This window comes from Schistocerca nitens, chromosome 5 (genome assembly GCF_023898315.1).
Source record: "Schistocerca nitens isolate TAMUIC-IGC-003100 chromosome 5, iqSchNite1.1, whole genome shotgun sequence".
Taxonomy (NCBI): Eukaryota; Metazoa; Arthropoda; class Insecta; order Orthoptera; family Acrididae; genus Schistocerca; species Schistocerca nitens.
In genome coordinates this window covers 297,342,464-297,630,821 of record NC_064618.1, presented here as the reverse complement: position 1 = coordinate 297,630,821, position 288,358 = coordinate 297,342,464, and the positions used below count along the sequence as shown (strand labels likewise).

At 42.2% G+C, this 288,358-nt stretch overlaps 1 protein-coding gene across 2 annotated transcripts; it reads left to right on the top strand.

Annotated features, from left to right (window-relative positions):
• The first annotated feature begins 102,436 nt into the window (after nucleotides 1-102,436).
• Nucleotides 102,437-222,456, top strand: LOC126260135 (2-acylglycerol O-acyltransferase 2-like). 2 transcript variants are annotated; one of them, XM_049957382.1, is made up of 6 exons: nucleotides 102,437-102,525; nucleotides 176,583-176,807; nucleotides 192,910-193,175; nucleotides 201,066-201,240; nucleotides 203,368-203,558; nucleotides 221,410-222,455. In XM_049957382.1, the coding sequence occupies exons 2-6, from the start codon at nucleotides 176,584-176,586 to the stop codon at nucleotides 221,568-221,570; spliced, it is 1,017 nt and encodes a 338-aa protein (XP_049813339.1). In that variant the 5' UTR covers nucleotides 102,437-102,525; nucleotide 176,583; the 3' UTR covers nucleotides 221,571-222,455. The 2 variants fall into 2 exon arrangements, with proteins under 2 accessions (XP_049813339.1, XP_049813340.1); XM_049957383.1 differs by having other exon boundaries at nucleotides 102,477-102,529; nucleotides 221,410-222,456.
• Nucleotides 222,457-288,358: the final 65,902 nt, after the last annotated feature.

Here is a 288,358-nt window from a genome sequence, read left to right as displayed (position 1 = left end):
TTCCTTCACATTTTTATGGCAGTCTAGTTCTGAAACATAAGGAGTAGCTTTTTCACTTGGTACCCACTGCGTGGATATTTACTTCATTAACAATAATCTTCTTTCAAGGAAATGAGATACTAAAAGTAGCGGATGAGTTTTGCTATTTGGACAGCAAAAGAACTGATGGTGGCCAAAGTAAAGAGGATGTAAAAAGCAAACAGGTAATAGAAAATGAAGCATTTCAGAAAAAGAGGAGTTTATTAACATCCAGTATGAATGTAAGTATAGGAAACCGTTTCCAAATAGTGAATCTTTATACAGAAGTGAGAATGTGGCGCAACAGAAAAATTCTGAAACTAAATTGATAGATCGAATTCTGAAACTAAATTGATAGATCGAACAACTGATGATGAGATACTGGATCAGCTGGATGAGAAAGGGGTTTCTGATCCAACTTAATTAAAGGAAAGTATCCATTGACAGGACACGTCCTGAGGCAAAAATAATCCTAAATTTATTAATAGAAGGAAGTGTGTGATGTAAGAATTGTAGAGGGAGTCCAAGGCTTCAGTACAATAAGCAGGTTCAAATGCATGCAGGATGGCATAATTATGCAGTGATGCAGAGGCTTGCATAGGGTAGACTAACATGAAGAGATGCATCAAATAAGTCTTCAGACTCGAGACCACAACAAGAACTGCGCATTTTATTATTTATTTATTAATTTTCGGGTCCCAATCAACTAGAGTATACAGCCAAGCTCTTTAACAATCATTGAAGCAATAAACTTACAATATAACAATAGCTTAAGGTTGTTGTCGTTTTCAGTTCGAAGATTGGTTTATTGCATGAGTCGACGCTAGTCTGTCTGGTGCTCTTCACCTCTTACTGCAACCTACAGCCATTTGAACCAGCTTAGCGCATACAGGCCTTTGTTTCACCTCACAGCTTTTGCCCTTCACGCTTCTGTCCATTACCATACTAACTATACCTTGATGGCTCGAAATACGTCTTATCAGCCTACCGGTATCTCTTATTTTAGTCAACATTTACCATAAAGCTCTTTTCTCCCTAATTTGAGGCAGTACCTGTTCACTAGCTACTTAATGTACCGACTTATTTTTCATTTCTCTTCTGTAATACAGCATTTAAAAAGCTTCTTTAAATGCGAACATTTTAGGATAGGCTTTACCGTGACTGTTACTGACATTAAATGAAACAACAAGTTTACTGTTACCAGTCACTGTTTATTTATCTCCACGATGCCTTTCGAAGGTTTAAACCTTAATCATCAGGTGGATTTACATTTGTTACTGTGACATATGGGTGCGTGTTATGTTAGTATTTTTTGGAGGAACTTATGGCACTATCTAGTGGAGAAACAAAAAATTATTTCAGAGCGTGGTTTTGCATCTCTTTTGACAAAAACTAAACGTATATCTGACGGTAAAAGTAAAACAGAGTTCCTCCAGTGGGCACAGGTTCCTTTCACTGTCATAACACTTCTCATGTATACTGTCATATTTTGTAAACAAATATGGCATCTGGAAATTATTAAGTGCAAGGATCTTATAGCAGAAGAGAAACACTATTACAAAGTACAAAGAGTATACATCGTAACAACATTATTACATATAAGTTTTAAAGTATTTTGGAGATTTTTGTTTTGAGATGTTGGATACAAACGTTGAAATAAATATTTCAGGTGATACATAAATCTGATTTTGTCAAGTGTAGCTTAAACTTCATATTCGTTTATATAATCAGATGACATGTAGCAAACTTTAATTACGATAATTATATGGACTACAGTGGTATAATGATACATAAATAACAATTTTGGTTGGGACTCGCAGATAGGAATTAAATGCCGGAGGCAGAAGGAGAGAAAAAGAAAGTGAGAGGGAGAGGGAGGGTGGAAGGGGAGACGTTGAATGTGTAAGATGCTGATACTTCTGCTGTTTACATGGTGTTTTGTTTCGTACTGGTGAGTGGCTATTGCTGATGTGTGGTATTTTTTGTTTTTTAGTGCTGCCATATGTTCTTTGAATCTAATCTCAAATGATCTGCCTGTCTTGCCTATGTAGAAGTAGTCACAGTCCAAACATTCAAATTTGTACACACCTGTGTGATGAAGTGGGTTTCGCATGTTGATGTTGTCTGTGGTAAAGGATATATTTATGCCTTTTGGCAATCTGATATGAAATATTACCTAGAAAGGGGATTGTATGTAAGATGTTGTTTTCTTTTTGTTTTTTGTGATGTGACTGCTTTGCCACTATTGAGTGTTTTAGAGAGTCTACTATGCATCTGTTATAACCATCTGCAATAGCTGTTTGTTTTATTATTTCAATTCCTTGTTCACATTTGTATTCAGAGAGTGATAGCTAGATAGCTCTATTGGCCATCTGCTGGAATGCTGCCATTTTGTGGGTTGTGAGATGACAAAAGGAGCTGTGGATTGTAGAATGTGTTGTGGTAGGCTTCCGATAAATTTTTATTCTAATGGCAATGTCTAAAAAATTTATAGTGTCACCTGCTTGGAATTCAACCGTGAATTTTATGTTTTCATGGGAGTAGTTGAATAATTGGTTCAACTCACTGATGTCATATTTTGTCCCATTGGTTAAAATTATGGTATCATCTACAGATCTGTGGTAGTAGATGATATTTTTGAGGAGTGGTGATCGGAATTCAGGATTTTGTCTTCTAAACTACTTATAAATATTTCAGCTAACAATCCAGAAAGGTTTCAGCCCATTCCCAGGTCATCTGTTTGTTTGCAGATTTTGTTGTTAAATTTAAAATAGCTGAGTAAAAGTGTGAATTCGAGCAGGTCCATTACTGAACTAATGAGCTTGCTCGAATTCACACTTTCACACAACTATTTTAAATTTGACAACAGATGTAATTTTAAGAACCTCCTGCTTTAGAAAGTTTGCTCTCAACCATCATCCCTTCCACCCTCTCTGCCCCTCTCACTTTCTCTTTCTCTTCCTCTCCCTCTGCCTCGAGCCTTTCATTCCTATCTGTGAATCACAACCAAAATTGTTATATATGTATAATTTTACCACCGTGGCCAACATAATTATTGTAATTAAAGTTTGCTAAATGGCACCGGATTGTATAAACGAATCTAAAGTTCAACCTATACTTGGCAAAATCGGATTTATATACCACCTGAAATATTTATCCCAACGCTTGTATTCAACACCACAAAACAAAGACCTCCAAAATCCTTTAAAACTTATTCTGTAATAATGTTATTACGATGTATACTCTTTGTACTTTGTGATAATGTTTCTCTTCTGTTATGTGGTCCATGCACCTTATAGTTTCCAGACACCATATTTGTTTACAAAATATGTCAGTATACATGTGATGTGTTACGACAGTGACAGGAACCTGTGATCATTGGAGGTACTGTATTTTACTTATTTTATTTATATCGTTAGATATACGTTTAGTTTTTCGTCAAAACAAATCAAAAACCATGTTCTGAAATAGTGTTTTGTTTATCCACTAGACAATTTCGTAAGTTCCTCCAAAAGAATGTAACACAACAAACATCCACATGTCATAGTAACAAATGTAAATCCACCTAATGACGGCGGTTTAAACCTTAGAAAAGCGTCGTGGAGATAAATAAGTAGTGACTAAATAAACAGTAAACTTGTTGTTTCATTTTATTTGTAACAATCTTCTGTTCTCTTATTGTCTCTTATTCGCTGAACGTCAGACATCTTCTCTGTAGATAAAAGGCGAGGTCCTGACTGGCTGACTCACTACTGGCTCATCATCGCTCAGCCCAAGCCACTAAGTATGGAAACATGAAATTTGGAGAGGCTGTTGATCTTATATTGTAGGCGTCGTTCAAGAAGGGATTTTTCGATGCTCCATTCCTAGGGGGAAGGGGGAGGGGGTAAAATAGGGGTTGAAAGTTTTTATGAAATATCTTATTATGAAAGCATTTTTAAACCGAAATCAATTAAAATTTGAATTTGGCTTCTCTGTTAGAATTAAAAAAAGAAAACACTCATTTCTCTGCTTTTGGAAATTCTACTTCTAAGGGGGTGAAATAGGGGGTGAAATATTTTATGAAAATATTACATTGTGAAAGCATTTTTAAATCTAAATTTATGAAAATTATGAAAGAGCACGAGTTTCATTGTTTTTGGAAATTCAGTCCCTAAGGGGGTGAAATAGAACCAGACTGATTCATTGACACTACATCGTCCAGTCCAAAACATTAAGAATAGAAACTAGAAATTGGCAAAGAGTGTGGATTTTGCACTGTAGAAATGGTTTAAGAAGGAATTGTTGGAAATTCCACTCCTAAGGGGGTGAAACAGGGGATGAAAATTTTTAAGGAAATATTTCATTACATCAAAAAATGTTTGAAGCTAAATCTACGAAAACTGGTATTTTACTTCTCGGTTAGATATAAAGTAATATATGTGAGAGGTCAAAAGTTTCTATGGAAATGTTACCGCAAGAACGGAAAAGTTATGATTAACAAAATTTCTTTGACTCCGGCTTTTAGAATCGCTTTTTGGTCAGAAGCACATTCGGAAAAGACCATGCTTCTATGACTTTACTGTGAAAAGTTTAGAAGGCGTTGCACTTAATGAGCAACATAGAAATTTCGTTAAAAAAACACAAGAAAAGCTATACAGAGCACAGTGTCTACGCGAGTGAAGCAGTGGGCGCTAAGATAGTTAAAGTATAAGAATAAAAAGCGATCTTAAAAAATGGTGTTAAGTGCCGATGACGATCAATGAAGCTCCCTGAGGAAAATAGGAAGCATAAATTTTGTAAATGATGTGACTGTTTCCACGCAGTAACACAGTACTAGACGGAGAAATGCAAGTTCTTGTTTACCAAGTTCTTTGTATAACTATTCGTACTCTTTCCTGCACTTCTTACGTCCCAAAATGGTGTGACTGGTTGTCTATTTGAGATACTTCCTCTGTACTTTTAGCCTACCTAGATGGCTCGGATAAGACGTGTGTGCAAGGCGAATACTTATGTTGGATGTAGCACATCATTTGCTGAGATTCTACTCACAAAACCGATGGTTTTCGAGTGATGTAAAGTAGAATTAGGTCTTAAAATCTTCTTATATCCGTTTCTGTTGTGTTCCTGTACGTAGACCATTCCTCTTGAGCACGTTTCTCGGTTAAAGGAGAAAAACTGCCAGAAATCTATCGATTGACAATCCATATTTCATTCAATGTATATATTACACACTGTTTAATACACCTCTACAGTACTAGGGCAAAAATTTTTGTAAATCATTATATTCTTTATTTTACAGGTACCTTAATTGCCAAAATTTCAACACTATACATGTAGCATTCCTGAGAAAAGGCATATACTTTGTGTGTTTCAGTAAGGGCAGCAGAAAGCTTATCCGATTCCACTGGCATATAGTCGGGCTATCTATATTGTAAGAACCTTATGACTGCACTGCTAGAGTTTTTGCTGAATACAATGCTTTGATAATACATGTCACGTTTCTGTACATTCGCGCTCGTGGATATTTGCTCGTTCACTACCTAGCACTTCAGTTGCGTTGCGGTACCAGATCCTGTCCACACCACATTACCTTGATCCAAATCTCGCGAAAGTCGTTTTTGTCATATGTCTGCAAATTGTGCGCATATTATTACTTTAACTGTCTGAATATCGAGCATCTGACGCGGAAAATTCGGGGAGGCGACCACCTGCTCCATAGAAGAAGAAGACCTCCTAAACCAACGATACTGACAACGGTTCGTAAACCTAGAATCTCGTTTATACGGACTAGATGAGACAGTTGGCCATCCATGTTATAGACAATCCAGAAATTCACAAAAAAAAAATAGAGTGACATTGATTAAAAGCCGTAGACACACAAGCTGTTTTGTTTTCACGTAAACACAGAAACTGTTTACGTCACTTCGTATTGAGTAGGGATTTTGGGAAAAAAACACTGTGATTTTTTAAATGATTCAAATGGCTCTGAGCACTATGGCACTTAACAGCTGAGGTCATCAGTCCCCTAGAACTTAGAACTACTTAAACCTAACTAACCTAAGGACATCACACACATCCATGCCCGAGGCAGGATTCGAACCTGCGACAGTAGCGGTCGAGCGGTTCCAGACTGAAGCGCCTAGAACCTCTCGGCCACTCCGGCCGGCTGTGATTTTTTTACACTGCAATAAACAGTGTGGTGTATTTCTTCTGTGTCGGATTCTTATTTTGTTTTTATACAGTATGATCACACATGAGTTTCACGAGCAATAGTTCGTCCGAAGCTCTTTACGCCTGGCGTTCCAGATAAATAATAATTTTTATCTCTTTGTTGACTACAGTGAATCTAACTTTTTGTCCTTGGACACTGCCATCTTCTTTCTCTTTGATGTCACTCTCAACAAACGGGGCAAAACAGTACCGTGCTACTCAGTGTTTAATTGTTAATTGGCACCGTGCAACGATCCATGTACAGTGGTTGGCTGAATTTAAATTTAATAATTGTCACCGGCGAATGCTGCCACCATCACTTCCGGAGTTTGAAATTCTGTGCTGTAACTGCACCAATAAAAAATAATGAACCGCATGAACCTGATATCCGAGTTAATGAGGGCCGGATAAACACGGTTTCGCTGTACCTACATACCTTCTGTCTATTTCATTCCACACCTAAGAGGTTCCGGAAACTCAACCAGTGCTCAAGAATAAATTATTTTTATTTATGGTAATTGTATGTCTCAATAGCAACTAATTTCCCTAGCGCATATGCTGCTTCCTGCTGCTCAGAAATGCCTTAATTCCAAGTACAATTTATTCGTTTTACACTATGGATGGAGGATCAATAGTTGAAGTGAGTTATGTCACCTTCGGTTTAAAAACCGCACCAAGTTTTGGAGGTGTAGGGACGCCCGCGTACCGCCACCCAGCAACAAATTGGTCGTATCCTGCTTTCTGCACTGAATGCGTACGCATGCGCAGCGCAACGACCGAATTGTTGACTTGTCGCCGTATTGAACCACGCTGGTGAAACCTGTTCAGCGCCCGCTCGCAGCAGATTCGACACAACCGTTTCTCTCCTTAACAACTACTACTGAAGATATTCTGCATCTTGCAGAGTGTGAAATTGTTTCTCCTACTATTTTTTGTTACTGATGCACAGTTTTTAAGGCTGTTTTGAGGGGAATCGTCTACTTCGAAAACAGCGAGGACGAAAACCTGGACGACGAGGTCATCAGGAATGGATCACAAATTCAGACTGGACAAGGAAGTGGAAGGAAATCTGCTGTGGCCTTTTCATGGGAACCTTTCGAGTGTTTGACTTAAACGATTTTGGAAAAACTACGGGAAGCCTAAAGGTGACTGGCGGCTCCAGAATGCAATTCCAGTGTGTGTAACATTGCGCCATCTCCCTTGGTCATCCCAGAAAGATATTTTGAAACGATTTCAGCTCTGTTGGTTACACTGCGATAAGAAGTTATCGAAATATCACTTACCTCATCTCATAATATTACGAAACTTGCCACGATAAGCTTCACCTTTTACTCTGAGTTGCTCTCTGAAACTAACAGCTTACCTTCCTCAGATGTTCCCGCAGATAAATCTGTCGCTTAAACAGCCAGAGTCCCGCATCTCTCTGATAAGCAGCAGGAACGGTGTAGCGTCTAGTACGACGTACGTGATGAGAAATACTGGAGGCGCGAGAAATCTTCATCACAGTGACTTCAGGTCATGACCGAACGAACGGTTTCTGGTCGTCATACGACTCGCCAATGTCCTGTATTAACTCTTTGTACGTCGTGGGAAATGTTTATTGAAATGTTTGTGGAATTGGAACATTAAGGTAAAGGGCACAGCCGCAAGTGTATTGGGGGCTATTTTCGGGAACCGTGATTTTCATACTCCCTTCCTTTAAATTCTCAGCCACAATTATACAAATATAATCTTAAAGCAAAAATCACTCATCATAACTGCGGCCTACGTACTTCATTTACTACACAGGAAGAGTATACAGATACACAGGAAGAGTATACAGAAGCAAAAGAAGAGTTTCGGCCTAAGGCACATCGGAGTAAACACTAAGCACGGAAACTTCCCGTAGTTCGTGTGCTGGGTTTCATCCTACTGGACGGATCTGATTTACTTATTAGATTCAGAATAACCAAGAGGACTAAGCTGCTGAAAGCAATTTGTTAAATGAAAAATACTTAAAATTTTAGTTCAATCCAAAGCGGGATGAGTGCTTATAATGAAAATGGGCACACAGTTCAGTAAATGATTGTCTACCTTCATTTCGATGAGGTTGTAAACCGTCACACACAAAATATTGGGTTGGTGCATAACTTCGTAGAGTTTTTCCATAAGTTTAATAAATACAAGAGATACACATGAGACTTTAGTCGTCAATAATTTTTTCTTGTTCACTATTTACAACAGCCTGCCAACGCTGGGATAACTTTTCAATTCGGTGACTGTAGGAATCACTTTGTTTTGAAGCGAAGAACTCAAATTTGGAAATTTGTGGTGAGGTCTTATGGGACCAAACTGCTGAGGTCATCGGTCCCTAAGCTTACGCACTACTTAATCTAACTTAAACTAACTTACGCTAAGGCAACACACACAACCATGCCCGAGGGAGGACTCGAACCTCCGACGGGGGGAGCCGCGCTAACGAAGAACTGGTTCAAATGGCTCTGAGCACTATGGGACTTAACAGCTATGGTCATCAGTCCCCTAGAAGTTAGAACTACTTAAACCTAACTAACCTAAGGACATCACACAACACCCAGTCATCACGAGGCAGAGAAAATCCCTGACTCCGTCGGGAATCGAACCCGGGAACCCGGGCGTGGGAAGCGAGAACGCTACCGCACGACCACGAGCTGCGGACTAACGAAGAACTCATCGAGACCTGTTCGGAGCGCATTTTCATCCGGAAAGGAAGCTACCTGTGGAGTGTTCGATATAGAACGCAAAAGGTGAAAATCTTAGAGCGCAAGATTAGGTGAATAAGGTGGGTGCGGAATGACTTCCCCACCCAACTCCTGTATAGTGTTTTCTGTCAGTCTAACAGAATGCGGACGGGCGATCTCGTGGAGTAGCATCACTTCGCGCAGTCTTCCTTGTCGTTATTCTTGGATCGCGTCTGCTGGACCTCTCATCTGTTCACAGTAGATGTCAGCAGTGATGGTAACACCTCGGGGAAGCGCTCCGCAGCACACCACACCGTCGCTATTCCAACAGACGCGTAACACCTTTTGTGACTGCGCAACTCTTTGCACGAGGAGTTGCTGCTTTGTTTGCGCTCATCCATTCCTTTCTTTTCCTTAAGTTAACATAAAGACACCATTTATCTTCACCAGCAACGATACAGGATAGGGAAGATCAGTGTTGTTCACGAGCCAACTAATGACCAGCAAGCAGATATGCACATATGGCCACCCGTTGATTTTTGTGATTTTGGCAAAGAGCATGCGGTACCCATACATCTGAATTATGGGGATAAAATGACTTCACAAATCAGCGAATATATTATTCCAACGGATTCAATCATTTTTTAATAATTATGTAGCAATATAGGTTGCAATGTATTCCAAACACTTTTTAACAAAAGAATAAGAACAGCAAATAGCTTACTACCTAAACCAGTAAATATCATTTAACTTAAAATAGGCGTCTTATTATTTATTAATACACATTTTTTCCCCTGAACTCCAAAACAGTTACCAAAAACTACTTTAAGCAACACCAAATTATACCAATTTTTCGGTAGAGGACAGCAATTCTCCTTTTGTTAAGCCATATTCCATTCCCCCAACCCCCCCCCCCCCCCCCTCTTCAATTGCTCCTCCGCCCTTGACCGACTTCTAGAGTCGCCCCTGGCTCGCAGTAAAAAAACTGCATCAATATTGTGCAACCTAAGCCTTAATATTAAAATTGTATAACTACGCGATTAAACTTCTCAGCTTACCAGAAAAGAGAATGTGATTTTTTTCTCTGTAACTAACTCTAAAATGAGAGCAACATTTCAGCACCATATTTGTTCACAAAAGAACTTCCTAGCAAAGTAATGGGAGCTGCCCTCCAGCAGCGCATTTGTGAAATACTCCACTGGTCTGTCTCGCCCAGTGGTCCAACTTCCCAGGACTCACCCTATGCCCGTATTATTTTCATTCTTTCGGAATGGGCGTTTATCTGATCATCAGACCGAGTCGCTCCGATGTTCGTGAGATTTTCTTCCACGCCAACTGTCCAGTCGTGAATTACCTGCTCGAATTATTTCTGGCAGTTATATCAAGTTGCGTTATTCCTGCTTCCTTCAGCTCTTCTTTTACTGCCCTGGTCTTTCTTTTTTTTCAGTTTTAGCTTTATTGCGACTTCCATAGAATTCCACAACCTGTATAGTTAATCTGATTGTTTCCATAGAATTTTAGACTGCGTTTTTTTCATATCTGAATAATTACTGGTGTACTTTTCAATTTATTCATTTGCTCTTAGTCATTATGCTCCTGCTTCAGGCTAACTTGGACCTTAAATTTGCCTAATTATTTTCCATTCGCTTGTTCTGCTTTCCTGAATGTTTCTCGGTTTGTTTAAAAGGAGAGTTTCGGTTCCATAAAGACACTTAGATTTGATAACTGTGTTGAAGTGCCTGAATTTTATTGTTTTTGAGGCATTTTTTATAGGTATCATTTCCATTTATGGTAACGAATTTCATAATCAGCCTTTTCTCGTCCGATCTCCTGAATTTTTTCACCTAAATAGTTAAACTCTCTTGATTTTCCTGTATCTTGTTTTTAAATTTCTGGACGCCATGTTGTTGCTAGATACGTATTTTTGCGAATGATATTTAGATTTTTATTCTTTTTTCTGTTTCCTTAAGAATTTCGAGCAAAGAAAACACTATATTGTTGCTGGAATGTGCCTGCTAAGGGATGCAACTTTCTCTCGCTGGACAGATTTCACTCCGTGCGAAGCACCAGGCTTTGTCCCTTCGAAGACAGCCCGAGGAATCAGTTTTCTTACGAAATATTGCCACTTCGTTGAGCTTCTTTTCTAACTGCCAGGAATGCATGATGCACATTTTTTGATTCATTACCGTTCCATGTTTTGAATGTCTTGTGTCGAGATTTTACTGTCTGTTCACAATATTCATTACAAAAAGGGTACTTTTCCGCCATTGTACGGGAATTCGGTTTTGGGCAGTTCTGAGAAACTTATGTTCCAGTTGTTCTCAACTTGGTTCTTGTATTTCGTCGAGTTCATGTGCTGTTTTGTAATTATTGTATTGAAGTTCAAGTTTTTATAATGGAAGGAGCCAACACAACAACATAGCTAGTCGAATCAAATTTAGAAAGCACAAATTTGTAAGGCTTGAAATAAATATAAAAAATTATTTACTTAGAAAGTATTTGTTATAAAAAAAACAGGATTATGTTAAAAGCCTGTAAATTTCATGAATCAACATTGTCGTAAGTCACTGAGTTGTATCACACTTTTGATTGGGCGTTAATTGTACCGAGGCAAAAGACGCAAAAGTCGGTAGCTTATAGTCGGAGTATGCGTCTCACACTAGTTGCGGTCAATCTTAGATCACTCTTCCTCAAGCTTGTAGATTTTGTGTGAGGAACATGTAAAGTTCTTAACTATATAATTTCCTAATTTAGCTATCTATAGAATAATGGAATAAATGAGACGTACTAAAACTGACACATTAACCTGAATGTATAAAACTTATACCTCGAATGTTAATGTTGACTGAAAATGCACTGAACGTGGCAGCTGAAGATAGTATTTTTAGCAACAAATGCTTTAAGCTCCCCACTATATGTTTCTGTATGAAGCTTTGCCAAAATTTGTCTCCCACTCCGTAACAAAATCTTCCTATTAGCAAAAGAACCATCGAACTATCCTGATAGAAAAGGTTGACATATGTAAGCACCCCACTATATATTTCTGTATAAAATCAGCCCATATTTACCTCCCACTGTATAAAGAAGTGTGTGTATTCCCAAAACTATGTCCCCTCTAACTGTTACTGAACTGAAGCTCGTATGCTAACCTTTGATTAAACAGAACCTAATTTGAACTGAACTATAATTGGTTCGAATACAACTTGTCTTTATGTAAAATGCGGTACTGAAATAAAACAGCTACCTGCCCTAATCAAAATTTCCACTTACGTCGCGTCTTGACAACACTGTTGCAGATTTCTCGAAAATACAACAGCAAACAACAAGCAAGCAGCGGCTAAGCAGATTTCTATTTTTTAAGTAAAATTTCCAAACAATATTCAAACTGTTGCATACCATATTGTGCAATGTGGTAATGCGTAGTGATAAACCTACTTTAAACGGTGGGATGGGAAGAGTAACTACTCCTATGAAATGATACTCCAAGACAATGATTTTGGAATGAAATACGTATTCAAAAAGGCAGAGCAAAATTTCTCGCGATATACTCACATAACATTGGTCTGGACGATACTATGCTTAACTAAGTGAACAATGATTTGAAAAGGGTACAGTGTAAACAGAGAATTTCTGTAGATGAGAAACAGCTTAATCAGTTGATATCTTAATGCATGACTCCGGGGAGTGATGTGGTCTTTTGGTCTTTCAGATCTGAACAAGTTAATTTGCTGACAATAATAATACCAACAAACTAGCTGCGCAGTGCTGCAGCCTTACCTCAATCATCTCTTCAGAAATAATAACATTATTCATTTCTTTCCGCCCTCCAGTATATATATGTCACACTCATCCTTGCTGCCCATTATATTAAATCTTTCTTCATATAACAGATACAATCACAAGTCAACACAGTTCTACTGCATATGCCCACCGCCTACTACACTTCAAGTAAGAATGTATGAGACTGCGCAAAGGTAAAGACTGTGCCACAGCAAGACCAAAGATTGTTTAATAGTAACATAACTTATTCTCTCTCTGACGTGCACATTGGTAACTTGCAACAATCAAAATGATACGCCCACCTTACACTACAACAGTGTTGCACTGACATTGAGATAAATATATTGAATCTAATTACAAACAGCTGAAACCAGTCACTTATGATGTTATTTGTATTTAGGTTCAATCTATGCACTATCAAGTATTCTACAATCTCTATAATGGCTCAGCTAAAAGTAAGTATATTTCCTATATTGTTTGCATTAGCTTCTCTTTTCAAATAGATAATTAAAACTGGAGTTATTTGTGATAAACAGTTTTATAACTGTTTATGTTTTTTGTTGTATAATAGCCACCACCTATATGTGCTAACAATGTGTCTACAGTACTGGCTTCTTCTGTACTGAGACAGTCAATGAGGGGTATAGCGTCGCCAGTGAAATAATACGAAAAGACGTAAAAAACTGTATCTTTAAAGAAGTGACATTTAAAAATTGAATAATATACATTTTTCTCATGTATCTGTATTATAATAATTTCTCTGTGTAAGTTTCGAGGGCAAAGAAATATAACAAAATGATCTAAAGAGACGACAAGATACGCTCTTTTGTTAATTTTTTAGTCGTCTTCACTTCTTCTCTTGTCTTGGTTGCGTGTAGACGGACATCTTGCGAGTGCTGACAAATGTAAGCATATTTGTACTAATTAAGCAGATAATATATTGATTTTATATTGTTGTTCACTTTTAATTTGTAAGAGGTGATTCAGACTTCATGTCCGCCTTCCTTTGAATTAACCTGCATTCGAGTAATTTACAGTTCAACAATCGCAGCGACCGATGCAGCCAACGACGCCATTACGTGGCGATATTATTAGCGGAAGCGAGAAACTCGCCCGTTATTAACATAATATACATTTTTCTCCACAGCCGCCCGACGTTGCAGAAAATACGTAGCTTTAAGATTCTTATTTTCAGTAGAACAGGCTAGAGCCAGAGCCAGGACTCCGAGTACAATGCAATGGTTAACGGAGGTAAGAAAAATACTCTCGCGCGTGTGTGGGCCGCAATTGTAATTAATAACTAAGGATTTTTTGCTTTAAAGTGGACTGACTAGCCGAGGAACTTAATGTGAAAAGTTTATTCCATTGTTCAACTTGTATGTTCATGTTTTAAGATTCAGCGAGTCTAACGTTCATTAACGTAAGAAATAATTTTCACTGACATCTTCAACTTCCCCAGTTGCGTGTAATATTACGGTATATTAAAAATTTTTACTTATGGACCGTCTGACAGCAACTGAATAAAACACAATTTTAGTGCCATACGCGTTTCGCCTTTATTTTCTGCAAGGCATCATCAGTGGTAGGTTGCGTGGACAATTTTCTACATATTACGCTCCTGTTGCATTTTTGGTGTTGTTCTTCCTCTTATGAACGCCAATTTGCTGTTTTTTCCCCATTCCACAACACTATGCACTCATAGTGCATAGTGCATAGTGCATAGTGTTGTGGAATGGGGGAAAAAACAGCAAATTGGCGTTCATAAGAGGAAGAACAACACCAAAAATGCAACAGGAGCGTAATATGTAGAAAATTGTCCACGCAACCTGCCACTGATGATGCCTTGCAGAAAATAAAGGCGAAACGCGTATGGCACTAAAATTGTGTTTTATTCAGTTGCTGTCAGACGGTCCATAAGTAAAAATTATTAATATACCGTAATTTTCACTGAATATCAATATTGTTAAAAAAGGAGAACTTCACAAAAGCATTTAATTCTAAATCAAAATTGAATGGAATACCATTTTGATTAAGGCCCACCACGTAAGTCGGCAACAATCACCGCTACAAATAAATTTCTGAAGTAGACAATAAATTAAATTACGACGGCCGACGTACGCGAGAGGGGGTCGCAATTGGATCTTAACACGTCGGAGGAGATCACGTATTTCTTCAAACTGTACTGATCTGGCATCTTCACGCTACATAGTTCCACCAGCGAAGTGAAAAGCGAGATGTCAGATCTCAATCAGATAAACTTCGCTAAAATGTATTGCTACTGTGTGACTTCGATATCCATGCTTAGGCAGACTATTACTAACATAATCGATATTTCACTATGGACACCATTTATTTTATTCATGGCGTTCGCGTTGATCGAAATAGCAAATCACAGTTGTCAAAATGTCATGTGTTTGCATCAATCAGTTATCTACAGTCCACACACAAAATAATCCACCTGTGTTACAAACACACTTTTCATGCACAAATGAACAATAAATAAGTTTCTTGTAAGACTGATCTGCTTCCGGAGCGGGAAGGAGCGCCTGGTCCCAGGCACGAATCCGCCCGGCGGACTTGTGTCGAAGTCCAGTGAGCCGGCCAGCCTGTGGATGGTTTTTAGGCGGTTTTCCATCTGCCTCGGAAAATGCGGGCTGGTTCCCCTTATTCCGCCTCAGTTACACTATGTCGGCGATTGCTGTGCAAACAAGTTCTCCACTTACGCGTACACCACGATTGCTCTACCACGCAAACATCGGGGTTACACTCGTCTGGTGTGAGACTTTCAGTGGAGGGGGGGACGGGGGGAGGGGTCCACTGGGGGCCGAACCGCACAATAACCTTGGGTTCTGTGTGAGGCGCCGGAGGGGTGAAGTGGACTACGGTAGTCGTCGTGGGGTTTGCGGACCACTGCGGCTGCGGCGGGGTCGGAGCCTCTCCGTCGTTTCTAGGTCCCCGGTTCACATACAACATACAAGATTGATCTGCACTGCTCGCAGACGTGCGTCAACAAGCACCCTCACTGGCAATCGGCAAGGCTCCCACTCTACGAAAGCTACCGCCGGCGCGGATCGCTTACTTGGGGCACTGTTCGTGACAATTCGACAATGCACGAAGTATTTTGGGCTGGTAATACGAGGGGCATTCAATAAGTAATGCAACACATATTTTTTCTAGGCCAGCTTCGGTTGAAAAATGGGGAATTTATTATGGGACATCGTGGAATATTCCCGCTTCAGCCCCGGTAGTTTCATGAGCTTCCGATAGATGCCGACGGTACACGTAGCCTACAAAATGGTCTGTAACGGAGCTGAGTTCCAAGCCGAAACCGGCCACTGAGTTTCTTTTGACGGAATACAGAGCATCGCAGGTATTCCATAGTCGCTTGCAAAATGTTTACGCAGACCTGGCGGTGAACAAAAGCATGCTGAGTCGTTGGGCGAGGCGTCTCTCATCATCGCAACGATTTCCCGCGTGCCGGCCGATCGCAAACAGCTGTAACTCCTGGAATGTTCGAACGAGCGGACACAATCATTCGAGGTGAAGGACGGATCACAATCAGACATCTTGCTCCACAACGAGGTGTCTCTGTTGGCAGTTCTGACACATTCGTCCACCAGTTGGTGTACTGGAAGGTGTGTGCCGCCTAACAGAAGACCATACAGAGTAAATAATGACAGTCTGTGCGGAATTACTTGCGCGTTTCGAGGCTGTCGTGACAAGTTTTTGTCGAACATCACCATAGGATGTGAAACATCGATTCTTCACTTCGAACCGGAAACAAAACAGCAATCCATCGAGTAGCGCCACACCACCTCTCCTCTGAGGCACACTCTCAGCCTGTTAAGTCATGGCCGGCCGCTATAACCGAGCGGGTCCAGGCGCTTCAGTCGGGAGCCGGGCTGCTGCTACGGTCGCAGGTTCGAATCCTGTCTCGGGCATGGATGTGTGTGACGTCCTTAGGTTAGTTACGTTTAAGTAGTTCTAAATCTAGGGGACTGATGACGTCAGATGTTACGTCCCGTAGTGCTTAGAGCCATTTGAACAATTTTTTTTTATTTTATTTATTTATTTATTTTTTTTTTTTTTTTTGTAAGTCATGGCAACGGTCTTCTGGGACTCTCTTTGATGACCTCCCTCATGGTGCAAACGATCAGTTCTGAACTGCATCGCACTACCATCAAGAAATTGAAGAAACGGTTTCAGCATGTCTGTCGCTACTAAAATGCAAACGAACTTCTCCTTCTCCATGACGACGCAAGGCCTTACACAAGTTTGCGCACCCCAGAGGAGCTCACAAAACTTCGTTGGAGTGTTCTTCATCATCCAATCTGCAGCTCGGATGTTGCACCTTTCAACTTTCATCTGTTTGGTCCTATGGAGGACGCACACCGCGTGAAGCAGTGCGTGAATGGTGGGGAGGTTGGTGATGCTGCAAGACGTTGGCTCCGACGTCAATCAGTAGAGTGGCACGATGCAAGTGTACAGGCCCCTTCCACTAGGTAAGGCCTTCGCATTGAAAGGAGATTATTTTGAAAAATAGTGTCTTGTAGCCAAAAGAGTGGGAACCGATAGGGCGTATTGGAATTCTGAATAAAGTCAACCTGGTTTCATAAAAGAATGTGTTGCATTACCTATTGAGCGCCTATCGTAGCTTCTTTTGTTTTTCCAATGTTATTGTCAGATTATGTTTACAATTACGTCGTAATGAGTAAACTGATGAGAGACTTTTTAAACTTATCGATGTTCCTGTTTGACATCTAGTTTAGCTAAAAGACAGCATCGAAGTTGTACGTTTTGATGCGTACGCCGTACTGCAGTAGCCAATCAGGACGAAGCACTACTCTGCCAGTACCACGTCAGCTACACTACTGGCCATTAAAATTGCTACACCAAGAAGAAATGCAGATGATAAACGGGTATTCATTGGACAAATATATTATACTAGCACTGACATGTGATTACATTACAATTTGGGTGCATAGATCCTGAGAAATCAGTACCCAGAACAACCACCTCTGGGCATTGAGTCAAACAGAGCTTGGATGGCGTGTACACGATACCGCAGTTCATCAAGAGTAGTGACTGGCGTATTGTGATGAGCCAGTTTCTCGGCCACCATTGACCAGACGTTTTCAATTGGCGAGAGATCTGGAGAATGTGCTGGCCAGGGCAGCAGTCGAGCATTTTCTGTATCCAGAAAGGTCCGTACAGGACCTGCAACATGCGGTCGTGCATTATCCTGCTGAAACGTAGGGTTTCGCGGGGAACCAATGAAGGGTAGAGCCACGGGTCGTAACATATCTGAAATGTAACGTCCACTGTTCAAAGTGCCGTCAATGCGAACAAGAGCTGACCGAGACGTGTAACCAGTGGCACCCCTTAGCATCACGCCAGGTGATACGGCAGTATGGCGATGACGGATACACGCTTCCCATGTGCTTTCACCCCGATGCCGCCAAACACGGATGCGACCTTCTTGATGCTGTAAACGGATCCTGGATCACCCGAAAAATGAAGTTTTGCCATTCGTGCACGCAGGTTCGCCATTCGTGCACGCAGGTTCGTCGTTGAGTACACCATCGCAGGCGCTCCTTTCTGTGATGCAGCGTTAAGGGTAACCGCAGCCATGGTCTCCGAGCTGATAGTCCATGCTGCTGCAAGCGTCGTCGAACTGTTGGTGCAAATGGTTGTTGTCTCGCAAACGTCCCCATATTTTGACTCAGGGATCGAGACGTGGCTGCACGATCCGTTACAGCCATGCGGATAAGATGCCTGTCATCTCGACTGCTAGTGATACGAGGCCTTTGGGATCCAGCACAGCGTTCCGTGTTACCCTCCTGAACCCACCGATTCCATATTCTGCTAACAGTCATTGGATCTCGACCAACGCGAGCAGCAATGCGCGATACGATAAACCGTAATCGCGATAGGCTACAATCCGACCTTTATCAAAGTCGGAAACGTGATGGTACGCATTTCTCCTCCTTACACGAGGCATCACAACGTTTCTCCAGGCAACGCCGGTGAACTGCGGTTTGTGTATGAGAAATCGGTTGGAAACTTTCCTCATGTCAGCACGTCGTAGGTGTCGACACCGGCGCTAACCTTGTGTGAATGCTCTGAAAAGCTAATCATTTGCATATAACAGCATCTTCTTCCTGTCGGTTAAATTTCGCGTCTGTGGCAGTCATCTTCGCGCTGTAGTGTAGATAAAGAAGTTCTAGAGTTTGAAAATGGGCTTTGAATGCTGTATACTGCCCTATGCATCGAGGTTAAGGGACACAAAGGGGTCAGATCTACGATAATTAACAGACAATAAGTGGGTACGGTGCACGAGCTGTCCATCGAAGGAAAAGCTTGATCGAAAGCGCACTGGTAGGCAGGGAAGGGTAGGCAGCTAGGCGCCGGTGTAGCTGTTTATATAGGTGCGTTGCGAGAGAACAGATTCGAACACCCTGCTGTGCATCTGGGTGGTGCTGACAAATTGGTTGGAGGAAGTGTCGTTGGAAGGTTTGTTGGTGGTGAGGATGAATGCGCCACGAAATGTTTTCCACAGCAAAGAATAGTAACCTGTGTGAAGGGGCAGGTATTATACTTTTTGTGGAGTATTTGTTTGATGGCTTATTCCTTAGGTCTTCTGAGATCCTGCAACGTCTCAATTGCGGCTGTGGCAGGGACGCACATACCCCTGGTTTCGGTGGATCTGGATTAATACTCTGCGCTGCACTGCTGTACTATTCAGTCAGTCTAAATAATGGTCAGAAGCCTCTCTTTCATCTGAGAGAAAACGTCAAATTTTTAACTACTCAGAAGTCAATTGTGAGAACCAAGTAGCCATCTAACTACCTTCGGAGAGATTCCGAGATGTGAGCACTCTACTGGAGTATGCAGTTCACAGACCGCCTCCAACTGGTCCCTAACAACTTCCACCGATACCCTACACAATAACAAAACACGAGTACCGTTTAAAATCAGTAGCCAAAGTGTGAGACAAAAACGCCACATTCGCATGTACACAGATATAATTTGTTTGGGTCAATTAAACCTCACCAGGTCCGCCCCGCTCGGTGAACACGGCTTCCAGCTGGCTAATGGCTCCACGTGCCGATAAACGATGCCGCTTCCTGTCGAGCCTTGGCACGCTCGCTAAAACAAAGGCAACACAACACAGGGCCACGACATGGGGGCTGGAAGCCGACTTCGCGAGCACCGAACTGCTCCGCGAAACTGTTCAGAATATTTCGTCTTTCCAGCCCATTACCTACTCCTGCTGATAGTGCTTCTGTAAAGCGATTCTTCTTGTCAAGACATTCAGAAGTTGATGTCCATTGGATGCTGGAAAACGCCGATCACGACGGTAAAAATTCTCGTTCTTGAGATCAGCCTAGTACGGTTCAAATGGTTCAAATGGCTCTGAGCACTATGGGACTTAACATCTATGGTCATCAGTCCCCTAGAACTTAGAACTACTTAAACCTAACTAACCTAAGGACAGCACACAACACCCAGCCATCACGAGGCAGAGAAAATCCCTGACCCCGCCGGGAATCGAACCCGGGAACGCGGGCGTGGGAAGCGAGAACGCTACCGCACGACCACGAGATGCGGGCAGCCTAGTACGCCCAAACCGCTACCCATTTAGGAGGATTAGTGAAAGACCAGTGCAACGCAAGACTGATCAAAGCCTCCTGCCCATAGCTACCGGAAACTCGCCTGGCCTTGTAACCACACAGTCAATTCAACACATTAACACAACAAAGGTTCCCCTTCCAGAATCTCTACAACTTATTAAAAGAAGTTTTGACAAAGAGATTTCAGCTTTATTCAAACGTGTTCTGACCTCTACATGTTGTTGTTGTTGTGGTCTTCAGTCATGAGACTGGTTTGATGCAGCTCTCCATGCTACCCTATCCTGTGCAAGCTTCTTCATCTCCCAGTACTTACTGCAACCCACATCCTTCTGAATCTGCTTAGTGTATTCATCTCTTGGTCTCCCTCTACGATTTTTACCCTCCACGCTGCCCTCCAATGCTAAAATTGTGATCCCTTGATGCCTCAGAACATGTCCTACCAACCGGTTCCTTCTTCTAGTCATGTTGTGCCACAAACTCCTCTTCTCCCCTATTCTATTCAATACTTCATCATTAGTTATGTGATCTACCCATCTAATCTTCAGCATTCTTCTGTAGCACCACATTTCGATAGCTTCTATTCTCTTCTTGTCTAAACTATTTATCGTCCATGTTTCACTTCCATACATGGATGCACTCCATACAAATACTTTCAGAAACGACTTCCTGACACTTAAATCTATACTCGATGTTAACAAATTTCTCTTCTTCAGAAACGCTTTCCTAGCCATGGCCAGTCTACATTTTATATCTTCTCTACTTCGACCATCATCAGTTATTTTGCTCCCCAAATAGCAAAACTCCTTTACTATTTTAAGTGCCTCATTTCCTAATCTAATTCCCTCAGCATCACCCGACTTAATTCGACTACATTCCATTTTGCTTTTGTTGATGTTCATCTTATATCTTCCTTTCAAGACACTGTCCATTCCGTTCAACTGCTCTTCCAAGTCATTTGCTGTCTCTGATAGAATTACAATGTCATCGGCGAACCTCAAAGTTTTTATTTCGTCTCCATGGATTTTAATACCTACTCCGAATTTTTCTTTTGTTTCCTTTACTACTTGCTCAATATACAGATTGAATAACATCGGGGAGAGGCTACAACCCTGTCTCACTCCCTTCCCAACCACTGCTTCCCTTTCATCCCCCTCGACTCTTATAACTGCCATCTGGTTTCTGTACAAATTGTAAATAGCCTTTCGCTCCCTGTATTTTACCCCTGCCACCTTTAGAATTTGAAACAGAGTATTCCAGTCAACATTGTCAAAAGCTTTCTCTAAGTCTACTAATGCTAGAAACGTAGGTTTGCCTTTCCTTAATCTTTCTTCTAAGATAAGTCGTAAGGTCAGTATTGCCTCACGTGTTCCAATATTTCTACGGAATCCAAACTGATCTTCCCCGAGGTAGGCTTCTACTAGTTTTTCCATTCGTCTGTAAAGAATTCGCGTTAGTATTTTACAGCTGTGACTTATTAAACTGATAGTTCGGTAATTTTCACATCTGTCAACACCTGCTTTCTTCGGGATTGGAATTATTATATTCTTCTTGAAGTCTGACGGTATTTCGCCTGTCTCATAGATCTTGCACACCAGATGGTAGAGTTTTGTCAGGACTGACTCTCCCAAGGCCATCAGTAATTCAAAAAATGGTTCAAATGGCTCTGAGCACTATGGGACTCAACTGCTGTGGTCATCAGTCCCCTAGAACTTAGAACTACTTAAACCTAACTCACCTAAGGACATCACACACAGCCATGCCCGAGGCAGGATTCGAACCTGCGACCGTAGCAGTCGCACGGTTCCGGACTGCGCGCCTAGAACCGCGAGACCACCGCGGCCGGCCATCATCAGTAATTCTAATGGAATGTTGTCTACTCCCGGGGCCTTGTTTCGACTCAGGTCTTTCAGTGCTCTGTCAAACTCTTCACGCAGTATCGTATCTCCCATTTCATCTTCATCTACATCCTCTTCCATTTCCATATATATTGTCCTCAAGTACATCGCCCTTGTATAGACCTTCTATATACTCCTTCCACCTTTCTGCTTTTCCTTCTTTGCTTGGAACTGGGTTTCCATCTGAGCTCTTTATGTTCATGCAAGTGGTTCTCTTATCTCCAAAGGTCTCTTTAATTTTCCTGTAGGCAGTATCTATCTTACACCTAGTGAGATAAGCCTCTACATCCGTAAATTTGTCCTCTACCATCCCTGCTTAGCCATTTTGCACTTCCTGTCGATCTCATTTTTGAGACGTTTGTATTCCTTTTTGCCTGCTTCATTTACTGCATTTTTATATTTTCTCCTTTCATCAATTAAATTCAGTATTTCTTCTGTTACCCAAGGATTTCTACTAGCCCTCGTCTTTTTACCTACTTGATCCTCTGCTGCCTTCACTACTTCATCCCTCAAAGCTACCCATTCTTCTTCTACTGTATTTCTTTCCCCCATTCCTGTCAATTGTTCCCTTATGCTCTCCCTGAAACTCTGTACAACCTCTGGTTCTTTCAGTTTATCCAGGTCCCATCTCCTTAAATTCCCACCCTTTTACAGTTTCTTCAGTTTTAATCTACAGGTCATAACCAATAGATTGTGGTCCGAGTCCACATCTGCCCCTGGAAATGTCTTACAATTTAAATCCTGGTTCCTAAATCTCTGTCTTACCATTATATAATCTATCTGATACCTTCTAGTATCTCCAGGCTTCTTCCATGTATACAACTTTCTTTCATGATTCTTGAACCAAGTGTTACCTATGATCAAGTTATGCTCTGTGCAAAATTCTACCAGGCGGCTTCCTCTTTCATTTCTTAGCCCCAATCCATATTCACCTACTATGTTTCCTTCTCTCCCTTTTCCTACTCTCGAATTCCAGTCACCCATGACTATTAAATTTCCGTATCCCTTCACTACCTGAATAATTTCTTTTATTTCATCATACATTTCTTCAATTTCTTCGTCATCTGCAGAGCTAGTTGGCATATAAACTTGTACTACTGTAGTATGCGTGGGCTTCGTGTCTATCTTGGCCACAAAAATGCGTTCACTATGCTGTTTGTAGTAGCTTACTCGCACTCCTATTTTTTATTCATTATTAAACCTACTCCTGCATTACCCCTATTTGATTTTGTGTTTATAACCCTGTATTCACCTGACCAAAAGTCTTGTTCCTCCTGCCACCGAACTTCACTAATTCCCACTATATCTAACTTCAACCTATCCATTTCCCTTTTTAAATTTTCTAATCTACCTGCCCGGTTAAGGGATCTGACATTCCACGCTCCGATCCGTAGAACGCCAGTTTTCTTTTTCCTGATAACGACGTACCCTTGAGTAGTCCCCGCCCGGAGATCCGAATGGGGGACTATTTTACCGCCGGAATATTTTACCCAAGAGGACGCCATCATCATTTATCCATACAGTAAAGCTGCATGGCCTCGGGAAAAATTACGGCCGTAGTTTCCCCCTGCTTTCAACCGTTCGCAGTACCAGCACAGCAAGGCCGTTTTGGTTAATGTTGCAAGGCCAGGTCAGCCAATCATCCAGACTGTTGCCCCTGCAACTACTGAAAAGTCTGCTGCCCCTCTTCAGGAACCTCATGTTTGTCTGGCCTCTCAACAGATACCCCTCCGTTGTGGTTGCACCTACGGTACGGCCATCTATATCGCTGAGGCACGCAAGCCTCCCCACCAACGGCAGACCTCTACATACTTCTTATTTAACAACGAATTTTTTGAACAGACTGACGGAGTCGCCATGGGTAATCCCTTATCCCCTCTGGTGGCCAATTTATTTATGGAAGACTTCGAGGAGAAGGCGCTTGAATCTGCTGACTTGAAACCCATGGTATTCTGGAGGTATGTTGATGATACCTTTGTAGTTTGGCCCCATGGTGAAGATGACTTGCAAGACTTCTTAAGACATCTGCACTCCCTCCTCGATCAAATAAAGTTCACAATGGAAATTGAAAAGGAGGGATGCCTTCCATTCTTGAATGTTCTGGTTCGGCGCAGAGAGGATGGCACTGCGGGACATGAAGTGTATCGGAAGCCGACGCACACGGATTTGTATTTACATGCTAATAGCTGCCACCATCCTGTCCAGACGATGAGTGTTCTCCGAACTTTGACCCATAGAGCGCATATTATAACTGACGAAAGCAGTGTGCAAGATGAACTTTCCGACTTACAAAGAGTGTTTGAAGACAATGGGTACTCCCCACAGCAAATACAGAAGACACTGATAATGAAACCGAAAGAGGCCACAAAGAAAGCAGAAGAAGACGGAGAAATCTTTAAATCAATGGCCATCCTGCCATATGTGGGTAGCCTCTCATCAAAAATAGGACGGATTCTCAGCAGACACAAAGTAAAAGTGATTTTTCGTCCTCCACCCAAGACAGCTGCATTCGTGGGCTCCGTCAAAGATGATTTGCTGCTCCGAAAATCTGGAGTTTACAAAATTCCATGTGAATGTGACCTTTCTCACATTGGACAGACAACTCGTACTGTCCAAGAAAGATGTACAGAACATCAGAGGTACAAACGACTTTTACAATTTAACAAGTCGCCAGTGGCAGAGCACTGTATTGACACTGGTCAGAGTATGTTGTATGACAACGTCGAAATTTTGGCAACTACATCATCTTTTTGGGACTCGATAGAGAAGGAGGCAATTGAGATTCGCTTGACGACCAATTTAATTAATAGAGATAGTGGTTTCAACCTTGATAAATCATGGAATCCGGCACTTGGTGTAATAAACTCACAAAGACGTCGTCACAGTGCAACTCACAGTGATATATCGACATGCCAACACAGATCGACTGCGGAGTCATAGATGTAACTCGCGCATTGTGCACGTCTCTGCCGCCGACGAACGTCTCTGGCGCATTTGCATCTGTGGCCGCATGCGCAGTTGCGCGGTACACGAGTATAAAGGCACGAAGCGAACACTGGAGCGGCAGCCTTGCGGCTCACTCTGAAGATGGGTGAACGTTATACGGCCGAAATACTAGAAGAAGGAGAATTCTTGCGCCTGCACAACCGAAACTTAATGGAACACATTAACACATACTTTAATTTTCTTTTCTTTTCGTTCTAAGTTTATTAAATTTACTACTTTGAAGCATTTCAGTATAGGAGCTGTTGTTGTACTGAAAGTAACAACCAATAACAATAGAAGTAACACCTGCTAGTGGCGTGTCAAATGATTTCAATTTTTGTATTGCCTGTGCAAAGTAATAATTTCTTATTAATTTTAATTATACTTTTTCGATTATTTTACCAAGAATGTTAATGATACGAAAATGGTGGACTGTTTAGTGTAACAAACAATATTCACTTACATGCATTTTGATAACATTTCATTGTGAGGGCTGCACTAATACTTCAAAAATGTTGTTTTGTTACTCAGCAAGGAGAAGAAGAGTCAGTAGTTGTGAATGAGTGGCCAGAATTGCGTGTGAGCAGGCAGTTCCAGTGAACGACAACAGATAGTGGGAAACGCGTACTGAACTGTATTCTGAATTGTGATACGCTGTGCTGCCGCAGTCTGCCATTGTCTTAATTTTATGGAGGACGGCACTTCATTACAAGGAGTGCCAATACACAAAAGTCGTAGGAACCCCCTAATATCGTGTCGGACCACTTTTGCCCAGCGTAGTGCGGCAACTCGATGTGGAATGGACTAAACTCATCCTTGGAAGTCCCATGCTAAAATATTGAGCAATGCTGCCTCTACAGCCGCCTGTAATGGCGAAATTTTTGCCAGTGCAGGATTTTGTGCACGAACTGACCCCTCGTTTACATGCCATAAATGTTGGTTCGGATTCATGTCGAGCGATCTGGGAGGCCAAATCATTTGCTCCAACTGTCCAGTATGTTCTTCAGATCAATCGCGAACAACTGTGCCCCAGTTACATGGCATGTTGACGTTAACAAAAATTCCATCGTTGTTTGGGAACTTGAAGTCCATGAATGTCTCAAGTAGCCGAACATAACCATTTCCAGCCTATGATCCATATAAAAACAGCCCATTTGTGGAGCCACCACCAGTTTGCACAGTGCCTTGTTGACAACTTTTGTCCATGGTTTCGTTGGGTCCGCGCCGCACTCAAACCCTACCATCAGCTCTTAACAACTGAAATCGGGATTCATCTGACTAGGCCACTGTTTTCCCGTCTTCTCGGGTCCAAACGATATAGTCACGAGCCCAGGATGTCTTGATGTTAGCAAAAAGAACTCGCTTCGGTCGTCTGCTGCGACAGCCCATTACCGCCAAATTTCGCCACGCTGTCCTAAAGGATACGTTCGTCGTACGTCGCAAATTGATTTCTGCGGTTATTTCACGCAGAGTTGGTTGTGTTTTAGCACTGACAACTCTACGCAAACGCCACTGCTCTCGTTCGTTAAGAGAAAGCCCTCGGCCACTGTGTTATCAGGGGTGAGAGGTAATGCCTCTAATTTGATATCCTCGGCACACTCTTGACAGTGTGGACCTCGGAATATTGAATTCCCTAACGATTTCCTATCCGTGTCGTCAAATATTTGGGGTCTAGGAAGCCTGCCTTATCGGTTCGCTAGACAAACAGTTCGAACAAATCATATTAATGAGCTTTATTACAAAGAGACAATACTTAACTCTGACGATTAGTCAGAAGTGTCGCAAGCGAAGGGCGACATACGAAATAAACAAGCTTCGTCAGTATAACAATTCCCAAGTCCGTGTTACATAAATTGTACATGCGAAGTAACTAGTGTCGATACTGCTTCAGAACTCGCTAATCTTGAAGCTACTCTTCAACTGGGAGTCGGGCGCGGCGCTTATGTCCTCTTCACGTAGGGGCAGCTGCTGTCTCGTTGTCGGCCTGGAAAGGGGTCGGTCAGCGTGCGATTGGCTGACGTCTTCTCACAGCCATCTTTTCTCTATCGTTCCCGACTGGTGTACCAGTGCTTGACATACGCCGTAACACCATGCGTCTATCTCCAACTATCATTCCGCTCGGAAAGTCTGTAAATTCCCGTCGAGCGGCCGTAATCACGTCGGAAACCTCTCCACATGAATCACTTGGGTACAAATGACAGATTCGCCATTGCACCCGCTATTTTATACCTTGTGTACGCGATACTACCACCACCTGTATATGTGCATATCGCATTGCCATGACTTTTGTCACCTCACTGTGTTTACAGAGTCGATGATAAAACTGTGAGAGGGTTGTTTATCAGTATGCCACCACAAACTTCGTGGTGGACGTCGACAATTTGGTGAACCGCTACACAGACAGGAAACATTTTGTAAAGTCAGTTCGATCTGAGAATTTCGATTTGCCTATAACTGAATAAATTACTGTGTTACAGCTTTGGCATTAAATTCGTTTTAAAGAATTACTTTTTCCAATCAAGTAACAGGCATGCCAGTTTGAATCTGAAGGCCAGTACACTCGTTCTTCGGCACTACACTAACTACAATTCATTATTATATTGCTTACGAAGCTTCCATTTTTATATTATTCGTGTGTGGGTGTTTGAATGTGGTTCCACAATACTGCAAAGTTTCTGTAATGTAACGTAGCACGCAAACGAAGTGTTTTAGGTGTTATTGATGTCGCTGATCACAACTCCGTCAGCTTTGAATAAATCGTATTTTCCAATTTGAAACATTTTCCCTAAAACACGCTTTCAAATAGAATGTTTGTACTAACTGTGATTGTATTCATGTTAGTTGTAAAACGACCTTGCGAGTCCGATAGGCCTCCAATCGACATCCCTCGGTAGGAAAGATGACCCAAATTATAAAACACGGCGTCCACGTTACGGTCTTCATTACTGCGCAATAGGACGAGCAGAGCTGTGGACAGGAAAATGATGTCTTACTCTATGATTCGTGCATCAGGTTCTGTGGTCTAGGTCCTCCAAACTAGGAGCGAGAAATGGGATGTAACTTATGAACGTACTAGAACTTTGGTTTAAAATATTTACATAAAAACCAATCAAAGCTGCACCATATTTTTTACAGAAATAAACGAAAGGAAGCGTGGGAGTTAAAAACTGTAGGAAGAGACCAGTGCTTGAATACAGTAGGCAGGTTAAAAAGGATATAAACTACCTTATCAAATGTATCCGCATTGGGCAGTAATGTGGGGTCTGTTTAACCTTCTTCTTTATGACGGCTTGAGCTCTGCTGGGGACCCTTTCTATGAGTTGTCTGAACCACTGTGGAGGAATGGCAGCCCATTCTTCCTGAAGAGCCGCAACCAGTGACGGTACTGATGTACTTATAGACGCTGGAGTCTGGAGGCAAGTCGAAGTTCTAACTCATCCCAAATGTATTCCAGTCTGTTCAGATCGGGACTCTTGGGACACCGGCCCGTTTCAGGAATATTATTGTCTACAATGCTTTTGGCTCAGAGCTGCTGGTTTATGACCTGCTACGTTGTCATGTCGATAAAAACAATCATCGCCTTCGAATTGTTCCTCAACTGTACGCAGTACACAGTGCTGCAAAATGTATTCATATCCTTCCGCATTTAGCGTTTTCTTAGCACAATGAGAGGACCACACCCTAACCATGAAAAACAGCCCCATACTCTAACACCACCCCCTCTGTACTTCATTGTTGCCACTACGCATGATGGCACGTAACGTTCTCCGCGCATTCACCACACCCAAACACATCCATCGAGTTGCCATAGGGTATAGCGTGAGTCATCCCTTCAAATCACTCGTTTACACTCATCCACTTTCCAGTGGCGTCGCTATTTACAGTGCCTCAAGAGTTGCCTAGAATTTACTATGAAACCTTGTGGCTTATGAGATCTGTTCGACCACTGAATCCCTTTCTTTTTAACACCATAAGCACAGTCATCGTGCTGGCTACACTGCTGATAGCACTTTGGAATTCACGACCGATTCCGTCTTCTGATTTTTTGCAGTTCTTTATAGCACTCTTGCTCAATCCTCAATGGTCCTTGTCCGCAAGTACACATTAGTCCCTGCCTCCCTTAATACGGGCGGCTCCGCCTCTCGTGACATCTAGTGGGCAATTCCGCGTTACATAGCGGTGTCCGTACACTTCCGATCAAATAGTACAGATTGCCGTAGTTATGCAGAGATAAGAAGCTTGCACAGGGCAGACAACCATGGAGAACTGCATCAACAAACTAGTCTTTGGACAGAATACCACAACAACATCAGCAACAGGAGATGACACATAGGTGCTGCAAAATGTCTGCGTGAAAAAAGGAAATAGAAACTTTTTTTTGTAAAAGGAGTCTTTACAAACAACGGTAAAAAATTGGGACTGATTTATCTTTCGTTTTAACTTAGTCCTCTTCCTCATCGTTGGGATAAGGTTTATGAGACGAGAGAGAGAGAGAGAGAGAGAGAGAGAGAGAGAGAGAGAGAGAGAGAGAGTGAGTTCACTCAACAACAGCTTTCCTCTGATACACACTGAAGAGCCAAAGAAATTGTTACACCTGCCTAATATCGTTTACGACCGCCGCGAGGACGCAGAAGTTTCGCAACACGATGTGGCTTGGACTCGACTAATGTCTGAAGTAGTGCTGGAGGGAACTGACCTCATGAATCCCGCAGGGCTGTCTATAAATCCGTAAGAGTACGAGGGCATGGAGATCTCTTCTGAACAGCATGTTGCAAGGCATCCCAGATATGCTCAATAATTTTCATGTCTAGGTAGTTTAGTGGGCGGCGAAAGTGTTTAAACTCAGAAGAGTTTTCCTGGAGCCACTCTGTAGCAATTCTGGACGTGTGGGATGTCATACTGCCCTGATGGAATTGCCCAAGTCTGTCGGAATGCACAATGGAAATGGTTGGATGGAGGTGATCAGACAGAATGCTTACGTACATGTCACCTGTCAGAGTCGTATCTACATGTATCAGAAAACCCATATCGCTCCAACTGTACACGCCCCACACCATTGCAGAGCCTCCACCATCTTGAACAGTCCCCTGTTGACATGCAGGATCCATGGATTCATTAGGCTGTCTCCATACCCGTACACGTCTATCCCCTCGATACATTTTGAAACGAGACTCGTCCGAGCAGCCAACATGTTTCGAGTCATCAACAGGCCAATGTCGCTGTTGACGGGTCCAGATGAAGCGTAAAGCTTCGTGTCGTTCAGTCATCAAGGCTACACGAGTGGGCCTTCGGCTCCGAAAGCCCATATCGATGACGTTTCACTGAATGGTTCGCACGCTAACAGTTGTTGATGGCCCAGCACTGAAATCTGCAGCAATTTGCGGAAGAGTTGCACATCTGTCACGTTGAACGATTCTCTTCAGTCGTCTTTGGTCCCGTTCTTGCAGGATCTTTTTCCGGCCGCAGCGATGTCGGAGATTTGATGTTTTACCGGATTCCTGATATTCACGGTACACTAGTGAAATGGTCGTATGGGAAAATCCCGACTTCATCGCTACCTCTGAAATGCTATGTCCCATCGCTCGCGCGCCGACTATAACACCACGGTCAAATTCATTTAAATGTTGATAACCTGCAAATGTAGCAGCAGTAACCGATCTAACAGCTGCACCAGACACTTGTTGCCTTATAGAGAAGTTGCCGACCGTAGCGCCGTATTCTGCCTGTTTACATATTTCTGTATTTCAATTCGCATGTCTATACCAGTTCCTTTGGCGCTTCAGTGTAGATTTGTGTGTCTCAGCGATTTTAAGTTATTATTAATGCATATTTTCAATGCAAAACTCTTTATTTCGCAGTTTGTGGAGATTCCGAGCAGTATTCAATTTCAGCCGAGAGGCGTGAGTAGGTGAGCGCTAACGATCGCACTACCCTTAAACCTAATCCATCATGCGCAGGTGGAAGAGCTACTTAGCGTAAGTGCCCCGAGAGAGGACAGTGCAACAGCTTCTTCTACAGTGTGTTGAGCTCGGTGAACTGACGGCGTTTACTTTCCTATATCCTCCTCACCGAAGCATCACCAAGTGTACAGTGCCTGTTGTTTTGCGTCTGAATACACGTAGAGATGTCTTTCAAAAATATTTTTTTTAAAAGAAGAGCTACATTAAAAACCGATACCGTAAATTTCACGTTTTGACAAGAAAGTGATCCGGCCTCTAAAGCGACGGGTATTGTAAAAATAAAGTTCATGCTGTGTTGTTACTCCCCACGATAGTTCGAATCATTTATTTGTGCCTACAGAGGGTACGAAAAATACCGACTCAGTGAAGATCTGTTGTTCTCTAGCTGTGTGGCCCAGGAAGCCTCATCAGAGACTGCTGCCATTGATGTCATGTACTCGTATAGTTTGTGCGCTTTTGTCGATCATACATTAACCATCTTTTACCCCAGGAAAAGAAAGACTAAATATTTTTCACATTTTGTATTTCACTTTAGTTGTTTAATAAACACTGAGTCTACATAGAAAGGGGAACAGGAAGCATTGACAAAATGTAACACTGTTTACTGCGCAAAAGAGGCGATGCGTCTTTATGATTCATGCGAATCGTTAAGAGAAATTTTAATCATAAATTGAGAATAGAGTCTGTCTCCCTGACTTGAAGACTCGAACACACTGCATGTCTAACACTCAAGGTTAAAATATTGACAAGTGCTTGGAAAGAGCAAGGGTAGGCGCAGCAAGGAGGTGAAATCATATGGAGAACTGAATTCTTAAGGTAGGTGCAATACCTGACTTGTCTGCGAAGTCGGGAGAGTAGCCAACAGCATCTGGCGTTGCAGCAGCTACGGCAGCGATGAATTATACTAAGAACATCACATTGAGTTGGGTAAAATTAATGTTCCATATGAAGGTAGGCAATAAAATGGCAGAAATCTTCCAAGTTGTAACAGGATTAACTCAAAGAGGTGGACTATCACCTGTCCTTTTCAACCTGGCACCTGAAAAGTTAATGCGGGATTTCAACAAAGAAAACTTCCAGGGCATTCAAATTGGCAACGAACACATTACATATCTGGCCTATGCAGACGGCATTGCACTATTAGTACGCACACAAGAAGATCTGAAAAGAAGTATCCAGACCTTGGAGTTATTGGCAGCTAGGATCGGTTTACAAATTAGCTCTGAAAAGACTGAGTATATGAACATAGGAAGAAAGATCCAAAACTCTCAAGATTTAATTGTGAACCACACCATGTATAAACATGTGAAAAAGTTCAAATGTCTTGGATCAATTTTTACAGAAGTTACATCAACTGAAGCAGAGATAAAAGCACGACTGCAGGTGGGAAAACAGATGCAATCACTCTCTAGACCCTATATTAAAATGTAGAAGTGTCTCTCAACAACCAAAGCTACGGTTGTATAAGACATTAATAACGTCAGTAGTACTTTATGGTTCTCAAACCTGGAGCACTCGAAAACAAGACCTTAACCGACTGCTTACATTTGGAAGGAAGGTCCGCAGGAAAATATTTGGACCAGTCCGAGATCAGACTACCAGACAATGGAGAAGACGCCATAACACAGAATTATAAGAGCTGTACAAGGAGCAGAACATATTGGGAGTGATGAGAAGCGAAAGACTGCAATGGACTGGACATGTAGTTAGAATGGAGGCAACAAGGATGCCCAAAATTGCAGTGGACTGGATTCCGTCAGGCAGCAGACCAATGGGAAGACCTAGAGAGAGGTGGATCAATGGAGTGAGAGAGGACTTGTTGCAGCTGGGAGTCACGGGAAACTGGAGACAGGTAGCAGAAGACAGAGACAGATAGAGAGCTCCAACTGTGGTGGCGCCCGGTCCACTGAGCCTGAACGAATGAATGATTGATGGTGAATATAACCTGGCTTAATGTTCAAAGGAATGCCTGATTTCCTCTTTTCGCCACCACTGGCTAAAGATGCGCTTTGGTTGTATCGAAAAACGGACCGATGTGAACGCGTTAGGCTAACGGCTGTTTTACTAACGGTAAATACAGAATGACTGAAGTCCGTCAACTAATCTGAACGAAGTGAAGACACAGAGAGTACGGGGAGGTACAGTCGTAGCTATATGTGCTCGGTTTCCAAAAGACAAGAGACTGCCCAAATCTGCACGCTACCAAGTCTCTATCACCAATGACACCTGCACTTATAGCCACCCGCCGGATCCGGGAGGGACCCTTGGGACTACTTTCGGTTGACACCACTTGTACGCGGAGGAGGAACCTTCATTGAAGAAGCAGCACTGAAAATGAGCAACGGCTGGCTGCTTCTTACTAGCCACCATTTTGTAGATTTCAAGTGATGAGTTGACAACTAATGATATCAAATTGTACCTCTGGTACAGTGACTCGTGTATCGGGAGCCGACATTAATAGCTTTCCATGTTCAGTCCACCGTAATCAAACACGTAATATTCGACCATAAAATTATCGGGAATCTAAACTAATTATGTTACATGAGAACTCCCTTCAATTATTATTAATTAGATCAGGGTTTCCCAAACTGTACTCCCAGAGCACAGGTGTTCCGCGGGAAGTAAGTAAGTGCTCCCTGAAAAACTATTAATAACATGGCGGTTTTCCCCCATATTTTGAGGGTACTAATTAGTTTTTTAATGTTATTGTTATTTCTGTGGTATTAGTTACGATTTAAAATTGAAATAGTCACTGAATAAAACAAGTTATTCTCATTTTTAAAATTTTATTATTCTTCAGAATAAACAAAGAATTCCATCAAATTGCCAAGATTGTCGAAGTGTTCTCTCAGAAGAAAAGTTTGGCAACTCCTGAATTAGATGATACGCTTAATCAATGGGAAGCTCCCAAACATCCGAGGTGCTACAGTCAGTGTTGTTCAGTGATGAATAAACTCGTTCGCTTTAGAGTTTGCAAGTAAGCTCCTGCGCGAGGGTGTAGGAACTGGCTCAGTAACTGGTCGGTTTTCATAGGAACTGTTGCAGTTTGGTATGCTCACTCATACCCAGTAGAAAGAGGCCGCGCATCAAAGTATGGAGCCAGTAACTAGCTGGGGGTGTTGGTTAACAAACGAAGCTGACTTGGGGATGTCTAATACAATAAAATAAATTCCGTCTTGTTCCAGTAGAAAACTGACATGTGGTGTTTTTGTATGTTCTTCTCCTTTTTGACATTAGACTGTTATCCTATTTTGTTTATGGACGAGATCATCATAGGATAGAAATTAATTTGGGATGGTGTTGTGAATGCAATATTCGTTTCCCAATCTAGTAATTAGATCTCAGAATCTTTCTGATAGTAGTTAGATAGTTACGTGGCTTTAGTTATTGATCATACAGAGTTGATGTTCTTGGGGCGTATTCAGTCTCACCTTTATCTGTTATAATGATATGGGCTGAAACAATGAATTGAAATTTGTAGCAGTGCCAGGATTCGAACCATGTCTTCTGCTTACTAGGCAGATACACTAACTGTTGCGCCACACTCATACTGCACCTACTATAGCTCTACTGATTACCCTACCAAATTCCAATTCAAGCCTCAACCCACTGCTATTGCTCTTCTAAACTTGCAACAGTCTTGCAGAAACTGTCCAACATTAGAGTAAGACCTTAACAATGACCGAAATAGGGTTAATCCTGCCTGTACTTCAGGCATAGGTGATATATGAATCATATACAGTTGATGTTCCTGAGACTCTTCTTCTGTCTACATCATTATCACAGATAAAGGTGAGACTCAATATGCCTCAGGAGCTTCTACTGTATATGATAACTATGTTACCTATGCCTGGGGTACAGGCAGGATTGAGCCCATTTCTCTCATTGCTAAGGTGTTATTCCAACATTGGAGAGCCTCTGCTATACTGATGGGTATTTAAAAGGGAACAGAAATGGGTAGTGGCGTGAATGTGAATTTGTATCAGGAAGGGGACATATTAGAGGTAAACTGTAGAGCTCTGGTAGCTGTGGAGCCAATGTCATGCAGTGGTTAGAGCATTTGCCTAGTAAGCAGGAGACCTGGTTTCAAATTCATACATTGCTTCAGCCTACATCATTATATTAGTTATTGACTTTGAGAGTAGTGACAAATTTAACCGTGTCTCTCGATGCTGGAGACCCTTACTTAAACTGATTTTAGATGTACAGCAGCGCAGAGAATTAATGTTGGCCCGCCAATAAATGTTTCTGGCTAAGTCTGTGGAGCAGTACGTCGCTTGATTGGTCTCGCGTGTGGCAAATCGACAAGAATGTGTGATTCTTGCACACTGCCGCCACTGGAACTTCCCAGCAAACTACGAAAGCACGGAGAACCAGTGAGCCGAACATTTCATGTTGCCAGTGCAAAGGCTTTCTGCTGATACGCTCTTCCTCCTCTCTTAACACAGAAAAGGCAGGAAAACTTGTCTGTCTTTAGATTTATACATATGAGTGGCGTCTGTTCTATCAGACATGTCTGAAAGAACGGAGACCACTTACATTTATAATACGGGGTGTCCCACTCAAACCTCCATAAAACCACAGTAGATACGACAATGAAAAATGCACCGCATTGTAGAGCATCTCAAAGAATTTATATTCCCGCGTCAGAAGTGCCAAGTATCGTCGCCAGAGTGCAGCATGGTCGCATGAAGTGAAAATGGCGACTCCGCAGCAGCGCGCGCAAGTAGTAGTGTGGTTTGCAGAAAGAAAATCGCCGATTACTGTGCAAAGAAATGATCGTCGTATGTATGAATGTGATCCACCTGATGTGAAAACAATTAAGGAATGGTATAGGAAGTTTCTGGCAACATAAAGTGTTCTGAAACATTCTGGCAGGGCACATTACGGAGTTTCAGAAGAGACAGTGGAGGACATCAGACAAACGTTTCTCAGAAGTCCACGTAAGTCAATTCGTCAAGCATCTAGGCAACTCGATGTACCTTGATCAACATTGCATCATGTAGTTCACTAGCGTCTTCGTATGTGTGCTTACAAAGTACAAATTCTGCAATATCTGACGCCGAACGACAAACCACGCCGACAACAATTTGCTGCGGATATACTGGAGTGTATTCATATGGATGCCAGCTTCCTGGAAAGATGTTTAGTCTCAGATGAGCCAACCTTTCATCTATCAGGCAGGGTTAAGAGGCATAATGTTCGGATTCGGAGTTCGCAAAATCTGCACATTGTCACTGTACCATGTTCATGATAGCTGTAAACAAAACGTCTGGTGTGGGTTAATGCACGACAGGATTGTTGGATCGTTCTTCTTTGCGGAACAAACAGTGAATGGGTCAGTGTATCTGGACATGTTGCAGCAGTTTGTGTACCCTCAGATATCAGACTTGCAACCCAATATCATTTTTCAACATAATGGAGCTACATGACATTGGACAACGGCTGTTCGCAAGTTCCTGGATAGGAAATTTCCTAATCATTGGACTGGATGCGGAGGACCCATTGTCTGGCCACCATGTTCACCTGACATTATGCTGATTGATTTCTTCCCGTGGGGATTCGTGAAGGACCGCGTGAATGCGACCAAAGTGGATGATATGCCTACGTTGCGACATTGTATCACTAATGCAATGCATCTATAACAGAGGAAATGTTACAATGAACTTGGAACAAATTGAATATAGAATCGATATTTGTCGTGCTACAAATGGTTCACTTGTAGAGGAGTATTGATTTTAAATAAACAAATTCTTTGAGATGCTCTACAATGTGGTCCATTTTTCATTGTCCTATCTACTGTGGTTTTTTTCCCCTGGGTCTTTGAAATCACGGAGGATTGAGTGGGACACCCTGCACCATGGATGCGATGGCTGCCAGATGAAAAAGTGAATGTGTTTGCACAACCAACGTCGAACTCCTACGAGAAACATAAATCTTCGAGTAGGGTATTAATAGGTGGGGGTCATTACTATGCGGCTAGTGGGAAGTTAGAATTTGGGTCTAGCGGATGGTGTATCTGGGTGGCCGATGGGTTAAGGCAACCAGTCTACAGAAGCAGAGCATCAGGATTCGAGCCCCAGTTCGCCACTCATTTTCAGCTGTCGCTGTTTGCACAGCCATAATGCCCGTGTGGCTGGAAGTCATTACATCGTTCCTGTCTCTTTCCTATCCTGTTTCCTAACCATTCCTTTCACCCCAGTTATTCATATATTAGATTTCCCGGTAAGGTTTATTTCTGCTCGTGGCCTGTCACTGACAGCAGTTTTGTACTCTTGCCCGAGTTTGAATTTAATGGCTCGCTCTCTTTTCTTACCTCAAGACTTACATATTAGGGACGGTATAGCCACCATTGTTGTGCTCCTCTCATCTCTTTCTTTCTCCTCTCCATCATAGCTTCGAATTTTACCACTCTATTTCTCTTCCTCTAACCTATCTACCTCTTCTATATCTCTTTCACCCCATTCTATCGTCTTACGACTCTGCTTGATGAGAATAACTCACAAGCTGCAAGAATATAACGAGAAAATTCCCAACTAGCAATAGGACTGACATTCATAAAAGAAAAATATGTTTACTTTCATATACATAGTCACTACTACTATTATTATTATTATTCTTGATTGTTATAATTATTTTTTGATTGTTATAATTATCATTGTACTTCGTTTATAATCTCTATTTTTTTTCTTTAACATAAATACTGTATAACATGTTATATGTGCTTAATGTTCTGTAGAAACTGAAATTTGTTGAATCTGAGTATGCCTGGTTAGGTGTAAGAGAGGGCCTGAAGGCCCTAATCTTGCCAGGTAAAATAAATGCATAAATAAATAAATAAAAAGGTGGCCACTGTTCAAAACAGCAGTGGCACACAACCGAGGCCATGCATCGCCAGAGGTGCACCATGCTGTTCCCCTGCCATCTGCTACGCACACTGTTATAAGACTAAAAATAAATAATTTTACCTCCTTAACACACGTCCAGCTGTACCCAGCAGGGTAGCCGAGAGTGCTAACGCACTGCTTCCTGGACTCGGGTAGGCGCGTCAGCCCAGGATCGAATCCACCTGGCGGATTAACTAGGAGGCTGGTGTGCTGGCCAGCCTGGATGTGGTTTTTACGCAGTTTTCCACATCCCACTAAGTGAATACCAGGATGGTCCCCACGTTCCGCATCAGTTACACAGCTCGCTGATGTCTGAACACTTTCGGACTATTCCATGGATTACACTAGATGCAGACAATTGAGATGCACTACTTCCTTCCCGGGGGTTTGGGGTGGCGACAGGAAGGGCATACGGCCAACCCTTAAAAATTAACATGCCACATCCGATTATCCAGCAGAACCCACAAGTTGGGATTAATGCTTGGAAAGAGAGAGGGCACACATCCACCTGTGCGGTAACGAATCAATCGGAAATGAACTGTATTTCTCTCGGGACTATAGTTGTTGCAAATTGGCAGTACTTCAAAGCACGTACATGTGGATCCCTTAAGGATGGATAAAAGAACGGAAACCAAAGGGACACATTAAGAAAGAATGTAAAAATGGGGTTAGTTGAATGTAACATTTAAAACTCTTCAGAAACGTTTCATTTCCATTCCTACTGTGCCTATATGCGTGTAAAGAACGCTTTCGTCGTGTAGAAACAGCGATACGACTTGAAATGTTTAAATATTAAACTCGAGAGTCATTGTTTGCCATTAAAAGCTCCTTCTTAGTGTGGACTGGCGGTTTTGCTCTTTCATCTATCTTTTAAAGACTTACATGTTAACAGTCTTGTCTTTGAGGCGCTCTCAATTTTCAAGTTCTAACCAGAATCGTTCGTGAACCAAACGATGTTGCAAGTCAGTAGTGAATCTCATCCTAGGCAACTAAAAGAACTCGTATCTGCCAACGCTAAAGGCAGCTTTCAGTTACTAAATGCTTGACCCACTTCGTAAGTTATGTTCGGCTAACCAGCAGTATTGTTGCCAGATGTCTACCAATATACGAGGGTCGTTCAGTAGGTAATGCCCCACATTTTTTCCTTAGAACATAATTGTTATTAAGAGTCAAAATTTGCTGACGATATACATCGACATGTCTTGTCCGTGTCCTATTTTTCTACACAGTCTCCATCACGTTCTATGGCCGTACGCCAACGTTGTGGAAGAGCATGTATTCCCTGCTGGTAAAAGCTCTTGTCCTGTAGGCGTAGCCATGTTTTCACTGCATGACTAACTCTCTCATCATCTTCAAAGTGAGTTCCCGGTAGAGAATCTCTAAACGGCCCAAAGAGGTGGAAGTCCGAGGGCGCACGGTTCAGCATGTCTGGAGTAGTGGTTGTGACAGGACGTCCCGAGCGTGGCTGATCATGGAGCTCTGTTTCTGCATTTCTTGAGGCTGTAACTTTCTTTACCCATCGCCCAACAGTACTCCTATCAAAAGCAGAATCCCATACACTGCACACGGACCTTTGTGGATGTTCACCACGGTTTCCTTTTTCTGCACACAAGAATCCAATAATAGAACGCTGCTTGTAACGTGAGTCGTATGTAGACGCCATTTTGACGCTGTACTACGGCTCTGCCATCTGCCAGAACGGTTCGAAATTTCACCGGTACACAGAACAAAGATCAGATGTGAAGCACCAAAAAGGACGTTTGTCTATGTATATTAATTTTTCAAAAAAAGAAATATGATGCATTACTTATTGAACGACTCTCGTAGTTTAGAAACTGCTGCTATGTGACATTTTTAATGTCCGGAAAAATTCTTAGATCGAACGGGGCTTGAACGAAGAAACTGGGCTATCGATCACCATACACACACACACACACACATATATATATATATATATATATATATATATATATATATATATAGGGTGAGTCACCTAACATTACTGCTGGATATATTTCGTAAACCACATCAAATACTGACGAATCGATTCCACAGACCGAACGTGAGGAGAGGGGCTAGTGTAATTGGTTAATACAAACCATTAAAAAATGCACGGAACTATGTTTTTTAACACGAACCTACAGTTTTTTTAAATGGAACCCCGTTAGTTCTGTTAGCACATTTGAACATATAAACAAATACGTAATCAGTGCCGTTTGTTGCATTGTAAAATGTTAATTACATCCGGAGATATTGTATTCTAAAGTTGACGCTTGAGTACCACTCCTCCGCTGTTCGATCGTGTGTATCGGAGAGCACCGAATTACGTAGGGAGCCAAAGGGAACGGTGATGGACCTTAAGTACAGAAGAGACTGGAACAGAACATTACGTCCACATGCTAACACCTTTTTATTGGTCTTTTTCACTGACGCACATGTACATTACCATGAGGGGTCAGGTACACGTACACACGTGATTTCCGTTTTCAATTACGGAGTGGAATAGAGTGTGTCCCGACATGTCAGGCCAATAGATGTTCAATGTGGTGGCCATCATTTGCTGCACACAATTGCAATCTCTGGCGTAATGAATGTCGTACACGCCGCAGTACATCTGGTGTAATGTCGCCGCAGGCTGCCACAATACGTTGTTTCATATCCTCTGGGGTTGCAGGCCCATCACGGTACACATTCTCCTTTAACGTACCCCACAGAAAGAAGTCCAGAGGTGTAAGATCAGGAGAACGGGGTGGCCAATTTATGCGTGCTCCACGTCCTATGAAACGCCCGTCGAACATCCTGTCAAGGGTCAGCCTAGTGTTAATTGCGGAATGTGCAGGTGCACCATCATGCTGATACCACATATGTCGACGCGTTTCCAGTGGGACATTTTCGAGCAACGTTGGCAGATCATTCTGTAGAAACGCGATGTGTGTTGCAGCTGTTTGGGCCCCTGCAATGAAGTGAGGACCAATGAGGTGGTCGCCAATGATTCCGCACCATTCATTTACAGTCCACGGTCGCTGTCGCTCTACCTGTCTGAGCCAGCGAGGATTGTCCACGGACCAGTAATGCATGTTCCGTAGATTCACTGCCCCGTGGTTTGTGAAACCTGCTTCATCGGTAAACAGGTAGAACAGCAACGCATTCTCTGTTAATGCCCATTGACAGAATTGCACTCGATGATTAAAGTCATCACCATGTAACTGCTGATGTAGCGACACATGAAACGGGTGAAAGCGGTGATGAAGCAGTATGCGCATGACACTACTTTGACTCAGTCCACCGGCTCTCGCTGTCCCGTGTACTCATATGTGGGTTCATGGCAACAGCAGCTAACACACCAGCTGCACCCGCTTCTCCTGTGACGGGCCTGTTACGGACCCGTTTGCGTGCTACGACCATACCTGTTGCATACAGTTGGCGGTAGATGTTTTGCAATGTGCGGCACGTTGGATGCTCTCTGTCCGGGTACCGTTCTGCATACGCCCTGCAGGCTTCAGCTGCATTTCGCCGGCACTCGCCGTAGATGAGTATCATCTCCGCCTTTTCAGAATTCGAATACACCATGGTCACAGTTCCTACAACACTACACTATCACAAACGTCTGGTAATACGGTATACTACAGTTGGTCTGCGTGCGGAGACGAATGCAGAATAACAATAGCAGCAAGCGCTACATGCGGACGCTGCAACAGCTAGACCAAACCACAACAGAGCACTAAAGCCACACTCGTAAACACGGTCGTCATCGTAAACATGTCCCTGCAGATGCTGCTCGCCGACCATGGCCCGTGTTTGTTACAACACGCAACTGAACGTCGGAGGTTTCAAGCGTCAACTTTAGGTTACAATATCTCCGGATGTAATTAACATTTTACAATGCAACAAACGGCATTGATTACGTATTTGTTTATATGTTCAGATGTGCTAACAAAACTAACGTGGTTCCATTTAAAAAAACGTAGGTTTGTGTTAAAAAACATACTTCCGGGCATTTTTGTATGGTTTGTATTAAACAATTACACTAGCCCCTCTCCTCACGTTCGATCTGTGGAATCGGTTCGTCAGTATTTGATGTGGTTTACGAAATATATCTAGCGGAACGTTAGGTGACTCACCCTATATATATATATATATATATATATATATATATATATATATATATATATATTGCTACACCAAGAAGAAATGCAGATGATAAACGGGTATTCATTGGACACATATATTATACTAGAACTGACACGTGATTACATTTTCATGCAATTTCGGTGCATAGATCCTGAGAAATCAGTACCCAGAACAACCACCTCTGATCGTAATAACGGCCTTGATACGCCTGGGCATTGAGTCAGACAGAGCTTGGATGGCGTGTACAGGTACAGCTGCCCATGCAGCTTCAACACGATACCACAGTTCATGAACAGTAGTGACTGGCGTATTGTGACGAGCCAGTTGCTCGGCCCCATTGACCAGACGTTTTCAATTGCTGAGAGATCTAGAGAATGTGCTGGCCAGAGCAGCAGTAGAACATTTTCTGTATTCAGAAAGGCCCGTACAGGACCTGCAACATGCGGTCGTCCCTTATCCTGCTCAAATGTAGGGTTACGCAGGGATCGAATGGAGGGTAGAGCCACGGGTGACGTAACACATCTGAAATGTAACGTCCACTGTTCAAAGTACCGTCAGTGCGAACAAGAGGTGACCGAGACGTGCAACCAATGGCACCCCATACGATCACGCCAGGTGATACGCCAGTATGGCGATGACGAATACATGCTTCCAGTGTGCTTTCACCGCGATGTCGCCGAACACGGATGCGACCATCATGATGCTGTAAACAGAACCTGGATTCATCGGAAAAAATGACGTTTTGCCATTCGTGCACCCAGGTTCGTCGTTGAGTACACCATCGCAGGCGCTCCTGTCTGTTATGCAGCGTCAAGGGTAACCGCAGCCATGGTCTCCGAGCTGATAGTCCATGCTGCTGCAAACGTCGTCGAACTGTTCGTGCAGAGGGTTGTTGTCTTGCAAACGTCCCCATCTGTTGACTCAGGGATCGAGACGTGGCTGCACGATCCGTTACAGCCATGCGGATAAGATGCCTGTCATCTCTACTGCTAGTGATACGAGGCCGTTGGGATCCAGCACGGCGTTCCGTATTACCCTCCTGAACCCACCGATTCCATATTCTGCTAACAGTCATTGGATCTCGACCAACGCGAGCAGCACTGTCGCGATACGATTAACCGCAATCGCGATAGGCTACAACATGATGGTACGCATTTCTCCTCCTTACACGAGGCATCACAACAACGTTTCAACAGGTAACGCCGATCAATTGCTGTTTGTGTATGAGAAATCGGTTGGAAACTTTCGTCATATCAGCACGTTGTAGGTGTCGCCACCGGCGCCAACCTTGTGTGAATGCTCTGAAAAGCTAATCATTTGCATATCACAGCATATTCTTGCTGTCGGTTAAATTTCGCGTCTGTAGCACGTCATCTTCGTGGTGAAGCAATTTTAATGGCCAGTAGTGTGTGTGTGTGTGTGTGTGTGTGTGTGTGGTGCTCGATAGCTCAGTTTCTTCGTTCAAGCCCCGTTCGATCAACGATTGGTAAAGGGCCTTATTCCACATTGAACCACAAAAATGTGCGAGAATTCTACAATTTCAGCTCATGTTAATGTTAGATCATTAAGAACATTGCTTGTAACACATTGCCAGAGGCCCCACCAGGCTGTTCTTCATAAACTAATGAGCGCTAATAAACATCTCCTCTATTGTTGGAATCTCCTCTTTTTTTTTCTTTCCCCAGATACACCGTGTTCACATTTGAAACGACGGCACTGCAGATCTTCGTACGGCCATTCATATCTATGTTTTCGTGATTTTATGACTCATGTTGGACAAAAACCGGAATGGTTGCTGTCACAATCGAATTCTTTCCCCAAATATTGCTCAATACGAATTTGTGTCGGTCTCTGACGACCATGTTATTGAGAGGACGTTATACTCCAAATACTTCCCACAGACGAGACTAATAATGCAATTTCACAAAATTGCTAAATCATTAAATTCACAAATATTGCTGTCTGCATATCGAGCGAAAGCTATTTCTTTCTTTTTCTGTCTCTTTTATTTAATTTGTGGCTGTGATTGTCCCGTGACGATAAACAGGAGGTTCAGTGCCATGTAAGTTTTGTGATCTGTAGCTTTTCTTGTTGGTAGACGCAATGAGCGCTCCGAATTTCGGAGGAATAATGCAGCCGTCTACCTGTAAGTCGTTTAAAGCCTCACCTGTGTGAGTTATTGCTTTAAATGTTTGTACATTTTGCGGAAATTAAGAATCACACTTGCGTTCGCCAAAATGGCCATGAAGAATTGCGTCAAAAAACGCCCGCTGTAAACGCCTTACATACTGCCATCAGTTAGACCGGCGGGGAATTAATTTGCATTTGGCGCATCTCGTGTTCCTCAAGCTGATGTGTAACGCATTGTGCAGGTGGCCCGTCTCGTATGTAAATACTGGCCTAATCTCTGTTGAGCCTTTGTTCCATAGGTCACTAACCTGTCGACCGTTCGCTGCTTTATCGTCTACTCTGTGACATCAGCGGCCGACGTTTCTTTGGAGCGATACGCGGTCAACAAACGGCGCGTCGAAACAGTAATAGTGAGCGACGTGGCGCACTGCAAAACACGCGGGACTCTCATTCGCGAGGACAGAGGTTCTATACCCCGCCAAGCCTTCCCATTTTAGATTTAACAAGATGTCTCTAAATCGCTTACTGCCAATATCGGTTTGTTTCCTTGAAAAAGTAGTACTTATCCTTGAGCCTGTATACACAGCGACCATGACTTAATTGCAATACAGTACAGACTGCAACCGAAAAGAAATTGCCAATCAAAGTAAAACCTGAGAGGTGGGCAACAGACAAATTAAAAACATTGAGTAGCGGAGGAAACTGTAGGTTTCTGAAGATACCAAAATAAAAATTCTGGTTAAACTCATTCTGTTCATACAGCAGTAATTCCGGTTGTCGTTTTCTGTGTACATAAATTTCGATTTCTTGTTTCCTTGGTGCCTTATACAAAACTTCCATATTACCCTCTGTGTTTTCTGCCGCTACTATGTAGTTTGAGCAACGTCGAGCGCCGCAGCAGCTCGCCGTGCGCTCGTGTGCGCCGGCCACCAGCGGCGAGGAGACTGGGCGTTCTTCCGAAAGCTCCGCCACAGGAAAACAATAACTTCATACAGAGAAGTAACGAGGGGGCGCCATTGAGATGCCACTCAGGGTGTGTTATCGACTATCGATTTTTTTAACCTTACACTTACGATTATGATATAATTGTTTTGTCATGCAGGAAGGTTTCGATTTATAGAGATGATGTTATTCTTGAACTTTTATTATGGCTTTTACACAACGGTGTGTGATTTACTTTGCCAGGCTAGGAGCTTCCCATTTTTACTCTTGACACCTTTCATGCGGATTTTAAATATGGATCTAATTCCACAGTTTGTAAGCCAATTCACGTCTTACTGACCGACGCTCATCACATCACAACGTCTGAATTCAGAGGCCGAGACTAACCCACATTTTCTTTTCATCATCAACAATCTTTCGAGTAGTTAGCAGCCGTTCCATCCGGGCGTATTAGAAACTAAATTCTTCATAACTGGAAACTCCATCATTATGTGCAGCTTATTTTAAAAATGCCAGAGGCGGTCTTCCTCGGGCTATCTTTCCTTCTAACGATCCTTCTAGGACGTTTACAAGGAACTCGTTCTGTTCTATATAAGAATATTTTATGAAAAATGTCACGTGTTGATTCCAAAGGAGAACAAAGCAATTACAGTTGAAGATCACAGGACTTTGAACCTTCTAACTTACACTTCGAGAATATTAACAAGAATAATGCACAGACACATTAAGGACGAAACTGTGACCAATTTAGTCGAAGACCAATTTGGCTTTCTAGAAGGCAGAAGCACAAGGTACGCTGAAACGTCCCCTTTTAACAATTATACACGACTGTCCTTAAACTGACACACAATATTTTGTTAGCGCAACGCAATCTGACTTTCAATAATCCCTACAAAAGAATGGGCCCTGACTAACATTAAACTATACCTTTCACAAATCACTTACCTCACAAAAATCTTCGCTACTCAAGCTACTGCAATACAGCGAGCGCCACTACTGCCAGCTAAATAAAAGATTCAAACTACTGAAGGCACTAACTACTGATAGGCATAGTTAGCGAATGAAAGATTTTGATAGAGAACAAACAATGTATTTACCTCAATAGTCATAATATATAATATAATATAATAATATAATATAATAATTTCAAAACTCCGCCATCTCTCTCCCCACATCCACCACTGCTGGCGGCTCACCTCCAACTGCGCAACGCTACGCGCTGTTCACAGCCAGCTGCCTAACACTACAATGGCGAGTATTACAACAATGCAAAGCAGCCACAGACTGCACACAGCACAGCCAGTGATTTTCATACAGAGGTGGCGTTACCAATAAAAAAACCTAAACAGCCTACTTACAACGCTACCCTATGCCTTTACAGTATAACTGAAAAACGCTTTACGGTCAACAGAAAAATTGATATAACTTTCGTAGACAACACGAAAGTATTTATTTAGTCGAAGACCAATTTGGCTTTCTAGAAGGCAGAAGCACAAGGTACGCTACCCTATGCCTTAACAGTATAACTGAAAAACGCTTTACAGTCAACAGAAAAATTGATATAACTTCCGTCGACAACACGAAAGTATTTGACACTGTCATCTGTAACAAACTAACGGAAGTTCTAAAAATGATTATTGTATGATTCTTATTTCGTTCCATTTTTAAAATAAGCTGCACATAATGATGGAGTTTCCAGTTATGAAGAATTTAGCTTCTAATACGCCCGGATGGAACGGCTGCCAACTACTCGAAAGATTGTTGATGAAGAAGAAGAAAATGTGGGTTAGTCTCGGCCTCTGAATTCAGACGTTGTGATGTTGCCGTTGTAGACAAGCCTACAAAATTTGAATGTACTTACTCATTCCCAGAAATTACCAGATGAGTTTAGTAGAAGTACAGTCCCTCGTAATAAATGAACCTCAGGAGAGATTCTAACTGTAGAAGCCAAACGAGAGGCCTGTCTTACAGCTAAATCTACATCTATTTGACCACTCTGCAATTGACACTGAAGTGCCTGGCAGAAGGTTGTTCAGACGACCACCAGACTGATTCTCTACTGTTCCACTCTCTAACAGCGCTTGGGAAAAACGAGCACTTAAATCTTTCTGCACGAGATCTGATTTCTCTTATTATAATGATCATTTCTCTCTATCTAAGTTGGCGACAGTAAAATCTATCCGCTTTCAGAGGAGAAAGCTGGTGATTAAAATTTCGTGAAAAGATCTCGTAGCAGCGAAAAACGCCTTTGTTGTAATGATTGCCATCCCAACTCGCGCATCATATCCTCATATCCGTGACTCTCTCTCCCATATTTCGCAGTAACACTAAACGAGGCGCCCTTTTTCGACATCTTCCGTCAATCCTATCTGGTAAGATCTCATGCAGCACATCAATACTCTAGCAGAGGATGAACGAGCGTATAATAGACAGTCTCTTTAGTAGACCTGATACATCTTTTAAGTGTTCTATCAATAAAACGTAATCTTTAGTTTGTCCTCCCCACAACATTATCTATATGATCGTTCCAACTGAAACTACCCGGCCGGAGTGGCCGTGCGGTTCTAGGCGCTGCAGTCTCGAACCGAGCGACCGCGACGGTCGCAGGTTCGAATCCTGCCTCGGGCATGGATGTGTGTGATGTCCTTAGGTTAGTTAGGTTTAATTAGTTCTAAGTTCTAGATGACTGATGACCTCAGAAGTTAAGTCGCATAGTGCTCAGAGCCATTTGAACCAACTGAAACTGTTCGTAGCTCTAAATCGTAGATATTTAGTCGAACTGACAGCCTTTAAATCTGTGTCATTTACCGTGTAATCGAAATTTAATGGATTTCTTCTTGTACTCGTGTGCATACCTAGACGTAGCATATGCTGCTCTAGTACTGTGTGCTTCTCGAAGGGTCCAAGAAACGGAGCTTCCAAAGTTTACGTGCTTGCTGAGTGACATACGAGAGCGCCAGCCGCAGCGGCGCAAACGGCTAAGACGCGAAACTACAAGACGGCCCGCACTGTGTTGAGTTTCATCATTTCTGTGTCGTTTGTCCAGTCACACGTTGGTTTGCGGCGCTAAAAATTTATTGACGTGAAAAATACTACGGGATCGAAAGTGTGCGGACAGTAATGTGGGGGGTGTTCCTCGTTCCCTTTCGTGATGGCTTGAACTTTGCTGAGGAGGAATTGCAGTCGATTCTTCCTGAAGAGCCGAAAACCCAGAAGGTAGTGATCATCAACTCTGAGGTCTGCGGCGAAATCGACGTTTTAACTCGTCCCATACGTTTCCCATTGGCTTCAGATCAGGAGTCTGTTCGTCTTCAGGCCATTCCGTTTCTGCTGCTTTGTGACAGGGTGCATTTTCATGCTGATACAGAACATCGTCTCCGAACTGTTCCGTTACTGTATGCACTACACAATGCTGTAAAACGACACCAACTCCTTCCGCACTCAGCTTGTTCATAAGCCAACAAGATGACAACACCCTGGCCATGAAAACCACCCTCTTACCGTAACGCTACCTTCTCTGTACTTTACTTCTGGCACAGTACAGGATGGCAGGTTATGTTCCCCAGGGATTGGTCACCCCAACACTTACATCGGATTGTCACAGGGTATAGCGTGATTCACCGCTCCAAATCACTCGTTTCCAACCATCCACTGCCCAGTGCCGACGCTCTTTACACCACCTGAAGAGTCGCTTATCACTGACCACAGAAATGTGTGGCTTGTGAGGAGCTGCTCGACCGTTGACCCCATTCTTTTTAACTCATTTCGCACAGTGACTATGCTATCTGTACTGCTTCGAGCCCTTTGAAATTCACGAGTCATTCCTTCGACTGAACTCACACGGATTTTTTACAAACATTGTGTACATGGTGAGTTTATTTATCTTATGGACAGTGTCTTGAAAGGAGGATATAAGATTAACATTAACAAAAGCAAAACGAGGGTAATGGACTGTAGTCGAATTAAATCGGGTGATGCTCCGGAAATTTTTTAGGAAATGAGACGCTTAAAGTAGTAAATCAGTCTTGCTGTTTGGGGAGCAAAATAACTGATGATGGTCGAAGTAGAGAGGATATAAAATGTAAACTGCCAATGGCAAGGAAAGCGTTTCTGAAGAGCAGAAATTTGTTAACATCGAGTATAGATTTAAGTGTCAGGAAGTCGTTTCTGAAAGTATTTGTATGGAGTGTAGCCCGTATGGAAGTGAAACGTGGACGACAAATAGTTTAGACAAGAAGAGAATAGAAGCTTTCGAAATGTGGTGCTACAGAAGAATATTGAAGATTAGAAGGGGTGGATCACATAACTAATGAGGAGGTATTGAATATCATTGGAGAGAAGAGAAATTTGTCCCACAACTTGACTAGAAGAACGGATCGGTTGGTAGGACATGTTCTGAGGCATCAAGGGATCACCAATTTAGTATTGGAGGGCAGCGTGGAGGGTAAAAATCGTAGAGGGAGACCAAGAGATGAATACACTAAACAGATTCAGAAGGATGTAGGTTGCAGTACGTACTAGGAGATGAAGAAGCTTGCACAGGATAGAGTAGCATGGAGAGCTGCATCGAACCAGTCTCTGGACTGAAGACCACAACAACAACATGGAAAGACGCTACGAAGTCATACACCAACCTAACAGTTACGGACACAGACCTCCGCAATGCTCGCAGGTCCGTCAGTAACTATTAGGTTGGTGCGTAAGTTCGTAGCGTCTTTCCATAAGTTAAATATACATAACAGATACACAGAATAGAGACTTTAGCCTTCAAAGCCATATATTTTCGTCCATTATTTATAACACTCTGCCAAAGCTGAGGTTTCGAGTCCGTAACTGTAGAATTCACGCGGTGTTGAGGCGAAGAACTCGTCGAGCCATGTTTCGACCACATTTTCATCTGGAAAGGAAGTTCCTTGATGGTTGTTCGACAGAGAGCAGTAAAGGTGAAAATTTGAGATCAGGTGAATAAGCTGGTAGCAGAATGACTTCCCAACCCATCTCACGTATAATGTATTCTATCAGTCTAGTAGAGTATCGTGCAGTAGCATAACTTCACGCAGTCTTCCTGGTCGTTGTTCTTGGATGGCGTCTGCAAGACGACTCAGCTGTTGACAATAAAAGTCAGCACTCATGGTTACATCTCGAGGAAGCAATTCGTAGTACACCACACCGTCGCTGTTCGACCAGATACATAACATTACCCTTTGTAGATGCTCCCATGTCTTTGTATGGGGAGTTGCTGCTTTGCTCGGACTCAACCATTCCTTTCTCTTCCTTACGGTGGAATTAAGATACCATGTCTCGCCACCAGTAACGTAACAGCCAATTGATGACGAGTATCCGGCCGCCGTGGGCGAGCGGTTCTAGGCGCTTCAGTCTGGAACCCAGCGACCGCTGCGGTCGCAGGTTCGAATCCTGCCTCGGGCATGGATGTGTATGATGTTCTTAGGTTAGTTAGGGTTATGTAGTTCTAAGTTCTAGGGGACTGATGACCTCAGATGTTAAGTCCCATAGTGCTCAGCGCCATTTGAACCATTTTTGATGACGAGTAAGCATAGATGCGCTTATGGCCACCGGCTGATTGTTGTGATTTTGGCTTAGAGCATCCGGTACCCATACACCCGAATTTTCAACCTTCAGCACTGCAGCACGATAGCGGAATGATCACAGTTCATCACTTTTGCCAGTACTCTAGTTCAGTGACGTGGATCTTTGTGGACTGTTGCATTTAAACGATCTTCACCAAACCTCGAAAATGTCCCTGAACGTGGAGAGTTACTAATGTCGAAACGATGCTTCCTGAAACGAGAAAACATTTTCTTGCAGTGCTCCGTCCAGTGGCTTTATGCCTAAACACGGCGCAAATGTTCGTGGCCGCCTCCGCTGCTGACACCTCTCAAAACAGAAAAATATGTCGACAATGTTCCGATTTCTCCAGTTGGCGTTCCATGTTCCAGCGTCCTCAGCTCCACTCACTATCTCCAAACGAAAAAATGGCAACATGTAAACGCAGACAGCAACAATTAACTACAAATAAAAAAATACAATCGATAACTAAACCCAAAGCAATAGGAATAAGAACTTGCAAAACAAAAACGCTACGAACTTAGACGCCGACCTAATATATTTGTTACTCAAGTGACATCCAATAGCTAGTCCACTTTCGAAGACAATTAGCTGTCCTGGCATACCCACTCTGCTGTTACTGTTTGTCTACTGACGACACAACACTCCCCCACTTCCTTTTATAACAACGGGCGCCGCTCTCGTGACATCTGCCTGCCGGAGTGGCCGAGTGGTTGTAGGCGCTTCAGTCTGGAACCGCGCGACCGCTACAGTAGCAGGTGCGAATCCTGCCTCGGGCATGGATGTGGGTGATGTCCTTAGGTTAGTTAGGTTTAAGTAGTTCTAAGTTCTAGGGTACTGATGACCTCAGATGTTAAGTCCCATAGTGCTCAGAGCCATTTGAACCATTTTCGTGACATCTTGTGGTCAGTTCCGCATTATGTAGGAGTGTTCGGAACTGTGATTAGATAGTGTACGACACAATATGCACCAATACGGTCTGCATATATAGGTCAAAAATATTTCCACTCCTTTTTGCGAAAAGTCTCGACCCTTCGTTCTTTGTCCCAGATAACTATTCATTTTTGACGTTACTGAATTTACTAATAACGCAATTTCACAAAAAATGCAATGTTTTGCCGCGGCTCCCACATAAGTAAATTAAAGGTTTGTACCAATTTGCTTGATGGTCCGTAGTCCAGGTTCAGACTGTCACCAGTTACACTTTATTTCCTACTGCGGTGCAACATGCAGTACGCACTTTCTTTTAAGTCCACTCCTCGTTTAATACACTACTGGCCATTAAAATTGCTACACCAAGAAGAAATACAGATGATAAACGAGTACTCATTGGACAAATATATTATACTAGAACTGACACGTGATTACATTTTCACGCAGTTCGGGTGCATAAATCCTGAGAAATCAGTACCCATAACAACCACCTCTGGCCGTAATAACGGCTTTGATACGCCTGGGCATTGAGTCAAACAGAGCTTGGATGGCGTGTACAGGTACAGCTGCCCATGCAGCTTCAACACGATACCACAGTTCATCAAGAGTGGTGACTGGCGTATTGTGACGAGCCAGTTGCTAGGCCACCGTTCACAAGCCGCTTTCAATTGGTGAGAGATCTGGTAAATGTGCTGGCCAGGGCAGCAGTCGAACATTTTTTGTATCCAGAAAGGCCCGTACAGGACCTGCAACATGCGGTCGTGCATTATCCTGCTGAAATGTAGGGTTTCGCAGGTATCGAATGAAGGGTACAGCCACGGATCGTGACACATCTGAAATGTAACGTCCACTGTTCAAAGTGCCGTCAATGCGAACATGAGGTGACCGAGACGTGTAACCAATGGCACCCCATACCGTCACGCCGGGTGATACGCCAGTATGGCGATGACGAATACACGCTTCCAATGTGCGTTCAGCGCGATGTCGCCAAACACGTATGCGACCTTCATGATGCTGTAAACAGAACCTGGATTCATCCGAAATAATGACGTTTTGCCATTTGTGCACCCAGGTTCGTCGTTGAGTACACCATCGCAGGCGCTCCTGTCTGTGATTCAGCGTCAAGGGTAACCGCAGCCATGGTCTCCGAGCTGACAGTCCATGCTGCTGCAAACGTCGTCGAACTGTTCGTGCAGATGGTTGTTGTCTTGCAAACGTCCCCATCTGTTGACTCAGGGATCGAGACGTGGCTGCACGATCCGTTACAGCCATGCGGATAAGATGCCTGTCATCTCGACTGTTGGTGATACGAGGCCGTTGGGATCCAGCACAGCGTTCCGCGTTACCCTCCTGAACCCACCGATTCCATATTCTGCTTACAGTCATTGGATCTCGACCAAAGAGAGCAGCAATGTCGCGATACGATAAACCGCACTCGCGATAGGCTACAATCTGACCTTTATCAATGTCGGAAACGTGATGGTACGGATTCCTCCTCCTTACACGAGGCATCACAACAACGTTTCATCAGGCAACGTCGGTCAACTGCTGTTTGTGTATGAGAAATCGGTTGGAAAATTTTCATGTCAGCACGTTGTAGGTGTCGCCACCGGCGCCAAACTTGTGTGAATGCTCTGAAAAGCTAATCATTTGCATATCACGGCATCTTTTTGCTGTCGGTTAAATTTCGCGTCTGTAGCACGTCATCTTCGTGGTGTAGCAATTTTAACGGCCAGTAGTGTATTTTGTTGACAAATTGTACATTGGTGTGCAGACGTTAAGGACGAGAGTAACTATCGCATGTTGTGTCGTTGCCAAGTAACATAGCTCGATGAAACTTGGCCCACACTTGGATAGAACTGCTACATTACGGTACAGAAGGTAACTGAAAGAAATACGCAATGAGACGAACAGAAATGACACTTTTATTCATAGTCAGTAATTACACTGAAGTCATTGTGTTTCAAGGTGGTCCCCTGGGCATTACAAATGGCGGGACGTGGTTCTCAGTAGTGTGTGTGATCGCCACAGACTGCTATGCCTGCTCTCGCATGCTGGCGAGGAGGTTGGTATAGAATTCTTCTGGTAAAGCGTTCCATTTATCTACCAGCGTGGTTGACAACTGCTGAGTGATCGTTGGGGTATGTGGACGCGATACAGTTCGTCTCCCAAACACATTACACACATGCTCGGTGGGATTTAACTCAGTGGACGGGGCGGCCAATCTATTCGCCGAATGTCCTCTCGTTCGACGGGCTCTTCCACCTGCACTGTTCAACGTGGCTGCGCATTTTCATAGATAAAAATGAATCATGACCGAACGAACCGCTGAAAAGACGCACCTGGAGAAGGAGTATGGTATCACTATAACGTTTCCCACTGGGTGTACCGTGATCAAAGATGTTTCTGGAGCTCAGGACGCCACTCCAATATTGTGCTCCCCCACAACATAACACCTGGACCACCAAAAGGATGATGTTCGACAATGCTGGACGTACCCTCATATCGCGAGAGGTGGGAACACTTACTGCACTCAGGAACATTGTCAAACTTGATCAGTTTGGCGGTTCAGATGTTATGCTGCATGAGGGTAGTGACCTCCGTGTCTCTGTACGCGATACACACACCAGGCAACGATATTGCGACAGTGTACCCTTCTCACATTCATATCCACTGAGGGGTGCATTCGGCAGTGACTTCGCTTTTATGTACGACATTGCGCGACCGTGTCGAACTGTGCAGTTGGATAGAACTGCTACATTACGGTACAGAAGGTAACTGAAAGAAATACGCAATGAGACGAACAGAAATGACACTTTTATTCATAGTCAGTAATTACACTGAAGTCATTGTGTTTCAAGGTGGTCCCCTGGGCATTACAAATGGCGGGACGTGGTTCTCAGTAGTGTGTGTGATCGCCACAGACTGCTATGCCTGCTCTCGCATGCTGGCGAGGAGGTTGGTATAGAATTCTTCTGGTAAAGCGTTCCATTTATCTACCAGCGTGGTTGACAACTGCTGAGTGATCGTTGGGGTATGTGGACGCGATACAGTTCGTCTCCCAAACACATTACACACATGCTCGGTGGGATTTAACTCAGTGGACGGGGCGGCCAATCTATTCGCCGAATGTCCTCTCGTTCGACGGGCTCTTCCACCTGCACTGTTCAACGTGGCTGCGCATTTTCATAGATAAAAATGAATCATGACCGAACGAACCGCTGAAAAGACGCACCTGGAGAAGGAGTATGGTATCACTATAACGTTTCCCACTGGGTGTACCGTGATCAAAGATGTTTCTGGAGCTCAGGACGCCACTCCAATATTGTGCTCCCCCACAACATAACACCTGGACCACCAAAAGGATGATGTTCGACAATGCTGGACGTACCCTCATATCGCGAGAGGTGGGAACACTTACTGCACTCAGGAACATTGTCAAACTTGATCAGTTTGGCGGTTCAGATGTTATGCTGTGGAGAGGCATAATGCTGCATGAGGGTAGTGACCTCCGTGTCTCTGTACGCGATACACACACCAGGCAACGATATTGCGACAGTGTACCCTTCTCACATTCATATCCACTGAGGGGTGCATTCGGCAGTGACTTCGCTTTTATGTACGACATTGCGCGACCGTGTCGAACTGTGCAGTTGGATAGAACTGCTACATTACGGTACAGAAGGTAACTGAAAGAAATACGCAATGAGACGAACAGAAATGACACTTTTATTCATAGTCAGTAATTACACTGAAGTCATTGTGTTTCAAGGTGGTCCCCTGGGCATTACAAATGGCGGGACGTGGTTCTCAGTAGTGTGTGTGATCGCCACAGACTGCTATGCCTGCTCTCGCATGCTGGCGAGGAGGTTGGTATAGAATTCTTCTGGTAAAGCGTTCCATTTATCTACCAGCGTGGTTGACAACTGCTGAGTGATCGTTGGGGTATGTGGACGCGATACAGTTCGTCTCCCAAACACATTACACACATGCTCGGTGGGATTTAACTCAGTGGACGGGGCGGCCAATCTATTCGCCGAATGTCCTCTCGTTCGACGGGCTCTTCCACCTGCACTGTTCAACGTGGCTGCGCATTTTCATAGATAAAAATGAATCATGACCGAACGAACCGCTGAAAAGACGCACCAGGAGAAGGAGTATGGTATCACTATAACGTTTCCCACTGGGTGTACCGTGATCAAAGATGTTTCTGGAGCTCAGGACGCCACTCCAATATTGTGCTCCCCCACAACATAACACCTGGACCACCAAAAGGATGATGTTCGACAATGCTGGACGTACCCTCATATCGCGAGAGGTGGGAACACTTACTGCACTCAGGAACATTGTCAAACTTGATCAGTTTGGCGGTTCAGATGTTATGCTGTGGAGAGGCATAATGCTGCATGAGGGTAGTGACCTCCGTGTCTCTGTACGCGATACACACACCAGGCAACGATATTGCGACAGTGTACCCTTCTCACATTCATATCCACTGAGGGGTGCATTCGGCAGTGACTTCGCTTTTATGTACGACATTGCGCGACCGTGTCGAACTGTGCAGTTGGATAGAACTGCTACATTACGGTACAGAAGGTAACTGAAAGAAATACGCAATGAGACGAACAGAAATGACACTTTTATTCATAGTCAGTAATTACACTGAAGTCATTGTGTTTCAAGGTGGTCCCCTGGGCATTACAAATGGCGGGACGTGGTTCTCAGTAGTGTGTGTGATCGCCACAGACTGCTATGCCTGCTCTCGCATGCTGGCGAGGAGGTTGGTATAGACTTCTTCTGGTAAAGCGTTCCATTTATCTACCAGCGTGGTTGACAACTGCTGAGTGATCGTTGGGGTATGTGGACGCGATACAGTTCGTCTCCCAAACACATTACACACATGCTCGGTGGGATTTAACTCAGTGGACGGGGCGGCCAATCTATTCGCCGAATGTCCTCTCGTTCGACGGGCTCTTCCACCTGCACTGTTCAACGTGGCTGCGCATTTTCATAGATAAAAATGAATCATGACCGAACGAACCGCTGAAAAGACGCACCTGGAGAAGGAGTATGGTATCACTATAACGTTTCCCACTGGGTGTACCGTGATCAAAGATGTTTCTGGAGCTCAGGACGCCACTCCAATATTGTGCTCCCCCACAACATAACACCTGGACCACCAAAAGGATGATGTTCGACAATGCTGGACGTACCCTCATATCGCGAGAGGTGGGAACACTTACTGCACTCAGGAACATTGTCAAACTTGATCAGTTTGGCGGTTCAGATGTTATGCTGTGGAGAGGCATAATGCTGCATGAGGGTAGTGACCTCCGTGTCTCTGTACGCGATACACACACCAGGCAACGATATTGCGACAGTGTACCCTTCTCACATTCATATCCACTGAGGGGTGCATTCGGTAGTGACTTCGCTTTTATGGACGACATTGCGCGACCGTGTCGAACTGTGCAGTTGGACGAGCTCTAGGAACGAGAGGATTTTCGGCGAATAGGTTGACCCATCAGTTCCCACGACTTAGGTACTATCGATTACGTATGAGATGCATTGCGAAGAGGTATTGCAGAACGTCCACATGCACCCACGACCTTCCGGCACTTGTAACCACGCTGGTGGATAAATGGAGCGCCCTACCGATCTTGTGTCAGGAAGGGAGCACGTTGCACTGCATGCACTGCTGTCTGTTGTAATCACACGCTCTATTAAGAACCATGTACGCCGTTTGTAACGTCTAGGCGAGAATCATGAATCGCGACAGCTTCAGTGTAGTTGTTATCTTTAAATAAAAGTGTCTCTGTTCGTGTCATTGCGTACTTCTTACTTACCTTTCGTACTATAATGTAGTAGTTCTTTCTATAAATGAGTCAAGGTTCATCGAGCTATGTTACTTGCAGCGACACATCATGCGATGGTTACTTTAGACCCTCAGTTTCGCACACCAGCGTATTTTGCCCACCCTGTATAGAATTTGTCTACCGCTCTTCATAAAAAAATATATACTACTGGACATTAAAATTGCTACACCACGAAGACGACGTGCTAAAAACGCGAAATTTAACCGATAGGAAGAAGATCAGCATCTTTTGATTAGCTTTTAAGAGCATTCACACAAGGTTGGCGCCGGTGGCGACACCTACAACGTGCTGACATGAGGAAAGTTTCCAACCGATTTCTCATACACAAACAGCAGTTGACCGACGTTGCCTGATGAAACGTTGTTGTGATGCCTCGTGTAAGTAGGAGAAATACGTACCACCAAGTTTCCGACTTTGATAAAGGTCTATCGCGATTGCGGTTTATCGTATCGCGACATTGCTGCTCGCGTTGGTCGAGATCCAATGACTGTTAGCAGAATATGGAATCGGTGGGTTCAGGAGGGTAATATGGAACGCCGTGCTGGATCCCAACTGCCTCGTATCACTAGCAGTCGAGATGACAGGCATCTTATCCGCATGGCTGTAACGGATGGTGCAGCCACGCCTCTATCCCTGAGTCAACGGATGGGGATGTTTGCAAGACAACAACCCTCTGCACGAACAGTTCGACGACGTTTGCAGCAGCATGGACTATCAGCTCGGAGACCATGGCTGCGGTTACCCTTGACGCTGCATCACAGACAGGAGCGCCTGCGATGGTGTACTCGACGACGAACCTGGGTGCACGAATGGCAAAACGTCATTTTTTCGGGTTAATCCAGGTTCTGTTTACATCATGATGGTCGCATCCGTGTTTGGCGACATCACAGTGAACGCACATTGGAAGCGTGTATTCGTCATCGCCATACTGGCGTATCACCCGGCGTGATGGTATGGGGTGCCATTGCTTACATTTCTCGGTCAGCTCTTGTTCGCATTGACGGACTTTGAACAATGGACGTTACATTTCAGATGTGTTACGACCCGTGGCTCTAGCCTTCATTCGATCACTGTATCACAGCTGATAAACCTCACAGTGTTATGATTAACGCATTCGTCCGTACATGGCATCACTGTAACAGATGTGGGCCATGTGGCGTCAAAAATTGGAACAACTCGTTGTAGGCAGTAATTACGAGATGCTACTAAAATTCAAACTAAAATATGTTGGTGAAATAACAATATAAAAGAATATAAACTTTGCAAATTTGTATCAAAATGACGAAAATAAATACTTGTTGGGGATATAACTATCTTCCTCCACACGTGAAAGCCTCTTATGACATCAGATATAGAGTAGGTTAGCACCCTGTTTAACAAAACGGGAGGCACTTCACAAGTAGTGAATTGTCGTAATCCAAAAATACCCAAATACCCAATCGTTATGATTATATAACATAGTACACTGAAGCGCCAAACAAACTGGTATAGACATGAGAATTCAGATACAAAGGTATGAAAACAGCCATAATACGGCGCTGCGGTCGGCAAGGCCGTTATAAGACAATTCCCTGGCGCAGTTGTTAGATTGGTTACTGCTGCTACAATGCCAGGTTATCAAGATCTAAGTGAGTTTGAAGGTGGTGTTATAGTCGGCGCACGAGCGATGGGGCATAGCATCTCCGAGGTAGCGATGAAGTCGGGATTTTCCCATATGACCATTTCACTAGTGTGTCGTGAATATCAGGAATCCGGTAAAACATCAAATCTCCGACATCGCTGCGGCCGGAAAAAGATCTTTGCAAGAATGGGACCAGCGACGACTGAACCGATTCGTTCAACGTGACAGAAGTGCAACCCTTTCGCAAATTGATGCATATTTCAGTGCTGGGCAGTCAACAAGTGTCAGCGTGCGAACCATTCAACGAAACGTGATCGATATGGGCTTTGGGAGCTGAAGGCCTCCTCGTATGCCCTTGATGACTGTACGACACAAAGCTTTACGCCTCGCCTGGGTCCGTCAACACCGAAATTAACTGCTGATGACTGGAAACATGTTGCCTGGCCGGACGAGTCTCGTTTCAAGATGTATCGAGCGGATGGACGTGTGCGGGTATGGAGACAACCTCATGTATCCATGGACCCCGCATGTCAGCAGGGGACCTTCAAACTGGTGAAGGCTCTGTAATGGTGTGGGGCGTGTGTAGTTGGACCCCTGGTACGTCTAGATACGGTTCTGACAGGTGACATCTTCGTAAGCATCGTGTCTGAACATCTGTATCCATTTGTGTCCATTGTGCATTTTGACGGACGCGGACAATTCCAGCAGGACAATGCGACACCCCACACGTCAGAATTGCTACAGAGTGGCTCTGGAACACTCTTCTGAGTTTAAACACTCCCGGTGGCCGCCAAACTCCCCAGACGTGAACATTATTGAGTATATCTGAAATGCCTTGCAAAGGTGCTGTTCAGAAGAGATCTCTACGCCGTCGTACTCTTACGGATTTATGGACAGCCCTGTAGGATTAATGGTGCCAGTTCCCTTTAGCACTACTTCAGACATTAGTCGAGTCTATGCCACGTCGTGTTGCGGCACCTCTGCATGCTCGCGGGGGCCCTACACGATATTAGGCAGATGTAAAAGTTTCTTTGGCTCGTCAGTGTATAATAATGCAGCAGGTGGTTTATTGCTTGTAGCTTCCACTTTCAACTACCAACCTGCTTCGAATGTTAGTTATGAGGGCAGCATATTTAACATCAATTTAAATATCGAAGAATCTGCAAGTTGCTGGTTTCCAACCCCAGGCTGTTATATGCTGCAAAGGAGTGGTAATTTGTTTCACAAGGGGAGGCCGCCAATTGTGAAATTCAGATTCGATTCATACTGCGCATAATAAAAGCTCATGGCCAGAGGTGTAATGTGGCAAAGCACCAAGATGCACTTCTCAGCCGTTGTCGAGAAAATCGACAGTTAAAAGAAACCGCTGCGGTGAAATACTCTCTACGATTAACAATTTTCTACAGTATCGTGGCGTAGCGGTAAGCGCTCGGGTTTGTAATCCGAAGGTCGCTGGATCGAATCTCGCGCCATGCAACCTTTTTTTTTTAGTATTTGTTTTTTGTAATTCAAATGTGTGTATATATATTTCTTTAGTATTTGTTTTTTGTAATTCAAATATATATAATTCCCGGCAATCAGTTGCAACAATTATGCATATAATAAGTTGTTGAAAGTCGTTTGTCGTGGAAAAACTGGCGACTTCGAACATCATTATGTTTTCCGCAAACAAAGTTGTATTTCACAAATGTTATTAATTGTCTTCATAATGTTAACCACGTATAGTTAACGGAAGACGTAGAGACGATATTCCGAAACGAATACGTATAGCGTAAGTCAAACGTTCGAATTAGAATAGAGACCCCACGAACACAAATTTGCTGTGGCGGGTATGAAATATAAACTCCGTTACTCGCTCGTTACCCTTGAAGGACAGTTGAATGGGCCGAAACGAGCCGCCGCATAACAGCGTAGTTACCTGCTAACTTCGAAAGAAGGTAGATGCGGTCCCTAGCGCAACTTATAACATCGTCGAAAATCAGTGCGGACGGGAGAGCTTTGGTACACCCTGTTAAAAAAACGGAAAAATGGAGGCGGTACAATTGGAAAGCGATCCGCCTTCACCAACATGCATAAGCAATTCATTAATAGTATATATATATATATATATATATATATATATATATATATATATATATATATATATATTACAAAAAACCAATAATAAAAAAAATTACATGGCGCGAGACTCGATCCGGCGACCTTCGGATTACGAACCCAAGTGCTTACCGCTGCGCCACGACGCTGTAGAAAGTTATTAATCGTAGAGATTATTTCACCGCAACGGTTTCTATTAACTGTCGATTTTCTCGACAACGGCTGAGAAGTGCATCTTGGTGCTTTGCCACATTACACCTCTGGCCATGAGCTTTTATTATGCGCAGTGTGAATCGAATCTGAATTTCACAATTGGCGGCCTCCCCTTGTCAGTGGAATATTTTGTGTAATCCTCCCTAGTTCTTGTACATAGAGAGTTTAGAATGAAAATTGCACATGTAATCCCACACTAAAGCCATAGAGAAACTACAGTGGCGCATTTTCAGAGGAAAAATACATGGTCCGGGTTTCCCGCAGACGCCGTCCTGGTGTGGTCCGGATCACAAAGTGCATCACAGTTTGCGAGTGAAATGTCGCGGAAACTGGAAACGCATTTCAAAGTTGAAGCACGCGAGGCAGTACGCTTCTTGAGGGCAAAACTTCCAAACTACATACAGATTCACCGTGGAATTCTGGAGATATATGGACCAAACGTCATCTTTGCTGCTAGCTGAAATAAAATCTGGGGAAAGAGATTTTTCCAACGATGAGCCGTTCTCGGAGCTCCTTGACCAAGGAGTCGATTTCGAACGTCGAGGAATTGAGTGACTGGAAGAGTTTTCCGATCGTTGTTTACAGAGGCTGTGTGACTGTGTTTTAAAGCGGCACCTTGTACTTGTGTAACTTTGAAGTGCAGTGCAGTATTCAATAAAAGTTATTGACCCGCCATAACAACATGCAACTTATTTTTTGATGTCGCCTCGTAATGTAGGTTTCTAAACAAATATCTTTCCCCATGCAAAAGCTACATTCCGGTTTTTACAGCTGACCTTTTAAGTTTGTATATTTGAATATTGCAAATATTAGACGCGGTATTATAACCTGAAATGTGCAGGATCCGCGGCTCGCAATCAGTTCCATCCGAGAGAATTTCGTCCGCATACCTCTCGCCCGTGCGTTGCTATGTACATATTCACACGAGCGATAGAGGTGGTGGTGGGAGGGGGGGGGGGGGCAGGGGCGAGAGAGAAAAAAAAAGGCAGCCGTGGAACATTCCAGAGCTGTAACTGTGGTACAAATTCAGACTGACAACGTGAGCGCAGTTTCACACAGATAAAAAGCGTGATGAAATGTAAATGTTAAATATTCTCTGCTATTTGTCTGCTTCTGTGTGGCGTACAGTGGTAAACTTTAATCAAACAGAAGAATAGCTGGAACATCCTGTGTGACTGTCCCCTTCTAGTTGTCATATTCCTTGCAATTGCGGAGTGGCCGAGCGGTTCTAGGCGCTACAGTCTGGAACCGCGCGACCGCTACGGTCGCAGGTTCGAATCCTGTCTCGGGCATGGATGTGTGTGATGTCCTTAGGTTAGTTAGGTTTAAGTAGTTCTAAGTTCTAAGGGACTTGTGACCTCAGCAGTTGAGTCCCATAGTGCTCAGAGCCATGTTTTGAACCTTGCAATTGACACTTTATACGGTAGTATAATAACAGGGTTCATTCTGGCTCAGGTAAACATCAGGGATCGCATCATTCCAGTGATAACTGATAAGTAGTAGTTATTAAGGGTGGGTTCTAGACAACCTTCACCTTGAGACACTTCCGGTGTCAGGTTACAGCTGAGGCAATTGGGCGTATGAGAACTACTAGGAGAGGGAACTGTCATGTTACACCTGATGCAGTAGTGCAATGCATATTCAAGGTCATCCCCACCATCTCCCCTCCTGTCTCCCCCTTCCACTACACTTGTGTGTGGCACATTCAAGGTCACCTCCATCCCTCCCCCATTCCAAGGCCTGCTCACACAAAACAATCGCTGCCAATTCTAGATGGCCTTGGCTTTAAGTATCAGGTTACACATCCTGCCCATGCATCCTCCCCCATGCCCTCCCTCTGGACCAATAAGGTTCAAACATACCTCCTCAACCTCATCATTTATAACTAGAATAGATGTGTGGGATGTATCATTCGAGTTTCGTGCACCACAAGGAGAGAATCTAATTTGTTGGGGACCAGGGTGAATGTATTTGTTATATAATAATAATAATAATAATAATAACCAATTATTTTAATTATTATTCCAGTTACTCGAGTTTCGGCCCACTGCTCTCAATGTCATGTCAACATCGTATCATGTCAACATCGCATCAGAGCAAAGTCACATCCCTTCAGCGTCGCGTTATGTCAGTCACGTTACATCGACGCCATGATGCTATGAGCCAACCACAAAGTAGCCTGTGCTCAAAACTATCTGAACAATCTTAGCTATTTACGAATCAAGTGCTGTTGCTCGTCATTCGAAGTATGTGCTCTGTAGTTGGAGGATCAGGTTGTGGGTTTTTGTTATAACTAAGATATTAATTTTGTTATTATTCTAATCAATCAAATTCAGGGGCCAGCAGATACCAGCCACCACCCCGAGGCAGAATAAGAAGACATATAATTTACTGCTATTTTGAGTCAATTTGTTGCAATTCTTGCCGATTTTCTCCAAATGCCTACATCTATCGTAAATACGGTGTTGACTAATTACCGCTACATATTATTTAAAAACAAATACATTACTGCAGAGACTTAAATGTTAAAGACATACCACGGCATGATATAGAAACAAATTACCACAACGTCTCATTTAACAACAAATACACTCTTGCAAAGCCTATAAATATGAAAGAAACACTACAGCGGGATATGTAAACAAATAACCTATCGCTAAGTATATGTGTGTGTGTGTTTGTGTGTGTGTGTGTGTGTGTGTGTGTGTGTGTGTGTGACGTCATTGTGTATATGTTAAAATGAGCATGTTCTTCTATTGGTAGAAACAACGACGCATATTCCGCAAAATCTCAGTAATTACTAACGAAATGTATGGCATAAGACACTAGTGTGTTGTGTTATAGCAAAATTCTGTAAGCACAGCGGTTTTACCGTTTTTCAAGACTGTCAACCAAAGACGCACCTAAATAGGGTATAAGTATGAATTAGCGCAATGCTAAAAATACGTACCTAGTGAGGTGAGCAGTATTGGCTCCATCAGTGAGATCCCTCTAGGGTAGGCTATACTTCATGCCCAGGGTTTGTCGAATCTGGCCGCAGTGGCTGAATCAAATGGAGCAGCTAACACTACGCTAGCCCACCCCCATCAACGGTAGGGAAATCTGCATTATTTAAATGATGTATGTGTGACAAACGATCTGGTTGCTGGCAAAAAAGACACTGGTACTAAATCAAGCCTCCAACGTGCGGCATCCAGCCCATGTTAATAACAGCAAAGCTATTGCAACCCGCCGGCGCCTATCTATTCTCCAGCGTAAATTCGTGGGCACCTCTGCAGATAAGTGTGGTGTCACCGCTAGACACCACACTTGCTAGGTGGTAACTTAAATCGGCCGCGGTCCTGTAGTACATGTCGGACCCGCGTGTCGCCACTGTGGGATCGTAAACCTAGCGCCACCACAAGGCAGGTCTCGAGAGACTGAGGAGACCTCGCCCCCAGTTGTACGGACAACATAGTTAGCGATTGGACGTGCTAAGCCTTGCTCTCATTTGCCGAGAGATAGACAGTAGAATAGCCCTCTGCTAAGTTAACTGGCGACCACCTAGCAAGGCGCCATTTGTATCAGTGCCTATAGCTTACTAAATTCAAGAGAGATGTATTCCAAGGACTAATTAAAAGTTAAGTAACAAGCATCTACGTACTTTTCTTCTTATTCATTTATAAGTCTCATGTTCCAGACTTCACGCCCGTCTGCGTTAGCATTGCGTGCCCTATCGGCTACAGCATTGTGTCTAGGCTGTATGGTCTAGACACAACAATAAGCGCTGCTAAGAGTTTCGGCGCCAAGCACTCCACTCCCTTTCCCCTTTCCCTCTGGACTAATAAGGAACAAGATCTTCCTCCTTTCCTAGCCATCCCGCTTTTAATACTAGAGTTCATGCGTGGGCGAAGTCATGTTTGGTGAGCCTGCACTTATATGTGTAAGCAGTGGCTGTAATCTGCAATAGCTTCCCCTTTTTCCATTTGCAGTTTATATTCATCTGTTATGTTTAGCCACATACTCCAGTTTTCGTTTTTTTAATTCAGCGTCTTTCATTTCCATTTTTATGTTTCGTGCACATAACACATTAACTGCACTTACAAGAGAAATTTTGTTAATGGGGCATGGCTTAAGGCTGGTCGATACATTGGTTTTTGTATTCTTAAGACTTGTGGAATAACATTTTTTCTGATTTGGCAATATCTTTATTTGATGGTAGTGTCCAGAACAATGTTCTATATTAAGGAATATATGGTTTTCCTCCTTTAATATAACACTTCCGTGTCATGCTTATAACGTCTTTGTTGCAGTCTGTGTTAAGAATCTCCGTGCAGTTTACAGGCAAATAATTAGAGGTGTACGCAGGCAGAACATGATCTATAATCTTTTGTTGGTACTGATAGTCTTTAAGGCTAACTTGCAGATCACTCAATTGTTGGGCAATCTTACTGCCGGAGCAGACACACTGCCAAATGCTGCTAAAAACCACACAGCAGCTGTTCTGTAATTTATTCGTTAGTTGACAAAACATGGAAGTGATGGGCACAGAGTACTGTGGAGCACATTGTAAATACTGTTTGTCAGCATTTACAACACTTACGCAGTCCTGCACAGGGTCAAACACATAATCCATTCTGTAAGTGTGTCTTGTAGCCTCCAACCAGATCGTACCATAAAATTACCAAATAAGCAGCAACCAGTCGCAAAATCATGTATTACTTATTTACTTTTGCAAATCGATTTCAGCTGATTAACAGCCATCACCGGTGCTTTCAACGAATATGTCGACTTCATGTTTGACCTCTGCTTAAGACAGTATTACTACTCAGGGCACATATTCGTTGAAAGCACCGATGATGTCTGTTGATCAGTTGAAATCAATTTGCAAAAGTAAATAAGTAAAACATGATTTTGCGACTGGTTGCTGCTTATTTGGTAATTTTAAGGTTTACGGTCGCTGCACAACTTGGGAACCACATGGAGCCCACCATTCATAAGATCGTACCATGTTCTATAGCCAATTAAGATGCAAAAGTTTTCTCAGACGTATTTCTGGACACTTTATAAAAGCAATAAGCTGGTTACTGGTGTTTGTTCACTCCTGGGCTTGATCTATGACATATATATTTGTTACGTATCTTTATTTTGCAAGTGGAGCTTATCTACATCAAACAGTGTAGTCGGCTATCAAAACTCCCTTTATACAATAAAAATCCAAGACGACGGCATTCCCACTCACGTGCTCTTCTGGTCATGCCTTCTACCTTTGGTTACACTTGCAATCCAACTGTAAACTCCCAGCCCAGCACGCTATTTTACGTGCTAGGTGTATGTGACAGGGAGGGAGGGAGACTGCCCCTCATGAGCACCACCGTTATGTACAGGATAGTACGAAACATTAGATGGATGGTATAGTGTGCTGCTATGTTCGAATACAATACATGGAAGGGATAATACAGCGATTTAGCCAGGCGATATGGCATGGTAATGTGATTAATCGGTGCAGAACAGTGTGGTACTCGTCATGGTAGTCTCCCTCCCCCACAGACATCTTGCACACAAAATAGCGCAACTGGGCTAGGCGTTTACAGTTGGAGTGCAAGTACACGCATTTTCAGAAAAATTAGAACACCTTGAACGACAAGAGATAGGACGTTCATATCCATAGGACATGTACATTAGTATGTTCTGAAGAAATGATTAGCATTTTATCCATGTCCGTTTGTGAAGTTTAAAAGTGACGGAATAACTACTTTTAATGGAAACACTTTCGCAAAAGTGGTTTACTTAAAATTCTTTACAGAAGTTCGACAAGACTGTGAAGGTGAAGAGCTGTAAGCGAGTACACAAGAAGATGTGGAATGCTTTAACAGTAATGTGATGCAGGAAATAAGAGGCAAAACTAAAATCTTCGAATACTTTCGCCGTAGAATTATTGCAGGAAGGAACGGAGCTAACTGTTGAAGACATAAAACAGATAATTTATTCAAAAAATTAGGTGCATGTTGGGATTCGAAAACTTAACTTATTTGTATTCGTCATATTACTGCCTGGAGAAAAGAATATATGATTCTGATGAAGATTTAAATTATAAGTTAAAAATTAAACTAGATTTTACTAAAATTACACCAGCAAATATAAAGAAGAAATTATTTTCTGTGTGTAAATGTGTATGCTTAAATTAATAAAAGTTTATGGACGAGAATATTTGATTCCCTACTCGCTACCCTGTCAAAATCCTAAAACGTCTTCTATTTACGCTGAAGGCGTAGCGAGCCTTGTTTTTTACCTATATGAAATATTTTCCAGGCCAGTTTTATTTTGCCCAGGCTGTACAACATTATGGCTGTTATGTTCCAGCATAGTTCTGAAGTGTCTCGAGCAATTTCGGCGAAGCTTGATTCATATGCAAGTAACACTTGGCATTTGGAAAAGAATATTAAAGAAATGTAAGACATTTGTCATCCCTAGGTGTCAAAGAGTGAACGGTTTAACACGTCAAAATGAACAAAACAGAATGCGTGGTTAAGTCACGTTGAATATCTGGGCACATCGTTCGTAACTGAGTGTAAATGCTGTCAAAACAGTTTAACTAAATGTTCAACATATACCTTACACAAGCATTCATAGCTAGCTCAAGCTGTTGGTTCTGTTATAAACTTCATCGCAGCGATATAAACAAAATTCTTCTCGGTGCGCACAACTTCAATAACTTTAAAGAACGACTTGTCCATCAGGTTACTATCTCAAAATAAAAGCCTGGTACAAACGATATTGTTTTTATACAGTAGCATACATTCGGCAGAACTAATGAGAATAGAAATGTATGTCTTTTTCATTAAATTTTTACATTGCACATAGGCAAGAAAGAGATTTCCTGCGTGTTGTCTCCGTTCGTTCTTCCCAATCTAGGTTCTCATTCCGGAATGTGGTCTAATATTGTATTCATTTTTGGTAGTGTTATCGGGTATCACCGAGAAGTGTGGCAAACAAATGTTCTTGACCAACTTTCAGATACGATATAAGAAGGCCAACTTTCGGATACTATATAAGAATCATATGTCACTGCCTAGGTTTAAGTTATAGAACCGAATTTTGTGCACATTACGATACTGAAAAAAAGTTCATCATTGATATCTAATATGAGAAAAATGATATTCTTATGGGTGGCGTTTAAATAGTGCTGGATCAGACAAAATGGACAGAAACACGAATATTTGGCTAATAACAAGATCTTGAAGTACAGAGCATAGATAGCTATAAATGTTTACTTACTTACATACTCATACATTACTTAGCTATTTACTTACTTGTTATATGAGTACTTTTACTGCGCGCTCTTTAGATTCAGTGATAATTTCACATTTCTTGTGCCTACTGCAAAATTTGTTGAATTACAGTACTAATCCTGTCACTGCTTGTAAGATGATTATGGTCAATTACAAAATTGTTTGGTATATCGTAGATACTGCTTTGTGTTGATCCTCTCCATTTTCCCTTTATTTGGCTTCGTTGTAGAGATCTCTTTGGATGCCGTTAGTTGACATTAACTTTTGCTGTGAAAAACGTTTTCATTGTAAAATAAATTATTCTATATTGTTGGCCTCGGAGCACACGGATACAGACAGCTAAAATTTATAGCTCTGTCTTTGCGAAAATTCATAAGCAATTTAAAACAGAGATTTCGCTGATATTAGCAATAATCCTTAAATAAGTACAGTGGTAAAAAGTCTCTGTGTGTTAGGTTAAGAAAGGTATTTTTATGCACGTAAAATATATACGAGCTAATACACACACACACACACACACACACACACACACACACACACACACACACATACCCATACATATGTACATAAATGGATCGACTGTATCTCAGTGCCAACTTTTAATAAGAATTCCGCTTGCAATTTATTCTTAAACTGTGTTTTTCAGACTAGTATTACTCGTCAAGGAATGATAGCCGAACTGCGACACTGACTGAGAATTTGGAAGACGGGGTTTGAACTCTAAAAGGAAAAAATAAAAAGTAAAAACAGTGTGTAGGATTTGAACTCGAAAAGGAAGAAAAAAGAAGAGAGTGCTTGAGAATTGGTGGCCCCTTGGGTGCAATTTTGGAATAAGCGCCAGAATTATTCCAGTAATGCAAATGCACTGCGGGGAGGTAAAAATACGCGTGGTTTAACTTGCAAATGATTCCTCAAGTAAAGGCCTGAAAATTCCAGGCCGTGCCCTGTGCAGCCAGTGTTAGCTGGACAGCTGGAATCATACAGATGGGACATACGCGGAGCGGAAATTAACAGCACAGAGAAAGGAAACGGGAAAAGCAGTCGGCGTTCGCCGCTCTCCTTATCTGCAAAGCGTCCCCAAAACGCGCGGGCGCCTTCCATTTCCCATGCTACTCTCGTATTATATGGTGCCATGATGTCCGGGCGCACGTGTACAAGGAGATGAAAAGCGGGTTTAATGTTTGCTCGCGTTACTACGTGACCACAGGGAATGCGATATGCTCGGTTCACCATGAAAATATGGATTTATGTAACAGAGGCTCTTAGCATTAACTTGAGATGAAAATATGTTCGACATCTGGATATACGAGGTTATTGGATACACCGCATCCTTTGGTACGGAGATCTGCCGGACCATTGCGCACGATGTCTTCTCTAAATCACGTTCGTTTCACGGGAATTTTCAGCTTGGGGCTACTGTTTATATTGTCCAGCGTGTCTCGCTCGATTTGCAGTCGGCGTTGCTTCTGCTCCATTGTCAACAATTTTGGTACAAATTTTGCGCACACTGCCGTCATGTACAAATTTTCGTCCAAAATCGAATGTACCGATCCAATGCTAGCGCCTGTCTGATTCGCAAGGTCTCGTACTGTGATACGACGATCTTCTCTATCTTGCACAGAGAACAATCATTTCGGCTTGTTGAGCGCCTGCCTAAACGTAGTCCGCTGCCAACTTTGAAGCGGTTGCACCACTCCTTTATTGCTAATGGCACCAACCCCGAAAGCCTGTTTAATCTTGCGAATGGTCTTCCACTTGTGTGTTGCCAAGCTTTTGGGAAAATTTGGTACAATATCGCCGCCCAGTTAGTTCTACCATTTTCAACTTACAGCAGTTCGACGACTGCTCATTACACTGTCCTCATTGACCGGTTGCCAGGAACTGGCACTTCCTGCTGGTCGGAAACAGCTCATGACTGGACATACATGTCCTTCACCGTATCTCCACCCACGAAAATCTTCTACGCTCCACTGGTTTATGCAGGAAAGAGGCTTCGATTCTTTTTGAACATATCTCGTATTTTTGCCTCGCTCTCTCCGTACACACCGGCATATTTCTGCTTGTATATGGAAGCTTTCTTAGCTCTTTATTTGCATTGGTGGCCCTCTCCCCTATGATCACGACCCTTTTACTAATGAATCGTCGTCTACTGTGGTTTCTAAGTCACTTTGGACAGTATTAGGTGTTTTTCGCGTTATAGGAAGTGTATTGAACCAGTACAGAAGCAACTGTCCATTCAGTTTTCGTCTTACCCACATCGCCAGTCTCTTCATGTAAGTAACCTATCATTCACGCTTTTATTTCCTGGGATAAGTAACCAGTCACTTCACTCGCTTTTGTAATTTGTACTTTTTGCGGCTGGTGGAATACTTTATTTCCAGGACCTTCGCTTATCTTAAGGTTTGTATGTGTTTGTGTACGAGCAGCAGTATCTATATCACTAAACGGCTAACTCGTGGCACGGTACCAGTTGCAAGTCGCCTTCCGAACGGCTTTCAGCGGAAAAAATTAATTTTCAGTATCTTATATAATTATTGATAAAATTTAAAATGATGTCATAATCTATTCATTAAGAGGTATAATCTTATGTTAAAGGTTTAACGCAGTAAGACAAGTATTACAGTTAGAAACTGGATATACACTCCTGGAAATGGAAAAAAGAACACATTGACTCCGGTGTGTCAGACCCACCATACTTGCTCCGGACATATACACTCCTGGAAATGGAAAAAAGAACACATTGACTCCGGTGTGTCAGACCCACCATACTTGCTCCGGACACTGCGAGAGGGCTGTACAAGCAATGATCACACGCACGGCACAGCGGACACACCAGGAACCGCGGTGTTGGCCGTCGAATGGCGCTAGCTGCGCAGCATTTGTGCACCGCCGCCGTCAGTGTCAGCCAGTTTGCCGTGGCATACGGAGCTCCATCGCAGTCTTTAACACTGGTAGCATGCCGCGACAGCGTGGACGTGAACCGTATGTGCAGTTGACCGACTTTGAGCGAGGGCGTATAGTGGGCATGCGGGAGGCCGGGTGGACGTACCGCCGAATTGCTCAACACGTGGGGCGTGAGGTCTCCACAGTACATCGATGTTGTCGCCAGTGGTCGGCGGAAGGTGCACGTGCCCGTCGACCTGGGACCGGACCGCAGCGACGCACGGATGCACGCCAAGACCGTAGGATCCTACGCAGTGCCGTAGGGGACAGCACCGCCACTTCCCAGCAAATTAGGGACACTGTTGCTCCTGGGGTATCGGCGAGGACCATTCGCAACCGTCTCCATGAAGCTGGGCGACGGTCCCGCACACCGTTAGGCCGTCTTCCGCTCACGCCCCAACATCGTGCAGCCCGCCTCCAGTGGTGTCGCGACAGGCGTGAATGGAGGGACGAATGGAGACGTGTCGTCTTCAGCGATGAGAGTCGCTTCTGCCTTGGTGCCAATGATGGTCGTATGCGTGTTTGGCGCCGTGCAGGTGAGCGCCACAATCAGGACTGCATACGACCGAGGCACACAGGGCCAACACCCGGCATCATGGTGTGGGGAGCGATCTCCTACACTGGCCGTACACCACTGGTGATCGTCGAGGGGACACTGAATAGTGCACGGTACATCCAAACCGTCATCGAACCCATCGTTCACCATTCCTAGACCGGCAAGGGAACTTGCTGTTCCAAAAGGACAATGCACGTCCGCATGTATCCCGTGCCACCCAACGTGTTCTAGAAGGTGTAAGTCAACTACCCTGGCCAGCAAGATCTCCGGATCTGTCCCCCATTGAGCATGTTTGGGACGGGATGAAGCGTCGTCTCACGCGGTCTGCACGTCCAGCACGAACGCTGGTCCAACTGAGGCGCCAGGTGGAAATGGCATGGCAAGCCGTTCCACAGGACTACATCCAGCATCTCTACGATCGTCTCCATGGGAGAATAGCAGCCTGCATTGCTGCGAAAGGTGGATATACACTGTACTAGTGCCGACATTGTGCATGCTCTGTTGCCTGTGTCTATGTGCCTGTGGTTCTGTCAGTGTGATCATGTGATGTATCTGACCCCAGGAATGTGTCAATAAAGTTTCCCCTTCCTGGGACAATGAATTCACGGTGTTCTTATTTCAATTTCCAGGAGTGTATGTCTTGCGACGGCCTAACTCACGGCGCGCAAATTACCCACACTATATTCACCCACCATTTGAGAATGAGAACAGTTAGCGATTTACAACAAATATTAAATATAATTTCAACCTTTTGCAAACGATTTCTTGCTTATACGCTGAACGTCAAATATTTAAGAATTAACTAATTTGTAAAGTAATCAGCCGTTTGAAGCTGTTTTATAAAGGGGAATTCGATTCTTTAAAGAATCGTGGGGGAAGGTTTACTGGTGACGAGTACCTAACAGCATAAATCTGGACGTGCTCAAAAAAGAAAAACAGCTCCGGAAGTATTCGTTTGTTTCATTCTGAGAAACACGCTGGTAAACAATTGAATGCTTCTGTACAATACCACAGAAGACTCGTCCCTCACAGGCAGCATAAAACAGCTAATGTGTGACCAGTTGTAAAACTGGTGTAAGATAAACCGTCAAATCCTGTGTATTGTTTGATTTGTTTGACTCGCTTCAGTGATGGAACGCTAGCACCCACAGGTATTCAAAGACACTGTGGTACACGTTAGGGATTTAAAGCACTGTTTGGCGCCATCGTCAACAAAAAGTAATGTGCGTTGGATCTCTGGTGTGCATTCGAAGTGTGGCAGTTCATCTCTATATTAACTACTAGGGTCACTGCGTCCCCTGCCGTCGATGCTTGCCTTTACTTAAAATGCGATTTAAAGATTGTGTTATCACCAAGAACCTACTTGGCCAAATTAACGGAAGACGAAATAGAATTTGTTCAGGTGTTTGTTGTCCAAGTTTTCGAACCGCTTGGTGACAGAAAATATGTACTGTCACTTGCTTGGGTATTATTTCTCGTCCGAAAGTTGTGCCCCATCTCCGTGGGCTACAATGAAACTCAGATAGGCTTCCCTCTGATTTCCTCGCACATTGTGTCGCATATACAGATTTAGACCTTCCGTGATTTCCCGAAATCATTGCAGGCAAATGCTGGGATGGTTCCTTTGAAAGGCACAGCCGATTTCCTTCCCCGATTTTGACACAATCCGAGCTTGTGCACCGTCTCTAATGTCCTTGATATAAAAGGGACACTAAACCCAATCTTTCTTCATCTGAACGGGAGGTTGAATACACATAAAGCCGTCTATTGAGCAAACGAAAATTCCCATCTCACAATCGAGGCACACTGAGTAACCTTTGATTAAATGTGTGATGTGGCACTCATGGGGATGTTCTTATTGGTCCCATTTGTTTTAATGGCACTCTCAGTGCTGCACGCTACAGACAACGTCTTCAGGGAATATTACTTCCTTATCTGGATGATCTGCCTGTCGAGTGGAGATATAGGTTTTTCTTCCAGCAGGATGGTGCACCTCCACACTTCGGAAGAAGCATCCGCCGACTTCTGGATGAGGTTCTTCGTGGGCATTCGATTGGTAGGCGAGGTATATCGCCAGACCGATGCCACTAGACTTTCTCCTTTCGAGGGCACCTCAAATATACACTGTACACCAACGCACCAAGAACATTAATTGACCTGCTGGAGAATGTCACCAAAGCCTGTATAGAAATACAACAGCGACACTACGGTCAGTGCCCAGTAGTGTCCGTCGCCGTGTTCAGATGTGTCTCCACCAGGATGGAAGTCAGTTTGAACGCCTTTTCCATTTGCATTTGAGGTATGACCAAACAACTGACTGGGGGGTGGCGGTTGCATTGTACTGTTAAGTTTCAGGTCGTCATTGTCCGATGACATAACAAGTTGTACGACTGAAGCGAATCTGTAGCATGGTTTTGGCCCTGTGTATAATGGCTATCTCTGCTAAATACGGCTTTGTCCTACAAGCCAACACTGTTGAATTACGAATGTAGTCTTCGTCCTAAGGGACATGACCCTATATACTTGCGGTCTGTAGGCGACTGTGATACACGCTTGTGCAGTTGAATTTCTGCCTGCGTTCTCATTATGAGCAAGAAATTGAAAGAAGAGAGAGGGCGAAATGCGCCGACCTTACTCAACTCTGTTCTCTCGAATAGCCCCATGGGAGCCGCTCAGCCATATCTCCCCATCTTATGGAGAGATCACCATTAAGTCACTTACCCCGTCAATCCAAACATTTTACAGACTGAAACTTCCTGCCAGATTAAAACTGTGTGCCAGACCGAGACTCGAACTCGGGACCTTTGCCTTAAGCGGGAAAGTGCCTTACCAACTGAGCTACCCATGCACGACTCAACGCCCCTTCCTCACAGCTTTACTTCCGCCAGTACCTCGTCCAGAGTTCGAGTCTCGGTCCGGCACACAGTTTTAATCTGCCAAAAAGTTTCATATCAGCGCACACTCCGCTGCAGAGTGAAAATCTCATTCAATTTCGAGACTGTACTAATAAAGAATACAGAAAAGTTAAGATGGAAGTTTTAAATCTTCAAGTGCTCTACATAGTCTTCCCATGACTTTTTCTGGAAAGAAATTGTCCTCGTTCTGCATTTCAATCGAGTCGCTTCAAGCGCCGCTGTCACTGTTTTTGTTCGGAAGTCAAGGTGCGGGAGACAAAACGTGCACTCCGTTTTCTCTCCTTCAAAACAATGGAGAAAGCGCTGATTATTTGATTTAGAGATGTTACTCCATTGCGATTCGTGCTTCCTCGTAACTGGCTGGTAGAACGCAAGTCTATTGTTTACAGTTGTTAGTTCCAACTGCCACCGTATTTAATGTGCTGACGTCGCTTATACGTCATGAATAATATCAGTCTCGATTCTTTTTGAACAGATATTCTGTTCTCACTCCATAGCGGAGAGCTTAACAGAGAATCTTGCACACCATCAGGATCTGTACATTACCATCTCTTCTGATCCACAGGATTCGAACCGATTGCCTGCTGACAGATATCACACTTTTAGCGAAGTTAACTAGAACACAGAGGCTATTGGAAGCATAGACTGCTGACCATTGAATCACAGCGAAAAGGACATACTTAGTTTTTGTTTGTGGCTAATAAAATTGAATTCATTGGAATTTTATTTGCAATCTCTCATAATACAGATGTATGCCATAACTGGAAACCCAAAATAAATCATATGCCTAGGAGTAAGAAGCTGCTGGACACATAAAAACAGCAATTAAAACTGGTCATCTGGCGTAGTGACTGATGGATGCTCAGATTAATGTAATGGCAGACCTGATGTCAGTCAATAAATTGTTGACTAACACTTGTAAAATTCAACCGTGATGGCCAATAAAGGCAGGTGCGCTTCACTACAAGTGTGTAGCAGTACATTTATGATATGAGGGTATGTTTACGTAAATTAATCAGTAGGACGCACTGCGGTTGAATAGTCGTCAGTTTCTTCCGCTGACGTTTGGGGCCAGCCATGATACAAATTCTGACGGTGTAGCATTGTAGCTGCATACGTGGTTACAGAAAAAAAGAAATAAGGTCAAACAAGTGCACATCTATAACAATGCAGCAGCAGAAAATTACAGATTTTGTGCAGCAGTTTTGCACATAAAATTTTTGTAGAGACACTATAGCAGCCCTTTCGTTTCTTACACTTCTTACTGCAGTTGATATGGAATATATTCAGGGTGTGCAGTACCAGAGTGGCTAATGTTTCAAACTCTCGATATCGATTGGAAGCTAACTTAGACTCGATAATGTACATCGATCAAAGGGGCGCCGTGGTAAAACTGTCGATCTCTTATTCGAGAAAAGTGGCAGTAAGTTCGAAGGTTTTAACTTCAACACAAACACATCTCAGTCAGCGCCCTACTTCCTTTGGCCACGTGCAGTGAGCCGGTGCTGGACTGACGCATCGTTGATAGTAAACCCCAAATCCACATCTGGGCTCTAATCTAAATTTTCCAGGAAGTTCGTAAGTAACGTGTGGTGAATATCGGAATGATCCATTCGAAAAAGTTACGACAATGTCCTTTCCCTTCATGCATATTCAAGTAGGGTTTTAATCCCTAATGAAATCAACGTCTCCGGCCGAAGTGGCCGAGCGGTTATAGGCGCTACAGTCTGGAACCACGCGACCGCTACGGTCGCAGGTTCGAATCCTACCTCGGGCATGGATGTGTGTGATGTCCTTAGGTTAGTTAGGTTTAAGTATTTCTAAGTTCTAGGGGACTGATGACCTCAGAAGTTAAGTCCCATAGTGCTCAGAGTCATTTGAACCATTTTTGAACTCAACGTCGACGACAAATTACATTTTAACTATTCTTCAATTCGGAGGATCACGCTGCCTTCAGAACGTTTATCTCGAACAGAAAACGGGAAAAATTTTTGCCGGCACTCAAATCTGCTCTAACGAAGGTACCATGGAAATGAAACCAGTGAAGTTAAAGGTTCTAAAATCACCAGCTGATGTTACGTTACTTAGTCCTACTTCCAATTAATGTAAGGGGATCTGTCTTTCATTTTTTTTGGTTCTCCTTTATTCGTCGAACAAAACGTAGGACGTTTTATATATATATATATATATATATATATATATATATATTTTTTTTTTTTTTTTTTTTTTTTTTTTTTCTGTCCTACATCACACCTGGACACAAGCTCCCTGTTGGGAGACGCTTAACTAGCCAGTGCTGAGACGTTGAGCGACCCATGTGAATTACAGGATATGAATACTTAAACTAATTATGTATAATTTATTTGAGTTAGAAATGAACAACTAGTCACATATTTCACTTAACTGGCGTGGTAAACCACCAAATACCTCTATTCGGACTGGTCAGTGTACTACAAGCTGATGGTCACGCTGACACATCCTTTGAAAACTAAAAACTGCACTGTACTGTTCAGTTAGTAACTGCATTACATGCTGAAAATAAAAGTCTGTATTCATTTTTTGGGTCAGCTTAGGATTAAGATAAGTTAGAAAATTTTGTTATAGCGTACCCTCAGTAACAAAATGAAAACGTTATTGCATCTCTATGGTTTCTTACAAAAGTCTCAACTGACGAGTTCTTGGGTATTTTTTTATCGCTCTGGGGATCTGAACGTAAAAAAGGATATATTTAGAGAAATGATCTTTTACAGAGTTGTTTTTTCAGCTCTAGATGTCATAGAAATGCTCAACACATTCCAGTAAGAAAACGTACGTCCATCACAAAAGATTTGTCCTTAAAATTCCGAGAGCATAGAATTCCTTTGCAGAAGCATGTTCTCGTTCTCTGCGCTGGGCGAGTCCATCCCTCTGCCCTAAATGGGCGGTCGCCTTAGTTTGCTGTCGCCTTCTGATGTTCTTATTTGGTACTCTAGCTAGAGACTACGGACTAGTCGAATTATTGTTTGTACGAGCACATCCTATTAATACGATTGTTTGGCGACTCGCTGGCTGTAGCTTAGTTAGCTTGTGTGTGGGCCTGTGCTGTTGAACTGCACCTCCCCTACCGTGCAGTCGCCGCACACAGTGGAGCCCCCCACCACTGCCCTCGTCCCCTCCCCTACCACAATGCCTGCACAGCTTCGGTCCAGGTTATTTTGTGTGCATTCTTCATATCAAGGCGAGTAAAGGAGGACATTAACGTCTCTGACATACATTTCACGTAATGCTTGTGACTGTAAAACTAGTGCTCCCTGTGCTGGGCCAGAATTGACAAATGCTTTCGAAGGAGCAATAGAGAGAATCTCCCTGCTTCTAATTTGCACTGTGTAGACTGGAAGAGGCTGGTTGTGATGTCAGCATCAATTTACATGTTTTGTATTTCAATAAATGAAGAGGTGGATAGTTACAAACTGGATATTCTTGAAATAGTGAGTTTGGGACTTAATAGTCGAAGTGATGAATTCGGTGGTCCAATGACACATTGAGAGGTTGCCCATAACTTCCTTACTTGTTACAGAAATTTTTGAAGTGTTCTTCGATAATTTCAGCACTGCATCAGATCCCTAACTGTTGGTGACTTGTATACTTTGGGATGAACCAGGGTACGTGGGAAATGATGCATAGTGCTCTGTTTTGTAGTATCTGTACCTTGTTGATGTGGATGTAAGCTATCTTCATCCTTACTTCAGAAGCATAGAGAACAGCAGGGGGTACCACCACCAGGTTTGTGTTCATACTGAGCCCAACTCCATTAAGGAGAGGGTACAGCTGATATAATCCGGCCAAATATCAGTTACATACATCTGTGTACGAAAATTCCAAGTAGGTTTTTAATCAGTTTTGAGACCTAAAGACTCAACCGCTTTCGTCGAAGGGACGATCCAGGTTTAAATAGTGGTTGAGTCTTCTGGAAATGAAGATGGTGTTTCAACATTTAATGTGATTAATTTTGGTTTTCCAGAGGATGTACTATTGAGTAATTTTCTGAATACCTTTTTGGAGACTCAAGACTATTTAATGAAGGTTTGGTCTACTGTGATACACTGGTGTGCAGGCAGCGTATAAAGCTATCTGTCATGTCCTGATTTTCGGGAAAGCCATTTGTGTATATTGAGCACGGTGTTGCATCCAGCATTGAACCCTGTGGTACACCCGCCCCTATAGTCTTTGTGATGCAGCTCTCCTTGTTCACGACCGTTTAAAACAGCCTGACAGGAAAGAAAAATCTCATCATGCTATTAAAGTGGCATAGAATCGAAGGTTCCTGAAGTTTATCCGTCATGCCGATTGCAATCTAATGCTTACCCTGTGTCTAGCAATACCTGTGCAGTGTCCTATAGCTATGCCTTGGCAAATCTACTCCACCAGCCGATTTGTTTGATGTGTAGTACCATGTACGGCACGAAAACTAAGTTTCCCGGGAATTAGGTTATTGCTGTCAGCTATAAATATTTGCAAAGACTTCAGGATGAGGGATTCGTAGACCTTGCACAAAAAGCTAAGTAGGTTTATAGGTGGCTAACTTTGCAGGAATAACGGATTTTTGTTTGGTTTCGGAATTCTGATTGCTTTTGCTAGCTTCGAGGTAGGATGGAAGCACCATAGCTTAAAACTAGCGTTATAAATGTTGATGAGGAAGGAAAGTATTTGGTGCTACGAATATCAGTTGTAGATATTTGATTTTAGAAAGCCCATGGGCCAGACGTCTGATGATTGAATACATTGCTCAAGGAGACTGGGTTAGTTTGTTGTTGTCCTATCTGAGCTATACCCTCTATTTGCCTATCATCTACGACACGTGTTTCAAACTACAACTCGAGGCTGTTAGCAGTAGCCTCAGCTTAATTCGGTGCAGCGCGAATCAGCCAGTTCTCACTGTGGAGTGGCCTAAGGGCTTTTGGTGGCTCTCTTCGCTGCCTGGCCTTTCGCCAGAGAGCTTCTGGATTTGTGTTTGCTTTCAGAAGTGCGGTTTGCCAGGTTCTGCTGCGAGGTTTGCGCATTAGCTGTGTGACGTGCTCTGCCACGTAATCCTGGTCCGAAGCTCTACTGACAAGGGGAGGCTACGACGTTTGGAGCGCGGATTTACTGCAAACTTCGTACACTCGTAGTACTCCATGAGGACCAGCCGGCACGGTAGCTCAGCGTGTTCGGTCAGAGGGGTAGGTACCCTCCGTAATAAAAGAAGTGAGTGAAGGGATCGACGAAGAACCTGCACGGGTGTCATCGGACGTCCGCACCGAACAAATTCAACAAACAATATAGAACAACACGAGAAAAAAAAAAAAGTGGTTGGCGTTCAAGCCCCGTAATCGCTGGATCGAGTCCCGTTCGTCTTTTTTTATTTCTAGCACAGTCGTTTTCTTTTCTATTTATATTACAATTGATATAATGCAAAAAATACGTGTAATCGGATGAACTTTTATTAAATTTACAAAGTTATTTGGCAGTCTACAAATTTTTATTATCACAAATAATATAATATTCATAACTATCGACTAGTAAACGACCAAACGCATAAAGTGATACTGAAAACGTATGCTTGTCCGTATCTTCAAAACTGTTCGTATTTAATCGAAAGAGAACGAGAAATTGCTTCTCGTGAAGACGCTATTAAAATACAGTCGATACTGCATGACCAATTATCAGCGCCGATATTTAAGGAAATGCTGCGTTATGCATGGTTTGCTTACAAATTATCGGCTGAAAGAGAGGTTTTTGAAAGTGTTAACGAGCTTTGTTTTTCCACGGAAAACCTCAAAAGACCTTGCGTATGCGGAAACATAGCATTTATTCAATGCAGCTGGTGCCGTTTAATTTTATGTTTTACACGTTTTTACGAAAAATACCATCCTGCAACTTGAACTCGTAATGTCGAAAGCGACGATTAATTGTACATCTTTCAAAAGTCGTCTGTGCCCGTCAAAACTTGGAGGTAACAAGTAGTTTCGGGCTCCTTGCAGGTATAAGGGGTTTCTCAAATCACGGACAGGCATACCTTTTCAGTATCACTTTATGCGTTTGGTCGTTTACTAATCGATAGTTATGAATATTATATTATTTGTGATAATAAAAATTTGTCGACTGCTAAATAACATTGTAAATTAAATAAAAGTTCACGTATTTTTCCCATTAAATCAATTGTGATATTAATAGTAAAGAAAATGACTGTGTTAGAAATAAAAAACTGACGAACGGGAATCGATCCAGCACTTACGGGGCTCGAACGTTAACCACTCGGCTGCCGCCGTTTCATGGTAAAAATGGTCACGCACAGATATATATTTGACGACCGAAATTATCATGCGATTTTCTCAATAACGCTTGAGAAGTACGCGCTACTGCTTACACATTTTGTTGTCCTCATGGAGTACTACGAGTGTACGAAGTTTGCAGTAAATCCGTGTTCCAAACGTCGTGGCCTCCCCATGTGAGTGGCGAAAGTGTTGCCACCTCTTCGTAAAACGTCGTTTAGCAGTTATCTGCATCTGCACGTTCATATATATTCCGCAACCACCGGAGGGTAACCTGTACCACTACTAGTGATTTCCTTTCCTGTCCCATTCACAAACAGAGCAAGGAAAAAAACGACTTTCTATATGTCACGTGGCCGTCCTTAGACAGGTCTTCTTACGGCCGTACATTCTCGTTACTACTGTTGCCAGCAATCATTCCTGCCAAGTCTTTCTACAATATCGCAGAAGGAACATCCAGCTTCTAGTAGCTCAGTTACACGACCGCGTTCAAATTCACTGAGTTGTTGATAATGGTGTCTTTGTCGCCTTAAAGGCATTCCTGACTAACATCAGCTCACCACGTCCAGTCTGAAAGGTAATTAACTCTCACGACCGTTACAGCGTGTGTTTAAAGCAAACCTGATTTGTATCCACATAGTGGCTCTACTAGCGCCACTCTCATACAACTGCCACAAAATTTGAGTAGACAACATCTTTCAGATGTACAAACACGCCTACCAACTTTAGTTTATGTCGTACGACTCCTTCTTGGCGTTGTGATGGTTCAAATGGCTCTGAGCACTATGGGACTTAACATCTATGGTCATCAGTCCCCTAGAACTTAGAACTGATTAAACCTAACTAACCTAAGGACAGCACACAACACCCAGCCATCACGAGGCAGAGAAAATCCCTGACCCCGCCGGGAATCGAACCCGGGAACCCAGGCGTGGGAAGCGAGAACGCTACCGCACGACCACGAGATGCGGGCTGGCGTTGTGATTATTTTACGTCCTTGTATTTAAGTACACCAGACGTAACATTAATCACCCCCTTTAAAACAGCAACACCCATGGTGGTCTAGCGGGTAGATCGCTCGACTCCGGCCCTGCAGGTCTTATGTTCAGTCCCGGATAGGGGCGGAGATTTTTCCTCGTTCCAGTCCCTCCAGGGCATCCCCAGCCCCATTCAGTCTGCTATCAAATTAGTGCCAGGTATCTCCAGCGGATGAAAAGTGATCGGGCCTATAGGCCCCTCCCCCTCCTAGTGCCACAACAAAGAAAGGCTGTCCTTTACTGTTCTTGATATACATTAATGACTTACCATTCCACTTTGATGAAGATGCAAAGTTAGTTCTTTTTGCTGATGATACAAGTATAGTAATAACATCCAAAAACCAAGAACTAAGTGATGTAATTGTAAATGATGTTTTTCACAAAGTTATTCAGTGGTTCTCAGCAAACGGACTCTCTTTAAATTTTGATAAAACACAGTATATACACTTCTGTACAGTAAATGGCACAACTCCAGTAATAAATATAGACTTTGAGCAGAAGTCTGTAGCTAAGGTAGAATTTTCAAAATTTCTAGGTGTGTCCATTGATGAGAGGTTAAACTGGAAGCAACACATTGATGGTCTGCTGAAACGTCTGAGTTCAGCTACGTATGCTATTAGGGTTATTGCAAATTTTGGTGATAAGAATCTCAGTAAATTAACTTACTATGCCTACTTTCATTCACTGCTTTCGTATGGCATCATATTCTGGGGTAATTCATCGTTGAGTAGAAAAGTATTCATTGCTCAAAAACGTGTAATCAGAATAATTGCTGGAGCCCACCCACGGTCATCCTGCAGACATCTATTTAAGGATCTAGGGATCCTCACAGTAACCTCACAGTATATATATTCACTTATGAAATTTGTTGTTAATAATCCAGCCCAGTTCAAAAGTAATAGCGGTGTGCATAGCTATAACACCAGGAGAAAGGATGATCTTCACTATGTAGGGTTAAATATGACTTTGGCACAGAAAGGGGTAAATTATGCTGCCACAAAAGTCTTTGGTCACCTACCAAACAGCATCAAAAGCCTGACAGATAGCCAACTAACATTTAAAAATAAGTTAAAAGAATTTCTAGATGACAAACTCCTTCTACTCATTGGCTGAATTTTTAGATATAAATTAAGGGGAAAAAAAACTTAAACATTAGTGTCATGCAATATTTTGTATAATGTAATATCTTGTACAGACATCTTTTATTAACCGACACGTTCCACATCATTACGAAGTGTCGTATTCATGATCTATGGAACAAGTATTAATTTAATCTAATCTAATCTGTACTCCACCTACAGCCAGGACAACAGACTGCTCGCGGCCCGCGCCATAGATGGAAGAGGGAACGCTGGTCGCTTAAGGGACCTGTAGAAGGCGTAGAACAATGGTCGTCAAACTACGGCCCGCGGGCCGCATGTGGCCCGAATGCAGTAGTGTGATCCTACCTAACTTCGTGGTAATTATGATTGTAAATGAGAAATCAAAACAATTACTTTATCTAAAAATTGCATATTTTACTCGTAAGAGCCCAATACATTGTTCTACTAGCCCATGACGAGAAACAATCAATAAATGCAAAATTGCTGAATTTATAAAAATCAGCGAACGAAATGTGCGTGCCACCTAATTTCGTTATAGCATAACCAATTCGTGACACCTTGTCGTGTGACTAGGGCCGACCGTTCGCCGTGTGCAAGTCTTTGACGCTACTTAGGCGACTTGCGCGTCGATGGGGATGAAATGATGATTAGGACAACACAACACCCAGTACCTGAAAGGAGAAAATCTCCGACCCAGCCGGGAATCGAACCCGGGCCCTTAGGATTGCCATTCTGTCACGCTGACCACTTTTTTTTTCTTTTTTCTTTTCTTTTCATTTTTGTTCGCTTTAGTTCGTTGCATCTGCTCGGGGCGGACGTCGTAAGACATCCATTTAAGTTCGTTGTTGATCTATTAACTCAGTTTTTTTTTTATTACAGAGGGCACATTACCCTCTGACCGAACACGCTGAGCTACCGTGCGGGCGTCAGGGCGGACAGTTGACTTCGTGATAATGTGCTTAAAACCGTCAGAACTTTCCTTTGCATTGCTTACAGGTAAGCAGTATTCAAGCAGTGGGCGAACAAGTGTACTGGAACCTACTTCCTTCCCTTAACAAGCCGTTGTAACTAACATATACACAAAAATTCAAGTTAAATTCAGTAGCATCAGGCGAATCTAATCCAAAAAACTATCATGGAACTGTCGCAGACAGAAACAACACAGAATCCACGCACTTTTATTCTCTCCACAACTGTAGCAGTCGTTACATGTGGCGCAAATGCCATCATTTTTCTTATTCTTTTACTTCCGTTTTTCTCTTTTATGTTTACCACCAGGTATTCTCAGGTAAATTTAGGAATGGCATCCATCAAATACTATCACAGATGGTATGAGGTTTGTTGTTGAAACGGGCGGCTCATTCCGATCATATCCATAGACCTACACGCTTCTTGCACAGAGGAGTTGTGACTTTGTGCCTCTGTTGTGACAAATTCATTGGGAACTTCTTCAGTAACCAGAAAAAAATCCTGTTTTACTGAATGCACATATGAGTTCCTCCACGAAACTACCTTCAAAAAAGCAGTGTTGAGTAGTGCACGAAAATCACAAATACCAGGTCTGAGAGGGCTGCCTTCTTGAAAGTACTTCACATTTTCGTGCTATCCCTGTTTCAGGGTCTGAAATATCCAGTGATAGTAGAATATGGGTCGTATCTGATGCTACTGTGACAATGATATTTTCCGATGTGTCTGGTGTCACGTGGCTCACATGGGAATCCACTATCAGAATCAATAGTCTCTATGTAACAAGACATTGACAAAATTGATCGAAATGTGTGTGTGAAATATAATGGGACTTAACTGCTAAAGTCATCAGTCCCTAAGCTTACACACTACTTAACCTAAATCATCATAAGGACAAACACACACACCCATGCCCGAGGGAGGACTCGAACCTCCGCCGGGAAAAATTGACCGAATCAATTTCTAAAAAGTTCGGTGTCAATCGAGCCACTCTGTGACAGCGACATTGAAACATCAGAAAGGGTGCCACGATAGGAAACCCCTTTTCCTCTACAGCTTTCCTTCTTCACATGCTTGGAGCTGGAGCCGTTGTGTCTGAAATGGATACAAAATGTAATGGTAGTTGTCGTTTACCTAAGCGCTCATTTCAGTAATAGTGCATTTAAATCCTACTCTGACGACTAAGGTATGTTTGTTAATCTAGTTGATTGGAAGAGTCTGAATAATTACTTGACAATTTAAAAAACTTCTATTACAAGATCAGCCCAGCAGAGTGTTTTCCTCCACTAAACGCACAATGAACTACCTCTCCTGCACCCAGCCACCACTTCCATTCCGAATGTCCTTCCCGCGTGAAGACATTCCTGCTATTCGTGAGGACGGTTGGAACTTAGTGTGTAGCGCCTGCCCCAATTTAAGGCAGATCATGCCTGCCGCCACGATATACAGTACGGCACCGATGTAGGTAGATTTACCCTATCCGTGCTGCCAGTGGTTCTCAGCCGCGTTTTATAATAATATGCATCAAGCAACAAACAGGCGAGTCGAAAACCATCAACGAACGTTAAGAGCTTCTTAATACTAGTTTTCCTGCTCAGCAGCAAACAAAACTACTTGCAGAGACAGTAACATTTGAAGGTATGCTTAATAGTAATTGACGTAGAGTGAAATCGACTGTGAGCTGAATAAAGTTGGCTGCTTACCTCAAGGGCAGCCGTCCGCAGCTCGTGGTCTCGCGGTCGCGTTCTCCCGAGCTCGAAGTCCCGGGTTCGATTCCCGGCGGGGTCAGGGATTTTCACCTGCCTTAAGATGACTGGATGTTTGTGTTCTCCTCGTCATTTCATCATCATTCTTGAAAGTGGCAAGACTGGACTGTGCAAAGGCTGGGAATTTGTACGGGCGCTGATAAGCGCGCAGTTGAGCGCATCACGAACCATACATCATCATCATCATCATCATCATCATCATCATCATCATCAAGGGCAGCGCGGCCACTGGGGTGTCAGGGCAAGTGAGACGGAGATGTTTTGTTGTGTATCTTCCAGTACTGAGAATTTGCGAGCATGTGTGCCTCCTACCGACGAGCTGCTATGGCATAAAATGGAAGTAATGTGGATTTGTGAATATGCGTTATGGAGACGGTTATCTTCAAATGCAGCACATATTTGTGCAAGGAATATGATATTAATTTAAAACTGTTGTTAGTAACGTAGCTATTTACATGTTCCATAGATCATTTGAACGATTCCTTTATTGGAATGAGACGGAACGAGTCACTTAACAGGTTATGTATACAGGAAAAGTGCTAGCATTAATGAACACATTATGCTTTTATTCCCACACACGCAACTATACATAAAAAATGTTTTTTCTTTATAATCCAACGCAATGAGTAGAACAACGAAATGAATAGAAGAATAATGCCATTATTAACATTTATGAACTGTCTCATATTGTATAACGCATTTGAATGTGAGTACAACTGCTGTTATTAATCAATTAATCGCCGTGATTTTTTACCATTTTGCGGCATTCCATTTTCCCTTTGCACATGAGATACGTTCATACGACTTTTTGTTGTATGACAATCCAATCACTCCTCAACGCATATACCTTTCCCCCCTTACCATATACGATGTCACAAGTTTCGAATCGCGGGTGGTAGCACTATGAAACAAAGAACAGTCGACACGAAGTGTTTAAAATGGAGCCGACTTTTAACGATCAGTGCGCGAGAGCTGGCGGGCATCTGATCATTTCCTTAGCATTGGTAGTCTGTTGAAGGTCATAACAGTAAGATCGATACAGATGCGTCCCGAGGTGCTACCCCACGATGCCCGTATTGGCTCTTTAGCAAAAAAGTTTGACCGCTGGCGTAGAACGAGTATGAGGTGGACTCGTGACCTTCCACTGCTGATGTAAGACATGGCACTGAAGTGGCATATATGTGGCAGTCAGTCGTGCGGAGTCAGCGCAGGAACATGAATCAACGTGGAGACGCGAGAGAACGGCTGAAGGGAGCTGTCGTGTTTTCACGGCCCAGTTTACGGATGGGAAAAATTGATTGGTTAAAACCAGTACCGGTATTTTAGTTCTGAATGACGAGTATTTTTCGGTATTTGTTTTGCTTTTGTAACAGGTGTTTTCTTTATTTTTTACTAATAATCAGCTAAAAAGCGAATTATCAATTAGCCACAACAGCTAAAATTTTTGTTTGTTAAATTAACTTTTTTTAAAAAAAAGAATAATTTTTATTTGTAAATTTTTCATTGATTTTAAATATTGTGTTATAATAGAAAACGGGAAATGCCATCAGTGCGATTTTAATAACAATGCAGACAGAACCGATCAACAAACACATGTCATAGCATCTGGTACATCGTTGCTGAGACAATAGTGTAACTGTTGCCACGTGGTGAGCCTTATTAGATGGTAACCATGTACATGATGTGTGCAAGACTTGCTCTGTCTGGTATATATGGCAAATTTCTTATTGTCGTCATCGGATATCAGTTGTATTACATAATGGCACCATACTTAGCAAGTATTTTACGAAGCGCTGTATCAATGAAGTACAGTGCTCCATTTGTTTTAAAATATTAAAAATGGAAGGAGCCAAAGAAACTTGCGACATCATATGAGGTGAAAACTTCAGACTTACCAGTTCATTCATCCATTACGACAAAAATACAGTATCTGAAGTAGTTGCATGCGTCTACATAATATGCCTTTACCTACCTGTAGCCCTTGAAAACGGACAAATTAAGACGAAAAATAGAATTCTTCCACCTCAGTTTTCATCCTTTAGCGCTGACTATTCGTAATGTCCAAATAACGGTATGATTCTGGATTACAACGTGATTTTTCACTAGAGTTCCAAAAAATTAGAATCAATAGGAGAATACTGCTGATTTTTGTTGTATTCAACTACGTATCACTTTTCGAGAAAAGCAGCGAACGGTGCACGGACTGTTTTATTTTATTTGCCTATTTAATTAAACATTTTTATTCTACATATCTTGAAACTGGGGGAGCAAAAAGTTTTTCAATCTTTGTTCGATTTCTGCGTTTGATAGGGAAATAATAGGAATAAAAAACCGAAAATCGGTTAATTCAGAAACGGGTCGTTTTGAGCGGTCATGTTAAACTGGCGCTGAAAAAAATCGATATAACTGAAAACACGAGGTGTTCAAAAAGTCTCTCCGCAGTGCCGTATGATTGTTAGCCGCCCGTGCCGTGTGCCGCAGTGAATATACCGAAATGGAACTCAGTGAAATACAAGTTATTAATTTATTGAATATTCGTTTTTACTTACAAATTTTCATATTAAATGTCGAAAGTGTCCCCCATGTTGTTGAATACACAATTCAATTCGTTTGATCATGTTTCCAAACACAAGCTGTAACATTTCTTCTGTAACAGAAGCAGTGAAAGTGGGTATTGCAGTTTTCAATTCATCGATGGATTTTGGACGGTTTTTATAGAGAGTTGCTTTCGCTGCACCCCAGAAGAAAAAGTCAGATGGTGTTGGGTCAGGCGATCGTGGAGGCAAACTCCCTGTGAAATTTTGCGATCACCAAAAGTATCAGCAAGCAGCGACATTGAAACGCGAGCTGTAAGCGCGGTTGCACCATCTTCTTCAAAATAACCGTTCAGTATTTCGCAAGTTCTCCTATGAATGGGCACAGAACATCACTGCAATATCGTTGTGCGTTTATTGTTTCGTTGAAAACTATGGGACTCACAATCTGACGTCTAGAAATTGCAATCCAAACTCCTATTTTCACAGAATGAAGTGGTTCCTCATGAATACACAATGGATCTGCAGTACTGCACATACGAGAATTTTGCGAGTTCATGTACCCGGATAAATGAAACCACGCCTCATCAGTGAAAAACGTTTCATTAAGAATATCCCTTCCATTTTGTTGAACGAAATTTTTGAACCGTTGACAATAATGCAGTCTCTTGCCATGATCAGTATTTTTCACTTCTTGCACTACTATCACTTTGTATGGGAAAAGTTCCAATTTTTCCTTACAGCTTTGTGGGCCGTTCCGACACTAACATCGATTTCCTGGGCAGTTTTCTTACTGACTTGTTCGGACTCATGGGCATTTTATCGGAAATATCGAGTAGTTTATCCTCAGACAAAACGTCAGGACGACCACTTCTCGGTGCATCTGTCCTTAACCCGTACTTCGAAATTTGTTAATCAAATCTCGCACAGTATAGCGATGTGGGAGTGTTATCTCCGGGAAAACTGAATTAAATGTTTGACGAACTGAAACTGCATATTTACCGCCAGTTTTGAACACTTGTTCGACTAAAAACACACGTTCTTCAATGGTTAGCATTTTAACAGTGACAAAAACGAAACAAACGAACAAAGGAACTAAATTTAAACGTTCACGTGAACACATAACGACACACACCAACGATACTTCTGGCGCTGGCTGAGATAAACGAAACAGTGGAATTTTGGGAGAGTCCACGTGAAGGGAAGTAACCCAGGCATGTGGCACGTGCGGCTAACAATCATACGGCACTGCGGAGAGACTTTTCGAACACCCAGTAGATTGTTTCAGTGATAACCGCCACTCCTGTGGCCCATGATTACACAGAGAATGAAACTGCTCGTTTTGTTGGTGTATTTACGCGGACTGCAAGGAACGGTGTACCACGTCGTGTGCAGTCATTTGAGATAGCGTAATAACAGTGGGCGTAATGAGATAATAACCGATAAGGACCAAAGGTGAGCGTCACGTCTTGTCGATAACAATCGCTTGCTATAAGACCCAACAGGAATTGCTGCCGATAGTGAATGAAGGTAATTCCCAACCAGTTTACGAGCGTAAATTTCGAAAGGAATTGCATGCAATGGCTATTTGAATTTTGGTACGTCGCAAAAAGCCTTTACGCACAGTAGCACATAAAGTTGTACTTCTTTAGTGGGCCAAACAACATACAAACTCGACAGCAGCTGAGTAGAGGCGTTTAGCGTTGTCTGAAAAGCCTTCTTTTGCCTTTTTTCATATGATACGAGACGTCCAGCGCACCAATACCGGAGTTTAATCCACAGCACGTGGAGGGTGAAATTCAGGACGGAGATAGCTTTGTGATCTTCTGATGTTGTTTTTCGAACCATAACTTAAGACCGCTTTCCAGGTTTCTGTGAAAATGAATCAGTACCTCTTTTTAATATCAACTTACAAAATCGGCATTGCCCGGGCATTCAGTTTGCCAATTTTCTATTACAAACGTACAGTATCTGTGCGCTGAACGCATCTGCTTCGCGTATCTACATCGCGATTTTGTGAACGCCTCTTCATAGCTCTATAAATGGCAATTGTTTGCGCTCCACAGTTGAAAGCTGTCAAAGGCTCTGCCAGGTGACAGGGATTTCGTTAAAATGACTCGCCTGTAGGAGTGTCTTTATAGCAAAGAATAAAACTATTAAAACGTCATGCATGATGCGGCTTTTTTCATGTGTCTCACAAAGGAAACTCCCATCGCATCTCCCTCAGATTTAGTAGCAAGAGGGTCCAGTGGACAGCCCGGAAAAAACTGAATACAGATAAAGCATGAAAACAGGAAGAAGGGGTACTGAACTGTGAAAAATAGCAAAGGACAGAAAGTCCAATACATGAGAGCGTCAGAGACCAATGACGTGGTGGTTGTCACGGTGTTGGACTGCCACGCAGGCGTGTCATGTTCAAAACTCCCTTGTACCACAATTTTCTTTTTTTTTTTTTTTTCTTTGTTCGCTGTATTCAAATTTGTGTCTGCGTCATGGTGTAACGTCCGTTTGCAATAGTGAGGTGTAAGGAAGGCACCTACAATGACAGTTGATTCTGCACAACTACTCTATTAGCAGCGGAAAGAAAGTGGCTTTCGAACCGCAAACGTTTGATAACAAGACGACAAATCAACCGAATCCTCCATCGGAAATCACGTCTGGTGTACCACACACGGCGTTAGTAACAGTACGTGTGTCATATGATAGGAACCTCTTCTCATCGCACGTAATATGTGCGACTGGTAAATGAGAGAGGTATGCCTCCTTGCCCGATTTATGTTTTCGTATGAATGTGAATGTGATCACTCCTAAGGAAATGATGAAAACATAAGCTGCAACAAATTAAGCTTCACAATCACACAGTTCCTCTGTGCCCTATCAAAACATATGTTTTTGACTTTTTTGAAGTTACGTTCCATTTTGGCAGTGGTCCGCCCCCTGTAGCTGCGTGGTCAGCGCGACAGAATGTCAATACAAAGGGCCCGGGTTCGATTCGTGGCTGGGTCGGAGATTTTCTCCGCTCAGGGACTGGGCGTTATGTTGTCCTAATCATCATCATTTCATCCCAATCGACGCGAAAGTCGCCGAAGTGGCGTCAAATAGAAAGACTTGCACCCGTCGAACGGTCTACCCAACGGGAGGCTCTAGTCACACGACATTTATTTATTTTGGAAGTCTGGACTCCTAAATTCCTTTCTTGTTACGTAGCTCATACCGTTTATTTGTTGTTTTCATTTCTGTTAGACGTCTATGTGGTATCTCGCCTGCTCTCGTTATTCATCACGTTTACTTGAGACGGTAACGTATTATTTCCAAAAAAATGTCCAAATGTGTGTGAGTTCTTAAGGCACCAAACTGCAGACGTCATCGGTCCCTCGACTTACACACTACTTAAACTAACCTATGCTAAGAACAACAGACACACCCATGTCCGAGCGAGGACTCGAACCTCCGGCGGGATATTATTTCCACATGACTCATATTCTATAACCAGTGTATAGTATGACAACCGCCAAGACTACAGAAAGAGAACAAACACTTCAAGGGTCGAACGGACGGTTCATAATGTTGTGAAAAAAATTAATATCAACGACACTAGGGGGCTTCGAACCCGGTTCGTCAACTTTATAGTCCAACACCGTGACCACTTTTCTTTTCTTTTCAATCTCATTTTGTTCGTTGCATTTGTTGGGGGTGAACGTCCCCTGACACCCGTTGAAGTTTATTGTTGGTCCATTCACACAGCTTTTTTTTTTGAAAAAAAAAAAGAAAAGAAAAGAAAAGAAGAAGAGCAGAGGGCAGCTAACCCTCTGACCAAACACGCTGAGCTACTGTGCCAGCTTAACAACTTCACGGCTGTCCAGTTGTGCTCAATATTACTCTTGACCCTTCTCTGTTATTAATTTGATTTTTTCACAGTTCAGTACACATTCTTCCTGTTTTCTTTCTTGATCTGTGTTCAGTTTTTGACCGGCTGTCCACTGAGCCAACTCACCACTAAATCTGACGGGGGCGCGATGGAGAGTTTCCCTTATCGGTGTTTATGACATCGTATCTCCTGATCCATGTGTCTTACAATGATATAATTTTGTAGGTACTGTACATTCAGCGGCATATGTGGATACTGCCTGCAAAATGCGATCCGCATAGAGTTAGTAGCAAATAAGTAACAAATTTAAATATCATGCACAATGCGGCAGTTTTTCACGCGTCTCAGTCAATGTTTACGACGTCCGTTATGTGTGTTACCAAGACATAATTTTGAAGGTGCCTTTAGCGTCAGATGTGCATACTAAATGCCAAATTGATTGTGAATAAAATTAGTAGCACAGCAGTAATAAATGCAAACATCATGCATGGTGCGTCGGTTTTACATGTATCTCATTCTTTACGACGTCATATCTCCTGAACTAGTGGTAGATATGTGTTCCTTACCCCCACAGCGATTGTTGCCTGACAGCAAGGCATATGTGTACCAAGTACGAAGTTTGGTTGAAATCGGTAGAGTGGTTCAGCATGAGATGTGGAAAACACACACACACACACACACACACACCACACAGCTTAACGACAGATCTACCCATAAACACATACATCCAGTTTTATAATATACAGGGGGGTCCAAAAAATGTATCCACTGTTTAAAAGTTCATAACTTGTAAACTAATTGACGGAGTTGTCTCATTTTTGGTGAAAGTGTAGCTTAAAGTCCAACTTAAAGATATCACTGTAGGTGTTCGAAATGGTCACCATTAACATCCACACACAAACGATGCCGCCGAACTGCAGCACGAACTACTGACTGCAACGTGTTCAGTTGGATATTTGCACATGAATGTACGATGGATCCACGAAGTTCATTCAATGTGCTCGGCTTTTGTCGATAAGCGACGTCCTTTAGTGTTCCCCACAGGTAAAAGTCCAGAGGAGTTAGGTGTGGGGAACGTGGTGGATACTCCACAGCACCTCTACGGCCTATCCATCTTCCTGGTAGATTTTCGCCGAGATACGCCCTAACACGATTTTGGTAGTGGGCTGGGGCACCATCTTGTTGAAAGTAAACTCTTCCGTCTCCATACAAGTCTCGGATGGCAGGTAAAATGGATGTATGAAGCTTATGAAGGTACCCCTCACCGGCTACTGTGCCGTCAAAGAAGAATGGCCCAATCAAGCCCCGGTAAGACAACCCACACCACACATTTACTCCTGGCAAATTCACGGCTTTGTCTACACGGACGTTCGGATTTTCGGCGGCCCAGTAGATGCAATTGTGGCGATTTACTGTACCATTGAGTTTGAACTTTGCCTCATCAGACCACACAATCATCTCTGCAAACTCTTCATCTTTGCGCACCATGTTAGTAAGCCACTCGCAGTATTCCATTCTACGATCTGGGTCGTCCTCGTTCATTGCGTGTAGCAATCGTGGGATGTAGCACTTCGACTTTGCTGTCTTCAAAATTCGCCGAACACTTGAGCGACTCACTCCAGTTTCACGGGCACACTGTCTCACAGACTTCTGTGGTGGGCGAGTGAATTGTTGTAACACACGACGGGAGTTAGCTGGACTTGCTACTGTTACAGGTCGTCCAGATCGTTGTTTGTGTACATCTTTAACACAGCCTTCGTCTTCAAATTTGTCTCGAATGCGACGAATCGTTAAACGTGTCGGTGGCTCTGTCTGATATTCATTTCGCCATTGCCGTTGAACCTCATTAATGTTTTCGTACTTAAAATACCACTTCAAAACTTGCTGGAACTACAAACTATTACACTACCAAAGATGAGACAACTCCGTCAATTAGTTTGCCAGTTATGGACTTTTAAATAGTGGATGCAGTTTTTTGGACCCCTCTGTATATGGATTCTCAGTGGCCACGTGTTGACCTGACTTCGACATACGCATACGTTCCTGGTTTGTAAAACACTCAGTCACTCTAACCCATCTCGATTGGTCCAGCCAGCAAACCACCCGATCGTAATCTCGTAAAAAAATGTTTGGCACTGTTTGAAATAGCGAGTGAAACATCTCCGTAACTTGGTACCTTTACGGGATCTGACAATCAGTAAATGACTAGTTGAATGTACGTGAAAAAAAATGCGGACTCTCTTCTTCTCCGACTTTGGGCTGGAGGCGTGGGGTCTCTTCTGCGTTTGGTCTGTAGGACTCGACCTCCACTCATCTAAAGGAGGAAGTCCACTTTGTACACTGATTTGTAGATTCTCGAATTTGTAGGCGTATCAGCACTAACAGAATATTAATTTTGTTTCCGTCCGTAGTCTGTCTGTACTGTTCTAATAGAAAAAAAGATTTTTTTCTGTTGGAGCTTAAAATATCTCCTATTCTGAAAAGTCAGTATCCAAAACACGATGTCGATAGGTGTAGGTGTAGTTTCAGCCGCATCCCGAGTAAGTCTGACCTGACAGACAGTATTAACGGTAACCTCAGATTTGGCACATATGATGCAGTTATCTAGAATGGAATACTGCCTAAAAAGATACGCAAGTATCCAATCAGATTCTGATAAAATTTCAATGCAGAACAAAGTTGGCACTTCGTTTAAAATGTTCAGAAATATACAATTTTGTTTTCATACAAACGAGAAACGTAATATGACATCAATGAGCCAAATTGTAATCAGTCAAATCATAAAAATACTTGTATGAAACAATATGTAGGGATATGAAGTGGAAGCAGCACATTGGTTCAGTCGTAGGTGGGGCACACGGCAGTCTTCGGTTCACTGGGAGGATACTGGGCAAAACACGTTGAGTCTACTAAGGAGATGGCTTACAAAATACTTGTGCGACCCGTCCTACAACACCGCTCAAGGGTGGAACCCATACCAGATAACGAAGAATAGGGAATACCGAAATAATACAAAGTAGAGAAGCGTGAATGGTCACAGATTTGTTTCAACCACGGACGGTTATCAAGATGATTCTAAAAATATCTTAAGTAGCAGACGTTTGAAGTCAGACGTTAGTTATCCCGTGAAAGCCTCTTTACAAAGTTTCGAGAAATAGCATTAATCCTTTTAATACCAGTAGTTTCTGCCTGAAACCATAATTTTATCAATTTTTTGAAGTTCCAGTGCCTTTCGCATGAAACCACCAGTACTATTGCAAGACAGAGACATCTGCTGGTACACAGAGGTACTCCTACGAATGTTGTGCATTGTAGCAGCGTTCAAAGTAATAGTCGGCGCAGAGATAGTGCTACCAGACAGTATGATTCGCGACGTTATGTTTTTTTATAGTGATCTTGTTGAGGAGAACATTGACAGTAGAAGTAAGTACATCTAAAGACTTTCTATCGTAAATTTCAGTTTGTATTACTGCTTTTATGAGTGGTTTCGAAATGAAACCAGTGGAGCGGTATGTACATTTGATATAAATTTATAAATTTTAGGCCTATTTTTGCTTGTTATTAAGGAGCATCGTTTTAGTTATTATGAGTTCATGGAAGTTTCGAGATATGGGATTGGGTCTAGAAAAAATGCGAAACTGCTTTCTAATATATCTTACGAAATGATGGGTGGCTGAAAACTACTACCTCCCAGTGGTTCCAAAGTGAAACTACCTCCTTAAAAAAAATTAATGTTTACTTTTTGCCAATTTCTTCTTATATTCGTTGCTTAGTATGATGGTAAACGTCAATTTTGTGAAAACTTTTAAAATTAAAGTTCTTTTTATATTGTTCGGACTCAGATATCTAAGTCAGGAATAAAGGAATATACACTACTGGAAATGGAAAAAAGAACACATTGACACCGGTGTGTCACACCCACCATACTTGCTCCGGACACTGCGAGAGGGCTGTACAAGCAATGATCACACGCACGTCACAGCGGACACATCAGGAACCGCGGTGTTGGCCGTCGAATGGCGCTAGCTGCGCAGCATTTGTGCACCGCCGCCGTCAGTGTCAGCCAGTTTGCCGTGGCATACGGAGCTCCATCGCAGTCTTTAACACTGGTAGCATGCCGCGACAGCGTGGACGTGAACCGTATGTGCAGTTGACGGACTTTGAGCGAGGGCGTATAGTGGGCATGCGGGAGGCCGGGTGGACGAACCGCCGAATTGCTCAACACGTGGGGCGTGAGGTCTCCACAGTACATCGATGTTGTCGCCAGTGGTCGGCGGAAGGTGCACGTGCCCGTCGACCTGGGACCGGACCGCAGCGACGCACGGATGCACGCCAAGACCGTAGGATCCTACGCAGTGCCGTAGGGGACCGCACCGCCACTTCCCAGCAAATTAGGGACACTGTTGCTCCTGGGGTATCGGCGAGGACCATTCGCAACCGTCTCCATGAAGCTGGGCTACGGTCCCGCACACCGTTAGGCCGTCTTCCGCTCACGCCCCAACATCGTGCAGCCCGCCTCCAGTGGTGTCGCGACAGGCGTGAATGGAGGGACGAATGGAGACGTGTCGTCTTCAGCGATGAGAGTCGCTTCTGCCTTGGTGCCAATGATGGTCGTATGCGTGTTTGGCGCCGTGCAGGTGAGCGCCACAATCAGGACTGCATACGACCGAGGCACACAGGGCCAACACCCGGCATCATGGTGTGGGGACCGATCTCCTACACTGGCCGTACACCACTGGTGATCGTCGAGGGGACACTGAATAGTGCACGGTACATCCAAACCGTCATCGAACCCATCGTTCTACCATTCCTAGACCGGCAAGGGAACTTGCTATTCCAACAGGACAATGCACGTCCGCATGTATCCCGTGCCACCCAACGTGCTCTAGAAGGTGTAAGTCAACTACCCTGGCCAGCAAGATCTCCGGATCTGTCCCCCATTGAGCATGTTTGGGACTGGATGAAGCGTCGTCTCACGCGGTCTGCACGTCCAGCACGAACGCTGGTCCAACTGAGGCGCCAGGTGGAAATGGCATGGCAAGCCGTTCCACAGGACTACATCCAGCATCTCTACGATCGTCTCCATGGGAGAATAGCAGCCTGCATTGCTGCGAAAGGTGGATATACACTGTACTAGTGCCGACATTGTGCATGCTCTGTTGCCTGTGTCTATGTGCCTGTGGTTCTGTCAGTGTGATCATGTGATGTATCTGACCCCAGGAATGTGTCAATAAAGTTTCCCCTTCCTGGGACAATGAATTCACGGTGTTCTTATTTCAATTTCCAGGAGTGTATATTGGTTTGGTGCATAAGTTCGTAGCGTTTTCCCATAAGTGTAATAAATACAACACCTCCAGACTGTAGTCATCAGTTATACATTCACCTTCACTATTTGCAACAGTCGGCCACCGATGGGGTAAATTTTAGATTCTGGATCTGTAGAAATCACGTGGTTTTGAGGCGAAAAACTCGTCGAGCCATGTTCGGTGCGCGTTTTCATCTGGAGACGTAGGTTCTTGAGTGTTGCTCGAAAGGAGCGTAAAAAGTGAAAATCTGAGGGCGCAAGATCAGATGAACAAGGTGAGTGCGGAATGACTTCCCAACTCAACTCTTGTATTCGTCTTTGTCAGTCTAGCAGATTGTGGGCGGGCGTTATCGTGGAGTAACATCACTTAGCACAGTCTTCCTGGTCGTCGTTCTTGGACTGTGTCTGCAAGACGTCTCAGTTGTTGACACTAAATTTTAGCAGTAATGGTTACACCTCGGGGAAGCAATTCGTAGTACACTACACGGTTGCTGTTCCACCACATGCATAACATAATCTTTTGTGGATGCGCGAAGGTCTTTTTACGGGGCGCTACTGTTTTGTTTGAGCTCAACCAATCCTTTCTTTTACTCATGTTAGCATAAAGGCACCATTCCTCGTTACCAATAACCGTACAGGATAGGAATGGTCGGTGTTGTTCACGAGATAGTTGATGACGAGCAAGGAGAGATGTACATATGGCCACCCGCTGATTTTTGTGATTTTGACTTAGAGCCTGCGGTACCCATTCACGGAATTTTTGAGCCTTCCCCAATGCGATGCAAATGTTGCACGCGGATGGAATAATCACAATTCATCACATCTGCCTGTTCTCGAGTACACTGCCGTGGATAATGGATTGATGCGTTTAAACGTTCTTCATCAAAGCACGAAGGTCTTACTGAATGTGTAGTCACTAATGTCAAAATGATCCTCCATAAAACGTGAAAACATTTTTTTTCACCGTGTTCTGTCCAGTGGCATTATTCCCATATGCGGCGCACATGTTTCTGGCTGCCTCCGCTGCTGTCACCCCTCTATTGAGCTCAGACAAGAATATGTCGGCAATTCTCCAATTTCTCCACTTGGCATTCCATGTTCCAGCGTCCACAGCTCCACTCACTATCTCCAGATGACAAAGTGACAATATGTAAAGTGAAATAGCAACAGCGAACTATAAATAAAAAATGACAGTAGATAAATAAACACATAGCAACCAGATTACCAACAACCAAAACAAAAACATTACGAACTTGTGCACCAAGGTAACACAATGCTTTATGTATCGCACCCTTTTGGGCCGCAAAGACACTCTATAGTGCCCACTCCCCAAACAGGAATGCAACGGGAAGCTGTACTCTGTCATCAACTACACAGTGGTTTGCAGAGTATAGATGAATAAGTAAATCATGACCTTAAGGGGAGGTTTACCATCTTTTGGTTCAAAAAATCGTTTTTTAAATTGCATTTTTGGATCCACAAAAGTGTTTAGAATCCACCCCTGAAACGGTTTTTCCGAACACGGGAGGGAAATGTTTGACACTCGCGGTTGAACAAAAAAATGCACCTGCCTGAAATCGGCCTTTTTCACGCACCAGTTTTTTTCTTTCGGAGGACGAGTTATTGTACCAGTGCTTGGGAGGAAACACACAAAATTCCAATATAAGTGTGAACGTGTGTGTTTAGAAGTTAACCTCCAAGCATTTGCATTCTGGTGCGAAGACTGTGGAGATTGAGACTTTCCTGGCAGTGAGCAGCTTCAACGAAGGGTATTCAGCAATTATGAAGACCATGACAACGATGGACGTCACCCTGGGATTCTATTCGACGTAGTTCGCCAAGCATTCGGACGACCACCGGATTCAAGCGGCCGAAAATCGTGTAACGTCCCTTTAGTAAAAACTTTATAGGTGACAGTGCTGGTAAACCTCTACGTTATATGATTTTCAAACAGCTGAGCAAAACTGAACGTACTCAGACATTTCTCTCTTTACTTATTCTGATCATCACTAAACTGACACACAATATTTTTAGCGCAACGCAATCTGACTTTCAATAATCCCTACTAAAGAATGGCCCTGACTAACAATAACCTATACCTTTCATGAATCACTTACCTCACAAAAATCTTCGTTACTCGAACTACTGCAATACAGCGAGTGCCAATACTGCCAGCTAAATAAAAGCTGCTAACTACTGAAGGCACTAACTACTGATAGGCATAGTTAGCAAATGAAAGATTTTGATAGAGAACAAACAATGTATTTACCTTAATAATGTTCAAAAGTCATCATATCTCTCTCTCCACATCCACCACTGCTGGCGGCTCACCTCCAACTGCGCAACGCTACGCGCTGTACACATCCAACTGCCCAACACTACAAAAGCGAAAATTCCAACAATGCCATCCAACCACAGATTGCACACAGCACAGTCAGTGATTTTCATACAGAGCGCTACGTAGTGTTACCAACATAAAAACCTAAACAGCCTACTTACAACCGTTTGTCACCCGCCGTAGGAGCGACCCTGCAGCAGCGCAGGATGGCCCAGGTCGAGCAGAATGCCCTCTATGAGGAAGAGGAAGGACTAGTTTATGGACCCGGAATAGCAGATTGAACGTAAGTTGCGTAATATTGCATTTATATGTAGTCAAAACTTCCAACGCGTTTTTCTCGAAATGACTTTCCTTATCACGCGGTATGGTAACTTCAAATCTACTGAACCGATTGGCATGATTCTTTGTTTCCGACGAATCTAACTAAATTGTCTAGGAATTGTACCACTTTTATTCCGATCCATCTACTATAAATATTTTTACTTGGCCGACGAAGTCGAAAAATAGATGGAAAAAAACCCTATTTCTTTCAAATGTTTCCTATGGCCCAAATAACTTAAGCGAGGTACAACTCCTAAAGAACTTTATATACTTCGCTAACGTCAACTCAATTTTCATTTCAGGCGAGCCGACTGACCTGTGACATACCGCGCGTGGAAGTCTACATCGAAATTTTGTTTTGTTCCGACGGCACTTTCGCCTTTGCTCTTCGACATTTCCGGTCGAAAAAGTTCCATTTTGTAGAGGAAATATCAATAAACATTGTGATCAAATTTAACATTGATATCTATAACACATCCCGAGAAAAAAATGTCAAAGAAAATGCTTTTTTCGGGCCGAAGATAGTAAACCTCCCCTTAATGTGTAGCATGGGCTATGTGTTGTCTGCAGTGGACTAATCAGATAATAATAATAATGGCGTGTGACGAGGGCCTCCGGTCGGGGAGACCGCTCGCCTGGTGTAAGTCTTTCGATTTGACGCCACTTCGGCGACTTGCGCGTCGATGGGGATAAAATGATGATGATTAGGGCAACGCAACACCCAGTCCCTGAGCGGAGAAAATCTCAGACCCAGCCGGGAATCGAACCCGGGTCCTTAAGGATTGACAGTCCGTCGCGCTGACCACTTTTTTTTAAATCTCATTTTGTTCGTTTTCGTTCGTTGCACCTGCCCTGGGCGGATGTCGCAAGACACCCATTTCAGTTCGTCGTTGACTCATTAACTCAGTTTTTTTATTACAGAGGGCAGCTAACCCTCTGACCGAACACGCTGAGCTACCGTGACGGCTATCACTCGACTACCGGGGGCGGACACCAATCGGATGGTAAGTGATTCATTTAACCAAGTCTGTATCCTCTTTTATCTCGTGTACTGTGATTGGAAGCACTATTTTTTTTCTGTGGATGTGAAGGACCAGCAACAGTCTTTCCCGTGTGTGAAATATTTCGGCTTATGGCGTCCTATCGGTAGTTGCGCTTCCCGCACGAATGGAAAATGGGTGTGGAGGGGAACAGGTCATGCAGGTGAGAAATCCATTTTTCGCACACTTCGAAAATACAGAGACTGAAGCTTAAAAATAATTTTATGTTTATGTATTAGGAGCAAAACGTGAGGTATATTGGATGCCTCAAAGAACCAAAATTCTTGAATGGCCCGATTCGTCGTTACTACGCCCAGGAAACGAGACAGGTGGTGGGATGCCTTTGCTTGGCACGGCGCGAGATCCGTTGGGCAGCGTATCAAGTTCAACGACCTGGCACGCACGGAATAGTAAAAGATGGCAGCCAGGAAAAAAAGGAGCGTGCCTCTCGACACGCACGCCTCAACTTTGTCGCCTTTCCCTCTAATCCTCGGCTTAGCGACTGACTGGCAAAGGGCTGGTCCAGCGCAGCCGCTATTGCGTTCGAGGTAAACATGTTAACAGCGGACTGTCGGTCGGCGTGCGCATGGGGCGTCAGTGGTGGGGGGAGAGCGGCGGCGGAGACGGCCAGTCGTTCGTGAGCCGCGGCTCGGAGCGGAGGAGAACGCGCAGCGCTGCCTAGTGGGACTCTCCGTAAGTAAGCAGCGCGCCTTTTGTACGCCCGAGCTGTCTGGGCGAAGCCTCCGCCCCCCCCCCCCCCTCCCTCGCTTTTTTTGTGCTGGGTCCATATCACTGTTCCTACAGTTCGTCTGCGAAGTAGATGTGTCGTTTGGGTACCAGCATATTTCGTCCCTTGCGCTCAGTTTAGCCTTAATACTCCAACGGAAATATCTGCATCAGGTGATCCGTTGATGGGTAGCTTAGAACGACGTTGAATGGAATCCGCTGGCATCGTAGCTGTGATTAATACAGTCTTCACAGGTGTGTCACCGGACGCAGTCCAGTCACGGTTGTCTGCAATGGGTAATTTTCATGTAGGCATCTGCTCACCTGATTTCTGTAGAGACTCCAGTCTCACGTTTGAATAGTTGCCATTGCCGGGACAGCGTGCAAAAAGTGAACGTATGGCTTAGCGCATTTAGTTTCGCGCACTTGGACTTGTTTCCATGTTAAAGTGTCTAGTCGTAATAGTCTTGGACTCAATAACTTGTTACCTTCGCCGCGTCGCTTTTGTCGTACGAAAAGTTCCTTGGTGTGTGTATACCGCTGGTATAAAGAGTGCTGCAGTCAAGTAAGGTATCTCCTTTCAAGGTTTCCGTTGTATTAATCGCGCAATTGTCTTTCTAAAAAGGCCGGTGCTTTCAGACACGAAACTTTAACAGAAATTTTTCTGGGAATTATTCGTACAGAGCGGAAACCCCAGCAACACTTTGACTTATGTCGTGAGAAGTTTGAACTGGTAGTGCAGTCTGAGGTGCTGAGGAAACGTTTGGGAGAGCTATGAATGACGTACCGTATGTCAAATATTTGTGAACACTGTGCACAAGACTTGTGCACATATGGATTTGGCTATTTCACAACGTAATGTAGCTTACATGAAATTCTGCTCTCGTAAGAAAAAATCTTTACGTGAGATATGTTCCATCATATCGATTTACATATACGGCAAAATCATTAAGCTTTCTGTGAATTGTCTAAGCAGTCTGCTTGGCGACATTTTGCAGCCTGGAGACATTGTTCGCCTTTGGCCTCGGCGAGTTAAAAGTTCCGATGGTGTTGAGTGACAGTCACGCAATTTTTTAAATGAATAAGTCGCCGTTTGACTGTATATTAATGTATTTTCTTTACTAGCTACATTTCGGATTTTATACCATTGTCAAGTACTATGCTATAAGTTTTTAGAGCTTTAACATGTTATCTGTTAAGGCACTCCAAAGCAAGTAAATAAGACTTGTTTACCTGCTTTGGACTGCCTTAATAGGTATGACATGTTGATCTAAGAACGTTTAGCGGTATACTTCATGCAATAAAAGCAGATCTAGATAGTATAAGCGATACAGTAATACACACAAATGGCGGTTTATTCATTAATAAACTTTTTTTGAGATATTGTTAATCTGAGATGTTTTAGGTACAGAGAGCCCTTGCAGTGTCTGAATCTACATCCATCTGCAGACCACTAGTTTAGATTGTTTTCGTTCCATAGACCCAAAAATGAGACGATTCTCGTGGTTGTGGAACATGTCGGAAAGAGTAACGTAAAAAAAATATGAAACATATGTATACAATACTTACTATCCTGCTAACTTGTCAGGGAATTGTCAACACTGCTAAACACATTAAACTGGAACTGTTAATATTTACAGAATTAATGCATAATTGAGGCTACTTCACATCACACTGGGTATTAAGGTAGCTTCCCATTCCATCCGTATGTGGAGCACGAGAAGAATGATTCATTTCCTCTGCGTGTAATGCAATTAGTCACCGGGCGACGTAGCGCAGTGGTTGGACTTGCATTCGGAAGGACGACGGTTAAAACCTCCGTCCCGCCATCCAGATTTAGGTTTTCCGTGATTACCCTAAACAGCTTGAGGAAAATGCTGGAATGGTTCCCCAATCCGAGCTTGTGCCTCGTCTCTGATGACCTCTGTGTCGACGGGATGTTCAACACTAATCTACTCCGTAATTAGTCTAATCTTATCACTGTGTCATCTACGGCGGCGACACGGAAGGGGTGGGGATAAGAATGACCGTAATGTTTCTAGATTCTTCACTTATCTAGTCTTAGGGCCATTAAAAAATGACTGCCGCCTCGGCTAGTGAGGATATTAAACCAGATGTCTGCCTCATGCATTGCCACTGTCGTCGCATACAAAATAGTTGCAGAGAGCGTTGAACTTCCGGAGGCTGCGGACGCGCACACTCATAATGCACGCTTATGATGCTGATTTCCTAACAGTTGAAAAATCTGACGTCTACTGCTTGGAGGTTTCTCAAGCTCGTAAGTTAAATATAGACATCAAATGTTCAGGAGATGAGGTGCCTTTCCTATCTTTGTTGCTTATTAGGAACAGCCGAAGGTTGACGCGTGCGGAAAATACCGTCGCGCGATATATGCGTCAGAATTCTTCGGAAAAGCGGAAGGAAGCCACTCGTAGCGCGCATAACCGGTTTTCCGAGGGCTGCCTTTCGTTTGCGCAGATTCTTCACTCAACGCGGCCCAGAGCACAACCTGTTTACCGCACAGGACTTTCGCGGGCCAAACGAAGGTCATAAACGTGTATGAAGGCCAGTGGATTAAAACGACTTTACGTCCTTGTCTTTTACAAGTAATGTAGCAGCCGTAACTGAGTTACAAATTCAACAGTAAATGCTGCTAACAAAATACTCGTTTTTTTAAATTTTTGCTAACTTTCTAAAGTTCTGTGTGAAACACTGGTCTCGTAAACGTGCGTCTCTGTATATCTGAAAAGGTGTGAGCGCTTGCATCTAGTCCATTGAAACAAAACTTAAGACATTCGTGCACTAAACTAGGCGACAATGTCTCCAGATTTTAACAGATGCGGTAAACGGAGCCAAAAATCAATTTTAGCATACTTTGGGAAACCCTTGCTAAAAGTTGAGGAGCAATGATTTTACATTGATGAGTATACCATAGCTTAAGCTTCAACTCCTTGTACACACTAAGAAGTATACTAAAACTTTCCTTTCCCAATTTGGAACACTATTTCCCATAACGTCTAACATCGTGGCTAGGGCGACCTTCTGTACTGAAACCGAATATTTGTGTGAGTAGATTTTATTAAAGTGTTAATAATATAGGATTTTGGCATGATGTGGTCTTCGCAAAGACCGTCTTCCCTTGTAGAAGCGGTGTATAATAAGCTAAGTTTCACGAGTTTCCTCATTTGAGATTGCAATATTGGCTCTGCCAGGTTACTTGTAGTTTTGGTCTCTATTTGGAATCGAAAGGGGTAACATTTATCCCCTGCGTTGCAAATAATTTAGTCCGAATACACTACCCCAAAGTTTCCGCGTTCTTGTTTTCTAAATAAACATCAACGTTTAATGTTGAAAATTAGTGCTGGTAAGTAATTCGGTGTTTGTCTGAGGTAGCTTCCAGCCGATGCTAAGATTGTTCTGGCACAAAATCTTAATGTGCAAACAGCGTAGCTGCATAGTGCCTTTGTTTCCACATCAACCTCGTCTTTCAATAAAGTGAACTGTTTATGAAATCGGAAGTTGATAGGAAGAAAGTTCGTGTGATACTTTGTATGGCCGGGACTGCTTGGAATGAGCTGTGCTCGGTGCTTCCCCAGGCTTCCTGCCGTTTTGGTTTTTTACGTCTCCATAAATTTAAGTCGCATATAGGGAATATTTTCATGTAAATATGCAAGATCGCCTAATACCACGGTCCTTTTCAACAAGTACTACGCGTAACAAAATGTTGGTAGCAAATTAGACAAAACTTTCATTAATACAGTGCTTTACATATCACTGCATTGTCCAAATCAGTTTTTGGCTTGGTTTACTTTAAGGATCGCCTCATCTTGTTCTCCCACAATATAGCGCCTACACGTGTCAGTGAGAACGTAAGCACAGCTAAGCTACAAGTGAGCAATTTAAAAAGGAATTTTCATTTGGTTATCAAGAAAACATTTGACTACTTTATTAGATATATGAAGTACTGCAGCTCCAATATCAAGCCAATTCACAAAGATAATTTCCTGAAATACCAAGGCACATTGTACAGGCTTTCAGAGCTAGCCCCAGGATTTTGCCGCCCCTTGCGGAATTTTCAAGAGCCGCACCCCCCCCCCCTCTCCCCCTCTTCCCCGCAGAACATCGTCTGTGAAGTCTGAAAGGTGGGAGATGAGGTACTGACGGAAGTAAAGCTGTGAGGACGGATGGTGAGTCGTGCTTGGGTAGCTCAGTCGGTAGAGCACTTGCCCGTGAAAGGCAAAGGCCCCGAGTTCGAGTCTCGCTCCGGCACACAGTTTTAAGCTGCCAGGAAGTTTAAGAGTTTGACAGGTTTTTTTGTGTCACCTTTATTATCTTTTAATTATGGTTTGTATCGAGAAAAACGTGAATTAGTGAAAAAAGTTAAAGCACAAAAAATTCAGGACCGTGAGAAGAGCAATGTGAGTGGTGTTAATGGCAGAGCCAAAGGAGACCGAGTAGTGGTGGACGCCATACATCTTCCTATGTGTAAACGCCCCAACGACTTGGTTCAAGACTATGGCATGTTACGGGCAGTGCATAGTTTATATACTCGTTCTCTATTTTTTTTACTAAGTGTTTCTCAGCGATACTCCTATAGGCATTTATGGAATTGTTAGGCCATCATATGCTGCCATTTAACTTTATTATGTTCATTCTGTAGGTACATTTCACGTGTTTGGCAGGTACCTGGTAGAAATAAAGTTGTAAACACTGCCAGTAGCACAATTTACAGTAAGACACTAGATTTCATGAATGATTGGAGTTTACAACTTTTCACACTTTATCTATGTAAAACATTCATTATGTTGTTTAATTCGTCCGTTTAGAACCATATTCAAGTTTTAAGATTTTGTCGCCCCCTCCCCCCCCCAATCCCGAAACCCACTGCCCTGAGAGGTGTTTGTTTTCCTGCCCACCCCTCCCCCCACCCCTCCCAACTCCTTTACATAGGCCCGGTCCTGTGAGCTTATGTATACTCTTTCAGAACTCAATCGCCAGTGTTCTTAAGCGTCCACAGTATCGTTTGAGAAAGCCATTTTGAGGAAGAGGAGGTAATCACTGGAATCCATATAAGAGCTGTAGGGATGTTACAGTACCTCCTATTTTAAACTAGTCAATAGTAACCGAATTTCAGAATAGAATGCAGTGATTCTCACTGGACTAGCTTCCGGGGAGAGCGGGGTTCGACTGCACGTTCGCCCACTCAGATTCCATGGTTTCCCCAAAAATACTACTGATCCTTTAAATTGCAGTACGATGAAGGTTGCATGCAACAGACGGCACGAGGTGTACAACGTGCTTGGATATGCAATCGTTCGGAACACACAGGACTCAAGTCACCTACATTTTGCGCAAGAGGAAAATTTCCCAGTGGGTTTCTCATTTAGAAATCACAACTGAATGTTTGAGTGTCTGAAGTCTCGTGCCCGGGTGTCGGAATTTGACAGCGGCAGCATTGTGGCATATCTGGACAGCGGTTTATCGTTCTGCGGTACTGCTGCTCGCTAACGTCGGATCATATGGCTCACGCGCATATGCAAGGTCTGTGGAAGAAATACGGTTTGGCAGTAGCAGTTCTAAAGTGCTACTGGCCGACGATGTGACGTCACTGAGGGTCAGCAGGAGCCTCAGGAACAGCGGTGCAACATGTGAGCCGAGCATTTACGCAATGTATTTCTGGAATGCTTTGATTTCCAATGACATAAGACACGTAAATTGATATGCTGCTACTGCAAGAAAGTTACTGCTACGTTCTATAGCTTCCCCAGCTCTTACACACACTGGTGACTTGAATAAAATTCATTCAACCGTCACATCGAAACGTATAGAGCTCACAAAGTCAAAAATAGTCTTTTGTAGTTTTCTGTTGGAAATGAGTACGTAGTTTAAGTCGGCTGTGAAGAAAGTTTTACTGAGAAATCAAGGTCTAGATAAAGCACTATTTAAATTTTGTATGCATCACAAAAAAAAAACTGGTACGTGGACATTGTGGTTTTCGCTAAAGTACTTGTGCAAGTGCCGTAAGAAAACATTTTTTGTCACATATACTTTATTCTTTGTCACACTACTCCCTTTTCGATTTTCATCGAAGTGAGATAAGGACGTTAATTAAAGTTCTTAAAATTCACCTAAATAAGACTTCAGCTTGGGAATACAATAGCAACAGTGGACATTGCTCCGCGAGTAGTAATATCGCATGGATATTTCCACTCTGTGCACGTCCTCGGTCATGGAGTGGGGTTTATTATATTTAATAATTCAAAAATAATTGTGGAGAAAATAAATTGTTTTGTGTATTAAAAAACAATCCCTATTACGAAACGTGTGCGAAAGTTTGAGTGTTTCTACTCTTTCACACTGAAATGACTTGACGGGCTTGGAAGAAATTTGGAATGGAATTGTCTTGCACCCGGAATAACAAATGGACTACTTTTTATTCCGAAAACGTGATTACTGCTTGCGGGGGAAGGGTAATGTGATTAGTCATTCATGAAAGTTAACTATTAAATCAGTACTTTAAGCTTAGCGTCGAGATTAGCTGCATACTGTTTGTACAAATGAAATATGTACATAAATCTAAGGCGGCAGAAATGTTAACGTAGGATAAAATCAATAAACTCCGTAAAAGTGTAACATATACTGATGAAAATATTTCACAGTACTTGGATGCACTAAGACTGTCGCGCTCTCTTCGGTCCGTGTTTGTTCCTGGCCGTGTTTTCGGAATCTGTTCGCTCATCTGACTTGGCAGAAAATCCTAAGAAATTCTGGTCTTATGTCAAAGCGGTAGGTGGATCAAAACAAAATGTCCAGACACTCTGTGACCAAAATGGTACTGAAACAGAATGACAGACTAAACGCCGAAATACTAAACGTCTTTTTCCAAAGCTGTTTCACAGAGGAAGACTGCATTGTAGTTCCTTCTCTAGACTGTCGCACAGATGACAAAATGGTAGATATCGAAATAGATGACAGAGGGATAGAAAAACAATTAAAATCGCTCAAAAGAGGAAAGGCCGCTGGACCTGATAGGATACCAGTTCGATTTTACACAGAGTAAGCGAAGGCACTTGCCCCCCTTCTTGCAGCGGTGTACCGTAGGTCTCTAGAAGAACTTAGCGTTCCAAAGGATTGGAAAAGGGCACAGGTCATCCCCGTTTTCAAGAAGGGACGTCAAACAGATGTGCAGAACTATAGACGTGTATCTCTAACATCGATCAGTTGTAGAATTTTGGAACACGTATTATGTTCGAGTATAATGATTTTTCTGGAGACTAGAAATTTACTCTGTAGGAATCAGCATGGGTTTCGAAAAAGACGATCGTGTGAAACCCAGCTCGCGCTATTCGTCCACCAGATTCAGAGGGCCATAGACACGGGTTCACAGGTAGATGCCGTGTTTCTTGACTTCCGCAATGCGTTCAATAGTCTCCCACAGTCGTTTAATGAACAAAGTAAGAGCATATGGACTATCAGACAGGTCAGGCATCATACCATGCAGGCCGCCATCAACGGCAGAGCCAATGGAGAAACTGTATAGATACCACAAATTCCCATCATTCCAACAAACTTTCCTTTCCGGTTCAAATGCTTGCAGTTCCCTTTGAAAGTGGCCTTGTAAATGAGTCGAGGACAAACGTTAAGTGGCAGAGATTCATTTGGGGACAAGATGTTTTTTGCATGAGCAGCTCTTTATTGACTGCATGCTTCTAGCGAAAGCCTGAAATCTCTACATATATGCAGAGAACAAAAATTCTCGGAAAGATCTACAGACACCTATTATTGTGGATTTCTGGCTCTCCGTATGCACCAAGACAATGATGATCTTTTCCATAATAGGCATGTCGCAAACAGTTGCGAAATTAACTGCCTTCCCTGGCACATTTTGTAATTCGATAATCGGTCGTATAAATTTTTTTTCATTAAGTAAAGGAATGAATTGTAAGCGACGTGTATTGTCAGCTTCTCCCATAGTTTGTTTTTAATTTTTTTCGCACGGTATGCTGGGGCACAAATGTCTCGTGACTGTTTCTTCAAGAGAACTTTTGTGATAGTGCATATACGTGGATAGTGAGTTACTCCAGTAACATTTCTTTGTAAATAATTGGTTATCGGTTTGTAACACCGAAGGACGCAGTTAATAGGCTCCTACGACACGTTTGCAATAAAAATAGTTCAAAAAACTGTAATTGATAATCAGTTTTGAAAGTGCCTTGCTCCAAATTTTGACAAAGATCTAACAACGGTACCAGATTCTACGAACACACAAACATCTGTGTACATGAAAAGGGCTTTATTCTACACGTTGTAAATGTTTTTGCGACTTCGTTACAGCAGCATCATTTTTGGAGCCATTTACTACTGGAATAATGCACTTTCAATGGTGATCATCTTCGCATGACACTAATCGAATTCCTAATGCACTGTGCATTAAGTTTCGCTTTTCGTAGTTCAATTGTTATTTCTGTAAAAGTGTTGCGAGGTGTAAAATGGCGTTAAGTATTCAGCTGAAACCTACAGACACTACCAAGAAAAGTAGAACATAATGTTGGAAATTACGAACAGAATTTTGCACAAAAGAGTAAAGGTCTTGATTATACTACCCACAAAGGAAAACATGTTGCAGAGAGAAAAGTCGATGACAATGAACGTCAGTACAACGCTTTCATAGCTGTATCAAAATACATTACGTTTATTGGTGCATATTGCGTCTGAAAATGATGACGAAATGTTTTTTTTTTCGTTTTTCTTCCTTCTAGCTGCCGTGCCAAGAGTCTCGAAAAGCTTACAGGAAATGGCTATATAGGTATACTGCAGTGCTTTCAAGAGTTTAACACAAAAATGAACAAGAGGCATTTTTAATTGGTTTCCTTGTTGCAAAACCAATACGTAGGACGACGTCCAGGGAGGATGAGCCTTCTAGGAAATGGTAAAGTGTCTGTTTTTTCTCCCAGTAAACACTGAACGACGTAGTGTCCCGTACAGTTTCTTTCTCTCTTTGGTGTAACAAGGAAAAGAGTATGTAGACTTCATTGTTTCGGAAGTTGTCCGCAAGAAGTGCGGGGTATTGGTAATAAGAACCGTGTTATAGCACTTCCACAAGTGAAATTCATAAATGATCGCACAATTATTTCCTGAATAAGGATCACGGAACTCTCACGTGAATTTAGATATTTGGACTCCAGGCACACAATTCAGGGTACTTAGGGCTTGTCTCAAAAAATAAATCCCATTTCTGGAATAATACTATGCCAAATATTTTAGGAAGCATTTCAATCTTTCATTCGGTTCATCACTAGTTAGCACATGCATGAAATGAGAACTAGGAAATGAAATGTCCTCTGTAGAACGATATTGCTAAAAGAATAGTTGCTGCGAGGCTCATACATAAACATAGAACTTATAAGTTCCCCAAGAGCATGAAAATCACAGAGGAAGAATGTAAACATGCTGATCGACTTAACGGAAAACTCGTTACTATCAAAACTGCCTATACAGTATGCATTTAATCTCAGGCAGATAAGAATAAAGGTATTTTGTATCCATAACAAGGAGAATGAGTGTGTACTGCATGTACACCATGAAGACATTGCCAAAAAGGAGCAAATGAAGTGTTGTTCTTCCTGTTTGATTATAAAAAAGGTGTACCAGAAAATGTCAGAGCTGAGTTTGTTTTTCGACTATTGCATTAGGTAAAATAAGAATCAACGTATGATTCGAATGTGTGCATTTCCGGTGACCATTAAACATTTTTATAAAGTAGAGCGGTATTTTCCCACTAGTGAACATTACTATACTTTTCGTGTAGATTTGGTCCATAGCTTCTATAATTTGTTAGAGAATTTCAGCTTGCTTTCAGTTGTCAGAATTTAATTTTGCGATTCCAGTTTTGGCATAAAGCCATTTTTCAACCATAAGATCTTGACATATAGGCAGATAAATCAGTATAATGTATGTAACCGGAAATTTTTCATGCTGGAACGGGTAATCGTGAGAGTATGGCGAAAAAAAATATTGTGGAGTGATTGCTAATGATTCGCCATCAAGCTAACCAACTGAAGATTTCAACAATAAATGAACTTAAGACACTGCTAAAAACATAACGTTCTACGAGTTGGGGCGTGGAATGTCAGAAGCTTGAACGTGGTAGGGAAACTAGAAAATCTGAAAAGGGAAATGCAAAGGCTCAATCTAGATATAGTAGGGATCAGTGAAGTGGAAGGAAGACAAGGATTTCTGGTCAGATGAGTATCGGGTAATATCAACAGCAGCAGAAAATGGTATAATAGCTGTAGGATTCGTTATGAATAGGAAGGTAGGGCAGAGGGTGTGTTACTGTGAGCAGTTCAGTGACCGGGTTGTTCTAATCAGAATCGACAGCAGACCAACACCGACAACGATAGTTCAGGTATACATGCCGACGTCGCAAGCTGAAGATGAACAGATAGAGAAAGCGTATGAGGATATTGAAAGGGTAATGCAGTATGTAAAGGGGGACGAAAATCTAATAGTAATGGGCGACTGGAATGCAGCTGTAGGGGAAGGAGTAGAAGAAAAGGTTACAGGAGAATATGGGCTTGGGACAAGGAATGAAAGAGGAGAAAGACTAATTGAGTTCTGTAACAAGTTTCAGCTAGTAATAGCGAATACCCTGTTCAAGAATCACAAGAGGAGGAGGTATACTTGGAAAAGGCCGGGAGATACGGGAAGATTTCAATTAGATTACATCATGGTCAGACAGAGATTCCGAAATCAGATACTGGACTGTAAGGCGTACCCAGGAGCAGATATAGACTCGGATCACAATATAGTAGTGATAAAGAGTAGGCTGAAGTTCAAGACATTAGTCAGGAAGAATCAATACGCAAAGAAGTGGGATACGGAAGTACTAAGGAATGACGAGATACGTTTGAAGTTCCCTAACGCTATAGATACAGCAATAAGGAATAGCGCAGTAGGCAGTACAGTTGAAGAGGAATGGACATCTCTAAAAAGGGCCATCACAGAAGTTGGGAAGGAAAACATAGGTACAAAGAAGGTAGCTGCGAAGAATCCATGCCTAACAGAAGAAATACTTCAGTTGATTGATGAAAGGAGGAAGTACAAACATGTTCCGGGAAAATCAGGAATACAGAAATAAAAGTCGCTGAGGAATGAAATAAATAGGAAGTGCAGGGAAGCTAAGACGAAATGGCTGCAGGAAAAATGTGAAGACATCGAAAAAGATATGATTGTCGGAAGGACAGACTCAGCATACAGGAAAGTCAAAACAACCTTTGGTGACATTAAAAGCAACGGTGGTAACATTAAGAGTGCAACGGGAATTCCACTGTTAAATGCAGAGGAGAGAGCAGATAGGTGGAAAGAATACATTGAAAGCCTCTATGAGGGTGAAGATTTGTCCGATGTGATAGAAGAAACAGGAGTCGATTTAGAAGAGATAGGTGATCCAGTATTAGAATCGGAATTTAAAAGAGCTTTGGAGGACTTATGGTCAAATAAGGCAGAAGGGATAGATAACATTCCATCAGGATTTCTAAAATCATTGGGGGAAGTGGCAACAAAACGACTATTCACATTGGTGTGTAGAATAAGAGTCTGGCGACATACCATCTGACTTTCGGAAAAGCATCATCCACACAATTCTGAAGACGGCAAGAGCTGACAAGTGCGAGAATTGTCGCACAATCAGCTTAACAGCTCATGCATCGAAGCTGCTTACAAGAATAATATACAGAAGAATGGAAAAGAAAATTGAGAATGCGCTAGGTTACGATCAGTTTGGCTTTAGGAAAAGTAAAGGGACGAGAGAGGCAATTCTGACGTTACGGCTAATAATAATGGAAGCAAGGCTAAAGAAAAATCAGGACACTTTCATAGGATTTGTCGACCTGGAAAAAGCGTTCGAGAATATAAAATGGTGCAAGCTGTTCGAGATTCTGAAAAAAGTAGGGGTAAGCTATAGGGAGAGACGGGTCATATACAATATGTACAACAACCAAGAGGGAATAATAAGAGCGGACGATCAAGAACGAAGTGCTCGTATTAAGAAGGGTGTAAGACAAGGCTGTAGCCTTTCGCCCCTACTCTTCAATCTGTACATCGAGGAAGCAATGATGGAAATAAAAGAAAGCTTCAGGAGTGGAATTAAAATACAAGGTGAAAGGGTATCAATGATAAGATTCGCTGATGACATTGCTATCCTGAGTGAAAGTGAAGAAGAATTAAATGATCTGCTGAACGGAATGAACAGTCTGAGTACACAGTATGGTTTAAGAGTAAATCGGAGAAAGACGAAGGTAATGAGAAGTAGTAGAAATGAGAACAGCGAGAAACTTAACATCAGGATTGATGGTCACGAAGTCAATGAAGTTAAGGAATTCTGCTACCTAGGCAGTAAAATAACCAATGACGGACGGAGCAAGGAGGACATCAAAAGCAGACTCGCTATGGCAAAAAAGGCATTTCTGGCCAAGAGAAGTCTGCTAATATCAAATACCGGCCATAATTTGAGGAAGAAATTTCTGGGGATGTACGCCTGGAGTACAGCATTGTATGGTAGTGAAACATGGACTGTGGGAAAACCGGAACAGAAGAGAATCGAAGCATTTGAGATGTGGTGCTATAGACGAATGTTGAAAATTAGGTGGACTGATAAGGTAAGGAATGAGGAGGTTCTACGCAGAATCGGAGAGGGAAGGAATATGTGGGAAACACTGGTAAGGAGAAGGGACAGGATGATAGGACATCTGCTAAGACATGAGGGAATGACTTCCATGGCACTAGAGGGAGCTGTAGAGGGCAAAAACTGTAGAGGAAGTCAGAGATTGGAATACGTCAAGCAAATAATTGAGGACGTAGGTTGCAAGTGATACTCTAAGATGAAGAGGTTAGCACAGGAAAGGAATTCGTGGCGGGCCGCATCAAACCAGTCAGTAGACTGATGACAAAAAAACACATAACGTGACCATGCCTGTGAATTACATTAAGGGAAGGACCTTATTCGAAGATTTTGGACTTTTTCAGAGATTGCGAAGCTTAGCAACTGCAGTAATGGCAAAATATCCATTTCATTCTGTTCTTAAACACAGTAAATCCCGTCCTGTTATATTCCATTAACTCATCAGTTTTCCTCCGTTCCTGAGAATTTAAGATTTTGGAGTAATATCCTTTCAAAAATGACTATAGATTATAAAATTAGGAAAATGTGTTTTGCTTTGTCACTCGATCACTTTTCTGTAAGTGGTAACGACACGAATTTAAATAACTTTACCTACATCTACCGACCATGACCAGGATGGCAGGGCATTTATTACATACATACTATTTCCTTACACTGATCATGAATTTGCGGATTTCGCGCCCTCTGCCCGCTGACACTGACGTCACGCAAGAGATTCACTGTTACTGCAACGTTCTGTTTATGTAGGTCTTCTTCACCTCATTGTTTTCGCTGATACGCACAAGGAAAACAAACGAAAATGACACGCACTAGTGGTCACAGAACCAGACCTAGATGTAAATCAGGAACTCATCAAAGAACATAGATACGTTGCCATTGTAATGCAGGATGGCTTCGAAGTTCAAAGTGTTTTAAGTAAGGCCAAGAGGCTGTAGCTTTTTCTGTAAGTTAAATACGCAAAGAGCCTATTATACGTGTGCACGATTACACCTACTCAAGGGTGTAAGAGGAGTATCCAGCCAACTTGTGAAATAATTTTGGCCGCACAGCTTGAAATTTCGGTGCGTTACACCAGTTTCATACTTTGTTTGCAGCGTGGGATTTTTTATAGTCTCCGGATCGTACTAGTAATCATAGCTGCAGCCTCTGTATTCTAGTTTCGGTAGATGATGCCAATAATAGATATTCTTGCCTGGGGAATGCCTGATCCACATCCTGCTCTGGTTCTAAGACTAGTAGTGCCAAGCTGGCGAACCGGGTTCTAACACCACCACCTAGAGGTGGTGGTGGTACTAACCTCCCTCGTGTCATTTTTTTTTTCTTTTCGCTGTTCGCTTTATTTTTGTCCGTGTCGTGGTGTAACGTCCTTGTCAACAGTGATGTGTATGTTAGGGACCTGTAACACCATTTGATTCTGCACAACTGCTCTATTAGGAGCCGAAAGGAAGTGGCTTTCAAATGGGAACCGCAAACGTTTGATGACAAGTCGACAAATCAAACGAATCTTCCATCGTCTGGTGTATCATACACGGCATTGGTGACGGTGTGTCATATGATAGGAATAGCTTGTCGACTTACCTAATTTGTACAACTGGTAAATGAGATATGTCTTCTTGCCCGATATAGGTGTTCTTATGAGTGTGAATGTCATCACTCTTAAGAAAATGACGAAAACATAGTTTGTCATGTAAGTTGCAACAAATAAACGCACAGGTTTCACAATCACAGTTTCTCTATGCTCTGACAAAACATTTGTTTTTAACGTTTCTGAAGTTCTGTTCCGTTTTGGAAGTTTTGAATCTTGAATTCCTTTGTTGTAATATAGTTCACACTCGTTCGTTTTTCATTTCTGTGAGACGTCTATGTGGTATCTCGCATGCTCTCACTATTCATCACACTTGTGATGGTAACGTAGTCTTACCGTATGACTCATACACTGAAACACCAAAGAAACTGGTATAGGCATGCATCTTCAAATACAGAGATACGTAAACAGGCAGAAAGGGCGCTGCGGTCGGCAACGCTTATATAAGACAAGTGTCTGGCTCAGTTGTTACGTTGGTTACTGCTGGTACAACGGCAGGTTATCAAGACTTAAGTGAGTTTGAACTTGGTGTTATAGTCCGCGCACGAGCGATGGGACAGAGCATCTCCAGGCAGTGATGAAATTGGTATTTCCGGTACGACCATTTCACGAGTGTATCGTGAATGTCAGGAATCTGGTAAAACATAAAGTCTCCATCACTGCGGCCGGAAAAAATTCCTGCAAAAGCGGGACCAACGACTACTGAATAGAATCGTTCAACGTGACAGAAGTGCAACCCTTCCGCAGATTGCTGCAGATCTCACTGCTGGTACATCAACAAATGTCAGATGCGAACCATTCAACAAAACATCGATACGGGCTTTGGGAACCCAAGTCCCACTTCTGTGCCCTTGACAACTGCACAACACAAAGCTGTCTCGCCTGAGCCCGTCAACATTGAAGTTGGACTGTTGATGACTGGGAACATGTTGCCTGGTCGGATGAGTCGTTTCAAATTGTATCGAGCCGATTGGCGTGTACGAGTATGGAATCGATGGATCCTGCATGTCAGCAGGGGAGTGGTCAAGCTGGTGGAGACCCTGTAATTGTGTGGAGCGTGTGCAGTTGGAGTGACGTGGGGCCCCTGGTGCGTATAGATATGACTGACAGGTGACCCGTACGTAAGCATCCTGTCTGACCACCTGCATCCATTCATGTCCATTGTGCATTCCGACGGACTTGGGCAATTCCAGGAGGACAATGCGACGCCCCACATGTCCAGAATTGTTAGAGTAGTTCCAGGAACACACTTCTTGATTTAAACGCTACCGCTGGTCGCCGAACTCCCCAGACATGAACATTATTGAGCATATCTGGGATGCTTTGCAACGTGCTGTTCAGAAGAGATCTCCACCCCCCTCGAACTCTCACGGCTTTATGGATAGCCCTGCAGGATTCATGGTGTCAATTCCCTCCAGCACTACTTCAGACGCTAGTCGAGTCCATGCCACGTCTTGTTGCGGCACTACACGATATTAGGTAAGTAGAAAAGTTCCTTTGGCTCTTCAGTGTATAACCAATAAATAGTACACCTGCCAAGACTGCAGAAAGGGAACAAATATTGCAATCACCGGACTGACAGTTCACAATGTTATGAAAAAAATTTAAAAATAGCACGATGGCGTTTTGAACCTGGCTTGTCCGCTTGATTGTCCAACACCAAGACCGCTTACCTACAACGCCGTTGCTGTTTCAGGCTGCTCTTTGTTTTTGGTCCATTCACTGTTTCTATTTTGCTGTTTTTGCACAGTTCAGAAGGTGTACACCTTCCTCTTTAAATGCTTGATTTGTGTTCTTTGACGGACTATCCACTAGACAGCACAGGCTCGCACAGGTTAGAGAAGCATGGAGAACTGAATCAAAAAGATAGCGACATCATCATCCACTGTACCATCTTACAACTAAATCTGAGGGGGCTGCGATGGGTAGCTTCCCCTGTCAGGATGTCGCCCATTGAAAACATGGTCATTTGTTGCCGAAGGACTGGCATGCCACCAGTTAGCTACGATGACTGAACTCTGGCATAGAGCTGCAATAGCGTAGAATGACGTGCCCCCTACCCGTCATTCAAGCTTGGTATACTCGATGCCCAACCAGGGTTGGAGCAGTTGTTGCTGCCAAAGCTGAAAGCACGCACACTTTTGCAGCTTTCATATCCCAAATCACTTACAAACTTAATCATTTATTCTTCCTAGTACAGTGGATATGCACAAATAGTAGAATCTAGTTTCATGAAACTATGTAGTTCCAGATACCTTTTAAAGTCTTAAACTTGTGTGATGTATATACGCAGACTGAAGTGATTAATAGAAATTTGTACTAAGGCCAGGATTCGAACTTTGGTCTCCTGGATACAAGGCAGCTCTACTAAGCACTACACGACCCTGCACAGGGGCTTTGCATATATCATAGATGCTTGATACTTGGAAAGGTCCCTGGAACTATATAGTTCACAGCACATATGCTTGTGTTTCAGGCAGGATCACCTATTTCTTTCTATGTTGAGGTGGTATTCCTGTACAGTTGGGGAGCCTGTGCAATGCTTTGAGTTTAGGGGAGACACCAAGTGAGCTGATGCATGAGTGGAAATTCGGATTGAGGAAGGTGGTGTGCTAGGTTAGTCCGTGCAGCTCTTCAAAGCCACTGTGGTAGGGTGGCATAATGGGAGTGCATCTGCCTAGTGAGCAGCAGACCTTGGTTCGAATCCCAGACTTCTCCCAAATTTCCATTGATAAAAAGCTGGCATGGCTGCCCCTATTCACTTGTCAACTTTTGGGCCAAGGATTGCTTTATTCTCCTTCAGATTTACCAGGTCCTGGTCTCATCCTGATTGGGCTATGTTTAACAGGTTTACGTTTCAGTGGCACGTTTAGCTGTAAATTATTGGACCCAGTCGATTATAGTGAAGCGAGACTGGCCACTGGCACGTTCCAGTCTAGTTCAGTAAACACTGTGCTTGCCCAAGGGGATCTGCTCTTCAGTTCTGATGGTACCAACGCTTTCTTACTGATGCTATCACCGTCCAACAATTTCCTAATCCTTCTACTTATTGAATTCTCCATGTAAAGGGCATCGACTCCTCCCCTTCGTGACACCCATCTTCAAGTGGGGTTACCAGACGGAGTGCCCCTCGAGGCCCTCTGCCACATCTGCCTAATCTCTTAGATTGTGCTACCCATGTTCTTCAGGAGTATGAGTGCTACTGCCATTCACATAGGCACCTCTAAGACCATGGATAGAATGGGGTATGCTTCTACATCGTCCACCAGTCAGCAACATCAGTTGTTGCCAGGAACATGTTGTGGTTTTATGACAGAGCAGGTAGCTATGAACAAAGCCCTAAATGTTATTAAACAATGTCCCTCGACACATTTAATTTGTAATGGTTCAATGAGCATTCTCCAGGCTACTGATTGACGTTACTCATGTAACCTTGTTGTATTTGCTAGTCATGACCTTTCCTCTGACGTTAGTTGTATTGTATGCTTAGCTGTCATTCTCTCTGTCCCATCACGTGGGGTATCCCAGGGGATGAAACGGCAACCATTTGCCTAGAGAAGCGATTACTCGCCCGCCATTGGCTTTGACGATTCCAGGTGTTGATTCGCAGGTGCAAATAAGATCTCATTCGGAAGTGAAACATCTGGTGGGCTACTGCTTCCTCTAAAAAGCTCTGTACTGTCAACTACTGCTGCAAGGTGCTCCCGTTCCTCCCAGAAGAAATCCACAATCCTATGTCAACTCTGCACCAGTCATGCTATATTAACTCAGTTTTCTCCTTTGTAATTAGTCACCTCCATGTTGTGATTGTAGAGCATTACAGACAGTGTCTCATATCTTGGTGGAATACCCTCCTCGTTTGGCTCACTAGAAGTGTTAAGCATGGCCTTCCAGATTCCTTGCCTCTAATATTGGTAGATGACTCCTGGACTGTTGAACTGGATCTCCATTTTCTCAATGAATAAGTGATTTTCATCCTCACACACTAAGTTTTAAATTATTAGCGGAATGTGGGGGGGGGGGGATGGTCGGGATTGAGGTATCTCCCACTGCATGCTGGGTCTAGTATCCCTCGATCCTACCTCTCTTGCCAGCTGCGTTGGTCACCCCTCTTTTACTGTTTTAATTGCTTCTCGATGCAGATAGCCCCTTTCTCTGCCACCACCTGTTTTCCATTTTAGGGGTTGCACTCTGAATAATAGGTAGTGTTCTCCTCTTTAACAACAACAACAACAACAACAATTCGTTGGAGGTGGAATGGCTATGCAAGGGATGGCCCCTCATTGCACGCAGTCCTGGAAGATGCTTGCTTAGCCCCACATACCCACTGACCTCTCATTTTGTTGTTATCGCTCCATGTGATACCTGTTACATTTTTAGCCTTCCCACTTTCATTATGATGAATCATCTGGAATTATCCTGAGATGGTCTTTATCCATCATTGGATTTGGAGGGGTCAGATGTGAAGGGGTTTCTCTCATCACAGGTCAGCCTTGGGGAGAGACCTCGATTTTACCACTCCTACATACTTTCATAATTCGATCAAATTTCTAGGAGATGTTACTAACTCCAGATCAGCTACCTTTCGAGTGAGGAACTGATGTCCTCAGTGTTCCACTAAGTAGCCCTGGCCAACCACCCATCTTCATTTCATCCTCTACTCCAAGGGGTAGAGAGGGTATCCAGCACATTGCAGAGCTTTGGCTCTTCTCAACAGCCCAACACCAAGCTACACGACAGTGTAGTCTGGGTGAGTCAGTCGTCATTACTGTATGTGTAGTCTAGCTGAGAGACCTGGCATTGCCTGGCTATTCATTTAGTCCAGTCTTCTCTCAGAACATCTCCTCACCCACATTATTCTGCCACTCTCCCCCCTCTCCCCTCGTCACCACTCAGTCTATCTGGCCCTTCCCACTCTCCCTTCTGTAAACCATCTTCTCCTATTTGTGCCCCTCTCTTCCTTCCCCCTCCTTATCTGTCCATGTCCTCATCCTCCCTTTTATCTCCATGTGATCACACTCACCCAAATATACTACAAGGTTAAAAACCATCTTTATATCTCGTGAACTATCAGCTGTACATTAACATAATTTTGCAGGTACATCCAATGGCCTGTGTGCCTAGTATATGCAAAATGGGTTGTGAATAGAATTAGTAGTCAAGAGGTAATAAATTAAAACGTCAGGCATTGTGCAGTAGTTTTTTTTTGCATCTGAGTATTTGACGTATCTCCTGAACAATGTGCAGTACAAAGATATATTTTTGTCAGTACATTCAGTGGCAAATGTGGAGACTGTCTGTGAAAGTTTGAGTAATTAGTAGCAACAAAGTAATAAATTCAAACAGTTGGTGTGATGCAGTAGTTTTTCACACTTTGTGTTTGGCATCGTAAGACCTGCACTAAGTATCATACACTGATCTCGTAATTTTTCTGGTACATTCAGTGGTATGTGAGCGTCAGCGAATAGTAGTTTCTTAAAGGTTTGAAATAATGTGGACAGTTTGTTGCAGGTATCTAAGTGTTCTCAACTCAAATACTGGACTATTCACACGTCGTGGGCTATACTGCTTTCTGACCTCCCACCGCCACCCCATTGGCAGGTGGGTGGTTCTAACCCCCTCGGTGATTCTTTCTAGACAGTAAATGTGTACCAAGTTTGTTTGAAATGGGTCAGTGTTTTAGGAGATGTGATACATACATACATTTTTATATTTCTATGGATATATGGAGAGGAATTTCTTAATCCTCACTGTAAATGGCAGGGGCAGATTTCTGTGATACTGGAAACTGCAATTTATCTACAAAAGTTAAGTACTGAAATATTACGGACGGAGGAAATGGTGGCGCAAAAAACACAAGTTTGCCAAAATGGAGATTCTAACTACTACTGGAAAAGAAAGACAATCGGGCATTGCTTATCTCGCGAAAACTTACTGAAGACATTCCGAAAACCGACATCAGCCCCTTTTAGACTGAGAATATTGTTAGCATAAAATCACACACATTGATGAACATCTGAAATTGAAAAAATGTGCTGCTCTACTTACACGTTAAATTGTGCTATTAACTTAATTACTGGTTTCAAAAATTACTAAATTTACAAATTAACATTTGTTCCATTTTTCCACTCACTGTTTAGCGGCATGATTTTCTGTAGAAAGTAACAAATTGCAAAAATCTAACTGCACAGAACCGAGCTGTTGGAATACTTGATCTAGTAGGCGCCTTTGGTGATCAGATCAATAGAAATTTACTTATGTTACTACCTTTAAGTTACAGTAAATCCTTAACCTTCGTTTTTACGAAGGGCATTAAATAAACGAACACTTTTCTGCGTTTCGGTTGAAAAAATGCGGTATTTGTTGTTGGACACCATGAAATATTCCCGCTTCAGGCCCCGTAGTTTCATGAAGTCCCGATAGGTGGCAGCGCTATACGTAGCCTCCGAAATGGCGTCACAACGGAGGTGCTTTTCAAGCGGAGCTGTCATTGAGTTTGATGGCGGAAAACCAGAGCATCGCAGATATTCAGAGGTGCTTGCAGAGTGTTTGCGGAGACATGGTAGTGAACAAAATCACGGTGTGTCGTTCGGCGAGGAGTTTGTCACCGCAACAAGGTCGCACAAACTTGACCGATCTCCCTCGTGCTGGCCGGCCTCTCATAGCTGTGATTCCTGCAATGGTGGAATGTGCGGATACTCACTGGATATCATCTGCGTCTCTCTCTAAAACTTCGCTGCACAACTGGACGGCTCTGTTGGTAGTGCTGACAACTCGCCCACTAGCAAGATGTCGACTCCGACGTCTACCAGTCGAGTGATACCATGAGGGCATACAGCCCCTCCTCCTCCTCCTCCTCCTCCCCCTCCCCCCCCCTCCCCCCCTCCCCCTCCCCCACCCCCCTCCCCTCACCGCCACAGTGAGGAGGTGTAAGGTCGTCACATGGAACAGAGATTTTGTTCCCAAAAGAGTGAGGAATTACATGGTGTACTGGAATCCTACATTATAAATCTGTCTTCAGAAAAACGTTTCAGAATAAATCGCGCGAAATATCTATGGAACTAGGAAATAATAGCTCTTTTAGGGATGCACAGTTATTCATACTCTCCAGCTCCGTACGTGAATGGATCGGGAGTAAATCCTTATGGTACAATAGTACTTGTCCTCTACAACACGCTTTTCTAGCAAAGCGTTGTGTAGATTAAAATGTGCAGTTATTCTAGAGCTAGTACTGTTCAACCTGTGGAATGTTCTATCCTAACGCACTGTCTAAAAGATAAAATTGCTACTGCACGTTTGACAGTTGTACGGTTAACCTGTAGTTGAAAAAGAAGGAAAATAGGAGTGGATGTTAAAGCTCAAGACGTGCAACATCGAGCGAAACTGAATGACTCCTGGGAATTTTTACCTGTCTAAATGAAATACATTTTCTTCTGAATTGTTTTGTGACGACTGGGACACATTTTCAATCGGATGTATGCGAAAACAGCGTGATGTCAGTTTGAAAAAATGTGAGGATGTCCTGAGAAATGGTGCGAAGTAAAACCGGGGGACAAAGAGAGATAATGGCAGATTTATAATAACGGTGATCCCAGCTAGGGGAACAAGTTTTCGTCTGTGGGCTTTGGATGTGTTGCACTTCAGGCGAGACGCATTCAGTCACTGTTATCAGTGAACAAATCGGCTGGAAGGCCATGCGTTTTTATAGGTATTCCTGTTGTAGGCGTTTATGGCGCTCTTGGTGACGTCAGCGCTTGAAGTGTTCCTACTCTACATACGGAAGAGAACATTAGCTAGTGTTGTGCGCGCCGTGTCGAGTGCTGCACTGTCGCGCGGGACACCTTTGTTTAACTTTCCTGGCATCTTGTTCCTTATGGCCATAAATATTGCGTCTTTGTGTGCAGGTCACAGCAACGCAGAACCCGGCGTGTGCAAATTTCCGATACTGCAAACTGTCGCGGACGACGAAATGAGCACTGACTATTTGACACGGGCTCTAACCCCCTCATATTTTGTGAGAACATGGCCCATTCGACAGCCCGTCAAAGACTGAACACAGATCAAGCATGAAAACAGGAGGGTGGTGCTATGAACTGTGAAAAAAGAAGGAAAATAGAAGCAGTGGATGTTAAAGCTCAAGACGTGCACCATCGAGCGAAACTGAATGACCACGGTGTCGTGGTTTTGTGATCACGATGTTGGACTGCGAAGGGGAGTTCCGTTTTCCAACATCCCTCACGCCCCACTTTTTTCACAAAGTTATGAACATTCCGTCCGGTCATTTGACGTGGCTTTCTCCTTCTGCAGTCTTGGGAATTGTCATTAAACATTGGTTATAGAACGAGTCCTATGGTAAAGTGTTACCGTCGCAACTAAATGTTACAATTAGTGAGAAATGCTACATAGCCCTCCCACAAAAATGAAAAAAACAAACTGGTGTGAACTATGTTGCAACAAATGAATGCAAGAGACATAACTTCCAAAACGGAACATGAGTGTCATATGATGTGGTACCTGGGTAGAACAAATAGGAGGTATGTACGTCTGGAGGTCCCTTTCTTACATCCCACTGTTGCAGACGGACGTTACACGACGAACACACACATCACGCAGTTCATAATTTTATGTAAAAAATAAATGGACACGAAGGAAATTTGAACACAGATCTCCCCCTTCCAGCACTGAGACCACACAACCATGACACCATGGCTAGTCAACTTTGCCCGATTGCACTGGAGATAGGTCCAAAGGAACGGTTCATCAAGATGAACAGAACGCGTGAGAAACGAATTCTAAGGAACGGTCTTTCATAGTTCACTTCGGTTGCGGCTTTCTACTTATAGTTCCTGGGAACGGCACGTCGGCCGGTCTCGTTCCAGCCTCGGTCCCGCTCCCGTCTGTCTCGGTCCCGTCCTTCGCGTGGCCACTCGTCGCAGTTCCACTGCTGAAAACTTACGTGGTATGTAATACATAAATCTTTCCAGGTAACAAAACAGCATATCAGCTTACTTCACTATTTCGATAAACAGCAGAAGAAATACTTGTAAAAAGGCAAGATTTTTTATTGCACATGCAAATGAAGTCGGCGCGGCATACACGAGTGGCCATTTTCCGTCTTTTTTTTTATCCAAGGTAAAAGAGAATGTTCATTGTTATGTAAGGCAGACCGACTTACAATCGAATGAAGCCCGCGCTCCATAATAGTGTCTGGTGTCACATTTTGTAAAGAGAATATGGTAACTTCTACAATATTTCAGTATTACAGGGTGGCGCACGAAAAATCGGCCCCGAGTGTTAGACTGCCCATTATTGCCCACCAATCCCCATCTGTTGTTTCGAGGTTGTTGTTTGCATTAGCTTATTTCTTCACTGCCTAATTATTAGTTGTTTATCTATTCTGCTCGTAGCGGTCAACAAATGGTGCGCAATTGGAGAGCAGTCTGTACTCGGGGCCGGTTTTTTGTGCGCCACCTTATGTTATTTCACTGTGATCAGCCACATAACGCTACAATTGGCTAAATGAGAGGTTTTGCATAATCACGAAGTGTGAATTCTGTTATGAATAAGAACTCTGTACTCCAGGGGGGAGGTAAGTGCTCCCTCTTGGCGCCTTCCATCTTCAGTCACGTATGCTACTAATTTTCAATTCCAAAAAAAGAGCGATCACCAGTGAACTAGTTCCCAAGGATGAACGAGTTTGCCCATCTCTACGATGCACGTCTTGACCTTGGACCGTTCACTGTTTCTATTTTGCATTTTTTTTCACAGTTCGGTGCACCTTCTTTCTGTTCTAATGCTTGATCTGTGTTCAGCTTTTGACAGGCTGTCCACTGTGCCGTCTTACCACAAAATCTTACGGGAGAGCTGATGGAGAGCTTCCCTTGCGAACTATGTCCGCGACAGTCACTCTCTGATTGCTGCGAATCTGTTTCTCGATTGGCTGGCCATTGTCGCCTATGGTCGATGTCGATGGCCTATCTTCACGATCAGCATCATCACCCACGTGTGTCTGGCTCTGTTAACATTGTTGCCACCCTTTCACTATAGGTAGGACGCGACATTTCGTCCATACGTCACGAGAATTTCAAGGTGAATCTGTGTGCAATTTAGACATTTTGCCCAGAATCACCTTACTGTCCCGCGTAGTTCAGCTCTGCAGTACGTTTCCGGATAACGCGCCATTTCACTCCGCCCCACACCTCCCCCTGTGATGCACCTTCTATCCGTACTGCAGCAGAAAAGTGTAAAGGAAACTGTCTGACAATATCTCTCTTTCTTGCGCAGTCTTCTTACCGTGGACGACATGTGACTACTTCCTGAAGTTATTTCGTACCTTCCAGGGATTTCATTATTTGTACACAACGTAATTTTAATCGGCGTTCGTTCATGGTGTGAAGGATAAATAAAATGCATGTATATTTGTACCTGATTTTTGTGTAACTGAGTGATCAGGGAGGACTAATACTGAACTCGACGGCACGTGCTGCTGGTAATCTACGAGTAGTAGGTTAATTGAATAAGTTCAAAATTTTTGATTTACTGAAGAAAGCTACAAAGTGAGGAAATTCGACAGCATAAATCACGAGAGCAGGGCCGGATCTTTGTAGACAATGGGCGAATGGGTCCAACAGCACAAACAATTCAAAATATGAAACACTAATTTCTCCAAAGAGGTCACTCGGAATTCTTGTATGTTAGCATCAGCAGAGATTCAACTGCACTTAGCCCCGTGTTATGAAAGAAACGATACTTGTGTTATTTCTCTGTGATATAGACATTAATAGCTTAGTGGGGACACTGAGCAATATTCTGGTAATGGTTTGACAATTGTGGGATATTTGAATATTTTGAATCACACTTTAATTACGGTTAAAGTATTTTTTAGGATGTATTTTGAGTAACCGAAGAATTCTGGCTCCCTTAACTAGGATCCACATTTAAAAACTAAATGGCACAGTGGAATTTCGTTGCATGGAGTGGAAATCGACCCCAGACTAACGCCTGCAGCGTGCATTGCTCTACCACTCGAACCATTTTAGCGTACCCGGTTCCCAGACTGAAAGCCTTGTACTACGATAGATGGCCTCCTGTGTATCTCATTTATCAGCACCCGAAGAGAGGACGGGAAGGCAGAGAATATCTTGCCCGCTACCTATGCATTGGCTCCAGAATAAAATGTCTCGTCACTGCAATTAAATAATTGTTTTCACTTCAATCTTCTATCGTTAAGTACAACAAATTATTCTTCGGTGGTGATAACCTCTTCGTGTTTCTATGCTCAAATGTACTAACCTAGAAGCACGTTAAAACTGCTAAAGCAGCAACATCGCTCGGCATGAAGCTGTTAAGATATTCATCCGCTACGCAACTCGGCAGTAAGTTAAACTATTATGCTTCAAAAACACGTCTATACTGAACAGTGTCACAGTTTGCCGCACATCAGAGATGCAGTTTACTTACGTACGTCGACAACACCAAAACTTCGCCACTGGTATTATACTAAAACACCAATAAAACTTCATAGATGCGTTGGTGAAACATAACTAAACAGGTCATATGTTGGTAAAGAAAACGTCGTTGTTGAACTCATCGACGACACTAATCAAACTCAAACAGCAGACTTATTGATTCGGGCACTGTAATATGATCCTCGAAAGCATTTGGTGGGTTTCCAGTGCACGCTATGTTGCCGCAATGCTTCTCTAGCTAGTCACGTTTCATGGCAGCATATTCAGATAAAAATCTGAAAAGCATGGATCGTTATGGGATGGACACACTTTAATAAAAAGGATATATAGATTGTGATTCTTGATCCGTTGTGAAGTCGGATCCGGCTCGCCTCGACAGGGTACCTAACGAGTCTTCATTTAGGTTTGGGGACTAGAGAACAGAGTAATAAGGCGAGAGTCTCATCAGTCATGGATAACGATATAGTAACCTTTCACTAGCAGAACATACTGGGTGCACACTTCGCGCCCTTCAATTTTTCCAATAAAACACTGGGTGACCTTGTGCAAGGCAACAGATTCTTCATTAATAGGAAAACTGAATTAGTCATGTATGTCAGAATTAAAAGCAAGTCAGTTCCTTCCCAGAATGAATTTTCGTTCTGCAACGGAGTGCAGAGCCATATCAAGGAGGTTCTGCGCTGCCGCCCGGTCCACCGCCTGTCTGTCCCCCCCCCCCCCCCCCCCTCCCTTTACAACTTTTTTAATTAGTTTTATTTAAAAATCCATTAGTGAAAAAATTATTTAAATGAAGTATGTTGATGAAAATATTGTAAACAAGTACTTAAATGTATTATTGTAGTAAATAAATTACAAATTATGTAAACCTCCTAAAAAGGAATTGAGGCACTAAGAACTGTAAGGATGAAAAGCACACTGTGGTAGATTTTGAGATTTTGGAATGAATGTATGCATGCTCCTAACTTACGTTAACCTTCACGTAAACCAGTTTCATCTTTACTCTAGCCCACAGGATGCTTAGGAGGAATGATCAGTATTAACACATAAGACAGGAACGACCATTCGAAACAAAAAGTCTAGTACAGATAGGGTCTAAAATGTATACCTTAAGAGCTGTGTGTACTTCATTAGAAGAGATTTCACAACAGTTAAGATGAATAAGTACTCGTAACTCGTAAGGTATGCATTTAGAGCCTATGTTTACCAGATATCTTTGTGTCGAATGATCGTTCCTGTCATCCCTGAATATTGACCATTCGTCCCGGGCCACCCTGTATGGCAAATTTTACTAAAAGCTGCCTCAGCGATTTCTCTGATACTTGGATATGGGTCCAAAGCAAAGATCATAACTTTGTTGCTCTGCGCTGTTCAATTGTCACTAGCGTTGCCAACGTAACTCAGTGTCTACATCACGTTTGTAGCAGTACTTCGCAACTATAGGAAGATTGGCAATATCGTTTTGCGTGTCTAGAGTGGCGGCGCTTGAAATCTTCATACGAGGTGGTAAAATCCCTGGAGCCGATCCTGAGTCACGCTCACATCAGCTAAATACACTCTGGTTTTGTGATATGTTCCAGTTGAATTACGTTCAGTATATTTCCTGTAACTCGCAATACAGTTCCTGCACAATGGCGCAGTGCTAAAATATTTGTTCGAATGCAGCCTTCACATATGAGCGCAACGAGATCAGTTACGACACTGGGCGGAAACGTTAGTTCAGCATTTCACTGCATGAGCGGCTTACAACCGAGAATTAATTTTATGAAATCTGATTGCGGTCGCAAAAACCTGCGACCACACGAAGTCGAGTAGAGTGTAACCTACAAGAACTGGATCACAGAAATGGGCTTATCAGGCCATTGCATTAGGAGACTCGTCTTGGCGTCCTTGCCCTCTTGCTCTGATTCTTCGTGGCGCAAATAGAACTATAGCGCTTCTCTCTCTCTCTCTCTCTCTCTCTCTCTCTCTCTCTCTCTCTCTCTAATCAATAGTCATTGGGAAAAAAGGTGTTCAGTAACAAATGAAACTTAGTTTTACAAACAATCCTGTTGGATGAACATCCGCAGCTGAGCATTAACCAGAGGTTGAAAATACCGCTTCAGTTGCAAGGTTCTTTTATCATGACACGACCGATTTCGGGCTTTCATAAGCCCGTCTTCAGGTATAACTCGGTGCTGTGCCCCCCGTACGCCGCGGTGGACGTGTACAAGGCGCGGTGTGCTTCCTATGAGTGCAGTACAGGAAGTTTTGTAAGTACGTATGTTTATTACTATAAACGAAACAGTGCGATTAACAAGCCTCCCTGGGATTCATAGATTTCGAGAAAGTTTTTAACTAAGTTTCAATAAAATTTGTGCTGACAGCACGTGAGACAAAGCACTGATCTTAGTATATTGATGGATATAATTATGTGAATCGGATCAATCAATTTCATGACTACAGCGAGAAAATAGAAAGACGACTGAGGCAGAGAAATTCGGTATCACAAAAACTGTTATCAGTTCTGGTAGCAGTTTCCAGATCATTAAACTGTGTTAAGTTTCAGTGGAACATAAACGGGCTGCCTATGTTTCACTAAGGACAGTGATACTGTTTCTATAGTACAGATATTTTTACGCTGATTGAAAGATAATACAACAAATTTAAAATGGGACTCAATCTCAGTTATAATTAAGATAATGAATGGCACTTTCTTTTCGACGTGCTCGTAAGTTTCCAGTCAATTAATAGAACCATATGAGTATTTTGAATTAGTGGCAATTATCTGGATGGGAGGAACAGAAATTCAGTAAAATCTACTAGAATGCTTCTGGTAAATTAAACTAAGCTTGCGATGTGTCTAAAGAGGAAAATTTGAAACAGATGTACGCTATGAATTTTTGCCGACGGTAGGTGGAGACTGATTTTCAGTGATGAATCAGAAATTAGGGATTACTCAGTAAGCAACATGGGAGTTGTAGGTTGTTAATTCCAGGCAAACAAATGGATCGCGCACCAGACAAGATTGGAAGACGTAATTATGATGGTAATGAAAATGAAATGTTTGTAGGCGGAACATTGTGGTATGCGAATAGCTGTTTGATGGAGCAAGGAAATTTTTTAATGAAACACAGTGGTGGATGCTTGAGTGGGGAGGAGGTAGAGAGATGGTTGATGGTTGTCGACGCCGACGCCGCTGCCCCTTTTAGAAACTGAGTGCTCATATCAGATTGTGAAAGTGGTTTCTCCCTTGAAATATAACACCAGCCACTAAACAGGACGAACCCGCAACGCAGTATGACTACCGGTACACACATACGAGTATAAAGTTAAAGAGATAGCAAAACTTTCGCAAACCGCAACCAAAACAAGGATTACTACTCGGCAGTTAACACAACTGAGAACTGAATTAGAAGGTTGGCTGCAAACACCGTAGTATACTGCCTCAGTGTTACAAATTGTATCTTATAGGTTTAATGCTGAGCGGGACTAAGGTTTGCCATTTGTGGCCTACGCTGCCTAATAACCTGAAAATTGAGGGCTTGTGTGGGTGGATACAGCTTTGATGACATCTGTCGCCACGTGTCGCGAAAGTCAGCATTAAGTCTAATTATATGTTGTAATAAGTTCTACTTCATCTCGTGTCAAGGTTCTTAGGAGTAGCAGTTGGAGTCTCTGGTGATGCACTCTAGGAAACGAGTGTATCAGTTAAAATTCAATGCTGATGAATAGCCTACGAGTAAACAGGAGTAATAAATATCGTTTTTGCTTACTGAATTGCTGATACATTTATGAGCCGTCGTTTCGATTAAGTAGCTTGGGTGCTATGAAGCGATTTGATGTGGAATACGCAAAAGCTGTTCCAGAGAGGACGAAGTCAAGATTTCCGTTTGGTGGAGAATTTTAGAAATTTGTGGGGCCTCTACAAATATCATCGCTTGCAGGAGTCTTAAATTTCCTCATTAATGTTGAAAATCCACGGGTTCCATTCAGCCTACACTGCACGCCAGTATGGGAATGACTGTTTTGTTGTACAGGACGAATAAAGCTTGATGTACTTTGTCCCTACGGCGCGATTCCTTGCAGACTAACAGTGCAAAAAGGTCTCTTAACAAAATTTCGCCCCGTGCATATTTTTGGTATAATACGGATGTCAAAGTTTGGCAACACTGTAATCACATGTGCGAAAAAGTCCTTTGGTTTAATACTGTATCACTGCGCTCCCTAGTTAGCACATGGTTAAAGTTTTGCTTTAGAATAGTTAGTGTTCTATTCCAGGCCTAGCAACATTTTTCGTTTATGATCAGCCCAAAATGCTTGAAGCATACTGTTTTCTTCTTTTAAAGCTGGTGGTAGCAATTATTAGCCACACACATGACTTAGGTTGAGCGACCATTACCTGTCATAGGACGGGAATACCTACAAACCCTATCAATGTGAAGATATACATACTACGTTCAGTAAGAGTGGCTACTTGTAACATTGCAAATACAGTGTCGGTGACCGCATGTCTTTCACAAAAGGTTTCAGATATCCCTGGAACATGCTTCGCCAAGAGCAGGATGGAATCGCGCTACCGCTTCTTCCACGTTTATCGGCGCAGTTAGTGTTGAATAGTTGCACATGTTTAGGATAAGATCTGCTGTATTTTCCGTATAACGATAAGAAGCCAGATACCATATCACGCAGGCTAAAACTAGAAAATGAAATTTTGAAAAATTACGCCTAAACTCGGAGCCGAAGTCTCGAACTCGGATATTCCAACAAAAAATCCTGTCCACAGCAATAACTAGGCAGCACAGCTACACAGCATTCAATCAAGGTATCCGTACATATTAGTGTTAGCAAATCGCATTTCTTTGACGTCTATTTTTTCCGAAAATATGCACGACATGAAATCTTGTTAGACATTTTTATACTGTTAGTATGCAAGGAATCGTGCTGTGACGTCAGTGTGTGCTAATTTGATTCATATTCTATAAAAACGACTCTGCAGATGTTATTACAGTATATATTAAATAAATTTGTCACTATCGCCGAGTTACGAATCAACGAAAAAAGAGAATCTGCTGTAAGGGCAGAGATAGCTGCTCAGCACTGAATTAGACGTTTCTGCTACTCAGTATGATCTAAGGTAAACACAGAAAAATGGACTAACTCTGGGAACCGTACTTGCACCACAGCTTTGCGACACACGAAGAACCACTTAATTTATTCAAGAATTCGGTGATTCGCTTTCACCGATAATAAGACAGTGGCAGCTCAGGGACGCATTTTTTGAAGAATTAAAAGCGAAGCTGACTAAGTGTCTTTGTAACATCCCTCGTTGCGTTATGACTAAAAAATCTCGGACCACACTCATGCTTGTGCCGTTCATCTCAGAAACAGACAAGGCGCAAAAAGACAGTGAGGTAGCGTCAACTACAGTACAGCGACACTGCAAAACACTTGACGTAAGTGTGAAATTGGACAGAGTTCTTACCTTTAAACAGCAGGGAATGAACAGAGATATGAAAATATGTGATCGGAAATCAGTCTGCAACTGTAAGTACAACGTGGGATGGCCATACGTTGGGGCTGCAAACATCAGCTCTAGCAGTGACTTTCTCTGAAGCGGAATACGTAACGTAAGTGTGGGAACCATACTCATGCCATACAGTTCGAGGTTACCATCACGACAGAGCGCATTGCCAGCGTGCCTCAGACCGACTCCCACAGATAAAATGTAGCTGATTTGCATAACAGCTCCACACGAGACAAGAAGCAGCAGATCGAACCAGATGACAGACGAGCGCCACCCTCTAGGGACACAAGAAGCAGCCTTCGATACTGGTAAAGAGCGAGCTTTCTAAACATATTCGTGAGGAACAAGGACTGAAACTGTGATGGTAAACTAGTATGACATCCCCTCAGAACTGTCAGAGGGAATGCTGACTAGCTGAGCGCTGCAATACACTATGAACTTTCAGCCGACTGACAGAGGTCTCAAGTTGAAAGGCTAACCTCGTTAGATGAGCATTCAGAAATAGGAATGACAAATGTACTTGGGTTCTGTACCAAAACGCTGAACACCACCTGAACCATACTATCATGACCATCAGTTGCGCACAAGACCATCTTTACGGATACAGACAGTGCCTTAAATGTGGCTCAACATTAGGCCGTTGCATTTGCGTTTCATCTTCTGCTTACTATTATGCGTGGATTGTTGTTCCACAGACCATATTTTTTTTCTATCATTGTTTTTAACGGTGTTGTAATAAGTAACCTGATCCGGATTTAGCTTGGAGTTTCTGAAATTGTTTGGTTCAAGGACTTGACATCGTATTCTTAGCAGCCATGTTACTATCTACTGTTATACAATCTTACAGTGAAGAACTGGCTGTAGTTTCTGTGCAAAGCTTTTACTGATTTTAGGTACGTCTACTAGAGCAGAGGCTGCTTTACATGTTACGACGTTCGCGAGATTCGTATTAAATGCTAGTGAATAAATTATTGGATAACGAAGTGTAGACTGGAGTTTCAAATGTCTGTATTCCTTCTTGGCATTATTGTGACTTCGGGTTGTTGGTTAAGAATATACCAAAAGGCACCTGCTTATGAGAGAAATAGTTTGTAACTCTGGAAAAAAATCAGTATGAATATTTGAGAATGCTGACGAAACGGAACTTGCACTGAGTACTAGTATAATATTCGTTACAGAAAGAGCTAAAGAATAAATTTTTCCTTTAGCGTAATACGTGAAGGGGACTGAAAGACAATAATTGAAACCCACTGTTAAAATTTAATATGGTGCTGTGACAGTAGACCGTGGTACCGTTAAGTGTTCCTGTGAAACACCACCTTTAATAATGAACACAGAGGTTCTTTATCTTGTCAGGAAACATGTGAACGCCGAAAAGGAAACTGCTCTCAGACGTGATATATTCGTTTCCATAAATTTCCTCAAATTAAATAACAATTTTCCAAATCACTTGGAGTGCTAGGGATGTAAGTAAATGGAATCTAAATATTTTCTCTTTTCGAATGTATCGGAAGCGAGCAGATTGCTTCACAGTTCACTACACACTGTTACGTATATTTGTGGTTCTAAAATATTCAAAAGACGTGTATCTATTTCTATTAACAGCAATTCATTACAATATAGCGTAAATAACGGCCGTCGTTGACATCAGTCGAAATTCTCAAATTTAATACTTCGGAGCCGGTGAGGAACAACGTCCGTTACTCAGACCACCCCCATAATTACTTGTATTGCTATACGAAACGAAAAACTGTTTTTAAGTTTTACGAAATTCCATAAATCATGTATACAGTAAATGACGCTGAAACATAAATGTGCCTGTGTGCGGACTGACGGTTGTTGCTGTCAACCCGAAAGGATGATAAACGAGCGTATTAGCTACCATCAGATTCTTTCAAAACAGCAGATTAAACCAAATCCGTTGCAAATTAAATTAATTTTGTATTTGAAAGACTGATAAATTTAACATGTTCAAGCATATCCCCAGAATGAAATGCCGGGTTCCCGGGTTCGATTCCCGGCGGGGTCAGGGATTTTCTCTGCCTCGTGATGACTGGGTGTTATGTGATGTCCTTAGGTTAGTTAGGTTTAAGTAGTTCTAAGTTCTAGGGGACTGATGACCATAGATGTTAAGTCCCATAGTGCTCAGAGCCATTTGAACCAGAATGAAATGAGATGTAAAACACATGAAATAATTATATAGCGAAACATAATTTGTTCGTAATGGTAAGCTTGCAAGACCGGTAGTTTGTTTAAAATACATCACGGTTGCCGTAATGCGAACAAGTGGTGGTCGCATTTGGTGGAATACAAACTTAAGTATTCTACAGCACCGTTCGTGAGTAAAGCTACTAGAGGGTAACCAGACACATTTGTCCGTACCTGCGTCACTTCCGAACATTCGTTAATTAAATTTGTGACAGCCCCATAATATATTTGAATGTGCTACAAGCGTAACACTACCTCTATTCAAGTCCCATTTGTAATACAATGATTTTCTACGCTACCATCTGACACGTGTTTTGTTAGGTGCCTAGACGACAGCGAAATGACGAGTTTCAGTATGGCATCAAGTGGGAGTTAATTCGTGCTGCCAACATGTGCCTAAGAGTCAGTTTATAGCCCTGTTTCCTTCTCCTTAAAGTACGTACTATTAGTATGCGTGTACCGAAGTACTCTTCGTAGATTTCTGTGTAATACAAGATCCTGAATATATATTATGATTTTATCAGGAAATATGTTATCTGGGAAAAAATGTTAGAAGCGATATTTTGTTCCCAGTTTGTCCTGTAAACCAGCAAAATGTTAGTAAAATTTTGTGTAGGGGGAATTCGCTGATCGCAGTTACATTTAAAGTGTGGTAGGGGACCTTTGTAAGCAGCTAGTCATCTAAGGCCTATAGAAGCTTCCAGATCTATACTACGTAAACACTTTATTTACTGAGGCTATTAACAGCTATAACGTGCCCAATTTCGATCTGAAAATGTGAAACTTTTGTTGTATGCATGCACTCAGAGGCAAATACAAGATTCATAATCCGTTACTAAATTGGTCATGACACTATTGTCACAGTTCAGAGACGCTTCTACACTGTTCGAAGGAATCAGGGGAACACGCGTCAAATCCGGCGTGTTAAATCTCTTTTGACTCAGGCGGTACCTGTGGTGTCATTGGTTTTGTTATGCAGTAGTGTAAGGCGACCCTTCAGAAGGTAGGGTGTACTGGTGTCTCAGTGTTTTCTGGTGAGGCACCCAGATCGCAGTTGTCGTTTGTGGACGTTGTATTCAACCAGGCACATGCAATGCGACATCTTGATACAGTGCAAGTTGCAAGGGCGGTCTGTTTGATCCAAAAAGGATGAACTTTCGGTCGTGTTACTGCAGATGCCAATGACTTTCAAAGTTCCATCCATAGGTTGTGGACACGCTACAGGAAGACAGGTCAGTACAGAAGGAGAGTTGGACAAAGTCGCCTAAGCCTTACAATCGCACACGAAGACCGATATCTGACCATCCGCGTTGCGGGGCGTCGTACAGATACCGCCAGGGGACTGGAAGACTGTCTCGGAAAGGTCAAAGGAGCCAATGTGTCGTATTAGATTGTAATGAACGGGTTACGAGATAAGACCTTACAACCCGTACGTCCTGTTAGAGTACCCTGCTTGACGCATCCTGTAGCTCGCCATGAGCTTTGCCATTCCCATGTGAACTGGCAACTTAGTCTCTGCCGAAACGTCTTACTGACAGATGAGTCGATATATACCCAGACGAAAGGTGATGCCCGTGCTCGTGTGCAGAGACCCGTGGTGAGAAGTACGTGCCAAATGTCGTCCAGGAAATACATTTCCCAAGGGTCTGTGACGTAATGGGGAGGCTTCAGTGTTGACAGCCACACAGATCTTGTCGTTGTCTATGGCCACCTTACCACCAGGCAGTGCATCGAACAGATCCTATTGGATCATGTGGTGGCTGCAGCATACGGTGGTAGCCCTGAATTCCTTCCAATGTCGTGGTCTGTGTGGCGGCAGTCAGCAGGGATGGCTTGTGAAGCCTGGACATTGTGAAGTACTAGAACGACCGGCGGTGAGTCTTGACCGAAACCCCATCATGCATATGTAGAACATGCTTGACAGGCGTGTTTGTGGTCGTCCTGTTCAACAACACTCTCCAAGAACTCCGATGGACCGAGCGCGGTGGCGCAGTGGTGAGCACACTGGACTTGCATTCGCGATGACAACAGTTCAAACCCGCGTTCGGCAATCCTGAGTTAGGTTTCCCGCGATTTCCGTAAATCTCTTAAGGCCAATGCAAGGATAGTTCCTTTGAAAGGGCGGCTGACTTAATTTCCCATTCTTCCATAATCAGGAGGGACCGATGACCTTACTGTTTGGCCACCTCCCCCAAATAAACTAACCAACCAAATCTCATAGGCTCTTATTGAAGAACGGCAACGGTTATACGGAGCATGTCAGGCAGTGATAAAAGCTCACGGAGGCAAAACACGTTATTACTGAAGCTCTCAAAGTCGAATGAAAACTATTCAGGATGACAGGATTAATGATTATTTCCACTATTTTTTCTACACCTGTGGGGCATTTCAATTCTTTTTATGTAAACTATCGAGGATGTAACTATGTTTTGTTGTGTCCTTAATGTGTGAAAGATAACGGTACCATTTGGTAACATATCCATTCCTTAATTATTACTCAGTGGATAATGGCAGAGGGCCAAAATAATGTTCCATTAATTCTTTTGAACAGTGATTAATATTTTATCGTGGAATAATCATTCTGGACATATTATGGTTTTATTACTATTAAAAAAGAAACAGAGGTTCGTACTAATAACAGAGACAATCATAATCATAGATCGTTCTGCGACAATGGAAAACTTGACAATTCAGACTCGCTTTTATATATAAATTGTTTCTAGTAGAATTTGTACTGCACTCATAAATTAAGCTAATAAAGGCAGAACTGGTAACTTAAAGACGCGTACCAAGGGACAAAATAACAGCTTCATTGGAGTCGCCATATAATAGCATCAATCTGTTGATTTTATCACGAACCCCAGCACAGCAAATACTGCATTTGCCAGCAATACTGCCTGCACCACCGGAAAGTGCACTGCACAGAACGTAATGGACATTAACTCGTCATGCTAGGTTACACATAGTTTCATTTTGTGTAACGAGCCACCCCCACATTGTGGTTATGGAGCTTTACATACAGTAGCACATTACTTGGTGGAATGCTCCCGTCTTTTGGCCCTCGGTGTTAAGTATGGACTTCAGGAGTCAGTGCCTCTAATACTGGTGGACGAATCACGGACGGTTGATTTGGTTCTTAGTTTTCTCCGTGATAGTGGTTTTTATTCTCAGTCATAAGGTTCTAATACAGCTCTGGAGCGGAGGCAGGGTGATTGAGGATGGGGTGCGTCCAGCTGTATGCTACGTCTGTAGGTTCCCCGACACTACCTCCTTGACCAGGCTACTCTTCTATCCCTCTTTAATTTGTTCTAATCACATTTAGATTCAGTTTGTCTCCTTCCTGGCACACCCAGTTTTCTATACTAGGTGTAGCACTGTTGAAATAGTGGGCGCTCCTGACTGTGATGGATCAGGCTGGGGTGGTAGAGCTGTGGGTGGGACGTTTCCTGTCGCATGGAGACTCACCAGCATACTTCTCGATTTCCTTCTCTTGCTTTTATTATTGACGCTACAAAAATGACAATTTTTAGCCTTCTCAGTTTCAATGTTATGAATCTATCAGATAAGAAAACGTTCTTGGTGGGCGTCTCTGCTGCTGGATGCACCACTCTGGGATCGAGGGACTGATAACCTTGTTGTATGGTCCCTTACACGCCACCCCTCCCTCCCTCCCCACCCCAAGAAAATCAATCCATCAACCAACCATCGGGCATTAACGAGCCTGTGTTCAACTCCATTTTCCCTCACTCCAATCAATAAATTAGGTTCTTCTAAGTAGATGGGACATTTTTTGCAGCTCTGCTTCTAGATTTGAATCATTTGCAACTGATCGTGTAGCCTGTTAATTTTTTTCGCATGTACCCATGGAACAGGACAAATTTCTCGAATTACAGCAACACTTAATAAGTTACATAAAATGTCAGTGAATTGCATGGTTCATACGCTCTAATATTTTTCAGATGACTAAATAGACTTCCCATGCCGAGATAAAAACTGAATTAGTTGCCTTAGAACATGCAAACGAGGTGATTTCGCAACCACAATAAAAGCTTTTGTTTCGTTTTGTGTATCTTACGATACAGCTGTATTGTTCGTTCTATTAAATACGAGGGTAATACATAAAGAATATAAGGACTCTGATCTAACACATTTTTTCCCGTAAACAGTTGAACTGGTTCACTTTTAGTGTAATACTACACCGGAACTCGGAAAGTTCAAACTGTCTCCATACTTGCCCAAATTATTGTTAATTTGTTCACCAAATGATCTCTCCCTTTAGTGTAGGCCTGCAGGGGCGCATTTTTAATTAATAATTTTAACCATTTGCCATAACTGCAACAAAATCTCGTAAAACTTCTCAAGGCGCCTTCTCCTGGCGGAGGCTGGCGTTCCACTTAGCCAAATCTGCATGTGACGTTGCAGCGTGGAAGGCAGTGGTGCCATCCATGTCCTTCAGCCTAGAGTTCCTTCGTCTTCCAGCAGACCTGTTCCTTGTATTTTCCCTTCAATGATGAGTCGTAATACCTGGTATCTTTTGCCTCTTATGTATCCTGGGTATTCAGTTCTCCTTTGTTTTACAGTGAGCTATAGTTCTTTTTGCTCTTTCATCCGATGACCTAAGTTTGAAATTATCAGCATCCAAGTATGCGTAATAGACGGAGATAAAGATATATTTCAAACGCATCATCAGTTCTTTTCTCTAGATATTGGTCAATGGTCCAGCTTTCGCACCCAGAAAAATGAACACGTAGCAACGAATCATTCGCATTCTCAGTTGCAGACTAATATCCTACCTTAAGAGTGTTTTATGCTAATAGTCTCCTCACCTGTTTTGTTCTAGATCTGATCTTTTTCTTGCATTCACACTGCTAGTCCAACACACAAGTACTTAAAGGGGATACTTGTTCAATCATATTTACTTTTGACAAGATTGCTTGGATTCTTCTTTCAAAGAAGACTAACATTGGTCTCGGTAGTGTCAGAAAACATGCTACATTCTTCCTTGCGCTGGACTAAAACGTGTGTCATAAGCTGGAGTGCAGGAAGATCATTCGCTTTGACAACAATGTCATCTGCGTACCTAATATTGTTATCAGTCCCTTTATAATGATCCCGTTGCCTTCTACCGCCAACACTACCTATGAAACTTTCTTCAGAATACTTCTTAACAAGCGAGGTAACAGTATACAACCCTGACAAACGCCTTCACTAATTGTAGTCACTTCTGCTGTTCCTGATGAGTAAATCGTTTTGGTCTACAGCATTTGACCTCAAAATCTCCATCTTTTTGTGTGTCTCGCAGTCAAAGGCTTTTTTATAGTCGCTGAAACAAGCGAACACATTGACATACTTATTTCTGCACCTCAGCAGTAGTATTTTTAAGAAGAGTGCTTCACGAGTTAAAACCCCATTTCGGAAGCCAAACCGGGTCACGTTCAAATGGGATTCACATTTGTGTGTGTGTGTGTGTGTGTGTGTGTGTGTGTGTGTGTGTGTGTGTGTGTGTATTTCGCTGAAATATTTTGAGTACATGAGACATCAAACTAATCATACGATAGTCATAAAGATGTAAGGAGTTTTTCTTTGGCAGCAGTATAGAAATTTATCTCGGCCAGTCATAAGATATCTTACTGATGCACAGATAACACTCAACAACGTTGTTGGCAGGCTAAGACCAATCGACTTCTGCTTAGCTTAAGTTAACTTTAACTAAACTCCATCCGGACCACTGACTTCACCATTATTCTTCAGTTTAAAGGCATATACTACCTCACTACCGATAAAATTAGTTACCTCATATGTGAAATATTGGGTCCTGCCCTACAATCACTGTGCAGCTTTTACGAAAAATACACTGCATCATCTTTTTGTAAACTATTATTCAGAAAACAAATTAATCAGCGATAGAAAAGATTCACACAACACTTTTAACATGCGCAGCACAGCAGCTTTAATAAGTCATCAAAAGTCTAGTTTAACAACCTAAATAGCTTCTTGATCATCTGCATTAGAATATTCCTGCTGCTACGTTCAATTCAATTTGTTGAATTTCCGAATCATTTGCAGTTGAAGTAGGCGCTCTGGATTCGTTTGTAACGTAAACTTTCTTTGGAAAAGCCGTTAGCTTGTTGATAGTTGGTTTGTTAACCTGGTCTGTCGCGTTAGAGAACACAGTTCAAACTGAACCTGGATATTTCCATTTCATTCAATGGAACTTTGACGGCTAGGGATATCGTTGTTGTTGTGGTCTTCAGTCCTGAGACTGGTTTGATGCAGCTCTCCATGTTACTCTATCCTGTGCAAGCTTCATCATCTCCCAGTACCTACTGCAACCTACATCATTCTGAATCTGCTTGGTGTATTCCTCTCTTGGTCACCCTCTAAGATTTCTACCCTCCACGCTGCCCTCCAATACTAAATTGGTGACCCCTTGATGTTCTACCAACCGATCCCTTCTTCTTGTCAAGTTGTGCCACAAACTCCTCTTCTCCCCAATTCTATTCAATACCTCCTTGTTAGTTATGTGATCTACCCATCTAATCTTCAGCATTCTACTGTAGCACCACATTTCGAAAGCTTCTGTTGTCTTCTTGTCCAAACTATTTATTGTCCATGTTTCACTTCCATACATGGCTACACTCCATACAAATACTTTCAGAAACGACTTCCTAACACTCAAATCAATACTCGATGTTAACAAATTTCTCTTCTTTAGAAACGCTTTCCTTCCCATTGCCAGTCTACATTTTATATCCTTTCTACTTCGACCATCATCAGTTATTTTGCTCCCCAAATAGCAAAACTCCTTTACTACTTTAAGTGTCTCATTTCCTAATCTAATCCCCTCAGCATCACCCGATTTAATTTGACTACATTCCATTATCCTCGTTTTGCTTTTGTTGATCATCTTATATCCTCCCTTCAAGACACCATCCATTCCGTTCCACTGCTCTTCCAAGTCCTTTGCTGTCTGACAGAATTACAATGTCATCGGCGAACCTCAAAGTTTTTGTTCTCCATGGATTTTAATACCTACTCCGAATTTTTTTGTTTCCTTTACTGCTTGCTCAATATACAGATTGAATAACATCGGGGAGAGGCTACAATCCTGTCTCACTCCCTTCCCAACCACTGCTTCCGTTTCATGCCCCTCAACTCTTATAACTGCCATTTGGTTTCTATTCAAATTGTAGCCTTTCGCTCCCTATATTTTACCCCTGCCACCTTCAGAATTTGAAAGACAGTATTCCAGTGAACATTGTCAAAAGCTTTCTCTAAGTCTACAAATGCTAGAAACGTAGGTTTGCCTTTCCTTAATCTAGCTTCTAAGATAAGTCGTAGGGTCAGTATTGCCTCACGTGTTCCAATATTTCTACGGAATCCCAACTGATCCTCCCCACGGTCGGCTTCTACTAATTTTTCCATTCGTCTGTAAAGAATTCGCGTTAGTATTTTGCAGCCGTGACTTATTAAACTGATAGTTCGGTAATATTCACATCTGTCAACACCCGCTTTTTTTTGGGATTGGGATTATGATATTCTTCTTGAAGTCTGAGGGTATTTCGCCTGTCTCGTACATCTTGCTCACCAGATGGTAGAGTTTTGTCAGGACTGGCTCTCCCAAGTCCATCAGTAATTCTAATGGAATGTTGTCTACTTCCGGGGCCTTGTTTCGACTCAGGTCTTTCAGTGCTCTGTCGAACTCTTCACGCAGTATCTTATCTCCCATTTCATCTTCATCTACATCCTCTTCCATTTCCATAATATTGTCCTCAAGAACATCGCCCTTGTATAGTCCCTCTATATACTCCTTCCACCTTTCTGCTTTCCCTTCTTTGCTTAGAACTGGGTTTCCATCTGAGCTCTTGATATTCATACAAGTGGTTCTCTTTCTCCAAAGGTCTCTGTAATTTTCCTGTAGGCAGTATCTATTTTACCCCTCGTGATATATGCCTCTACATCCCTACATTTATCCTCTAGCCATCCCTGCTTAGCCATTTTGCACTTCCTCATTTTTGAGGCGTTTGTATTCCTTTTTGCCGGCTTCATTTAGTGAATTTTTATATTTTCTCCATTCATCAATTAAAATCAATATTTCTTCTGTTACCCAAGGATTTCTACTTGCCCTCGTTTTTTACCTACTTGATCCTCTCCTGCCTTCACTACTTCATCCCTCAAAGCTACCCATTCTTCTTCTACTGTATTTCTTTCCCCCATTCCTGCTATTTGTTCCCTTACGCTATCCCTTAAACTCCGTACAACCTCTGGTTCTTTCAGTTTATCCAGGTCCCATCTCCTTAAATTCCCACCTTTTTGCAGTTTCTTCAGTTTAATCCACAGTTCATAACCAATAGATTGTGGTCAGATCCAACATCTGCCCCTGGAAATGTCTTGTAATTTAATACCTGGTTCCTAAATCTCTGTCTTACCATTATATAATCTATCTGAAACCTTTTAGTACCTCCAGGGTTTTTCCATGTATATAACCTTCTTTCATGATTCTTGAACCAAGTGTTAGCTATTATTAAGTTATGCTCTGCACAATGTTCTACCAGACGGCTTCCTCTTTCATTTCTTACCCCTAATCCATATTCACCTACGTTTCCTTCTCTCCCTTTTCCTACTACCGAATTCCAGTCACCCATGACTATTAAATTTTCGTCTCCCTTCACTATCTGAATAATTTCTTTTATCTCGTCATACATTTCTTCAATTTCTTCGTCATCTGCAGAGCTAGTTGGCATATAAACTTGTACTACTGTAGTAGGCATGGGCTTCGTGTCTATCTTGGCCACAATAATGCGTTCACTATGCTATTTGCATTAGCTTATCCGCATTCCTATTTTTTTTATTCATTATTAAACCTACTCCTGCATTACCCCTATTTGACTTTGTATTTATAACCCTGTATTCACCTGACCAAAAGTCTTGTTCCTCCTGCCACCGAACTTCACTAATTCCCACTATATCTAACTTTAACCTATCCATTTCCCTTTTTAAATTTTCTAACCTACCTGCCCGATTAAGGGATCTGACATTCCACGCTCCGACATCAGTGATGAACATTTGGATACGATTTTTTCTTTCAGAGTATACTTGAAACTAAGTTCTTGTGCAAAATAACGGAAATTTGAAAATGTCATTCAAGCTTTTGTAGTCCTCCGACAGTGAACTTTTATCAGAGCCCTTCATTGTCAGTTTTTAAGAGTTCAAGATTTAATGGGATAAAGTTACAATTTTCTAAAGCGTTTCCTACGAAAATATTTATCGATTCGTAGCAGCTTTAAAACTAGGACCAATTTCTTCATGGATACAAGTGATCGTTCGGGTAGTTGTTAATTTAGAAAATAAATCATTTGATACTGGTTAAAATGGGCTGTAACGTGTAAAAAATGTTTACGGTTTTGCTCTTTGCATATCCATCTACGTTGCCTCCCCCATGGTTCATTTCAACGAACGCCAAACCGATACGTGAAATGATTAAACCTACCTGAACTGGTAGACGAATGTGATGAATTATCCTCCGCTTTAGTGAAATCTGCAAAGAAGTTCGTAGTTCTATCACCTGAAACAATAATACGCTCACAGCCATTGAAAGCTGTTTCTTTGTTGAAAATGGCTTTGTTGCGACCTTGTTCGTTTAGAAATACCAACGTGCCTTTTCAGTTTCACTTGGAAATCAGAACATCTGGTCTGCGGTAGTGACAATATAATGAAAAATACTTGCCAACATTCGTTATTTGCGCTTATCAACTAATGGTGCAACGCTTGCACCCAGTACGCACAATAAAGACATGACAGATACCAGCGAAAACTTTCCACCACAAGTTGCCAAAATAACCTACAGTGAAGACTAGGGAAGATTGGACATATTGGCCCTACGCAGCTTTCTGATGTCAACGTTTGATGAAAGTGGAGAGGGTCTAATATCCTGAATATTATGCACGTCGGAGTAGTTAACTCTTCTCTTCCCTCCTTATCCACCACAAATTGATACAGATTTTACCAGAATATTATATCAGATACATGTAATTTTGATTGTCGCATTCGTGTGACGTGTAGCATTACCGTAATTTCACAGCTAAATCTCTGATAGAGGGAAGTGGTTTACTTAGACAGATGGGATGCACCCGGTAAAGTGTCAACAGTCAAATCACCACCGTCATCTCCACTTCGACCCAAAGAAACTATGATTAGTTACTGTCTTATTGACGTCGGAGTGTGTAGGTGGTTCGTTGTTTAGAGAACGCTGGAGACCGATAACGGATGTGGCCTGTATAAGCAGTTAGCCCAGCATTCACCTGAAGTTGTTTGGAAACCTCGCTAGCATCTTTCTTCAGTGGCCAGAAGCGCCAGTTTATGGCTGTAAGGATTTGGTCCAGTATTTCCCACATTCGGCACCTCAACAGTTATCAATTAGTCCTTATAACGTATGCAAGAACTGCTCTTTTCCATATTTTCACCTATAAGGGTAACTGTAGTCTGAAAATGTCGATTATTCACTTCAGTGCAATGGTTCTCAACCTTCCCGAGATAACTCTCCGCAGATATAGTAGATCCCTGTCTCCCCTACCATCAAAAAAATTTCTAACCAAACTTTACAATGAGGCAGCATTCTCTTAGATCACTTTCATTTTTAAAATGACTAAAGATGAATGTAGGTGTTTTATTAAACCACGAACTAATGACCCAGAGAAAATTAGTTCTACTTATTTAGAATAACCATTTTTATACAATGAGGAAGCAATTCTCAGTGCACTGCGTCTGCTACTCACTATTTCTTCCCAGAAAAGAAAGGAAACTCATGGAGGGTAGGCACTTACTACAAAACATGCATCCTCTGCCCCGTTCCTCTCCACAGCGACGCTTGCTTCACTCACACGCTCCACCCACATTTCAAATCAACCAAGTTAACATGTGTCCACTATACGCAATGTTTGCAAATCACTGGATTGCTGGACTCGTTACTTCTGAAGTGGCAAAAATTGCAAGACTCCAGGCTGCTATTGCTTTGTATCTGACCACTGTCAATAGTAATTTTATGTAGGATCTACAGCAGTGCAGTAGCCTTTACACAGTCACTGTTGTGGTGTTCGGTCATTTAGTTGATTTGCTATCAATGGAGCAAATAATGAAGTAATTTCTGACAGTGCTCGAACTGACTCGGAGAAGGAATTTTCATGAGGTATTTTAGAATTATATATGTATATGTATATGTATATGTATATATGTATATGTATATATATATATGTATATGTATATATATATATCTCAACGGACTATCTGTTGAAAATGTAGTTGATACATTAGTTTCACAGGATGTAACCTCCTCCACATTGTCATGTGTTAAGGTCGGTGCTTAAAAAACTATCAAAAATTTATATAAATTAGTATTACAGTCTTACGAAATAGTGATGGTAATGATTTTTTAGTAATAGTGTCCTTTGGGGATCGATATGAAACTGAACTGGTTCGTTTTTACTCATAAAAATACGTTTTACCCTTCAGGGGTAATTATCCCCAGGTCGGAAACCACTGCTTTAGTATGTCGGTAAAACTTCGTCTGCCACAGAGCTCCTGTGACAGAAATGTTGTTGAACTTTGCTTCCAGTAATCATGCAGTACCGATCGTTTGTGGAGGAAACGTGCCGTTTAATACTATAATCAGTTTTGAAGGGGAAAACATAAAGGTGAACCCGAACTCCACTGACAAAATTTTGGTGATGGTTCAAGGATATTTACTCGCTATTTAGATATCAGGGACACATTGTATCCGGTGACTCGTTAGAATATTCACATTTCGTTTGGTCTCTTATCCTCGTTCCCATTTAACTTCGTATATTTATTGCACTGGAGGCATCTGCAGGACAGTGCAAATGCCGAAGATATGCGCTATTTTTTGGAAATAAACTTGTTCCATTTAATAACGGTACTTGGTGTTCGCAAACTAATATCTATTTTCCTCTTCGCCCTCAAGTTTGCACTGACTACTGCTCAGTTCGGTCTTGGATTTGTTTTCCCGGCAGTGGTACTTGTACGAGGGTCACTCCAAAAGAAATGCACACTATTCTTTTTTTTAAATCCATCTTTTATTTTACATGTTTGAAAGTTTTACAGTCTGTAGATACATCCTTTAGGAACAATATTTTCATTTCTCCACATAATTTCCATCCCTCTCAACTGCCTTACGCCATCTTGGAACCAGCGCCTGTATACCCGCACGGTAAAATTCTGGACCAACCTGTTGGAGCCACTGTTTGGCAGCGTGCACAAGGGAGTCATCATCTTCAAACCTTCTTCCACGAAGAGTCTTTCAGTTTCCCAAAGAGATGAGTCACATGGAGCCAGGTCAGGACTGTATGGTAGGTGTTTCAGTGTTGTCCATCCGAGTTTTGTGATCGCTTCCATGGTTTTTTGACTGACATGTGGCCGTGCATTGTCGTGCAACAGCAAAACATCCTGCTTTTGCCGATGTGGTCAAACACGACTCAGTGGACCTTAAAGTTTCTTCAGTGTCATCACATATGCATCAGGATTTATGGTGGTTCCACTTGGCATGATGTCCACAAGCAGGAGTCCTTCGGAATCGAAATACACCGTAGCCATAACTTTTCCAGCAAAAGGAGTAGTTTTGAATTTTTTTTTCTTAGGTAAATTTGCATGATGCCACTCCACTGATTTTCTCTTCGTCCCTGGTGAAAAATGGAGCCATGTCATAATTCTTCCAAGAAATTCATCTCCGCCATTCTCGTACTGTTCCAAAAGTTCGCTGCATACCGTTTCTTTGTGAGCCCCTGTCAACATCCTGGGAACCCACCTGGCACAAACCTTTTTTAACGCCAACACTTTCAGTATTCTGCAAACACTTCCTTCCCCTATCCGAATGAAGCATGACAATTCGTTCACTGTGATGCGTCTGTCAGCAGTCACCAGTTCGTTAACTCTCTGCACATTGTCTGGAGTGTGTCCAGTACGAGGCCTGCTGCTGCGAGGACAATCCTCAATATTGCCGTGCCCACTTTCATCACGCAACCTGCTTGCCCACTGACTAACTGCACTGCGATCGACAGCAGCATCTCAAACCACCTGTTTCAACCTCTTGTGGATGTTTCCCACTGTCTCGCTTTCACAGCACAGGAATTCTATGACAGCACGTTGGTTCTGACGAACGTAAAGTGTAGCAGCCATCTTGAAGACATGCTGTGACGGCGCCACTCACGGGAACAGGCTGAACTAAGTTTGAAAGCCGGCCGGTGTGGCCGAGCTGTTCTAGGCGCTTCAGTCTGGAACCGCGCGAACGTTACGGTCGCAGGTTCGAATCTTGCCTCGGGCATGGATGTGTGTGATGTCCTTAGGTTAGTTAGGTTTAAGTAGTTCTAAGTTCTAGGGGACTGATGACCTCAGATGTTAAGTCCCATAGTGCTCAGAGCCATTTTAAGTTTGAAAACAAGCAGGAAGGATGTATCTACACACTTTAAAACTTTCACACATGGAGAATAAAAACTGTATTTTTACAAAAATAACATTATACTCATCAGTAAAGGTGGGTTTACTGATGAGGAGCTGGCCTAGAAGCACCTCGCGTGTGATTTCATTGAATGCGACGGCAGAGCGGCACGATGCCGTGCTGAATTGTTCGACAGCGACAGCATGTGCATACCATCTCTTAAGGTTGTTGCATTACTCTGTGTTTTATGTTGAAGCTTTTGGTGCTTGAAAATGATAACTTTTTCACTGTTGATAACGTATTTTCATAGAAACAGAGGTAATTGGGGTAACTGAACAAATTGTAATTACATTATTACTCTGAACCGGACCATCGGAGTTGGGATTTATCCTGTAACGTCACTTGTTTGTAACTGCCAGGAACGTCGCCGCTGTCGGCTAGATGTTAAACACTAGTGCCTTAGCTTCTCTGCTTTTCTTACCCATACTCAGTTCGGAGGAGGTCGTTTTTACGAATGGGCCGACAAATGCTCGGGATGATGTCTTGCCTTCAGGAAATCTTAGGAAGAAATAATAGATGGCGTGCTTGAAGACGAACGTAACTCTCGTGCGTGTTTTTCAGATATCAAAGTTGCTGACATGGAGTAAACGGTATGGGGACGTTAGGTTTAAAGGGACTCTCAGATGGAAGTGTTTTTTCTGTGTTAAGTTTTTGGTATATTGTTAAATACAATGAAGTGACCAGTCATGGGATAGCGAGATGCACATATACGTATGGTGGTAGTAGCGCGTACACAAGGCGTAAAAATGTAATACAATGGCGGAGGTGTCATTTGCAGTGAGGTGATCCATGTCAAAAGGTTTCAGACGTGATTATGGCTGCACGACGGGATTTAGCGGACTTCGAACGCTGAACGGTAGTCGGAGCTAGACGCGTGGGTCATTCTGTTTCAGAAATCGTTAGGGAATTAAAAATTCTGAGATACACGGAATCTAGCGTGTGTCGAGAACACCACATTTCAGGCATTTCCTCTCACCACGGACAACAAAGTGGCCGACGGCCTTCACGTAACAGCCGAGAGCACCAGCGTTTGCGTGGAGTTGGCAGTGCTAACAGAAAAGCAACACTGTGTGAAATAACCGCAGAAATGGATGTGGGACATATGACAAAAGTATCCGTTCGGACAGAGCGGCGTTAATAGGCTGGTGCCTTTGCTAACAGCACATCGCCTGCAGATCCTCTCCTGGGCTCGTGACCACATCGGTTGGACAGCCTAGACGATTGGAAAACTGTCATGCTCAGGTGAGTCCCGATTTCAGTTACTAAGAGCTGATGGTAGGCTTTGTGTGTGGCGCAGACTACACAAAGCCTTGGCCCCAAATTGCCTACAAGATACTGTGCAAGTGCGTGGTGGCTCCAGAACGGTGAGAGCAGTGTTTATGTGGAATGGATTTGGTCATCTGATCCAACTGAACTGATCATTGACTAGAAATGAGTATGTTCGGCTACTTGGAGACCATCTTCAGCCAATCATTGACTTCATGTTCCCAGACAATGATGGAATTTTTATGAATGGCAATGTGCCATGTCACTGGGCCACAGTTCACGACTGGTTTGAAGAACATTCTGCACAATTCGACCGAATGATTTGGCCACCCATATCGCTCGACATGAACCCCCTCGAACGTTTATGGGCATAATCGAGAAGTCAGTTTGCGCACAAAATCCTGCACCGATAGCACTGTCGTAGTTATGGACGGCTATAGAGGCAGCATGGCTCAATATTTCTGCAGGGACCTTCCACCGGACTTTTGTCACCTCAGTATGTTTGTGGTGATATGGTTATTTCTAGAACTGTCTTTGTGACAAACCTTCCGTCTTTGAAATGCTTAATGGTGAGTGGCGGAAAGTGTGTAAGACTCACCTCCCCTTTTCTCTTCCAGTCCCGAATAGTCTGTGGGAAGAAAAATTTTTGGTAAACATCCGTGCAAGCTCGAATCTTCCTAATTATACTCCCATGGTATTTCAAGGGATGTACGTAGGAGGAAGCAATATGTCGACTTTCTTTTATAGAAACGTAAGGTCTCAGAATTTTAACAGTAAACCACACTGATGCAGAATGCTACTCTTGTACCTTCTCCCATTGGCGTTGGATGAACATGGCACGGGCGCTTTCTTGCTTGCTAAATGGACCTTTAAGGAAACGCGCTAATCGTCTTTTGATTTTCTCTATTTGCTCTGTCAATCATATCCGGTCTGGATCCCATTCAGACGAGAAATATTAAAGTATTCGTCAAAGGAGGGTCTTGTAAGCTACACCTTTCTCTTGGAGATTCCTCCAATGAATCTACGTGGCATCTGCCTTACCTGCTATTAATTTATATGGTCGTTCGAATTCCGTACGCATACTTAGATATTTTAATGGATGTACGTTTCCTGTTATCGGCAATCGTGTAATCGAACAGTACCGGGTCATCACACCTATTTGTACACAATGCGCTACATTTCTTTGTGCTGAAGGTCAGTTGCCACTCCTTGCACCAAGTGTCGATCTTCTGCGGGTCTTTCTGCTTTTCACTACAATTTTCTAGCGTTCCGATATCTCCATGTACAACAGCATCGTCTACGAAATTCTCACGGAAGTTCGTTGTCTACTAGGTGATTTACGTGTATTGTGAAAATTACTCTATAACACTCCCTCGGTTACGCTTGAACCTACTTTTACGTCCGAAGAGACCTCTCCGTTACGAATAAAGCGCTGCGTTCTGTTTGCCAGGAACTCTTCAGTCGAATCGCACTGCTGATGTGATATTACACGTGCTCGTATTTTAATTAGGCGGCAGTGCGGGAACACTATTGAATGCATTCCGAATGTCTGGGAACAATCTACTCGAAACGGTTTCTACTTCTCTCTCTCTCTCTCTCTCTCTCTCTCTCTCTCTCTCACCTGGACGAACGGGGCGAGCTGGATTTCAAACGATTCTTGTTTGCGGGAAGCGTTTTCCTACAGACGAGAGTTTTTATCTCGAGAAATATAAGAATATAAAACGGGTATGAAAATTCAACAACAGACCGTATCACAGATATCATTATCGTCGTCGTCGTCGTTTTCCAACTCACATTTTCCAGGATGTGATGTGGAAGCGCTCGCCATCTCCTATGTCTTCAGACATCGTATGTTTGATAACTACTTCCCATTTGTGTACTTTTTCCTCTACATCTGATCTTGCAGTCTGTATCTAGCGTTTTCTTGGTCTTCCCCGTGGCCTTCTTCCTAAGAGATTCAGATTGAAATACCTTTTGGCACGTCTTTCGCTGTTCATTCTCATTATGTGCCCATTACCACTGAAGCTTGCATTTCTTTGACACTGGTAACAGGAATCTCAATACGAGCTACTTCTCTATTCACCTCATTCCTGATTTTGGCCTTTCTAGTTTTTTGGTTCATAGTTCTAATGAACCATTTTTGTTGCCTTGAATTCCGCTGAGGTAGAACACATGTTTATAAACAATATGGTACGAAATAGGTGTGGTACATGGTCGCTTTTGCTTTTCGTGGCATTTTTATCCTTCAAGAGAGGATCTCTGATTTGACTGTAAAAAAATGGATTATTTCTGTGTCCTGCTGAGTATTTCCTGCTTAACCTCGTGCTTCCTAGGTAGTTGAAATAGGAAACACATTCTAGTTTGACTTCTTCTAGAAATGTATTTGAGGTTGTTCCTTGCCTGTTGGTCATTTCTACTGTCTTTGTTTTACTTATTTGCTTATCTTCTCTTGGAATAGACGTCAGAGATAAAGTTCTATAATTTTGTGCATCTATTCCTCGGCCGTTCTTCAAAACGCTAAAGACGAGTGTTTATTTTTTTGTCACTGTGACACTTCATTCTCATTACACGAAATGTATTCGCAGTTGTGAATATGGACAACCATATTCGAATGACAACGAAAATTTGTGCCAGTCAGAGACTCGAACCCGGATTTCCCGCTTATCGCTAGCGGTCGCCCTACCATTAGGCTATCCGAGCATGCTCCACGGTCAGACCCAAATTCCCCATGTCGTGAACCGTGTGTCCGCAAGTCAAGAGTATCCATTCTGCTAATATACGAACAGGAGCATGTATAATCAGTCCAATATGTACGTTATTTTATGTAACAGTTCTTTTATGCTTGACTTGCTGATATACTATTGATCTCATGTTCATGATGTATGTACACTGTACAATACCCATTTGATTAAGATTCAGTGAACTGTACTACAGAAGTTCTGATGATGGCAGCGTTGTTTGCTGAAAATGATGGCAGCGTAGTTTGCTGAAACCAGTAATCACAATAAATGCTGTACAATATCGATGTTGGCTGTTTGAAGTTGTACTTCTGTTTCTAAAAAAAAAAAAAAAAAAAAAAAAAAAAAAAAAAAAAAAAAAAAAAAAGAAAAGAAAAGAAAAAAATCATCCTTCAAACCTTCAAAGCAACAGATCATCTACATCTTTGTAGTTTTTTCTGAATTCTGGTTACATTACGAGCTAAATAAAAGCTATGTTTTGGAGCATCCAGGCGAACTGAATCCATGCCAGAGCACACAATTTCGACAACTGATACTTGAATGTAAAATAGTAATGTTGATGTAGTACTCCACATGATGCTTATTATTTTCAATTATTAAGGATTTTCTTGATTTCTTGAGGAGCACCTGCGTGCCGGTTTGTGCGGTAAAGTTTGCATTTTTTACCCGACAAACGGCACAATCTCGACTCGCTTTCGTGTGTTCCTGAAGTACCAAGACTTTCCTCTCAACCGACATTATCTGTAAAGTCAGGTACCGATAAACGTATCCTCTTCAAATATGCTCTGCTCTCAATGTTATCGTCGTTCTCAGATATTGACAGGTGCCTCTTTCTTTACTTTTGGAGATGACGTCCTGGCTTACACACAATTTTGGGTACGTTCTTGGGTTAATATCTCCGTACGGTCATTACGTAGGTTTTACTGCTTTTACCTAAATAACTTAAGTGAATGCTAAGATACTTTCCTAAATCAGCTCATGGTGGAGCTAGAGAGAGAGATCTATTCCTCGCCCTTAACCTGCTGAGCTGATAATCTTCGACCATCTCAGCATTACTTCCTAAATTTCTCCTTCCTCCTCCTCACACCCCGACAGTTTCCTTTTTGTAGTCCACTGCAGATTTGTAAGTGCTCCAAAAGTGAGTTAAGTAATTCAAGAAATTCAGAAGGCGTAATTTGTCTGGTAACATAACGTTCTCATGCGTACATAACCCAGTCGACAAAACAATAAAATGCTCGTTCTGTTGACATCCAGAAACCACAAACCAGACACCCCCTGCGGGTTCGGGGGTTAGAATAGGCCCGCGGTATTCCTGCCTGTCGTAAGAGGCGACTAAAAGGAGTCCATCCCCCACACGGGGGTAGTTAGCGCCTGCGTCCGGAGACGGACGGTTTCACGACCTATAATCGTGGTCTTTTTGGTTTTTCACTTCTCGTTTTTTCCTTCCTTTTGTTGGTTCCTTTCTTTGCTCTTCTCCACTTCACTGTCTTCCTTACTCTTTCCCTTGACTCCTCCTTGCCTTCTCATTGCCTTTTTCTCCTTGCCTTCTCATTTTGCCTTCTTCTCCTTGCCTCCTTCTCCTTGCTTTCTCATTGCCTTCTTCTCCTTGCCTTCTCTGGTCTCCGCCTCGGCGTTTGAGACAGTCTGTCCTCTTTCTCCCTCTCTCTTCTTTTTCCTCTTCTTCCTTCCTCCCTGTGCGTGTCTGAAGGCCGACCCACGCGTTCGCACGCGTAGCCGGTGACGGGGTAACGCGTAATTCCCCGCCCTGGGTAGACATGTAAGGCACGCGCGTACCCCCTGGTAAAGGCCAGGCCCGGGGAGGGGTGATTGCCTGAGCTGATACCTTCTGACCATGCCGATTGGTCCCTCCGTCTGTTTCTCGGGAGGTGTGACCTGAGGTGTAAACATTCACCTAAGGCGGGAGTGCCCTCTGAGAGGGTCCCCACAAGGAAGGAGCGCGCCATCGGAGACGCTGGCAATCATGGGGGATTCCTCCGCAATGGATTCTACTCCATCGCTTTCGACTTCGACCCACAAACGGAAACGTGACCAGCCAACAGTGACAAAAATACTACCGCCTGCCCCACAGTTCCTCGTAGTTTCTCGATCTGAGGACGGAAAGGATTTTTCCTCTGTCAACCCTTTCGTTATCCAGAAGGGCGTAGATGCCATAGCCGGATCTGTCAAATCTTGTACCAGGTTGCGTAACGGTACCTTATTACTCGAAACTGAGAGCGCCTTTCAGGCACAAAAACTGCTTCGGGCCACACTCCTGTACACATTCCCTGTCCGGGTGGAGGCTCACCGAACTTTGAATTCGTCTCGTGGTGTGGTCTACACTAGATCCCTCGACGGTTTGACTGACGAGGAGATTCAATCTTTCCTCGCTGAGCAGGGCGTGACGGCTGTCCATCGGGTCATGAAAAAGGTCAACAATGACCTTGTACCGACCCGGACACTTTTCTTAACCTTCGATAGTGTTAAGCTGCCATCGCGCATCAAGGCGGGCTACGAGGTTATTTCTGTTCGCCCCTATGTCCCGACACCTACGCGCTGCTACCAGTGTCAGCGTTTCAATCACACTCGACAGTCTTGTTCCAATGCGGCTAAATGTGTCACTTGTGGCAGGGATGCCCATGAGGGTGACTGTCCACCTCCGTCTCCTCGTTGTGTGAACTGTCAGGGTGACCATGCCGCATCCTCCCGCGACTGTCCTGTCTATAAGGAAGAACGCTGTATCCAGGAAATTCGGGTCAAAGAGAAAGTGTCCACCTCGGCTGCTCGCAAGCTATTGGCTAGTAGGAAGCCCACGCTGCTCCCAGCGGGGAAATACAGCACTGTCCTCGCCTCTCCTCGGACTACCCGGGAGGTAGCAACCCAGACATGCGATCTGACCTTCAGCACCACGGTCGTCCGTTCGGCCAGTGCTAAGATCGCGCGGTCGACGTCTCCTCTTCGTCCCATCACCCCACAGACACCAGCCCCTTCACCAGCTTCTGCTAAGACGAAGACCCAGAAGTCAGATGCACGGGCCTTCAAGAAGGAACCGTCCCGTGCAGAGTTCCTACGTACCTCGACCTCCCAGCCTTCGTCCGGTACCTCCACCAAACGACCATCCAAGAAGGCTAATAGGAAGCACAGTTCTCCTTCTCCGCCACGGCGCATTTCTTCTCCTGCGCCACCCAGCGGTTGCCGCCCCAGGCCGTCATCCCTTTCGCCTGGCCGCACCGCTGGTAGCCGAACATCTGGCCGTTCACCGGCGGAGGAAGCTCCCCCTCCCGGCCATCTTCCCAAGATGGCCGATGAACCTATAGAACCAATGGACGATGACTGTCCGCCTACTGATAGCGGCGGCAGTGCTCGCTCGAAGCCAGGCCCTCAGCGGCCTTCGAGGTGACCCCTTCTCTCATCTTCCTTTTCTTCCGATGGCACTTATTAACTGGAATATTCGCAGCGTTCGCTCCAACCGAGAGGACTTGAAGTTGCTGCTCCGCTCGCATCGTCCGCTCGTCGTAGCCCTCCAGGAAACGAAGTTACGCCCATGCGATCAAATTGCCTTGGCACACTACACCTCTGTGCGTTTTGACCTACCCCCTGTGGTAGGTATCCCAGCTCATGGAGGGGTTATGTTGCTGGTCCGGGATGATATTTACTACGATCCCATCACGTTGCACACCGGCCTGCAGGCAGTTGCCATCCGCATTACTCTCCCCACTTTTACGTTTTCCTTTTGTACCGTTTACGCTCCATCGTCATCTACCGTTACCAGGGCAGACATGACGCAACTTGTTGCTCAGCTACCTGCACCATTTTTGTTAACTGGAGACTTCAATGCCCACCATCCTCTTTGGGGCTCTCCAGCATCCTGCCCGAGGGGCTCCTTGTTAGCAGACCTTTTCAACCAGCTCAATCTTGTCTGCCTCAATACTGGCGCCCCTACTTTTCTTTCGGACACATCTCATACCTATTCCCATTTAGACCTCTCTATATGTACTCCCCAACTTGCACGCCGGTTTGAGTGGTATGCCCTTGCTGATACATATTCGAGCGACCACTTCCCGTGTATTATCCATCTCCTGCAGCATACTCCCTCTCCGTGCTCCTCTCGTTGGACCATCTCCAAGGCAGACTGGGGGCTCTTCTCTTCCAGGGCGACCTTTCAGGATCAAACCTTCACAAGCTGCGATCGTCAGGTCGCACACCTCACGGAAGTCATTCTCGCTGCTGCTGAATATTCCATCCCTCACCCTACCTCTTCTCCACGTCGCGTACCGGTCCCCTGGTGGACCGCAGCATGTAGGGACGCTATACGTGCTCGTCGACGTGCTTTACGCACCTTTAAACGCCACCCTACAGTGGCGAATTGTATTAATTATAAACGATTACGTGCTCAGTGTCGTCGTATTATTAAAGAAAGCAAGAAAGCCAGCTGGGCTGCTTTCACCAGCACCTTCAACAGTTCTACTCCTTCTTCTGTTGTCTGGGGTAGCCTGCGCCGGCTATCTGGCACTAAGGTCCACTCCCCAATTTCTGGCTTGAAGGTCGCGAATGAAGTCCTTGTGGCCCCTGAGGCTGTCTCCAATGCCTTCGGCCGCTTTTTCGCCGAGGTTTCGAGCTCCGCTCATTACCACCCTGCCTTCCTCCCCCGCAAACAGGCCGAGGAGGCTAGGCCACGTGACTTCCGCTCCTCGAATTGTGAAAGTTATAATGCCCCATTCACCATGCGGGAACTCGAAAACGCACTTGGCCGATCACGGTCCTCCGCTCCAGGGCCTGATTCTATTCATATTCAGATGCTGAAGAACCTTTCTCCTGCGGGTAAAGGTTTTCTTCTTCGTACATACAATCGCATCTGGATTGAGGGACATGTTCCCGCATGCTGGCGCGAGTCTATTGTTGTCCCGATTCCTAAGCCGGGGAAGGACAGGCACTTGCCTTCCAGTTATCGACCCATCTCGCTTACCAGCTGTGTCTGTAAAGTGATGGAGCGAATGGTTAACTCTCGATTGGTTTGGCTGCTCGAGTCTCGCCGCCTACTTACCAATGTACAATGTGGATTTCGAAGGCGCCGCTCTGCTGTCGACCATCTGGTTACCTTGTCGACCTTCATCATGAATAACTTCTTGCGGAAGCGCCCGACCGCGGCTGTGTTCTTTGATTTGGAGAAGGCTTACGACACCTGTTGGAGGGCGGGCATTCTCCGCACCATGCATACGTGGGGCTTTCGCGGTCGCCTCCCTCTTTTTATTCGTTCCTTTTTAATGGATCGACAGTTTCGGGTACGTGTGGGTTCTGTCCTGTCCGACACCTTTCGCCAGGAGAATGGGGTGCCACAGGGCTCAGTTTTGAGCGTCGCTCTCTTCGCCATCGCGATCAATCCAATAATGGATTGCCTCCCAGCTGATGTATCAGGCTCCCTTTTCGTGGACGATTTTACCATCTATTGCAGCGCGCAGTGTCCACGTGTCTTGGAGCGCTGTCTTCAGCGTTCTCTTGACCGTCTTTACTCCTGGAGTGTCGCCAATGGCTTCCGTTTTTCTGCCGAGAAGACGGTCTGTATTAACTTCTGGCGCTACAAAGAGTTTCTCCCACCGTCCTTACGACTCGGTCCCGTTGCTCTTCCACTCGTGGAGACAATCAAATTTTTAGGCCTTACTTTTGACAGGAAACTTAGCTGGTCTCCACATGTGTCATATTTGGCCGCCCGTTGTACCCGTTCTTTAAATGTCCTCCGTGTTCTCAGTGGTATGTCGTGGGGAGCGGATCGAACCGTCCTACTTCGTCTATATCGGTCGATCGTCCGCTCCAAGCTGGATTATGGGAGCTTCGTATACTCCTCTGCACGGCCATCCATCTTACGCCGCCTCAACTCCATACAACATCGGGGTTTACGACTTGCTATCGGAGCATTTTATACCAGTCCCGTAGAGAGTCTTCATGCTGACGCTGGCGAATTGCCACTCACCTACCGGCGCGATATACTGCTTTGTCGGTATGCCTGTCGGCTACTGTCAATGCCCGACCATCCTTCTTATCGTTCCTTTTTTGACGACTCTCTTGACCTTCAATACGGGTTGTATGTCTCTGCCTTGCTACCCCCTGGAGTTCGCTTTCGTCGCCTCCTTCAACACCTTCATTTTTCACTCCCTGCAACCTTTCGAGTGGGCGAGAGCCGCACGCCACCTTGGCTCCAGGCTCAGGTCCGCGTTCACCTCGACCTCAGCTCGCTCCCAAAAGAGGTCACCCCCGGTTCGGTCTACCACTCCCGTTTTTTGGAACTTCGTTCGCAGTTCAACAACATGACTTTCATTTATACAGATGGCTCTAAGACCAATGACGGGGTCGGGTGTTCCTTTATTGTCGGGGCACAAAGTTTCCAATACCGGCTCCATGGCCATTGTTCGGTCTTCACAGCTGAGCTCTTTGCCCTCTACCAGGCTGTTCTGTACATCTGCCGCCACCGACATTCTGCTTATGTCATCTGCTCAGATTCCCTGAGCGCCATCCAGAGCCTCAGTGATCCGTACCCGGTTCACCCTTTCGTACACCGGATCCAACGCTCTCTTCAGCAGCTGGTGGACGTCGGTACGCCGGTTAGCTTTATGTGGGTTCCTGGCCATGTCGGTATCCCTGGGAACGAAGCTGCAGATGCCGCGGCCAAGGCTGCGGTCCTCCAGCCTCGGACAGCTTCTTGTTGTGTCCCTTCGTCCGATTTTAGCAGGGTCATTTGTCGGCGCGTTGTGTCGCTGTGGCATGCCGATTGGGCTGCACTTACCGACAACAAGCTTCGGGCCTTAAAACCTCTTCCCGTGGCTTGGACGTCCTCCTCACGCCTTTCTCGGCGGGAGGAGGTCGTTTTAGCAAGGTTAAGAATTGGACACTGCCGGTTCAGCCATCGCCATCTGCTGACGGCTGCGCCGGCGCCGTTCTGCCCATGTGGGCACTTGCTGACGGTTCGTCACATTTTAATGTCCTGTCCCGATCTTAAAACACTGCGCCTCGATCTTAACCTGCCTACTACTCTAGATGCCATTTTAGCGGATGACCCACGAGCAGCTGCTCGTGTTCTTTGTTTTATCAATTTGACAAACCTCGCTAAGGACATTTGATGATGTTTTTTAATCCTATGCCTGTCAGTCTGTCTTTTATTGTGTTTTCCCTTTTAGTTGTTGTTGTCAACTTGTGCCTCGCGGTGCATTCTTAGAGTAGTCAGGGCGCTAATGACCATTGAAGTTGTGCGCCCGAAAACCACAAAAAACAAAAAAAAAAAAAAAAAAACAAACCAGACACATCGCCCCCAACTACCTAAGCGCCACTTACCCCGTTCTTACATTACAAAGCTCCGTGTTCTTAGCATACATGAATTTATTCAGTGATTTTTATGATAAATATTTTATACGAGAAAAACCATTACTAAAAGAATCCTGCTGATTTATTTCATGATTGTTTCATGGGCAAGTAAGAAATATTAATTTGTGTAAGTACAACACACTAGCTGGAATATGTCACTACTGAGAGAAACAAAATTGTAGGAAGAAAATAGTGTTGTAAAAGACTATGATTTGGCATTTTGTTCGGTTTCCAGCTTTTCATAGTTTGCTAGTATTGACTTACGGTCTTTGAAGACGTTCCACCTCGGCCTGTTCTGCCCCCTTTTTTTCTCTCCCACCATGTCAAGCATATGCTGGCTCTAAATATGTGACAAAGCAGCTTTAACTTCCTACTTTATATTGTATAGAGTACCTGCCGTCCTTCGTTTATTTCTTTTAGGATCCCAGATTTGTATTTTGAAGCCGGCCGCGGTGGCCGTGCAGTTCTAGGCGATGCAGTCCGGAACCGCGGGACTGCTACGGTCGCAGGTTCGAATCCTGCCTCGGGCATGGATGTGTGTGATGGCCTTAGGTTAGTTAGATTGAAGTAGTTCTAAGTCCTAGGGGACTGATGACCTCAGAAGTTAAGTCCCATAGTGCTCAGAGCCATTTTTGTTTTTTTTGTTTTGACTGGAGTAGCTTACTCTGATGACATTACTCTTTATTCAGATTTCCGTAACTTTTAATGAATTGCCTTTTTCACAATTTATTTCGCTCACTTTCATGGAGCAGCAAACTTCAAACAATACAACCTGCTTTCTTTTTCACACATTTCTTTTCTGAGGTGTAGCTTGACAGTGTACGACATTTAGCAATCTTCCTAATTTTCTCAGTGGATGATGCATGACAGCTCGTTATCACCCTCACACTCTGAAATTTTATTACATCGTAGTAAGAGGACCAGGCGGAAAGTTCTCAGCCTGATGACGGTTTTTATTTACGCTGTCGCTTCTTAGGTCAATGTAGTTTGGATAATATTTCTCAGTGAATAGACTCCACCCTAGAAGTCCATTTTCTGAAACCTTTACAAAATACGAATAAAAGTAGCCATAAACAGATTAGAATAGTTAGACAAGGGTTCGTCAGGAGTCCCAGCGGGAATTATGACGACAACTTTCCCTCGCTGAGACTATTGATGAAGCTGTAGTGTATGGGAAGGAGACTTCCGAGGAGCAAGAGGTTTCAGCCTAACTCCGACAGAACTCCTGTTTGGTGTGAGAATTGGCAGCTTGTTCTGAACGTGGAACAGTGTAAATTAATAGGAAAAACAATCCTGTAATGTTCGAACACAGTATTAGTAAGGTGTTTGACAGTCACGTCGGGTAAATATCTGGGTAAAGTTGCAAAGCGACAAGAAATGAAACGAGCACGTAAGGTCGGTTGTAGGGAAGGCGATTTCGGTTTATTGGGAGAATTCTAGGAAAGTGTAGCTCGTCTTTAAAACACATCGCGTACCCAACCAACACTTGCTTGACGCATTTTTGAGTATAGCTGGAGTGTTTGGGATGCACAGCAGATCGAATTAAACGAAGTCATCGAAGCAGTTCAGAGGTGTGCTGCTATGTTTGATACCGGTAGCTTCGATTAACTCGCAAACATGAGGGGAGTGCTCTGTGAACTCGAGCGCAAACCCCAGTGCTTTTCACGAGAAGCTGACGAGAAGGTTTAGAGAACTGGCATTTGCGACAAATTGCAGAGCGGTTCTACTGCCATCAACGTACATTTCGATAACGACCGCGAAGACGAGAGAAATAAGGGCTCGTCCGGAAACACACAGACGTATTCCCTTGCTTCATTTGCGAGTGGAACGGGAACAAGAATGACTCAGTGGAGCAAGTTATCGTCTGCCTTGGACCGTAGGGTGGTTTGCGGGGGTGTATGTAGATGTAGCACAGGTCCGGTTTTCTCCAGCTAGAATTTTCTTTAGATGGGGAATAGCTGGAAGATAAGAGGAGGAAGCTGCGTGGATAAGCCATAGTAACGAATACGAATAACCACTTTTGCACCCCAAGAAACTCCAGCCCCAGCCCTTCTGGTGCAGAGCTTCCGGCTGCCACCCACTACCTTGATTACTGAGTAGTTTCTTAGGTGAACTGGTGGCCAGATCACGTCCACTGTGAAAACCAGCGGCCAGAATAAAGTAGTCCATTTTACAACAAAGTATTGCGGAAAAAGTTGCTTTGTCAGCTTTAAAAATTGCAGCAATCTCCTGGCACAAAGTTTTCTGGTAGTTTATTCTTTGTGTAAAATGTACCGTGCCCTTTTTCTTGATGTGCCAGTGACGTCATCTATTTCATACAGTTTTCCTGTACTGCCATTTTCCAGTCCAATGAGAAGAGCGGGCTGTTTTAGAACCAGCCATTCATAGTCGCCGTTCCGCGCGGAAGGGTTCTCAATTGTAAATAAATTTTTGTCTGTCATCCAGTAACGCACTGATTTTTTTTTTTTCAGTTTGAATTTTGGTACTCCTTACAAGCTTTCAGCTTCGGATGAATTCTCGTTGTCATAAACGTCCGGAACAAAGCATTTTATGACACGGTAATTCAGTTGATAGATGTTAATGGAACACCCAATGACTATAAAATGCCAGATCAACTGATGTACTCCATAGACAGGATTCAAATTATTACGCAACAATTACCAACATAACGGAGGAAAAATTTTGTTGCTGTAATCATCTCTCGTTCTCGTATGATCACTGGTCCGTGACATATTTCGCCCTATTAAAAGCATTTGGATCATCCATCTGATTTTCAGCTGCATCAACGTCGTAACTGGACTTCGTTTCTTATGCTCAATATTAATCTAAAATTTTTTAGTTTTTTGGAATGACCTGAATGATTATCTGGTGGTCCCAGGAACTAATTTATCCCAGACAATAAATCGTATGTCTACAAAGTTTGATTGTTATTGGTCCAAGTGCTCCAAAACTATGCTTCACTTTATTCTTCCTACCGCCAGTTCCCACCCCTAGGGTTAAATGTCCGTAAGGTCTTCCACAATCATTCTAACAAACCCTAAAAATATGGATCAACACACCTATCGTTAGTTTTTCCGCGATTCCACGTCATGCTCTTCAACTCCCGCACACCACTTCTGATGATGCTAGGGATGTCCCAAAATTTATTTTGCCAGGTAGTAAGTCGTGTACATACCAGATTCAGTTTGAGATGTCCGCGCGTTCCATAGCTACACTTGAATATACTCGCTTCCCTAACTCCAGTGTTGCAGTCTTCATCTGGGGATCTATTTTACGAAGCAAGGATTCCCCTCCATGAGACACTGGCATTTGCCAAACTGTCACAACTATGATAGTTCCTTTCAATCTGAATGGGCTGAAAATTAATGCTTCAGCATCCTCCATTCCTCATACAGTCAAAGCGGTTCTTGCAATTTTAACTGGGAAAACTGATTCAACAACAAAATTAAACTATTTGCGGTTTGTTTCCTTGTATCTTCCTTTTTGTTAATGTACCTACCCCACTATAATACGTTACATATTGTGTCCATTTTGTAGGAACAAGACTCTGATTGAGGGAAGACAGGCTGACTTAACATCCACCACCACCACCACCACCACCAAAATCAATTTTGAGTCAGGTGGTACAGTAATTATGGGGCTGGACTAGTGTTCGGAAGGATGCTGGTTCTCTAATTCCTGTCCGGCCATTCAAATTAGGGTTTCCCTTAATATGTCCAAATCGCTTAATGTGAGTGCTCGGATGGTTTCTTTGAAAGAGCGCGGCCATTTCCTTCTGCATCCTTCCCCAATCGCGCCATGTACTCACAAGTCTCTAATGACGATATTGTCGACGGGGTTCTTCACCTTAATCTTCATTATTTCCTACCTGCCTTCAAACTGAACACTGAGAAGTCACAGGTGATAGTTGCATCGCACCGAAAGAGGGTCAATATTCCTCCCATTGATCTCTATGGTACTACGTTGCCCTGTTAAACAATCGGTGCAAACGGTTGGATGACCATAAAAAAAATTAGGCAGAACGCGCTGTCACAGAACGCAGACACACTCTTCTCTAGATGCAAGCAAAAAATTCTAGGAAAATATTTCCATCTAAAATAAAACTAATCCCAGACGTGAAGTTTCCACTAAGTCTTGTTGGCTGAAGACAGTAGAAGGAAACTTGCAGAAGTCTCGAGGACTCACGAATTCTTGGGTAAGATGTGGGTAATATGTATTGTTAGTTCACGTGAGTTCTGCCTAAGTTCGGATGGGGTGAATAGGACTGGTTAAACGTCGTGTTTTTATAAGTTCTGTTCTGTCCATAGATTCTTTAGCCACTGAACTTCTTAACAAGTCTCCTCACACAAAACACTTACCACAGATTCATAACTGCAATACAAAATCCAACGTCTTGGGTGTACCCATACATATACAAAATGGTCAAGAACAGTCTGAAAAGGCTGTTGCAGGGAAGGTTGTGCTGAGAAATAATTCAGAAAAGAATTAGATATTTTGTGTCGTTTACGAGTTAATTAGCACCGAATTTAGCGTATCAGGCCGTTAAATGCGCATATTCAAGTGGTCCGCCAGATACAGTTAGTGTCAGTTGCTCTCATAGCGTAGATGTTACCTCACCAGAGTGCTGAGCCTTTGGCTCAGGTTCTATCCTCACTGCCGTCTTGTGTCCAATTTTTGTCTGTTTCGTGTTTGGTTTAGGAAACCAAACGAAGAACGTTTGGCGACACCGGGCTGCTTGAATTTGTGCGCTCAATGGCCAGACTGGCCAACTTCAATACTAGTTAACTAAGAAACGGTGCAACGTATCGAATTTTTTCCCTTAACAATTATTTTTCAGCACAGCCTACGCTGCAACACCATTACATGCTTTTGAGACTGTTTATGACCATGCTACACATCATTCAATACGTCTGTCGAACAGTCTGCGTCTGAACCAAAGCCACTCTGCTGTCGTCAGATGATGAAAGATTCTCCTGTTGTTGGCGTATCCCAGCTTCCTCCCTCTGTCCAACATCAAACAAATGCCTCCCAATGTCAACAGTGTCAGTGTTCTGCAACCATCCAGTTCTTTTATCCTTTGCTTACTTGCATCACCTTTTCTGCTAATGTCTCTCTACTATTTTTTTCGTTTTTCCGGACCAATTAACTTCTAGATTTATCGGTAATACTGCCTCGCTTTTTTCATAACTCACATTTGGCAGGAAAGTTGTCTGGCGAGAAATGTGCTTACCACGATATAAAAAGCGTCAGAATGGAATTGATTAGCAATCAACAATTGTACACACACGATACGGACGGTACCAACGCAACTTGTATAGTACATAGTAAAAACTTGTTCATATGCGCCCCATCCAGATTGTTTCACAATGCGACACAATTTAACAGGAAATTTTGATAAAATAAACAAAACGAGAACAAAATAACAATTATGTGTTCCTCCCATACGCGTTTCGAGGGTTTACACCCTAATCTTCAGTTGGGTCAGTGACTTACATTACATTTTTGTTCCCCCAGGGGCCTCATGGTTCTTCCGTGAATTCATGCGTGGCGCACATGGGACCCTGAGCTGTTGCCGCACATTCTTCCTTCCCTGGATACATTTCATTGGCCCTGCCCCCCCCCCCCCCCATATCCTCGCTCCTCCACAGCTCTCCCCTCCTTCCCCCTCTCGGTGTTTTGAGTTACGTCAACCTGGCTGTCCACTTGGTTCCCTGTATTGCTTGCAATTTTGTTCCTCCTGGCTGTTCTTTCATTCTTTTTGGCAGTTAGGTACCCGCTTGAAGTCTGACCTCTACGTGTAAATTTTCTGTTGTAAGTATGAACCATTAGGGGAAGAACTCCCTCCCTAGTGTCTACGGTGTGCATTCCTCTCCCCATTCCTTCCCCTTCATTCTTCCCTGTCGTGCCCCCCCCCCCCCTCCACCTTGCTAGGTCACCAGCACGTGTAGCCAGTCTATGTTCCTACGAAAAATCACTCCCTGGACTATATTTAGAGAGTGGTGAGGAGTAATAGACACAGGGACATTGCCAAGACAATCGCTGTTTTGCACTCGTCTGGCTGAGCCCTCTCTCAACACAGGGATCACAATACTGATACCTGAGCTGTTCCCTCCCCGTGTATGCTGAGGAGAGGTTTCTTGTCTTTATGGAGCATTGGAACTCCTGGCGACGGCAGCTGTGGCAGGCAGCTCTTGCTGCGGCTGGGTGGCGCCCATGGGGAGAGTCCCTGATCAGAGTGGTGGTATCAGGGAGGATGCTTTTCACATGAAGTGTATCAAGCTACAAAAATCTGGCTGTTCTCAAATGGTTCTCTGCGAATGGTGAAGAATCATTGAATGTTACTTCACATGACTTGGCAGCCTTCCCTTCCCTGCTTCACCGTGGAGGAGGTCCAGGCTCGCCATCCTGGGATGAATAACTTTCCCCACTATCTCGTTTGTACTAGGACGGACAGGGACACTTTCACTGTCCTTGTTTTTTGTGGAGAATATCGAGGACAAGTTTGGTTAAGTGGAGTCTCTCAGTAAGATGCAGTCAGGCTCCCTGTTGATCAAAGCTGCTTCTGCACCCAACTGCAGCTCTTCATGCTTGCGATTGTCTTGGCAATGTCCCTGTGTATATTACTCCTTGCCTATCTCTAAATATGGTCCAGGGAGTGATTTTTCATAGGAACCTCATCCTGCAAACTGATTATCTCTGGATTAATGTGGAGTGACGAGGCATTAATTTTGTTCATTGTGTGCAGAAGGGTCGCAAAGACAACTGCACTGATGCCAGTGGCCACATTCTGGCTTTCAAGGAGAAGGTCAAGGTTATGTGCTAAAGATGTGACATAAGGCTGTACACCCCACCACCCGTGAGGTGCTTTCCGTGCTTGCACTTTGGGAATATGTCTTCCTGCTGTATGGTGGACCACCTGTGTGGTGACTGGACAGCCACTCCATGAGGGAAGCCCTTGTTCCACCCCTTCTTACTCTCCAGATTGCCCAGCTTACAAGAGAGAAGATAAAATATTAAAAGTACCTGGGTCACCTGTCTTCTGCTGATGCTTGCCAAAAATATGAGGCTCCATCCAGTCTCACTTTCTTCAACTTTTCCCCTCTATTATCTCCTTTCCCCCTCCTACCTCTTCCTTACCCCAGCCTCATCCCCCTCTCCTCCTCCCCTGCAGTTCCCATGACCTCCCTCAGGGAATCTCTCCTCCTCCCCAGCTGAAGAAGTGACCCCCCTTCTTCGACACCTGCTGGTGGTAGGAGTCATCCTGGGACCTCTCTCCCCAGCATCTCTCAGGCCAGAAGCCTACAATCACAGCTCGGCCACGAGATGCACCATCTTTCCGTTCTGGATCTTGCAGAAGCCTGTGCTCCCTCTGTCCCCTGCCCTCCACCGCCTCCAGAGGAGCAGGAGCAGGAGGAGGAGGAGGAGGAGGAGGAGGAGGAGGAGGAGGAGGAGGAGAAACGCAAGTCACAGGACTAGACCCCCTGGTGCCCCTGGAGATGCCATCTCCCCTTCACAATCTGAGTCTGATATCTTATTGACAGATGTTACCCTATCGCATTCAGTGCTGACCACTGACCAAGTGACATGACCCCCTCTCAGCTTCTTTATGTCTAACTGGGGCTCTGGCCACACAATAATCCAGTGGAATTGCAATGGCTTCTATTGTCACCTACCAGAAATACGTCTTGTTTCCTCCTATTCTGCATTCTGTCTTGCTCTTCAAGAAACATAAAACTATGATGACCACTCTCCAATGTTTCGTGGTTATCGGGTGTTCTGCCATAACTGTGCAGGCCCTGGGATAGTATCTGGAGGGGCTGCACTTTGGTTCACTCTGATGTCATTAGTGACTGGATCCCCCTCGTGCCAACCTGGAAACAATAGTGATTAGACTGCAAACGACTCCAGCAATCACCATTTGCAATGTCTACCTCCTTCAAGGTAGGCCACTTCCTTCTGGTGACTTGTGTGCCTTAATACAGAAATTCCAGCCCTGTTTCTCCTCCTCAGGGACTTCAGTGTGCACATCATCCGGTGTTGTGGGGGGAGGAGTGCCACTTTGACTGGTAGAGATCTCCTAACTTCCCAGTTTATTATAGACTTTGTCTCCTCAATGATGGTTTCCCTATCAACTTCAGTGCTGCTCGTGGCATCTTTACTGCTATCGATATCATGGTCTCCTCCCCTGATATTGTGGCATCACTATATTGGTCGCCCCATGATCTTTGACAGTGACCACTTTCCAGTGATTGTATCGTTCCCCTCCTACTGCCAGACAGACAGGCCCCACATTCGGATTCCACTAGGCAAGTTGGCCTTTATCTGCTGTGCACTTAACACCTCTCTTGAATTGCATTGATGTGGTCGTGCAGGGCATCTCTGACACTATTCTTCATGCTGCTGGCACTGTTGTCCCCCCTATCCACAGGTCTCCCTCATTGTCGCCCAGTACCGTGGTGGACTAGAGATGCAGCAGTTGCTGTCCAAGACTGCTGACGGGCACTGCAGGGATTTAAATGACACCCTTCACAGACCACCCTCCTCACTTTCAAGTGTCTCCATGTTAAGATTCATTACCTAACTAAGCAGAGTAAAAAGAAATGCTGGGAGCACTATGTTTCCTCCCTGAGGATGTATGCTTGTTCCTCACTGATCTGGTCCAAGCTCCATAGCCTTCTGGGCTGCCATGTACAATCAACTGCCAGGGTTTATCAAAGATGCTCTGTGCACTGATCCACTGGTCCTTGCAGAACACCTCTTGACACACTTTGCGATGGCATCGGTGTCCTCTTCCTGTCCTGCTACCTTTCACTGGCAGAAATGCCGATTTGAACAGGCCCCTCTCTGTTTCAACCCACACGACGCTGATCCCTATAATGAACTGTTCACTGAATGGTAATTCTTGCAGGTTCTTAACTTTTCACATAACATGGCCCCAGGCCCAGATTCCATCTACTCAGGGTCTTCAATTGAATTTGCCTCATGTGTGCTTTCCTGTTGAAATGGCAAGACATTATAGTTATCCCTGACCTTAAGCCCAGGAAGAATGCAACGTCTCTTGATGCCCAATTAGCCTGACATACATCTCTTCATAAACTGCATGAGAGGATGCTTAGCCTCGATCTCTGGGCCTTTTGTCCCCATATTAGTGTGGCTTCTGGGAAGGTTGATCTCCAACTGACTATTTACGCAGACTGGAAACAGCAATCCGGCATGCTTTTATTAAATGCCAGCACCTTGTTATGGTCTTCTTACACCTACATAAGGTTTACGACACAGCTTGGCACCATCACATGACTGGGGCTTTCCCAGCACCCTTCTGATGTTTATTGACGAGTTTTTATCCCTTCAGCTCTTTCAGGTTTGACGTGGCATTTCACTCAGCACCCCTCAGATTTAGGAGATGGTATACCAAAGGGTCCTGTGTTGTCACACTCTTGTTCATAGCCATCAATGGGCTTGTAACCTCTGTTGGGTCTCTGGTTACTCCCACATTGTCTGTAGATTTTTACATCTGATGCAGCTACCACTCGGTAGCATCTGCTGAGTGCCGGCTCCAAGGTGCCATCCTATTGACACCTGTATGGGCTGTCTCCCATGGCTTTGTTTCTCCCTGCAAAACAAGGGTTATACATTTTTGTCGTTGACCTGTAGTACAACCTGACCAGAACTTTGACAAGCTCAATCTTGTATAGGTTTCTGGGGTCTTATTTTTGATAAAAAGCTGATGTGGCTGCCCCATATTCATCACCTGAAGACTATGTGCATGTGGAAGCTTAATTCTCTCTCTGCCTCCTTATCCACACGTCTTGGGTTGCAGACTGTGCTACTCTTTTCCATCTTTACTGTGCTCTGGTCTTTACCAGAATAGATTATGCTAGTCAGGTTTATGGCTCAGCTACTCCTTCCAGTGTGAAAATACTTGACCCTGTTTACCATTGTGGGGTGCGTCTGGCTATTTGTGTCTTTTGCACGAGTCCTGTTGAGTCTCCTCGCAGAAGTGGGGATTCCCCCCTACCAATAAGACGGAGCCAACTCCTGGTTCTTATGCTATCATAATTCACCAGTTCCCTGACCATCCCATGTACCCTGTCCTCTTTGCAAACAAGGGATGACTCCCTCCTGATCACTGCTCACAGGTTGGATTGCCAGTTAGGATGTCTTGTTTCCCTCTGTCAGGATCTCCATTGACTGGAAAGCATCCCGTGTATTTCCTCCTATATGCTCTCTCCTCCCTTCCCCCTTTTGGATGGTGCCTAGACAATGGATTAGCACTGACCTATTCCAGGGTCCTAAGGTCTCTGTTGGTCTATGGTTTTCCAGCGTCTTGTACATTATATCCTTGCAGAGTTCCAGGATGTCATCATCATCTACACTGATAGTTATAAGATTATAGATAAGGCGGGATACGCTTTCACATCTCCCACTGGCTTAGAACACCATTTATTGCTGGGATCATGTAGTGTGTTCACAGCAGAGTTACTAGCCATCAACAGGGCCCTCCATTTTGTTTCTCAGGCTTCCCTCCACAGTGTGTTGCTGTGTACAGTCGATGAGCAGCTTGCAGGCTATTGACCAATGTTACTCTCATCAGTCTTTGGTTTCTTCTATCCATGACTACCTCCCTGCCCTTGGCCATGCCACCTGCCTAATTGTCTTTCTCTGGGTCCCAAGTCATGTGGGCATCCCAGGAAATTAACTGGCTGACCATTTGGCTAGAGGAGCAGATACTTACCCTCCAATCCAGCTGTGGCTTGCGGACTTACATCAAATATCTTTCCACAAAATTGGAATGACACCTAGTGTGCTACTGCACACGGTAATGAACTCTGCACGATCAAGGAGACTACTGTGGTTTGGTGCTCTTCCTTCCTTTCTTCTCGGAACAAGTCCACTGTCTTGTGCCATCTGCACATTGGTCACACCAGGTTCGCTCATTGTTTCCTCTTTTGTAACAAACCAACCCCCTCCACAATGTGATTGTGGAGCCAGCCTGATGGTATCCCATATATTGGTGGAATGTCCCCTTCATATTGAGTATGGTCTTGCAAATTCCTTAAATTTAATATTAGCAGATGATTCATGGATGGTATAACTGGTCCTCAGTTTTCCTCCCAGAGCAGGACCAGGGTGGTTGTGGTTGGGGCCCCTATACATGTTTTCCTTGCCTGGGACCCATGACCACTCCCCTTGCAAATGCCACTCTTTTATCCCTCTGTTTACCCAGTTTTTAGATTGGGCTACCCTTCTGTATCTTCTTGTGTGTGTTTTAACTTCCTCATTCTTATAGTTTGACTCTTCTGACTGGATCCCCCACACTTTTATCAGACCCCCTCTCTTCTGTGCACAACTTTGGAATTGTGGGACTGATGACCCTGCTATTTAGTCCCATAACTTCCTTCAATTAATCAGTCAATCAATCATTACATTTTTGTACCCTGGATGTAGCCAGTTGCCAGTATACACTCTGGAATGTTTGTTGTTTGGTATGGATGTGCCATCTAAATATGAAAATGTGTATAATGAGCCTCAAAGTTCTTTCTGCTGGAACATCTTCAAAATGGAACAGTAAATTATACTGATGCAAAGAGGAGGAGAATATACCGAGCAAGTCAATTAATCACAGTACTGCTTTGAATACATACTATCAAGGCTCTAAACCTGTCATGAGCATTGCACCATTCAGTCTGCCATTCAGGTGGCCCATTCTTGACTGCATCAAAGTTATGACACTAAATATTTAACTTCGAATCTGTCTCAGGTTGTGATGTAGACTGTGTGTGTGTGTGTGTGTGTGTGTGTGTGTGTGTGTGTGTGTGTGTGTGTGTGTACATGTTGCTCCAGCCTGTTGAAAGCAGCTGTGGTAAACTACTCCTGTGGTGTTGAGGGCTAGGATAGACCTGCTGCAACTCTTGCCTGCTGCCTGTAGTAAGAAGTGACTAAAAGGACTCCTATACATAGTCATGCTTTCACATTGATGATTTCACTATTATCGCCGCAAGGGATTAGCCAAGCGGTCTAAGGCACTGCAGTCGTGGACTGTGCGGCTGGTCCCAGCGGAGGTTGGAGTCCTCCCTCAGGCATGGGTGTACGTGTTTGTCCTTACAATAATTTAGTTTAAGTAGTGTGTAAGCTTAGGGACTGATGACCTTAGCAGTTAAGTCCCATAAGATTTCACACACATTTGAACATTCACTATTATCAGGCCAATCATCAGTATTAGCTCACCTGACAACCTCTCCTTCAACATTATAGCTGAATTATTTATTCAGCACTTTCAGGGTTTCATTTCAACTTTTCTAAATTTTTTACAGAATTGTGGGCTCTTTGAGGAATTACTGTCATGGAGCATAGTCTGTCCGCTGGGCACTGTGATCAAATGCACCTACTATTAAAGTGGATTTATGTTCGCACTTGACATTCAGTGCAGTACCCAATCTCTCGTGTCTCGCAGCAGCTTGGACAACCACCTCTCATCCCTGTTGCTGCGAGGAGATCATTTTAGCTAGGTTGTGTATTGGACTTTTTTTTTCCCCCATCTGTGCTCATTGCTCTCAACCTTACTGTTCACCTTTTCCTTATGGAATGCCCCGTTTTTAGCCACTTACATTCTCATTTATGTTTGCCATCTGAGTTATTGGCTATTTTAGCAAATGATGCATGGGCTGTCAACTGAGTTTTGCTTTTTATCTGTCGTAGGAATGTGGCAAAAGACAATTAATCTTTAGTTCAGGACCTCCATTGTCTCTATAGTGTACTTTATGGACCTTTTCCAAAGTCATTGTTTTTAGCTGTCGGTCCTGTCAATTGGGCTTAACATGAAGTCATTCTTAACTCCTTTTTTGTCTTCATGTTCTACAGTTCTGTCATGAGTGCAAGTAACCCTTGCTGTTTTTGTGACCTAAAACAAAACAAAATGCAATTGCTCAAGGTTGTAGCCCCATGATGATGCAGAGAACACAGTGCCTGAGTTGTAAACGCCATTTATGCTGAGGATTAGGTGCCTGTAAGATCCTGGACACCAGGACTCCAAGTAACGGCTACTACAGTGTGCCAGGTAGCCTATTCCATGGCGAGGTGGCTCCCACAGGAGGCACTTCTGTTGGAGTGGCATAATGGGGGATGATACATAATGAAATGGATCAAACTTACTCATACCGGTGGCTTTGCCAACACAGCTTTCTCGAAAAATAGGAAACATGATACAATACAGAGACTTGCAATCCCCTGGTATTTGTGTGTTTGGCCAAACCATGGGTTGGGTGTCAGGTGTGAAGAAACGTAGGTAGAAAGTTCTTGGTATGCTCCAGATTGGATGAGGAATCTCTTGCACAATGAAGCCACTGTTTTTCTTTGAAAATTCTGAGGTTAGGTTTGGAGAAGTTGCTGCTATTGAGAAATAGATTGTTACTAAAACGCTGAAAACCAAGCAATCACAGGAACTTCAGGCCTGTGGTAGGATTAGGGATATACAAATTTCCTCATAATAAACTTGGAAGGCTTGAAGGACTCAACTTTCCTTCGGATCTAATATTATAGACAAAGAACTGTGCTCTAACCTAGAGTGGTGGAGAGTACATGTTGTCCCTCGTTGTCATACAGGATAATAGGGTGGAAACAGGAGTTTTCACCTGTGACAAGTTGATGTGGTTATTACAGGTCAACTACGGGCAAACTGCCTGAGGAAATTCAGTACTTTCAGATTTCTCAGCAACACCCCCTGGTGAGCAGATTGCACAGTTTTGTGATTCTATAAGTACAAAGCTGTGATCTTATCCCGTCTGGACTATGGATGCATAGCTCACAGATCAACAGCACCATCAGTATTGAGCCTGTTAGACCCTGTCTACCATAGTGGCACCTGAAACCTTCTGTAGAAGGACCATAGACAACTTCCTGGTGAAAGCTGGTATTCCACCTCTGGAGGGTGGAGGCCAGCAACTATTGATGGACAATGCAATCACAGTCTGTTAGATACCTACCCATACCATGTTACTTCACACTTTTTTGCAGTTGACAGTTTGAACATTAGCAAATTGCCCAAAAATAGGTAGATTTGTTGAGTGGGGGTGGAGGAGATTTGCAACTGTTGATTTAAAATGTATGGATAAAAAAATCATCAAGATTGCAAATTTCCTTTACTGATTATCGGTTTCAATTCATTACTGAGCCATCTTCAGATTGATCTAAATGTTTTTCAGTGTGTGACATTCATTACACCTCATGTTTTGTAGAGGTAAATTACTTAACTGCAACTTAACTATAAAAAATGTGTAATTCATGAGTGTTGCACACTGAACATTATTTTAGATTGATATTAAGATGGTCCAATAACAAGCCGAAACTGATAATCAGTAAAGAAAATTCACTATTTTGACATAGGATTCTTATCCGCACATAAGTAGATCAGTGGCTCTGTAACAAGTTCCTTCAGCTCCCACATCTTGTCCGTGTTCATAGTTTGTTGAATCCTGCCTAGTTGTCGAATATGGGGTGTCTAGTGGCTTACAGAGTGCATGCATAGATACTGATTAGTCTTAATTTTAACACACACTTGGTGCAGAGGCTCTGTTCTCCTTAAAGCAACAGCAGCTTTTCTGTTCAGTGGGTGGTGGTAAAATAGGGATAGATGCATAACTGAGAGAAAAACCTGGCAGTTTTGACATGTTTGAGTGCAGACTGAAGTGCTCCTTCTTTTTACTTGCCATTAGCCAATTGTGCAATATTAAAGCAACACTCGACCTTATTTTGATTGGTAATTGGTTTCACTGCAGTAGCAATAAATTAGTTAAATCACACTGGCTAAATTTGTGATGAAAAAATTGTATAACTATTCCAAAAATGGCATTACTTAATTTTTAAAACAAAATTGAAGTCAGTCTAAGTGTTATCCTATGACTTTAGTGATCATGCATTTGATTTATTTGTCAATAATCAGGCAACCATTACAAAGACATAACTGAGGATGAACTGAACGAATGAATGAAATAGTAGTGATACGAAAACTGAGAGAGAATTGAGACCTATACCAACAACCACAATCATGATAGCATTTATAAGCTTTTAAGAATTCCAACATTTTTCTTTGTTGTAAATTTAATTGCAATTAATTGTCTCAAATAGTTTAAGAGACTTCTTGTGATGGAATGTGATATTTTCATGTAAAATTGAGTTATGATCTTTAACAAATCTAATCTTTCTGATACAAACATGATATTTTTCCTCAAGAGCTATGTATTTATTACAGAATTACCTGGTTATATTGTGCTTTGTCAGTTACACACACACACATATATCCAATATCACTTGTTAAATACAATCATAGTTCAGTTTTTCAATATCAGTATTGTTTTCCATATGAAAACTCTTGGTTTTATACTGCTTACAACGACATATGCAGTACTTGTTTATATTTCTCATGTTATTATCTTTGGCAATGATGACAAATAATTTAAAAAGAAAGCAAAAACTCTTAACAGCATTCAGAATAAAACTATCTTCTCGGGACCACATGACAATGCCAAAATCACAAGAAGGCAAGCATTAGAAAGAAATATATGCATGTACCTAATGTTTCATTAAACCTCTCTCTCTCTCTGTATCTACATGTAATTCTGGTTGAGTCAGCCCCACTTCAAGGAGAATCAGTAGGCATGAGCCAGTGAAAGATCATTTTTGTGATTCCATATCATAAATGTCAACTTTTCATTGCTGCAGGATGGAGCTGCTGGGAATAAAGTTTGCACCATTGTTCGTGCCACTGGAGCGGCGCCTGCAGACATTGGCAGCTCTAATGTGGATTGTGATCCTGCCATTTGGCGGCTTAATGTCATGGCTGTTGCTAGTCTACTTAGTCCTGTATACACGCCTGCGCTACATCGCACTTGCCTACGCTGCCTGGTGTGCCTATGACTGGGAGGTCTGCCGTCGCGGTGGCCGCAGGTAATGATCACCAAGTATTTCTAGCTACTGTCACTTCAACAGCATGATGTTAACTGTCATTACTGGCAGGGTACCTTATAAAAAGTGTGCAAATGCAGGTCATCAAGTCAATGAAATAAGTGTGTCTTCAGCTGTATTGCCCATGTCTAACTTGAGCAAGAAATCTTCAGTCACAGACATGAAATCTATAATTCACCACAATCAAAATGACGGTAGGATGGATAAAATCTTTGTCAACAAATATGTAAGAAAGATTCCCAGTAGTAGCCCTCAAAATAACGTACTACTGTCATTCATACATTATCAACAGTACTTAGAGCAAAATTGTCTGAAATAGTGAATTGCTAAAGAAATTGTCAGTAATTATTTCTGAGATGTGAATCATTATGATGACATTTAAGCATCTTTTGTTCAACTGTAAAGTGTCTCCAGTGTTCCTGTTGTTGTTGTATTTTAAAACTGATATCTTGATATAATCTGTCCAATCATGAGTGATGAGTCATAACTGGTATGAAGTAGTAAATTATCCATCACACCGTGTAACTGCTGGATAAAAGCCATCTCTTGAGTTCCCTATTCATTACGATATTTTAGTGATAAGCATCCATGCTTCTCCTTTATAACGTTAACCTATGACAGGACTTAAAATGCAAGTTGCACACTACTGCAGCATGAAAAGTAACATGCTGCACAATACTTAAAAGAGAGACAGGTACGTGTCATTATATTTCAATATAGTCACAAGGTATCTGTAAAAAAACAGTATATATATTATAGCAACCATTCGGTTTCTTGGTGATAAAAATCAATTCCTTGGTTATGGAGCCATTAAAGATCCGCTATCCACTGTGTGAATGTCTTTGTCATTGGAAAATCTGTGATCACTGCAATCATTTCTTTGATTGCCTGTGTACAGTGTGGCAGCAAGTTAAGAAATATTTTAGGAAATTGGTTTAAAAATTTTACATCAAAAGCTACCATCACCCACAGCAAATTTGAGTATGTCTACGGACATGAGGTGCCTGGCTTTCAGGATCACGGTAGTTCTGCTGGTTAAAGCTGCTAACATGCACACACTTTCAGCCCTCTGTTGAAGTTGCTGGTTAATTCATGCCAGCAGTGTAGCCAATAGTGTTTGTGCCAGGCAGGTCACGTGTGTGGACTCTCAAAGATTCTGCAGAGCAGAACACAGTTGCTTATCTATTGTGATCCAGACCTCGACTGGAATAGATGTGTTTCTTGGGAGGAAAAGCATCTGTCTCTGCACACCGTGACTGACCACAAACAGGACTTAAACAAACTGCCTCCCCTTCTGTTAACCACTTCTTTAGTTTTTCATACTCCTAGACTGGTCTGCACCTGGTAATTTCCTAGCTAGGTGCACCTCTTGTCTCATACACTGAAGTATATTACCTTTATTTGGCCAAGTTTTCTGTTATACCATTTAACATCAGCCCTTGATACCCATTTTGAAGTCCTGATCACTCATCCACCTGTACATTCTCATCATAAGTGGAATGCAACAACCACCACCTCCTCCTCCCCTGCTCTTGTACACCTTGACATAGTGGTCTGTGGTCAACGTTGATGTCCTTCCTCCCTGATAAGCATCAACCATATTAGTGTGGCCTTGGTTAAACTGCTTGTACAATTTCTGTACTGCTGGATGTGATATTGCACTTCATCCACGTATGCCAGAATTTCATGGTGAATCATACTAGGATGCACCTATTACCTGTTCAACAGCAAAACTGTAGACAGGGAACCCAGAATATGTATTCTCCTCTGAAAATGACTACTCTTGATGGGTCACTGATCTTAGTGTGGGATGATGATGTAGTTATCTACTTTTTGAAGTCCCCTTGTATCATATAGCTGTAAAATATTACAGTTGCAAAAATCAAACGTTGGAAAATCCATGATGGAATGTAAGAATTACAAGAAGGGAATTTGCTGCTCACCATATAGAGGAGATGCCGAGTCGCAAATAGGCACAACAAAAAAGTCTCTCAATTAAATCTTTCAGCCATTAAGGTCTTCATCAATGCTACAACACATATGCGTACACTCACGCAAACGCAACTCACACACACGACTGCAGTCTCAGGCAATTGAAACCACACTGTGAGCAGCAGCACCAGTGCATGATGGGAGTGGTGACTTGGTGGGGGTAAGAAGGAGCCTGGGGTGGGGAGGGGGAGGGATAGTATGGTGGGGGTGAAAGGCTACAGGTCAGACAGAGGTCAGGGGAGAGCTGGGGAGGGGGAGTAGAGGAAAAGGGGTGAAACAAAATGACTGGGTGTGTTGGTGGAATGACGTCTGTGTAGTGCTGGAATGGGAACAGGGAGGGGGCTGGATGGGTGAGGACAGTGACTAATGAAGGTTGAGGCCAGGAGGGTTATGGGAATGTAGGATGTACTGCAGGGAAAGTTCCCACCTGCACAGTTCAGAAAAGATGGTGTTGGTGGGAAGGATCCATATGGCACAGGCTGTGAAGCAGTCATTGAGATGAGGGGTATCATGTTTGGCAGCATGTTCAGCAACAGGATGGGCTACTTGTTTTTTGGCCAGTTTGTCGGTGGCCGTTCATGCGGACAGCCAGCTTGTTGGTTGTCATGCCTACATAGAATGCAGCACAGTGGTTGCAGCTTAGCTTGTAAATCATGAGACTGGTTTCACAGGTAGCCCTGCCTTTAATGGGATAGGTGATGTTAGTGACCAGACTGGAGTAGGTGGTGGTAGGAGGATGTGTGAAACAGGTCTTGCATCTAGGTCATATTACAGGGGTATGAGCCATGAGGTAACGGATTGGGAGCGGAGGTTGTGTAAGGATGGAGGAGTATATCATGTAGGTTCGGTGGATGGCGGAATACCACTGTGGGAGGGGTGGGAATGATAGTGGGCAGGACATTCCTCATTTCAAGGCATGATGAGAAATAGTTGAAACCCTGGAGGAGAATGTAATTGTCGCTCCAATCCTGGGTGGTACTGAGTCACGAGGGAATGCTCCTCTGTGGCGTGGTGGTGGTGGTGGTGGTGGTGGTGGTGGTGGTGGTGGTGGTGGTGGTGGTGGTGGTGGTGGGAGACCGGAAAGATAAGGCACGGGGGATTGTTTTGTACCACCTTATCCCATGGCTCATACCCCTGTAATAGACCTAGATGCAAGACCTGTCCCATAATCCTCCAACCACTGCCTACTCCAGTCCTATCACTAACATCACCTATCCCGTCAAAGGCAGGACTACCTGTGAAACCAGTAATGTAGTGTACAAGCTAAACGGCAATCACTGTGCTGCATTCTATGTAGGCATGACAACCAACAAGCTGTCTGCATGATTGGCCACTAACAAACTGTGGCCAAGACACAGGTAGACCATCCTGTTGCTGAACACGCTGCCAAACATGACATCCTTAATTTCAGTGACTGCTTCACAGCGTGTGGCATATGGATCCTCCCCACCAACACCAGTTTTTCTGAATTTTACAGGTGGTAACTTTCCCTGCAATACATCCAATGTTTCCATAATCCTCCTAAATGCAATATAACACATACCATACAGTTAAAAGGAAGTGACGCTTGATCAAGGTCCGCGTCACTTTCCATTTTTAACCAGACTTAACGTCTGAGAAAGTATAGAAACAATAATATTAATATTATTATTATTATTATTATTATTATTATTATTATTATTATTATTTCCTCAGCCAGTTGGATGTATTTTTCAATTTTTTCTCCAGTTTTCTTCTGTATATTTGTTGTATTGGGTATGGATATTTCGATTAGTTGTGTTAATTTCTTCTTTTTATTGGTGAGTATGTTGTCAGGTTTGTTATGTGGTGTTGTTTTATCTGTTATAATTGTTCTGTTCCAGTATAATTTGTATTCATCATTCTCCAGTACATTTTGTGGTGCATACTTGTATGTGGGAACGTGTTGTTTTATAAGTTTATCTTGTAAGACAAGCTGTTGATGTATTATTTTTGCTACATTGTCATGTCTTCTGGGGTATTCTGTATTTGGTAGTATTGTACATCTGCTTGTGATGTGATCTACTGTTTCTATTTGTTGTTTGCAAAGTCTGCATTTATGTGTTGTGGTATTGGGATCTTTAATAATACGCTTGCTGTAATATCTGGTGTTTATTGTTCGATCCTGTATTGCAATCGTGAATCCTTCCGTCTCACTGTATATATTGCCTTTTCTTAGCCAGGTGTTGAATGCGTCTTGATCGATGTGTGGCTGTGTTAAATGATATGGGTGCTTGCCACGTAGTGTTTTCTTTATCCAATTTACTTTCGTCATATCTGTTGATGTTATGTGATCTCAAGGTTGTAGATTTGGTTATGAAATTGCAATGGTTTAGCCGATGTATTTATATGAGTGATTGCTTTGTGTATTTTGCTAGTTTCTGCTTGTTCTATAAAGAAATTTCTTAAATTGTCTACCTGTCCATAAAGTAGGTTTTTTTATGTCTATAAATCCCCTTCCTCCTTCCTTTCTGCTTAATGTGAATCTTTCTGTTGCTGAATGTATGTGATGTATTCCATATTTGTAGCATTGTGATCGTGTAAGTGTATTGAGTGCTTCTAGTTCTGTGTTACTCCATTTCACTACTCCAAATGAGTAGGCCAATATTGGTATAGTGTAAGTATTTATATACGAAGACAGTAACTTGTTCTCGAAAGAACAGTTACGGTTGATGACCATGCAGCTTTTCCCTGGAATAAATGATGACTGACAACCTCAGCTGCCGACAGGTGGTGTTGGTATACCTCGATGTGGACAGCTGAACATGTGTGCCCCGACCAGGACTCGAACCCGGGATCTCCTGCTTACATGGCAGACGCTCTATCCATCTGAGCCACTGAGGACTCAGATGAATAGCGCGACTGCCGGGACTTATCCCTTGCACGCTTCCTGTGAGTAATGAGTGTGTAGGCAAATGTCTATAAGGTACAATACCTACGTAGAATTGTGGACAGTTGGCAATGTGAGTCTCACGGGAAGCGTACAAGGGATAAGTTTCTGCAGTCGCGCTATTCATCTGTGTCCTCGGTGGCTCAGATGGATAGTGTGTCTGCCATGTAAGCAGGAGATCCTGGGTTCGAGTCGCGGTCAGGGCACACATTTTCAGCTGTCCAAATTGAGGTATATCAGCAACACCTGTCAGCAGCTGAGGTTGTCAGTTAGTCATCATTTATAAGTATTTATAGCTTTTGTCTTGTTTCTTGCTGTCAATTCTGTTTTCAGTATTGTTGTTAGTCTTTGTCCACATTTTTCTTTTAGTTCTTCTTTAATATTTGTATTATCTATTCCTATTTTTTGTCTGTATCCTAGATATTTATAAGCACCTGTTTTTTCCATTGCTCCTATGCAATCGCTTTTGTTATCCATTATGTAATCTTCTTGTTTAGTGTGTTCTCCCTTGACTATGCTATTTTCCTTAAATTTGTCTGTTCTAAAAGCCATATTTATATCATTTGCTGAATACTTCTGTTATCTTTAGTAATTGGTTGAGTTGATTTGTTGCTGCCAGTAGTTTTAGATCATCCATGTATAGCAAATATGTGATTTTGTGTGGGTATGTTCCAGTAATATTGTATCCATAATTTGTATTATTTAGCATGTTTGATGGTGGTTTCAGAGCAAGGCAGAACCAGAAAGGACTTAATGAGTCTCCATGGTATATTCCACGCTTAATCTGTATTGGCTGTGATGTGATATTATTTAAATTTGTTTGGATATTAAGTGTGGTTTTCCAATTTTTCATTACTATTTTTAGGAACTGTATCAATTTAGGATCTACTTTGTATATTTCCAATATCTGTAGTAACCATGAGTGGGGTACACTATCAAAAGCTTTTTGGTAATCAATGTATGAGTAGTGTAGTGACCTTTGTTTAGTTTCAGCATGATATGTCACCTCTGCATCTATTATCAGTTGCTCTTTACGTCCTCATGCTCCTTTGCAGCAGCCATTTTGTTCTTCATTTATAATTTTGTTCTGTGTTGTATGTGTCATTAATTTCTGTGTAATGACTGAAGTTAATATTTTGTATATTGTTGGTAGGCATGTTATGGGGCGATATTTAGCTGGGTTTGCTGTCTCTGCTTGATCTTTAGGTTTCAGATAAGTTATTCCATGTGTAAGTGTATCAGGGACTGTGTATGGGTCTGCAATGTAACTGTTAAATAATTTAGTTAGATGTGAATGTGTTGAACTTCTTTAGCCAGAAATTTGCTATTTTATCTTTTCCAGGGGCTTTCCAATTGTGAGTAGAATTAATAGCTTGGGTGACTTCATGTTGCAAAATTATCACTTCAGGCATTTGTGGTATCATCTTGTATGTGTCTGTTTCTGCTTGTATCCACCGTGCATGCCTGTTATGTTGTACCGGGTTTGACCATATGTTGCTCCAGAAGTGTTCCATGTCTGTTATGTTTGGTGGATTGTCTATTTTAATGTGTGTGTTATCTATTGTCTGGTAAAATTTCTTTTGGTATGTGTTGAATGTTTGGTTTTGTTTCCTTCTATTTTCTCGTTTTTTGTATCTTCTAAGTCATTTGGCCAATGCTTGTAATTTCTGCTTCTTCTCATCTAATTGCTCTATCGCTTCTTGTGAGATTTTACCTAACGTTTTTCGTTTTTTTTCTGACATTTCATTTCTTATAAATTGTGTTTGCTGTCCGATGTCCTTTCTCAGTTTTTCTATTCTGATCTGTAGCCTGTGTTGCCATGCTGGTTTTGTGGGTTTCTTCTGTGTGTTGGTTGGTTCTGATCTCTGCCTAGTGTGTATATTTAGTGTAGTGAGTGCTCCTATATAAACCAGTAGTTGTAACTCTTCCATAGTTGTATATTCATTTATTTTGTTGTGTATGATTGTGTTGATAGTTTTTATTGTTGTTTCGACTTCTGGGTTACTTGGCAGTCTATGCAAGAATTGTCTGTGTTGATAGTTTTTATTGTTGTTTCGACTTCTGGGTTACTTGGCAGTCTATGCAAGAATGGTCTAATGTCTGTATTTGTGTCTTTGTATTCTATATATGTCAGCTGAAATTTTTCTTCTATATCTAACATGTGTGTCACTTTGTGTTCTATTTGTGCTTGTTCTGGTGGCTGTCGCAAGATTTCGTTTTCCTCTGATTGTTTAATTGATGCATATTGTTCTTTGTTTGTTTGCTCTGGGATGTTTGAGTCAATTACTGTATTTTCTTCTTCTTCTGATTGCACATTATTTTGTTCCAGTATTTGTTGTACTTGTTGTTTGATGTTTTCTAATTCTGACTGGGGTATCCTGTTATTTTTGATTATTACACGGATCTGATCAGCTAGTCGTTGTTCTGTTAAAAATTTTAATTCTGGGTATCTGGTAATAAATGTTGTGTATACTTGTGATCTGTATCCAGTTGTGTTGGTTCCTAGGTTTGTTGCTTGGTAATAACAGAACATGAGGTGTCGATTAACTTCATCTGACCATCTCATCCTCTGCCTTTGTTTTCCTTCTAGGGTGGTTGTAGGAAGCATATCCTGCAAAACATCTCTATTTGGACTTAAATCATTTTCCAGTTGGCTAGCAGTGTCGTTACCATTGTGGGCGGTCATAGGGTTCAAGCGTCGTCCCCGACCATGACGGCGCTTGTCCGAGGCTTCTTTAGTTCTGTCCTGAACCAACTCATCGCACTAAAAGGGGGGTTAGCCCTATTAGTGGTTTGTTCTTTTCGTCGCCTTTTACGACTGGCAGAACATACCGGAGGCCTATTCTTTTCCCGGGCCTCCACAGGGATTATTATTATTATTATTATTATTATTTCTTTACTTTCTCAGACGTTAAGTCTGGTTAAGAATGGAGAGTGACGCGGACCTTGATCAAGCATCACTTCCTATTAACTGTACGGTATGTGTTATATTGCATTTAGGAACTTTCGGGTAATTGAACATGTATCAATAATTACGGATTTCTGTAGTTGTATATATATGGTTGGATGTAGCTGTATTGCATTGGTGTACTGGTGGATATTGTGTGGTATGACTTCTGTAGTTGATAGTATAATTGGTATGATGTCAACTTTATCCTGATGCCACATGTCTTTGACTTCCTCAGCCAGTTGGATGTATTTTTCAATTTTTTCTCCTGTTTTCTTTTGTATATTTGTTGTATTGGGTATGGATATTTCGATTAGTTGTGTTAATTTCTTCTTTTTATTGGTGAGTATGATGTCAGGTTTGTTATGTGGCGTTGTTTTATGTGTTATAATGGTTCTGTTCCAGTATAATTTGTATTCATCATTCTCCAGTACATTTTGTGGTGCATACTTGTATGTAGGAACTTGTTGTTTTAAAAGTTTATGTTGTAAGGCAAGCTGTTGATGTATTATTTTTGCGACATTGTCATGTCTTCTGGGGTATTCTGTATTTGCTAGTATTGTACATCCGCTTGTGATGTGATCTACTGTTTCTATTTGTTGTTTACAAAGTCTGCATTTATCTGTTGTGGTATTGGGATCTTTAATAATATGCTTGCTGTAATACCTGGTGTTTATTGTTTGATCCTGTATTGCAATCATGAATCCTTCTGTCTCACTGTATATATTGCCTTTTCTTAGCCATGTGTTGGATGCGTCTTGATCGATGTGTGGCTGTGTTAGATGATACGGGTGCTTGCCATGTAGTGTTTTCTTTTTCCAATTTACTTTCTTCGTATCTGTTGATGTTATGTGATCTAAAGGGTTGTAGAAGTGGTTATGAAATTGCAGTGGTGTAGCCAATGTATTTATATGAGTGATTGCCTTGTGTATATTGCTAGTTTCTGCTCGTTCTAGAAAGAATTTTCTTAAATTGTCTACCTGTCCATAATGTAGGTTTTTTATGTCGATAAATCCCCTTCCTCCTTCCTTTCTGCTTAATGTGAATCTTTCTGTTGCTAAATGTATGTGATGTATTCTATATTTGTGGCATTGTGATCGTGTAAGTGTATTGAGTGCTTCTAGGTCTGTGTTACTCCATTTCACTACTCCAAATGAGTAGGTCAATATTGGTATGGCATAAGTATTTATGGCTTTTGTCTTGTTTCTTGCTGTCAATTCTGTTTTCAGTATTTTTGTTAGTCTTTGTCTATATTTTTCTTTTAGTTCTTCTTTAATATTTGTATTATCTATTCCTATTTTTTGTCTGTATCCTAGATATTTATAGGCATCCGTTTTTTCCATCGCTTCTATGCAGTCGCTGTGGTTATCCAATATGTAATCTTCTTGTTTAGTGTGTTTTCCCTTGACTATGCTATTTTTCTTACATTTGTCTGTTCCAAAAGCCATACTTATATCATTGCTGAATACTTCTGTTATCTTTAGTAATTGGTTGAGTTGTTGATTTGTTGCTGCCAGTAGTTTTAGATCATCCATGTATAGCAAATGTGTGATTTTGTGTGGGTATGTTCCAGTAATATTGTTATTATTATTACTTCTTTACTTTCTCAGACGTTAAGTCTGGTTGAGAATGGAAAGTGACGCGGACCTTGATCAAGCGTCACTTCCTATTAACTGTACGGTATGTGTTATATTGCATTTAGGAACTTTCGGGTAATTGAACATGTATCAATAATTACGGATTTCTGTAGTTGTATATATATGTTTGGATGTAGCTGTATTGCATTGATGTACTGGTGGATATTGTGTGGTATGACTCCTGTAGTTGATAGTATAATTGGTATGATGTCAACTTTATCCTGATGCCACATGTCTTTGACTTCCTCAGCCAGTTGGATGTATTTTTCAATTTTTTCTCCTGTTTTCTTTTGTATATTTGTTGTATTGGGTATGGATATTTCGATTAGTTGTGTTAATTTCTTCTTTTTATTGGTGAGTATGATGTCAGGTTTGTTATGTGGCGTTGTTTTATGTGTTATAATGGTTCTGTTCCAGTATAATTTGTATTCATCATTCTCCAGTACATTTTGTGGAGCATACTTGTATGTAGGAACTTGTTGTTTTAAAAGTTTATGTTGTAAGGCAAGCTGTTGATGTATTATTTTTGCGACATTGTCATGTCTTCTGGGGTATTCTGTATTTGCTAGTATTGTACATCCGCTTGTGATGTGATCTACTGTTTCTATTTGTTGTTTACAAAGTCTGCATTTATCTGTTGTGGTATTGGGATCTTTAATAATATGCTTGCTGTAATACCTGGTGTTTATTGTTTGATCCTGTATTGCAATCATGAATCCTTCTGTCTCACTGTATATATTGCCTTTTCTTAGCCATGTGTTGGATGCGTCTTGATCGATGTGTGGCTGTGTTAGATGATACGGGTGCTTGCCATGAAGTGTTTTCTTTTTCCAATTTACTTTCTTCGTATCTGTTGATGTTATGTGGTCTAAAGGGTTGTAGAGGTGGTTATGAAATTGTAGTGGTGTAGCCGATGTATTTATATGAGTGATTGCTTTGTGTATTTTGCTAGTTTCTGCTCGTTCTATAAAGAATTTTCTTAAATTGTCTACCTGTCCATAATGTAGGTTTTTTATATCGATAAATCCCCTTCCTCCTTCCTTTCTGCTTATTATTATTATTATTATTATTATTATTATTATTTCTTCAGATAATTTCTCATAGTTAAAAGGTAGCCAGTCTTAATGGAACTATCAGTTTGTGTCATATACTGCAACAAGTACGTCCAGTTTAATATGCTCTTTTTTTCTGAACTGTGGCTGCCTTTATTTAGGTACTTGAACTTGAAGAACAAATTGACACTGGAGTTCAGAAAATCCTCATCAGTTACATTGAGAGTCTTTGCATGATGTGAAAATGGGACTGAGGTGTGCAGTAACGCAGCAAACACAATCATTACCATAGGGGTCTTGAAGTTCATATTAGACCAATTAAAGCGTGCAGAGAGGGGTTTAAGCAATCATTCATCCATCTCTCCATATGTGAATGGGAAGTAATAAAGCCTTAATAATGGGTACAATGGCAAGTGTGCTCTGACACACACACTTTATAGTGGTTTGTAGAGTGCTGGTGTCATTGGAGGAGGAGGAGGATAGTAGTGTTTAACGTCCCGTCGACAACGAGGTCATTAGAGACGGAGCGCAAGCTCGGGTGAGGGAATGATGGGGAAGGAAATCGGCCGTGCCCTTTCAGAGGAACCATCCCGGCATTTGCCTGAAGCGATTTAGGGAAATAACGGAAAACCTAAATCAGGATGGCCGGAGACGGGATTGAACCATCGTCCTCCCGAATGCGAGTCCAGTGTGCTAACCACGGTGTCATTGGAGATTGGACTGATTGTCCTCCATCAAACCATGTTGCCTCAAAGGTATGTGAACTATATATAGCAATTTTAAGAGAACTAACAACCAATGAAAAAAAACCACAGTTGTTTCACACAAGACAGTGTAAGAGCACTTATTGTCAACATGTCTATCACAGTATTAAGAGGTTTTCTTGATACAGAATATCCCATCAGAAGTTAAGGTTTCATAAAAAAAAATATTATTCAAATTTTTTTTTTAAATTGAACACAATGGTCATGTTCTCACACAACAGTGAGGTGATTCAGGATTTTCAAAATTCATATGTCAGTTGTTTGAGTCCAAATGCTTCAATAAATACAGCCATACTTCATCAGAAAAAGAGCATTTCAGGATCAGCCTCCCCATTGTGTACTGGCTGCAATAGCCAGTTGCAGTACGTAAGCTGAACAACAATCTCTGTATTAGTCAAGAGATGTACTAACATTACACTGTAAGGTTTTTGATTTAGTACATGCACAGCTCTGTGAGCAGATGCTGCTGATTCACCAGTCTGAAGTGCTGTGAAGTGTTATGGTACTCTAACTTCTTTCCAAGGCCACTACTAACTTGGCAACTGGCATATAAAATTTAGCTGAACCAGACCAGTCTGAAAAACAGGTCAGTGCTTATGCAGCAATAAGCTGGAGTTGATTAGCATACAATGCCAGACATTGTGTTGTTTCTTATTGCTAGTAAACTTCAGACACACTACTATAAGGGGCAGTCAAATGAAAACTAAACACCTGCCATAACAGTGTGTGTCTGCAACAGGTGGCACCACTATAAAGTTTAGATACTGTCACTGCTGTGGCAGGGGAATGGCATAATGTCACATCACAGGTGCAAGCTGCTGTTGGGTTCTGGCCTATGTAATTGGTGGACTGGCCTAATGTGTTCATCCAACTGTCATATTATCATACAACTAGTGCCTATGGTTCAACTGCTCTTCAGAAAGCTGTGTAGCAGACATTGTATGTGTTCACAGCACAGCTCTGGTGATCACATGGAAACAAGTTCCTCAGCAAAGAACCACTACTGGACAAAGGCTATGAGTGAGCAATTTGGTTGGGAAACACTGCATTATCCTCTGTACAGCCAAGACCTTTCACCATGTGATTTGCATGTCTTTGGCAACCTAAAGAAAGATACGCATGGACATCAGTTTGTCAGATGGAGCCAATAGCAGATATAGTTGTGTATCCATTAACAGCTGACACCTTTCAACAAAACAGGAATTGAGCATTTCTTCTTCCAGTTGAATAAATGTCTTGATGGCTGTGGTGATTACTTTTGAATGAGGGTCTCAGGTTTCCATTTAACTGCTCTTCATAAAATAAAAATTCCCTTGGGAGATCTGGCTTTTTTTCATGGTGCAAATGTCAATCTGTCCTTGCAAGCAAGAATTGTAATAAAGCTATATGTAATCAATGAAAAGAAAAGTGATTGAAGAGCATCTGTGACACACAATTACATTCTAGAAACTGTAAAATGCCAGATTTGTACATTATTTTGTTAAATGATAACACCTAAGTGAATACTGAAGTTACATGTTATGCTTCTCACATAATGAAGAAAGTGGTGGCAATAATTGAACTCAGACTTTTAACTGAGGAAACTATGGATATCCAATTGTGTAAATAGTCAAAGATAAAGGCACACAGCCTATGATGTTCCTTCTCCCTCTAATTTTCCTGTTCATCCCATTCCCCTTGCAGAGCAACTGATGGTAATCTGTGTATTCTTAACATAACTGCAGCTGGTCATGACCCATCCCCTAATTCTTCCATAGGTCACTTTTTATATTACTGTGTAAACTGCTGAATTTCTATGACTTTGTAGCAAATAAGTTGCTTAACAATCATATTTTATTTTACTTTTTATGGGGAAACACTGAAAGAGAAATATAAAGATTCACTTAAAAGTGTGGATAGGTCAGTTATGCTACATCTGTTTTAGCAATCTCACATCACATATGTCTTAATGTTTATTTTGAAATATTGTTTGCTCAGCAATCTCAAAATTCACTTTGTCAGTATATGACGATTCAGTTCTGCAGCAGTGAAGGGGAGACATCAGGTTGAAACACATCTGAACGTGTGCACAAGTATCTGACTGCCAGTGCTTTGTTCCATGAAATAAGACGTTAATAGGGGACTCTAACTATATAAATAGTGCTTGCAACATAAATATTTATTATGGAAAAATATCTGTGAACAAAGGAGGACATTTTAAATGCTTTGAGAGAGATTTTGACTCATGAATCTGAAGGTGAGCCACTGGGGTTTCCATCTGAGTAAGAATTGCCACAACCTGTAGTTTACAAGATGATGATCTTACACTGCATAGTGATTTACTGAATGCTGAAGAAGATATGCATGTTTATAGTTTTATTTTTTTGTTTATCTATGTGCTGCATAGAAACACTTGCCAACTGCAACAACTAAGTTTACATGTTGGCCTGACCTCCTTTGAATACAGGAAGAAATGTTATAAATAACCCTTTTTAACCTCCTTGGATGTCTCTGAAACCTTGAAAGCAAATGCTAAAAGTAATGTGGGTACCATAAAGTGATCTTGCAGGGAAATACAAGCCTCTGTCAAAAAGCTAAAAAAAGAGTTATATAGTACAGTGTTGTCAAAGAATGACATTACTGTTTATCAGGGAAAGAGCAGCAAGAATGTCCTGATTGTCAGCACTATGCATCCTTATGAGAAAATTGAGGCTGGTCCGAAAAAGAAGCCAGATGTTGCCTTGTAAAGTCAAAGTGCTGGAAACAAATCATTTGTAAAGTATCATGTGTGTGAAAAAAACTGCAAAAAATGCACATCAAAAGATTATTATATGTGCTCAGTGTGTGATGCTAGTTAATATGGACACTCAGAAAAGTTCTCATAATTTATAAGGTGATAAACTAATTTTTTTGGTGAGATTATAATAAAATGTCCAATACTTAAAAGAAAAGATTTAGTAGTAGCTACAATAGCCCTCTGACACAGGATTATAAAAGGGAAACAAACACCTGGGTCATTAGCGATTTTTTTATTTATTTTTATTTATTTATTTTTATTTATTTATTTTTATTCATTTATTTATATCCCACATATCCAATACTGCGAGGCATTTGCATGGATGTAGGATGCGTCAGAATTATTACAAATAATACAAAAGGAATACACACAAGTACCTCTTGCAAGAGGATATCTGGTATAAGACAAAATACACATTAATAGATATAGAAAAAACTACATTAAAAATATGGTAGATCTTAATAGCGAAATGAAAGACACAGTAATGTTAAAAGTGATTGTGAGTATCATAATGCACAATAGCACATCAAATTAGTAAATGAAAAAAATCAATTACAGTTAACTCTACTGAAATATTCTTCTACCGAATAGAAGGAATTATCTAATAAATACTGTTTGAGCTGTTGTTTAAATTTAGGATGCTCGTGGATGAGTAATTTCAGTGATGATGGTGGGAGAGCATTGAACATATTGCAGCTCATGTAATGGAGTCCTTTTTGTGCAATAGTAAGGTTTTTTGATTCATAATGGAGGTCCATCTTCCTCGTGGTATTGTGAGTATGGTATGAGTCATTGGTTTTGTACGATCGTCCATTTTTACCAATGAAACATAACACAGAGTAGATATATTGGTATGCGTTTGTCAGTATCCCTAATTTTCTGAAAAGGTTCCTACAAGAATGTCTAGGCTGGACTCTGCTCATTATCCTAATAACACTCTTTTGGGCAATGAATATTATTTTTGGATAGTGGCTGATTACCCCAGAAAACTATTCCATACAGCAATAATGCATGGAAATAACTAAAAAGTAGTTTTTGTGGTGTCTCTGTCACATACAGTGGAAATAATATGAACAGCGAATGTTGCTGAGCTCAGTTTTTTGTGGAGATGCAAAATATATTCAGACCATTTTAGACTGTTGTCAATGTGTACACCAGAAACTTGGTTGACTCAACTTGTAGTAACTCACTACCATTCAATGTAATACTTAATTCATCCTCAACTTTGTCCTTACTTGGAAATGCACAAACTGAGTCTTATTAACATTTAGTGATAATCCAGTGGCAGTTCTAAAAATGACCAAATATCAGTGGTTCTGATGTCAAGCCTCACAGTTCCACTTTAGACTGTGGTTATCTCAGTAGCTAACAAAGGTTCAGCAACATAGAATTTAAAATTAATGACTTTCTTGTCATATTATGAATAATAATTGAATCATTATATGTGTGTGCACATTTTGGTGCCCCAACTTGATCCAATTTTTTTGAGCAGAGAAGAAACAGATTTCTAAAAGCTCAAATCATCAGCACTTTCCATAGTTTGAAGTAAAATATTACCCTTACATTCATTTTCTTCTGGTAAGTAAATATAGATCTACCTTTAGACTTAAATATGAAAGCTCATGGTATTTGTACACTTTAACCTGATAAATATTAGAGCAGTATGAATACTAACAATATTTGTGACGTGTGTGTGTGTGTGTGTGTGTGTGTGTGTGTGTGTGTGTGTGTGTGTGTGTGTGTATACACACAAAGATTAATCTATTGTTTCAGTTTTAAAGCTTTATTATACTCAATTTTATGCATTTGATGCATGTTTACATTAAATAACAATGGCTGATATTAATTTTCTTCACAATAACTAAACCCCATTATGAAGTCAATGACAACTGCAGAGACTGATATTGACCTTTTCTAATCATGTCCATTCACATTTGAGTATTTATTCTTTGCCATTTACAAATACTCTGAAACTGGACACCTGACATAACACATTCATTTGTTACAGGTTGCAATGGGCACGGCGATGGCTGTGGTGGCGCTACTTTAGGGACTTCTTTCCATTACGCCTTGAATGTATTGAACCATTGGATCCAAATCGCAATTACCTGTTCTGTGCATTTCCACATGGTGTGCTGAGTGCAGGGGTTTTTGGCTGCTTCTCCACTGATTATATGGGGTGGGACAAACTTTTCCCAGGAATTACTGTTTATCCTCTTACACTGGAACAACATTTCAAGGTTCCTTTCTTCAGAGAGCTCTGCTTATCCTTAGGTTGGTTTACTTTTCTACTTTTTCAATAATCAGATAGTTTATGTTTGCGACATAGAATTAATATATATAAAAAATAAAGGGTCTATAAATTAAATGAAAAATTTTATATGAATCTTTATGAGAATTGGAGACACTTTACTAATTATCATTTCATAAGATAGTTATGTTATAAATTCTAGAATTGTGCTTTATGCAGTGGCACATTTGACTGAAAGGATCAGAGTATATGGAAGCATATAATACATAAACCCTTCAGTCATACTTGCACTTATTAACATTTCTATTTGGTAATCAAAATATTATCAGCAAATAACTAAAAATACTTTTGTAGCCCAGAATGGATAGATAGTTGTTTAAATGTTCTGTTGCATGTGCTTAGTGTTTTAACTAATTCCATGACTGGAAGGGAAGAAGGGAAGAGAGAGAAATCATGATTGTCTGCAGATACACAAGAATGCATTAAAGAAAAGTTGCCATACAGGGCAACTCAATAACAAGTAAGTAAATGATCTGACATGTGAATTCAATGACACTCATTTAAAGGGTAATATTTCCTATAACATTGCACTCTAGTTGAATATGGAATGCAAATTTATATAAATGAAACTGCCAGTACCTATCATGGGAAACACTCATTCTTACATGTCTAATTAGATGATCAGAAATGCTTTTGTTGAGAAGTTGATGTTTTAAAGTGATATGCCTACTCCAGAACAGCTCTTGTCATTGTATGAAAGATAAAACAGTTGTGGTGGAGTAGTGAAATGAAAAAATGTGCTACACACAGACTGAAGAGAGAAAATTGGTGAATGATAGAATGACGAGAAATAATACTGAAAAGAAATATAGATATGCATACATTCACAATAGTTATCCAGTATTTTTACTCTCACTTTAATATTTTTGCTGCTGTCTCCCCATTCTTCTTCCATCATAGTGTAGTTCTACTAGACAATGCCCTCATGCTTTTTATGACTTCATTATGGTTATGGAGTTCACACAAACTACTTTAATACACAAGAATCTCAGTAATCTGGCCATTCCTTGATGTGTGGGTGCTGGCTTAGTGGAATTGCCAGATTACTGATACTGTCTGAAACATACAGAGACTATACTTTGTTAAAGCCAAAGAAAAACTCATTTTCATAGAAAAGTTGGTCCTTACGTCTGTACATGCACATCAGATGCAAAGGGCGAAGGAGAAGCAGAGTTCTTGTTTTTCGAAATAAATACATCAAATCAGAAACTGCTAATTGGAGTAATCTATAAACCTCCAAACATCGGTGCTATGTCCTTCTTTCAGTCTTCCCTGTCCTCGCTCGTGACACTGTATGAACACATAATCATTATGGGCGACACAAACATCGACTCACAGTTAAAATCTCCCTCTGCAGAGAAACTAAGGAGACTGTTCCACTCCAATGATATGAGTTTAACACCGCTGGACCCAACTCATCACATGCCACACAGCCATACACTCATAGATATAATAGCAACAAAGCAACCAGATAAAATAATTCACGCCAATCAGACATCCGCTCCGGGACTCTCTGCTCATGACGTGATATTCTTAAATCACTCAGTGCATACTACCAAAGAAAAACCTCACCTGGTAACCTACAGAAACCTAAAAAATATTAACCATGACGCTCTTCAAAAGGATTGCTCAGACATCCCTTGGCATGATATAAGCAATGAACCGACTCTAGACGGAAAAATTCGGGAATTATGTCGCAAAATTATTGCACTGTATGATAAACATGCTCCTCAACGCACTGTCAAGGTAAAGAGAGCTTCCGCTCCGTGGCTCACCACTGCATTACGCCAGTTAATGAATAAACGTGATGCTGCACATAGTGCCTTAAAGCGTAACCCAACTCCCGAGGCATACAAAGCTTATAGGAAACTCCGAAATAGAACCAAGCAAAGCATGAGGAATGCCAATATCAGACATGCCCGCTCTGTCGTATGCAGCATATCAAAACCTGCTGCACTGTGGAAAAAGCTGCGCAGTTTCGGTATAGGGAAGCGAAGATCTGACACTGTTTATCAAGTGTCTGCAGAAGAATTAAATGATTTCTTCTCAACAGCTGTAAACTGCCACGCAGCGACAAATTACCAGCCCCAAGATCTCAATCTCTCGAGAGACAAGTTTTTCCTAAAACATGTCACTACCGGCACAGTACACAAGGCAATTATGAGAATCTCTTCCGAGGCATTAGGAAATGATGGAGTGAGCATTGCATTATTAAGAACGTCGTAGACACTATTACTCAAGTTATCACAGACATCTTCAACCTGTTTCTTGTCAGTAGTACATATCCTACTGAGTGGAAGCAAAGTTTAATTCAACCTATACCCAAGACTGACAACCCTAAGTCGCCAGGTGACTACAGGCCGATCAGCATACTACCTGCAATATCTAAAGCCCTAGAATACATCGTCCATGAACAGCTGACGGATTACCTCAAAACTCATAACATCCACGACAAATATGTCAGGCTTTTGAAAGCACCAAAGTACAGCAACTTCATTAATCAAAGTAACTGATGACATTAAACATGCTATGGACAGACGTGAAGCTACCATCCTAACGCTGCTTGACTTTAGCAAGGCTTTTGATACAGTTGACTTTGAGATACTACTAATTAAAATGAAGGAGCTGAATTTCTCAAACAGCGCAATACACTGGTTCGACAGCTACCTCAAAAACAGAAGTCAACAAGTCATTTGTGGGTCAGAAAAGTCATCATGGAAAAACGTGCGCTCTGGAGTTCCCCAAGGCTCCGTCCTTGGTCCATTACTCTTCTCACTGTACATTAATGATATGTCTTCAGTGATTCACTCCTGCAACTACCATCTATATGCCGACGACATCCAACTGTACATAAGTGCAAGCCCCAAGAACATTGCTGACGCAGTAGCGAGTATGAACGCAGATCTTTGCTCTGTTTCTCGATGGGCACAGAACCTAGGTCTGAAACTAAACCCCAAGAAATCCCAGGTCATACTTATATCTCATCCCAAGTTAATCAGTCAGTACTTTCGCGAAACAGTCTATCAAATACTCTTCAATGGTACCCCAACTACCATACCAAAAAACAGTAAAAGACCTTGGAATAATCTTGGATGAACACCTAAACTGGGAAGAACACAGTCACAGCTTGCCGGAGATCGCTCTCCTCCCTACACGCAATTCAAAAATTTAGAAAATATTTCCAACCCATGTTAAACAAAAATTAGTCCAAACACTAGTCTTGCCTAATCTTTACTACTGTGATGTAGTTCAACATGGCACAAATAGTGAAAATTCGAGACGCCTCGAGCTAGTGATGAATGCTTGCGTTAGATACGTGTGCAATGTACGGTTGTATGATCATATCAGTCCTTCATACTCCCAGCTAGATTGGATACGCCCACATAAGGCACGCGATCTCCACACGATGTGCTTACTTCATAGATTTCTTAGCCACTGGTGCCCCCAATACTTATCTTCTCACATTAAACACCTATCATCATTCCACAACCGCAATACCAGATCGGATATGTCTAGCATCTTGGCTGTACCCTTACATAACACAAAATCTTTCTCCGTGTCATTCTCCATCTCAGCCATACGACTATGGAACGCGCTCCCCTGTGATCTGCATCTTATCCACAACCACTCAACATTCAAGAGGGAACTCAAGACTTACATATTAGGGACGGTATAGCCACCATTGTTGTGCCCCTCTCATCTCTTTCTTTCTCCTCTCCATCATAGCTTCGAATTTTACCATTCTATTTCTCTTCCTCTAACCTAATACCTCTTCTATATCTCTTTCACCCCATTCTATCGTCTTATGTCTCTGCTTGATGAGAATAACTCACAAGCTGCAAGAATATATAACGAGAAAATTCCCAACTAGCAATAGGATTGACATTCATAAAAGAAAAATATGTTTACTTTCATATACATAGTCATTACTATTATTTTTATTATTATTCTTGATTGTTATAATTATTTTTTGATTGTTATAATTATCATTGTACTACTTTTAGAATCTCTCTTTTTTTTTTTTTTTTTTTCTTCAACATTAATACTGTATAACATGTTATATGTCCTTAATGTTCTGTAGAAACTGAAATTTCTTGAATCTGAGTATGCCTGGTTAGGTGTAAGAGAGGGCCTGAAGGCCCTAATCTTGCCAGGTAAAATGAATGAATAAATAAATAAATAAATAAATAAATAAATAAATAAATAATGTCCAGTAGTATAACTCACTGATACATGCCCCAAATTTTCAGTTGTCACAGTGACATGTGACAGTAGAAAGATTTATCCCGCAGCTGCTTTACGAGCAATAACATCAGTACTGCACAAGGTTGCTGCATAACATACTCCAGGAACATGTTTGCAGCTACGGCACTGTCAGTGTGAGAAATCTTGTTCTCCCCTGCTATGGCCTGTTCATCACTTTCACTATTACTTTCCTACATGCTTATGATGATATCTTCATCTATCTTTCTCATACTATAAACAGCTATGACCACTTCATTCCCTCTCTTTCACATAACCTTGTGTTTTACTAACTCATTCTCGAACTGGGTTCTGTACTGTCAAATAACTCTTTTTCTTTTTTGATGTAATAAGCAGTTGCTCATCCAGCACTGTGTGCAGCAGCAATATCTTCCTGTGCGGAACCTCAGTTCAACTTAACAAAATTTAGAGTCTCTGCTTAATGCCAAACAGAATGAGTTTCCTTTTAGAAACCATGATACTAAAATGAAAAAAAAAAAAACCACAATTTCAGATATTTATACCATTGTTTAACATTGTTGCAAATAATCATTTTTGTGACTGACAGACTGCCATCAGTTGAAGAGGGTTGCAATAGGCAGATATCTATCCAGACCATCACACACAAATTCCAAGCTGCATCAGGATCCACTGCAAGTACTATGAAAGTGAGGTGAGATGTGAGAAAACTTGGATTTCATGGCATAGCAGATACTCGTAAGCCACACATCACACCAGTAAATGCCTGATGCTGCCTCACTAGGTGTCAGGAGTGTAAACATTGGATGATTGAACAGTGGGAAAATGTTGTGTGGAGTGACGAATCGTGGTACACATTGTGGTGATCCTATGTGGGTATGGCAAATGCCCAGTGACCGTCATGTGCCAACCTGTGTAGTGCCAACAGTAAAATTTGGAGGCACTGGTGTTATGGTGTGATAGTGTCATTCTTGCTTCCCACTGTCGAAGAGCAATTCAGGGATGGTGATTGCATCTTTCAACATGGTCGAGCACCTGTTCATAATGTACGGCCTGTGGCAGAGTGGCTGCATGGCAATAACATCCCTGTAATGGCCTGGCCTGCATGGAGTCCTGACCTGGATCCTATAGAAAACCTTTGGGATGATTTGGAACACAGACTTCGTGTCAGGCCTCACCAACCAACATCGATACCTCTCCTCAGTGCAGTACTCCCTGCCATTCCCTGGGAAACCTTCCAGCATCTGATTGAACATATATCTGTGAGAGTGGAAGCTGTCATCAAGGCTAAGGGTGGGCCTATACCGTATTACATTCCATCATTGCTGATGGAGGGTGCCATGAACTAGTAAGTCATTTTCAGCCAGTTGTCCAGATACTTTTGATCACGTAGTGTATGTTTACATGCCAAAATTTTTGGAAAAATTTTAAACATGCTGAGAGAGGTAGAATGAGGCAGCTGGAACCCCACATTTCAACCAGTCTTTCAAACAGAATCATAATCGCATTTTTCATGCTCAATTAGCATTTTTTCACTGTTACTTTCTTTTCCCTGCCACAAGACGTCACTCATATAAAAAGAATTTTATGGGTCAGTAAAATTTTGATAGTTTATTTATGTTAAACTGAAATAACACAAAATTAATTTTACACTTCAGACCGCAATTTACATACACAAAAGTTTTGCATGTGCTTCAGAACAACATGGGGTTCCCAGAATCCTTCAGATATGTCACATTATAGTATATTCTCCCAAGCCACATCACTTCATGAACTAAATTTTCGCCTCACACCAGATTTTACATGTGTATTTTACATGTAAAAATAGTGTAATTTCGAACTTCTGTCCTGGAAATGGATAAAGATACCAAGAAAATTTTAAGGGTTTTTTTGAGTTCAGGATCTTAGAAATATATCACAAATTTCAGCCATTTGCTGCACATATTATTATGTGTGGCCTGGATTTTGATACAAAAATTGTAAAAAACCACCTTTTTGAGTTTTTATGGAACTGCCCATGAACTAATGGTCCCTTCATAAGTCCCACCATAGACCACATGAAATGTAAAAAGAACCAAATAATTTGCGCCATTTGCCTACGCAGGCAAAAGTGTGTAATATTCCTACTTTGAGCCAGTACTGTAGGATACTGACAAAGACAATCCTTCTGTTGTGTATAGAAATAGTCCCTACCACAGCACTTGATCCTACTTTTCTATTACCGATAGAACCAAAGAAGCATCTGATTCGGTACCAGACCTACACTTATTGTCAAAAGCATGAACACATGGGGTTGAGGACATTATGGTAGGGAGGACGCAGCATGTTATCTTGGCTGGAGAGTCGGATGCGGAAGTAACTTAGTGTGTGCCCTAGGGAAGAGTTGAGACCCTTACTATTAATGCCATGTATTAATGGCTTTGTGGAAAATATTAATAGTAAAATAAGGCTTTTTGCAGATGATGCAGTTATCTATAATGAAGTTCCATATGAAAAGAGCTGCATTAATATCCAGTAAGGTCTTAAGATTTCAAAGTGGTACAGAGATTGGCGACTTACTTTAAATGATGTGACTGGTTCTGGATATTGCTATAGTGAGAGAGACCCATACCAGATAGGCCTAACAAGGGATATTGAACATATACAGAGAAGGGCAGCACAAGTGGTCAGAGCCTTGTTTAATCCATGGAAGTGTGTCACAGATATTAAAGGAACTGAACTGGAAGACTCTTGAAGACAGACAATCTTCCTGTCTGTCATTCATGAATGGAATAGGAAGAAACTCTAATAACTGGTGCAAGGGGACATACCCTCTGCTGTGCACCTCAGTGTTTCTTGCAGAGTGTAGGTTGTAATTAACCATCAGGAAATACTTTAAAATACTCTAAGAATATATTACCCAATCCTTTCATAAAACAGAAGTTTCATATAAAGTTCACCTTCTGCTAGATAATACTCCTCCAGAAATTGTACCTGTAATATGACAGTTCACATCAAATAGCTTACAGAAAAATTGTATAGTGAAAATATGAAAACAATCAGCATAATATTAAATAATATTCCTAAAACATAAGTTCTGAACTACACATACGATAGACGACTGTGTGGAAACAGGACCCCAACAATGGGCTGCAGAATTACATGAATGCTAGAAATGTAATTATCATAGCAATGGTAGAAGGTTAAATTATCAAATGAAGGAATGTCCATCTCATTAAACATTCAATTAGTCATAATAATTGCACTGTGCAAAGAAACAGTTTTTAATATCACATTAGATTCAAATGTTAAAATATGCTAGGCATTACTGAAGATATGTTGAAGCAAAGGACATGGCTCAGAATCAGACTCACAAGCTGTCACACTTGTTTATTTGCACTCTGTTTTGTGATGTTCGTATCACAGCTTTGCTTAAAATAATTACGAAGTTCATTAATGTCAACTGCAGAACTACTTTAGTATTTTGAAGCACCAAGCCACAGGTAATAGATACTTTGTAACTTTTAGCAGTTTCATGTAGACTAGAATTTGAGTGAACAAACTAAACTGTACTTCAATTAATTCAGTTTTCACAGTAGAAAATTGTCAACCCAGCTTTCGAACTGTCAAGGAAAAAAAATCATTTGTTTTAGGTGGATGTTCTGCTTCTGCAGAAAGCATTGGGTATCTTATGGACAAACCGGGAGGAGGAAATGCTGCTGTGTTAATTGTGGGTGGTGCATCAGAAGCACTTAAATGCAAACCTCGCACATATCGAGTAATTCTGAAGCGACGACGAGGTTTCATCAGGCTAGCACTGAAACATGGGTATGTACAAGATTTTTCTTTTTATCATTCCATGCTTCAGTGCTGCAGAAATTTTTGTAATATTAACAAATGCTAACATACATGGAGATCGTGCATTGGGAATGTGTAATCTCATATTAAATGCCTATCCATGATACATAACCACGTCTTACTGGTAGGAAAAATTCACTGCTTCAGAGTCATTCTGTCCACTTCTCCGAAGAGTTAAAGACCTTCTGTCAGATCCACATCACATGTTTGTTTGATCAACAGGTAAACTTTCATTGAGGTGTCCTTCACTTTTGATTTCTCTTACCTGTCCACACCGCATTTAAAAATAATCAGTGATAACGTTTTGACAAATGATACTTTACACATCAAAACATTCTTCCCATAATATTCACCTTCTTAGAGATTTGACATTTGCATGGACAAGTAATTCTTTCTATCCACATACACTGAAAAGTCTTGCCCAGGATAGCTGGCTCCAAAGTAGGTGTAACACACTAGAGCAAGTTGTTCTGGCAGTTTCTGCCATGCTGCTAACAAGCGACAAAACAGTACTCACAAAGATGATGTGACTTACCAAACAAAAGCACTGGCACGTCGATAGACACACAAACATACACACAAAATTCAAGCTTTCGCAACAAACTGTTGCCTCATCAGGAAAGAGGGAAGGAGAGGGAAAGACGAAAGGATGTGGGTTTTAAGGGAGAGGGTAAGGAGTCATTCCAATCCCAGGAGCGGAAAGACTTACCTTAGGGGGAAAAAAGGACAGGTACACACACACACACACACACACACACACACACACACACACACACACACACAAGCAGACATGTATAACCTGTTAGTTCATCCCTATGAAATCCACAAACCACCTTCCCTACCCTCTGGCTCCTACCCATGTAACCGCCCCCGGTGTAAAACCTGTCCCACCACCACCTACTCCAGTCCTGTAACCCGGAAGGTGTACACGATCAAAGGCAGAGCCACATGTGAAAACACCCACGTGATTTACCAACTGACCTGCCTACACTGTGATGCATTCTATGTGGGAATGAGCAGCAACAAACTGTCCATTCGCATGAATGGACACAGGCAGACAGTGTTTGTTGGTAATGAGGATCACCCTGTGGCTAAACATGCCTTGGTGCACGGCCAGCACATCTTGGCACAGTGTTACACCGTCCGGGTTATCTGGCTACTTCCCACCAACACCAACCTATCCGAACTCCGGAGATGGGAACTTGCTCTTCGATATATCCTCTCTTCCCGTTACCCACCAGGCCTCACTCTCCGCTAATTTCAAGTTGCCGCCACTCATACCTCACCTGTCATTCAACATCATCTTTGCCTCTTCACTTCCGCCTCGACTGACATCTCTGCCCAAACTCTTTGTCTTTAAATATGTCTGCTTGTGTGTGTGTGTGTGTGTGTGTGTGTGTGTGTGTGTGTGTGTGTATACCTGTCCTTTTTTCCCCCTAAGGTAAGTCTTTCTGCTCCCGGGATTGGAATGACTCCTTACCCTCTCCCTTAAAGCCCACATCCTTTCGTCTTTCCCTCTCCTTCCCTCTTTCCTGATGAGGCAACAATTTGTTGCGAAAGCTTGAATTATGTGTGTGTGTGTGTTTGTTTGTTTGTGTGTCTATCGACCTGCCAGCGCTTTCGTTCGGTAAGTCACATCATCTTTGTTTTTAGATACATTTTTCCCACGTGGAATGTTTCCCTCTGCTTATCATGCAGTCCCAAATAACACATCAGCTTAATTACATTGTCTGCTAGTGTTTCATACACCTTTGACTATGTCTTGAAATGACTTACAGCTGCTGAAAAATCCCTCACACACATGCCATTACTGAAATTGTAATATGCTGTCTATCTGCAAAACAAATATGATGCTCATCTGTAATTATTGGTGCTTCCAAGCCTAGTGCCTAGATAGTAAAGTGACTTTTTAGTTTATGCTTCTTGAATCTGTAAAGTGCGAAGTCATCGTTAAACCTCTTTTTATTTTTAGGTTGTTTAATTGCACTGGCTCACAAATAAAAAACTATTACTGAAAGCAAAAGGAAAAAAGATCAATTAAAACTAGATGAAAATAAGTGAAAATGAATTGTAAGTTTCACTTCTATTTTGTTTCAGTTGTCCACTGGTTCCTGTTATCTCATTTGGGGAGACTGATCTCTATGATCAACTAGAAGGTACAAGACTTCTGAAATTCCAGCACTTTTGCCGCAAGATTACTGGAATGGCACCAGTGTTTCCAATTGGTCGTGGTTTGTTTCAGTACTCCTTTGGTATTGTACCTCGTAGGAATCCTGTTACTACTGTTGGTAAGTTTGTGTGGGCTCAAAATTAAGTTGTTCAAAAACTGGATAAATTAACTAAGGATTTCACAGTAAACAATACATTAATAGTTATTGATTACTCAAATGATAATGAACGTTACGAATTCTCTAGGGTGCATATTGAAACTAAGACACAAAATGAATATAACAATTTTTAAAGTACCTCTTAAACAGGCCGGAGTGGCCGAGTAGTTCTAGGCGCTTCAGTCTGGAACAGCGCGACCGCTACGGTCACAGGTTCGAATCCTGCCTCGGGCATGGATGTGTGTGATGATGTCCTTAGGTTAGTTAGGTTTAAGTAGTTCTAAGTTCTAGGGGACTGATGACCTCATGTGTTAAGTCCCATAGTGCTCAGAGCCATTTGAAAGTACCTCTAAATGTGATTCCCAAGACTTGAATGGAAAAATAGCCTATCATTTCATAGTAAAAAAATTACTACTACTACTACTACTACTACTACTACTACTACTACTAATAATAATAATAATAATAATAATAATAATAATACTGTTTGTAGGAAGAGACTGTATGTGAGTTTTGAAATGGAATGTCTGGAAAAAAGCAAATATACAGTTCATGATTTACATCTAAACAGATAAATAAAGATTCACATTTGCAGTAGACTTGCCTCTTTCGTACATTTAGCAAATATAAAAAGCCTAGTATAGAACCAGCAATACAGCATACACAAATGAACAAACAAGTAAATAAAAAGACTGCCCTGAAGAACAACCACCAAACCAGAACAGAAAGAAAATTATGGACCAGTATGTGAGCAGAAATAAGCAGAAATACGCAGAAAAGAAGAAATGGCAGGACACCTGATGGGCTTGATTTCAGATGTACAAATAAAACAAATGACACATTAATGGATAGATGGGTTAAAAAACACTGTAACAAAGTGAAATTGCCAAAACAAAGCAAGAGTATAGACTTGTAAGGAACTATGGACTGGTGTGTGAACAAGAACAATGAAGGTGGTGACACTACTGGCAATATGAATATAAACTAAAGGTGTAAGATACTGTAAATATTACATGCAGCTACCAAGCTGTGAATGAACCTGATGTAAACATTTATAACGTTTATATGTAAAATCTCTGATAACACTGGTGAAACTAATGTATTACTAACAGATAAGATAAAGGCGAAAGGATATCTCAGAAATATGCATTTATGAACACTGGTGCAAGCCTGAATTAAGTAGACATACATAAATAACTAAATTCATTATATCTTCCTACTGTTGCAGGAATGACAGCAAGGTGTGGTAGTGATGTACATGAGGCAAATGTGGATTTTGATGGCCCTATTCCCTTAATTCAAACAAATGTTGAGGACAATGAGACTGCAGCTATGATAGTTAAGTTCAGCTTGGTTATTGCTAAAGTTTACCAAACACCATCTGGAAATTTTGAACTTCTCTTAAATAAATTAGAATCATTACTAAACAAAGAAAACAAAATGGAATGTGACTTCATAATTATTAACAAATTAAAAATTGATTTTCTTACAAAAAGTAGACAGAGGTTCTTCTGAAACTTACTACTTACTAGACTTTAAATGCTGTAGTATATGCTGCTATCTGAGTAATACACACTTGCGAAACAGCTTTAGATCAGTTTCTAGTGATGTAAAGTTTATACAACATTTCACTAAAACTGTTCTGTTCAGGCTTTAGTGCCTATCTACTTCACATACTAACCTTGAAGGTAAAAGGCAGTATCCAGTACCACATGTCTTTAAGTACCACATGTAGGTGCTACAGTCAGGATAACAAACTACTTAAACAGATTACTGTGCAAAGAAAATGATAAGTTTCTAAAATTACTGACCTAAGTGAGACATATAACACTTCATTCATGTATTAACGTATTACCTTAAAGTTGCATTTCCACAGAAAACTGTAACCATAAGGGACATCGTAGAGCAAACAGTTGGATCACTATGGAATGAGGGGTCTCATGCCTGAAGAAGACTGATACATAAAATGTGTAACTTGAATAATTCTTCACCTGAAATACACATTACAAAAATTTTCCAAAATACTAATAAAAGTAATGAGAGCACAAAAAAAATGCAAAATGATAAATAATTCAGCAAATAAAGCAATCACCAGGTGGAGTGTCATAGAAACAGAAACTGGTGAGAACAGAGCATCATGTAAAAATACAACACTACCACAATAAAATAAAGTAACAGACTCTTTAGAAGTAGCCAACTGATTTAACATTATTTTTACAGGTATTGCAGACAGTAAACAATATCAAACATAAGTAACAATACTAAATCCAATTAATAAGCATGTGTAGTAGATCAATGTAAATCACAACTGTCACCCAAGATTACGTAGCAAAAGCAATAAAACGACAAAACTCCAACTTGTAGGCACTTACAGTGTCTCTGCAACAATCTTAAAGATGAGTGCTCTGATCTGGTTCAGCTAACTACCTACACATTTGTTGAGATTGCTCACTTCAAGCAGGCACTTTCTCTGCTCTACTGGAACTGTCTAATGTAATTTCAATACATAAAAATATATAAGTAACTATGCACCTACCATAGTTTCCTCTTGCATTTCAAAAACAGAAAAGGTTATGCATGACAAACTTAGGGTAACTGTAATTAAGAACAAAATACTATGTAATAATCAGCACAAATTTAGAAATAAGAAGTCAACAATTACTGCCATTTATGAAGTGTGTTAAGTGCGTACTAAAGGTGCGTCTACACGTGAGAGCCTTTCGCTTAATCACTGTGCGACTGTTCTTGCCATGCATGGAAGTACTGGGATGTGTGTAGGTGCATAGTGGTTCCATTCAAACGGGGTGTGTTCCTCCATGTGGGGAAAGCTATAGCTACGTGTTGATTAGTCCCAAAGTGCACAGATGTAAACGTACCTTAAGCTTGACAGACACTAAACAGGAATGAAGAGCAGTGTCTGTAGACCTAGTGAAAGCTTCTGACATTGTAGATCATAAGAGTCTGCTCCCAAAGGCTGGTAAATACGAAATTTGAGGTCTGTTCAACAGATGGATCCATTTCTTTTTGAGCAATCATAAGCAAGCAGTGAGCATCAAGCCCACTGTCAACCTTAAAACTATTTCTAAACACTTATCAGATTATAATCTAATTAAATATGCAATGGATTAGTGATGAGACAATTTCTGTTGCTTTTGTTCATTAATGAACTAAGTTTAAATGTGGATACTGATAGAAACAGTCATATTTCCAGATGACACCTCTTTATCATATTAAAGGTGGAAAGTTAGGAAGAATTACAGTAATCAGTAAATAGTTACTTGTAAACTTGGCAACTGGCACACAATAATCAGCATTTAATAAAAAGAAAAAACTATTGCATTAAAATATCGGTGCTGTGAACAGGGCTATGTACAACTCATTTGTATCAATAGTGAACTCATTTGTCACGGGACAGATGCAAAATTCTAAAAATTATGACTACAAAACAATGCAAAGTAGAATAAGCATATAGGATAACTTAAAGCAAAATTGAAAAAGTGCTGCTACCTTGTTTGTTCACTAAAATCTTCCTGCAGCGATAAGACAGTAAAGAGTGTTAATTAAAAAAAGATTTCCTGTACTAGAACTAGTATTTTGACTTGGTAAACTATAACAAAACTACTGTATGTTACAAACTTAGAGAGCTGTGGGTGACAAGTTCAGTGAAGACTATTTCATCCAAATATTGTATAAAAACAAAACAAACCATGCATGGTACAATGCTAAAACTGAGCAGTGTTGTCCCCAATGATATGAGGACATCATAACCTTACCCATGTAATCCCTCTCTCTTCCTGTCTAAGAGATCCAGACCAATGACATACACATGAGCAGCCATGTCCACCAAAAACTAGTTTCCTATTATTTACTATGCATAACAAGCAGCATTCTATTTCTGTTCACATTTGTACAGTACTTTGTTTCACTGAGAATGCCGTCGGACAGTTGAGGCACCCTCTTGTGCATTTAATGAACACTTACCCAGACAGTGTTTATTTTGCCTTTTGCATTGGCTACACTGCACCTCATGCCCTGCTGCTCCATATTCATAACGTTTTGTCTGATGGCACTGCTTCTTGATGCGTCCTATACACCCACATCTGTAACATTTTACCCCAGAGGAGAAAACACTACGGTCACTTTGTCCCAGAATAACAATGTCAATTTCCTCCAGCTGTGTAGTGATCTTAATGACAGTGACCAAATCACTTTTTCTACCCTCAGCCTTCTTGACACATTGGTGGAAATACCCCTCAAAAACACAACTGAAGTTCCATTTTCCAACTCGTGCAAAATATTAGTCTCCACATTCAGTGTTAGCTCTAGTCTGTGCTTAACTTTATCAGAGGACGACTTCATTCACTTGCTGTGTTCTTGAGACAATCCACTGAGTTTCTACCTAAAAAACAAAACAAAAAACTCATGATTTTCTGTTAGTGATAATGCTGGATGAGTCCAGTAGCCAGCTCATCAAATGTTTGTGCCTTGCTAAGGTTCTTCTTGTACATGATGCCTTTGCATCACCCACTAACTGTAACTTATCATATTTAAACAAGTTTTGTCCAACCGATTGCCTAAATTTAGCAGCGGTCCTCACATCACTGATAGATACACACCTCATGTGTTTTTGCTGAAAAATGAGTTGCTAGATTACCTGCTATGGGATCAACTTAAGGAACTGGTATATTGAATGAGGCTTTTGCCTCACCGAGATCAGATTGTATTTGCTCACTAATAGTTTCCAATGCTGCTACTTTCTTTAATAATGCTTCATTCAGCTCCTTCTGTTTGGTTGTGGTTTCCAACCATGTGACTATCTGCCCTTTCAAGGCTCTAAATGTCTCATGTAACACTGTCACATATGCTTCATCAGTTAACAGTTGTCATGTCAGATAACATTGTGCAATCTTTGGCACCTGAAGATGATGAGCAGCTGTCTTGTCGAAATATTGTGCAACTTCCAATACATTACCCAACATGATGCTTGTGAACCGATGAAGCATTTAATACATTGGAAAAGTCTTAAACAGCATATTGCCACATGTTACAAATGTGTGCAGACATAGAATGCTGCTTGTCATGCACAGTAAACAATTTGTGTAACCTCCATCTGCTGTCATACAAGGAAAAACATTGGTAAACTGTACCCACAATGCATATATGAGAAACAGACTGTATTAATCCTTGCAACATATCGTGGCCCAAAAAGAATCTGCAAACTATTGTGCCTCGTTCCAAACATTTTACATATGTTACATATATCTGACACAGCCTGCATATGTGGCAATTCATATAGACACAAATTACAATATGGGTTCTGACCAGGTGAAAGAAAGCTTCCTTAAAATTGTCGTGGAACTGAGACAGATCTCCAGACTTCTGTAGTTTAACAAATGACACTTCAAAGTTCATATGACAAACCAGATGAATGCACGCATGCACACGCGCATGAGTCTCTCATCACACTGCATATTGGGAAAGTGTAAAATGTAGCAGGAGAGCTAGAGGAGCAGCTTGGCAGATAATGTAGGTTGTTGATACTGCAGATGTGCAGGTGTGGTACCACGTGTAAATGTCTACCAATGGTATCCAATTACTGACACCAAATATAGAAGGCTGCATCTGTGGTCTTTATGTTGCCAAGCTGGCATAGAATGACACTAGGTGGTGAGGGCCTGTTGAACACCAGAAGGGCTAATATGACATCTCTAAATACACATTTATTATTCATAGTTTACGCAGTTGTCTTTCTTCAAGGTTGCCAGTAGTCAGGGGAGCATAAGGGTGCTGGCCACACTGGGATGCACTGAGGCCGGCGTGTTGCGCACACCTGAATGCCACTGAGAGAGGTGTGTGTTCTTGGCACCCTGCAAAATCGGTTAGCTAGCCATAAGTTGGTCAGGGTTGCCTGCCTGCATTGGTGCTGACAGCATAAGACATGGCCAGTGGGTTACCAGGGCACTTTCGTTGATGCTGTTGATTGTGCCAAAGAAAGGCAGCCAACAGCTCGGCATCAGTTGGCTGTAGTCATGAAGTGTTCAGTCGTGGCCCCTCAGAGACCGGCCAGTGATGCCAGTGTTCACTCTCTAACAACCCTACCACAACAAAGGTCAAAATTTAATGATGATTGTGGTGTTGCTCACGCTGCATTTTCAGGCAACAACATAGTTATTATGTGGCAGGTGTCATTAGAGCACAGTTAATAAAGTCATTTCATGTAATAATGAATAAACTAGGCACTCATCTTTTCGTGTTTCCCACACTGGTCTCGTTGTAAAATCATGGCTCAATCGTCGAAAATCTAGTTGGTGGTGATTCCAAGCTCAGATGCAAAACGGCCTAGGTTTTATTCTGCTGTATTCAAAAGTTTTGTAGATGCACTTCACAAACCATTCTTGAAGATTAAACCTTTCAAAGTTAGCACAATAGTGATGTACAAAAAAAGTCAGCACTCCGAATTTAAGTTACACTTCCTTTTAATTGCTTTTATTGCAATATCACGTAACACACAAAACATCACTTCACAATACAAAACATACTTGGAAACATCTTCATCACAGTCACTGTTAAAGTTCACATTTTATAAACTGGCTACGTTATGCGTATTTCCAACATGACGTCCAAGACTTGACTTTTTCAAGATCCGACTCTAACTAACTAACTATCACTTACGTGCCCAAAAATCAGAGTTACAAGTATGACAAAGATCATAGTGGCAAAAGAAAGAATACACATAAGAATAATATCATTGCAACATAAACATATTGATGTATCACAAATGAAATCAAATGTGAATGTTGTCTCAGAAATGTGTAAACTACTTTACAGAAACACAGTAGAATATTACTGGTATCGAGAGGTTCAGATGAGGTGCCTTAATGGTTACGTAATTAAAGTACCATTACAACTCGCAGACATATGTTGGGCGGTGGCAACAGCTGCTGTGCTGCTTTGAGTTGATGGTAGTTAAACAACTCTCTAGGTGCCATCAACGAGGCCTCCAGGGGGCCTGGTGGTAGGAGGCTGAAGGCATAAATGATGGGGAAGCAGCAGTCTGTGGCAGTTAAGTCCTTCACAATGGGCTGGCTCTTGCAGCATAAATTGTAGTCATCTAGGTGGGCCACAGATGGAGTGTCACAGGGCCCACCTTGGGACTGGTAAACTGCAAACTGGGAAGTAAGCTGCAGAAGTAGAGGTATTTTTACTGATCAGTCTACAGTGGTGATGCTACTGTGTGGCAAAAATGACCAAATGTGCCCTAGTTTCCTGAACCTGTCAGCAGCCTACACCCTGTTGTGGTATACTAACTCCATTCTTCACTCTTCCTGTTCACATGCTTTTGCACCGTGTGCACTGAAAGATGTTCTTGTGTATGTCTTAGGTATTGTTACTTCCCTGCACATGGTCAACAGAATGACATTATCCTGCTTTCCTCATGGGGTCACTTCACTGTGTTGACACCTTAGTCCACTAGCTCGGGTGGTTTGTGGCAATTTAACTTGGTGGTGTGCTCAAGCTGCATGCAATACTGGCTGTTGTTCTGGGTTGTCATTCCAATCTAGATATTGTACGTCAGTGTGCCTTGACTTCTACTGTGGCTCTGGTACTGGCCAGAAAAACTTCGAATATTTTCACACCTATCCAGAATACCATTCTAGAGGTGTAACACTGTGAAGAAAAGATTTCAGATGTAATCAGCAGAGAAGTTAAAGTATGAATGGGAGCCCACAGAATAGGCAGGAGCCCATAGAATAGACATGTCCAAGCAGAGAACTGCAGATACTGCAATAAACTGTCTGACCTATTAAACATACATCTGTGTGTAAAACCTTACCATCTGCAGTTGTTACATGCACTGACTACTCTGAAAAACAGAGTTTCATTCTGACTTTCACAATGACTTGTACTGACTACTGGAGGAAAATCATTTTGCAAAGAAGCTGGCTTTCAGTCAGTCATGTTTCATATGTCTGGAATGCTGAATCGTCATAATGCATATGTTTGGGGCACAGAACATCCACACAAGATTGTGGAATGCATTCATGACTCGCATGAAGTTAGCATCTTTCATGCAATGTCCTCTTCAAAAGTTTATGGGTCATTTTTCTTTGTAGAAAAAATTGAGGGGGTTCCATGTCCCTGAACACAATGCAACAATGGGTTGTGCCACACTTCCAGCAGTACAGTGAAGACTTCATTTTACAAGAAGATGGGGCTCCACCACACTTGCCTTCATATGTTAATGATTATGAAAATCCCCCTGCGGGTCCGGGGTAAGAATAGGCCCGAGGTATTCCTGCCTGTCATAAGAGGCGACTAAAAGGAGTTTCAACAGTTTCGGCCTTCCATGTGATGGTCCCCCTTGGGGTTTGACCTCCATTTTTCAAAGTTCTACAAAAGTACGAGCCTTTTGGGGAAGGACGCCTTATGTGGTGTATCACTGGTCCTCAGTGCACTAAGACCTTGGCACGCAGCATTATAACGGCATTGTAACCACACCCACTATTCCTCAAATTGGGCCTAAACACCTGATAGGTTGCACAAGTTACGCCCATAGTGCGTCCCCATCTGCGCCTACGATCATGATGGACTTTCCATGGCACCCGAAATCCAGCACGGTAGCCAGCCCGTTGTGGTGGGGTCGTCATGTACCCTCTAGGTTGTAGCCCCGACAACACAGGGATCGTACTGCTGATACCTGAGCTGTACCCTCCCCAAGTCGGCCAAGGAGTAGATGCCCGTCTCCTTGGGGCATCAGGACTCCCGGCAACAGTCATCCTGCCAGGTGGCCCTCGCTGAGGCTGGGTGGCGCCCGTGGGGAGAGCCCCTGGTCGGAGTGGGTGGTATCGGGGCGGACGTTTCGCAGATGAAACGTCAACATGTATCAGGCCGCTCTGCGGCCGAGTTTTTAAAAAGAAAGGTACTGTCTCTGGTTCTGGTTCTCCTGCCCTTTCCCCCTTGGCCACTCCCTGGGAGGAAGGACAGGCCTGCTGGCTTGGGGCGAAGTACTTCCCCCACTATTTAGTCTGTTCTCAGACCGATGGGGAACGTTCGCCACCTCCAAGCCCATGTTCTTTGTCCAGCACATCGAGGACATCTTCGGGGAAATCGAAGCTCTCAGTAAAATGCGTTTGGGGTCCGTTCTTCTAAAAACCACCTCCGCCAGAGTCGGCGGCGCTCCAGGCGTGCGACAGACTAGGGGACATCCCAGTGTCCATTGTACCGCATCTGGCACTGAATAGGACGCAGGGGGTTATTTTTCATTGGGACCTCCTGCTGCAATCTGATGAGGAGCTCAGGGCCAACCTGGAGTGCCGAGGCATGCATTTCATCCGGCGAGTCCAGCGCGGTCCCAAAGACCGTCGCATTGACACCAGGACCTTTATCCTCGCCTTCGAGGGGGACGTTCTGCCGGAGAAGGTAAAGGTGATGTGCTACCGGTGCGACGTGCGACCTTACGTCCCGCCTCCTATGCGCTGTTTTTGGTGTTTGCGCTTTGGGCACATGTCTTCACGGTGTGAGGCTGAGCCCCTTTGTGGCGATTGTGGACGTCCTCTTCGTGAGGAACATACATGCACCCCACCACCTCGGTGCGTCAATTGTCCTGGCATCCAATCGCCTAGATCTTTAGACTGCCCCGCGTATCAGATGGAGAAGAAGATTCAAGAATTAAGAACTTCGGATCGTCTCTCTTATTCTGAGGCCAGGAAGAAATATGACCGCCTCCATCCCGTGACGTTGACAACTTCGTTTGCCTCAGTCGTGTCCACTCCTTCCACAGTATCCTCACCCCTATCCTGTCCCCCCCCCACCTCCTCACCCCATCCGAGGTCTATGCCTCCGCCTCCCAAATCCCTCCCTTCCAAATCCTCCTCCCTCGCGGCCCCTGCCCCGTCTGCCCCAGGGGCCACCCTTCCTCCTCCTCCTCCTCCTCCTCCTCCTCCTCCTCCTCCTCCCCCCCCCCCCTCCGCCGCCTGAGAAGCGATCCTCTTCTCAGGTGTCCATCGGGGAAACGATCCGAACCCCGGCTTCAGAGGTCCAGCGTTCCAAAACGGACCCCGCGCGTGAGGACCTTCTTCGGGTCCAGCCCACCATCCCCGTGCCTCATCGGACTTCCAAGAAGGCCTCTAAGCAGAGGTCTTTATCCCCCTCTCCACCCCGACGCATTCCGTCTGACGCTCCATCCGCGAGTCGCTGCTCCCGGCCGTCCCCAGTTTCGCCGGGACGCTCTGCTGCCAGGCGCTCAGCTGGCCTCTGGTCGGCGAATGATGCTGCCCCTTCTACGCAACCCGGGAAAGCGGTCGCAGCTGGTGATGACTCGATGGAACAGGATCCGCCTCCCGCCGGTTGTAGCGTTGTTCCCCCAAAACCTGGCCCTCCCTGGCTGTCGAGGTGACCCGCTCTTCACCCGTTTCGTTCCCCCTTTTTTTTTTTTTTCTGACTAGCGATGGCTTTGTTACATTGGAACATAAGAGGTATTCGATCTAATCAGGAGGAATTACAACTGCTCCTCCGCCTGCACTGTCCGCTCGTCCTTGGTCTCCAGGAAACCAAGTTGCGCCCAACTGACCGTATTGCTTTTACCCACTATACCTCGGAGCGGTCTGACCTCACCCCTGCGGAAGGTATTCCAGCTCATGGTGGGGTCATGTTGCTCGTTCAGGACGATGTCTATTACCATCCCATCCCATTGACCACCCCACTCCAAGCAATAGCTGTTAGTATTACTCTTTCTGCCTTTACTTTTTCCGTTTGTACCGTCTACACTCCATCATCATCTACAGTTAGTCGGGCTGACATGATGCACCTGATTGTTCAGCTTCCTCCGCCGTTTTTAGTGTTTGGCGACTTCAATGGCCATCATCCCCTCTGGGGCTCTCCTGCATCCTGTCAAAGAGGCTCCCTCTTGGCGGATGTCTTCAACCATCTCAGTCTTGTCTGCCTCAATATTGGCGCCCCGACTTTCCTCTCGGACTCTACTCATACCTACTCCCACTTGGACCTCTCGATCTGTTCTACCACTCTTGCCCGTCGGTTCGAGTGATATGTCCTTTCTGACACCTATTCGAGCGACCACTTCCCCTGTGTCGTTCGTCTCCTGCACCACACCCCATCCCCACGTCCTTAGAGCTGGAACATACCGAAAGCTGACTGGGGACTTGACTCCTCCCTGGCGACCTTTCCGGACCACGATTTTCTCAGTTGTGACAGTCAGGTCGAATACCTCACGGCTGTTATCATCATCAATGCTTTACGCACCTTTCGCCGCCATCCTACGTTGGCGAATTGTATTGGATACAAACGACTCAGAGCGCAAAGACAGCAAAAAAGCTTGTTTGGCCTCTTTCACCAGCTCCTTTAATAATTTTACTCCCTCTTCTGTCGTCTGGGGTGGCCTGCGCTGGCTGTCGGGCATTAAGGCCCACTCCTCGGTACCTGGCCTGACTTCAGGTAATGAGGTCCTTGTTGATCCTGTGGATGTCTCCAACGCCTTCGGCCGCTTTTTCGCGGAGGTTTCAAGCTCCGCCCATTACCACCCTGCCTTCCTTCCCAGGAAAGAGGCAGAAGAGGCTCGGCGACCTTCCTTCCACTCGCTGAATCTGGAAAATTATAATGCCCCCTTTACTATGCGGGAACTCGAACGTGCACTTGCACTGTCCCGGTCCTCTGCTCCGGGGCCAGATGCCATTCACGTTCAGATGCTGGCACACCTTTCTCCGGCAGGCAAAAGCTTCCTTCTTCGTACCTACAATCGCGTCTGGACCGAAGGTCAAGTCCCCATGCGTTGGCGTGACGCCGTCGTTGTTCCTATACCCAAACCCGGGAAGGATCGACACCTTCCTTCTAGTTACCGCCCCATTTCTCTTACAAGCCGTGTCTGTAATGTGATGGAGCGCATGGTTAACGCTCGGTTAGTTTGGATTCTTGAATCTCAATGGGTACTTACCACTGTTTAATGTGGCTTTCGTCGCCGCCGCTCCGCTGTTGACCACCTTGTGACCTTGTCGACGTTCATCATGAACAAATTTTTGCGAAAGCGCCAAATGGTAGCCGTGTTCTTCGATTTGGAGAAGGCTTATGATACCTGTTGGAGAGGAGGTATCCTCTGCACTATGCACAGGTGGGGTCTACGCAGTAGCCTGCCCCTTTTTATTGATTACTTTTTAACAGATCGAAAGTTTAGGGTACGTGTGGGTTCCGTATTGTCCGACGTCTTCCTCGAGGAGAACGGAGTGCCTCAGGGCTCTGTCTTGAGCGTAGCCGTTTTTGCCATAGCGATCAATCCAATTATGGATTGCATTCCACCTAATGTCTCAGGCTCTCTCTTTGTCAATGACTTCGCGATCTACTGCGGTGCCCAGAGAACATGCCTCCTGGAGCGCTGCCTTCAGCGTTGTCTAGACAGCCTATACTCGTGGAGTGTGGCAAATGGCTTCCGGTTCTCTGAAGAGAAGACAGTTTGCATCAACTTTTGGCGATATAAAGCGTTCCTTCGGCCATCCTTACATCTCGGTCCCGTTGTTTTCCCCTTCGTGGAAACAACTAAGTTTCTAGGGCTCACACTGGACAGGAAACTTTGTTGGTCTCTGCATGTCTCTTATTTTGCTGCCCGTTGTACAAGTTCCCTTAATGTCCTCAGAGTTCTTAGTGGTTTATCTTGGGGAGCGGATTGCACTGTCCTGCTTCGCTTGTATCGGTCCATAGTCCGATAAAAGCTGGATTATGGGAGCTTCGTCTATTCGTCTGCTCGGCCATCCCTCTTACGTCGTCTCAACTCCATCCAGCATAGGGGGTTAAGACTTGCGACCGGAGCATTCTACACTAGTCCCGTCGAGAGCCTTTATGCTGAAGCTGCCGAATTACCATTGACCTACTGGCACGACGTACTGCTTTGTCGGTATGCCTGACGGCTGTTGTCAATGCCCGACCACCCCTCTTATATCAGTCCTCCTTCGCCGATTCTCTTGACCGTCAGTATGGGTTGTATGTGTCTGCCCTGAAGTCCCCTGGAGTCCGCTTTCGTTGCCTGCTTCGACAATTGGATTTTGCACTCCCTACCACCTTCAGAGAGGGTGAGAGCCCCACACCACCTTGGCTTCAGGCTCCGGTTCATATTTATCTCGACCTCAGCTCGCTCCCGAAGGAGGGTACTCCGGCTGCAGTGTATTGCTCACGGTTTGTCGAACTTCGTGCGCGACTTGCCAGTCACACCTTTATTTACACTGGTGGCTCCAAAACTGACGATGGTGTCGGCTGTGCCTTTGTCGTCGGGGCTGTCGCCTTTAAATACCGGCTCCTCGACCAATGTTCCAGCTTTACGGCAGAGATTTTTGCTCTACATCAGGCCGTTCAGTATGCCCGCCGCCACCGCCATTCATCGTATGTACTCTGCTCTGATTCACTCAGTGCTCTTCAGAGCCTTGGAGCTCCATATTCGGTCCATCCCTTGGTGCAATGGATCCAGCAGTCCCTCCATTCTTTTGCTGCAGATGGCTCTCCTGTCAGCTTTCTGTGGGTTCCCGGCCATGTAGGAGTGCCTGGGAATGAGGCTGCAGATGCTGCAGCAAAGGCTGCAGTCCTCCTGCCTCAGCCAGCCTCCCATTGTGTCCCGTCATCTGACATTAGTGGGGTTGTTTGTAAGCGGCTTGTGTCGTTGTGGTGGGATACTTGGTCATCACTTTAAGGAAACAAGCTCCGGGCAGTAAAACCGTTCCCAACTGCTTGGACAACCTCCTCCCGACCATCTTGGCGAGAAGAGGTCCTACTGACCAGGTTGCGGATCGGGCATTGCCGGTTTAGCCACCGCTACCTGCTCTCCGGTGACCCAGCCCTGCAGTGCCCTTGTGGTCATGCATTAACAGTGCACCATGTTTTATTGTCGTGTCCCCGTTTTAGTCAGTCTCGTGTTGTCCTGTCTGTGCCATCTACTTTACAGGATATTTTAGCTGATGACGCTAGAGCAGCTGCTCATGTTCTTCGTTTCATTACTTTGACTGGCTTGTCCAAAGACATCTAACTCTTTCACTTATTTTATGTGCATCTTTGTAAGAACTTTCTGGTGTCTCCCCCCCCCCCCCCCCCTTGAGTTTTACTAGATTCTATGTGCTCTAACAATTGTGACTGGGCACTAATGACCTCAGTAGCTGAGTGCCCTTAACCCCCCCCCCCCCAAAAAAAAAAAAAAAAAAAAAGATTATGTCAAGGCTGAACTGCCTCAGTATTACAAATGGTCATATTGAGCACCTATGAGTTAAAAACTTCGGTAGATGCTTTATCCACTGACAAGTGTTCATTGGTTGTATGTCTTGTTTACATGCAAACATCTTCATATACCCCAGGGATGCTTATGAATAACCTTAAACAAAATAATTTGCCGATTGAATGTAGTGCCCTAAAAGCCCAGCTGAACTTGATACAAATAATTACTCTAAGAGCATAAGTAATCTGTATACAAGAACATACAGCTATCATACACTCCTGGAAATTGAAATAAGAACACCGTGAATTCATTGTCCCAGGAAGGGGAAACTTTATTGACACATTCCTGGGGTCAGATACATCACATGATCACACTGACAGAACCACAGGCACATAGACACAGGCAACAGAGCATGCACAATGTCGGCACTAGTACAGTGTATATCCACCTTTCGCAGCAATGCAGGCTGCTGTTCTCCCATGGGGACGATTGTAGAGATGCTGCATGTAGTCCTGTGGAACGGCTTGCCATGCCATTTCCACCTGGCGCCTCAGTTGGACCAGCGTTTGTGCTGGACGTGCAGACCGCGTGAGACGACGCTTCATCCAGACCCAAACATGCTCAATGGGGGACAGATCCGGAGATCTTGCTGGCCAGGGTAGTTGACTTACACCTTCTAGAGCACGTTGGGTGGCACGGGATACATGCGGATGTGCATTGTCCTGTTGGAACAGCTAGTTCCCTTGCCGGTCTAGGAATGGTAGAATGATGGGTTCGATGACGGTTTGGATGTACCGTGCACTATTCAGTGTCCCCTCGACGATCACCAGTGGTGTACGGCCAGTGTAGGAGATTGCTCCCCACACCATGATGCCGGGTGTTGGCCCTGTGTGCCTCGGTCATATGCAGTCCTGATTGTGGCGCTCACCTGCACGGCGCCAAACACGCATACGACCATCATTGGCACCAAAGCAGAAGCGACTCTCATCGCTGAAGACGACACGTCTCCATTAGTCCCTCCATTCACGCCTGTCGCGACACCACTGGAGGCGGGCTGCACGATGTTGGGGCGTGAGCGGAAGACGGCCTAACGGTGTGCGGGACCATAGCCCAGCTTCATGGAGACGGTTGCGAATGGTCCTCGCCGATACCCCAGGAGCAACAGTGTCCCTAATTTGCTGGGAAGTGGCGGTGCGGTCCCCTACGGCACTGCGTAGGATCCTACGGTCTTGGTGTGCATCCGTGCATCACTGCGGTCTGGTCCCAGGTCGACGGGCACGTGCACCTTCCGCCGACCACTGGTGACAACATCGATGTACTGTGGAGACCTCACGCCCCACGTGTTGAGCAATTCGGCGGTATGTCCACCCGGCCTCCCGCATGCCCACTATACGCCCTCGCTCAAAGTCCGTCAACTGCACATACGGTTCACGTCCACGCTGTCGCGGCATGCTACCAGTGTTAAAGACTGCGATGGAGCTCCATATGCCACGGCAAACTGGCTGACACCGACGGCGGCGGTGCACAAATGCTGCGCAGCTAGCGCCATTCGATGGCCAACACCGCGGTTCCTGGTGTGTCCGCTGTGCCGTGCGTGTGATCATTGCTTGTACAGCCCTCTCGCAGTGTCTGGAGCAAGTATGGTGGGTCTGACACACCGGTGTCAATGTGTTATTTTTTCCATTTCCAGGAGTGTATTTTGAACCATTCAACAGCTGCTGCTTTTTTAACCATTCTGAAATTTGTATTTGTCAAGTACTTTGCCTTGAAATGCCGGCACACACTAATACGTGGAGGCTGAAATCGGAGTAATGCTCTTGCAGAACGTTAAGACTACTTTTATTATAAAATTTATCTGGGACTTTATTATTTTGGATTAGTATTGTTACTCTACAATTTAACAACATTCTGTCCAGTCAGGGCAGAATAAGTACTGGCATCTTTGAAAATGTTTAAATTCTTCTAGAGAACAGAGTAGTTGTCAACCAGATAAGATTTCTGATTTCTGTTTGTTTTGAAGTTAATGTTATTGTCCATCAGATTGTTTACGTCAGTGGACAAGTAGTCAAAGATTCTTATGATTGAAGACTATGGTTTATCCAGGTATTGAATATCATCTACTGACTTTGACCAATGATGCATTATAGGCTACAAAAAAAGCAACACAAAGGTGATTTCAAAATGATGACCAATGACATTGTCCGTTCCCATGGTGCAAAAAATGAATGTCAAATAGACTCATACAAATTCTTAATAATAAACATTGAATATGCAGGGAAAATCAGGAGCAATTGGGGGTTTTGTGCAGGGATGGATAAAAACCTAAAATAGCTGCCTCAAAATCTTGATAATAGTAAAACATACAAAGTGAAACAAAGAAAAAAACTATACGATAGTTGCTTTCGAAGATGAAAAAACGCATATTGTGCAAACCAACTAAAACTGTTAACAAAAACGTTACTTGACCCATGCAGCTTTACTTAAAATTCTGATACCAATACAAAAAGCTAAAGGCTGCCAGTAATGCTAATAGCCAAAACTAACAAGAAAGAATGAAACATGATATTGAAAAAAACTCTGAAGCTACATAGCGCAACACAATTCAACAATGGAAAATGCAAGATGGAATGTAACTCAACATAAAATGCAGATACCAGTACAAATAGCCAACATGTGACACCGATACAAATAGCCAAAAATAACAGAAATCAACAAAATGTGATATCAAAATAAAACAAGGGGCCAGGTCATTTCTTCTTCTTCTTAGAACTGCCTGCCTTTAAGAAACAGCTCATGCATATAGTTATAAGTGAACTTAAAGATTAATGTGGAATGCCAACCACAGTGTGACTTACATAGAGAGCATCAGACTATAAATGAACTATGAACATCAACTGTAGCAACTGTTGGACAGAAATTTAGGAGATTGATGTCTTTCTGTTTTGAGAAGGAAATAGTAAGCTACTTTGTGGCAAAGAAAACTGAAGTCAAAGTCCAGGAACTCCCTTTACTAAACATAAAGTTGAATTAAAGTTAAACAGCAAGAGGTAACATGTTATATGGGAAATGTAGGTACCTTTCATTGAATGGTAAAGTCAATTAGGTAACAAAATATTTTTAACTCAATGTGCCAAAAATATCGAAAACTGGCTACACATGTGTTGGTACATTAAATAATTCACTGACATAAATGAGGTGGGTTATAATTAAATGTCACTTTTGTTGCAAGGGAAAAGACTGATGACATCAGTCAGACAAAAACTTCGGTTGGGTATCCTGATCAAGGATGTGGAGAGTCAAGACAGCAGTTGTTCCATTTTTACACTGACAGTCTGAACAAAAAATGCTGTACATAATGGCCTGAACTCTTGCTCCTGTATAGTTTGTTGCTGGAACTGACTGAAATGAAAAAAAGTATTTCTAGGATAGCACTGAAGTGCATAAATAAGATTTTGTGAAGTCAGTATTGTCATTTGTTATTACGGCATAAGGAATTTATCAATACATAGTAGAAATATTCACTTTTGTGACCTTAAGTAAGTGAATGTAAATGGAAATAAATTTAATCATTTATAACAGACCAACTAACACATTAACATGTTCTTTTTACAGTTGGCTCACCAATTGAAGTGAAGAAAGTTGAAGACCCGACACAGGAACAAATCACTGAGCTCCACAATAAATTCTCTGAAGAACTTGTAAACTTTTTTGAGAAGTACAAGCACAAATACATTTCAGATGCGGACAATGTACATTTAGAAATTGAAGAATAACTATCTTAGTTGTCAGCAGAGCATATGACTCTGTTTTATACATCACTTCCAATTGTCTGTCGTTTACAGTATTGGATGATATGCATTTGATTTTTTCTTGTAATATGAATGCATTCACATTCCTGCATTCAGTTAATAGGAAAAGGACCACTGTTACTCCTGTTTAAATATGCCAGAAATTGTACAAATTATTGTAAGTCATTTTGCTCAATGAAATTATTTTTTTTTTTTGTGTGTGTGTGTGTGTGTGTGTGTGTGTGTGTGTGTGTGTGAGATTTATATAGTTAACTTCTGAAGCAAAACAGTCTGTATGATAAATATACAAATTTTACTTAACTTTTGCTTAGATACAAATCTGCTGCAATGCTGAAGTACAACAATATGTTAAATCTAATTTTTTTAGATTAAAATTTATTGAAGATTAAGTATCACATATGAAACAGAAAACACATTCAATGAACTATAAATTGATACCAATATTTTATTTCAAACTTCTGTATTGTGGCAGATTTGTAAGGAGTAAACTTTTCCAAGACAGTAATGGCTGTGATTAGTTGTAAGAATAGAGACATAACTGTAATAGATTCAAGGGATTAATATAAGTATAAAGTAAGAATAAAGTACAGATTTTGTGCTGAAGAGACTTGAGATTTATCTTGTCAATTTATTACTGGTTACTCAATTATTTGTGTAAATATGGACAAAATTATTTTGTAGCAGCTATTCTGAAGAGACACTAGCATATACTGTATCACTTAAACCTGGTCAGTACAGAATTCTTTTTCTTTTTGGCAATGTGCACAGTAAATTTTTGGTTATGGATAAAATTTGTTCTAAATAAATTGAAAATATTCAATCCTTTTGGAGAATTTACCCAATGTTGTTTGGAAATAAAATATTTCAGTTCAGAGAGGAAAATTGTTGTGCATATTTCTCTCTCTCTCTCTCTCTCTCTCTCTCTCTCTCTCTCTCTCTCTTAGTATAAACAATGTGCTTTTTAAGGCTACTCTGGCAGAGTTAAGTAGAATATTGTACTAATATTATTAAAAGGATAGTTGCTACTCACCATTAGTGGAGATGCTGAGTTACAGACGGGCGCAACAAAAAGACTGTTTGAAACTGCACTCCATCCTAATATTGTTACATTTCATACAGAATACTGTACTGTGTGATTGAGAGTTGGTTTCCTGTTGCTTCTGAGGACACCTGAAACTTCAATGTAATGTGTGTTTGTGTACTGGCAGTCATGCTGATGTTAGATGAAATTTACCCTTGATGTTTTGGACATTAATGGGTAATGTGCAGATAAGATTAATACATTCACTGCCAACATCCTCATTCAAATAGTTTGGCAGTTTCACATTTCTTATCAACTGTAACAAAGAATTACCAGGGAAGTGAAATAAGGAAAATATCCATTACCACATAGTTCCCATTATGAGGAACTGTTCCATTACACAATACAGGAAGGACATAAAGGATGGGTTTCAGCATGAGATTGACTAAGAGATCATTAGAGAATGAACAAAAGCTTAAATAGGACAATTATGGGGATGGAAATCTGTTTCTCATTTCATTTGAAAATAACAAAAATTCAAATCCAATTCAGTGCTGTATAACATTTGAACTGTCTCTTCAAACCTCTTTAGGACTGGATACTAACATTTTTAGAAATTGGCTAAAGTTCCCCATTAAATTGCTGTATTCATTGGTAGTCAAGTTTCTGAACGAATAATGCTACCACCACTTTTTAAGTTATGTTTTGTCTATGATAGCTGTTGGCACATTTCTCTGTGACCAGCTGCCTCTCAGTACTGCCCATGTTGCTGTACAGCTGGAAACACCCACAGCTCAGTGTCTTTCTACTCCCCTTCCATCTATGGCAATTTTTTCACAGTAATTCACATAAAGACATCACATATGTCCATACACCATGTTTTAACTTATATTGATTGTACAGTTGATGTGTATGAAGTTAAGGTGACTGATTTTACCATGACATCACACAGCACATTTTGGACTGTCACATACTATGTGTATAAATGGCCAAATGTTCTGTCATAAAGACTCAATAGCTTTTAGAAAAAAAACTTAATGGTTATTAATGGTGGTCAATTGAATTTTGGCTAGCATCTATGATGATAGTTAATGGCACAGTGAACAAGCACTGCACTAGAGAGATTAGCCCGGAGATTGTGGAAAGCTTTCTCCATTACTAAAGTTTGCTTCTGTGTTTGCCTGTGGTCTCATGACCTGAGAATGAATCTGTGAGTGGTGATTATTGAACTGTTGCTGGGAGAGGTTGGTGACAAATTTTCCACCTTAAGGAAACGTCTTAATTGTAGATAGTCTGCTGGCCTTGAGGTATATAGTAACACATAGATACCATCTGCTGAGAACCAGGAGTTTGGTGAGAAAACCATAATGTCAAGCAGGTAAGCAAAGCAAAATTTTGCCAAGTTGGGTGCTATTTTAGTGCCAAATGGCATAACCAAAAATTCAAACAGACCAGAAGGTGTAATCACTGCTGTTTTTCGGATGTGTTGGGTGTCACAGGAATTTGATTGTAAGCTTTACATCAGACTATAAAACACTGAAAACTCTTTAGCTTGTTAATGCACACGTGAAGTCCTGAATGTTTAGTATTGGGTACCTGTCTTGAAAAGTTCTGGGATTCACCACAAGGACACAATGAATCATCATTCTTAGGTGATAGATGCTAGGATGACAACAGCAGACTTTGGAAACAATGTATAATTCCAGCCTGGAGGATGTCCTCTAAAATTGCTTTTGATTCTGTTAGGAGCTCAGGTGCAATTCTACAGACATGTTGTGAAACTGGTGGGCACAGAGCAGTACATATACACTGAAACGCCAAAGAAACTGGTATAGGCATTGGTATTCAAATACAAAGATACATAAACAGGCAGAATGCGGTGCTGCATTCATTAAGGCCTATGTAAGACAAGTGTCTTGTGCAGTTGTTAGATGGGTTACTTCTGCTACAGTGGCATGTTATCAAGATTTAAGTGAGTTCAAACATGGTGCATGAGCAATGGGACACAGCATCTCTGAGGTAATGATGAAGTGGGTATTTTCCTGTACGACCATTTCACCAGTGTACCATGAATATCAGGAATCCGCTAAGACATCAAATCTCACATATCACTGCGGCTGGAAAAAGAGCCTGCAAGAACAGGACCAATGATGACTGAAGAGTGTCATTCAACGTGACAGAAGTGCAAGTCTTCCACAAATTGCTACAGATTTCAATGCTGGGCCATTAACAAGTATTAGCAAGTGAACCAGTCAACGAAACATCATATGTGCTTTTGGAAATTATGGTCCACTCGTGTACTCCTGATGACCACCAGAGACAAAGCTTTATGCCTTGCCTGGGCCCTTCAACACCGACATTGGACTACTGATGACCGGAGACATGTTGCCTGGAAGGACGAGTTTCATTTCAGACTGTATAAAGCAGATGGGCGTGTATGGGTATGGAGGCAAACTCATGAATCCATGGATCCTGTATGTCAGCAGGGTACTGTTGACGCTGGTGGAGGCTCTGCAATGGTGTGGGGCGTGTGCAGTCGGATGATATGGGAACCCGAAATACGTCTAGATATGACCAACAAGTGACACGTACGTAAGCATCCTGTCTGATTGCCTGCATCCATTCATGTCCACTGTGTATTCCGACAGACTTGGGCAATTACTGCAGGGCCATGTGACACCCCACACATCCAGAATTGCTACAGAGTGGCTCCAGATACACTTTTCTGAGTTTAAACACTTCTGCTGGTCACCAATCACTCCAGACATGAACATTATTGAGTATACCTGGGATGCCTTGAAATGTGCTGTTCAGAATATTTTCCAACAGATCTCCGCCCTCTCAGACTTTTATGGATTCATAGTGTCAGTTCCATCCAGCACTACTTCAGACATTAGTAGAGTCGATACCATGTCATGCTGTGGGGGGCCCTACAAGCTATTAGGCAGGCAAGTTTCTTTGGATCTTCAGTGTATAATAAATGGTATTGTGTTCAATGCTATGCTGTTGTGTCCATAATTCAAGCAGAAGTTCCACAATGTGATCATTGCAGAAGCTTTTGGAGAAAGCATCTTCCATCTTCAAAGTCACTGATTCTGTCCCAACAGCTTGTAACTTTCTTTGTGGAAGACAGCTTGAATCTTAAGTAGTGATTCTTGACGTGGAACCATTGTTCACCACTTATACTACTTCTTGACATTATCCAAGTTAGATAACAAAGCATAGAGAATATTTTCCAACAGATGAACAGTTATATACATCACCATGTGGCTCTGAACAGGTTTTGTCTTGAGTGGATCTGGATTTACAGTACCTTTGCATACCTTTTATGCTGACACATGACTGTTGTTTTCAGTGTTCTTGTTCATAACTGTTGCCAGTTGCTGACTGTCATATATGCCAATGTGGTCTATTCTCTTAAATATGCAATGGCAGAGTAACCCAGTGTTCCAGTTATGGTATTACTATCAGCTGTGTTTACAAGTTGTGAGCATATTGAGCAAGAAAATCTGCACCTAAAATAGGCTCAGCCATGTTGGCAACCTGAGACGTCCATTCAAAGGAAGCGGTGAGGCCTCCATTGACTATTAAAATCCTGTGTCCAGTGGTACCAAATGCCAAGTTGCTTACAGCTTTCAATTGCAATTGATTATCTGGCTTACAATCAGGTACACATGAAGCACGGAGTCTTCTGACATGCATGCCAGTGTCAACCAGGAAAAAAAGCTTGAAGGCATGTATAAAGTAATTGCTGTGATGCCACAGTGTATTGCATTTTCTTCCTCTTCTCCCAGAACCTCTTCATTCTTTCTCTTCTCTCCCACTCTTCTTCTGAGATCTTCAGCTTCAGTTTCTCCTGGCGGCTTCACTGGTGACATTCTAATCTTTTCCTGTATTCTTCTGTCATTGATCTCTGGTATATTTGTCAGTGTATATTTGTTCCTCCAATTTTTCTTTCCTTAGACCTTGACCCCCAATTTCAACCAGTCCGTCCGAATTTCAACAACCCACTTGGTTCCTGTCTTTCCCCTTGTCCTCCCTATTGTTTCCCACACTCTCTTCGTCATTCTGTCCATACTCATCCTTACTACATGCCCAGCAAACCTTGCCCTTTTGAGTCTGATTTCCCCTGATATTGTTCTCATGTTTCGGTACAATTCTTCCCTAGGTCTTCGCATCCACCTCTGTCCACCTCTTTTGGGACCTAGTATTTTTCTCAGTATTTTTTCTCTGTTATTTCTCTAGTTGTTCTGCCCCATTTCTTCCTAGTGTCATCATCTCAGCAGCATATAATACTACAATCCTCACTGTTGCCTTGTAGTGGCTTATCTTTGCCTCTGTGGATATATTCTTTTTATTGCATATATGTCTCGTCATGCAGAAGGCTGACCCCATCTTCTTTATCCTCTGTTATTCCCTCCTCCTCCTGTTCCTTTCTGTTATAAATTCTCCCAGGTATTTAAATTTGTCCACCATTTTCACAGTGCCTTCCAGTGTTTCCCAGTCTGCAGTGGTGTTTAATGTCTTTGTCTTGTTATAGGCAATCTTCAGTCCCACCTTTCTGGCTACCTTACTTAAGTTGCTGAGTTCTCTCTGCATCTTCCTCCATCTCACTTACTATTGCTTTGTCATCTGCAAAGGCTAGGCAGTCCACTTGAGCCCTGTTGTCCTTTTTGTCCACCACATGGGTCTTTGGTATTCCCATTTCCTCGTTTATTGCTCTCCAGTGCCTGATCACTTCGTCCAGTGCTATATTGAACAACAATGCTGACAATCCATGTCCCTGTTTAACACCAGTCTTGACCTCAAATTCTTCTGATGGTGCTCCTCTGAATCTCGCCCTTGCTTTTGTGTCTGTCAGAATTTCTTTTGTGTGTTCTTGTGTAGTTCCATCAAGTCCTCTGTTCTTCAGGATCCTAACAAGAGTCTGTCTGTTGATGGAGTCATATGCCTTTGTGAAGTCCACGAAGGTTATTTCTGTCGTTTTGTTTTTTAAGGCCCTATGTTCTATCAGTTGCTTCAGGATAAATATCTGTTCTACTCAACCTCTTCCCTTCCTGAATCCCACTTGGTAGTCGCCAACTGTACTTTCTACCTGTTCTTCTACTCTCTTGAGCAATAGTTTTGACAGTACCTTGTATTCAACCTCTAGTAGCGATATTCCTCTGTAGTTTTTTGCATCTCTCTTGTCCCCCTTCTTGTGTATTGGTACTACAATTGCATTCATTCATCCATCCTTCTGGCAACTTCTTTGTTCTCCAGATCTGGTGAATTATGTTGGTCATGTTGTGTATTGCTTTGTTGCCCCCCCCACTTTATCATCTCGGCTGCTATACCATCTTCTCCAGTTGCCTTAATATTCTTCAGATCACTTATGGCATGTGCAACTTCATCCCTGGTTGGAGGGCATGGCTCTCTCTCTTCTGTCAGTCCCCAGTTCCAGCTCTTCAGGTGGTTCACAGTTCAACAGGTTGTGAAAGTGCTCTGCAAAAATACGACGTTCTCCTTCACACTGACAGCCAGCTCCCCTTTCTTCTCTCTTATAAACAGTTCTCTACCCTTGTATCCAATCACTCTCTCTTTGAATTTCCCGATAAAGTGTCTGCTGCTGTTTTTCCTGAAGTTGGTCTCAATCTTGTCCAGTTCCTACTTCATCTTCTGTCTTCTGGTCCATCTTATTGTTTGGGCTGCTTCCTTTCTTGCTCCTAAGAAAACTTCCCATTTTTCCGGGTCCTTCTTGCTGCTCAAGTCTCTCCAGGCTTTCCTGCAAGTCTCTACCACTTCCTCACATTCCTTGTTCCACCACCAGTGCTTCCATTTCTTTTCTTCCTTTCCCCATAGTTCAGCCTGTTTCACCATATTTCACTTCATGTCGTCCCATTCTTCATATCTGAATTGATTGTGTCTTAATTTGTCTCTGTCATCCTTTGTTTTCTGTTCTTCTATTTGTCTTTGGCAGTCTGTCCCTGTTTTGAATCCAAAGGCACTTAACTTCCGTAACATAGTGATCCGATTCTATTCTTGTGTTCTTTCTGACCTTTGTGTTCATGATCTCTTTAGCATTTGTCCAGCTGATTGCTATGTGGTCAATTTGGAATTCCCCAAGGGGGATGCATGGATTTGCCCACGTCTTTTTCTTACAAGGTTTGGCCCTGAAGTGTGTTGTCATCAATCTCATTTTGTATTCTCAACACAGTTCAATTAGTCTTCCTCAATTTTTGTTTGTCTGCCGGTGTGCAGGGTACTCACCCACTACTCCTTTATGTTGCTACTCTTTTCCAATCTGTGCATTATAATCTCATATGAGTATCTTTACATGTCTATATGGTATGTTTTTCAGTGTATCACCTAGCTCTTCCCGGAAACTATCTGCAACTTTCTTGTCTTTACTTGTCTTGTCATTTGTAGGTGCATGTCCATTTATTATTGTACACTTTTTGTTTTCTGCTTGAAAAGTCAGTGTTGATATCCTTTCTGACCTGCTCTTCATTTCAGTCATGGCATCCTCATATCTCTTGTCTACTATGAACCCTGTTCCAAAGCATCTAGGTGCATGTCTTTCCTTTCCCACTTTAACTTCTGGTTTCCCCTACAGTGTTATGAAGTCTTCTGACTCCACTGTGTCTTCGTCAGTGCACCTTGTTTCTTGCATTGCTAGTACTCCAATGCTTCTCTCTTTCATCTCATCTATTACCTGTTTAAGTTTACCAGTCTTAATCATTGTCTGTACATTTATGGTTCCAATTGTGAAGGTCGTTTTAATTTTAATCTTCTTTGAGGTTCTTGGGAGCTCAGACTCTTCCCTTATGCACTTTTTGGCAGGTCCCCCATAATCTGAATGCCTGCTTGCATCGACCTTGGTCAATGGGGGATTGTCCCCCTGGGGTAATCTTGATTCCATAGTGCGATCCATTCCATGAGTTAAAAAAAAAAATTTGATGGGACGGCTCATGTCTGTCCAGTTATACGACTGAAGTTTTTAGCCCCAGAAGATGTGTTCAGGCCGCCCCCGACACGGGGACACAGATGACTTTGGTAGCCGCCCCTAACATGGATTACAGCTGCTACCTGATAAGCCTCAGTGGCTCTTCCACTCTGTCATTGGGAAGCGACGCTCCTCTTCCGCCTTCGAGACCGTTGGCCGGGCTTCACCTGTAACCCTAGGTAGGGGCCCTAACTGTGTGCTACCGTCCGGAGCCAGATGGACCCAGGTTTTTTTACGAGGTTGTTACTCCTCCCCCTCCTCCTTCCCCATGACTTGTGAGATGGGGCCCCAGGCTTGGGACCGGCAATGGCGGAGTTACAGATGCAGATTATCTCCCCACTGGGCAAAAAATTATTGGAGAATACTATGCTAACCTCCTGGACAAATTGCAACAAAAGATTCATGAAAAAAGGGCAAGTTTAGTGAGGAAGAAAGTCGCCTTTCATCAAGACAATGTGCGCCCGCACATGTGCTGTCGCCATTGAAAAATTACACGAACCAAGATATAAATTGTTGCCACATCCACATTATTCACCTAATATGGCTCCATCAGACTTCCATGTCTTTCCAAAGCTGAATATTTTTCTTGGTGGATGAAGGTTCACTTCAAACAAAGAATTAATAGCTGGAGTTGAAAACTATTTTGCAGACCTGGAAGAAACTCTTTTTCGAGATGGGATTAGGGCACTGGAACATTGTTGGACAAAGTGCGTTAATCTACAAGGAGACTACATTGAAAAGCAAAAAAAAAAGTTTCAGTGATGTAAGTAATTTTTTTCTATTTCATTCAGAGAACTTTTCAAACCGCCCTTGTAGTATTGCCGAGCATGTGTCAGTCGTGGTGAGAGGAGGACCACACTACCCAGCGTCAGCGCCCTTGCTGGTGGAACAGCAAGGATCAGCTCTCTTTGGCATTGCCGCTCACCACAGTTATCAGAGTATTCTGGCATCTTCATCTGGAGCAAATCAAGGAGATAATGGGATTCCACACATTATCCGGCTGGTAGCCGCTGTCAGGGTTCACCAGACATTCCGCGACACGTGTTTCAATGGATTATTTTATAACTGAGTCCCAAAAAGATGTTACTGTGGCCAAAATAATGTTTTGTCGTACTCCGTTGCATGCCTTGGAGATACAGCCCCTCCCCCAAATGGGAACATATCCTTAAAGCATGGAAACACGTGTGTTCATTGAACCATTTTATTTATTTGTAGAAGATAAGTTAGCTCAGTAAGTTTGGCATGGCAGAAAGTTCGTATACATAAAGGAAGTTCACACTACAAATTATAAAAATTTAAAGTGTGCTGTAAAGAATCTCTCTTAATCATTTTTTCATCTTATCATGTTAGTCATTGTTGTACAGCTAATTTATGAGCATAGTTAATACAGTACCCAGGATATGATAAAGGTCAATACAGTAATAAATATAGGTATTAGTTTCTTGTATTGTTGTGTAGGCATAGTACAGGGCTATTACAAATGATTGAAGCGATTTCATAAATTCACTGTAGCTCCATTCATTGACATATGGTCACGACACACTACAGATACGTAGAAAAACTCATAAATTTTTGTTCGGCTGAAGCCGCACTTCAGGTTTCTGCCGCCAGAGCGCTACAGAGCACAGTGAGACAAAATGGCGACAGGAGCCAAGAAAGCGTATGTCTTGCTTGAAATGCACTCACATCAGTCAGTCATAACAGTGCAACGACACTTCAGGACGAAGTTCAACAAAGATCCACCAACTGCTAACTCCATTCGGAGATGGTATGCGCAGTTTAAAGCTTCTGGATGCCTCTGTAAGGGGAAATCAACGGGTCGGCCTGCAGTGAGCTAAGAAACGGTTGAACGCGTGCAGGCAAGTTTCACGCGTAGCCCGCGAAAGTTGACAAATAAAGGAAGCAAGGAGCTAAACGTACCACAGCCGACGGTTTGGAAAATCTTACGGAAAAGGCTAAAGCAGAAGCCTTACCGTTTACAATTGCTAGAAGCCCTGACACCCGATGACAAAGTCAAACGCTTTGAATTCTCGGCGCGGTTGCAACAGCTCATGGAAGAGGATGCGTTCAGCGCGAAACTTGTTTTCAGTGATGAAGCAAAATTTTTTCTTAATGGTGAAGTGAACAGACACAATGTGTGAATCTGGGCAGTAGAGAATCCTCACGCATTCGTGCAGCAAATTCGCAATTCACCAAAAATTAACGTGTTTTGTGCAATCTCACGGTTTAAAGTTTACGGCCCCTTTTTCTTCTGCGAAAAAAACGTTACAGGACACGTGTATCTGGACATGCTGGAAAATTGGCTCATGCCACAACTGGAGACCGACAGCGCCGACTTCATCTTTCAACAGGATGGTGCTCCACCGCACTTCCATCATGATGTTCGGCATTTCTTAAACAGGAGATTGGAAAACCGATGGATCAGTCGTGGTGGAGATCATGATCAGCAATTCATGTCATGGCCTCCATGCTCTCCCGACTTAACCCCATGCGATTTCTTTCTGTGGGGTTATGTGAAAGATTCAGTGTTTAAACCTCCTCTACCAAGAAACATGCCAGAACTGCGAGCTCGCATCAACGATGCTGTCGAACTCATTGATGGGGACATGCTGCGCCGAGTGTGGGAGGAACTTGATTATCGGCTTGTTGTCTGCCGAATCACTAAAGGGGCACATATCGAACATTTGTGAATGCCTAAAAAAACTTTTTGAGTTTTTGTATGTGTGTGCAAAGCATTGTGAAAATATCTCGAATAATAAAGTTATTGTAGAGCTGTGAAATCGCTTCAGTAACCCTGTATAATTTTCACAACCCATTCCCACCCAAAATTATGTATCTCGGAACCAGAGAAGCTCATAAACCCAGCATTAACAATTCTGTCTCCCCATTTGGGGACACCTTAAGGAAAAACAGCTAAAAATGAGCGTGAGGCCTTCAGTTCTGAGGGAAGTTATTGCGGTAGATGTCAATGCATGTTATAGTGTCATACTGATGCTATTGCACTTAGTTAAGAATGAGTGTGAGTCAAGGGTAGGTTGGTTAAAAAAAACACTAAAAGATACAGTTATCATAATTCTTGAAGTCGGCTTTGGATCAGCTGTAAGTCTGCAACTGGAGGTGTCTACTTGAGATGGTGATAGGTAGGAGTTGGGAAGTCCATGAAAGGATGGATGCAGCTGGGAAATGGTTGAATGTGGAATGATGCAGCAAGGTGGCGGCACTCTTTCAGGTAGGAGTGGACACCACCACCACCACCACCACCACCACCAGATGTGAAATGAATGAACAGTCAAATGAGAGATAGAAAAAACTGTTTTGTTAACCAGTGTTCGAAGAAACAATTCAATATGGGTTATCATTCACTTGCTTTCACTTCAACTAAAGTCAAGAGACATTTGGATTCAAGTTATTGGTATCACTTCATCAACTACTAGTACAATTAATTTGTAAGGTCTTCCTTTCATCATGATGGCATTTAGCAGTTTGAAGGTTGGGTGTTTACTAGTCGCATGACAGTACAACAGTGTAGGTTTTGAAGCCTAATTATGAAAAATTCATAAGCATACAACCAGAAATACCTATTAACACAATTCACCCTTGTGTGACTGATGTTGCAGCCAGTAAGATTCTAGTAACTAAAAATAAATAAATAAATAACTAAATAAATAAGACAAACAACTTAGATTTATTAATAAAACTTCATTGTAACTAGTATGCTGTAACAACCTAGCTAGGTAACACACAATATTTTTCCTAGTTAAATTGTTCATTTCCTTTCTATATTTTATTCTAAAAAACTCATTTAATTGGAAACTTGCAACTATACATAATTACACATATACTGAGGGAATAGTCTATCTATATTTGGAGAGAAAAAAACTTAAGACGTAGGTTAACCCTAATTACTAAAAACATTACTCTTGAAGAGGATCATGAACTAATGCTCAAGAGCAGTACCTCTTTAAGTTCTTATGGGGATAAAGTCTTTTAACTTGGTTACTCGTTGGGTATGCCAGATGATAAATCTCAGGATGTGGTGTGTGTGTTATTTTGCATGGTCCTGTATAAAGTACTTGTCATTTCTCATCCTGCTTTTTAGGACCAAAGACTGAGGATGATTCCAGAGAAGTACTTTAATGCCAACTTCAAATCATTGTAGTTTTTTGGGTACCTTTGTTATATAGTTGCTTTCACTCACATGCTCTGATGGTCAAACCGATTATTGACACTCTTATTTTTTGTTCCCATGACTCATTATTAGTTGGAGCTCTTGGTAGTCTGTCAAGCCATTTTCTTTTTTCCAACCTTCTCAACATCAACTCAAACAGAGCTGCATTGGTAGAAGTGTGTATCTCACTCTTCTATATCTCTCCAAATGGTTGAAGGTAGTCGATCGAGGTTATTTGACGATAGTGACAGTAGGTTCTCATAAAGCATTGCAATTCATGAAAAGAGTGTTTAATTGGATTAGGATTAGAATCAGAATTGTATTGTGATGTCAGGGTTTGCTTGATACCAATCCCCCATACAAAATGTTGTGAACAATATTCTGTGAACTTGGCTGCACCATCAAACAATGTCTCGGGTTTGCCTGTGTGTGGAGTGTGTCTCTGGTGAACCTTTTAATTATTGGCTGACACATTGCTATTTTTAAGGCATAGAGCTTGAGGTACTATGAAAATAAGTCATGAAAATCTACAACGCACTTCTCCCTCCCTTCGCTCGAGGTAGGGACCCCATCAAATCCGCACAGTCTACAATGGCCTTTCAGTTGACATCAAGTGTGTAAACTCAGACGTATGCTCATCTACTTCTTTGTTCTTGTTTAATCCTTCAGGCAAATGAAAATGTGCATCAGAAATTAGATTATCGTGACCTTTCACATAAAAAATCTCAAATCCACATTCTTGAAGAATCATCCATGTAGCTAGGCAAGGCTGGAGTAATTTACATTTCTGTAAAAAGCTTAATGCCTGCCGATCATAATACACAACTGTGTGTGTCCCACTGAGGTAGTAATGAAAATTTCTAAATAACCAGACAACAGCTAGAGCCTCTAATTCAGTAGTGTAACAAGTCCATTCACAATCACTATAATGTGTATAGCAAAGGCAATTGCACAGAACGTTGGCACTCCATTTGTTTACATGGGAACCTACCCCACAGGATGAAGCATCTGTAATAATTCCAGACTAGATATTCATGTTGGGATAGTCCAATAAAGATGAGTTGACCAAAGCTGTCTGATCCTTTCAAAAGTCAACTGACACTCGGTAGTCCACTGCCACGGGATATTCCTTCTGAGCAAACTAAACAGAGGTTCCACATTCGTGACATGATCTGAGAGAAAATGATACTAAAATGACATCAGTTCTAAGAATTCTTTAAGTTGCTAAACGTCCTTCAGTACAGGTGCATTCTGAATTGCACTAATCCTTTTGTTATCCAGTAGTATACTAGTAGGAGAGGGTAAGTGACCTAAAAATATTATTTGCAGGAAGCTAAATTTTGACTACTTAGGACTGGCAGCAACATGCATGGGTGTGTTCCTCATACAACAGATCAAGAGAGTCTAACACAAACAAGAACTCTTCTAGACTAGTTGTTCACATGTACCTTTTTTCCTTTATTTCAAGTGACAGCTTGGCCTTGAGAATCCATGGTAAATCTTTATTTGCCCTTGGTTCCATCTAATATTTGTTTTTATAAATATATTTTTCAGAGTACTTGCATAAATTATCTTGATGAACATTAAAAGGTTCAGGATCATATACTTCTTTACCCACATGCTCCTATATAGCATTTGACCAATATTTTGCAATAAATGCTTTCTCACATTATTCGTAGGTATGGCGTGACTCGGCTGCATCCATTGCCCAAAGGGTACTATCAGATCCACTTGCATAACCAGTCTTCTGTGTTTCAGTCCACACTCATGGCAATGCAGCTTCAAATGCATGAAGGAAAACAGTGGGTTGAATTGTCCTCCATTCCAGGTTGAAATCTTGAAATTGCCAGTTCTTAATGAATATAATAGAGGGAAACATTCCACGTGGGAAAAATATATCTAAAAACAAAGATGATGTAACTTACCAGACGAAAGCATTGGTATGATGATAGAGACACTAACAAACACAAACACACAGAATTCAAGCCTTTGCTACCCATGGTTGCTTCATCAGGAAAGAGGGAAGGAGAGGGAAAGACGAAAGGATGTGGGTTTTAAGGGAGAGGGTAAGGAGTCATTCCAATCCAGGGAGCGGAAAGACTTAACCCCCCCCCCCTCTCTCTCTCTCTCTCTCTCTCTCTCTCTCTCTCTCTCTCTCTCGTAGTTCGTACTCCTTCAATCTCAGTACATAAGGATGTTTGAATTCTTCCTTTTGTGTGGATATTTCCTGTTTTAAACTCTGACACAAATCTTGTTTTAAAGTTTGCTGGTGCATGGACCTGATCTTCTTTCTGGTGTTTGAACAATGACTGAATCTTATTTAACATCTGAGAAAAAGGATCCAACACCTGTTCACTACACACAGCATGCTCCCCACTGTTCACTACCTGCTTAATATTCAGTGTGTTGTGCCTTTTTAAACTTGTGATGGGTTGTAACCATAACACATCATAAAATTTACTCAAACTCTTGAAAAATTCTCTCTTCCACACTGACAGTAATTTAACAATGAACCAATTTTGTGGTAACCAGAAATCTCTTAATTGTAACACTGTCTCACAGGAAAACAGAAGCAAAGTGACATGATAAACATGCACTACAGGCTTCTAATTTTTTTTTAAACTAACTGTGTAAATCAAAATGGCTGATCTACACAGTATTACTTGCCCTTAAAGGATCCTAATACTAGTGAAACATGAAAGGAACTGAATGTGTACACTCGTGCACAGTCATAATGCTCTGCAGTCCTTATCAGCCCACAGCTCCTTCAGATACTGATCCTCTCAAATCCAAATTTCATTCACATAAGGTTAAAATCAATTGTCTCATTTCAGCCCAACTGTACACAAAGAAATAAAATTAACTCTTAATGTACAAAGAATTGCCTTATTGCTCACAGTATAACATGCATGATATGATCACAAAGCAACTCCAGACACAAAAACAGTGTTTTCAAAGACAACACGTTACATCACCAATAACATATCACACATTGTCAGTGGATCGATTGTTCCAACAATGGAAAATTCTGTAATGGAGTCCACACAGCCTCATGAGTCTGAATGAAAAGCTGCTTGACATAATGCACAGTAAATTTGAAACACAGGCTGCTGATATGGCTTTGGAAGATTTCACAACTGGTGCAGAAAATAATAATGTAGCTGTTGTGACCAAGCACTGTTTGGTGTTTGAAGAAATGTAAGTCAAATTGTAAGATGAAATTATGTCCATTTTTTAAGGCTGAGTGATAGGACTAAATTAGCCAAAGATAAACTGAAAGTGCAAGTTACTGTAATCAGGCACATTTATTATTGCTTCCACTATGCATTTCAGAGGATTGTGCCTCCATGATGATGGGGGTTTATTTCAGTTAATAAATCAAAGATGTTCACATAGGACTTTTTGTGAGTAGACTGTCACTGTCTTTCAAACATAACAGATGGCTCTTCCAATGATATTTTCATGACACAGTGAAGTTTAAAGAAAGTGTGCGCGCGCAATGTAAATATGACTAGGAAAACACTTTGTGACCACTTAAACTATGGTTTCAGTAAGCTGAGTTTTTAATTGCCATCATAAGTTGTGACTAAGCACTAACTAAAATGTTTCCATTTAATTCTGGTAACAGTTATGGCTGATGAACAGAAAATGCAACTGTTTATGGCAGACAGGCTGTCGTGCTTTGAAGGAGCATTTCTAACACTTGAGGATGTGTGCACTTCACAACACACTGTTAGGGTACAGCACTATTCTATTCTTTTGAGAAGCTTTTTCTTTTTATTTATCAAGAGTTTGGCTATGTATCTCTAAGCTCAGTTGTGAGGTGAAATTCCCTCTCATATCAGATACTAGGAGTTATGAGAGTTGATGGGCATGAAAAGGAAGCAGTGGTTGGGAAGGGAGTGAGACAGGGTTGTGGCCTATCTCTGATGTTATTCAGTCTATATATTGAGCAAGCAGTAAAGGAAACAAAAGAAAAATTCGGAGCAGGAATTAAAATCCATGGAGAAGAAATAAAAACATAGAGGTTTGCCGATGACATTGTAATTCTGTCAGAGACAGCAAAGGACCTGGAAGAGCAATTGAATGGATGGACAGTGTCTTGAAAGGAGACATAAGATGTACATCAACAAAAGCAAAATGAGGATAATGGAATGTAGTCAAATTAAATCAGGTGATGCTGAGGGTACTACATTAGGAAGTGAGATAATTGAGGTAGTAAATGAGTTTTGCTATTTGGGAAGCAAAATAACTGATGATGGTCAAAGTAGAGAGGATATAAAATGTAGACTGGCAATGGCAAGGAAAGTGTTTCTGAAGAATAGAAATTTGTTAACATCGAATATAGATTTGTCAGGAAATCTTTTCTGAAAATATTTGTATGGAGTGTAGCCATGTATGGAAGTGAAACATGGCGGATAAATAGACAAGAAGAGAATAGAAGCTTTTGAAATGTTGTGCTACAGAAGAATGCTGAAGATGAGATGTGTAGATTACATAACTAACAGCGTGATACTGAACAGAATTAGGGAGAAGAGGAATTTGTGGCACAACTTGACCAGAAGGGATTGGTTGGTAGGACATGTTTTGGGGCATTAAGGGATCACCAATTTAGTATTGGAGGGCAGCATGGAGAGTAAAACATGTCGAGGGAGACCAAGAGATGAATACATTAAGCAGATTCAGAAGGATGTCGGTTGTAGTAGTTACTATGAGATAAAGAAGCTTGCACAGGATAGAATAGCATGGAGAGCTGCGTCATACCAGTCTCTGGACTGAAGACCACAACAACAACAACACATTTCTGAACTTATGTCATGTGTGTTCAACCCTCTACTTTGTAAACAAATTACTGGATCTATTAAGGCTAATTCCTTTTAAACTAAAAAGGCAAATAGCACTGGGAGATAATTTTAGGTTTAAGTCTTTTTGACCTGCATTGTTGTTTTCTATTTAACTGTTCAGTTTTTTTTTTAATTTTATTAAGAAACAAGCTCACTTTTCTAGTAGTGACAACTGATGTGCGGAGCCATTACTAATTTGTAATTTTTGTCAAGTTTTAGTTAATAGTTGCCTGAGTAATCCTTCAGACATACTGAAGTGCTTGTTTCTCTTCAATGTCGTTAACTTAAAATTTTCTAGCCAAGCATTTATTCATGATGAGGAAACTGATGGATGGCGTGCTGCACCCTGAAAAGATACTCTGCATTGTTTGGCATGCTTGATTAACTTTAGTATGAATTTTTTTCAGAATAATGTTGGTTTTGATGCTGTCAAATTTCTTGGCCCACTTCTGCTCTGGCTTTGAGTACAGTGTCTTTTGAGATGGGCCAATGAACTGTTGTTTTATCCTTGCTTTATTTAGGAGAGGTTTTATGTATGTTGTAGTTGAGCCTGTGTTAACTTCATGCCTTGTAGTTTTGGTGCCCGAGGTCTACCTTGAAGTGTAATGTGGTGCCTGTGGTCTTGCACCTTGATCTCATACCTGATTTGTTCCCCGTCATTTATTGTTTGTGGTCTAAGGAATCTCTTTGTATAAATTGTTTTGCCTTAAATTTTTGAAGCATAAAGAATTATATGGCACTGTTTTAATAAGAAAGATTCAGTGGCTGAAGCCAGTAAACTGCTTTTGTAATGCTTTTGGAACATAATGAAAAATTTGGATTCTCAATGTAGATGAACTTTTCCTAATGTTACACTGTCTTAATAGATGAAAAATATTTAATTTTTGCAGCTGGTAAAAAAGGTTTATTCTCAAAAGAAATGAGCTGATGATGTTTGTAATATATTGGTGAACTTTAATGTGGTAATAAATATAGTCAAGATATTAATTAAAAGGAACAAACAATATTCAACTTTTACCCAGTCCTTCCACTATGACCTGTTCATTGTGTCCCCTCATTAATTAATGTCCTTGTTTGGCAGCATAACTATGGTCTGAGAACTTTCTGTCTTATTCTTATAAGGTATGCCTCATCCAATTCTCAAGGTATTTCTTTTTGTCATGGTTGTGCACACTAAAGAATGGCAAAAGATTTGACTTCTTGCTCAGTGGGCAAACAGAGATTTGATCCGCTATTGTCAATTAAAGTATATGAGCAAACTGGTATGCTTGCAACTTCATATAATAGCAAAGTTGTTTAATTTCTGTTAGATCTTGATCACTTCCACTGACTTGAGTCTGACAGACCTGAATTCACTAAATTGAGTGCTTATTATGCCAGAGGGTAGTAGCCCTTCTGGTTACTGAGGTGAATGCCTAAAGATCAACCCACAGTGATTGGCTTAATTTTTCTAGTATGGGTTAAGTCTGCAATTGGATTTATTCAGCCTGATGGCACTACAGAAAATAAACAGTGAAACTGATATGTAAGTTTCTGAAACTGTGTCCAATGGACAGATTTGCACAGCAAACATTTATTTTATTTTGTTGAATGCATTACTTCCAGTTGTTAATAATGGCCAAAAAGAGGAAACCATGTGTCTTTCAGTATTTAAGGGATGTAAATTGCATTTCTGGAACAAACTCAATCTTATTCTTCATGTTACAAGGAACGATGGAGTAAACACATTACTTTTATTAAAAAATTATAATTGTAATTTGTAATGTAACATACTGAGACTCACAGAACAATACAATACACACAACTAATATACCTCATGTACACTTGTATATTTCATTTCTTGTAGTTAATTTTTCAATTCTTATATTGCTTCATGGTATCAGTTCAGTGCTATTCAATATGCTATTTCTTATTTTTCTTTTATTTACATTACTACTCTAGAAAATGAAATAGTTCACAAACAAAATAACCACGGATATATGCAATATGTTAGGTACATTGTTAATACCACACAATTTTCATACAGAGATGAAAGATCTTAAGAAAAAATATTAAAATTAGAAAAGTCTGGTACTGAAAATAATGATAAAAATAGTCATAACAGTTGTGTTAATCTAAACTGTCAAGCAAATTTTAGTGTGAACCTTGTAGGTTTATAAGACTGTAATTACATTGTAAATCTTAACAAAGAAGTAGACACTATTCTAATTGTTAAAGGATTACGTAAGTGACTGCACGGCTCAGTTTGGACAGTCTCCTCCAGCCACGGTTACAGCCCTGGTCAACACTTAAGCCTCAGCTTAAATGATACAATATCAGAGACTTTACTGGTCTCATACAAATATGATTTTTAAAGCCTATCACACAGAGTTGTTTGGTCAAAAGCTTTGTTTGACAGTTTTTTGGTTGTGCCTGTCTGTGACTCAGTATCTCTGCTATATGATGAGTAGCAACTTTCCTTTTTGTAATGTTGTCATTATTCCATCCTGGATTTTCCATTGTTAGATATGATTTACCCAGATCTGATTCTTGGACTTGTTACAAATTTTCACTCACTGCTTCAGTCTGTATATGTAAAAAAACTTATGCCTCAGTTTGGGTACAACAGATGCTCAGTCTGATTGATAATGAAAAGGTTTTGTAATGGAGAAGTTAAAAGGGAAGAAACGGCAAATAAATTATCAATGTCTAAACATTTTTGTCATGAGAATATTACTTCCGATGATGTAAGGATGCATTATATTCAAGAGAATCATCCAAATACTACCTGCAATGAACAAAAAGAATGTGGACTTTTTTAACAATCACAGAAACCTCCATTTCATGAAGATAAGCAGTTTACATCTCAGATGTGAGCAGAAACATTTCTTGTGATGTTGTGGTGGGTTGTGTGTTTGTAAGTTGTGTTCTAACACAATTCTTTTGATTTTTCAGATGTGGCAAACAGAATATCTGTTGAGAAAGATAAAACATTTTGGCAGTAAAATGAAGTGAACAAACTAACAAGTGAAATAAGTTGTTAGGTAGCAGAAACAAATAACACAACTGATGAGTCAAAAACTGAACAAAATTACACAAGCAAATGTCAAACTAAAAATGAACTGTGTTGTCAGCTAGTGGAAACAAACGGTGAAATTTCAAAGAGAGACAATGAATAAAAAAGTTCAAGGCAGAGATCACTGAATTAAAACTTAATACTGAATCAGGATCAAAACAATTCAATGACTGGATGGAAGTAGCTGGTAAAAGGATTGAAAATGTCAGACTAAACTTGTCTGAAGAATGAGAAAAAACTCCAAAAATTTTGGATTCATCAGAACATAAAAAAAAGGAGAGGACAAAAGTTATATGATCAGAAATTGCTGATGTAAAAGAATGCTTAGAAAAGAAGGATGGGTTATTCAAATATGATATTTATGAAAAAAATTCTCTAATTAAGTCTAAAGTTATTGTCGTGTTCACAAAATAAGCTTGTCATTTAACATAAAGTTGGCAGAAAGGGAGCCCCCCTACCACAGAAAGTAGTTGCTGTTATTGAGGTAACATGCTAAACATAGAGCAACCACTCAGCTCTGTCACAGGAGACAAATATGTTGAGTGGAACTACAACAAAATAATGTTGACAACACTAAGTAAGTTACAATTAACAATACTTTATTAAAAGAACTTTACAAAATACTTAACTTTAGTGTGAAGATGACGATGATGTGTGGTGAGGTTGTTAAATTTCATTAACTATGAGAGGATGGGAGGGGAAAGAGGAGAGTTCAGATTATGATTTTCAGGGATTTTAAAGGTCAGTTCAGTTTTATGAACTAAGAATATATTTTTTTAATTCCTAAAAAAATGATGTGTGTCCTATAGTCCATAGCATCTTATAGTCTGTAAAATATGGTAAGGTGTATCTCAAAATTTTATCTTTTTAAAATATCAGATACAAGTGAAATAGTAACACAGTAACATTTGTTGACAATATGCTTGCACAGCAGAAAACTAGTTGATGATGAGATTGAACAATATTGAGAGCCCAAAATAATACAGAGGCCTTGGGCTACGTATCATGTGGTATACCTAGCAGGTGGTGTTGTGCAGATGACCTCCTGTGATGTATTTACCACTGCAGATATGTACTAGAGACAGTGAAGTTAAAATTGCTTAAGGAAGCATTGTCTTTTCATCACCTACACAATACACCTCGTATCCGTCTCTCCACTGCAGAATCCTGTCATCAACTAGTTTTCCACTGTGCAAGCATATTGCCAATAAATGTCACTGTGTGATCATTTTTCTCATATCTGATGTTACGCACAGAAATAAGTTTAAGGGGACTTGTATGTGAATAACTGTCAAAAAATCGATTTTTTATTTTTTGTCTTAAAAATTCTCTCTAGTTTTCTGAATGAGAAAATGTTTACTTTCAGGAAAATGGACCACAGGAAGTACCATATTAGAGGAATTTAAAAGTGGCTGCATGCACCACAACGTCCCCATGGCACACAGTCAACTCCGTTAAAAATAAAATATTGCTCTCATTTGTTTTATTTTTATGGCTTTTTAGTCCCTTAAGCTGACTAACCTGCAAAAGCTTTACAGTTGCTTATCTTTTGTTTATACAGAGAGTTTAGTCCATGTTTGCTGTTGTTTTGGTGCGAATATTGTGTTTACAGCGAAGTAATTGTGTGTGTGAGTTTTTTATCCCACTTGAAAGTGTTGGGAAGAATTAAGAAGTTTAGTGTTAAACAACATAAATTTTATGGAAATCAGTTCACCAAGCGGATTAACCCTGCTAATACTGAAATACAGCATGATACAACACTTGAATCAGCTTCAACTGCTCCAAGTGCTTCGAAGCTATAGCTGATATATTTGGACAATGGGCTTGACAGTATTAATGCTGATAATACAGAGATGCCAACTATTGATTCAGGTTGTGTTATTGTTGAACTCTCTGCTCTATCTGAACTAATAAATAAAGCTTTGCAGTCTAAAGAATGTGGTAAGAGTGTTGTGAAGGTGGTTGAGGAGATATGTGCTAGAAGAGGTTGTGCATCAAAATTAAGAACTGTTTGTAATTTGTGTGATTTAAGTGAATGTGGTTATACTTGTGGCATAACTAAACAGATAGTGTATAACCCAAATATTAAACTTGCTTATGCTGTGAGGTGTATAAGCAAAGGGTACAGAAGTGCTCAGATTTTCTGTTTTCTTATGGACTTACCTCTCCCAACAAGGTTTGACAGGTACGATAAAATTATTCTACAGACTTCAGAAGAAGTAGCAAATGATAGTATGAAAAATGCTGTTCAGGAAAGGGTAGACATGAATGACAGCAATACTTGCATGTCTGCTCCCCTGGATGTATCCCGGCAACAAGGAGGCCATAATTCCCTAAATTGTGTAGTGACAGCTTGGATAATGGTAAAGTCATTGATGTGGAATGTATTACCAAATACTGTCATGGCTGTATTAGTGGAAATGAACATCATAAATGTTTTGATTAATTTTAGTGGTTGTAGTGTAGGATGGAATCGGAAGGTGTGGCTAAGATATTTCACAGGTCATAAATATGGTGTGATATAACCTAGGAGATGGAGACTTAAAAGGGTACCAAAAAGTTTGTGAATCCAAACCTTATGATGACACAAAAATGTGTTGGACATGTCCAGAAAAGGTTAGGTACAAGACTGAGGAACGTTAAGAGGAATTTGTAGGGAAAGATATTAGCTAATTGTAAGAGCATTAGTGGAGTGATCAGCTTACAGACGAAGAAATAGACAGGTTGCAGTATTATTATGGACAAGTCATAAGACAAAATAAAAATGACATTGAGGGAGTAAAAAAGGCAGTATGGGCTACCTTCTTTCATAAATCCTCCACAGATGACAATCCATGTCATGCACTCAGCCCCCCTGGCAGTGATTCATTGTGTGACTACTACCGGGCTGTTACTCTGAGTGAGACCTACAAACATAAACATTCTTTCCCATTGGCTATAATGGAAGTTATAAAACCTACATATAGGGATCTTAGTGACACAAGATTATTAGAGAAATGTTTACATAGTAGGACTCAAAGAAAGTTTCAACAATTGTATCTGGGAAAGGATACCAAAAGCTGTTCTAGTAGGACTAAATACTTTGAAAATAGGTGTGTTATACTGTTTATGTATCAATGATGGTGCAGTGTCAAGGCTTAATGTTATGGAACTGATGGGAGTGCCTGGCGGACTAAATATGCATAGAGCTCTAATAGCCACTGGCCGCAGGAGACTCTTTGAAGCAGAAAAATCAGTGTTGAAAGCCACCAAGAAGCATGAATAAGAAGTGTGAAAAAGAGAAGAGAGGAAGGACAACACAGGAAACAAGATGAATATGGACCTGGGATGCATTAGTGACATGCAAGTTTAATAGAAAAAGCAGGTTTTAACTTCACCTTGAATGTCCCGAAAGTTAAATTATTTCTTGTTCTGGTACACTTTGGCTGAAAACTATTAAAGATAGAGATCTGAAATTTTGTATACTGTCTTAAAACATGCTTAAATAAAAACCTCGCATTCGGGACAACGACGGTTCAATCCCGCATCCGGCCATCCTGATTTAGGTTTTCCGTGATTTCCCTAAATCGCTCCAGGCAAATGCCGGGATGGTTCCTTTCGAAGGGCACGGCCGACTTCCTTCCCCGTCCTTCCCTAATCCGATGAGACCGATGACCTCGCTGTCTGGTCTCCTTCCCGAAAACCAACCAACCAACCAAATAAAAACCAGAGTAGTCTTGTGACTTAACTTTGAAAATAAAATGCTTTTTTGAAGAAAAACCCTGAATTCATTTCCAAAATGTTTGATAATCATACTTAAAACTTTTTTGTACCACAATTTATGACAGCACCATCTATTCAATAGTCTGCTTTAAAGATAACAGTGTAAAGAACTTACAGGAAAAAATAAACCTTCTACTTTGTTTGTATTTTGACTAATGTGTACCTATGATGTATGTAAATAATTAGCATGGTTTATTTCACTTGCAAGAAAAAAATACAATTAAAAAAAGTGAGAGAACCAAAGCTGCAGTTCATTCATAAAAATGTTGCCAAAAGATGTCCTAAAAGATGGTAAGCATTATATGGGCATACGAATGTTATTCTTTGAGTTACACTCTTTAGAAAACTTACAATTTCTTCAAGATTTCCCCTGGTATTCATGGACCAGCCCCCTTAATGATATGTTGTCTTTTTTGACTTACTGTTTCAACTCCATGTGGTTGCATATGTTCTTACTGTTTTCAGAAAATATTTTAGGTTCTACCTGCTACAAAAATATTTTTATAATTTATATCAATTTATGAGGCAAATTTTGAGAAAAAAGAGCTGGCAATGTTGGGAATGAATGTTGCGAAAGGGGGCAATAGAAATAAAAGGGTCTTTAATTGGAATGAAAGTAACAGGAATGTAAACAGAAGAATTTGAGTACTGAATCAGACGTTTGGAAAGGAAAACTAGATTACAAGATAACAGGAGATTAGAAGGCAGAGGAAATGTGTGGGAAAACTGATGTCATACTATTAGGAACACTTCATTTTGTGACAAGGGATGTAAATCAAACTTAGACTAACAAATTTAGAAAAGAGTTTAAAGAGGGAGGAATCAGAGATTTTGTGGGTAGTGTAACAAGGAGGCATACCAGGTGAATGGATTAATAATTCTAATTATGTGTGTAATGAAGAATTTGAGTTGGATGCTGATGCTGATGCATGGGTAATGTTGAGACAAAAGTTAGATGTGACAGTGATTCTGATTTGGTAACAGGTGGTTCTGGAAATCATGTGTTGAGGGAGAGGGGTGGTGAAGACATTTTACTATGTATTGATGATAGTGTTGATGTGACTGATGGTATGATTCATGCAGAGTTAAGGAAGAAGCAGTAAAGGCTAATGACTTGAAGTGTGGTTGTAACAGAGCAGGGTGAGATTGTCCTACTTGTTTTTGCACCAGTTCTGATATCAACATCATATTTTTCCTTGTCTGATTTCATTTTGTTAATAACTGCAATGTATAATGTCTAGTTCAAGCAGGGACTTGTAAATCTTTATTGTTCACTGTGTAATTTTCCAGTTGCTGGCGACTCGAGTATAATTAGTTCAACAGGAAATATTTTATTATTACTGCCAATTATGAGTTATCTTGTGTCTGATGACCTGGCTGCATGTACCCACTACAAATTAACTCAAAGGAAAGGAGTTTATGCATAAAGTCAGATACAGAAACATTTGTAGCAAGTACACGTGATTCACAGATCTCGGATGTCAGGGACAGGTACAGTATTGTCTGGGTGTGGTGGAGCAGGATTTTTATTTTCAACTTGGAATAAACAAACAGAAAAGTGCATACAAAAGTTCATACAAATATTTTAGCTTTAGAAATAAGATATATATTTTGTGTCACTAATGGTAATTAAAATAGAGTTTTTTTATTGATGATATGTATTGAAGCATTAATCTACACAAAGACCCAGCTTTTCTTCTCAAGTGGGACAAAAGCACCATGATTCACAGTGATACTTTTGTTGAATGCACACACTGTACGGTTTTCTTGGCCGCACTTTTTGCTCGGTACTGGGTTTTACCTCTAAATAATGAAAGCTGCAATCTGTCGTGATTTTCTTTTGAGTGTCTGGCATCTTGTCTCCCATCAATGACTGAATAATTTTTTCTCTAAAAGCTAGATTCTTGGTACTCTTCCTTGCATTGTGCAGATAAATTTCCATTACATGTGCCGGCCGGAGTGGCCGTGCGGTTCTAGGCGCTACAGTCTGGAGCCGAGTGACCGCTACGGTTGCAGGTTTGAATCCTGCCTCGGGCATGGATGTGTGTGATGTCCTTAGGTTAGTTAGGTTTAATTAGTTCTAAGTTCTAGGTGACTGATGACCTCAGAAATTAAGTCACATAGTGCTTAGAGCCATTTGAACCATTACATGTGGAGCAAACTTTTTCAGTCATCCAATAGTTTTTCATACTGCTGAATAATATGACAGCATTTGATCAGATTGATCAACACCTGCCTTGCCATTGTTATAGTCTCTGACTATGTTTGGTCCCAAAGCAACTTTGCCATTTTGATTGTAAACTTCCACCACTTCAGTGCAATGCGTATTAGAAATGGTCAGGAACTCCCTTTCATCCTTCCATTTCCAAACAGCAACACTGTCATTTCTTTTCCAAGTCTCTCCAACCTTTCTTCAGTTTCATAGTAAATAATGATTTTGGGTTTTCCTTTCTGTTGTTATGTAATGTTCCACATACAAAGGTTTTGTAAGTCTATAACAATTCTGTAAGTGACAAAGAATTATAAAACTGTCGGTATGAAGCATGTGTCGTTTTTCAAGAAAGATTCCATCAGGTGTAAAACAACTTCAGATGCATGACCCATCTCAGCCTTCCCCTGTGACTTGCCATAGCAGATTTTTATTTTGAGAACCACACCATTAGATTCACATAGTTCATAAATTTTTATGCTGTACTTGTGTCTCTCATTCTTGATATACTGCCTGGAAAACAGATAGCCATGCCACAAAACGATTGATTAATAAATGCAGAGATTCTTGTCTGGTCATAATTATTGCTGATGATGCTATTGAAATGGTCCAAAATGGGCCTAATTTTGTAGAGCCAGTCATTAGACTGCAACAAGTTGTCTGAGAAGTGTAGAAATCTCAATAACATCTGAAATCTGTCACTACTCGTAACAGATCTCCAGACCATGACACCGTATAAAGGACTTGTACTCCAGTAATGTTCTATCAATGGAACAACAGGGTCCTATTTGCAGCAAAAGCCCCAGAAATACTATCATTTCCACAACATCTGTATCTCTCCATCTCAAGAACCTGGTTGGTCTTCAACTCTCATGTTTTTCTGCTCCTGGCTTGCATTTAGATAATGACACTAGTAACTTTCCAGGAAAGAAAAGTGCGTTGATGTCAAATTTTTGTAGGTCTAATTTCAATCCCTCATTCTCCTTGAACACAAATACTGGTGGACCTTATGGAATGTCACTCCACTCATCACTGTTATTCATAGTGCCTGCTATTGTACAAACTTTCTCATCTTCTTCATTGCACTGACTGTTGTCTGCACTCGAATCTCACTTGGACACAGTTCATAGAGACTTCCACCCAAGGGTGTCAATACTTATGGGTAAGATTAGTCAGGTGTTTTTCCTTCAAGAAAATGATTTAAAAGTCAGTAGTATTACACTGGTTTTTAACATGGTTAGATCTGAAAATTTTTATGGATATTTATGTCACCGTTCATCTTCCAAACTGTTAAAAATATAGCATACCCCTGGTTCTAGACGTCCCTACAAACTATCGCATGGGCCCTCTTGCTTCCACCATCTGAGAATTCATCCACAACCTCATTGCATTCTGATTCATTAATGTTAGCTGGCTGTTCAGTCTCTACATCACTCTGCCCCCTCTTATTACTACCCATTTTAAAAGAAAAACTGAGCAAAGACAACAATAAACATCAGTGGACCATCAACAACAAAGACTGACAACTACTGATACAGCCTCAACAAGGAAATTGATCATATTGTTGAACATGCTTCGAAATACTCAACATGGTGACTGATTGTTGTCAAGAATGAAGGCTTTCACAACCAGATGACATAGCTGCTGCTAAACCTTTCGGGATGTGAGGTTGTGGTCCAAGAAACTCTTCTGTTCCTGATGTTTCACTATGATTACAGTTAACGAAGTTATGATTTTTATAAAGGATATTTTTCCAGGAGATTTGACTGCTTTTTTTAGACATTACCTCTAGTGGGACGATGAATTTTATGAACTACCTGATGATGTAGCAATGGGTAACCCATTAGATCCTGCGATTGCTAATTTCTATATGGAGAAATTTGAACAACCAGCTCTGGACAAAGCACATAAGGAACCATCTTGCTGGTACCGGTTTGTAGACGACACATTTGTGGTTTGGTCCCATGGTAGAAAGGCTTTGGATGATTTCTTTGATCTTCTAAATAACATTAATCCAAAAATATAGTTCACCATGGAAATGGAAAATGATAACAGAATATCTTTCTTGGGTGTTTTAGTTATGAGATAGTCAGATGGAAGTTCGGAAATAAAGTTTTTCAGAAAGTAACACATATGGACAGACATCTGCATAAAAACTCCAATCACCATCCACGGCAAAAGAGAGGTGTTATTAAAAGTCTTGTCAATAGAGCCAAATGGATATGCACATCAGAACACCTGGATGCTGATATAAAACATCTGAAGCAGGCTTTCAAGAAAAATAGGTACTCAGGGTAAGAGGTAAAGAGATTTTTGCAATCAAGGAACAGAAGACCGAAGGATAAGGAAAAAAAGTAACCGATCAGATTGATACGATTTTACAGAAACATGACATCAGACCGGTCTTTAGACCAATGAAGAAAATAAGTCAAGTACTCCGATCAGTTAAGGAAAAACATCCTCCTCTGCCAACATGTGGTGTATACAAAATTCCATGTATGTGTGGTAAAGTTGATATTGGAACTACCAAGAAGAGTATAAATAGATGGCTAAAAGAGCACAAAAAGTCTTTACTGACTAGGAAAAATAGAGACATCAGCTGTAGCAGAGCATGCTCTTCAGTCAGGAAACCACAAAGTGAAGTTTACTGAAACAGAAATTTTATCTACGATGTCAAATTATTATCCATGACTGCGTAGAGAAGTCATTGAAATTTAGAAGCATCAGGGCAGTTTTAATAGGAAAGAGCGACTTAGTGACATATGGGCAGTAGATCTCCAGAATCGCTAGGCAGTTTTATCTTTGACAAGACGATAATGGATAGTTAAGTTTTATCTCTGACAAGGATTAGCTCTGCTCATCACGTGTTCCTTTGACCATGCCCCCTTTCCCCCTTTCCTACAGTATTTACGTTTCTCTTGGATGTCTGACCAGTCAGTCAGCAAGACTCAGTGGAGGAGCGTCTCTGAGGACGTCCAGCAGAGTTCTGAATGAAACATCAGGAACAGAAGAGTTTCTTGGACCGTGACCTCACATCTCGAAAGGTTTACCAGCAGCTATGTTGATGAGGAGTTGTCTTGTAGTTGGCATCTGAACTGAACTTTCTGCTTTGTAAACCAACTATGAGATGATTCACAGGCTCCATTTCCCTGTCAGTATTACAGATGGACTACAAATGAGAAGACAAACAAAACTGTATGACCACTTAACACGACTTCCGCGAGCTGTTTACTCATTTTGGCTGTGGCGGCCAACGCGTTAAAGAAATACTTGTGATTTGCTGTTCATGCAAACCATGGTAAGGTGAAACTTTCAATGAGCTAAAATTTGTTTTATTTCTACATTACTACAGCTCATTAACAGCCCTCATTCTACTCTTTTCAACAAATGTTTTCCATGTACCAAGAACTTCATAATTCAAAAATTATTCATATCAAAATATTCCAGTCTCAAAATGTAATTATTTCCCAAATTCAGTAGCACAGTTTTATAATACTGATTTTAATGTTCCAAAAAATGTGAATTTGCATTAAAAGAATTTGTTAGTTAATGAAATTTTCTAATTGGAATATTTTACATTCTCAAAAATTTCTAGCAAAGTTTTGGAATCCCCTTCCATGATACTCCAGTTCTATAAAATAATACCAATAATTTCGCCATTTTCTTATTATTTTGCTTTTAGTTAACCAAACTAACATCATTGACTATTGTGTCTTTGTTTCTTAGAATTTTGTTGATTTCTCTGTTAATATCTAAAATGTAATAGCTCTGAATTTCATCAAATTGTAAATTTCCATATTTGGTATATCTATAAATAGACCCTATAACTGTGCACACAAAAATGTTTTCAGGGAATGGAATGCAAGAACGAGAGCAGGAATAAGGCTTGGAACAAAAACAAACGAATCTGATTAAGTTTTTGGCATTTGCTGATGACATGGTGCTCCTTGCAGAAACAAGGGAGGAAACTAAAGAACAAATCGCCAAGTTACAAGAGCAGGCAGGGAAGCTAGGACTTAAGATTTCTTATGAAAAAATGAAGATTATGACGAATATACTAGATACTCCTGCGAGAATTAAAGTAGGAGCTCAAAAAATTGAGATGGTTAGGAATTTCAAGAACCTAGGGGAATGGATTGACTGGAACAATCTTGAAGGGAAAGCAATGGAAGCAAGAAGGACCAAAATCGAACTAGCTTTCCAGAAAACCAAAAACACATACAATAAGAAAGCCCTACCAAAATAAGGCATTATAACACAGTAATTAAGCCGGAAGCACTCTATGCAGCATAGACACTAGTCATGGGGAGGAAAGGGCAAATGGAGAAATTGGAAATCAAGGGGAGGAAAATTTTGAGGAAGATTATGCATCCCAAATTCCAAAATAGTAAACAAGTTTTCTATAGAAATGAAGCCCTCTATGCAAATTCAGAGAGACTCTTGGAAACCATAAGGAAAAAGAGGATTGATTTCTATGAACACATACATCAAATGAATGCCGGCAGACTAACTAAACAAATCTTTGATTTCTTTAAAAAAAAAAAAAAAAAAAAAAAAAAAGAGAGAGAGGGAGAGAGAGAGAGAGAGAGAGAGAGAGAGAGAGAGAGAGAGAAGAAAAAAAGAACAAAAAGAGGACTAAACCCGATTGGTTTAAGGAAGTTGAAAGGGATTTGAGAGAACTCCAGATTACTGAAGTCATGTTAAAGAATGGTACAGCCAAGACTGTGACCAAAGACAAAACTAAGAGGTTCCAAGTTAAGATCAACAACAGGAAACCGATTCAGATATCAGACAGAGGAGGAAAGAAAGAAGAGATCAGACAGAATGAAGAACTACTGGGAGAAAAAGAGAACACAAGCATCTAAGAAGTGATTGATCTGATGTGCCCCAAAGATTGGTGATTCAAAGTATGGGGGGGAAAAAGGCATGACACACTAAGACAGTGAACTGGAAGGTAGCAGCCATTACATAAACAGCCTATGTATCATTACATAATTTTTAGGCCAGCCATGCTTTTTAGTGCAGGTCTAGTGCCAAAATGATAAACATTATGTAGTTTCTGGTCTATGATTCACCATGTAATTTCCAGTCAGTTTGTAATGAGCATCTAAAATGTAAAGTTACAAGTTCATGTTGAGCAATCATAATTTAATAATGTGACAATACATAATCAGCCTGTCAAAGGATAGCATTCATTTTGTAAACACTGTTTTGTTCTCACTGAACTAGCACCAAACTGTTTAAAGGTGAAGTCACTATGTATATCAAAGTCATGTAAAGTAAGATATTAATCTACCACAAGTGAACATTGTGAATGTTTATCAGTTTATCTTACTGATGTGGGTGAATGTTAAGGCTCCTGCACATTACAAGGCTGACCATCAAAAATGGGACATGGTGTGTTAATAAATATGAAAAGATGAGAAATGAATTACTGCAGTGCTGTGTGCTTTATTTAGCAAATGTTTCTCAAGATTAGTAACAGAAGGAGGTTGATTGAAGAAGATGGGTTGTGAGATTATCGATGTGCAGTTTCAGGTCAGTAAAAGTACATGATAATGAACAGGATGGATGAAGTCAGGACACTGTTAGGGATGTACATGAAGATCAATTCTTGCCAGTAGATGGCAGTCAAAAATTAATTATCTGGGTGGTGGGAGGAGGGGAGTGATTGAAGATAGGGGTATGAATTGTTTTAATGAGGAACATGGGGCAAATAATGATTATAATTTATTTTAGAACAATTTAGAGTAATTGTAGTAATCCTAATGGAAATGACAAATTCTAGTGCTTTGAAGCCAGCAACTATAGGACAGTCATGATGATTGGTTCTGTGGATCTTAGGAAGAAGGTAAAAGGTGGGGTAAGAAGTTCTATGGATTGAGGTGTAAGTCCTTGTGAGAAGCCTGAGGTTTTCAGGAGGGACTGCAGATCAATTTGAATCACAGGGATGGGATCTTGATGGCAGATGCTGTATGTAGAGGTGTCAGACAGCTGACGTAGACCTTCACTAACATACTCCTGTCGGTCAAATACCACAGTGGTAGGTCCTTTGTCTTCTGGGAGGATAATAATGCAGTCTTCAGCTTTTAGGCAATATAGAGCCTGGAGTTCCACAGAGGATATGAGGAAACGTTGTAAACCAGCACTGGATGTGAGGACTTCTTGGAAGGCTTTTAAAGGATGTTTCTGAGATAATGGTGGTGGATCAAGTTGGGATTGTGGTCAGAACTGTTCAAGGCAGGGTCCAATGTCAGGTTTGCTGTTGGAAAGGTTTTTGGATTGGGTTGCAAAGTGATTTTTCTGGTTGATATTATGTGTAAAGGAAAGTAGGTCCTTCACCAAAACAGCATGGTTAAATACAGCTTTAGGGCTGAAAGTGAGACCCTTGGATAATACAGATAATTCGGGGGGACAGTGCTTTGACCAAGAGGTCGAGAACATTGTACTGTTGTGACTGGTTCTTGTCATTATGAGTTATTATTGGTCTGGAAGGCAATGGTGAAGGCTGTGGGATGTTAAGGAGGTTGACCAAGCTCGGTTTGTTGGAGAGGAGTGGTGGTTGATGATGTTACTGTTTGGGGAGCTGCACAGGGACAGGAAGAGAAACACCATTGTTGAGGTAGTTTAGGAGATGGTGGGACAGCTTTTTGAGGTGAAGTCTGGCATGCTGTTGCACTCTGAAGTTGGCTTGGTGGATGATATCACCCAAGGAAACATGAGAGGCAGATGACTGAAGGATTTTGTAGAAGGAGAGAAGTCTGGTGGAGTGGAAACTGGCAGATGAGGCATATAGGTCAAAGATTAGTTAGGTAAGTGCAACAGATTACTGTATTTGAAACTGTAAAAGAGGCTGGTATAGAACAGAGACTTTCAATGTTAGGCCTTTGGGACAAGCAGGGTTTCAAGAAACAGAATGTGGGACTTTAATTTTGATAGTGCAAAAGCATGTTTCTGAAAAGAGCAGATGTAACATGTGATGGGATTCATCAAGGCAAGTGAGGACGTGTTGGAGTGTTAGAAATGATGGGAGTGGCGAAAACGAGTAGCAGTGGGTGGAAAAAGATCGAAAAATGGAAGAAAAGCAGAGAAAAAATTCAGACGAAAATTGTGAGAGGCAATGAGTGGACGAGAACTTCTCGCCACAAGAGTTGTCTATATTATCCGAAAAAAATGATGGAAAAAAAAAGATATGGAAATTTGTGAAAGGAAACAACTGGCCAGATAGAGAGAGTAAGTCACAGGAGATATGTAAACTACTCTGCTTGCAAATAAAGTAATGTAGCAGATGGCAGTAAAACTCGATCAGAGCGGTGTGACGAACAACAAATGCACCTTGCATATAAACAGGGTCAGTGGAGGGTAGGAAAGAATATAGTTTTCAAATTTGAAAATAGATTGGTGACAGACAATCAGGAGAACGCTCTGCAATGTAGTGAACCTTAGGCAAATTCATAAATAACAGTGGAATTCTTATATGCAAATAAAAATGGGTATGTGCATGAAAACTGGTACTAGAAAAGATGTAAGGGCAAAGTGTTAATTAATCTGGGTGGTACAGATAAATAAATGATCAGACTACTAGCACAAAAGGGACGATAATTTGTATAAGGCAGACGACGACAAAGAGTGACAAGAGGGTTACATAAGAAGGAATGTTGGCCAGAGGGGCTGATATAACAACTAAAATAATCAATTCGCTGTTTGGTCCCCCCCCCCCCCCCCCCAAACAACCCCAACCTAACCCAACCCCCAACAATAGAATGTAAATGCATAGATAAAAAACCTACTCACCAAGCGGCGGCAGGGAAACATACACACGATAGAGTTTAACTTTTACAAGCTTTTGGAGCCAGTACCACCTCCTCCTGGCAGAACAGCTGAAGGAGAAGGAAGGGGGTGAAGGAAAAGGAACAGAGAGGTTTAAGGAAAAGTCACCCACAACACCAGGTCATGGGAGACGGAAAGGAAAGACTGATTGTTGGGGATTGCACGGGTCGGGATTTGAAAACCTGAGAGCTTAAAGGCAGAAGACAGGGAAACAAGCAAGACAGAGATTACTATTAAAACATTGTGCACAAGTTAATAACAGTGAAAAGCTATGTGCATTGTCTGTGACAGGGGTGGGAGATGGGATGGTGAAAAATAGACGTCAGAAAATGAAAGATATAGAAAACTAAAGTGGAGTGAGAAAAGGACTAATCACTGTGACGAATGCTGAGGGGGAAGAAATTAACATTCATTAATGCCAGATGGATGAAGAGTGCTAGTTCCCAACTGCAGAATTCTGAGAAACTGGTGTCTGGGGGAAGAATCCAGGTGGCGTGTGTTGTCAAACAGGCAGGGAGGTCATGACTGTCATGTTGTACAGCATGCTCTCAACGGGATATTGTGTGTTGCTTCTATACACCCTCTGCCTATGCCCATTCATCCTGACTAGTAACTGGGTGTTAGTAATACCAACATAAAAGGCTGAAGAGTGTTTACATAACTGCTGGTAAATGACATGTATCATTTCATAGGTGGCTCTCCCGTTGATAGTGTATGTTTTGGCAGTTACAGTGCTGGAATAGGTGGTGGTAGGTGGGTGTATAGAGCAAGTCTTGCAGCAGGGGATGATCACAGTTGTAGGAGCCATAGGGTAGGATGATGGATCCAGTAGGAGCATGGGTTCTGACAAGGAAGTTGGAGAGATAGGGAAGGTGACAAAAACTATTGTATTTCTGGTGTGCAAAATCTCAGACAGAATGGATCTCATTTCAGGGCATGATTTTAGTCATAGCCTTGTCAAAAGTAGCTGATTCATACATTCAAGACCAGGATAACACTGGGTGACAAGTGGTGTGTTCCGAAGCTATTTTTGAAGGAATCAGCAGTACCAGGAATAGATCTGATAGCCCGGGAAATATGCTTTTGAACTAGGCTGTTGGGATAACTATGTCCAGTGAAGGCTGAAGTGAGAGTGGTGGTGTATTGCTGTAAAGGGTCTGCATCCAAACAAATACATTTGCCTTGAATGCCAAGGCTTTAAGGGAAGGAACATTTGACATGGAAGGGATGGCAACTTCATAAAGCCAGAACAGAATATTCACAACATTCCTTATGTTTCATAAATTGTTTGAGGTAGCAAAATGACATTTTGGCAAAAGATAGCACACAAAGAGGAGAGTATTTTGCTATATGGTTATCATGCAAAATTTCATTATCTGTCACTTTATTCCACTAACTTCAACCTTTTTCAATGAAAGAATGTCATTTTTGAGGCCCATCAATAGGTGGAGAAACAAGAAATTCTGTGAGTTTTATAACAACATAAGTGAAGGCATTACATATTTATTTTTGTAATGAGAATGTGGTTTTTCATAAGCTATTGTCCTTACTTTTCCTCAGTTCCTCACTTAACACACTTAATAAACCAATGTTTCAGAATTCTCTTGCAAATGCATCTGCACAACATGTTAGTGAGGTGGCATTGTGTAAACTGCACTGTGTTGTAGCAAAAGAAGCAAATTTTAACACAGCAGCAAGAGAAATGTGGGTTCTACTCAAAATTTGCTACTCATGATGCTTCTTTGAAAGTTACAAAAGGTTAACAAGCCAGGCAAAAATAAACTGCTGCTTTTGTTGCAGTTCCAGTGGAATTCTTTTTAGATACAAACCAAAGCGGAGATGATAGTAGATCTTTCTGAACTGTTACTGTACAACTGTTGGTGTACATGTGCTTCACTTAATATTTACAAAAATGTGAGCATAGGCTTCAATTTAGAATGGCATTTCCCCTTCAGTGCTCAGCATTTTCCTTACAGAACCTGCATGCAACACCCATCCTTACCACACTTTCCACATGTGCTCTGATGGCTGCACATCTACAAGCCATGTTACTGTATGCACACTCTACCTTCAGAGTTTCAAAAAACGAGTATTCCAGTCAACATTGTGTAAAACTCTTTAAAAAACTATAAATGTAGAATTGGGTTTATTTAACCTGTCTTAGGGTTGGCAATGTGCTCCAACATTTTTGCAGAACCCAAACTGATCTTCCTTGAGATCAGCTTCTAACAGTTTTTCCAATATTCTGTGAAGAAAAAGTGTTAGTATTTGGCAACCATGACTTATTAAACTGACAGTTCTGTTAATATTCACACCTGTAAGCATCTCCTTCCTTTTCAAGCAGAATTATTACATTCTTCTTGAAGTACGGGGGTGTTCACCCTGTCTTGTGTATCTTGGACTTCAGGTGGAATAATTTAGACATGAATGGCTCTTTCAAGGATATCAGCAGTTCTGAAGGAATTTTGTCTACTCCAGAGGTCTTGTTTTGGCCTAGATATTTTAGTGTTCTTTCAGTTCTTCTTGCATTAACATTTCTCTTATCTTCTTCTGCTTCCTTTTTCTTTCTATAATATTGCCTTCAAGTTCATTTCCATTGCATATCCCCTCTATATGTTCCTTCCACCTTTCTGCTTTCCCTTATTCACTTAGTACTGGTTTCCCATCTGACCTTTTGAAATTCATAGATCTGCTTCTATTTTCTCCAAAGGCCTATTTAATTTTCTTGTAGGTGGTATCTATCTTTCCACTAGTTAAATTTTTCTACTTCCTTGCATTTCCTGTTGAGCCATTTCTGCTTTGCCATTTTTCAGTTCCCATCAATCCCATTTTTTAGATGTTAGTATTTCCTTTCACCTGATTCATTTGTTACCTTTTTTATATTTACTTCTTTCATCAGCTAAATTCAGTATCTCCTATGATAGCTATAGATTTCCTAAGGCTTGTATTTTTACCTATTTGATCCTCTGCTGCCTTCACTTCTCCAAAGCTACCCATTTGTCTTCACTGTACTCCTTTCTCTTGTTTCAGTCAATAGTTGTCTAATGCCCTCTTTGAAACTCTCAACAACCTGTGATTCTTTCAGCTTACCCAGGTGCCAACTCCTTAATTTCCTACCTTTTTGCCAATTCTTCAGTTTTAATCTAGAGTTAATAACCAATAAGTTATTGTCAGAGTCTACATCTGCCACTGGAAATGTCTCACAGTTTAAAATCTGGTTCTGGAATCTCTGTCTTACCGTAATATACTGTATATCTGAAACATTCCAATGTCTCCAGGTCTCTTCCACGTGTACAGCCTACTTTCACAATTTTTAAACCCTGTGTTAGTGATGACTAAATTATACTCTGTGCAAAATTCCTCCAGGTGGCTTCTTTATTCATTCCTTTTCTCCAGTCTACATTCTCCAATTATTTTTCCTTCTCATTATTTTCCTACTATCGAGTTCTAGTCACACATCATGACTAAATTTCCCCCTCCCATAAGTATCTGGAAATTTCTTTTATTTCATCATATGTTCTTTCAATCTCTTCATTGTCTCTGGAGCTAGGTGGCATATTAACTCACACTACTGTGTTGGGTATTGGCTTTGTGCCAGTCTTAGCTGCAAAAATGCTCTCACTATGTTGCTTGTATTAACTTAATCACATTCCATTTTTCCCATTTATTGTTAGACCTAATCTGGCATTAGTGGCATCTTTATTTGATGTTGTATTTATAACCCTGTACTCATCTGATTAGAAGTCCTGTTCATCGGTCCACTGAACTTCAATAATTCCCACTTTATCTAATGTCCACCTATCCATTTCCTTTTTTTAAATTTTCTAAACCTTCTGATCTGGTTAAGGGATCTAACATTCCACATTCTGGTCTGTAGACTGCCAGTTTTGTTTTTCCTGGCGATGACACTCCCCTGATTAGTCACTACCAGGTGATTTGAATGGAGGACTATTTTACCTTAGAATGGTATATAAATTTATTATAATACATAGCAGTGAATGCCTGTGTGTTGTTGCAGTTACTGATTGATTTTACCTTGGAACAATGGAAAAGTCTATAATAAACCTGAGAATTAGCATTGTTAGGGCCCTAACATTATACACTGCGGGTTAGGACTATATTTGTCCCATTCTCTTTCTCTAAAACATTTGTGTTTCTGGTTTTTAAGGAGCAGCACAATCTATGTGCACTGAAATATAAGTAGTAAACAGGTGAACACACCCTACACCAGACTCACCACAAAATTCTGAAAAATGAAAAGAAGTATCATTAAGAAGGCAGAAAAAAGCAAAGAACAAATGTGGGCAGGCCTTATAAAAACTATTGTGGGGAAATAAGGAAGTGTGTAGTACATTGTGGCTTGAAGAAAAACTGTCATATCTAAGGAATAATATTTTTAATAGCTATCAACATGTAATAAATTATAATATACATCAGAATATAACAGTATTTTATTGTGATTAATTTCTAAAGTGCTGCAAACGTTCAACCGGCCACGGGAGACAAATAAAGGTGGACATTTGGCCAGCAGTAAAATATTGGACTTTGACTACCAGCGTCAGATACATGCAAGATCTCTTTTACTTACCAATCCAATCAGTACTGAAATGAGAAGAGAAAGGCCCGCAAAGTAAAAGTGCTGTAAGCGAGAAGAGCTGAAGTGTTATAACAAAATTTCAAGAACTGATTGCTGAAGCTGAAGAAAAACCCAAAAAACAAAATTTCAAGAACTGATTGCTGAAGCTGAAGAAAAACCCAAAAACATTTACTACACGCAATTTCTATCAACCTGCATCAAACACTAGCCACATCAACACTTTCCTTTAGGTGTGCTATTTATCTGCACTCGATGTGCACATTGTTACTTAGTGAATATTACTGTACTAGTTATCATCTCTGATGAAAGGCAGTAAAACTCACGTATTTGCAATCAAAACTTTTCCAGGTACTTTTTGATGAAGAGAGTGCCAATTCACAGTAATAGAGACAATATTTAAATACAGAATTTTCTAGAATTTACTAACAATTTTTTCCTACATAGCAGTTTACATAGCTAAAAAAATAGTGTAGCAATTCATAGAAAAAGTTAAAAATAAATCTGCTATAGCAAGAACAAACATGATTTATGGAACACACTACTTTATAGAGCAACATGTAAGATACAAGTTGTATGTAGCACTGAACATATTGACTAGTCAACAGTAATATAGGGTAAAGAATAAGCTGAGCATTCATTTGCAATCCCTTAACTAATGCTGTTTCTTTGACGGCTCACCAGATCCCGCCAGGGGGCCGACCCAGATGGCCTCTATAAGTGGGCCTATGAAATCTATGGATGTGTGATCTTTGAAATTGCACGGGTCATGAGTGAAGATATTCATTCGTCCCTTCCTGGAGTGGGAAACCACATACATACAAACTCTAGGTACAGAAAAATACATGGTACAGAAAAAATGCATGGCACAGAAAAAATGCATGATACAGAAAAAAATGCATGATAGAGGAAAACTGCATGGTGCAGAAAAAAGCATGGTACTGAAAAAGTACTTGTACCAAAAAAGCACTGGTACCATGAAAAAAAAATAAATAAATGCACTAAGATTAAGAGTCACAGGAAACACCAACGATTGCACTGACATCCAGTTTATCATCAATGGCGGCTGTTGCGGCATGTGGCAGGCAGGCACCAGTATGGACAGAAGTGATGGGGAGGCAGTTTGGCGCCATCCCCCCTCTCGGAAGAGGCTGTAGGGCAGGACGGGGGATGGTGCCTCTGTAGCAATGTCTTTGTTGAGGCCAGCAGTCAGTGCCAGAGATGTCAGTGGGGACGTTGGGACGACACTCTAACCCGACCCAGCAATGGAGGCGACAGTGCCTGTGGCATCAGGTGCAGTGGGAGCTACACCAGCAATGGCAGTCGAGGTATGTGGACAGAGGCAGTAACCCCAGACAGTGATCTGCCAAGCAGCGACCCTCTCTGTGGCACCAACCACTCCTTCTGTGAGACAGGAACAGGCATTGTCTGCAATGGGGGAGTGGGAGGCAGTGGGCCTATTGGAACAGACCCCACTACGCGCAGAAGCAGCTGGTTGAAGAGACGGGATGTCCACCACTCAGGAGTGTGGATGACACACAGGTGCTGGCTCTGGTGATGCTTGATAACAGCAGGAACCCAGACAGAAACACCCAGCCAGAACCATCATGGAGCTGGTGATGCTGGCACACCTGGCATCAGAGGCAGCACGTGAAGGAGGGTCTGTGGTTGGCTTCCATGTAGTAGTTCTGCTGGGCTCTTGTTCCCACCGAAGAGAGATGGTATGAGCTCAAAAAATGGTCTAAAGTAGCTTCAGAGGACCTGATGGATACATACTTCCACATCTGAATTTTAAATGTCTGAACCATGCATTTGGCCTAACTGTTAGACTGACGATAGGGGAGTGAGATGATGAACACCACTAGCCTGACAATAAGATGCAAATTCTCAAGAAAGAAACTGGGGGCCATTATCAATAACCATGGAATACGGAAGTCCCTCAATTGCAAAAATCTTAGTGCCAAAAGAGTGGCCCCCATGGATGTGGACAGACAATGTGCCATATATGGGTACATGGAATAGGTGTACACTACAATGAGTCAATACTAATTTAGGGAGGGCGCAGCAAAGTCAACATGTAGATGCTCCCACAGACGCTGTGGCATTGGCCAAGGGGAAAAAGATGCCCATGGGGCTGTCTGCTGCTGAACACAGAGAGTGCAAGTGGTCCTAAGCTGCGTAATGTCCCCTTCTATGCCTGGCCAATACACATGCCGGTGGGCTAAAGCTTTGATGCAAGAAGTCCCACAATGACTGATAGGCAGAATCCACAATACATTATGGCATAAGGAAACGGGAATCATGACCCGGGAGCAATGTAGTCTGTAGCCAATGAATGAACCCTGACACACAGAAAGGCAGCGCTGGAGGGATTTCAAGCACAGTCGGGGGAGCTTTTCCAGCTAAACTTGTTGCATAAAAGAGAGAACCTGACTAAGTACAGGATTTGTGGCAATGGCCACTGCTGTTCTTGGCACTAGTGACCATGTTCTGTTTCTCAATATCATAATAGAAATGAAGCAACTCATCCTGATCAGTTGACAGGTCCAGTCGATCGGAAGCCAAGATAAGATATCAGCATTGGTAAGTTGCACCATTGGAGCTGATAATGATAATGGGAGAGGAAGAGAGCCACCACTGCAAAAGATGCACTGCCTTATCCAACGCCGAAGCCAAAGGGCTAAAAAGAGCAAACAATGGCTTGTGATCTGTGATTAATTGGAACTTAGAACCATATAAGAAGATGTGAAATTTCTTGAGGGCAAACACAATGGCTAAAGCCTTCTTTTCAGTCTGAGAATACTGCTGATGAGTAATCAATAGGTCATTGAGACCTGTCTGCATATTTGTTTGCCAACACTGTGCCAAGTCCATGCTGAGAGCCATCCTGTAGCCAACATGAGACGCTGATCCAGCTGAAAAGTGGCCAGACACTGGGCAGATTGAAGCTTACATTTAAGCAAAGTGAACGCTTAGTCACTCGTTGGGCACCAGAAAAAAATGCACGTTTTTACGCAAAAGTACATGCAAGTGGTGGCACCACAGTGGATGCACCCAGTAAAAACTTATGATAGTACTCAACTTTACCCAGAAATGCCTTTAGTTCCTTAACGGAGGTCAGCCACAGAAAAGCCGTAATTGCGTCACCATGGTGATGCAACAGCTTGACCACTGTGTGAGAAACCTCAAAATGTAGGTACTCGACCGATGGCTGGAAATCCGAGATTTGACAAGATTGCACTTGAGACTTGCAGACTGCAAAACAGAAAACAATGACTGGAGATTGCTAAGGTGGTCTTCATTGGAAGAAGTGGGAAAACAGAGACAAAAACTTGGAGCAGAGGGACTCTAGTTGCTGATACGGAAATTGATACAACACTAAATTTACCTCGTCAGCAATGGAGGAACCGAAATTGTTAAACGCGTGTAACCTGAAAAGGTCTGCAGTATCCACAACATGAAGGTGAGAGGGTGAACAACAGATCTGTAAGAGATGAGAGTGGAGAATTGACCTTGAATCGTAATCTGCTTTTTATTGTAGCTAACCAACTTCTGTGAAAACTGTGTGAGGGGAGGGGAGCCCAAGTCCATTGTACATTTGTGTGTTTACTAAAGCTGCTGCAGCTCCTAAGTACACCTGCATTTTTACCAGTTCATTAAACACATGCAAGTCAGTAACAATTTGCTTGGGGAAACCGTCACTGTAGAGATACAGTTTATGTCACCGGCCGCGGTGGTCTCGCGGTTCTAGGCGCGCAGTCCGGAACCGCGCAACTGCTACGGTTGCAGGTTCGAATCCTGCCTCAGGCATGGATGTGTGTGATGTCCTTAGGTTAGTTAGGTTTAAGTAGTTATAAGTTCTAGGGGACTGATGACCACAGATGTTGAGTCCCATAGTGCTCAGAGCCATTTATGTCCATCAGTACTACTGTGTTTGCCACATGAAGAGGAGTTACACACCAATGCAATGTGGTCTTTCTTTTGACACTCGTTGCAAACCACCCAGTGCCTAGGGCACATGGCACGCTCGTGTTGGATGAATCAGCATGGCAAGGAAGAAAGGGGGCAAATGGTCACTGCCATGACCAACGGTCATAACCACCACTGCCCCATGCAGCACTGATTTGAAGATTGTACTGCTGCAATGGCTTCCCCATCATCCTGAACAACCACAGACTGCCTAACAGGGGCTGACTGAGCAACTTCCGATACCTACCCCTGCACAGCAATCTAACCGCCTGTGGTCCATGACAGTTCAACAGACTGTGCTATATTGAGCAAATCTGTAAGTGTCGGATTCTCACATTGAAGTTCTTTTTTGCAGACTTCCCTATCTGGGGCCACATGAATAACATCACATACCATGTGATCAGTGTAGGATTCATGATGGGTGCTAGTGACAAATTTACAACTTCAACTCTATCTGTGTAGCTCCACAAACCAAGCTTTGTAAGATTAGTTTGGACTTTTTTTTTTTTTTTTACAAAGGTATAATTCTATATGCACCACAATGACATTGCATCAAATGAGATAAGGTGGCCTGGTCTTGCAAAGGCGTAAGTTGGCGCAACAACTGATAAATGCACGGTAAAAGCCAGGAAAGAAAGAAAGTCCTACGCAGGTTTGCATTGTTGGTTGGTTGGCTGGCTTAAAAGGGGGGGGGGGGGGGGGGAGGGGAAAGCGACCAAACTGCGAGGTCACCGGTCCCTTGTTCCCACTGGAACAATTACCCAAGGAAAGAAGAAAACAAAGAAGAGATACAGCACAACAATAGAAGAAAGGAAGAACCAGAAGAACAACAGAAGGACAAAAAATACCACAATGGACAAAACTGAACAAGAAATCATAGAGAGACGCAAGAAACAGGGAGAAGAGATTAAAAACAAGAACGCAGATTACCATGGGTGGCCGACTATGAGAATAAAAAAGGAGAAGCCAGCCACTCTGCAACACATTAAAACCTCCACGCTAAAAGCCTTAGGGTGGAAGACACGGAGGGGCAAAGGATATGCGCTGAAACTCAGATCAAATGACAAAACCCACCTTCACGAATAAAGCATAAAACTAAAGCTGTTGTTGAGGCATTGTCGCCCAACACCGTAAGTTAAAAGTCTGCTGCAGAGCGGCTAATAGTGGGCAGTCCAGAAAGAGGTGGACGACTCTCATTTGGGAGCCACAGCGACACTGAGGTGGGTCCTCACGATGGAGGAGGTAGCCATGTGCGAGCCACGTATCGCCAATGTGGAGCCGACAAAGGACAACTGATTCCCTGTGAGAAGCCCACAGGGAAGACTTCCACACATTCACAGTCTCCTTAATGACACGCAGTTAGTTGTGCATACTGTTATGCCATTGCATCTCCCAAAGCCAAAAAACCTTGTGGCGTAAGACAGAATGCAGGTCAGTTTCAGAGATGCCCATTTCCAGGAGCGGTTTCCGCATAGCCTGTTTGGCCAGCCTTTCAGCAAGTTAGTTGCCTGGGATTCCGCTGTGTCCTGGGGTCCACACAAACACAACTGAACAACTGGACCATTCCAGGGCAGAGATGGACTCCTGGATGTTCGCTACCAAAGAATGGCGAGGGTAGCACTGGTCGAAAGCCCGTAAGCTGATCAGGGAGTCAGAACAGAGAAGAAACGACTCGCCAGAATAGGAACAGATATACTGAAGTGCACAAGACATGACCACAAGCTCTGCAGTGAATACACTGCAGCCAGCGGGCAAGGAATGCTGTTCAATATGGCCTCTGTGGATATAGGTGAAGCCGAAATTACCATCAGCCATCGAGCCGTCGGTATAAACAACTTCAGAGCCCCAGAACTCGTCAAGAATCGAGAGGAAGTGACAGCGGACAATGGCGGGATTAATGGAATCGTTAGGGCCATGCAGAGGGTCCAGACAAAGCTTCGGTCCAGGTGTACACCATGGAGGTGTACTTGAATTGACCTCAAGTAGAGGAGGTAAAGGGAAGGACTCCAGCTGAGATAGAAGGGATGAGATGAGTACCGTTATCATAAACCCTGACCTGGACCACCGATGCAGGAGATAAATCACTGTGGTTGGGAAAAGGAGACAGTAATTTGGATGCACAGGAGAACTACGAACGTGTGCAACGTAACTGGCGAGCAGTTGTGCACACCTAACCTTCAATGGATAGACTCTGGCCTCCACCAGGTCACTGGTCACTGGACTCGTTCTAAAAGCTCCCGTCGCTAGGCAAACGCCACAGCGGTGCACTGGGTCAAGTAAACGCAACGCTGAGGGCGCCGCCGAACTGTAAACCAGACTTCCATAGTCAAAGCGGGATTGAACAAGGGCTCTGTAGAGCTGCAGCAACATAGAGCGATCTGCACCCCAGTTGGTGTTGCTCATTGAAGTGCTGCCAGCACTCCCAGTTAAGCTGACGAAGGTGAGGTAGCCAAGTCAATCGGGCGTCGAAAACCAGTCCTAAGAATCGATACGTCTCCACTACAGTGAATGGATCGTCATTAAGATAAAGTTCAGGTGCCGGATGAACGGTACGATGCTGAAAGAAGCGCATGACACACGATTTCGCGACTGGAAACTGGAAGCCGTGGGCTAGATACCATGACTGCGCCTTTTGAATGGCTCTCTGTATGCGCCGCTCCACAACACCAGTACTGGAGAAGCAATACAAAATGCAGAAGTCATCCAGAGAAGAGGAGACCGACGGCCCTACAGCTGCTGACAGGCCGTTAATGGCCACTAAAAATAGATATACACTCAATATGAAGCCCTGAGGAACGCCATTCTCCTGAATATGGGGAGAACTATGGGAGGAACCAACCTGGACTTGGAAACTACGGAGTGACAGGAAGTTCTGGATAAAAATCGGGAGCAGGCCCCCAAGACCCCACTCATACAATGTGGCAAGGATATGATGTCGCCAGGTCATGTCGTATGCTTTACGTAAGTCAAAAAAGACGGCAACCAGGTGTTGGCAGACTCGAAGGACACAAGATTATCAGTGGTAGAGCGACCCTGGCAGGAGCCGCCCTGACATGGAGGCAGTAGGCCACGCGACTCCAGGACCAAACCCAACCGCCGACACACCATATATTCCAGCAGCTTACAGAGAACGTTGGTGAGGCTGATAGGCCGATAGCTATCCGCATCAAGCGGATTTTTGCCGGGTTTTAGCTCCGATATGATGGTGATCTCCCTCCATTGCGATGGAAAGACGCCACTGCACCAGATCCGGTTGAAGATGACAAGGAGATATAGCTTGTAGTCGGACAAGAGATGTATAATGATCTAACTGTGGATACGATCCAGCCCAGGAACTGTGTCAGGGCAATATGCAAGGGCACTGAGGAGGTCCCACTCTGTAAATGGGGCATTATAGGGTTCCCTGTGGCGTGTAGTCAATGAGAGGACTTTCCTTCCCATCTTCCGTTTGAGTGTGCAAAAGGCTGGAGGGTAGTTCTCTGATGCAGAGGCTCGAGCATAGTGCTCAGCAAAGTGCTCGGCAATCGGGTTTGCGTCGGTAGAAAGCACGCCATTGATGATAACGCCTGGGACACCTGTTGGGGTGTGGTACCAAAAAAGGCATCTGATCTTCGTCCAGACTTGGGAAGGTGACGTATGGCACCAAATGGTCGACACGCACCTCTCCCAACACTCCTGTTTCCGTCGTTTTATAAGTAGGCGAACGTTGGCATGGAGCCGCTTAAAGGCTGTTAGGTACTCTAGAGCATTGGCGGCCGAAGACTTCCGGCATAAGAAGTCAGCCTCATTCTGCCAACGGCCTTGTGAAAGAGGGCGGAGGAGCGGATAGAGGTTCAGGGCACTCTCTTGTCCTAGGGGTGGGAAATTGCCCCTAAAGGCGGAAGAATCAGCAATCATCAACGGCATGAGGATGCAGAAGGCAATGGAAAACACTGCATTAAAGACACGAAACGTGTATCCACAGGACATGTGGCCGTAATTGAAGAAGTGTTATGATGATCTCGCCATTGGCAAAAGATTCCGGAATAGTCCCCCATTCGGATCTCCGGGAGGGGACTGCCAAGGGGGAGGTTACCATGAGAAAAAGATTGAATAATCAACGAAAGGATAACGTTCTACGAGTCGGGGCGTGGAATGTCAGAAGCTTGAAGGTGGTAGGGAAACTAGAAAATCTGAAAAGGGAAATGCAAAGGCTCAATCTAGATATAGTAGGGGTCAGTGAAGTGAAGTGGAAGGAAGACAAGGATTTCTGGTCAGGTGAGTATCGGGTAATATCAACAGCAGCAGAAAATGGTATAACAGGTGTAGGATTCGTTATGAATAGGAAGGTAGGGCAGAGGGTGTGTTACTGTGAACAGTTCAGTGACCGGGTTGTTCTAATCAGAATCGACAGCAGACCAACACCGACAACGATAGTTCAGGTATACATGACGACGTCGCAAGCTGAAGATGAACAGATAGAGAATGTGTATGAGGATATTGAAAGGGTAATGCAGTATGTAAAGGGGGACGAAAATCTAATAGTCATGGGCGACTGGAATGCAGTTGTAGGGGAAGGAGTAGAAGAAAAGGTTACAGGAGAATATGGGCTTGGGACAAGGAATGAAAGAGGAGAAAGACTAATTGAGTTCTGTAACAAGTTTCAGCTAGTAATAACGAATACCCTGTTCAAGAATCACAAGAGGAGGAGGTATACTTGGAAAAGGCCGGGAGATACGGGAAGATTCCAATTAGATTACATCATGGTCAGACAGAGATTCCGAAATCAGATACTGGACTGTAAGGCGTACCCAGGAGCAGATATAGACTCAGATCACAATATAGTAGTGATGAAGAGTAGGCTGAAGTTCAAGACATTAGTCAGGCAGAATCAATACGCAAAGAAGTGGGATACGGAAGTACTAAGGAATGACGAGATACGTTTGAAGTTCTCTAACGCTATAGATACAGCAATAAGGAATAGCGCAGTAGGCAGTACAGTTGAAGAGGAATGGACATCTCTAAAAAGGGCCATCACAGAAGTTGGGAAGGAAAACATAGGTACAAAGAAGGTAGCTGCGAAGAAACCATGGGTAACAGAAGAAATACTTCAGTTGATTGATGAAAGGAGGAAGTACAAACATGTTCCGGGAAAATCAGGAATACAGAAATACAAGTCGCTGAGGAATGAAATAAATAGGAAGTGCAGGGAAGCTAAGACGAAACGGCTGCAGGAAAAATGTGAAGACATCGAAAAAGATACGATTGTCGGAAGGACAGACTCAGCATACAGGAAAGGCAAAACAACCTTTGGTGACATTAAAAGCAACGGCGGTAACATTAAAAGTTCAACGGGAATTCCACTGTTAAATGCAGAGGAGAGAGCAGATAGGTGGAAAGAATACATTGAAAGCCTCTATGAGGGTGAAGATTTGTCTGATGTGATAGAAGAAGAAACAGGAGTCGATTTAGAAGAGATAGGGGATCCAGTATTAGAATCGGAATTTAAAAGAGCTTTGGAGGACTTACGGTCAAATAAGGCAGAAGGGATAGATAACATTCCATCAGAATTTATAAAATCATTGGGGGAAGTGGCAACAAAACGACTATTCACGTTGGTGTGTAGAATATATGAGTCTGGCGATATACCATCTGACTTTCGGAAAAGCATCATCCACACAATTCCGAAGACGGCAAGAGCTGACAAGTGCGAGAATTATCGCACAATCAGCTTAACAGCTCATGCATCGAAGCTGCTTACAAGAATAATATACAGAAGAATGGAAAAGAAAATTGAGAATGCGCTAGGTGACGTTCAGTTTGGCTTTAGGAAAAGTAAAGGGACGAGAGAGGCAATTCTGACGTTACGGCTAATACTGGAAGCAAGGCTAAAGAAAAATCAAGACACTTTCATAGAATTTGTCGACCTGGAAAAAGCGTTCGACAATATAAAATGGTGCAAGCTGTTCGAGATTCTGAAAAAAGTAGGGGTAAGCTATAGGGAGAGACGGGTCATATACAATATGTACAACAACCAAGAGGGAATAATAAGAGTGGACGATCAAGAACGAAGTGCTCGTATTAAGAAGGGTGTAAGACAAGGCTGTAGCCTTTCGCCCCTACTCTTCAATCTGTACATCGCGGAAGCAATGATGGAAATAAAAGAAAGGTTTAGGAGTGGAATTAAAATACAAGGTGAAAGGATATCAGTGATACGGTTCGCTGATGACATTGCGCTCCTGAGTGAAAGTGAAGAAGAATTAAATGATCTGCTGAACGGAATGAACAGTCTAATGAGTACACAGTATGGTTTGAGAGTAAATCGGAGAAAGACGAAGGTAATGAGAAGTAGTAGAAATGAGAACAGCGAGAAACTTAACATCAGGATTGATGGTCACAAAGTCAATGAAGTTAAGGAATTCTGCTACCTAGGCAGTAAAATAACCAATGACAGACGGAGCAAGGAGGACATCAAAAGCAGACTCGCTACGGCAAAAAAGGCATTTCTGGCCAAGAGAAGTCTACTAATATCAAATACCGGCCTTAATTTGAGGAAGAAATTTCTGAGGATGTACGTCTGGAGTACAGCATTGTACGGTAGTGAAACATGGACTGTGGGAAAACTGGAACAGAAGAGAATCGAAGCATTTGAGATGTGGTGCTATAGACGAATGTTGAAAATTAGGTGGACTGATAAGGTAAGGAATGAGGAGGTTCTATGCAGAATCGGAGAGGAAAGGAATATGTGTAAAACACTGATAAGGAGAAGGGACAGGATGATAGGACATCTGTTAAGACATGAGGGAATGACTTCCATGGTACTAGAGGGAGCTGTAGAGGGCAAAAACTGTTGAGGAAGACGGAGATTGGAATACGTCAAGCAAATAATTGAGGACGTAGGTTGCAAGTGCTACTCTGAGATGAAGAGGTTAGCACAGGAAAGGAATTCGTGGCGGGCTAAACCAGTCAGTAGACTGCTGAAAAAAAAAAAAAAGATACTCTAGGGAAGGGTGCCCCTTACGTCGCTGCAGAGCTCGCCGACGCTCTTTAATTGCCTCAGCGACTTCCGGCGACCACCAAGGGACTGCCTTTCGCCAGGGGCACCCTGGAGAATGAGGGATCGCGTTTTCCGCAACAGAAATTGTCGTTGTAGTCACTTGCTCGATCATAACATCGATGGCACCATGTAGGGGAGATTCAGCGGTGACAGGAGCACCATGTAGGGGAGATTCAGCGGTGACAGGAGAGGTAAAAGCTACCCAGTCTGCCTTGTTTAAAGCCCATCTGGGTAGGCATCCCTGGTCATGATACCGGGGCAGTGACAGGAAGATGGGGAAGTGGTTACTACCACACAGGTCGTCATGTGCTCTCCAGTGGATAGATGGGAGAAGTCCTGGGCTGCCAATTGATAAATCAATGGCCGAGTAACTACCATGAGCCACACTGAAATGTGTGGTGGCCCCAGTATTTAATAGGCTGAGGTTGAGTTGAGACAGTAAATTTTCGACATCTCTGCCACAGCCAGTAAGCATGGTGCTACCCCACAAAGCGTTATGGGCGTTAAAATCTCCCAAAAGTAGGGAAGGTTTAGGGAGTTGGTCAATCAGTGCAGCCAATATGTTCAGGGCAACCGCACCATATGGAGGGAGATATACTTTGCAGACAGTTATTTCCTGTGTCGTCCATATCCTGACAGCCACAACTTCAAGAGGAGTTTGAAGGGGCACAGGTTCACTAGATACCGAGTTCAGGATATAAATGCAAATTCCACCTGACACACTATTATATTCACTAAAGTTCTTATAATATCCCCTGTAGCCGCGAAGGGCAGGGGTCTGCATTGCCGGGAACCAAGTTTCCTGGAGCACAATGCAGAAAGCAGGTGTAAAGCTTAACTGTTGCCATAGCTCAGCCAGGTGGTGGAAAAAATAGCTGCAATTCTACTGGAGGATGACGTGATCATGAAACTGAGAATGCATGAAACACTCAATGCGGCAGTCTATGCCTCAGAGTCACCTCCTGCCATTGACTTATTTCCTGACCAGGCTGTATGCATTGTGTCTGAGAGTCTGGCGAGATCTACGTACTCAGCTGATGCCAAAATCTTCACCTCATCCTTATATGCAGAGCTTGTAGGCAGTGGTGGTGTGGGTGCCACCACAATTCCTTTGGTCTTGGGGGTCTTCTTTCTGGATTTCTCTCGCTGATCTTTGGGTTTCTCTGGCTGGGAAGGCTTCACTGATTCAGTCTCTGGGACTGAGGATGATCGTGAAGCCCTATGACCAACTGCTTTTGGGCACTTCAGCCACTGGCGGGTGTCATGTTTCCCACTAGCAGAAACATGGGAAGGGAGTGACCCAAGGGACCCCTTCTTAGCGAGAGGAGCTGAAGAAGACTTACACTTCTCTGGTTAAGAAGTGGGGACTGGTGTCCCTGATGGTTGGGGGGACAGTGTTCCCAAGGTATGTTAAATTAACTTACTGTTCAGATGGTACTGTGATTTCTCTAAGATGTTTAAAAGAAGAACATATGAAAGTTTCCCATATTTCGTTTGTAGTGGGGTTGTTTTGATGTAACTTTTTCATCAAATGAGTCTCCGTATGTGATATTTGGAGACCTGTCTTTGATGTTATCTCGTGTAACTTCTCTATTATATACTTAATTTTTTTGACAGTCGTAGTGAATGTAGCTAAACCATCAGCAAAAGCTAGACATTGCACTTTGATTTTGTGTCCTGTGGTCCCATTATTTACACTCCCGATTTCTTTCCCCCATTCGCTGATATCTTGGTCTAATACTATGTTAAACAGAAGTGTAACAAACCATCTCCTTGTCGAACTCCTCAGATATTTCATCAAGAAACTCTGCTTGAGATCCTCTGTCTGTGAGAGTCTAACGGTTTAGTTCTGTAATTTTTCTGTGTACTATGAGCTGTTCTAAAGAGCAGAAAATGGTTTGCCTGTCAGTAAAGTCATATGCTTTCTTAAGTCCACAAAGGTAAGAAGTAAGTTGATGCTTCAATGTGTTCTTAATACTGTCTTCAGACACCAAATTAGTTCAATGCATGATCTACCAGTCCTGAAGCCTGCTCTTTGTTTAATGTTAAAAAAATAAACAATTCTAAAGATCTGTATTTTTGTGCATGCGTACACATATTACTTATAATTTTAAATGCAACAGTACAAGAATTAGATATATATAATATAGACAACCAGTTGCAACATTAACCTGGTTTTGACACTGACTGTGGGTGTCTTAATCAGAAAAGCCAAACAATTATCTAAAAAGATCACAAAACCATATACACAGAGTAAAACAAAGATTGCTGGTAGATGACATCAGACTGAGAGGCTCATAGGACAAACATGCCACAAGGTGGGTATGAAAAAATCTTAGAGATTTTCAAACTATTGGAGCATTCCATGGGACATAATGAAGCTGAAGGATCACTTGCCCATTTTGTGTCACCACATTGTGCTGTATGTCATGTGATCATTTTGGAGAAATGTGTAAAAAAGGTTCAAAGACAGTGCTATTGTAAGCCAGATTAAGTTGCATTGTACAAAGTGTAACACTATTATCAGGAATGTTCTTGGCCCTATTTTGCGAAAGAACTGAGAACCGATTTTGATGACGGTATGTTCGGTATTTTAGCTGCTAATCAACTTATATTAGTGCCAGTAAACTTCTAGCAATAGCTACATTTTATCATAGGTTGTGTCGACATTTCTTACACCAGCTGCACTTGAAAAATGCAATTCTGATCTAATGTATCAGCTATTAAAGAGGAGTTGAAAGAAGTTATTTTACAATTAAAGCAATAGCATGTAACAGGAGCAGATAATGCTAGTGTGACAGTCAGTATTAATAACGAAGTACATGAAATATTTAAAAGGGAGGTTCCACATTTGACACTTACTTAAAAGGTGTGTCTGTCATTCCATTAAGCTGGCAATCTCTGCAACAATTGAATGTCTTCCAAGAAATTAGGACTTTTGATTAGGGAAAGTTAAAACTGATTTTTTCAAACTTTTTCACAACAGCTCTTTTACTGTCAGATTTTCTCAGTCCTAAGTGATGGGGAGAAACCACTGAAAATCCCCCAAGCTTGTGACACAAGATGGTTACCTACTGAACATGCGGTATGTAGAATAACTGATCAATTGCTTGAGTTACAAACTCATTTTGAAATTGCAAGGCTAAGCGAAAAATGCTACACAGCTAAAATGCTCTATTCGATGTCCACTGACGAACTTAGTATATTTGCAATTTTTAAAACCTATCTTTCTATGTCTTCACACAGAGTAAATAAGGAATTCGAGTCAAATGGTGTGGAGCCATGCAAGTTACTAGATGACCTGGTATCTGTTACTCAATCTCTTCTTAAGCGAGGTGTCATTTCTACCTATACAGTTCAGAGAAAATATCTTGACAATGTTTTCGAAAATCGCCTAGGTCCGAACCCATATTTTGGGCATTGGTACACATTTTAAAAAAATCAGAAATTTGAAACAAGAAAAAGAAGAAGACGAAAAAATATTAGATAAAGATGTGTGAAATTTGTTTGTTCACTTTTCAAACAATTACAGCAAAGATTGCTCCATAAGACTGAGGTACTGAGGAAATTCTCTCTTCTTGCAGTTTCATGGGCACTTGTAATGATAAAAGAATCCGTAATTCCCATGTTAGAAAGCTCGCAATTGGATAACGATACAAATACAAGAGTTTAATTACATTGGAAAAATTGACCATCCTTCAATGGGGTAACGTTAACAAAATTATCGATTTCTGGTGTGATGTTTTCATGTACTATGACGCCAGCGGTGAAAATCCTTTAAGAGAACTTGCAGAATTTGCGTTATCTACGCACGTACTTCCTTGTTCGAACGGCGAGGTAGAAAGAATATTCACTCAGTTGAATCTTGTGGAAACGAAGATACGGAAACAAATGTGAATCGAAACGGCAAACGCCATATTTGGGATTCGTGCAAGTTTTAGAAAAAGAGTCGGTGCTGCCATAAATACGTAGCCTACTTTCTGCGTCAGTCTTCAAAATAATTGGGGCAATTGAAGCATATAAATCAAGTCCATCAACTTCTACTGCAGCTTCTCTTTCTTATGAGGACGATGACGACAATGATAAAGACGTCATTCTTATCCCGTTTTAGATAAGTTTAGTCAAAAAAATTATTTATATAATATTTCTCGAGCGAATGCCGTTCCATTATCATTTCTATGTTGCTGAATAAAATTTGAAATTTTTTAAGAAATTTTTTTAAAGACAGTTTTTAATATTTTTTGCCTTCAGTCTGGTTGGAGAAAGTTATATTCTGTTGACAATACTGTGAATCAAGCTTTAGGTTGTTTGCTACAAAATGACACATCTACAGATTCTGTAACTTATCTCAGTAAATTTCTACACCAGTCCTTTTTGACTCATATTTACTTCAGAAAATCCACGCGGACAGGTACATTCTTCAATAAATTGACACAAAAATAGAGCAATTTAGGTACCGTAAGCGGGGGTGACATTGTGACATGTGGACTTTTTCGTGGAGTTTAAATATTTTCGCCCTTGCCACAGGGCTACGAGCGAATCTGCCAGATGCCTAGCAAGTGCTGTTATCAGTTGGTCATCACTTGCACTTCTACGCGAAGTCGCGTACTGTCATAGCTGTTACAGTGGATTACTTAAAACGTGTGTTTTTCTTGCCAGTAGAAAACCTGCTAAATTTATATTGCACAAAGTTCAATTCACTTGCTTGTGTTTCTACAGATAATTATATTAATAACCATGTTTGCTGGCAATCATTTACTGTTTAAAGACCGGCCGTTGTGGCCGAGCGGTTCTAGGCGCTACAGTCTGGAACCGAGCGACCGCTACGGTCGCAGGTTCGAATCATGCCTCGGGCATGGATGTGTGTGGTGTCCTTAGGTTTGTTAGGCTTAAGTATTTCTAAGTTCTAGGGGACTGATGACGTCAGCAGTTAAGTCCCATAGTGCTCAGAGCGATATGAACCATTATTGAACTGTTTAAAGAAACTTAAATATACTCTCTCGGTGTAATGTTATACAGACGTAACCAAAATTTCGAAGGTTGATGGGGTGCCTACGTGACAGATACACATAGTCACAAAGTCACCCCAAAATGTTTTTTTTCTAACATTTTATGTTTTTTGCTGTTTCTTGTCACTTGAACCAACTATATTAACAGTCCATCATGCCGAGGACATATGTGAGAGGGATTGGGAGTCGTTCTTACCGCAATTATACTGAGGAAACTCTGGCAGAAGTTGTCAAACAAGTTTTGGAGAAACTTGTATCACTAGGGAAGCTTCCTGCAGGTCAGTAACATACTCATAAATGGAATTACTGTGAAAAGATGTTATTACAATGCATAATATTAATTTATCTGTGTTTTTTTTTCAGGTACAACATTCATAAGAACACACTGTGGCTGAAAACGAAAGAGGCCCGAAATGTTCAAGTTGCAACAGCAGTACCAGTGCGAATATCAGGTGGTCAGCGAGTTTTTACAGACAATGAGGAAATGGGATTTGCAGTACATCCGGTTTCCATGTCTACATATGGATTTTCAACTACCTGTTTTGATCTTCGCTGCATTGCTAAGAGCTATCTTAGGCTAGGACGGGGTGAAAAGTACCTGCTTTCGAAAATAATTTTCCTGGCAGAGATTGGGCCGAATCTTTTTTGAAACGTCACAAAGGATTCATTTCACAAAGAATTGCCAAAAATATTACCTATTCAAGGATTTCAACTGATGAAACTATAATTAATGATTTCTTTTCAAATCTTGAGAAGAAGATGGCTGGTGTACCTCCAGAACTGTGATGAAACCAATCTTGTTGATGACCCAGGAAACAAAAAAGGTTATCACATAGTGAGGATGCAATTACCCAGAGCAGATTCGAAACTCTTCAAAGGCTTGCACATCGTTGATGTTTTGTTGGAATGCTGCAGGGAACCTAGCGCCTTTATGTACTAATTATAAAGCAGAAAAGATTTGGTCCACCTGGACTGACAATGGACCAAATGAGTCCAGATACAATAGAACTAAATCTGGGTGGTTTGATCACCAGGTTTTTGAAGACAGGTTCATTTCTCTCATGCTGCCTATTTTGAAGAAATAAACAGGTGCCAAGCATTGATAGGAGATAATTTGAGCTCCCACATGAATTTGGAAGTGCTACATCAGTGTGAGGACAACGAAATCAAATTTATAGCCCTCCCACCATACACAACCCACATTCTGAACCTCTCGATGTAGCATTTTTCTGCCCTTTGAAAAGCCATTGTAGGGAAATACTTTCTTCGTGGAAGATAACAGCTTCTGGAAGCAGATGCTCATCTATTCCCAAGGATCAGTTTCCTGGTCTGTTAAAGCAGCTTATGGAAGCCATGGAATCAAATGTAGAAAAAAAAATGAGGTTTGGTTTCCGCAAAACAGGAATTTTTCTACTAAACAAACAAGTAGTTTTGTCAAGACTTCCTAAAGCTAACCTAGAAAACAATGTGAATGATATGGCAGACCACATAGGAGAATGTTTTATTTCCTTTACTGCTTGCTCAATATACAGATTAAATAACATCGGGGAGAGGCTACAACCCTGTCTCACTTCCTTCCCAACCACTGCTTCCCTACATGTCCCTCATGTTTGTTGTTATACAACCAAAGGGTGTAGTTACACATGGTAGTAAATATATCTGAGATTGAAGCATTTTTATCTGGTTTACATGAAAAAAATCAAAAGTGTCCCAAAGTCACCCCCCTTATGGTACACATATATCTCTAAATTCAAAAGTATAACTAGGTTTGTAGCAGGAATAGTACAATGGTATCCATGTAAATCAGACTGTTAAGAGAACAAGACACAGATTTAAAGTAAAACATAACGAAAAATTTGCTCATGACAAAACTAATGGCCAAAAGACCTGTATCCAAAAATAAAACCAAGTTTGCTCTTAGAATATTAATGATCAGTGGAGCTAGTACATTTAATGATCTGTGTTTCATGATAAATTTCTTTTTTGTTTTGTAATACTGACGTGTAGCTTTGAAGAGCAAAAATATGCAATCTGCAGATTGCATGAAAAATTTATCCAGTTTTAAAAATGTTGTTGTATTTCCCTAATCACATGCTGGGAGTCAAGAATTACCACACATATATGGAAGAGGATGCAGATTTGTAACAGAAACCATTCCGCTAGCACACACTCTCCGTCCTGTAACTTCTTAAGAATAATGTAGTATCAGTGTCACAATATTATTTACATACTGAGTTAAATCTTGTTAATATTAACAGAATCTTCCATCGGTTCTTGGTAGAACAACATTATAATAATAAATGAAAAGCACCAGTTTTCTTTTGTTCTACAATATTATTTTTATTGCTAACCGGTTTTTGGCTTACAAGGCCATCTTCAGACATTTACTGAGTATTATCACCAAAGAAGTTAAATGTTAGCAGACAACATTGGAAGAGAAGTAACACATCTAGAGTGAAGTAGAAACATACAGTGAGTAACATCTTTGCAATGAAATAGTAAAAACTGAACAGTACATAAATAACAATGGAGTTGACAGGAAAACCTTTAGCACAAAATAGGAATAGCATGCCTACATAACAGTTTCTATTAATAAACAAAACTAATGAAATAAGATAAAATTAGTACTAGACAAGGCTGCACCAAGAGGTATGAAACATTGAGAGTGATACACAACTAATTAAAAAAGAAGAGACAGTTGTCAATGTAAATACAGAATACACAACGAACTTAAACAATATCAATAAGATCAACAGAAATTAGTAAATGCAGGAAAATTGAGGTGTTTGAGGAAACCTACAGTTTGAGAGTGTGGTGGTACTGCATTTTAACATTAACACTATAATCAAAGCAGTGGCTGTATACCAGTTTACATTAAATAAATGAGCAAAGTAAAACATGGACAGTATTTGATGAGACAACTACAAGGGGAGTTAAACATGGACAGTAATACAAGTACAAGTTAAAAGCAAACCCTTGAAACTACAGCATATGTGGAATACAAAGCCAACTGCAACAAATAAAACAACTTAATGACTACAGGAAAATGGGAATATGTAGGAAGAGAGAGTGTGGGAAGTAATGAACAACAAAAATGATTACATGAAGTTTAGGAGAGGGGAAGTGTTGAGTTGTGTCTGGTCATTTAGAATGAGATCTGGACTGTGAGCAACATCTTGCTTTTAACTTGTACTTGTATTACTGTAAAACCGGTTAGCAATAAAAATAATATTGTAGAACAAAAGCAAACTGGTGCTTTTCATTTATTATTAAAATCTTGTTAAGTTTATAACATCTTTACTTACTGGGACATGAAGAAATAATGGTACTGGTATGCTATTTTGCTCTCGGTAAAGTCGTTTGTAATTGGCCCCACGTATGTGCAGTGTGGTGCCCTGATTCAAAAGTAGTTACTTACCATCACAACAAATCCAAGGCCCATAAAAGCTGTGACCGAATTTTCCGAAAATTAGCAGATTGCAGTCTTATAAAAACATTGATGTCATTCTTCAATGATGTATTCTATATTGCAGTATCCAACAAAATAAAGTATGTCTCTCTTTACAATCTCAAACCATCTTTCCTCAATCCCATCTCCTTTTACAATCCTCCAGAATGACAGAAGTTCTAACAATAACTTTGTTATACACCTAACAGAAAAAAGCCTTGCATTATTTAAAATCTTCATAGATTCCACATACTTATATTTCGCTGTTTTTCTTTTTTTTCAAGTTTTTATCATTCACACCAAGATGACTCCGACACGGATTCAATTCCAAGTTTTTAATCCTTTACACCGAGATGTCACTGTTATCATCCATCGCCAGTTTTCCTTCAAACCTCCACCCTTCACGATCAGATGGCTCTTGCATCGTCCTTCCCCAAGCGTCCATTTCTCAAAAGCGTACCATAAACCTACTTGTCGTATGGAAACACAAAAAATTAACTTCTGTTCCCTTCTTTATTTTCTACCTATCTTATAAAACAGTTAAATTACGATTTCGTGTGGGTACTGGGAAGCTAAACGCATTTTTAGTGAAAAAAGGGTTGACTGTGAATGATACTTGCTAATCCTGAGCAGAGGCATAACAGCCTCATAGAAATGTTACTCTATAACATTTTCCGGGAAATCGAACATTTCTTTTACATGTAGTTGCACAAGACTAGTTATGTAAGAAGGAAACGAAAGAAAAAGATCCCCTTACAGTCAAACCGAAAGAAATCACAAATATTCCACAAAGATGTGAAATAAACGTAGTTACAATCTCAAAATGGTACAAAAAGTGTCAAAATGTTGAAAACGGTTTTTGAAAACACCAGTAAGTCTGTACAAAAGTACGTGTAATACAGCAATGGTCATAATAAAGTATCAGGAACTAGGCCAAATTAATAAAATAAAAAGATCGATACCACATTTATTCGGTACTATTTGACACATTTCCAGATTTGTAATTCACAATACATTTTGACTGACAAATCACTTGATACATCTAGACTACTGCTGTTATAACATTACCATTCATTCACGAGTAACCTTTTCAATAGTGGTTTTCGTCGTCATGAATAAACAATATCTTGTAATAAAAGTCCTTTCATTTTTGAAAAAAATAGGCCCTAATTACGTTAACTACACTGAGGTAACAAAAGTCATTTGATAGTGACATGCACATATACAGTTGACGATAGTACCACATACACAAGCTATAAAAGGGCAGTGCATTGGCGGAGCTGTCGTTTGTGCTCACTCAAGTGATTCATGTGAAAAGATTTCCGACGTCATTGTTTCTGCACAACGGGAATAAATAGACTTTAAACGCGGAATGGTGCTGCAGCTAGATGCATGGGACATTCCATTTCGGAAATCGATAGAGAATTCAATATTCCGAGATTCACAGTGTCAAGAGTGTGCCGAGAATACCGAATTTTAGGCATTACCTCTCACCACGGACAACTTAGTGGCCGACGGCCTTCACTTAACGACCGAGAACAGCGGTGTTGTCAGGCAACACTGAGTGAAATAACCGCAGAAATCAATGTGGGATGTATGACGACCGTATCCGTGAGAGCAATGCGGTGAAATCTAGCGTTAATGGGCCATGGCAGCAGAGGATTGACGCGAGTGTCTTTTGTTAACAGCACGTTATCGCCTGCAGCACCTCTCCTGGGCTCGTCAGTTGAACCCTAGACGACTGGGAAACCGTAGCCTGGTTAGAGGAGTCCCTATTTCAGTTGGTAAGAGCTAATGGTACGCTTCGAGTGTGGCGCAGAATGCACAAAGACATCGACCCAAGTCACTGGTCGCATAGCATCACACTTGTACTGTACCATACATACTGCAACCATACAAGAGAGTAGATACACCCAATGAAACAGTCACCAAAATAACACAAAAAGCAAAAGAACAATTGAGGAGAGTTTGAGGAACATAACCGTTTCAATGTCTTCAACTTGCAGTCTCTAGCTTAACCAACTTAATCATTTTGCTCTATGCACCAGTTGAAAGACTTGCCTTAGGGGGAAAAAAGGACGGGTATACACTCGCGCTCACACACACATATCCATCCACACATATACAGACACAAGCAGACATATTTTTAAATATTCCCGGGATTGGAATGACTCCTTACCCTCTCCCTTAAAACCCACATCCTTTTGTCTTTCCCTCTCCTTCCCTCTTTCCTGATGAGCCAACAGTTTGTTGCGAAAGGCTTGAGTTATGTGTGGTTGTTTGTATTTGTTTGTGTGTCTATCGACGTGCCAGCGCTTTGTTTGTAACTCACATCATCTTTGTTTTTAGAAGTATTTATCTTAAGTTTCTTGCCACAGTCTGCACTATTATAACTTAAATTGCACTTCACTGTGTGGAATATTATAGCTACTTCAGCAGCCAAAAATTTGTCACTGGTCGCCACTGGTCGCCACTGGTTCGATCCGGTTCGAACTAGTTCAAACTGGTTCGTACTGGTTCGATCCGGTTCGATCCCATTCGATCCCGTTCGAACCAGTTCGAACCAGTTCGAACTGGTTTGAACCAGTTTGAACCAGTTCGAACCAGTTCGAACCAGTGGCGACCAGTGGCGACCAGTGACTAATTTTTGGCTGCTGAAGTAGCTATAATATTCCATACAGTGAAGTGCAATTTAAGTTATAATAGTGCAGACTGTGGCAAGAAGCTTAAGATAAATACTTCTAAAAACAAAGATGATGTGAGTTACCAAACGAAAGTGCTGGCACGTCGATAGACACACAAATAAACACAAACATACACACAAAATTCAAGCTTTCACAACAAACTGTTGGCTCATCAGGAAAGAGGGAAGGAGAGGGAAAGACGAAAGGATGTGGGTTTTAAGGGAGAGGGTAAGGAGTCATTCCAATCCCGGGAATATTTAAAAATATGTCTGCTTGTGTCTGTATATGTGTGGATGGATATGTGTGTGTGTGTATGTGTGTGCGCGAGTGTATACCCGTCCTTTTTTCCCCCTAAGGCAAGTCTTTCAACTGGTGCATAGAACAAAATGATTAAGTTGGTTAAGCTAGAGACTGCAAGTTGAAGACATTGAAACGGTTATGTTCCTCAAACTCTCCTCAATTGTTCTTTTGCTTTTTGTGTTATTTTGGTGACTGTTTCATTGGGTGTATCTACTCTCTTGTATGGTTGCAGTATGTATGGTACAGTATAAGTGTGATGCTATGCATGGAAAAAATGATGAGGTGCACCATAAAGCACCACCAAAACAGAACCCTCATTATATATGTGCTTATCTTTCAAACTAGGTAGTTATATGAAGTTATGTTTCATTGGGTGATACCAGACTTTGAAATGATGGTGTAATTATACATGTTTAAAATCACAGGTAATAAAAGAATGAACACGAGATGAAACAACACTCCAAAACCACCACTCCAGTTCGAACCGGTTCGAACCGGTTTGAACCAGATCGAACCAGTTCGAACCGGTTCGAACCGGACCGAACCAGTTCAAACCAGTTCGACCGAGTACGAACCAGAGTGAACCGGTTCGAACCGGATCGAACCGGATTGAACCCGATTGAACCGGATCGAACCGGAACGAACCGGTACGAACCGGATCGAACCAGTTCGACCAGTTCGAACCAGTTCGAACCAGTTCGAACCGGTTCAAAACGGATCGAACCAGTTTGAACCGTATCGAACCGGATCGAATGTGATCGAACCGGATAGAACCGGATCGAACCGTGGCATACGGAGCTCCATCGCAGTCTTTAACACTGGTAGCATGCCGCGACAGCGTGGACGTGAACCGTATGTGCAGTTGACGGACTTTGAGCGAGGGCGTATAGTGGGCATGCGGGAGGCCGGGTGGACGTACCGCCGAATTGCTCAACACGTGGGGCGTGAGGTCTCCACAGTACATCGATATTGTCGCCAGTGGTCGGCGGAAGGTGCACGTGCCCGTCGACCTGGGACCGGACCGCAGCGACGCACGGATGCACGCCAAGACCGTAGGATCCTACGCAGTGCCGTAGGGGACCGCACCGCCACTTCCCAGCAAATTAGGGACACTGTTGCTCCTGGGGTATCGGCGAGGACCATTCGCAACCGTCTCCATGAAGCTGGGCTACGGTCCCGCACACCGTTAGGCCGTCTTCCGCTCACGCCCCAACATCGTGCAGCCCGCCTCCAGTGGTGTCGAGACAGGCGTGAATGGAGGGACGAATGGAGACGTGTCGTCTTCAGCGATGAGAGTCGCTTCTGCCTTGGTGCCAATGATGGTCGTATGCGTGTTTGGCGCCGTGCAGGTGAGCGCCACAATCAGGACTGCATACAACCGAGGCACATAGGGCCAATACCCGGCATCATGGTGTGGGGAGCGATCTCCTACCCTGGCAGTACACCACTGGTGATCGTCGAGGGGACACTGAATAGAGCACGGTACATCCAAACCGTCATCGAACCCATCGTTCTACCATTCCTAGACCGGCAAGGGAACTTGCTGTTCCAACAGGACAATGCACGTCCGCATGTATCCCGTGCCACCCAACGTGCTCTAGAAGGTGTAAGTCAACTACCCTGGCCAGCAAGATCTCCGGATCTGTCCCCCATTGAGCATGTTTGGGACTGGATGAAGCGTCGTCTCACGCGGTCTGCACGCCCAGATCGAACGCTGGTCCAACTGAGGCGCCAGGTGGAAATGGCATGGCAAGCCGTTCCACAGGACTACTTCCAGCATCTCTACGATCGTCTCCATGGGAGAATAGCAGCCTGCATTGCTGCGAAAGGTGGATATACACTGTACTAGTGCCGACATTGTGCATGCTCTGTTGCCTGTGTCTATGTGCCTGTGGTTCTGTCAGTGTGATCATGTGATGTATCTGACCCCAGGAATGTGTCAATAAAGTTTCCCCTTCTTGGGACAATGAATTCACGGTGTTCTTATTTCAATTTCCAGGAGTGTAGCTCTCGAGCGAGAGCAAGGGCTTACGCAAACAAAACAAGACACGGCCCACCGAGAGATGCGAGAAGAAATAGCCAGGATCTCAGACGCAGTGGCGCGTAAGTCTTTTAATAATAGGGAAACGATTACCTCGTCATCAGCGGATGCAGACGAAATACGGTCGATAACGAAATGTCGGCGTGGACAGTGTGAAATAAACATACAACAAGGAGGGGTTACCGAGGGAATATGTGAGCGCATTGCCCGTTTAGAACTTCACCTAAAAGGGTTAAAGGCCCACGAAGTTGAAAGAAATGAACGAAAGGGCCATTATTCCGACGATGATTCCGGGAACGATGGCGAATTTGATCATCGTCATGATCATGGATCTCGTACCAGGTGGGAACGGCGCGGATCCCCTCAGGAACGTTCGCCAAGGGAAACTCACGAATTTGACTTTAAACATTTTCTGACGGTGAGGAAGTTTGAAGTCTTCCGTAACTCGGCTACGGGGATTCACCCGCGGGCCTGGTTACAGCAGTTCGAGTTCTCCCTTCCTCCTACGTGGCCCAGTGCGCACAAGATGGAGTATATGTGTGGCTACCTCGAAGGTGAGCCAGCGGCGCGGATGAGGTCAATTGCACGCAATTGCTACACTGTTGGGGAGTTTCGACAACGCTTCCTGTCGATCTATTGGTCAGTGGCAGCGCAAAGTCGTGTAAAACACGGACTCATTATGCTACCAGAGTTAAACAGGTCAAAATTCTCCAGCCCTGTGCAGATGTTCGAGCACATGCTGCAGGCGAATGAACATCTTGACGATCCTTATGGACCTGCGGAAATTACTCGTATTTGCCTGGGAAAGTTTCCAATGCAGTTGCGGCACGTTATCCTTGCAGGACGATGTAAGGATGACGTAGAGAGCTTTCGCAATCTTCTTTTAGAGCTTCAGAGTGATGCGAATGGCACCACGCAGAATTACGGTCAGAGCGCCTACGAGCAGCGGCCACGCAAGCGAAGCCGCAGCCGTAGAGACAGGTGGCAATACAGACGTAATGGGTCGTCTGAGAGTTACAGAATGCGCGAGCGTTGGCAGCGTCGCGACTCCTCACGGAACGCGCGCAGAACAAACGATGCCAATGGTCATCATTGGCCGAGAGGAAATCAAAGACACCCCAGAGAGTTTAGAAGATATGGTAATGAGCAGAGATTTAGGCGCAATTATAGCGGACCTAGGAACGGTAGTTGCAACCGACCACAAAATAATTATCGAACAAGCGACAACAGGGGTGCTCTAAACAGTACGGGTGGTCCGCCAGTGGGTGTTGAAATTCGTTCCGCAAACCCGCTGCACAATCAGCCAAATACCTCTAATCAAAGGAATCAATGACTATTGGCTGACTCGGTTGGCGTCAACTTAATGAGGACCGGTGCTATTGATGATACTGATGTGCATTTGATAAAGGAAGACGTTATTATGGAAGATTTGTTGAGGGAGCGCCACAGTATTGGTGTGCCTGCGGTAAACCCAGTCGTGTCTGTTTAGTACATTTACAGTGTATATTTTCCAATGTTTTGATTCACTCTGGTGTGTTTAAAATTAAAGTGTATATTTTCTGTGAATTGTAAAGGGTCCCCCAATATATGCGTAGTTATTTCTTCTTGTCAGCAGAAAGGAGTAGTGTTGTGCAGCTTCAAAACATCTGAATGTGAATGATTATGAGGCTCATATGAAGCGTTTCCTATTACAGTAAGATGGCTTTCGTTCTTTGATGACTAAAAAGGTATCGGGTGTGTTGGCGTGGCGAGTCAATGGTCGTAAGGTATTTCTTGATGATAAATTACAGTTTCAGTGTTCTTATTCCCCTTAGGTGAGCATGATTCAGTGAGATTTTTCAAATGTACTGCGATGTTAATGAAGCAACTTGGTGACTTGTAGGTGAAGGACTTGTGTATGAAGGGAGATTAATAGTGTTTGATTTTCAGAGTTGCCATCTTATAAGATATTTGGAAAGTGTAACTTACCGTCACATACTACTAGGTACGGTTGAGGACACCAGGTTGTGAAACCCCAGAAGATGTATATGGAAACAGCTTATAACCTCAAGCAGCTTGATATTTAATAGAGAATCAATGCGACTACCTCCAAGCTAAAATAACATGACGGTAGGTGAGGACCCCTGGGGACATGTGGTGAGTAAGAGTGTAATCATTATGAGTATCTTATGATAGCAGTAAGTTGGGTACTCATGGCCCTGGACAATGGATTTCTTTTGACAGTATTTTTTTATGTACTTATAGGACGAAGTGTTTATGTGTTTGCTAATAGGATAGGATGATTTTTATTTTCATTTTTATGCCCACTGACCTTTTGCATTAGTCTGATGAATAGATGTTGAAACATTTACCATTCCAGATGTGACTTGAATGAACCTTCTGTGTCTCATTAATCATAACTTTTATTATGCAATGTCCATAGAAAAGAAGTCTCGGAAATTTTTCACAGGTCAGCAAACATGCTCTGCAAACCTTGGAGGAGCAGTCAATGAACAACGATATGGATATTGGTGTTGAAAGGAATATTTTGTTTATATGTGGGAATTGTAGTCGGGCTATATGGTGATGGTGACTAGTACGAGCTGTGTAGATTGTGTGTGAGAGCGTAGTTAGGAGCAGGTAGAGTTTTGTGTCTGTAGCTAGAAGCGGCGCCAAATCCTATCCAAATCCTGACCAAACCTTGTACAAGATCTACCCTGAATGATTGACAGCAGATGTAATGCTGGAACTATATTTTATAAAAAGGATTTTTTGTTTGTTTGAATATTGGTTATTTAATTTTCTTCATTGTTTTTTTATTAGTAATGTTAAGAAGGCCCTTTTTATCAAGTTAATTTTGGGCACTATTCCATGTATTGATCAGGAGTGAGAAACTCCGAAGATTTTGTGGTAATCTGTACACATGATATTTTGTAACGATCCCTGTGAGCGCAGTTCTTAAGTGGGTGCAAGGCCGCCTAGGGAGCCTCCGCATCAGAAAGCACAGGGCTTGGTCCACCGGCAGGCGTTGCCGAAACCTGGTATCAACGGCGAAGCAGTGATGCGGCGAGCGGTCACAGCTGTTTCCCCGTCAGAGGGGAGGGGATACTGATCTTCCCCCAGGCGCAGGCTCACACCGGAGCCCGCAGGCGTGTCACCACGGCAGCGCCAGCTGATGGCCGGCGTTCCACCCCATGCGCTAGTCATCTGACAAGCGAAAGGGAAAGTATGACGTACACCAGGCGAGGCCGCCGATCCCTGAGCGCCGCTAGTCCAGACGGCTGCTGCGGTGAGGTAACGCCCACTGCCCGGAGGGACGCGGGTCCCACCACTGACGCATCAGCTGAGACGGTGCAAAGAGGTGATAAGCGGGTCTCAAGCCCGACACCCGCACGAGTTTACGTCGACCTCGATGCGACGCAGAAGAGCGCGTGTCTCCCCATTGCCACGACAGGAGACGGGGGCGTGTGTCGGTAAAACACATTCCTCCACAACACACGGACGACGACCGCCAAGCCGCCTTCTCGATGATGAGGCAGGGCCCACAAGTGGCGATGTCCTGCAAATCTGCAACGCCGAACCATCCCACAGTATGGACGCAGAGGGTGGAAACGGGCACGAGGCAACGTCGCGGGGTGCTGTCTAGGATGAACAACCTGGGTTACAACGGACGTTACAATCAACGCCGCTGCGAACTCCCCAGTTCAGTGTTGTGGTCCCCTAGTAGCTTATCCTCCAAGTCGCCTTTAGAAGAGACGCCCACCCCAGCACCTAAAGAGAATACCCAGTGAAACAACCATGTGGCGAAACTGAAAAAT

Bases quoted from the DNA above. Each gene is read 5' to 3' on its own strand.
- LOC126260135 (XM_049957383.1), top strand. From the start codon at position 176,584: ATGGAGCTGCTGGGAATAAAGTTTGCACCATTGTTCGTGCCACTGGAG. The intron at 193,176-201,065 runs GTTGGTTTACTT...CATTTGTTTTAG, and splicing joins AGAGCTCTGCTTATCCTTAG to GTGGATGTTCTGCTTCTGCA. The intron at 201,241-203,367 runs GTATGTACAAGA...ATTTTGTTTCAG, and splicing joins AGGCTAGCACTGAAACATGG to TTGTCCACTGGTTCCTGTTA.